A 266379-nucleotide genomic window follows, 5' to 3' on the forward strand; every position below is an offset into this window, starting at 1 on the left:
AGAGTCCTGGGCATCACTGCTCTATGTTCCCTGCTCTATGTACAGAGCAGGGCAGGATCTGAACCTATGCACTGTAGCTGTTTTCTGTCCCTGGGTTTCATGTGTATGGTGCTTGCCAGCATTCCCCTTGTGCTGACAATTCCATGGTGACTTACAGGCAGGATTCCAGCGGTGCCAGGCTTTTCCCCATGGGGCTCTTTTGGTTGCCAGGGCCAAATCTTGGCAGGCAGCAATAGATGGTGGAAGGGAACAGCCTCGGGTAGCCCACGGCACTGCTGGCCATGGAAGAGGAGTCCATTGCTCCCTGCTGATACAGGGGCATGAAGGGTGTGAATGAAGAGGTGGGAGCAGATGCCAGGGTCTGCCATGGATTCCTTCCCGAGGCCTGGCCCTGCAGGGAGTTCTGTGGATTCAGGAGCTGGAGTCCCTGTCCTTGAGCTGCTTGTGGAGCTGCTGCACAGAGCAGAGCCGCTGGCAGGGACCGTCCTTGCTGGGCCGTGTTCTTTGCCCTGCCACAGTGAATCCTTATCCTTACCCCCTTTAAGGATGGGGAGGGATTTGCTGCTTTCCCTTGGAAGTGATGGAGCCCAGGATGCTGTTCTTGAGCATCCTCCCCCTTTCACAGCCAAGTTACCTTCTTCTGGTCATTCCTTCGCTTTTCTCCCTTTCTCTTGTTCGGAGCTTGCTTAATCCCAGCACACTAAATCCCGACGGACTGTGCTGTGCTCAGTGCAATTTGGAGCCGGAATTCCCTTCCCCAGCTCTTGACCCCTGCATGCAAAAACTGCGCTTGCAGAGGCCCTGCTGTTTGCAGGGGGACTCTTGCCATCTAGTGGGAGGGGATGGTAAGCCTCCAGGCCCTCTGCTATCCCTTAGGATAAGACAAAACGCGGCTCTCCCTGCACATGTGGGATGAGCACTCGCTGCTTTCCCAATTGGAGAAGCTGCATTTCTCAAACGCTTTTCCTTGCTGGAATTCTCCCTTTTTTAACACTTTTTAGGGGCAAAAGTTTCCTCGTGCCCTTTTATGCTCGCCTCCTGGATGGCTGAATGGGAACGTGTCGGGGACCGGGATGCATGGGAAGGATGCTGGTGAGCGCTGCTCAGGCACTGCTGCCTGCATTGTGTCAGGGCATTGCTGGGGGGAAGCTGCCTTTCAACAGCTGGCTCCTTGAATCAGTGCTTGGATCCCAGTCACTGCCCTTACGGAGAGGGAATGACAAGCGCTTGCAAAGGGCCCTGTGCTCGGGTGTTCCTTGGCCCAGGAAAACCGGAAACTCGCATTCCAGTTGGGAAATCTCAGTGCAAACTGGCCTCTCCTCGCCCCTTTTGTGAAAGGTTAAAGAGAGAAGCCCAAGGAAGATGAATGTGCTGTCCTTGGGAATGCGCTGCTCCGTGTCCAGGCTGCCGGGGCTGAGCAGGGGCAGCTGCTCTCATGGACAAGGAGACGTCATCCCATAGACACGGATCTGCTGCGGGCGTTTCTCAGGGCTCCAGGTTTGCACCCATTGTGCTGCAGGAGCCTTCCACTCGCTCAGAGGCTGCTGTAGTCAATGGGCGGTGAGGATGCGCTGCATCAAACTGAGCCGGGCCTATCCCAGATCTCCCATGGGGCTGATGCGTTTGGATGGGCTCCAGCAGAGAGCTTGGGATGCTTTCGTAGAGCTGTGCCTTGGTGGGCTCATTATGGGGGCTGCAGAGCATGGAGAATGAAGCTGCTGATGGGAAGTGAGCACGAGGTGGTCGTTGTGTGCATTGCATTGACCCTTGGGATGGAACACATGGAGAGGAGGGGAGAGCTCAAAGGACTGGGGTTATTTCCCATACAAAATGCACCTCCTCATTCCACCTTTCCTGGCTGCACAAGAGCTGCGTTGTGCACGGGGCCCTCCCTCAATAGAACCCACACCGCTTCACAGTCCTTTTAACAGCAACTTGTAGCTACCAAACAGCAGGGGCTGGGCACTTCCGTCACTTCCAAACTCCTGACCGTAGAAATTCCAGTCGGATTAAACCTATCAGTTGGTTTCATGCCCTTGAGGGAAGCATGGCCCTGCTCCAGAGCTGCTGGTGGGAGCTCGGAGCAGGGCTCCGGCTCTTCCCTTCCCCGTTGGTGTGAGAGCAGCCACGTGTCAGTAACACCCCGCAGGTCCTTCAGGTCTTTGTTATCACCGAGCCCATCTCGGCACGGAGCTGCGAGGCCGCGTTGCCCTGCGGCTCCAGAGAGTCTCGGGTGTGAACAGCCCCGTTTGGGGAGGCAATGAGCCTTCAAAGGAGCTGAGGACCGGAGAGCAGAGATTACAGCGCCTAATAGCGCGTGCCTAATCTTCGGGAGCACGGACCATGACTGCGACTCCTTGGGCCAAACCAGCCTTGACTTGTCCATGGGGCAAGGTGTGGCCTTCAGGCTGGTGCAGAGAGCATGCAGGCAAGGGAGGTGGGCCTGTACATCACTATCAGTTCAGTGTGGAATCACTGCATGCGGGGAATGGGAGCCCAAAGAGGGCACGGTTGAGCAGGTTGGGATGGGATGGGATGGTTGGTTGCCTGTTTGCATGATCAGATGATGCCCATCCGCTTGGAGCACTTTTTGCTGTAGATTCCATGGTGTTGAGAGGTTTTCCTGTTCTTTTTTTGCCGGATGCTTCTCTTCTGGTCTTACCCAGCTGCAGTATGAAGGGGGCAGCAAATTCCCTGGATTACCTTGGGAAGCTTTGCTGGATTCCTGCTGGATGTCGCACTTTATGCAACCTGCGAGCTCTTCCATCAGCTGGAAGCCCTCATGGCATTTGCTGCTGTATCCTTACCCGACCCGGGCACTCGCAGACATTCCTGGGGCAGGCTGTCATGTTCCTCCATGCCCTGCTCGGCAGACGCTCGCACATTCCTTCCTCTGGCCGAGCTGCTTCCAGCTTCCTGCCAGGCTCCAAGAGCTCTGCTCTGTGGAGCTGCTGCTGGGACACGTTTCATCCCTCATGCCCCCAGCACTGACCGGTCCAGCCAGGCTTGAGCATCCCCATAAGGCTCTGCTGGGAGCCATGGTGCCATTTGTGGTGTTTCACTGCTTTCTGGTGCTTTTCCTCTCCTTTAACAGGGCAGCCGATGCTGGGGATGCTCCGTGGGAGGCTTTGCCAGCACTGGGAATGTGATTGCCATCACTCGGCCCATCTTGTGAGCTGGTAAAGGCCAGTCTTAGTGGGTATCCTGGAAGCCTGCGATGTCAGTGAGTAATGAGGCTGCTCCTGTGCTGAGCCATCCCTTCTGGACCAGACCGCTTCATGTGGAGTCTGAAGCAGAGAGCAAGACACTTCGATGGGCCCCTTCCCTCCTGTGGTATCCCATCTCCTGTGGTATCCCATCTCCTGTGGTATCCCATCTCCTGTGGTATCCCATCTTCTCTGGTACCATTCAGCAGAGGGCTCTGACCTCAAGTTATCCCAAGCTGCGTTACCTCCAGCCTGGCTTCCCTTCTGTTTGCCTCTGGTTGCTGCTTCCTTTCCTGCTGATGCCCAGCTCCATTGCACACAATGTCCCTTTCCAGTAAGAGTGGGGAAGCTCCGCGCAGCAGTGCCAGGGCAGCTGGGAATGCTGCTTTTCCTGTGCCTGGGGTTGAGGAAATGGAGCCGTGCTCCGGGCAGGAAGCAGACATCACTTGTGGGGGGGGGAATAGTGCTTGGGAAGTGCTGAAAAGCCTGGGGAGAGCCGTGTCCGTGTCGGGTTTGCCATTGCATGGCTGGGAATGGATGCAGGGATGTGGGTTAAGCACCTGAGCCTTCCCAGGTTGTTAATAGAACTGGTTGGAGGCTCGATGTGGAATCTAAGGTCGTGCTAGGGAAGGGCTTGCTGGGAAGTCCTTCACAAGTACGCATATGCTGAAATTAATGGGTTATTCCCTTGGAAGCTGGCCTTTGGGAATCCCTTTGGGAATCCCTGCTGTGCTTCCCGTGCCTCTTGACTCTCTGCTGACTGAACATAGCTTTCGATACCCAAAGCCAGTGGGGAAATCCATTTCTAGTCTCTGGGACACGCTGATGCTCCAGCGCTGTCCAAAACCGGGCCGGAAAACCCAGTTCCAAGGTGATTCCTGTGTAACAGAGACCCGAAAGCCACTGTGCTCTTGTTATTTGCCTGGGTACAGAAGGGACAGCTGCTGTGGTACACTAAAACCCAATGAAGAGGCCGGTTTTCAACCAAAGGGGGGGTTTGTGCCTTTAGAAGGTTGCGGAAGTTGCCCCTGAATCGCATCCAATTGATGTAGCTGCTGCTTGTTGACAGCAGAACTGTTTGAACCAGCTCCGAGCGGTGTTTCTCGGTCCCTGCTCACATCACAGTCGCTCTGACAAAGCAGAGCTCAGGCTGTTCGAGCTGTTACATGAAGAGTAGCTTGCTCTACCTGCTTAGTCTTTGGGACATCAAAGAGCATGGAGTAACTTGCCGCAGGTCTACGTGGCTCGGTTTGAGCCTAAGGCTATTGCAGAGCTCTAAAAGCACTTTCTGGCTGCTGAAGGGTTAAGGTGGGCAATAGCCTCAATGGAGTATTGAAGAATTCGAGGTATTCAAGGGGAGATGGAAGCTGCAGGCTCTGAGCGCTGTGCGGAGGGGTGTGAGTGTGAGGATGCTCTGCCCTAGGACCCTGCGCTCCTCTGTTAGAGCGCTCTGGGAGGCTCGGACCTGCGCTCGCTGTGATTGAGCCCTGCATGGACGCAATTCCCGGGGTCTGTCCTGAGGAAGCATTCCCACCCCTGCCCCGGCTCCTTCCCTGCGCCCCTGCCCCGATCCCCCCCCATTTCTTCCCTGCCTGCAGCCCTTCTGCTCGGGTTACAAGGCGAGCCCATGATATCACCGCTCACTGAGGCTGGAGGGGCCGGCTCTTGGGAGGGGTTTGCTTCCCTGGCTCCAGTGAAATTGGCCAGGAAGCAGCCGCTTCCCGCACCACATCGCTCCGGCTGCGGGAGGCTCCCGGCGCCGCGGGGACCCCTCGGCTCAGCCCGGGAGGAAGAAGAGCTCCATGCGGCAGGACCGGGCATCGCTCACCCCCGGCGCAGCCCACCACTAACGCCAAGGTAAGGGCGAGCCGGAGCTGCGGCGCTGGAGGTGAAGGGGTTGATGAGTGCTTGGAGCGTTTCTAACCCTCTCTTGCTTCGGGGCTGGGAGTTGCAGTTCGCTTCTTCCCTTCTCTCTCGGAGCCGTTTTCCTTCCCTGCCATCGGTTGGCTCGGAAGTGGGATGTTTGGATGGGACAGGGCTGCTCCTTCTGATCCCGACCCCCAAGACTTGCTTTGGCAGAGGTGGGACAGCCCAGGTGCTCAGTGCTGGTTGCAAAGGTGTTGTGAGCGAGTTCAAGGTCTTCCCCCCTTGCTCTCAAGATGAAGTAAAAGACGTGCTGCAAACAAGCCCAGGCAATGCATGTGCTGGGATCCTGCTAGAATGGGCTCGATCCAGAGCAGAAAGCCGCAGCCCTGGGTGCGCTTCAGGAGCAGCTGAAGTTCTCCTCTCTGCAGAGCTGCTCTTTCAGGGGAAAGGCTTCAGAGCAGCAGATGTTTCCCATTGGCAAAGCAGTTTTGTCCCTGGGTAAGGGACTTCCCTGCTGTCATTGCTTGGGATTTGCAGCCCTCAGCCTGCCGGCACCGCTCCTGAGGCTGGGTCATCGCAGGGGTGCTCAGGATGACTCCAGGATACTCGGAACTGACCCTTCCCCAGGCTGCTTTTATTGCCTTTTATGAGCAATGAACGCGTCCAGGGGCTAAATCTGACAGCAAACGTGCATTGCTTCACTTGAAGAAATAGATCTGGGAAGAGGCCTGGATTTGGAAGCTGTAGGAAGCGTTCAGCTGAGCCCTTGCATGAAACGTGCTGGCCATGGACCAGGCTGCAGAAATCACTGCATCCTTTGGAGAGCAGCACACCGCTAAACGCGGACCTCATAGGTGTTATCAGTGGCGTAAAGGGCTTCGGGTGGGCAATTGCCACAAACACTGGTTCTTTGTTGTTAGACCTGTGTCTTTAAAACAGAAGCCAAGAGCCTTTTCCTTCCTGACCGATGTGTTTGTCCATCAGGGCTTCTCTAGGTTCAGCAGCAAGTGATGGCAAGCAGCATCCATCCCTCAGCTATAGGTGTGCGTTTGCTGCCTGTTCCAAGTGCTGTCTGTTGTAGCTCATCCTCATCACTTGGCAAACACTGCAGACTGTTTTCTCTTCCAGACAGCACATATTTCATTGAGTTTTGGGAGGAAATAAAAGGGCTGGGTGTCTGTGTAGGTACATTTGGGTGTGAAGCAGAGGCCAGAAAGTCCTTTGGTTGTTACCAAGTGATGTTTCTATCTCGAGTGAGACCTTGTGGCTGGTAAAGCCATGGCAGGGCTCTAACTTTGCCTCGTGTGAGCTTTCCTTCTGTGAGAAGGCCCAGTGGGACCTTGCTCTCTCTTTCTCTGCAGCATCCTAACAGAGCAGAAGCAGCAAATTGCATTTGGAAGCTCCCCTGATGCTTCCCAACAGTGGAATTCGGTACTGGTTGCCCTTGGCCGGCCTGCAGTGATGTGAAGTACCTGGTAATAAATAAAGGTAGCTCTCAGGTAGCAGGTTTTGGCTCCCGAGCAGTGGCAGCTCTCTAAAGTGACTGTGGGGCTTGGGCTTTGATGGGGCACATGGTCTTCTCCTGGGCTCCTTATCCACCGAGGTAAATCCTGTTCCTCTGCCTTATGGGTCTCTGCTGTAGATTTGGGGTTATTGCCGTTGCTTGGTGTATGGGCCTGCCAGTGACACGTACGGCTTCGTGTTCTAAGAGGGAGGATGTGAACAAGAGGGCTCTTACGCAGGGGTTGTCATCAGTGGGGATTTAACCTGCGACAGCATCACCTCCAGTGCCTGTGCAGGGGAGCCGAGCCTCTTGGAGCAGTGGGGAATGTACCCAAGCGAGTGGTAGCATCCCTGTTCACTGCAATAGCTCTGGAGAGGGGCCATGTGGATTGCCATTGGTTTGCCTGGAGAACTGCTCCTACAGCAGCGGGAATCCTGCCCCCGTCCCACGGCTGTGCCCGAGGAATGCTCTTCGGGCAGTGGGGCTTGGAGCTGGGAATGCAGCGGGAGGATTCCTGCTTGGTGCTCCCGGCTGAGAGGCGGGCGTGCAGCATGGTCCGAGTGCCACCTGCCTCTTCCTCCCAAGGGGTGCCAAGCCACACGGAGCCTTGCTGGCTCTCCAGGCACAAAGGACTCAAATCAACCCCTCCAGGCTTCCCTTGGTTGTCTGGATAAGGATGGAAGCAGGAAGCTGGTTCCTGGGTTGATCCGAGCTCATCTCTTGCTTGGATCATTTGGTGATGCTCAAAAAGGAATTCCCATTGGCAGGAGCAGGTTTGGCTTTGGGGAGATCAGAATCCCATTGGCTGCACCAGTGCAGCCTCGGAAGAAGATCAATATCACCTTGCAACGAAACTGTTGTTTCCTTATAAGCCTGTGTCTGTTCCCTTCCAGACTGAGCCTGAAAAGGGCTGAGTCAGCAGCCAGCAGGAGCATGCCTTAAAGCCTTCAATTACACAGTAATGCAGTGATGGAGAATCATCCTATGGCCTCAAGCAGAGGATGGGGAGCCAGGAGACCTGGAGCATTTTCCTGGCTTTTCCACTGACTTTATTCAATGGGATTTTTCATGTTCTCTCTTGGAGGCTTTTGAATGGGGAGACCAAAATATCTACTTTTAGGATGACATCACTGTTAAATCTGGAGGCCATTAAGGAAAGGGAGTGAGGGGAGGAATGAGCCCTGCAATAAAGGGAATAGTCAGCGCAAACCCAACGTCCTGCACTGCTTTATCAACCCTCTAGACCAGCTCTTGTGCGTTGGATGCGGGTTTAATGGGTCCCAAGAGGCAGAGGTGGAAGAAGCTGTTTCATAGCCCATACATCTCATCCCAGGGACTAGTGGGGGAATTCGTTCTGTTGAGGCTTCCCAGTGTTTTCCCTGTTGTTCTTTGGGGCTTGTTGTTCTGACATGATTCTGCTGCTGTTTGGCTTGCCTCCAGCGGGAAGTGGCCTGGATGGGTGGATGGATGGATTGGATGGATGGATGGACAGATGGGCAGAGGGATGGATGGATTTATGGATGGATGGATAGGATGGATGGATGGATGGATGGAAGGATGGAAGGAAGAATGGATGGATGGAAGGATGGATGGATGGACAGAGGGATGGATTTATGGATGGATGGATTTATGGATGGATGGATTTATGGATGGATGGATTTATGGATGGATGGATGCTGCTGCCTCTCCAGTGTCGCATCTCCCTGGTCCCTCCTGACCAGCCTTGAACGGAGGCAGAAAGCCAAGAGCCCTTCTCAGTACCATGGTGTTAGGTGGCTCCTCTGCTCGCGCTGGGCTCCTGAAGCTTCCCCGCTACACCTGGGCTGCTGTTTCTTGTGCCAATAATATCCCCGTGCTCTTATTCCACTGGATTCTGCTTTTCCTGACCTCACGACTGAGTCTGAGCAGTTTCCCTTGAACACCTCAAGAAACGAGGCCTCTGGGTACGGGGGGTTCTGTTTCGGGGGCGATGCGAGCACTGGGGAAGCTTTGTCTCCTGCTGTGTGAATGCGTGGCTGTTTGAAGCGGATGGAGACAGGGCCTGGAGGAGAGGTGGGCTCTGCTTGCCGGTGCTCACTGCGCTGCTGTCTCCTGGAGCACTGCTCAGGCCCTGCAGAGAATTCCTTTAGGATTCGCTTCCACAGCTGGAATAGGACTGGAAGGGAGATTCCGGAATGCTTTTCCAGTCCCTTCCCCTGACAAAGACGAGCTACGATGCTCTATGACCTGAGCACACAATGTGCATCCAAGTCGTTTCCCTCGGGAAAGGTTTGGGATTGTGCTCGTGCAGGCTCGTTCAAATCCCTTTTTGCTGGTCCTGGACAGGGGGCTCGGGGGCAACCTTATCCTCGGGGCCAGGTTTTCTGCTCTAAGCTTTTGGGGAACAGGAGCAAATGTGGGGCAGTTTGGGGGGTGTTCGACCCTGTTGGCTTTGCCAAGAGTGACGACGACACCTCCTGTATTGCCCAGAATCCCAATGAGCATCTCCGAGGCTGAGCTCGGTATCAGGTGAAATGACCTGGAAGGCTGTTGCGTGTTTTAGGGATAGCAGAGAGCAGGAACACGGGAGGGTTTCAGTTTCTGGGCATCCGGGTTTGGAGCCAAGTCTTTCCCCTTCTCCCTCCCCTCTGGTGGCTGCCAGGAAATAAGAGAGCTTTAAAGGGCTGGGAGCCGTTTCCCACCGCTCTCTGGCATTGCTTCACTTGGAAACTATGGAATCCTCACCCCCTGTGTGCTGCTTGTCCACTCCATGTGCTGAGAGAGGCTGGGGATGACGGGAGCAGGCAGACAGGGACCAGGATTCCATGGAATCCCTCAAATGGGTCAGTAAATTGCTGGCTCTTATCTCCAATGCCAAGCTTATGGGAGGATGGAGCACTTGTCTGACAAGTAAGGCCTTATCCAGACTTAGCAACCCAAACCTGGAGACCATTAGTCACTACCCCATTGACAGACAGGGTGAGCAAAGTGTGTACAGTAACGCGTCGATTCCCTATAGATGGAACCAGACGTGCAGCAAGAGGAATACATCCATCACTGGATTGGGGAAACAGACGTCAATAGGAATAGCAGATCGTAACACATCTCATTGCCTTCTGCGTTTCCACTGTTTAAGTGATGGGTTTGGCTTCTTTCTTGAAGGAGGGCTGGGAGAAAAGGGGTTCAGTTGTGTCCTGGTAGGATTTGACCTGAGGTTTGCTGGAGCCACTGAACTGCTGGGTCTGCAGAGAAATAGGAAAAATCCATTGCGCTTGCAACCTGTTTCTATAGGAAAAAAGGGTTTTCCAGCTGAAATGGTTTGGCCAGTTGCCTTAAGCTTAGATTGCTTTAATGGGAGGGGGTTTTCAGCTCCTCCACCCCACAAGAATCATAGAATAACCCTGTACTTGACTTTGGCCATCACAGGTACCATTGGACACGGCCTATTCCTCAGCTCTATTCCCTGCTGAAGCAAGAGCTGCAAAATCCATGTCATTACCGAGCCTTACCCAAGCTTTTGCTCCCTTCCAGGCCAGGCACGCAGCACCTCCCTGCACTGACCGGCAGAGGCTTTGGCTCTGAGCACTGAAGATGGGCAGATCCCCGGCTTTCATCCATAACCACTGTTTCATCGCGCTGCTCCTCACCTCCTTGAGCCCGCTGAGCCTTGCCCAGTACGAACACTGGCCCTACCTCCCCGGGTACCCTGAGCCCCCCCCCGAGGTGTACCAGCCCCCCCAGAGACCAGCCAACGTGCCCAAGATCCAGCTCCGGCTCGCGGGGCAGAAGAGGAAGCACAACGAGGGCAGGGTGGAGGTGTTCTACAGCGGCGAATGGGGCACCGTGTGCGACGATGACTTCTCCATCCACGCCGCGCACGTGGTCTGCAGGGAGCTGGGCTACGTGGAGGCGGTCTCTTGGCTACCCAGCTCCAAGTATGGGAAGGGAGAAGGTAAGGACATGCCAGGGAAGCAAAGACTGGGTGTCTGCAACTCCCAGGCATTCCGGAGCTCTCCGTCCGGTTTAAGATGCAGTGATGCTTCCTACAAGCATCCCCAAGGCAGCCCCGTCTGCCACGGAACCCTTCAGACAAGCAAAGCACTTGGTACCCCAAAACAGGGGAATTGCTTGTTGGCTTTTGCACCCTGCAATGTAGGGGGCAAAGACCCAGGGGAGCACCATGTGCCCAGCACGTTTCCATAGGGAAAATGAGCCCTTTGAGAAGGGGAATCTCAGAGGTGCCGCTGAGGCTTTTGCTCCTACGTTTTGGAGGTGGCACCTATTGATCTTTGTCTGTTTAACTTGGAAGGGAGTTCTGAGGGACCTGAGTAAAGAATATCCAATGCATGGTATGTTATTTGCATGTACGTGTGCGTGCCTGTGTGCGCACACGCTTTTGGCTGGAGGAAAAATGGCCATTGCGGTCTGGAAGCTGGACCTGGCCCTTTGCTTTCAAAGAGCACCCAAACCCCAGGAGGTTCCAGTCCATGGGGCTGTGTTAAAGCTTAGGCAAGGACCTGCTTGTGGGAAGCCGGGGTGTTCAAGCAAAGCTTGGGCTTTTCCTCCAAGAGCTGTGATGGGGATTGGAAACATGATGGAAAGAGAAGGCTGATGTGGTGTGACCAGAGGGGTAACCGAGCCAAGCCAAGGGCACTGGTGATGCTGTGTGCTCCGAAGGGGCTCTTTTCAGAGGAGGTCAGCACTGACTGCATCAAGGATCTGCTTCATTCTGAGCCTACTGCTCATTACCATGCAGATAAGGGGAAGCTGTGGGGCAGAGCTGGTTCCAGTTCGGAAGCATCTAAAGTGACTCACTGATGTTCCTTAGCTGGTTTGTTCAAGCTCGCTTTAGCAGCGCTCTCTTCCCCTGCCACAGAGCGCAGCGCCTTGCTTGCTTTCAGTGCAGCCCAGAGGTACCCCTTCCATGAGGCTCAGTTCTGTTTTCTTTCGCCTGCAGGGAAGATTTGGATGGACAACGTCCACTGTAACGGGAAGGAGCCCACCCTGGCTGCGTGCACTTCGAACGGCTGGGGAGTGACTGACTGCAAACACACCGAGGACGTGGGAGTGGTCTGCAGCGAAAAGAGGATCCCCGGCTTCAAGTTCGACAGCTCCTTGCTTAACCAAATAGAGGTAAAGGTGCTTACGGCTGCACGCTGCTGCTCCAGGGACATCCCTGCCTGCTGCTGGACATCGCGGGTTACCCCAGCTGCGCGCTATGGTTATAAAGCAAACTCAACGGTGCTCCTAGACGCTGGCTGAAGATGCAGTTTTCAGCTGGTCAGACCCCTGTGTGTATGATGAGAATTTGGAAGCGGGGTTTGGGGGTTGGTTTTAATAGCACAAGGAATGAGAAAGGAGGTTGCTCCTGTGCTGCCGTCACTGTTCAGTTGCAAACTGATTTATTGCGTTTCTAAGAACGGATTGAGAGAGACACGATGGGTGCTGTGCTCACAGACCTTCCGTCCGGGTGACTTGGCTGGTTCATAGGATTAAACAATGAGTTTGCTTCCTGTCTTTACCTCCCTTTTGGTACTGGGAACAGCTGGGAGGTCTCTGGCATAACCAGGGGTGAGCAGGTAGGGTCGGGTTTGGAGGTGAATAGGGCTCAGAGCCATGGCGTGGAAGGGGCGGATTTAGGAGAGAGATAAAGCTATTTTTGCACAGTTTGGTTAAGCAGAGCTGACGTAACCGTGATAACTGGATGGAAATGTTTGTGGGAATGGGGGATTAGTGTGCAGGAAGCGCTGAAAGGGATTGAAGAGGGGAAAACGTGGGCCTGGTCACTGGGGAAAGGCTCTGGATTGCGACTGGGTTAGGCTGAGACTAAGTGCTTGAATCACCATCCAGGATCCGTTGTATTCCTGCAGAATAAGGAGCTGGGAAGAACCTGGGGAAGAAAGTGGTGTTTTCCCTTGGGCTTTTGAGGTTGGAAAGTGTTTGTGGTGACTCCGCTACCGGCTCCCTTGTTTCAGGTGCTCTGCTGTGTCAGTGTGGTCAGCGGCTGCTCTTGGTCAAAAGAGCCCATCCAGTAACTACAGCCGAATCCTTTCAAGCAGGCAGGGAATCCAGGATGTATCCCATCACAGCGAGGTTTCCATGGCTGAACCTTGGCTTTGCTCATGGTCCGAAACAATGGGTACAGCTGCCTTCATCACTTTAACCCCAACTCACCCTGGCAGTTACAGCACAGCCACTGGCTCCCAGCATTTCCTTCGCCTTTAGGAAGAGCGCTGCACGGGTGAGCAGGCACTGTTCACCACTGCCATGGAAAGCTCCTGTGCGAGGGGGCAGATGTGGGGTGTGAGAGCCAGAATGCCCTTCCTTGCCTTGCCCTTGCTTCGCTTGGCTCAGGAGGGAAAGGCGGCTTTCCAGAGGGATCCCAAGCTGCCTCTGTCAATGGCCCCGTTGTTGCTCAGGGAATGAGGCGAGCTCATGGAACATCGGTGATGGCTTTGGCAGACGTGCGCTGCCTCAAAGCCACAGGGAAGCCTCACAACAGAGGCCTGGAAGAAAAGATGCTTTCGTCTAGACGGAGGTCACTTCTCTCTTGTATTAATCATAAAGGCTTTAGAGGGTCTGCTTTTCCATTAGCTCAGCCCCGGGGTTTGACTAATGAGTTGAGCACATCGGGTAACGCAGGGCCAGCTGGTGCTGGTGCTGTGTGGGTGCTTGAGCTTCACGTATGAGAAGTAAAATGAATCAGAAGGTTGAAGCAGTTCACGGAGCAGAAGCCTGGGTCATCAATAGGAGAAATAGATGGAAGAGAAGTCATATTCCCCATGTCCTGATAGTGCTTGGGAGCTGTGGGTGGATGAAGGCATCCACTGATGTGATCAGTAACAGTATTCACAGGGGGAGGAAACTTGTTGCTTCTGCTTTACAGAACCCAACTGACTTTACTTGGATCCCTACAGGATCATTGGCAGCTGCAGGGTTCTTTTCCTGCTGGTTGCCTTGCGGCAGGACCAAGGCTGAAGGTGATGTGCTGTGCGCATCTTTAGGATGCCATCACGGATGCGCTCTTCAATCGCAGCTCCCTGCCAAATGGCTGAACTCCTTCCCCCTTTCTCAGCCTTCCACCTCTCAATCTTTGCTTTCTCTCATTAGCAGCTGCAGTGCCACAGTCTGAGCCAAAGCTGATGAGCGGGGTTGCTCACAGGGTCGCAAACTCCAAACCAGGGAGGTCAAAAGGCTTGTGTGAACGTACGCTGGCCGCCTGGGAATCCTGCATATCGTACCTCCCATTCACCAGAGGAAACGGCGCTGGTTTGTACGCTGCTGGCCCTTTAGGCTGCGGCCCAAAGCTTGCCCAAGTGATGTTTTCTCTTTGGAATGAGCCCGGGGGTTGAGGGGCTTGGAATTCTCTGCTGAGCAGCGGTGCTGTGGTCAGGTCTCTCCACCAGCCCCATTGGCTTCAGTTATTGCGTTGACAGAGCTAAACCCGCCCAATCCCACTGAGATTTCCAATGGAAACATTTCAGATTGCCCTTAAGCTGCTTTTTAAACCAGGCTTGACTCGAAACAGGCCTGGTTTAAGGTGATGCTCAGAGCTTGCGTATTCAGTTGTACCTCCCTTTGCTTCTGACAGGCAGAGTTCGCTCTTGTGAAAGCAGCACGATCGCCCTCGAGCCGCTTGTTTGGCCTGGGCAATGCACATCTCTCCATCTCCCAGTCTAGAAATGCAGCAGATAAGTGGTACAGGATGATTTTTTCCATCCCTGTAAACCACTTGGCTTACACACATCTATGCTCGGATCTTTTCCCATCACAGCTCATACTTTGAGGGTTAAGTCACTTCTCTTCCTGCCCCTGAGCCTTCCCATTCCCTGCCTGTTGGGAAGGGGCAGTGCCTCACCCTGCTCCTTACAAGTTGCTTGTCACAGCCCGAAGTGGAAGCTTTCAGTCGAGGGAGAGTGAAGGAAGGTGGGGATAAGGAGATGGGAGACGGGCAGGGAGAGGTTAATCCTTTAACAGGACGGAGGCTGGGGCAGGTCTGAAATGCATCGGTCTCTTGTAAAGGGCAGCGAAGCTCCATCGCTTTTGCTTGCTGTTTGCTGCAGCTTTTAGCTTTGGGACTTGTTCAAAGGGCTCTGTCCGGGAGCGTGATGGATGGGCAGAGCAGAGCAGCCCTTTCATGGGCTGCTGCCAGCTCGGAATTAGCCCGGTCCCCTTTTAGCTCAGGGGCTGCGCAAACACCGGAGCTCGCCCACCTTTGCGGAGCAGGGGAGCGGTGTTTGCTCAGCACCGAGGGGTGATGGCATCAAGCGCGTTTCTCAGAGGGGCTTTTCCCCCTCCTCTTCAAAGCATCTGGGCTGCACAGGCAGCTCCTCACGGGCGGACAGAGCAGGGCTTGGGGTCTGACTTTGTTAGTGCCTCTCTGCCTCTCCCCATCAGGAGGGGGAAAGCGGGTACGTATCCTGCTGGAATCGCATCCTCCCCTTCCTCCGGACCCGGTGTGCTCCGATTCACACCAGTGGCTTGATGCGCAGCTCGGGTTCTTGCCTTGCAGGTCACAAGCGTCTGAAAGCGGCCGAGTGGGCAGCGTGGTCCTGCCTCAAGCTCCCTCATAGAGCGCCAGGGGCTGCAGCCTGAATGCGTGCACAGGCTCCAGTGTTTCCCCAGCTCTGTGCAGGATGCCAGAGGCTGAAATCAAAGTGATCCCATGGGCGCTCACAAACCCAGGGGCAGGGAACGCTCTCCCTGCTCTCCGAACAGGCCATGCAGCCACTTGGGGCTGTCCAGACACAGCACAGGCCCCTCTGCAAGTGCCTAAATGGGTTGAGCACCAGTCTGAAGACCACAGGAACCAACTCCTGCCCTTAATAGATTGCTTGTATAAACGCACCACAGCGAATTCATTTTAACCCAAAAACATCCCTAACAAAATATTTGTTGTCCACCCTCTTCCTCCGGGTGCACAGAGAGGCTGCAAATAGGACATACTCTAAATAGATCACATTCCTGAGCACATTACATGCTCACAAACAGGTCTGGTACCTGAGACCAGCCCCAGCTTTGGCCAGACGGTGGGCAGGCAAAGCCTAGCTAAACACAGCAGCTATTTCTGGCCTTCTCTTCCTTTCTTTGGGGGTCTGTGAAGCATAAAGGAACCTCACTTCCAAGCCCAGTGGCTCAAAGGCTCTGGTTATCCCATCTCCGGCTTCAGCTCTCTGTCTTGGCTGTGGAGTTCTCAGGACATTTGGCAATGAAAGGTTTCTTTGTCCCTGTTTGTTGTGACCACAGTGACTTAATTTCTGTCCCCTTGGTGTAAATGTTTGCTTCTCTCAACACATGCCCATGTGCAAGGTCGGTGCTGATGCTTTGTGAGCCTAGAAGGGGCCTTCAGCATCTCCTCTGCAGCAAACTCCAGCCGCTATTAATGAAGCTGCTTTGGGATAAATCACTGCTTTTCTTTAGTGCTGGAAGTCAAAGCGGGGGGGGGTGATAGTTGGGAGCTGCTTTCCTCAATGGGCTCTTTCTGATGGCTCGTGGCATGTTGGGGTTTGCTGGGCAGAGATCTGGTGCTTGTCCCCTCCCTGGAGGTGGAAGCCATGAGCTCCATAGGTAGGGCTGAGGAAGCACCAAGGCTGCGGTTCCTGCTTGTCCCCTTGCCCTGGCTGCATCCAGCCATCGCGCCGGATGCGGCCCCATCTGTCTACGACACAAGACAATGTCTGACTGAGCCTGGGAGCAGGGTGTGATCTCGTTGTGGTTTGCAGTGGGGAGGTCAGGTAATAAAGGAGGTTTCCGTGCAGCATCTGGTCCAGTTTGTCTGGATCAGGAGAAAGGAAACAGGGAAGGTGAAAGCTTTGCTCGGCCAGAAACCCTCTGACCATGATGTGCACAGGACAGAGCAGCATCCTGCCCGGAGCCGAGCCTCCCACAGCATCTCTAGGGCTCTGCTCCTGCCTTCTCTTGCTCCTGTCATCAGTTTCTTTGCTCTGGTGCTTTTCATTGTCCTGCTCTGCATTGGCAATGGCGAGGCTGCCGCTGCCGGAGCAGTTCACAGCTCAGCAAAGGCCTTGGCTTTTGTCAGTTCCAACCCTGGCCCCTAATCCGGGGTTGCTCTCTCAGCCCTTACCCTTTTGTACTGCACAAACCCAGAACAAAAAGTGCTTGCGCTCCAGTGCGGCATCGCGTTCCCAGGGGATCGCTGTCCCCGGCCTTGGTCTTGCAGCATCCATCTCCCTGTGTTTGTTCAACAGCTGGGACTTTGTCAGTGACTCAGAGGCAGGGCCCCAGATGGTTAAAGCAAAACAGATTCCACCCATTCCTCGGGATGTGAAGAGAGAGCTTTGTGAGAAGTCAGCTTCAGGGGACCAGAGCTGCGAGCTGGGACCTCAGTGGAAGCGAGCGCAGGGTTTGAACAGGGGAGAGGAGATGCCCCCGGGGGCTGAAGTCTGTGGGGGGAGTTTGGTTTGCGTTTTTAATATTGCAAAAGAAATGGTTTCTGGTCCACGCTGCAGCCTTAGAGCCCCCGCGTTTGGGAAGCCAAGAACTGGAGCTCCACTCTACAGGAGAAACGATGATCTGCATAGGTTTCTGCGTCTTAAAGCAGGAGGGCAACGAATATGGGTTAGGTGAGGACAGAGAGAGCACCTCCATCCCCTGCCCTGCGCTCCTCAGCATCACCACTGCGGATGGGCTCCATCCTGGTGCCCTTTCTGCCTGTTTGGGGCCGTTTCTCTCTCCTTGGCTGTTGAGACCCATCCCAGGCAGGTCTCTTGATGCTTTCTGCCCAGGACCGCTGTGTGTGGGGGGTGTTTCAAGTGAGTGTTAAGACCCTCTCGAGCTCGCTCCTCAACTGGGTCTCTTCTTGTGCTTTGTGGGTAGGAATCCCCCCCAGTGCTTTTCCCTTGTGCTGAGCTCTGGGTCTGGGCCTGGTTTTCTCCCTCTCTCCCTGCTTTGTGTCCCTCACACTGAGCAAAGCACATCCCATCAGCTCTGGGGCTTGAGTCCCTATTTCCATGCCTACAATGGGGGGTGCAACCAACCCGGTTGTGTTTCCTAGAGTACCATTGCTCTCTGAACGACCGCTTGGCTCCCGCAGTGTCGCTGAAGGCTTTGCTTTACGGCTGATACGTGGGGTGGGAGCTCACCAAGCGCCCATTCAGGTGCTGAGGCCGTTGCTTTGTGGTCCTTGAGAGGCTTTAACCGGTCTCCCTTCTAGCTGTAGTGCGTGGCTTCGGCGCGAGCAGAGGTAAAGCTTTCAGAGATGGGTTTTCCCCGGTGAAGGGGACGGCTCGTTGTGGGTTTGTCTCCACGTGTGCACAAAGCGTGGGGAGGGTGAGTTTGGTGTCTGTTGTAGCCATTAAGGATTGTTTGCTTCTGGGTTTTATGTGGAGCCTGGTTTCCCCATCAGGGGCTCTGCACGCTGCTGTTGGATATGCGATAGATGTGCCTCTATGTGCGTTATGGAGCGCCCTCGGTGTAACAGAACCTCTGCAGCGAAGCCATCCAAAGCTGCAGAATTAAAGGGGGAAAACTGGTTCCTGCTCCTTGGGAAACCTGCAGCCTCCTCAGCTTGAGCCTTTGGGCTGGAGCCTTCCCCTATAAAGCTGAGCTCTCCAACGCCCTGAATTCAGACTCTGGGCAAAGCCTTGGCTGCTCTATCAATAGTGCTCCGCTCTAACGCTCCCCTCTGGGAGTGGGAAGGGGAATGGATGGGGCTTGGGTTTGCTCTCAGCCACATCACGAAGACGTTGTTGCGTGCCGGTCTGCTGTAGCTATCTGAGGCCTGAAATGCTCTGCAGGGAGGGAAATGATGGCTCAATTCTTGCTGATTTGCTCACTTTGCTTTTTCATCCTTGGCAAATACAGGCAAAAAACCCCATGACAAAGGAGTTGGACTCACTGAGGAATCCCAGGGCAGAGCAGGGTTTGGGTTTGTGTCTATGTCAGCATCTCCGGGGGAAGAGAGATGCGTTGTGGGACCTTGCTTAGGAGAAACTCTCTGCATTGCAAATGGACTTCCCAGACTACACAGGATGCGAGTTTGCTCTGGCACCTTGAAGTGCCTCAGATCTGGCAACGTCAGGTGTTGCTGGGGTGATTCTAAGCACCTAGGCCCAAAGCATGAACCCGGTATGAGCTGCACTGTCCCAAGGGGTAAATCACAGCAGTTCATTTTCCAGGTTTTCCATGGATGCTGAGCTGCTGCAGCACTGGATTCCTGCAGCTGAAGGAAAGGAGGAATCAGTCGCGTGTTTTGCTGTAAAATAGGTGGAAAACAGAGATAATAAAGGGGAAATAAGGAAGACAAGCCCAAGTGGCTCCCTCCAGGTGGTGCGGGCAGAGCGGGAGCAGAGCTGAGGTTGAAGGGGAGATGCTCGCTTGGTCTCCACTTGGCTGCTGTCGGCTGCATCAGTGCTGGGGAAGTGGCTGGAGATGGATGTGCCACGTGTCACCTGCAGGACCCCGCACGTCCTGCTGCGATCTCCTGCCTTAGCCCCTCTGCCCGACCGGGAGCCTTGTGTCTCTTTAAAGCTCTGGGCATTCTTCTTTTCCAAGTCATTGGATGTGAGCAGAGGAGAGAATTCCTGAGCTCTGATGTAACCGTCAGCAGCACCACGTGGGTTATGCCGGTTTTGACAAGAAAAGGTCTCCTTGGAAGCAAGTTATAACGTTTTCAGTAGCTCTTTTGTACAGCAGTGATTTTCCAGCCCAACTTCGCTCCCGGGCTCGGGTCCCTGCAGCGCTGGTTTGTGCCGTGCCCTCACGTAGGCTCCGAATGTGAAATCCACTCAATCTCCGTGACTCATTTGCAGTCCCAAGGAATGCTGCGGCTGGAGGAGGACCCTGGCTTGGGGCAGCAGCGAAGTGCTGGTGTCAGCACAGCAGGAGTCCAGCTTTTCCAATGCCTGCCCAGGCCAGGAAGGGGAGGGATTCCTATGGGCTTGATGGGACCCCCAACATGAGCCTGCCGCTTCCCCGCATCTCGCCAGCGTGAAGGTGGCCCTAGCAAAGCTGAGCTGGGTTCACTTCCATAATAGCTGAGACCAACCTAATGCCCCTGTGCTTCTGAAACAAGCCCTTCAGTGAATTTAAGTAGCAAGGGAGATTTCTTACGCAGCCATTTGTGAAATCATGGGGTTTCCTCTCTAAATGAGGACCAGCATCCTCTCACACGGGCTGGAGGATGGATTTGCCCAGGGTGGAAAGGTTGCGTCGCTCCCCTGTGTCTTCTCCTACTGCACCTCTCTAAGCAGAGCTGGGTTTTGCTCCCACCTCGAAGCCGTTTCCTTGCAATCCAGCATCATCTCTGCTCCCTTTATGCTTTCAGAACATGAACATCCAGGTGGAGGACATCAGGATCCGTCCCATCCTCGCCACCTACCGCAAGCGGGTGCCCGTCACGGAGGGTTACGTGGAGGTGAAGGATGAGGGGGCCTGGAAGCAGATCTGTGACAGGCACTGGACCATGAAGAACTCCCGCGTCGTCTGTGGCATGTTTGGGTTCCCGAGCGAGAGGAAATACAACAGCAACGTCTACAAGTAAGAGCGGGGCTTGGGGCGAGGCACCAGTGGGTTCCTTTGCACGCTTGGGTTCAAGCTGCCAAGTGAGCCCATCCCTGCGCAGAAGCAGCTGCAGGATCAGGTCTGGAAGCTCCAACCGAGCCACCTTGCAATAAACCAGGTCTTTGTGCTTCATTGCCCAGGTTCCTCCTTCCCACCCCTGCAGTTCCTGGTCTCCCACCTCTCATGATGTCTTTACCCACATGGGAGCTGCTCTGGCTCTCACCGGCCCTGGTTTGTGGGGCTCCAGCTGCCACAAAGGGCATTTCCCAGTGTGTCTCCCGCTGTTGTTCAGCTCCTTTGGCTCCCATCCCTCCAGGTCCCAGGCTGGGATTGCTGCAGCCATTCCCAGCTGTGTGTGACTTGCTCTGCCCGTTCCAGCCTGCTCTGAACTGAGCACTAAGTTAGGAATATCGGTAGCACCTCCCTGCTCCTCCTCCAGCATCCTGCCTGCGCAGCCCGGATGGTGCTTGTAGAAAGATGCAGTTGTGATTTTAGTGCTGCTTTTTCTCCCTGTAGCTGGCTTTAAAATGAGGGAAGAAATCAGTGATCAGTAGGGAGAAGGTTGTTGCAAGCTGATGGCTTTAGGCCGTGTTTCCTGTTTCTGGAGAGCCAGGAGCTCTGGGCTCTTTTATCACCGCTTCAGTCTGCGTTTCATCACCAGCCTCCATCACAGACGTGGCTCTTCCCACACTTTTCCCTAGGAATAACAGCCTAAAGCAGATGCGAAACAGTTTAAGTGAAATCCTGCCCCATTCCTTCCCTCCGCTGTGACCTGGGGAGGGGGAAAGCGGCGATGCTGAGGGGCAGAGCTGAGCTCTCCGGCCAGGAATGTGGCTTTCCTGCCTGCCCCTTTTGGCCTGTGGAGTTGCTCTTTCTGAGCGCTCCCCCTGGAGCTGCCCGGCCACGTTTCATTGCCAGGTCACGATCAGCTGAGGAGGGCCTTGGGTTGGAGCAGTGCAAAGCCCCACGGCCCGGAGAGCATCGGGTAAATAACGCGGGTGGAATTCTGCTTTCAGGCTTCCCGGGGGCACGAGCAGTGGGTTCGGAATGGGTACCAGGCGGCCTCATGCCCTGGCCACCACTTTGCTTCCATCAGGGCAGCAAACTCCCCTCCGAGATTCCCATCCCCTGCGTCGGAGCAGGAAGGATGAACGAGCCCTGGTAGCACAGAGGAGATTTGTCCTGCTTCTTAGTTATGGTGTTTCCAAGAACAGCATTAACTGGAGCAGCTGGAGCCATCTGCCTTCAATAAGAGGGGGCTTGGTAATTGTCCCATCTCTTGCAAGAGGGATGGAAAAACTGAGGCACAGTTATCCAGCAAATCCCATTCATTGTGAGTGAAGCCTCAGAACCGTTCCTCTCATTTCCCGGGCTTTGCTCTCCCTCATTCGTAAATCCCATTCTCCAAGAGCGGATCCCTCCCCGCTCCTGCTCTGCACATGGGAGATGGGCTGGAATGGGCTTTCTGCTGGCTGGGGCTGAGTGCCCCATCCCGCATCCCTGCCAGCCCCGTTGCCCGCATGCTGAGCTTGCTGATCCCCTGCTTCTGCACAGTGGTGGGAGGTGAAATGATTTGCAGATGGATCTTGCCTGCAAGGAAACAGCTCACGGCTGTCCCGGTGCCAAGGGTTTATTCCTGAACGCAACCGAGACTCGGGAGCTGACAGCGCGATTTATGGTAGGAAACGGAACAAATCCCAGCGCTCTTTCCATGTTCTTGTTCATTCTTCAAAGCGATTTGCTGTGGGCACTGCTTGCGAGCTCCTCCTCCCAATCCCTGCTCTGCTCGAGGGAGCAGAGGAGGATCCAATGCATTTTGTTGATGGGGACAGGAGAAGGTTCTGGCTGGAGATGCCTCAAGCCGGGAGCTGGACCCGGCGCCTTCCTGAGGCCTTTCGCCTTCGTGATGTGTCACATAAATGCATGGAGGAGCTCAGCAGTTCCAGGATACTTGGTTCAACATCAGCCCAAGCAGCATCGCCCGGTTTCCCCAGTGTGCTCCGGCACTACAAAGCTGCTCAGTTAATCCCTGCCATGCTTGCATAGGAACCCCCATGGTTGGGGTTCTCTCTGGCAAAGCCAGGATCCCGAGGGCTTTGGCAGGAGGTGGCAAGTCTGCCTCCTCTTCTGCCTCCCTGAGGCTGAAGGCAGCAACAGTGAAGGCTTGGAGAGCACCTCAAGGGTAGACCTGACGCTCGCAGCCCTGCGGGGAGGGCCCCAGTTCACTGTGCTCGGGTGAGTTCCCCCAGCGCGAGCGTGGCAGTGATTGGTTTGGGGCTCCCACATCCCTCTCGGATGCCTTCTTTAGCCAAAGCTGCGGCCACTTGCCGCAGCCGTGGGGCTCAGCCTGTGGCTTTGATTAAAGCTCATGCGAGGAAGGTCCCTGCCTCCTCATCAGCAGGAATGATTTGGACCCCAGCTTGGCCGAACTCTCGCAGCGTGACGGCTCCCTCACACCTCCACTCTTGCACCAAGGCGGGGAGAGGGGGGGCTGCAGCCTTTCTGTGTTAAAAGGTGACGAACAAGGATGCCCTGGGTCTCTGTCCGCACAAATCAGCGCCGTTCCGCTCCCCATCCCGGGGAAATGAGGTGGGGCTTTCTCCGGCTCTTTCTCCCCAGCCTACCACGGGCTGTTAATACCAACCAGATGTTAAAGCCTCCTGAAGTTTCCAGGATGAGGTCACTGTTTGCTATTATAAGGCATCCCCACCATGAGGGCTCCAAGGCAGGCGCTGTTTGTCTGCTTTGGAGTTCTCCCCACGCGTCTGCAGAGGGGAATATTCCCTCAGGTTCCCACTTCCATACCGAGCACAGAGGGTGGCGGGGCAGAGCTGGCTTGTGCAGGAAGAGTAGGGAGTGATGGTGCTGGACCGGATGCTTCCTGGGATGCTCCCATGTCAAAAAGCCATGGAAGCCTCTGCCCTTGGGCTGCTGGAGCTCAGCACCAAGGTCCCACTTGAGCATCAACTGCTCTCCTCAATGGCAGAGCAAAGGGGCAGATTCGGGCACTGTTTGCCCACTGCCGTTGAATGAGCTGATTTCTGACCCGTACACGATGCAGGGATCTTCATTATGGGCCTGTCGTTGTTGCTCCAGCTTCCCTGTGGATTCATGCTCTGATCTTTAGCTGCAGGAGGTGACCTATTTACTCCCAAGGGACACTTTAACAGGGGGTCATTGTGGGTATAAACGGATGAGCCATCAAATCACGCTGCTCAGTCTGCCTCAATGCAGTTCCTACGGGCTCCTTTTCCCATCCATCCCTTGCAGGATGTTTGCCAGCCGGAGGAAGCAGCTTTACTGGGCGTACTCCATGGACTGCAGCGGGAACGAAGCTCACATCTCCAGCTGCAAACTGGGCAACCACCTCAATGTGGATGCGGAGAAGAACGCCACGTGTGACAACGGGATGCCCGCGGTAGTCAGCTGTGTCCCGGGCCGGGCCTTCGCCCCCAGCAGCCACAGTGGCTTCCGAAAAGCCTTCAGGCAGGAGGTGAGGAGATGCTCTGTTTTGCTCCTAGGCAGAAGGGTTGAATGAGCTCTGTGTGTTCAGTCCAGCAAGGAGAAGGGCTGAGCGTAGCATCAGAAGATGTGCAAAAGCCCCAGAAAATGACCCTGGCGTCAGTTTTCTCAGCGTGACTGCATAGGAAAGAGCCGTTTAACTGGCAGCAATGTTGTTTAGATTGATGCTAAGGGCAATATTGCAGTCGTAAGGGATGTGCCTTAGGATACAGGGGTGATCTCGAGGTCTGGAGGCTCCTAATGCTGGCTCAGGGGGTTATTTCCCAAGGCGTTGATTGCCCCAGGGTGCTGCCTGCATCACCCAGCCCTCAGTCCGTGACTTGAGAAGTGGGCTTCATCTTGACCCCACCTCAGGCCACTGCTGTGGTGCGAACAGCACCCTCCTGTCCCTGCTTTGCCAGCCCGGAGCCCTCAGGAGTACGCAGGCTCCAGGCCTCCGAGGTGAAAGGTCTTGTAAATAGAATCATAGAACCATAGAACCATAGAACAGTCAGGGTTGGAAAGGACCTCAAGATCATCCAGTTCCAACCCCCTGCCATGGGCAGGGACACCTCACACTAAACCATCCCACCCAAGGCTTCATCCAACCTGGCCTTGAACACCGCCAGGGATGGAGCACTCACAACCTCCCTGGGCAACCCATTCCAGTGCCTCACCACCCTGACAGGAAAGAATTTCCTCCTTAGATCCAATCTAAACTTCCCCTGTTTCAGTTTGAACCCGTTACCCCTTGTCCTGTCACTGCAGTCCCTGACGAAGAGTCCCTCCCCAGCATCCCTATAGGCCCCCTTCAGGTACTGGAAGCTGCTCTGAGGTCTCCACGCAGCTTCTCTTCTCCAGGCTGAGCAGCCCCAACTTCCTCAGCCTGGCTCCATACGGGAGCTGCTCCAGCCCCTGAGCATCCTCGTGGCCTCCTCTGGGCTTGTTCCAGCAGTTCCATGTCCTTTTTATGTTGAGGACACCAGAACTGCACACAATGCTCCAGGTGAGGTCTCACAAGAGCAGAGCAGAGGGGCAGGATCACCTCCTTCGCCCTGCTGGTCACGCTCCTTTGGATGCAGCCCAGGATGAGGTTGGTTTCTGGGCTGCGAGCGCACACTGCAGCCGGCTCATGTTCATTTTCCATCGACCAGCACCCCCGGTCCTTCTCCTTGGGCCGCTCTGAATCTCTTCTCTGCCCAACCTGTAGCTGTGCTGGGACTGCTCCACCCAGGTGTAGGACCCTGCACTTGTGGTTGAACTTCATCACTGCTCATCTCCCGAGCCGCGCACGCTGCCGAGTAATTCCTTAAGCCTTTGTGCAGGCTTTGGGTGTCCTTGGTGTGGCCCCAGCCTGGAGAGCTGCACGGGCTTCCAGCTGCATCTCTTGGATGGTCTCTGCTTGGTACCGGGCAGAGCTGTAAGTGATGTATGGTCGGTAATAGAAAGAGCAGGGATTGATGGAACCAGAGCTGGCCATCACTTATCCCACCGCCTGCACCTGCAGCAGACAGGTTCTATGCGCCTTGAGGTCCATGTTGGTCTTCCCAGGACCGCTGCCTGGAGATGGGTGCAGCAAACGAACCCATCCAGTGGCAGCACCACAGGCAGCAAGTGGGAAAAGCCTTGTGTGAATTGGCTCAGGGCAATTCCGAAGCCTCCTTGTTCCGAGGCTCCCGGGAGATGCTGTGAGATTGGGTTGTTCCATGGCCAACCACTGCGTTGTGGGGCTGCAAAACTGCTTGGGGGGAAAAGGCTCCTAAATCCAAGCACCCAAACTTCGGAGCAATAAAACATCCCTTTATTCTGGGCCCATGCAAGAAACGCATCTGCGCACACTGTGGTTTTCAACAGGTAAAAGGCTACTTTCACCCAGCACTTTCAGCCCTTTCCATCGTGTGCTGGTTGGTTTAAGGTGGGGTAACACTTGCTGGGCCACAACTTGCCTGCAGCCACGTGCCATAAGTAAGGGCTTTAGGAAAGGATGCTTTGGTCCCGGGCAGCGGGACCCCCTCCTCTCTCTGTGTCTTCCAGCAACCACTGGTGAGGCTGAAAGGAGGAGCCAACACTGGCGAGGGCCGGGTGGAAGTGCTGAAGAATGGGGAATGGGGAACAGTTTGTGACGACAACTGGAACCTGGTGTCAGCCAGCGTGGTGTGCCGGGAGCTGGGCTTCGGCAGCGCCAAGGAGGCCATAACAGGAGCCAGGCTCGGGCAAGGTAAGAGCAATGGGAGCTCAGGGACCGGTCGTGCCTTGTCCGGTTCCATCACCCAGGGCAGAGCCTGGTTTTAATGGGGTCTTTGTCGGGGGGAAGGACAGGGAGTTTGCTCTCTGCCCTTAAGTCTCTGGAGTCAGGAGCTTGGGGCTGCACTGGAATGTGTGACTTGGGAGCTGATCCTTGAAAGACGGCTCCTGGTGATGGCTTCCACCTTTCCCTGCAGCAGCTCCCCCAGTAATTGCCTCTTCGTTGTCACGTTGGCTGCTCTCAATGCTCTTTGGAAGCTCTCCAGATCCGCATTGTGGTGTAAGGCATCACTGGAGGCTCCTGGCAAAAATGGGTCCTGGATCCGGACCTCAACCACTCTCCACTTGACGTCCGGAACATGAATTTATCCCATTATAAATAGAAGGGCATCTGAGCAGTTCAGAGCCAGGTTTGGCTTTGGATTTGCTGTAGGTGGGAGCTGATTTAAATCCCAAGCTGTGGTAAAGGGTAACTCGGAGCCTAACAGCGCCTGCAAAGCGCAGCGGTGGTGGCCAGGAGCTGGGAAGCTTCAAAACGTGACGTGCCCCTTGGATCCGGCAGCGGGATGCAGGGAGCTGCTGCTGTGCTCAGCTGCATCCAGGAAACAGCAGGGGCATCACGGGGGGCAAGCAGCTGCCTCGGGAGGGAGCAGGACGTGCTCTTCCCTCTCCCAGAGCCTGGAATCTCAGCGGCGGCTGCTGATGCCCACTCCCTTTCCTTCCGTTTACCCTGGAGCACTGGGCATCAATCGCTGCACCCGCTCAGAGCTGGCCCTTGGGAGGATGCGCCCATAGGAACTCCCTTTAGCAGCCACATTGTGGTAGGAAAAGGAGCTCTTTTGGCCCCATCTCACCTCCGTGCCGCGGTGTCTGTGCGTGGGCTCACGCTGTGCCTTGGTACAGCTGCGTCTTGATGCATTTGTGTGGTCAAAGACTAACGGGAAGGATCAGGCTCATCGCTGCTGGGATGGAGAGCCAGTGTCACAGGGCTCCCTGTTCCATCAGTGTGCAGTGCCTGCGGGTCCCAGGTAACACAAAGAGACCTGCGGGAGGCGAGTGTTCAGGCAGCATCACACAAGATCCCTACAATGAAGGAGCAGACTCCAAGGCCGGGGCTGCCAGGGAATGTGGATCCGGCCGCTTTTTGCTTCTCCCTCATTAAACTCCTGTTTGTGGTCTGCATCTGGAAACGCTGACACTGACCCAGTCATTTTGCAGCCACCGAACAGTTGGAGTAGGAGGAATGCCTTGATGCTGACCGGAGTTGGAGGGTGATGCCCCAGGAATGCAGCACGGATCCAGCCTCACATTCCCCACTGAAATAGCCCAGCACAGTCATCCCAATGGAATGCCAAAGCAAGAGGGCAGGGCCATGGTGCTGAGCCACCAACCTGGGCTCATCTCTTTGGGGGAAGCTCTTTTAGGCCATGGGGGCAGGAAGTGCTGCTTGCGATCCAAGTTGTCTTCCCTCCCATGTCCTTCCCTTTAGCAGAGCAGGATCAGGAGCGGATTATGTGTATTCCAGGAAAGGCTCTGGTTGTTCTTTGTGATGAAGATCATCTGCTGGAGCCTCTGATTCATCCCCCAAGAACCCCTTTCTAACCAGCTTTGGAAACAGGACCCGAGGGCTTTGCAGGCAGGATTTGTCCCAGGTACTGGTTCTCTTTGGGAGAAGCAGCAGTTTTCTGCTGCCACTTGTCCAAAGAGGATCCAGGTTATCCCCTTTGGCTCCCAGCCCCTCGAGGCCGTTCTCTGCGGTACGAAACGATGCTCGCTCTTGTTTCCATCAGCGGTGCTGGAGCCGGTACCGCAAACCTGCCCCGAGCTGTTCCTCTGCCTCCCCACGCATCCCCGCGCCGTTACATTTTGTCGTCCCATCCAAATGCCAGGCCTTGGCTGGGAGCAAGATTCCCACTCAGGAACCCAGCCAGGAGGATTCCTGCAGCTGGGCTTTGTGAGCGCTGCAACAAGGGAACGGTTTGGCTTTTCCTGCAGCTTTCTGGTGCCCGAGCCCCAGGGCTGCTGGGGAGAATTCAATGGTAAAATGAGGACTTTTATCCTGCAGCTTTTTGCTGGCTTTTTACAAGAAATGCCTGGAATGTTTTCAGGATTACTGCGCTCTGATGCCTGCGCTGGGCTATCGACCGGTACTGGGTATTCCTTCACCATACAGCAGCGTGGGCCGAAGGTAAAACCTCTCTTTCCCTTTCCTCCCAAGGCATGGGTCCGATCCACCTAAACGAAATTGATTGCACCGGCTTCGAGAAGTCAGTCACAGATTGCAAGTTCAACATGGAGTCCCAGGGCTGTAACCATGAAGAAGATGCTGCCGTGAGATGCAACGTCCCAGCAATGGGCTTCCAGAATCAGGTGAGAAACCAAGCGGTCCACATGGGAGGGAGCATGGCGAGATGTGTTCAACCCGGAGCATCATCTGCGCTCCCTCGCTATGCAGGGGAGCTGTGCAGGAATCGTTTCCACCTAAGCTGTGATTTCAACATTGCGTTGTATTGGCCGGGGGGGGCGAATGAGGGTGATGCTCCCTTTTTGTGCTGAGCTTTGAGCTCCTCCAAGCTCGGCAGAGGTCGAGTGGGTGAAGCGCCGCTTTGGCTGCAACCAGTGCAAGCCGGTAACGCCGGCGCCCGTCCCCGCTGGGATGGGATCTGGCAGCGCGGTTCTGGGCTCTGTGGCCTCGAGAAGCCCCAACTGCGGCCTCTCGCCCTCGAGCTGCGCTGCCTCTCACGTGTGCTCCGTTGTGCCCTGCAGCTGCGGCTGAGCGGCGGCCGCAACCCCTACGAGGGCCGGGTGGAGGTGCTGGCCGAGCGCAACGGGACCCTGCGGTGGGGCACGGTGTGCAGCGAGAACTGGAGCACGGTGGAGGCCATGGTGGTGTGCAGGCAGCTGGGGCTGGGCTTTGCCAGCCATGCCTTCCAGGTGAGCCCCTGCCCTCGGGTGCTGGTGTCGGGGTGCTCGGCTGGGGATGCTGCAGGAGGAGGAATGAAGCAAAACCCAACAGATCATGGAACCATAGAACAGTCAGGGTGGGAAAGGACCTCAAGATCATCCAGTTCCAACCCCTGCCATGGGCAGGGACACCTCACACTAAACCATCCCACCCAAGGCTTCATCCAACCTGGCCTTGAACACCGCCAGGGATGGAGCACTCACAGCCTCCCTGGGCAACCCATTCCAGTGCCTCAGCACCCTCACAGGAAAGAATTTCCTCCTTAGATCCAATCTAAACTTCCCCTGTTTCAGTTTGAACCCGTTACCCCTTGTCCTGTCACTGCAGTCCCTGACAAAGAGTCCCTCCCCAGCATCCCTATAGGCCCCCTTCAGGTACTGGAAGGCTGCTTTGAGGTCTCCACGCAGCCTTCTCTTCTCCAGGCTGAACAGCCCCAACTTCCTCAGCCTGTCTTCATACGGGAGCTGCTCCAGTCCCTGCTCATCCTCGTGGCCTCCTCTGGACTTGTTCCAGCAGTTCCATGTCCTTTTTATGCTGAGGACACCAGAACTGCACACAATGCTCCAGGTGAGGTCTCACAAGAGCAGAGCAGAGGGGCAGGATCACCTCCTTCTCCCTGCTGGTCACGCTCCTTTGGATGCAGCCCAGGATGCGGTTGGTTTCTGGGCTGCGAGCGCACACTGCAGCCGGCTCATGTTCATTTTCTCATCGAGCAGCACCCCCAAGTCCTTCTCCTTGGGCCGCTCTGAATCTCTTCTCTGCCCAACCTGTAGCTGTGCCTGGGGTTGCTCCACCCCAGGTGTAGGACCAAATCACAGCCTTCCACTTCAGGGCATTACCTAGAGAGGTCCTGGAGGTCAAACCTTACCCACAGCAGCCCCTGGGGGGAATACGGAGCAGAAGCTGTTGCAAAGCTGCTGTTTTCCCAGCTCAGGTTTCCTGGGAAGCCTGGCTCCCTTATCCCTGGGTGCACTCTGGTTCCATGTGGATTCTCGGCCCTGCCTCAACCATCAGGGCGTTGAACTCCTGAGCCTGCCCTGACGCATGGGAGCGGAGTTTAACCTGGAGTCAGCCCACTTGAAACCAGTTTGCGCTTGCTCCTGTAAGCTGGGTCCAGGAGGACACACGGGGCTCAGGGGCAGGCGGATTCCACCTGGTTCAAGCGTTATCCATTGGCAGAGGGGATGCGCGGGTCCAGGGCTCGGGAGGCTGCAGCCGCCGTTGCAGCGCTCTCCATGCACGGCCCGGCTCCTCCAGCTGATCTCCTGTGCAGATGCCAAGCAGAGCACAAGGGCTGAGGAGAGCCACGTCCCTGCAGCACGGCCTTTCCAGCCGCCTGCCTCTATTGACACAGCCCCGAGAGGCCGGCGAGGAACAAGACATTTTTTCCTCTGGCTGAGGCTGCCGGTATTCAGGGCAGAAAGAGCCCTTCTGTGCAGCCCGGCTGCAGCGGCCCCGGGAGCATAAAGCCACCCTGTGTGGAACAGGGCAGCCCTGTGTGCGGGCGTGCAGAGGGCTGCTGCGACGGGAGCGGTCGTACGGAGGGGTTTTGTCTTCCTGGAAACGGGCTCTGACACCAGCAGGACCGAGGAATGTTTCCTTCTTTCCTCCCTCCCCTCGTGCCGAGCTTTGCGACTGCAGCTTCCCTGTTATTGCCATCCGTATGGAGAGCTGCGTGATGGAGATGAGGGTTTGAGCATCGCTGAATCCCCCCTTGAGACCAGGAGGTTTACGAGACCCTCTTAGTCCTGGTTACCCTCAAATGCCTTGTTTCCAGTGGCATTCCAGCACGGCTGTGGAGGCTGCCTCCTCTCCTGTGCAAGCGGGCACTGGCATTACTCGTGGCCCTCCCAAGTGCACAGATGTCACAAGGCAGATGTGCTTTGATTGCTGGGCATCTCTCCCAAAGCACGGCCGAAATGGCTTAGAACAGCCCAAGGATGAATGCATCAGGGTGGAAAAGCGAGCTTAGAGCTGGATTAAAACCAAGGAGAGACTTAAACCAGGTTGAAACAAGGAGAAAGATTTGCTAAACGGTGGTCAGGGGCAGGGCACAAGGGACTGGGATTAAACCCCAGTCTTCTGCTTAAACAGACCTGGGCTCATTCCCCAAGTCACTCTTCCCTGCCTCAGCATCCTTCGGCATCGTCTGTCTCCTTGTGTGCTCTTGCACCGCTCTTCCCCGGAGGGAGACTGCAAGGTAGAGGGGAAGGATCCAGCAGTCCCTTAACACCAAAGAGGGGGTGAAATTCCTTGTTCTCCCCAGGAAACCTGGTACTGGCACGGGGACGTCAGCGCCGACAGCGTCGTCATGAGCGGCGTCAAGTGCTCGGGCACGGAGATGTCCCTGGCCCACTGCCGGCACGACGGAGCCCACGTCTCCTGCCCCAGGGGAGGCGGCCGCTTCGGGGCTGGCGTCTCCTGCTCAGAGAGTGAGTAACGCGGCTTCGGGTTCCTTTTAGCATCAGCGAGCCCGGGGGGGTCCGTAAGCACCGGGTAACCCCAGCCCTCCCTTGCAGCCGCCCCTGACCTGGTGCTGAACGCGGAGCTGGTGGAGCAGACGGCGTACCTGGAGGACCGGCCCATGTTCATGCTGCAGTGTGCCCTGGAGGAGAGCTGCCTGGCCAGCTCGGCCGCCAACACCTCCATCACCTCGGGCTACCGCCGCCTCCTGCGCTTCTCCTCCCAGATCCACAACAACGGCCAGTCCGACTTCCGGCCCAAGAACGGCCGCCACGCCTGGGTCTGGCACGACTGCCACCGGTGGGTGCACGGGGAGCCCCCGGCCGAGCCCTAAGGGGGCTCTGCTGTGGGAGCAGGGGCTGCGGTGATGGGTGTTAGGGCAGATGTCACCCCCCCGCAGCCCCTTACAGTCGGAGTTATGGGTGCGAAGCGGTGAATGCTCATAGATCCCGGCCTGGGTTGGGATGAGGGGAGCTTAAAGCTCCTCCAGCTCCAGCCCCTGCCCCGGGCAGGGACCCCTTCCACTGGAGCAGCTTGCTCCAAGCCCCTGTGTCCAACCTGGCCTTGAGCACTGCCAGGGATGGGGCAGCCACAGCTTCTCTGGGCACCCTGTGCCAGCGCCTCAGCACCCTCACAGGGGAAGAGCTTCTGCCTTAGGTCCGATGTAAACGTCCCCTGTTTCAGTTTGAACCCGAAACGCGTGGGTTAAGATAAGATGGATGCGCAAGGGCAGTGCGTGTGCACACGCAGAGGGAGGGGGAAGATGCAGCTCAGCCTCACCTGGGAAAGGACTCGAGGACGCGCTCAAATCCTGCATCTTTTAAACAGGTCTCGACTGCACTTACACTGTGTGCAGCTGGGAGGCTGGCTGGGGCCTGTCTGTGACAAACAGGGAATTCACAGCCGTAAAAGCATCGGTTTTGAGGGAGAAACGGACAATTTGAGCCAAAGTAAAGCATGGGGAGGAAAGGGAGCTGGAACGCAGCCATCCAGATGCTTTGCTTCTGAACTGGTGGCTTCTTACAAGGTTGATTCTCTCTAGCGTGGGGTAAAAGGGAGCTGGGTAACTCCTGCCCCTGCTGTCAGGCTTGGGTGAAATCAGCCGCTGCTCGGGGCTCAGTTCTTTATGGCCCTGCGGAGAGGTGCAGGTACGGCTCCAGCAGCGCTGCTGCTTGGAGGCTGCTTCCCTGGCCCTGTTGGGATGGGCTGAGGGAACGCTTGGGTACCACAAGGCTTCACTGAGCACGTTGCAGGCTGGGCACGTGGAGCTCTTTGGGAGAGACCTGGATGAGGAAGAGGCCGGGAGCCATCTGCGTGCTTTAAACTGGATCCCGTTCGTACGGGGGAGGATGAACTCGGCTCCTCTTCAGCCTTTCCAGTCTGTAAACAGCAGCGTTGTAAACAGCCCTCTGAGTGATTCAGACATAGCTCAGCACTGAGTCAGCGCCTCGGAGAACCTCAGCCTCGGAGCGGAGGCAGCCGAGTGCGCGGCTCGGGCGCTGGGAGCTGCTGTGCGGTTGGGCTTAGAGGTGGAAGGAGAGCAGAGATGGGACAGGCCTGCAGCAGAGAGGGAACGGTGATGAGCTGCTGGCAGCGGCAGTTCCATACGTACATGGGTATAGACGTGGTTAGGGGAAAGGCAGGAGGAGGCGAGAAGAAACCCACTCCCTAGAGACGCTTCCTCCCTTTGCCTCCTCTCCTCCTTCCTCTGTAAATCTGCGCCGCTGCTGGGAGTTGGGGTGTTTAAGCCATGCTTATTTCTACAGCTGCACTTGGGTGTTTCTTATTTAAACTCCCGAGCGCCGGGTTTGACTCTGGTGTGTCCCAGCGCGATGTCCCATCGCTGGGAGAGCCATGCAGTGATTTAAGCACCCACACCCCTCTCAGCACCCCCGGCTGCTCCCCATAGGGTGCTCCTGCTGCAGGTTTGCTCCCAGTTCCAAGCCTGGGATCGAACGCAGCGTGTTCCATCAGCGTGCCCACGCTTGTGCGCCCAGCCCTGACCTTTGCGGCAGCAAAGCTCAATCTGCCCCCCTTCAGCATCACCCAAACGCCGCTGCGGTGCAGGTTTGACAGCGCAGGGGCCGCAGCACAGGCTGGGTGCTCTCTCCCACTCGCTGCGCCCAGCAGTGCTGCTGTTAGAGCCCAGCCCAGGCTGAGCTGCCACCAGCACTTCCCTGTTTGAAACGATGCCGCCCATCCTGTGCGAACCAGGCTGCTCAGCTCCCAGCGAAGTGAGTGCTCAGAGGAGCTGCTTCCATCCGCTGTGGGTTTCCTGCCAATAGATCCCCATTCTGCAGCCGAAACCCAGATCAATCCCTGTAGCCACGGTGCTGCTCTGGTGCCTCCAGCTCCCTTCGCAGTGCCGTACTCCTTGCTGGGGGCTGCTGGAAGTGATGCCCTGGCTGCTGATGCCTTGGATTCTGTGTTTTCGCCCTTCCTTGCCATTCCAGAGCACGGTGGCATCCTCCAAAGGCAAGGGGCAAGGCTCACCCTGGAGCAGCTCTAGCACTTGATGTGTAAATGGGTACCTGGGCTGGGAGGCAGCGTGCAGGCAGGATGGGCGATGGTGCCACAGGGAATAGCCGCTGGCTGTGGTTTCTCTCTACCTCCTGCAGCACCGCTTGGTCCATAGCTCCTCATGGTTGTTGTGTATTCAGCGGCACGGGAATGGGGCTGGGAGGTGGAATGCTGGGCCTGAGGGATGCAGGAGCACAAAGTCCAGGCTGCTCACATCCCAGTCCTCCTGCTGGAATCAGCTCTCGTGGGCCAGGCTGTGCTGCCCTGTAGAGCTGGGGATTACAGGGGTGCCTCTTTTCCCTAAGGATAACTCTCCCCGTCTGCACCTTGCAGGCATTACCACAGCATGGAGGTGTTCACGCACTATGACCTGCTGAACCTCAATGGAACCAAGGTGGCCGAAGGGCACAAAGCCAGCTTCTGTCTGGAGGACACCGAATGTGAAGCAGGTAAATGCCAGAGCCACTTGTGCTGGGAGTTTATGGCTGGCCCCATCCAGGTGAATGGCTTCAGAGATGCTCTCAGAGGCTCGGATGTGGCCTCACAGGAGCCAGAAACCAGTCCTGAGGTTATATAGGTGTGGAGTGGTCTCTACAGGTATAAGAATCCCTGAGGGCCCCATATGCTCCTTACATCCCTATTCTGAGCTGCTCTAAAGAGCCAAGGGTGATGTTCAGCTTCCAAAATGCTCCCCTGGGTGATGATGGGTGAAGGCAGCCGCTCCTCCCCTGCAGCTGAACGGTCCAGCTATGGCAGCACAAGACACCAGTGGCTCATCACCGATCGTGGAGCTGGAGAACAATGCATCTTCCTTGGCTGTGCCTGCGGGGGGGCAGGTTACCAGGCTGAGCTGCTGGGATGTGCCGTCGTGCCTCTAACCCTCTGCGCCTTTGACTCTGCCCCTTCAGATGTGCAGAAGCAGTATGAATGTGCCAACTTTGGGGAGCAAGGCATCACCGTGGGGTGCTGGGACGTGTATCGGCACGACATCGACTGCCAGTGGATCGACATTACCGACGTCCCACCAGGGGATTACCTCTTCCAGGTAGAAGGTGTTGCTTTTATCTCACCCATTAGAGAGGAACACAACTGATTTAATGGGGCTATAAACCTGCCCCATCCCTGGACACGCTGGACGGGGCTTGGAGCAAGCTACTCTAGTGGAAGGGGTCCCTGCCCGTGGCACAGGTTGGAACTGGATGAGCTTTAAGGTCTTTTCCAACCCAAACCATTCCATGATTCTATGAAACTTCTGATTACAAAGAGATGATGTTCCCATACCTAAAAGAGAAAGGATTACCCACCAGGACAACAGCGATCACACCCCCAAGTGAGAAATCACTTCTAACAACCACATTAAGACATCCGCATCCAGCTAATGCTTGATAGTCCTACCCAGTCCATGTGCAGCTACTGTTGTTAGCACACTGCGTTACATGTCACATTCTACACACCCACTGCAGGGATGCGCTAAGCTTTTGAGCTGTTTGTGAGCAAAGCTCACTTCATGTGGGGATTAAATGGTGCTGTCGTGGTGTTTGCAGGAGTCAGGGCTGTGCCTCCAGTCTGCTCCGTGCAAGAGGGGGGAATTCTATGGTGCTGAAAAGAGCCATTTGGGAAGAGGAGTTAGTTCTGTCTGCATCGCTCTGGTGTGAAATGAGGATGTATCTCGGTGCATGGTGGAAGGTGTGAGCTTGATCTGCCTTTAACCGAGTCGGTTGCGTCCCCTTGCAAAATGAGTTGGGGTTTTTCTGTTAACAAGTATTATGGTGTAATGGGAAGGGTCACCATGAGCCCATCTGCAAGAGCTTTGTATTCCTCCCCACCCCGCTCAGGTTGTCATCAACCCAAACTATGAGGTTGCCGAATCCGATTACTCGAACAACGTGATGAAATGCAGGAGCCGCTACGATGGGCAGCGCATCTGGATGTACAACTGCCACATAGGTGAGAGTCCTTGGGCAGGGAATGCAGGGATCCCACTGCAGCACTGGCTCCTCACCAGGAATTCTCTGTGCTTCCATTGCAAGGTGTTTATGTGCTCGTTTATCACTTTGTAGGTGCTTGGAAAGAGGAGATAGAGCCCAAGCAGAGGTGCTGGTTGCTGTCGGCTGTGCAAAGCAGACAGCACCGTGTCCCTGTTACAGGTTGCAAGGAGTAAGGTGGCAGGAGGGTTTGGTAGTGCTGCATTGGGCAGGTTACTGGAGCAGCAAGCACAGCACTGGTCAGGCTCTGAAAGAAAGGCCTCAGGCTTGGTAGAATGGGGAGAGCAGACGGTCCGGCTGTGTCCCTTCCATTGGGAAATGAGCGCTTTTCCCCCCAAGACCATCAGATGTAAGGAAAGCTCTTGTGCAATCACAGAGCTTGTGCCTCAGTAGGTCCAGGCAAACAGCTCCACCTTCTTCCCAGACCCAGGCTATTCTCAGCCTGGGACTCACCTCTTAGACCCCAAAGCTTCTCCTTTCTTGCAACGCGAACAAGAGCAGTGAAGAAGAGCTTCTGCTTGAGCCAGAAAATGCCCTCCCGGCCTTGGAATGGGAGAGGAAACTGTGGAAACATCAAAGCCAAACCAGTTGGAATCTGCACTAATGTCAAGGCCAGTCAAAAACGGAATGAAGTTAAGCTGGGGCTTTGCGACATAAACTGTTTTTAACACAGAGATTAACAGCAAGTGCCTGCCACCCTCCCAGCAAAGCCAGCTGGGAAGGCAAGCTCCAGAGCTGGCTCCAGTCCTGCAAGGAATGTTTTTCCTGACAAAATTCCATGTCACCACTGATTTTTCCTATTAATTTGCTGGGTTTTTTCACAAAAAGACTTCTCGTGTGTCGTGTTTCAGCTGTGACCTAGTTCTGCAAAGCCAAACCCACTTCACGTGGATGAACAGGCACTTCAGTGCTGGGTAGGCTCCAGCTCAGCTTGCAGGGATTTCTATTTACAAATCAATGGATGTTGCTAGTTGAGAGGCAATGGAAGCTAAAACTAAGGCATGGTCCTATGGGAGATGAGCCACCAGCACCCACTTACCATCAGCCTCAAGGAGACCATTCCCAGGTCCTGCTCAGCATCACCTAGTTCGTTTAAGCAAGAAAAGTCAGCAGTGATTTGAGGGTAGTTTATGGTCTTCCTATTACAATAAAAGCCAAGATCACAGACTCTTGGCTGGATTTAAATAGTAAATGGTAAAATTTAACTAATGCTTAAATTAATTAGCCCAGGAAAATCTTTGCTCTCCTAAGTCCTTCCTTTGAGCCCTTTGCTCTATGACGGTCGCAGCTTGCACTGAGCCCCTGTGTTCTCTGCTTTATGCTGCGAGCTGCTTCGCGTGCCTCCTGCTCATCCCTATCCCCTTTGTGTGCGTTCCCCAGGTGGCTCCTTCAGCGAGGAGACAGAGCAGAAGTTCGATCACTTCAGCGGACTCACAAACAACAGGGTGTCCACCCGATAGACGGGCAGCGCCTCCCACCCCACTATTTAAAGAAGCGAGGTTTCCCGAACCACTGCACACACACGAATCAAGCAAACAATCAAACTCTGCATTAGCCAGGTAAATTATTTCCTACAGATGCCTTCCTCCCCGGTTTAGGTGCTCTGACCACCGTGTGTCTCCTGTAACTACCCCAGGTAGTTAGGAGCAGGCTTTTAGACTCTACTCGGCTCCGTATCTTCACCATTCCGACCTTCGCCACAAAGACTTCTCCTCCCTCCACTTTGCAGCACCATCTTTATTCACAGACATAGGTCCAGGCTGCAGCAAGCACAAATTGTCTTTAGGTGCCAACAACCGAAATATGTCTTTACCATTCATTTTCCTCAAGGCATTAATCTTGGTATCTTTAAGCTCTTTGACTCAAGCTTGAACACACCGTTGGCGCAAAGGCCTCCACTGGTGACACTGCTTCTTGACCGCAGCTAATCCTCAGTGCTCCCATGGCAGGACTTCTTCATTTTAGCAAAGAAATACAGGCAAGGAAAGAAATGGAGCAGCTTTTCTGAGCAGAACAGTGTAAAGCATCATTTAATACTGCAGTGAAACTCTTGCATTCAACAATCGACTCCCAACACAAGTCTCGTAAGTGGAGCAGCTAATGCAGAACGGTCCTTCTGCAAGTGGATCAGGGCTCCATGAAGCTACACCTCCCTTGGAACAGCTCCAAGACTCTGCAGACCCAGCGATGAGTCCGCTGGACACAATTTCCATTACACAGTAAGCTTTTCACCCCATAGATTCTACATACATCTAAATATTACCTTCTAAGCTGGATATTCACTCTGTTCTTTAAAGGATGCATTTAGTTAAGGCATTGTATCATCACTGTACCTTACAGAGGTAACTTCATGGCTTTTCTCATCAGGGCTCTGGACCTGTGCTGTCACAGACCCACCTGTGTAAGTTGACTTTAAAGGATTTGAACACTTGGTAAATTCACAATGGTGCTAAGTGTGCTCCTCTGTTTGTTTGAGGCCACACGTTGCTACAGATCTGCAGACACAGCTACTTGAATAAAAGCCTTTTACCCAGAACACGTTTTACATGCCATTTGTCTATTTCTACTCCATGAAAATTTAGGGACTTGGTCACAATTACTGGTCCTGAAGTTTTTTCTCTTTATATACAAAAAACTTCTATAAGTAACTGAATACTTAAAGCTGCCCTTTTCAATCCACAGGGGAATTGAAACTGGCTGCATCCAACTTGGGCTCCCCAAAACCTACCTCACAGGGATGTTGTGAGGCTTAAAGAATGCAGAAGGACTTTTGCTAATGCCTGTCAAGAGTATTTCTGTCATTTATTTACCCAGTGGCCCAGATGGTGGCATCCAGCCTACTGTAAGTTGGAAAACTCCATTTTGTTCTCAAGGTGCTGGACTGTGTAGCAAAAGCAGAGCCTGAGCTGTGTTGGATGCCCTATTGCTGCTGCCACAAGGTGTCTCACAGCATCTCCTACCACCAGGCTCTGGGAACATCAAAACTGTCAAGTTCTGGTTTCCTAATCAGTGCACAACTTGCCTTGCTACCAGTGCAAGGTGCCAAGCACAGGCTCTTCAAACACCATGTAAATAAGGAAATCCCTGAACCTCACTTGCATTCAATGCTTGTCATTTTGATGGGATATTATTTTAACAATAACATTACAACAAACTGTAAACGTTAAACAGCTTTTTCTGACCCCTGCAGATGCTCTGCTCCTGCTTACAGCTCAGTTTTGGCCAACAAGATACAATTCCCTTCACCTAATGGCTGCTTTTTAAACATAGAGCAGGCTTTACTGTAAGCAGACTCCCTTTCTACAAGTGCCCCAGTGTTAACAGATCCTTTGAATCAGAGTCCAGCAGCATGCTCTCCATAACAAAGAGCTAACAGAACCCTCCCAGGGTTTGGCTTCAAGTGCAAGATCTCATTAATAGTAAACTTTTCCCCTTCCCAACTTCAGAAACGATGGTGCTAGTCCATAAGAGAACACCCCCATGGCAACTCACTGTTCTGCATGCAGTTTAATATCACAGCCATGCTCGTCTATATAGCTTTTCGTTTTAGGTGAGATGGTTTATTCCTCCTGGTCCAAGCTCTCTGGCAGGAGCACATCGGTGCCTGAGCCTTCCTGCTGCTTGTGCTTCAAGCCCAAGGCACGGGTCACCAGCCGCTTGGCCACCGCTGTGTCCGTCTGGGGTCTCTCTTTTGCCAAGTGAAGGAGCTCTAGGTACAAATGGGTGAGAAACCATCAAGTTAATGCTTGTTCAGGAACAGGCTGGTGGCTAACCCAGGGGCCGGGCAGACAGAAGGACTGATGTCCATTTCCTTTGTTCCATTACACATCTAGCCCAGGAGCACAAGCAATCATTCTATGCATAGCCAGTAAACTGCCTTTCCTTTTAGCAAACACCTCTCCTGCTTTATACTTAAAGTTTTTCCAATGGCAGTTCAAAAGCTGCTTGGCTCTAATTAAGCCCGAGCTCTTCTGCAGTGGTAAAGAGAATCATTCCCCATTAGCTTTCAGGAACAGCTTCCCGGCCACCTTCAGCATCTCTGCTAACAAAATGAAGCCACACAGTCCAACCAAAGAGAACCAAGTTTCTCCACGCTTGGGGATGTTTGAGCTCGATTTAGACCAAGCAAACCAGCAGGAAGCAGCAAGGGAAGAAAAACCTGCATTTCTTAAAGACTACTTGGCTACAGCAGATGCTTTAGGAAAGCCCTTTGGCCACTAACTTCTGGTAGAGGCCTGGCTTGCTCCAGTCTCACCTTACAAGAAAGGAATACACCAAACCTTTGCCAAGGGCACAGTGGGTTGGATTTGGTGGTTTCCTACTCATTTATCAGCAGCCGGGTGCAAATCTATTATCCAGTCAGTAATGAGGCTTGGCTTTCTCAGAGCTTTTCTTAATAAAAGCAAAAGGGGCAACTCAAAGCTTGGGAAATAAACCTGCCACTCTTTCTTGATAGGAACAAAGGAAAACACTAAAAGATAAGAGACACTGTCAGCTAAAGAGCCAAATCTGTGTTTGGAAAATAACTGCTATTGAAATTGAATACAAGAGTTTATAGATGATGCTCCCCAGAAGGAGTTTATAACCTGATTCAGAAGTGCTCCAACACCAAGAATCAGGAAGTGGGAGTGAAAAGAGATGCTGGGGAGTGTGTAAACCCAAATTGCATCCTTTGATGTGCCATTGAAATCTACCAGTCTTTAAAACTCAGGAATTTCCAACTGTGACAGTGTCCCTTGAACCCATTCATACAGAAACTTGTTTAACTGCAGTGTACTGGAGAAGTAACAGCATCATTGTACCTTCAGCAAAGTCTCTGCTGCTACCAGGTTCATGGCATTTCTTTACTGTGGCAAGTATAACTGATTACAGTATGATTTTAAAAGGCAATAAAAGATATAAACCAATGTTAATGGCTACGCTTAACAATTCTTCTACCTTCACCTGATACCGAATAAAATGACACCAACCACAAAAGGGCACTGTTACAGCTTCGGTCTTCCTGTGCTCACAGCTACAGCTCCACCTCCCTGCTGCACACAACCCTTCACTTCAAGCTTCCCATAAGAGAAGCAAATAACACAAGAAAGACTAAGCCTGAGTTCTAGCAGCCCACTTAGCTGAAGACAGAACAAAAAGCAACAGGATTTGGTGCATTTTGCTTCAGTCCTTGTGTAGCAGGAGAAGAAAAGGGACTGAAAACACACCCACAGGTAATAGCTGTAGTTCTGCTTCCTGTAAGCAGAATATAATGTCAGCTCACACTGCCAATTCATTCTTGTCATCACATCCACCCTTGCTGCTGCACATGGGCACAACCAGCATTGCTGAGGTAGGAAGTTTTACCAGGAATAGGATACAAGTTGGCTGCAAACACTGTTAGAAATATAAATTCATCTTCAGATGAAGATTCCACACAATAGCTCCATGTCCTGCAGTGCCAATAAGGCTCTAAAACACCAACTAACCCTAAGAAATACAGCTCCTTAATATGTATTTCCCCATGACCTGCTGGAAAGTAGTGAACAGGAAAGGGACCTGGGGGTCCTGGTGGATAGGAGGATGACCATGAGCCAGCAATGTGCTCTTGTGGCCAAGAAGGCAAATGGCATCTTAGGGTGCATTAGAAAGGGAGTGGTTAGTAGGTCAAGAGAGGTTCTCCTCCCCCTCTACTCAGCCTTGGTGAGGCCGCATCTGGAATATTGCGTCCAGTTCTGGGCCCCTCTGTTCAAGAAGGACAGGGAATTGCTTGAAGGAGTCCAGCGCAGAGCCACAAAGATGATTAAGGGAGTGGAACATCTCCCTTATGAGGAGAGGCTGAGGGAGCTGGGTCTCTTTAGCTTGGAGAAGAGGAGACTGAGGGGTGACCTCATCAATGTTTACAAATATGTAAAGGGTAGGTGTCAGGATGATGGAGCTAGGCTTTTTTCAGTGATATCCAGTGATAGGACAAGGGGCAATGGGTGTAAACTGGAGCATAGGAAGTTCCACGTTAACATCAGGAAGAACTTCTTTACTGTAAGAGTGACAGAGCACTGGAACAGGTTGCCCAGGGGGGTTGTGGAGTCTCCTACACTGGAGATATTCAAGGCCCGCCTGGACAAGTTCCTGTGTGATGTACTGTAGGTTACCCTGCTCTTGCAGGGGGGTTGGACTAGATGATCTTTTTAGGTCCCTTCCAACCCTTGGGATTCTGTGATTTAATATGTCATGGTGTTCACTCAGGGTGTAAAAGGCTGGTAAACCAAGAAATACTGCTACTAATAATTACAAGACTGACTTACTTGGTCGCTGAAGTGCCTTGATTTTGGACTGCTTCGTGGCATGGATCAATGGTCGGATCTTTAAAGCAGGATAACGTCGCCCCAGGGCTTGAGATGCTTCAAAGAACAAAGAGTGTTGAAATCAGCAGACTGAATATGGTAAAAATCAGTACGTGGTATTGTAACAGTGAATAATTTGAGCTCCAGCAGCTGCTGTGTTATCTCAAGCCTTGTGCTAAGAGCTAAGCTCATTCTGGTCACCTCAGGCTTACAGGAGCACAGGCAGAGTCCTATGAAAACATAGACATGTTTTAAAAGACAACTCTGACATTATTAGACTAAATAAGAAGGAAGTTACAAGGATGTTTTTCCCTGGATGAGCTTTAAGGTCACTGCCAACACAAGCCACTCTGCGATTCTAAATCCCAAGAAAAGAGCGTAAGCTTTGGCCCTGCTGGATGCAAACATCTCTTGGGATGGCTCAGATCTGAGCTTGGCTGTTTGCCCCCACAAGAAGGCAGGTTTGGCAGGAAGCCTGATGGCCTGCCCTGCGTGCCACCATGCTCAGGAGGTCCCCAGGAGGTCACTGTACCCCAGGCAGGACTTTCTGCCTAGTTAAAGGAGGAATAAACCTGCCGGAGCAATGCAGATTCGTTACTAGAAACACAGCACGAGTCACTCCCTGTGCAAGAGGTGCCCTGGTGCCCATCCAAACCAGTTACAAACCTGCTGCTCTGGCAGAGCAGCGTTTCCACACCCACCACAGAATTCCAGCTTCTCCAGCTGGAAAAGCCTTTCAAGTTGGAGGCGTGCGGGAAGAACAACGCGATGAACCACGACTGCCCCTGGCAACCCAAGCGCAGGACTCAACACAGGTCAGTGCAGGGGCACTGTTGCCAAAGCAGAGACCTCAGCAGCTCCACAGGGCCCTTGAACATGAACCAAGTCACTCTACCTGTGGAGAGGCTGGAGAAGATGCCCAGGGCATGTGTATCATCAACCCACTGGATTTTGAACCCGCTCTCGCTGAAATGAAGAGACAATGGAATGATATTGGTTAGTAAGAGAGAAAAACCACTCCCCACACTCTAAAACCCATCAACCACCTTGAGCTATCACAACGACTGAAGTGCTTTCACACAGGTACTTTTCAAAGCATTACATCTATTGGACACAAAGGGAAAGAGAAGAAAAGGAGCAGAACATCAGATGTGCCCCCTCCAAGGCCACAATGTGCAATTACCCCCTCAGCTGCCCCCAAGAGCTCTCCTTTTCCCTCAGCCAAAAGCAACCTCCACTGCAGGCATTGCTCCATCGCAGCAAATGGAAATAGCACATGAGGGGAAACACACAGAGGAGCTTATTTAAAACATAAATCATGGCTGTTAAGGGATCTGCAGAGGGAAGAGTTCCCATCTGATCCACCAGGGATAGCAAGAAAGGAGGAGGATGGCGGTGGGAGGAAGACAGCCTCCTGCAGACACCAACCCAGTTCAGAGCTGGACCTTTATCACTAACGAGGGCTGAACTTTGCTCTGCTCCTGATGCAGCGTCACTCCCTCAGGCACAAGGCTCTGCTCCCTGGATTAACATACTAAATCTGATCTCCAGCAGCAGAATCGAGCCCTTTTTCTTACATAAGTCTTTGCAAGCATCTAATTTCATTGTAATTTCATCCAGGCACCCAAGTGCAGGAACCAAGACGCTCCTAGAAGGCACCTGAAGCCTCACTAACGCCCGTAGGAGTAAGTGCGAATACGTCTGCACGTAGCTAACCATGAGAGCCCTGAAGAACCAGCTGTGGTTTAAATCAGGCACGAACTGCAGGAAATGTCCTTTAAGGCACAGAAAGGGCCCGACACAAGGGCACAAAGGTGAAACTAAGAATCCAGCTCCATCAGGCTGTCTCATGTCAGCGTGAAGGCTGCTCCCTCCATGCCCCTGCTGTGCTCAGAGATACTCACTGGAAGTCAGAGAACATTTCCACCAGGTCCTCTGTCTTCAGTGATGGGGAGAAGTCATAGATTTCAGTCACGTGGCCAAAATCCCCCTCGCTGACCTGGGCATCCCTGTAGCTGGAATAGTCTAAGCTGATCTTCTCGACGCTTATGCTCTTCACAGTTAAATAACCCACAATCTGAGGGGATTAAAGAAGAAAACCGTTAGAAAGATGAGGTTTCACCACAAAGAACAACCAACCCGTCAGGTTCCACCTCGGTCCCTGCAAAGCACTTCTGTGGCTCCTGCCACCAGGTTCAGCCACAGCACAGGGACGATTTCCATGCCCTGGGGCCCAGCCTCAGCCACATCCTTTCCCCACAGTCGCTCCCCAGGGGTTGCAGAACAATACCTCTGCCAAGAGCTCTGTGGTGCAGTCATCCTCGAGGCTGCTCCTCCTGCGCATGGCCACGTTCTCCTCTCTGTCACCTGCAGGCAAGTGCAGCTCATGCCACAGAGCATTGGCCAAGCACGAAGCCTCCTTGTCCTCCCCTTCCACCATGGACTCCTTCCCACTGTGGTTCTGCACTGGAGCATCCGTCCCACACTCGGTCTGGTCCTCAGGAGATGATGGCTCAGCACCACACATGGGCTCAGCTGCAGGGAGAGGCTCATCTGGGGCTTCTGTGGGGTTCTGGCACTGGGTCTGCTCCACCTGGGCAACGCTGGGGCACTCATCTTGGCTTTCCAGGTTGGAGGAACTCTTCCCTCCCTCCACAGTGCCGGCGTTCAAGTCCTTGCGCTGTTCTTCAGGCAGTGACACGATTCTGCTGCTCTCCAGGCCCTTGGCAGTGGTGTGGCTCTCATCCTGGCTTTCCAGCACCAGCGTCCCTGTACTTGACTCTGCTTCAGCTGGGTCTGCACCGCAGTTACTGGCTGTAAGGGAGGAGGTTTTGGCATGCTCCAATACACCGGCATTCCGGCTGCTTTGGTCTTCAGCTTGCACCTGGCATAGGATTTCGGTACCTTCTGGTGTAACAGTGTTGTCACAGCTCAAATCTTGCTCTTCTGCTTCAGCTGGGGGGTTACTGTGTACAGAAGAAAGGGAATCTGAATAGTCTTTATCCTGACCTTCCTGCCCAGAGAAATCCTTGTTGCTCTGTAACAATGGCACATCCCTATGACACGGGGGACACTCAGCACTATTATCTCCTGGAACGCACCCTTCACCTGGCTCCTCCTGCTCCCCAAAGGCCAAGGAGACATCACCTGAGCTTCCTTCAGACCTGCCCAGCTCCTCCTGGGCAGTCTCTTTGGGGCAGGTCTCTTCCTCCTGTGCCACATCCCCGCCAGCAGTCAACGGGTTCTCCTGCTCGCCCCATTCCTCCCTCTTACGCATCGCCTTGGGCACGTAGAGGGCTTTATCCGGCTTCTTCCTGGGCGGCCTCCTGATCCTGCCAGAGCCCACGGAGGCTCGAGGGTTGTCCCCATGCACGTCCCCGGCGTGCCGCAGCCGCCCCCCTCGGCTCCCCCGGCCCCACGGCTGCGGAGCCCGGGCTGGTCTCAGGGGGTTGGTGCTGGGTTTTTGGTCACTGGCTTCGGTGGGCAGCCTGGGAACAAGGGAACAGCAAGAGGTGAGCAGAGGAGCCCAAGTAACGCGGTGTGTGCAAAAGAGAGGAGGTAAAGCATCACGTCTGTGGCAAGTCAGCAGATAGGGAAAAACAATCATGGAATCAGCTGGGTTGGAAAAGACCTTCAAGATCGCCCAGTCCAGCACTTCCAAGGCCACCACTAACCCACAGCACTAAGATAGCTGTAGAAAGCAATAAGGTCTCTCCTGAGCCTTCTCCGGACTAAACCTGCCCAGGTCCCTCAGCCACTCCTTATCACACTTGTGCTATTCTTGTGCAGAAGAGCCTCTGCTTCCTCAATGACTGGAAGATGCCATCAGACCCCTCCTCTTTGAAGAGGGGCACCACACAGACACTTTGTGCTTGTCAGCTTAAACAAACCCCGTGCCCATGGAAAGAGAAGCACTGTTAGAGCTACTGCACCTTACAGCCGAGTGGCAGATCACGGTCCTCCTCCTCCAGCCTTCTCCCACTGAAAAGCTGCTCAACAGATCCATGCTGTCCACGGTCCGATGGATCAGGTACCTGAGGCGGCTGGACAGGGGAGGGAACAGGAGCACGCTGAAAGGAGAGAGGGGACCCAGGGCATCAGCAACTTGTAGGAAGGCAAAGGACAAGCAGACAGCAAGGATTTATCAACCCCTCTTCCCAGGTTATTCCCAGAGTAGGGCTTAAATCCAAGCCCAAAAGCCAAGTAGGACATTCTGATATAAAAGAGCCCAAACCCTCTGCTCATCCCAGATGTCTACATGAGCTTGGTTTGCATGCAGCAGTGGGAGCACCAGGCCTTTGCCTGGGGATCCCAGTGCTGCCTGTGTCTGTGCTGGCAATGGTGATAGATCACCAGCACAAACTCCTGGTCCCATTCCGCCCAGTCTGAGTGCACTCCAGAAACCATCAACTACAAACATGACTGGATGAATACAGACTCTGTTTGACTTCATTGCATTTAGTCATATTCTTACAACATCAGTTCTTTTCCTCAGCATTCCACAATGGTGCCCCATCCTTGGCAGTGTTCAAGGCCAGGCTGGACACAGGGGCTTGGAGCAAGCTGCTCTAGTGGAAGGGGTCCCTGCCCATGGCAGGGGGTTGACGCTTGAAGGTGTATAATGGTGTAAAATGTGCCCTTAATGGAGAAGGGCACAGGGAATAGCTCCCTGGTGATCCTTGGCCTGCAGGGATGCTCCGAGCCAGGCTGGACCCTGCAGCCGGGCTCCAAACCCCACAGGGAGAGAACCGGTGTAAAAGAGGAGACAAGAGCCCCCGCGTGCTGCTGTGTGTAAGGTGCCCTGCGTGCAATGCCTGTGTGCAGTGCCCTGTGTACAGTGTCCTGTGTACAGTGCCTGTGTGCAGTGCCCTGTGTGCTGTGCCTGTGTGCAGCGCCCTGTGTACAGCGCCTGTGTGCAGTGCCCTGCGTGCTGCGCCTGTGTGTAGTGCCCTGTGTGCAGTGCCTGTGTGCAGTGCCCTGCGTGCAGTGCCTGTGTGCAGTGCCCTGCGTGCAGTGCCCTGTGTACAGTGCCCTGTGTACAGTGCCTGTGTGCAGTGCCCTGCGTGCAGTGCCCTGCGTGCAATGCCTATGTGCTGTGCCCTGTGTGCAATGCCCTGCCTGCAGTGCCCTGCGTGCTGTGCCTGTGTGCAGTACCATGTGTGCAGTGCCCTGTGTGCAGTGCCCTGCATGCAGTACCATGAGTGCAGTACCATGTGTGCAGTGCCCTGTGCCACCACCCAGGCGTGCAGGTCACCCCTGCACCCCCGGCCCAGCACCCACCTGTGGAGCTGCCCCTGCAGCACAAAGCGCTCCAGCTCCTCCGTGATCCTGCCCACGAACTCATCCTCGTTGGGCGAGAGGAAAACCCCATCCATGCAGTGCAGCGCCAGCGTGGCAGCGGGTCTGGGGCGGGGGGGGACAGGGACGCATGAAGGCACCCACAGCAGCACCCAGGGGTGCCCCGCACCCTGAGGACCCCCCCTGCTGCTGCATGCATGGACCCTGGTGCAGCCCTGACCCGAAGCGAGGCACCCTGCACCCCCGGACACCCCTGTGCCCCCCTGAACACCGCTGGGCCCCCCCAGCACCCCGCTGGGCCCCTTCCCCGTGCACCCCAGCACGGAGCTGCTCTTTGCCCGTTACCCCTTTCCCTGCGCACTCCGCTCCGGCCCCCGGGCACCCCCAAGGCCCCGGGCACCCCCGGACTCCCCCTCAGCCGCTCGGTTCCCCGTTAACCCCCCCACCCCGCGCTGCTTTCCCCCGCACCCCCCCTCTTTCCTCACCCCCTCTCCCGCTCCGAGCCCCCCATTGCTCCCCCCCAACACCCCTTGGACCCCCATTTCCCGGCCCCCCTCTCCCCACCGCTCACCGCCAGGCCCGGTCCCAACCGCAGCTCCCGGCGCTGCGCATGCGCCAGGCCCGGCCCGGCCCGGCCCCGCCCCCCCGGCAGACCCCGCCCCTCCGCGGGGTGCGTGCGCGGAGGGGACCCGCAAACCGTGAGCGCCCCGAAACCCGAAAACACCAGAAAAATACCCAGAAACACCCCTAAAATACCCAGAAACACCCCTAAAATACCCAGAAACACCCCCAAACCACCCCAAACTGCCCCCCAATACCCAAACCACCCCAAACTGCCCCCAATACCCAAACCACCCCAAACTGCCCCCCAAAACCCAAACCACCCCAAACTGCCCCCCAAAACCCAAACCACCCCAAACTGCCCCCCAAAACCCAAACCACCCCAAACTGCCCCCCAATACCCAAACCACCCCAAACTGCCCCCCAAAACCCAAACCACCCCGAACTGCCCCCCAATACCCAAACCACCCCAAACTGCCCCCAATACCCAAACCACCCCGAACTGCCCCCCAAAACCCAAACCACCCCGAACTGCCCCCAATACCCAAACCACCCCAAACTGCCCCCCAAAACCCAAACCACCCCAAACTGCCCCCAATACCCAAACCACCCCGAACTGCCCCCAATACCCAAACCACCCCGAATTGCCCCCCAATACCCAAACCACCCCGAACTGCCCCCAATACCCAAACCACCCCAAGTCCCCACCTTCACCCCAAATCAAACCCCAACCTCCACCACTCGCCCCATCCCCTGCAGTGAGCCCACGGAGCAGCCGCAGCCAGGATGGATCCAGTGCTGGGGCAGCGCTGAGCTCCTCATGGTGCTTCACCTGTCACCCCAGGAGGAATCCCTGGATCAGCCAGGCTGGAAGAGACCCGGATCATCAGGTCCAGCCATGCCCCAGCACTAACCCACGGCACCCAGCACCACATCCACACAGCTCAGACACCTCCATGGGTGATGATTCCATCACTGGGCAGCCTGTTCCATGCGCACCCTTTGGGGCAGGAATTGTTCCTCAGCTCCATCTAAACCTGCCCTGGTGCAGCTTGAGGCCATTTCCCCTTGTCCCATCCTTTGGGAGCAGAGCCCAGCCCCTCCTGGCTCCATCCTCCTGTCAGGCACTTGTAGGGAGCCATCAGGTCCCCCCTGAGCCTTCTCTTCTCCATCTGAGCCCCCCAGGTCCCTCAGCCGTTCCCCATCAGTGCTGTGCTCCAGGCCCTGCTCCAGCTCCGTTCCCTTCTCTGGGCAATACTCACCTTTTCCCTCATCACAAAGGTTTTTCCAGCCAAAATTCCCAGTTTTGAGCCATTTCCTCTCCTTTCTTGGGCATACAGCAGCACAAAGCACTAAGTGAATGCAAATGATGCCAAGTGCTGGAGCTTTGGGGGGGATAAACAGCAATTTGGGCTTGTTTCAGGTGAAGCCAATGAGCCTCACAGGTGCTCAGCGTTTCACCTTAATGAGTCAATGCACAGGTCATAGCTGCTGGAAGAGGAAAGGTCTCCAGCAGCTCAACCCTGGCACAGAACAGAGACAAGGGCAGCATCACCTTGACTAACCGCATTCCCTGGGTGTCCTTGAGCACCCACAGCCTCCTCCTCAGCAGGGTTAATCCCTCCTGCCTCTTCCCCATCAGCAGGCTGATCGCTGGGAATTACCATATAGATTGGGAAAGGCAGGGCTGTGATTTTACAAGAGCTTCTGCCAGGCTCCTCCAGGCATGTGGAGACCCTCATCCAGGCTTGACCCCTGCGCCTGGAGCTCCTTCCTCCAAGGCCAGCCCTGGCCTCTGCCTGATGAGAAGAGCAGTTGATGATTCCAATCTGGAAGCAAAATGAGGCAAGGCAGCAGCCTGCAGCAGCCACCTCCCATTCCCCCCTCCCCATGCACACTAAACCCATTCCTCCCAAACCTGATGAATCACTACAAGGGCAACAGCCATCCCCTGCCCCACGCTGCCCACCAGGATACACTGGAGAGGGGCTTTGGACAAGGGCCCGTAGGGACAGGCCAAGGGGAATGGCTTTAACCTGCCAAAGGGGAGACTGAGATGAGCTCTTGGGCAGAAGCTCTTCCCTGTGAGGGTGCTGAGGCGCTGGCACAGGGAGCCCAGAGAAGCTGTGGCTGCCCCATCCCTGGCAGTGCTCAAGGCCAGGTTGGACACAGGGGCTTGGAGCAAGCTGCTCCAGTGGAAGGGGTCCCTGCCTGTGGCAGGGGTTGGAGCTGGAGGAGCTTTAAGGTCCCCTCCAGCCCAAACCAGGCTGGGATTCCATGGACTGCTCAGCACTGATGGCTCTGCTCATCCTGCCAAAAGCCACCCCTCTTCACACTCTGCCTGCTGGGTGCTGCCCTCCCTTCACCCATGACAAAACCAGAGCTCCAGAAAGGGAACGGCCTTACCTGGGCTTACAGGGCAGGAGCAGAGCTGCACCCACACGCACGGGTCGTGACTCATAGTCCTGGCTCCAGGAGCAGTCCCAGGTAGGAATTCATGTCACTCACCTCTGGAATACCAGCAGGGATGGAGCAATACTGCATGGCTTTAGGATGGGAGGAGGATGCTTCCTGGTGGAACTGCAGGGGAGGACAGTGCAGGAAACCCACAGCAAGAGCTAAAGAAATCCATTCTGAAGCCAGGTAAACAAGGGGTATTTTTGCCAAAGCAAGCCACAGTTACACCAGTTTGGAGCTGTTGTCCATTTCCCAGCCTGACCACAGGAATGTCTGTGCTGGGCAGAGACCTGGTCCATAAGCTGGAAGTTAATGAAGACAATAACTGGACAAAAAAGAAGGATCACATCACCCTCTCCTTTGCCTTTTGCAAGTTCAACCCTGCAACCCATCACAGATAACAGTGATACACCAAGCCCTACTCCAGTCCCTACAAACAGGCATGGATAAAGCTCCAGATCTTTGCCACAAGATGACTATCAGCAAACATCAAACCCAGGGCAACCAGGACACTGGGAGAAGCTGCATCTTCAGTCTGACCCCCTCTGTGCACCAAGCCGGGAGCCCTGAAGTAAAGCCCAACCATAGCACACGTACTACAACACCCTGCCTTTAGTGAGGGACACGGATGTATTGCAGGAATATACACCTGGAATTGCATTGGATCTCCCAGGACCATGCCAGATGATCGTCCCTTCCTCTGAACTCCTTGCCTGAGCTGGGATTTACCACACTCAAAGAGCTTGCCTTGGTTCTGACAGCCAGCCACCCCTGCTGCATGGGGAGATGGTTGTACATGGAGTTCAGTCATAGAATCATAGAATCATAGAATAGTTAGGGTTGGAAAGGACCTCAAGATCATCCAGTTTCAACCCCCCTGCCATGGGCAGGGACACCTCACACTAAACCATCCCACCCAAGGCTTCATCCAACCTGGCCTTGAGCACTGCCAGGGATGGAGCACTCACAACCTCCATAGGCAACCCATTCCAGTGCCTCAGCACCCTCACAGGAAAGAATTTCCTCCTTAGACCCAATCTAAACTTCCCCTGTTTGTTTTAACCCGTTACCCCTTGTCCTGTCACTACAGTCCCTGACGAAGAGTCCCTCCCCAGCATCCCTATAGGCCCCCTTCAGGTACTGGAAGGCTGCTATGAGGTCTCCACGCAGCCTTCTCTTCTCCAGGCTGAACAGCCCCAACTTCCTCAGCCTGTCTTCATACGGGAGGTGCTCCAGTCCCTGCTCATCCTCGTGGCCTCCTCTGGGCTTGTTCCAGCAGTTCCATGTCCTTTTTATGTAGAGGACACCAGAACTGCACACAATGCTCCAGGTGAGGTCTCACAAGAGCAGAGCAGAGGGGCAGGATCACCTCCTTCGCCCTGCTGGTCACGCTCCTTTGGATGCAGCCCAGGATACGGTTGGTTTCTGGGCTGCGAGCGCACACTGCAGCCGGCTCATGTCCTCCTGGTGCTTCCCTAGTGAGATCCAAGCATTGACCTTGGAGACACAGCGAGCTCTGCTCTGCTCCCACACTGATTGTGCTGTAACTTGACTATAACAGGGCTCCAGTTAATAATTACCCTCACTCTGTAATTACCCCTTGCTGATTTCTCTGTTAACGTTTGCAGGGAGGGGAAGAGGCCCTTCTGCTGTGCAGGGAGCTAAAGATGTCTCGGCTTCAAGACGACACAGACGTGCCACTCTGGTGCTGCGGTGTTTCACCAGGCATGGAGCAAAACCCCTCTCTCAAGGCAAGCAGCCTGCAGGGAGATGCTGGGGGCTGCTCACTTGCTGTTTCTGCCTCCAGCTAAGCAGACACAATCTCCCAACGTGCAAGAGAGGCTCCTTAAAGAGTACAGGTGAGCACAGAGTGCTGCTTAAGAAGCTATTCTTACTATTGAAATGGGCCAGCAAGGGAGGCAGTGGGGAAGGATCCATAATGAAATGGGGGAGGAAGGGAATTAGAGGGAGTACAAAGAGAAAAGGGGAAGAAACAGTCCAGGAAATGGAGGACCCGACTGATGAGGGCACAGAAACCAAACCAGCAATGTTCTTGCTTTAACGTCTCATTTTCTCCTCTACCCTCAGAGTCTGAAGGGCTCAGACACTCTCATCCCCAAAGCAAAAGGTCCAACATCCTGGGGCTAAACCCCAGTTTATGTTCATGCACCCCTCAGCTGTGCATGTCCCAGCTTAGAGAGGCTGGCTCCTGCTCCAGGGGCCAGTGTAGACCTTTACACACCCAGTCCTTCCCTGCAACATGTTCAGCTGCTACCAAGCACAGCCTCAGGGCTCCAGCAGAAGTGGCTGCATTCCTGTCCAGACCTGCAGGATGATTCATCTGAGCAAGAGACACGGTCAGAGGTGAGCCCAAGAGCGTTATCCCAGCAAAGCCATCACCTCCTTCCTGCAAAGCCCACCACAAACCTGGGTTTCCCTCACTAGAGGCTGCTTTGCAGCACTGTCCCCACAGTCATCACCATGTGAGCAGCTGCCTTTGGCCTGTGCCCATTGAGCAGCCAGGGCTCCTGCCCAGACAGTGCAATACCCACATTATCCACAAAGTCCTCAGAAAACAGGCGAGTGCAATAGCCCCCGATTCCATCGCTCCTCCAGACCATCCCACCACCCTTTTCCCAGCCCTGTCTCAATTGAAGACGTTGCTGCTGAAAGGGGTAATCTTCTCCAGCGAGACAGCCACTTCACACTCCACATGCATCACTGCAGGGCTGGTGGTGGGAGAAGGCTCAGAGGCCTGAGAAGCCCTGCCGAAGGCCATCTCGTTGTTCTCCACGTGCACAGCAACGTGGGGGAGAAGCTGGTGGTAGCTGAGTGTCACCGCTTCCTTCTGGTACGTGGTGTCGTGGTGGTAGGAGACCAGCTCATTGCTGAAGTTCACCGTCTCCACCGCATTGCTGGGGCAAAGGCAGCCACAGCCCAAGAGGGTTGCAAAAGCTCTCCTGAAGTCTGCGTTGAAGGCGTAGATGATGGGATTGAGGGAAGAGTTGGCCCACCCAAACCAGACAAAGATGTCGAAGACGGTCTCGCTGACACAAGGCAGCTCTCCGGGCTCATGCAGGTCAGGATCACAGAAGGGCACCATGCAGTTGAGCACGAAGAAGGGCAGCCAGCAGAAGACAAAGACACCCATGATGATGGAGAGGGTTTTGAGGACCTTGGTCTCCTTCTTGAAGGAGTTCTTCAGGGAAGCCTCGTGAGGGCAGTCGCTGCTCTGGCAGCTTTGGGCATGTTCCACCGCCCTCTCCAGAGAGGAGATGCTGCGGATCTGCCGCCGGGCGATGCGGAAGATGCGGGTGTACGTCACCAGCATGATGGCAACGGGGATGTAGAAGCTGATGAGAGAAGACGAGATGGCATAAGTCCTGTTGAGGCTGAAATCGCAGTTCTCCTCCTCCCCGGTGATGTTAAAACCTGGCTCCTGTTGGGTAAGGAGCTCCCGATCCTTGTGCCACTTCAGCTGCACGGGGATGAAAGAGATCAAGAGGGACAGCAGCCAAGTGAGCGCGATCGTGATGGAAGCCACGCGCTGCGTCATCCTCCTCTCATAGCGGAAGGGGTTGGAAATGGCCCAGTACCGGTCCACGCTGATGATGCACAAGTTGAGGATGGAGGCTGTGGAGCACATGATGTCAAAAGCCACCCAAACATCACAGAAAGCCCCAAAAGGCCAGAAGCCCACCACCTCGGTGGCAGCCTTCCAGGGCATCACCAGGACAGCTACAAAGAGGTCGGACACTGCCAAGGAGATGACAAAGAAATTGGTGACCTTAGAGCGCAAGTGTCTGAACTTCACCACGGCCACACACACCAGGGCATTGCCCAGGAGCGTGGAGAGGATGAGAAGGGAAAGCAAGGTGGCTGCCACCACACGGAAGGACAACTTGGAGCTGCTTTCCTCCACCCAGCTCTTCCTCCTGCCGGTGCCATTGATCACATCCTGCCCACCTTCTTCTGTGGAGGAGTAAAAACCATCCATGGGTTCCCCTTTGTTTCAAGTCCTTCGAGAGGTTCCACAGGAGTTCAAGTCCCCATCAGCACCCAAAACCCCTTTTCAATGCTCACAAGCAGCACCAGCAATCCTCCCAGCTCGCACAGCACCAGAAGTGCCTGCAGCTCTCACCGCTTTCCACGTCTGCTGCTGACAGTGATTGTCCCCTCTTTGCCACCCCATTTTGCTTTCCTCACAGCTCACAGAGGGCTGGCACTCACCTCCTGCATTGCATCAAGCCTTCATCCCTCTTCTCCCTCAGCAGCTCCTCATCCACTGCTGATGTGGTGCCTGCTATAGGATCCCAGTCAATCCCTTCCACGCTGGGACTTGCTGCCAGACGCAAGAGGGAATCAGAGCTCTCTCTGCTCTTGCAGACGGACCTTCTCTGCGCAGAGATCAGGCTGCTCTGCTCTCTGCTCATCCCGCTGTGCCTCTGGATTTCACACCAGGTCCATCCTCTGCGAGCCAAGACGATGGCAGTGGGAGGCTGCAGCTGACAAGGGGAAGTTGCTCGGGAATTAGGCGATAGGATTGAAGGGGTAAAATAACAAACATTCAAGTGGGATTTGAGGCTCTTCAAGGCAAATCAGCAGGAAATTCAGTGTGCTTGAGCTCTCAATAAGAGACACCTAAATTCACTGAGTCACAGCTCACATGTATGACCCTACATCAGTCGTTCCCCCTGTCCCAAGCTTCCTGGCTGCAAAGGGGCTCCTTTGACTGAGAAATGTCAGCAAACTCTTCCAGGAAACAAGTTTCCACCAGAGCTGGCTCTGCTCAATGGGGACCTGCCTTTGGGAATTGCCTGGCTGGAAAACTGGCCAAGATGGGAAAGAGCAGCAGCCGCTTTCCAAATCAAACTGAAGGCGCAAGCAGGCAGCAGAGCACGAGTTCACACCACGCTGGAGTGGATTGTGATGACCCCTGCCTGTCCCAACAGCACTTCTGAAGCAAGCAGCAGCCAAGCTGCACAGAGGCAGCTCAGCCGCACTGAGATTTAATCACCCTGACCTTGCACCCCAGGCTTTGCACAAGCCCACACTGAGCAGGGGCTGCCCAAGAGCAATTATTCCCTTGAAGACAAAGCACCAAGCAGCTTATCCCCAAAGCAAACAGCATGCTCGCTTTGTGGCAGGTTACAGGAGCTCGGTGCCAGCGTGTCACAGCAGTGACTTCGAAGGCTTTGTTTCATTAAGCCTCATTAGTTCCACCGTCTGCAGCCTTCTCCTGCCAAGTGCCTATGCCGGGAGGAGCAGCTAGATGGCACCAGCCACCAGCTCACGGCTCAGCACCTTCACTTGGGTCTTTGTGTCAGGCCAGCTCCCTCCCTTCTGTAATCCTTACCAGAGTTACATCAGAAGAGGGCTCTCATTGCTCAGAGCAGTGCACTGTCCTCTGCACCTCAAAGGGCATTTTTCCACATATTCCCTATATTAGGAACAAGGATTTTCCAGATCTAAGTTGCAGGACACAAAGAAGATGTCTTCATTGCTCAAGAGGGAACAGCAATGGCAGGTAATCTGTCCTATGGCATTGAGCCATGGCAGAGGCTTGGAGTGGGAGCTCATAGCACACTTGGGATGCACATGCTAAGCCAGGAGGTGTTCCAGGAAATCATTCCTGGAGATACAAGGAGCTTTCTTCCTCCGTGGGGGCTTAGAAACACCTCAGAGAGGCTCTCGCCCTCGCGCACAACTCACGCTGAAGCAGGCATCAGAAGCTGCGTTGGCAGGAGCAAGCAGATGGGAAGGGATCCAACCCGTTACCCAGTTTCTGGGCATCTCGGAACACACCTAATGAAGACAGGACCCATCAACTCTGCTGTAAGAGGCAGCCAAAACACAGCTCCTCAACCAGACCCCAGGCAGTTCCTGCCGTTCCCAGGTTAACTCCTCCCGCCGGCTGGCTGTGATCTCTACTGAGAGCACTGTTTGCTGCCTTCTATCACTAAACTGTTGCTCCGTTTCCTCACACAAGCAGCTGCTATTTTTGCTGAGACTCAAGTTAAATCCTATTTTAACCAGCACTCAAATAGGAGAAGATTCCAGTGTGGTGGCAATTCAGCTCTAGGTTTTCATATTTCATTTCCTCACCCAGCGAGAAGCTGCCCTTGATTTCCCTTCCCTGCTGGCGCACCAAAATATCCTTCCCATTCCCCATTCAGCCATCTTGATTACATTCCCCACTTTGCATCAAAGGGAGAAAATTGCCAGCCACTTCATCTAAAGCAGCAGCTGCTTGGGTTTAACTCTTCAAAGCCTCTTCCAGAAGGGCTGCCTCAGCCAGATGCAGCGCAGAATGACAGGAGAGCATTTGTTCCTATGGAAATCACTTGGAGCTTCCCTTCCAGGGAAGGTACAGGTGGTAGCAGGGGAGAAATGAGGAGCAGGCAGATCTGTGGCCTCCCTGCAGCTACGTGAGCCTTGAAGCTGCACCTTTGTTAGCTGCACAATGGTGGAACAAGATGAGCTGAAGCAAAGAAGAGGAAGTGAGCCTTTCCAAAATGATACTCAACATTAAGGCTGTACAACCCCAAACCCAGCACAGGCCACTTGTAAAAACAGACAACTTCTTCCACATAGGAACTGCTGGGCCTTTTTAAAGGCAAGGAAAAGACTGGAGGCAGTCAAAGTGCACTACAGCAGTTAGACAGCTCGGGTTGTGACAAAGCAGCCCAAGAACCTGCCTGTTTACTGTCAGCACACAAGTTTTAACGATGCGGCAGCACAGCTGGAACAGCACTTAACACGCAGTGACCTGTGGCACAGGGAAAGAAAAGGAGGCACCACAAGGGATTCCGTTTCCTCCCTTCCCTTTATTACACACAGGCAGAAAACACAGTGGTTTTTCTCCCATTTACTTACAAAGCTTCAAGTCATTTCACACAATTCCATGTGCAGCCCGGGTGAACTGCTCCAGCACACCTCCTGTGGCAGGAGTCCACTCTCCAACAAAGCAACAACGAAGGCAGAGAGAACACAGTACCATAGTGACACTTGGAATTGCTTCCCTTGCCCTCTGGGACTAAAGCTGGGTCACCAGTAATGCCCAGGGCACGGGAACTCCAGCCCTCCTTTATGTTCACCCAACCTGCCATCCACGTGGCTCAAGCAACAGAGCTTGGTGCAGGAAGCAGCAGAGAAATGGTGATGGGAAGATGGGAATACATTCCGAGTCAGGGAGAAGGGCAGGGAGGACTGGTTACACACCAACACGGAGCTGGTCCCTCCCCTGCCACACACAGGCTCTGTGAACAGAAAGCCCAGTTTCTAGCACGTTCCTCTCCTAAAAGAATTCACTTCTCCATGTTCAGGATCCGGCTTTCTGCTCGCCCCTGTGCATACATGTAATAAAAAAGTGACCTGCAAAAGATGAGGATTTCACTTCTGATGAGTAAAGAAAGCCTCTAAAAACATGTTCAGTTGCTGTGCTCAGGTGGGTTTGCATTAGAAACATTGCCAGAGTTTAGGTTTGGGGCTTTCTGGTCATCTATAATCTTGTGGAATTGCAACATCAAGACTGAAGGCAAAGACAAGGCTGTTGTAGGAAACTGGCCTCAGGGAAAGGGAAAATGATGCATCCCTTCTCCTCCCATCCCAACTCACTCAATATGAGAGCTCAAAGAAGATCACCCTGCAACTCCCAGCAAGTTTTGCAAGCAGGGAAGATACAAAAATAGCTCAGGTTTCAAGGAAGAGCGAGCAACAAGTTGTAGTGCAGTGCCCACGAGCCTGTGTCCCAGCCGGCAGCGTCAGGACCGCCTTCAGCTCAAGATCTTTTGCAGGTCTCCCTTTTAAGGCCTTAATGTCATTACAGAAAGAGGAATTCTTTTTGTCTTGTGCTTGCAATTGCTGCCCTCTAGAGCAGCAACAAAATCTCCTACAATTGAACACTTACAGTGTCTAGTTGCCCACGACCGTGCAAAATACAGACAGGGAGGGAAAGAACTACCAACGGGTGTGTAAGCTTGTTGCAGGTAACTTATGGCAAGGACAGTACTTAGGTGCCAAGTGTTTTAAACAACCACACTAACAGCCAAATGTTGAGCAACTGCAATACTGCTGCAACTCAGGTTCTCAACATCAGCCACAGCAAAGGGAAAATGAAAAACGAGCACTGTTATGGACATAGAAGAGTTTGTATCTTCGCTGGGCAGAATAGTGAAGGGCATTCCCAGAGGGAAGACTGGATGTTGCAGTGACTTGGGAACACAAGTCAAATTGAGACCAGCGCAGATGTTGGCACAGAGATGACAAACACCAGCTGGGGCCAGTTCCAGAGTGGATTGTCACGGCAGGAGATCCTGTTGCTGAGCAAAGTGATATCCATGAAGAACAGGGGAGTGTTACCCCTCTCCCCAGAAGTTCTAGTCATTAGTTAAGGAACCTTAAGACAACTTCTCACACTGCAGCAACAGGATGCTGTTGGGTCTTTAGAGATTCAGTCCCAGAGCTGTTTTGGGTTCAGAGGAAGCAGAGGGAGTCTTTTGTGCCAAATCTATAAAGACAATCACAACAGAAAGAGACCAGTTTTCATCAGTGAGATGAACTACATCAACCACCTCTACAACAAACAATCTCAGAGAGCCTCAGCGCTTCAGTATTCAATTACTGTTTTCTTGGAAACCCATGCTTTATGTTCGATATGGGATGCTGAGCATTCTTCTGCTCTGAAACTTGGGAATATCATGTGCCCAAATAGGAAGAAGGCTATACGGATAGTCCTGTGCAACTGTTCATTAACTGATTCCTGAAAGGAAAATTAAAACCTATTTACCCCTGTCCAACACAGGTCTATGGAAAACTTGTTGTGCAACCCTTAGGCTCTGGTCACTCATTGTTCCTAAATAAAGACTAGGTTAGTACTGGTTCTAGCAGACATCATACCTATAACATAGGACATAATAAGTACTGTGAGACAGAAAAGATGCTGTGTGCTTGGCCAGGCAGAACTCCTAGCAAAAGAGACCGAGTCTGGCAGTGAAAGTCATCACTGAGCAGGGATACATGAGAGCTTCCTTTCAACCCTGTAACTGCAAGTGGGAAGGATTCTAGCTCAGACTTCAGTTCTGGACCTCTTTGGTTTTGCAAGGCTGATAGCAGCTAGCTAACACAACTTGCTGACATCCATACCTCCATCAGACACAGATAGCTTCTCCAGTTCAGCTTCCAGCTCAGCATCAGAAATTGGTGGATTCAGCACCTTCTGGGGAACAGGAGGCAGATCCACAGGCTCCTTAGTTGAGTCCTGCAGGAGACTGTCCAGCTCCTTCTCAAGCTCCTCAGTGTCCATCTCTGCTGATTAAAGGAAACACTCAGTTCCAAGAAGAATTAAGCAGCATCTTCATAGCACAGCCTGTGTTTCAGCAGAGACAAGCTGCAGCAACACACAGGCCAGAGGAACAAGAGTCTCTCTTATAAAACAAAGCAGTGGCCACTCGAAAAACAGATCTAAATCAACATGACACAACTCTGAACTGAAAGCCACCAGCACGTAAGAGACTACAAGGATTTGGAGATGCACAAATACCCACTGTCAGAGGAGACAATTCACTGTCAGTTCTCATCCCCTCTCAAGGCACCAGTAGCAACAGCTTTGGTACTTCAGTAAGCAATTATCCTTCCAGGAAGGAAGACTGATATGTGGCAAGGGAGCAGGGAAAGGACGCAGCACAAAGGGCCGGCAGTGGCAAGAGAAGATGAGCAAAGGATAAAAAGCCCAGCACATACCTAGACCATTGATCCCCACTCCAGCCAGAGTCTGGGCTACTTCATCTTGAGTATCACAAAGCTGAGGAAAAACACAGTGTTTGATATTGAATAAAACCTCATCTTATGTCTTACTGCAGCCACTTGTGTCAAAAGTAGGTAACAAAACACAAACTAAAGTCCCAAAGTTGACTTAAAGGCAGAGTCACTCCAAGTACAAGGAGCTGAAGTTGCTCAAGAAGTAATCCTTTCCTGCTTTTTACACCAGCTTATGCAGACAGACTGCTCTCTTCATTTCAACTTGTAACAATTCCACCTCCTTTCCCATCCTGAACTGCAGAAGATTATGGATTAGGCAGTTTTAAGACCCTGTTTTCATGCACAGTTGCATTCCAGCTTGTGTTTCATTTTAATACATCCCTCCTGAACGTTTTCGAGGAAAACTGGGTGCTTGTGCAATCCTCTAACCAAAAGAACACATAAAATGCACACATTTCAGGGAAGCTGTGATTACTGGCTAGCAACAAATGCAAATATATAAAGCCAGTTATCTGAAGACCTCTGCTTGCTGATCTAAAAAGATCAGGAGTAAGTTTGCTCTGGTGACACGTGGGATAGAAACCCAACAGCCTCAGCATTAATGACTGGGCAAGCTTGCTGTGTACATCTACACACCACTTAATCTAGATAAGCTCTCATGTCAGTACCTCTTGTATCTGATCCACCAAGTTCTCTGCCTTCTCCACAGTAACATCCTTCATTGACAGTTTCAGAGCTCCCACACCAGCCTGATACGCATTAAATACCTTTAAAAATACATAAAAAAGGAGAAAGATGCACAATGCTAAGAACAAACACCATCTTCTCTCAAAACCTGGTATCCAAGCAGGACCCCTAGAGAAGCATTAGCATCCAAGCAGAAAATGAAGCCATTTAGAGCAATACCCCAACAGCAGATTTGCTTTTTCCTAGAGCAGAGAATCAAGTCCCACCAGCCAGCCTGAATCCACCCCTCAGACATGAGCTCTGACAAGCAGGTAAAGCAGCATACAATGGCAAGAGCAGGGCTAGAGTGAGAAGCACACAACAATATGAACACGCTACCATCTGGTCGGTCTGGGAGGCGTAAATCCTGTCCAAGATCCCCTGCACCGCATCCAGCTTGGAGTGAAGCTCTTCAATGCGCCGCTCTGTCCTTCGTTTGGACTTCAAACATCTCAGTGCCTGGGGACATGAGAGACACAGCCTGGGATCACCAACCAGGCAGCAGCCAAAGAAAGTGTGAAAGAATCAAAACCAGCAAGCCCTCTGCAGCAAGGCACACACACACACCAGCTGGTTTTAAGAGTTGGATGCTTCCATTGCGCTTCACCACCTCACTCTGGACAAATACATTCTTATCTTCACCTTAAGGAGACCTTTAGCCTCAGCAACCTCACTTCAACACATCTAAGATCAAGCACCCTGGCCATTATCTGCAGTTATGGACCAGCTCCAAGGCCCTTGTAGTTCCAACTAGAATGGGACTTACCAACTGTTTCTTCCCAGCTCTACAAGCACTCCGGGCATCCTCTTTACACCTGTACGGATGCACAAAGGAAAAGAAGCTCAGTTCTTTGCAAGCAGTAGTTATTTTACAAATCAGCAACCATCCTCACTGCTTTGCTCTAACCCAAAGATAACGGAGCAACAATGCATTTCAGACACAATCACCCTTAACCTATTGTTGCTCCTCAGTAGTTGTCCTTGAATTCATTCCAAACCTTTGCAAAAGCTTTAGGCATCCATTCACTGCACGTTGTTTTTATGGGGATAAGGAACAAAAACTGGAAAACCTGCCCATTCACATGACTGTGACTACTGTGTTTACAGAACAGGAAGAAGCCTGCACCTTCAGAAACAGCTTGGTTCTAACTAGGTCACCAGAATTCAAAGTTCCACATCACACAGAAGTTCTTCCCACCACCCTTCCCCAAATTACTTCTCTGCTTCCTGGGAAAGGGACTCCACCTTCTGTGACAGCAGCTGTTCACTCTGCATCAACTGATAAACTCCAATGTCCACATCATTCATCGGGGAGACTTTGGCATGAAGCCCTCGGGCAAACTTCACTATCTAAAGGGAGAAAACCACACACTCGAGTCACTTGTCTCCACAATATGTGCCTGCACTAGAAATACTCCAACTCTGATGAAAGAGAAGATGTTTTTACCCTCAGTTTAAGCTTTGTAATAGTGATGAAGACGTATCAGTCACCATATAATCAAATATTGAACTAGCCAGGATCAAGTAACATCAGTGTGAAAACAGAAAGCTTTACTGGAACACCCTAAAGCTGCCCTGGTGCACTGACCAGCGTATGGCAGTGTCACACTTCCAAGCACTTCAGTACTGAACTGCACAGTGCAGCACCACAGGGAAAAGTGTCATCTTAGAGACAAGACTGTACCTCTGCAGTTCCTGACAGACAGGAAACCCTTCTCACAGAAAGCAGAACAGTGATTCTAGTGGCGTGGAATGCTTGAATTTGGGTAGCTAGAGACAGTCAACCTGCAGGTAGACAACTACACTACCTGCCCATTTGCTAGCTAGTAACAGCATAAATGTTTAAGAACCTGTTGTGCAAGACTGAGGATTTAAGTCTCATCTATAACCAGGTTACAGTGTTGGAGCCCACAGAATTTACTTTCCCAAATGAAGAACACCCACATTGATCCAATAAGGTATTCTTTCCAGCCAGATGAAATGCAAGACAGGGATTATACCACCCAAAAGCAGTCACCTTTACCCTGTACCTTCTCTCCATTCTGTTCCAGGATCGTGACCCTCTTTTCCTTCTGCAGCTGGAGAAGCAGCAAGTAGAACGTCCTTTCATCCGGACAAACACTGGCACAGAGAGAACGCAGCTCCGAGAGGGCAACAACGGGGTGAGAAGAAAGTGCAGAGTTCTGATAGAGGCGATAAACTTCCTCTGCCTTCTCCTGGAAGGAAGCAGCAGAGCGGGCTGTGAGTGTACACAGCACTCTGCCTCCTCTCACAACAACTGCAAATCCACACCTGCTTCCTCCTACGCACTGAAGGTGAAAAGCCAGACACATTCTGAGCCAGACAAGACTCACAGGGCGGGCTGTACATCAACACTCAGAAGCAACTGCAATACTTTCAAATATCACCATTAATGGGATGAAAAAATAGCACGTTTGCACGAGAATCAGAACCACACCACTCACTTTCCCCAGGCAAATGCGACGGATGGAGTAACACAGGAACCACACAGGCAGTGCCCTGGCTTCCTCGGCACGTCTCAAAACCCCACCTCCCACCCCCTGTTTAAAACCAACAGAAGCTTTTCTTTAATCATGGAATCCTGGAATGGTTTGTGTTGAAGGGACCTTAAAGCTCATCCAGCTCCAACCCCTGCCCCGGGCAGGGACCCCTTCCACTGGAGCAGCTTGCTCCAAGCCCCTGTGTCCAACCTGGCCTTGAGCACTGCCAGGGATGGGGCAGCCACAGCTTCTCTGGGCACCCTGTGCCAGCGCCTCAGCACCCTCACAGGGAAGAGCTTCTGCCTAAGAGCTCACCTCCACCTCCCCTGTTTCAGCTTAAAGCCATTAATCCACACTAGAACTGAGCTCACCAAGTCATTTTGCATCACGTGTACATGAGCAGAGGAAAAAGTTTTCCCCATTTCAAGCAAGAGTTATGATCCACTCCAGACCACTGAAACAACTCCAGACTCCACATCAAGGCTTGTGGTTTCTAAAACGTTTTCCCTCCTCTCCCATGCACATCCCTTCTGAAAGGGCTGTGGAATACCCACTGCAGAGGGAAGGCACTGTCTGCTATCAGGGCAAGTACAAATAAAGGAACCCAGGCAAGGAGTTCTCACACTTCTGCTGGTCCCAATCATTTAAATGCCACTTGCATGCAACAGTGGCAAGTCTTGGGGCTAAGGCAGGGCAACACAAAGAAGGACTCACGCTCTGCCCAAGTCAGTCAATGAGTTACAGAACACACAGCTCTGTCACTACCAATGTGCCAAAGGAAAGGGGCTTTGACAGGATTCAAGGGCTGAAAGCTCAGAGGCAAAAGCAACCTTTAATAACCCTCATGCAAGCTGCACTCAGTGATACATGGCTGTGACAGCAACTGCTGCACCACCCGTGTGCCCCTGCAAGGGGTGGCACTCAACATGCAAGTTCCTCTTGTGTACCACACTCGCCCAGACTCAAACCTGAGCCTCACAGCACGCTCCTTGCTCCCCTCGACAAGCAAGCCTGCCCCTCTAGTTTCCTAGAAGCCAGTGAGCAGCCATTATGTTTCAAGGAACATCTGTAGATATGAACTACTTCTTCGCCCCGAGTTATCCCATCCACCTTTAGCCACCGAAGGAGCACAAAGGAAGATCTGTTCCATGCTGATCTTTCCTCCCCAGAGCACAAACCGAGTCACGATGTTTCTGGAGATGCGTGACCTCGAGCAGGCTCCCAACACCACTCACCTGAAGCAGCTCCACATAAATCAGAACTTCCTCTTCTTCAGGTATCTTACTGTCGCCCAGCACGCTGGAGAGAGTCCACTTGAGGGGCTTCAAAATGAAGACTCCCACACCCCAGGAGATCCAGCTGCTGTCTACACTGGCCATGAAGTCTGACTCCCTCTGCATCTTGCCACGTCTGGAGGAGAGACACGCACGCAGAACTGAATAGGGTCGCTCTGCACCCTTCCACCAGCACAGAGAAGCATGGCCTGAAACACTGCTCTGGGCTTTGTACATCCACAGGGCTGGTGGCATTTCCCAACACCAGGTTCTAGCTGAAGCGCGAGGAGTTACCAGTGGGTATGAAGGTGCGCAGAGGTCTCCCTGCCCCCCCGCTTCCTCTGGGCACAAGGGTCTTTCCTTTACCATTTCCCAGTTTCCCAAGTTTCTCCCAGGTTTCTGACTTGAAACTGATGAGGCGAAGAGGGAAACCAACGGGAGGCTCCGCTGGACACCTGGGGGTGTTTCAGTGGGGCATCAAACCGCACACATAGCTTGCCTCACACCCACAGAGCTGGGGTTTGTGTTACCGTCTCAGCTGCCTCCTGCTGCTCTTGAACCTTTCCAGGGTACCAGCCCCGGGCTCTCATTTCACACTACAGAGCCCTTGGTCGCAAACACCGTCACTCACCGCATCCCCACATGCAGCTGCGTGCATCGCATCAACCGCTTTGGGGAACGTAACCCAACTGAACACAAAGCTACCCCTGCACCTACACCGCGGTATCCCCTCGGGATGCCCTGCACCTCTGTGAACCCCAGGGTGAGCTCTGCCTCCCTGTCCATGCTTTGCCTTGCTCAGAGCTCCCAGATTCCCTACCGCACACACAATATAACCCCCTATTCCCCTGCAACTCCCTGCGCTCTCCCCCAAGAGCAGCACCAAGCTTTCCCCCCCCGGTTCACGCAGCACCCCCCACCGCTCTCCCCGCCGTGCACACAGCCGGCATCTTCCTTCTGGCACGACACGGAGCTCTCCTTGCCCGCATCCACGCCTCAAAGCTCCCTTACGCAACCACCCCCCTCACAGAGACCCCTCCGCGGCCTGCCCGCCGCCGGTACCTGAGGAGCTCCCGGAGGACGGTGCCGAGGCCGAGCGGGAGGCTGCCGCGCCGCTCGAAGCCGTGCTGCAGCTCCCGCAGGCAGGTCCGCACCGCTCCCCGGCGGCGGCCGCGGGCCAGCACCAGCCCGACCCAGAAAGCCATCTTACTGTCCCACTCGGTGCTGTTCACCTCGCGGCTCTGCTTAAAGGCCGAGAACAGGAAGGCCATACGCTCGTCGTCTGTCTCCCACTCGGGCGGCAGGTCCCCCGCCGGGGCCGGCCCAGGCGGCTCCCTCCCCGGGCTGCACATCTACGCGAGCCCCCGGCTCCGCCGCGGCCTAGCGCCCGGCCGGGACCCGCCTGGCTGCCGGGGAGCCGCGCACCGCGCAGGCGCACTGCTCCCCCCCCCACCGCCGCCTTTGTGTGGGTCGCCCCGCACCGCCTTCCCCCCCCCCCCCCCCCCCCCGCCCCGGCCTGCAGTGGTACGGGCCTGCGCCTGCGCACTGCGCGTCGCCTCGGGGCGGTGCGGGCATGGAGGCTTGGGGCCGGGAGCGGCGTGAGCGCGGCTGCGGGGAGGCTGCGAGCCCGCAGTGCGAGCGGGGGCACGGGCAGCGCCGGGCCGTGGCACCCAGCACCGCGAGCACCCCCGGCGGTGGTTCCACCACCGAGAGCCTGGTCAGTGCTTGACAACCCCCGCTGCGTGGAGACGATGTCGGAGTCGCCAACCGAGCCTCCCCTGGGGCAGCGTGAGGCCGGTTCCCCTCGTCCCATCCCTCGGGAGCAGAGCCCAGCCCCTCCTGGCTCCATCCTCCTGTCAGGCACTTGTAGGGAGCGATCAGGTCCCCCCTGAGCCTTCCCTTCTCCATCTGAACCCCCCAGGTCCCTCAGCCGTGCCCCATCACCGCTGTGCTCCAGGCCCTGCCCCAGCTCCATTCCCTTCTCTGGCCCCGCTCCAGCCCCTCAATGTCCCTCTTGTGAGGGGCCCAGAGCTGAGCACAGGGTTCGAGGAGCGGCCTCCCCAGTGCCCGGTGCAGGGGCACAATCCCTGCCCTGGCCCTGCTGCCGCCCTGGGGCTGACGCAGGCCGGGACGCTGGTGAATCCCCGGCTAGCAGGGCACACGCTGGCTCACGACAAGCACCATTGCTCAAGCAGAGCTGCCGCGTTCTGGGTATTGCTGTGTGTCTGTGTCCACCACACGTGACACTTCTTATCCCGGGCAGAACAGGGAGGCATCAAACTGTGTCTGGGACCTCGGCGCCGGAATGGGCTCACTTAAGGGACTTAAAATCATAGAATAGTCAGGGTTGGAAAGGACCTCAAGATCATCCAGTTCCACCCCTCCTGCCATGGGCAGGGACACCTCACACTAAACCATCCCACCCAAGGCTTCGTCCAACCTGGCCTTGAACACTGCCAGGGATGGAGCACTCAGAACCTCCCTGGGCAACCCATTCCAGTGCCTCACCACCCTCACAGGAAAGAATTTCCTCCTTAGATCCAATCTAAACTTCCCCTGTTTCAGTTTGAACCCGTTACCCCTTGTCCTGTCACTACAGTCCCTGACGAAGCGTCCCTCCCCAGCATCCCTATAGGCCCCCTTCAGGTACTGGAAGGCTGCTCTGAGGTCTCCACGCAGCCTTCTCTTCTCCAGGCTGAACAGCCCCAACTTCCTCAGCCTGTCTTCATACGGGAGCTGCTCCAGTCCCTGAGCATCCTCGTGGCCTCCTCTGGACTTGTTCCAACAGTTCCATGTCCTTTTTATGCTGAGGACACCAGAACTGCACACAATGCTCCAGGTGAGGTCTCACAAGAGCAGAGCAGAGGGGCAGGATCACCTCCTTCTCCCTGCTGGTCACGCTCCTTTGGATGGAGCCCAGGCTTTCTGGGCTGCTGTTGGCTTCCCAAGCTTCTCAGATGCATTTGGCTTCCTCCGGAGGGATGGCTTTCGGCAGCCTGCCTCCATCCTGGCAGGGCTCCCATGCTGGGCACTCATCGGCTGAACCCCGGAGCTGCTGCCAGAGCCGCCCTGTGCCTGCAGCTCTTTCCCAGCAGTTGGGAAGCAGCCAGTGCCCACAGGCACGGCTGCGGAGCTTGGGTCGCCCTGGTTCTGTTACCGCGAGGGGTTTCCAGTGCCGCTGCGGTGCACGTGTCGAGGGGGCTGCTCCCAGCCACCATGTGTGATGGGTTCCTTCGCCCATTCACAATCAGAAGCCTCAACGCAGCCCTGCTGATTCACAGAGCAAACGGCCTTGATACCGGTAAATCAGTGCCAGAGGAGGTCCATTTGGGGTGGGAGCCTTGGCTCCCTTCCCCTGGCCACACCGAAGTACTGCAGGGAAGGCAAAGAGCAGCCTTGAAACGCACCCTGCCCCATGTCTGAGCTGAGGCGATGACTCAGCAGAGCCAGAGTCTATTTTTACCCTCTTCAAGCGTTCTCTGTCGAGCTGGAATTTTACATTAATCCTTTCCAAAAGCGCCCAAACCACATCACCTTCTGATTGGAGTCAATCCTGCCCCAGGTCCTGCTCTTCCCTGCTAGGGAGGGCACAGTTTGGCTGCAGGCAGCAGAGCAAACGCTGCGTTCAGGAAGCCCAACGGTGGCATCGGAGCACGAGGTTTGTTCAAAGCAGCCGTGTTTATACACCTGGGAAATGGGCCTTGACCCTGCGGTGCTGGAGGCTGTTAGATGAGCATCACATGCTCGGTGATGGAAGAGCCAAGTGATGGGCTCATCCTGCTCCTGTTCCAGATGAGCAGCTCCCAGTCGTGGTTCAACCCCAGCCCCACACGTGGCTGGGGGACAGAAAAGGGTAAAAGTGAGAAAACTCATGGGTTGAGATGCAGTTTAATAGGTAAAGCAGAGCAAAACAAGGAATGCATTTGCCACTTCCCATAGCCAGGCAGGAGTCCAGCCATTCCCAAAGGAGCAGGGCTCTGTCACGAGGAACGGCGACTGGGGAGAACAAACACCATCGGTTCGAACGTCCTTTCCTTCCTCCTCAATTCTTCTCCTGGCTGTGTACACCAAACAGGATGTCATACGGTTGGGAATAGCCCTGGATCAGTTAGGGTCAGATATCCCTCCCAGCTCCTTCTGTGAGGAGCATAAAAGGCCTTAGCTCTGTTTTAAGTGCTGCTCAGTGGTGTCTGAAGCATCCCGGGGTCATCATCAGGGTTTCCAGCACAGAACCCAGGCACAGCCCCAGAGCAGCCACTACAAAGGAAGTTAACTGTACTCCAGGCACAGGCAGCACAGGAGGAGCTGTGATACGGGGTGGGATGTGACATCCAGAGCAGCCCTGAAAAGGACTTGGGGGTGCTGAGGAGAAGCTCCCCACAACCCAGAGTCAGTGTCCACATGAGCCCAGAACCCCCCCGTGTGTTGGACTGCACCCCCAGAGTGTGAGCAGCAGCTCAGGAAGGGGATCCTGCCCCTCGGCTCTCATGAGACCCCCCCCTGCAGCACTGGGGACAGTGCCGGGGTCCTCAACATGAGAAGGACATGGAGCTGTTGGGGCAAGTCCAGAGGAGGCCATGAGGATGCGCAGAGGCTGGAGCAGGTCCCGTACGGAGCCAGGCTGAGAACACTGGGGCTGTTCAGGCTGGAGAAGAGAAGCTGCGTGGAGACCTCAGAGCAGCTTCCAGTGTCTGAAGGGAGCCCATAAGGGTGCTGGAGAGGGGCTCTTCATCAGGGACTGTAGCGATAGGACAAGGGGTGATGGGTTCAAACTGAAACAGGGCAAGTTCAGGCTGGAGATAAGGCAGAAGCTCTTCCCTGTGAGGGTGCTGAGGCGCTGGCACAGGGTGCCCAGAGAAGCTGTGGCTGCCCCATCCCTGGCAGTGCTCAAGGCCAGGTTGGACACTGAGGCTTGGAGCAACCTGCTCCAGTGGAAGGGGTCCCTGTCGAGGGCAGGGGCTGGAGCTGGAGGAGCTTTAAGCTCCCCTCCAACCCAAACCAGCCTGGGATTCTGTCCCAGTTTCAAAGCCTGGCAGGTACCGTGGTTTGGATATGGAGCCTGGGCTGCGGCTCAGCCTCCGACACCCTCACCCCTCTCCTTCATCCCAGAGCTCCTTTTAAGTCCTGCTTCAAGGGGAGGAAAGGGAGGAGGGCAGGGAAGGGGGTAGATCACAGTTCTGACTCTATTTGCTGTTGAAAGCTTCCTCTTGCTTTCAGGAGCTGTCTGGCCTGGCAGGGGAAGGAGGGATTTAACACTTTCCCTTGCCAGCGGCTGCACGCTTGGAGGCAGGGAAGCTGCCTCAGGGAGAGTGAAGGGAGAAAGGATGAGGAAATCACCCACTTGGATTTCCTTATCCTTTCTCCCGAACCCCAGGGATAAGGCAGGGAAAGGGAATGAAGACAGAAGTCTGAGCACTCCTCTGCACTGTTTCAGAGGGGAAACTGAGGCATGGAGGGAGTGGGTGGCAGTGCTGTGCTGCAGGGACTAGAGCTCCCTGGAAGGTCACAGCACAAGGCTTTTCCCTCCCTCTTTTAAAGAGGAACCTTTAAAAAAGGCATTTCAAACCGCTGGCATTTATGAGACAAATCACTTGTTAACGTGGATGGGGCAAGGTCAAAGTTATCGGCTGGCTTCAGATCGCTCCCAGGCGTGAAAACAGCCGGGAGGGAACAAAGAGCTGAAGGTAAAACTGGATGCGGATGTTCGAAAATAACAGATACACGGGCACGTACCCCATCACCTCCCCGGCGTGTGCCGAGGGTCACAGTTCCAAGCAAGATGCTCTGCAAGGGGAGATTAGAGCCTCTTTCACCCCCTCAATCTCATTTCAAGGTGGAGCATGAGCAAGGAGACGTACAAGGACACAAGCATTCCACGGGGCTGAGCTGTGCAGCGCCGCAGGGCACCAGCTCACATGAAGTTAACCACTAACCCTGGCCGCTAAGAGCAGGCTTCCCCAGCCAGCTTCCCCACTGTCCCCTATGGGCAGCTTGGGCTCCCATCTCCCTTCTCCCCATTGCCACGGAGCGGGACACAAGCCCTGGTCCTGCTCAGACCCTGGTGCTCATTTTAATACCCACTTACAACAGAACTGAGGAAGAAGGGAAGGAATTCAGTGTCCTAACCCCCCTCTTCTTCTCAATGGGGTTAATTTACCCCCAGTGCTTCTGTTGTGCTGGCTCCTGGGGGGTCCTGGTTCAGGGGGGGCTTTAGGGATGAGCAGGCTGCCTGCAATACGGTCCGGGTGCCTGCAGGAAGGCCTGTCCCCGGGTGATAAATACCCACCCTTCTCTTGCCCAGAGCCTGCCCTGTAAATCAGCCTTAAATGGAAGCGGCGTGCAGCATGGCTGCAGTGGAAATTCCTGCTTGAATTGGTGGGGGAATGACGTATCTGCCGGCATGTCCCAGGGCCTGGAAGAGTGGGAGATGGCGAGCATCGCTGCGGAGCTTCAGCACCCTCGGCTCGACACAAAGCTGCCTTTGTCTGGAGCTCTGTGTCAATGTTATCTCTGTGGTTTGACAGCGCAGCCAGCTCCGACAGTCCCGTTTTATCCGTGGTTGAGACGCGTGGAGCAGGCACTGGGGCTTCGTAACAAGTGCTTGCCAGGAGGAGGATGCAGTCGCCAGGGGCTGGATGCTGACAATTGACCTCCCGCTGCTGGGATGTGCCTGAGTGCCCAGTATAAACCATGGGGCAAACTGGGAAACCTCCTCCCATCCTGAGTTTCTGCACAGCCATTCCCTAAAGAGCATTAGGGGGACTTTTCAGGGAGAGGATGGAGCAGGTCCTTCCCCATCCCACTGGACATGCACAGAGCAGTGCATTGGCACTGTGAGCTAACCGGATAATTCATTGCTCTCTAAGGAACCAAATGACTGCAGCTGAAGTCAGTGGTATCTAGAGCCCGGAACACATGGTTTTGCTTAAACAAAAGGCCCTGCATACTTTTGGGGCTTGTAATAGAAGTACCCACCCAGGAAACAAGCAGGAATTCTTCCCCTTCAAACCCCGGTTCAGCTTAACTCTTTTTGGCATAGACAGGCACAAACTGCTGCAAGGAGAAACCCAGGTTTCCATTGCCCACCATGGCTGGGATTGCAAGTGTTCATTCTGCCATGAGTGTGGTCACCAAAGAGAAGATGCTTCCCAAATATCCACATCTTGAATGGGTTAGAGAAGATGCTTCCCATATATCCACATCTTGAGTGGGTTAGAGAAGATGCTTCCCATACATCCACATCTTGAGTGGGTTAGAGAAGATGCTTCCCATACATCCACATCTTGAGTGGGTTAGAGAAGATGCTTCCCATACATCCACATCTTGAGTGGGTTAGAGAAGATGCTTCCCATACATCCATATCTTGAGTGGGTTAGAGAAGATGCTTCCCATATATCCACATCTTGAGTGGGTTAGAGAAGATGCTTCCCATACATCCATATCTTGAGTGGGTTAGAGAAGATGCTTCCCATATATCCGCATCTTGAGTGGGTTAGCTACAGCTCTGCTCATCTGGCTGGAGCCAAGGAGCCTCGCTGCCTTCCTCCAAGTCCCGGGGATGATGATGATGGCTGGGAGCTGCTCAGCAGCCCTGTTGGCACGAAGGTGTTCAATGCACTGAGCCCTTTCCCTGACGAGCAGCAGTTTTCCGGCTGAGCCGCTTTTTCCTTGCAGCACCATGGGAATGCCGCTCCCCGTTTTCAGACTGTCCCCTGCCTTCGCCTCTGCTTTGGGCTGCCATTAGAGACTCCAATTACTCACGGCACGGCCTCAGTGAGTCACCACGCTCCCGAGGGAGGGTCCACATCATCCGAGGGCAGACGTTGTGCAACGTCCAAAGTTTTACATTGTACAGGGTTTGCTCCCTTTCAACACAAGTTCCCCTGCACAAAACCACCCCAGAGCCAAACCCAAGGTGACTTTCCTCACTTCCCAGCTTGTTGGGAAGGGATGGCTGTTTTGCAAAGGGAGCGAGCGGTTCCTTGCCTTTGCGCCTCCCGGATTTATCACCCGGACGTGTTTGTATAAGCCCCTTTTCCCTGGAAAACCAAATCTTGCGACTTTCCTCGCTCAAGGTGGCTGCTGTGTGATGGGCACAAAGCGAGAACACCCCGCGGGAAGCATTCCTGGGGCCTCCCGGCTAAATGGGGAGCTCGGAAAAGGAGTCGGGGACGGGAAAAGGAATGAATGGGCAGGGAAATAAGGGGTGCGAAGAGGAAAGTTCGGCGAAAGCCGAGTCCGGCCCCTGCCGCTGCCACCAACCCCAGCGAAACCCCGCAGCGCTTCCGGGCAGGAGCAGGGGACTTGCAGGAGCCCTCCGCCAGCCTCCGCGGCACTCCCTGCCTCCTCCCCCTCCTCTCCGGGCCTTGATAAGTGCCCTCCCCGCGCAGCTCCGCGCACAGTCCCATTCACCGTGCCCGGCGCTGCGGAACCCGTCCAGACCATGCCATGCCCGGGGACCTTCACCGAGCCGTGCCCGGGGCCGCGCTCACCGCCGGGGCCGCCGCTCTCCGCTCCGCTCCGCGCCGTGTCGCGCAAGATGCGCTCGTTGCTGCGCTGCGCGCCCCGACGGCTCTGCCCGCTGCTGCTGGCGCTGCTGGTGCTGGGCACGGTACGTGGGGCCGGGGCCGGGCCGTGGGGGGCTGTGTGGGGCTGTGTGGAGGGGTCGGGGACCCCCGTTGGCGCTGCCCGGTGCTGTCGAGGCATGCCCGGGCTTGCCGCGCCATCGAGGGGCCGCGGCTGCCGCGCTAGGGAAGGGTCTTGAGAAGGGGCTGGGGGAAACACAATGAACGGGGGGGGGGAACAGGGGTGCCCTGGGATGGGGGTGCGGGTTCAGCCGGGGGGGGGGGGGAATGGGGGGTGCCGCAGGTGTAGGGGGAGCAGGGGTTAGGGCTTGCGTGGCGAGAGCAGGGGAGGGGGCAGCATCCCCTTAACTAGCGATATTGGGGGGGGGGGGGGGCGGGGTGTGGGGTTCATAGGGTCCCCCCCCCAAGTGGGGGGAAGCTGGAGCGATGGTGGGGTCACCTGCACCAGGGACCGTGGTGGGAGCGAGGTTATGGGGGTCCCACTTAGCCTGGGGGCTGTGGGAAGCGTGAGGGCTATAGGGGCTCGCCTGGTCCAGGGGACTGGGGGGGCTGAGGCTATAGGGTGTCCCCCATGGCACAGGGGCTATGGGGAGAGCTGAGGGTATAGCGGGGCTCAGCGGGCAGGTGGGGGTCAGGGGGTTCATCCGCCCTGATGGACGGATGGCAGCAGCGCTGGGGGGGGGGTTCAGCAGTGCGTGGAGGGGGGGGCTGTGGGGCACACTGGGAGCAGCAGCATGGAGGTGGAATGGGAACGGTGATCTCAGCTCCCCGGTGTGGGGCTGCGGGCGAGTGGCTGAGCGAGGGCCATGAGGCTCCATGTGGGGCTGGAGGCCTGTGCCGGGGGGGGGATTTCCAGTCCCTGCGCTTCCCGGCCTTGAGCGCCATTTCAGTGTTGGGATCTGTTGGCAATGCCGAGGCTGCGCGGGGTGTTTGAAGGCATTGGGGTCGGATGCAGGCAGGAACACTGCCTCTCCAACTCACCCAAATGATGCCCAAACCCTACGCGCCACTGCCTTTTAGGACAGAAAGTCCCACCTGTGTGGATCATGTTTGCCGGTGCATTGGGTGTTGGCGCAGAGCTCAGACATACCTAAAGCCTTGTCTCACCTCCAGGCAGCCGCATCCCACCCTGAGTTTTAGGCTCCTGCTGCCACGAGGGATCACAGCTGTGGAGCTGTGGCCCAAGGACATGTGGTTGCTTGCTCCACACTGGAATTCCTCACACTGAAATTGGCACTGCCGTAGCTGGCTGACTCACCTCCTCATCCAGTTCCTTCCATCTAGCAGAGTTCATTCACACGTGCCTGAGAAAGCCAGGCCTTTCCAAACCCGTCACCTAAGACCCCTTTCCTCTCTTTCTCCCATCTTCTGTTTAATGCAACCAAAGGGGAGGAGGGACCTGTTGGGACTGACGATGCCCACGTAATGACACACGATATCGTAGCTGCAGCTCTTGCCTGTTGCATCATGCCTGGACTTTGGCCACCCTAATGGGCTGCTGAGAAGGAATGCGGCTCGGATCCGTGCTTTTGTGGGAGCTCACATTCCATCTGCGGGAAGCCAGGAACGGGGGGAGCCCCCCTGTGTTGGTCACACCGTGCCCATGGAGGAGCAGCAGTCGGGTGTCTGCTGCCACCTCCTTTGTCCCTGGTCCTTCACGCGGTTGGCTCAGAGCCTCTCGCGACCGAGGGCTGTGGATGCTCAGGAGCTCAGGGAAGGCTCTGTCCTCTGCTGTAGGGGCCAGCTCCTTCCTTGGGATCCCTTCAGGACAAAACCACACTGGGGATGGAGGAAGGCAAAGTTCACCGCTTGGTGCTTCCCAGAGCTTTGCCTCCGGGCTTTGATCATCCCGAAGGAAGAGGCTTTTCCCTGCTGAGGGTACCCGGATCCCTCTGCCTGGAGGCAGCGCGGCTTTGGGATGTTTACTCTGGGTGAAAGCTACTCTTGGTTTCACCCGCAGCTCCCAGCCTGTGCTTTGGGGAACCGATAGCTTAGTCAGGGTTAGTCAGGGCTGCCGAGGGCTTTGTGCTGGGCTGATGTGCTTGAACTGCGCCCGCAGGTGCTGCGGGCCGATAGCCTTATCGTGCGCTTGGGCTTCATGAAAAGCTCCCCCCTGCTCGCAAGGGGCCTTTCAGAGAGCACATTGCTGTGTGTCTCTATTGTTTTAACCTTTAAAGCAGCTTCTGAGTCACGGGAGAAATATTTCCTTTAAGAAGCAGGTTTCATGCTCAGGGTGGGGGGGGAAGGAGGAAGTGCCTCGGCCAGGCTGTCACTGCAGCGTGGCCGGGCATTGCCCCCCTCTATCCCAGCATTACAGGGCAGAGGCAGGAGGTAGGAGCAGGTTTATCCCCCTGGAGCAGCGTGGGGACATTGGGGTGCCCCAAAGCCCCCCGGGCCCCGATGGGGTGAGCGGCTGTCCCTGGCGAGCGTTGTCCCCCCGTAGCTGGAGTGACCCAGTACAGGAAGAGCTGAGCCAGAGAAAGGTGCTCGGGAGCCAGTGGAAACGGGGCCCTTGTTTTCCTGATCCGCAGCAAGATAACACGGATAAGGCGGAAACTGGGAGCCTGGAGCAGCCCAGGGTGCTTCTGGTGGGCACAGGAGCCACATCCCGGCTGTGGGGCTGGTTTCCTCCCCACAAACACCCTCCCCATCCCTCTTCTACTTTCTTCGGTGCTGTGGGTTCAGGCGCTCGGCAATTGGGGAAGGAAAAGGGGCCTGATGTTATCCTGAGGAAGCGTTAGGGAGCCTTGGCCTTGCTGATAACCTGGCAGCAGGAATCCCTCTGCAAACCTTCTCCTTCTCCAAGGAAATAACCACCCCGGATGGGGAAAGTGCCCTTCATCTGCATGGAGGGGAGGATCGGTCCCTGGGTCCAGCAGCTCTGAGCCATCCCAGGCCTCCTCTCCCACTTGGCCTGAGCACAGTGGGCAGAGCCCTTGCCTGTCTCTTTCTCCCCTTGCCCCATGGATTTGGGTGGGTTTTAAAACAGGTTTTTTCTCGATTGTTTTAACAGGAAGTTTCTTTGGGAATGGCTGCATCAGCGCTGCATAGGAGGGACAAGTTGGATCTGACCGATGCAGGCAGGGGAGAGGAAGAGTTTTACCTCGTCCAGAGCAGCAATATCTACTGCAGGAAATGTGCTGCGGGTAAGGTGGTCTCCAGCATCCGTCACTGCCTGTGCAGCCTCACCGTGTCACCATGGTGTGTCCTTGCTGCTTGCGAGGAGGCAGCGGGAGCTCCAGCTCTCCCGTGCTCCACTCTCATAGAATCCTGGAATGCTCTGGGTTGGAAAGGACCTTAAAGCTCCTCCAGTTCCAGCCGCCTGGCAGGTTAAAGCCATTCCCCCTTGTCCTGTCCCTACAGGCCAGGATATGGTTGGCAGAATGGGTTTTGTCTCATTATGAGATCTAAGGACTCATTATGGGAATATTTTCCTCCCTGTCTGCAAAGACGTCTCCCTCCTGACCTGTATGTTCACACAAACCCTGTCTGTCTCCTGTCCTCCTTGCAGGCACCTATGTTGCAGAACACTGTAAAGAGCAAAACGGCTTCAGCAAGTGTTTGCCCTGTAAAGACAATGAATACATCGAGTACCCCAATGACCTCCCCGTCTGCTTTGACTGCCGGACGTGTCGGGAAGGTACAAAGTGGTGAACCCTCAGCACCCTCACAGGGAAGAGCTTCTGCCTGAGAGCTGCTCTCAGTCTCCCCTCGGGCAGGTTCAAGCCATTCCCCTTGGCCTGCCCCTATATCCCTTATGTCCCAAAGCCCCTCTCCAGGTTTCCTGCAGCCCCTTTAGGCACTGGAGCTGCTCTAAGGTCTCCCCTTCAGGAGCCTTCTCTTGTCCAGGCTGCCCCAGCCCAGCTCTCTCAGCCTGGCTCCAGAGCAGAGCTGCTCCAGCCCTCGCAGCAGCCCCATGGCCCTGCTCCTGCTCAATGAGCCCGAGTGACCGAGCGTGGGGTGCCCTGGGGACAGCGCTGTCTCCTCTCGCCCGCAGATGAGGTGGAGCTGAGTCCCTGCCGAGCCGTCCAGGACACACAATGCGCCTGCAGGAACGGCACCTTCTGCTCCCCGGAGCACCCCTGCGAGATGTGCCAGAAGTGCCGGCCCCGGTGAGCTGGGCGAGGCGCTGGGTGCCTTTGCGATGGGTGCTGGGACCCCCGGCGCTGAGCCTGCCCTGTGCTCCCCTCTGCAGGTGTCCCAAAGGCGAGGTGGAGCTGGCTCCCTGCACGTCGTCCAGCGACCGCCGCTGCGGGCCTCCCACCACCAGCATCCCCAGCCTCTCCAGTAGGTGTGGGGCTGCTGTTGGAGGGGAGATGGGCGAAGGGATGGGGCTGAGCTGCTGCTGAGACCCGGAGCATCTCCCCACATGCCCTGTGTTATCCCCTTCCAGCCAGCTCGATCGCGATCATCTCAGTGACGGTAATTGTGGTCCTCGTGGTGCTCCTCTGTCTCTGGAAGTACTGCTGCTGCCGTTCCACAGGTGAGCACGGCCTCATCCCGCCCTCACCACGGGCTCTGCATGGGTGGGAAGAGGGGCCTGCTCTGGAGGATGAGGGATCACAACACTGCTTTCACCTTCCAGGGGACAGGAGAGACCTGAGCAGCAAGCCCTGCAGCGTGATGGTGAGTCGCTGGGATGGTGTCTGGGACGAGGTCCCCCTTGTCTTCTGCTCCCCACGGTGCCCGCGGCTCCTGGGAAGGCTTGAAGGAGCAGGGGGATGAGTCCCATCCCTGCAGGGGTGTGTTAGAGCTGGGTTAAGCAGAGGAAAGTCAATGCTCCCTGTGGAGTGCTTGCAGCCGCCTTCCCAGTGCCTTTAAGCCTTCCCTGGCGGTGGTGTTGGCACATCCAGGGTCCCCGCTGGGGACCTCGGTTTGAAGGGAGGGCTCTGCTCTCCTGGGGTCCCTTCGAGCTCAAGATGAGCACACAAGCCATGCCCTCGGAACCGGGACAGGGCAGACCCTGGTGCCGCAGGTGGCATCTTTGAGGAGTCAGTGTGAGCCCTGCCCTCCCAGGACCACGCAGCTCAGCTGGTTTGTGCTTCTCTCCGGCCACAGGACTACCTGCTGCAGCGTCTGATAAGGGTCCGGAGCAGGAACCTGGGGACTCAGGACAACTGGCTCAACGAGCGCTTCTCCCAGGATCCGGTGCTCTCCAGGACCCCAGGAGCGGTGACTCCCAGTGCTCCGGGAGCAGAGGTACGTGAGCGTGCTCCTCCGCTCCATCCCGCTTGGCCAAGGGCTGATGCTTTCCTCTGCCTTCAGCAAGCTCATCAGCTTGGGGGCTTGCAGGGCTGGACCCTGGTTCCTGCATGGAGACAGTGAGGGGTTCCCTGTCCTTGCTCTGGGTTCAGGACTCTGAAGTGCGCTCCTTGCAGCCGGCTGCCACAGTCCTCTGCAGCTTTAACAGGGCTGCGGGGCAGAGAGCCAGGACCCACGGGGCCCCTCTCTCCTGCTCGTGGCCTGCTCTCCTCCCAAAGCCAGGAAGCGATGGGTGTCTTTGGGGTGTGTGGCCATGTCCTGCCCCAACAGCCCCAAGAGGCAGGGAGAAGGTCTCCAACCCCTCCATGAATGGGGCTTGGGGACAGCGTTTGTGCTGCGGCTTCGCGGGTGCTAGAGGACGTGGTCTTTCCAGGGGATGGTGTCGGGCACCTCGCAGCCCACTGGGAAACCCAGGAAGAAGCTGGTTCCGGTGGAAGGAGCGGAGCCTTATGCCCGTAAGTGTTGGGGCCCAAGGGGTGTGCTGGGGGCGAAGCAGCTCTCCAGGCTCTGCCCTGTCCTCTGAGCTTTCCCCTTTTCCCCCTTCCAGGTTTGCGAAGCAGCTTTTACACCTTTGCCCAAAAGGTGCCCCACGACCACTGGAAGAGGTTCGGCCGAGCCCTGAACCTGCTGGAGAACGACATTGCCCTGGCGGAGAAGGAGAGCGGGCTGGAGGTGTTGATCGAGATGCTCAAGAAGTGGCAGGAGAAAGGAACGATCGACACGTCCGTGAACACGCTGCTGGACACCCTGCACCAGATCAGCCTCGGAGGGGTTGCCGAGGACATCGCCTTCGAGCTGGTCAAGGAGGGATCTTTCCAGTATGAAGTGAGCTGAGGAGCAGGGCAAGCCCTGCATCTCCCTGCTTCAAGCTGAGGCCACAAATACCTCGAAGAACACTGGAGTTTTATCCTCTTATAGCTCTGCTGTGACTCTTCTGCGGTAGCCATCGCACAGCCGGAGCCCGGAGTTGATCCTCTCATGAAATGCAAACCTCGTGGTCCTCTCTGCTGAAGCTATGGGCTCCGTGTTGGTGCTTCCTTATGAAATCCAAGATGGTGCTTGGAATTCACTGGGTCAATGCAAAGAGCCCTGAACTACTGCAAGCTGCCTCTGGCATGGTCTCACTTGGGAGCTCTGGTACTATATGAGTGTCTTCAGGACCAGCGCAGAGAGGGCAGGATGCGGGCATCCCTGTGGCTTTTAACTGGATCGTCCTTTTGGAGGTTCCTGGCATCATGCAGAGGCTTCTGCTTGTAGGACTTTTCTAAGCTGGCCAGCAAGCTCAATACTGTATGTTCAGTGGGCAAGCATTAACTGGGTTCTGGGGTTACCTTCTCAAAGCTGTTGACTGAACGCATTGTAGGTGGTAGTGCTTCTGCTTGCTGCTAGGAATCAGCTTGAAACTGGACTTTGAGGGGAGAATGGGAATGGTTTACAATGGTGATCCCTGGAGTTGCAGGCTCTGCTGTCCCTGTCTCATCCAGCTTGGAAAGATGAATGCACTGAGGTCCGAGCATGAGAGTGGGTACCGGCCATCCGTCCTCCAGCTCGATGGGCTGCTCCTCACTGTGCCTCTTGCTCTGGCTCTTGCCCATCACTCAGGGACAACTTGGCTGGAAAACACAACTACTGCATTACTGGAGCTGGTGTGTGCTGCATCCCAGTACAACCCAGCCCATCAGAACCTGCCTTCCCCAGTGTGCTGGGAGAGCGGGAGGGGCATCACCAGCCCCTCTCTGGCATCCTTCCTGCTGCTGCCCATTCTCCCCAACACTTTAGAAGCCCCAAAGGATCAAGCACAAGCAGCAAGGTTGTATTTATGTATTTATTAAGTAATGTAAACCTGTACAGATCTTAACTTAAAAGCGAATATAAAAATAGTGTTGTTTCTTTATGCATGGGTGTGTTTTTATACAGAGCTCTGGCCCAGCCAGTTTCTTATGTCCAGTTTTTACATGTCTCTTTATCAAGGAAGAGTAAACATTTAAAAAAGCCTCCTGATTCCTCACCTGGGTTTCTTCCCCCCTCCCTTTGCTCTGCCATGGGCACCAAAGGAGCTGGACCAGATGCTCAGAACTGGGGATGCAGCCCATGGCATCATCACGCCAGCATCCCGCTAGGAACGCTCCCCCCAGCTACGCTGCCAAGGGAGAGCCCTCAGCAGCGACCTGGGTTGTGCCTTTACACCTACACCACCAGTCCTGTGCTCTTGAGGTGCCTGCAGGAGGCCGAGACCTCGGTCCCTCGGGTGCGCAGGGCTGGGACCCTGGGCCTGAGCGATGCTGTGAGCCCGTGCTGGGGCTGCTGCTTTGGGGGGGGGGGGGGTCCAGCAGCACCCCGCCAGGGCTCTGTCGCTGTAAAGCTGCGTCGCAATCCATGCAGTGCTCAGTGAGAGAAGGGCTCTGCCCGCCCCGAGTGCCCCTTTGAGCTTGCCCCCAGCCTTTGCACTGCGGTTTGATCCGTACCAGGGCTCGGAGGCGAGCGGTCAAAGCAGGAGCTCTCAGGGGCCTGCCAGGAGGCTTCGTGCCCAGGGTCCTGTCCTGGGCAGCCCCAGTGCGCCTCTGTGCATGCAAACCTGGGCAGGAGGCTCCTGCAGAGCCAGGCACATGCAGGGGGTAGTGCTGGGACACAGGCTCAGCTCCCAGCCCGGGGAAGGCAAACAGGAGTCGGAAGCAGCCCGGATTCAAAGGGAAAGAAACTTTCATCCTACCTGGAGCTGCAGCCTTGCTCCTGCAGCTGAGGATGAGCATGAGCATGCGGAACGGAGGACTCCAAGGTGCTCTACCGAGGCCGGGTGGGAGGAGGAGCAATGGAAAGCAGGAGGACACCACCCGGAGCATCCCTGCTGGGAGCATCCCTCCAGCAGCAGCTTCTCCCAGGGATGAGGCTTAAAGGAGCATCTCCAATCCCAGCCGAGGAAGGCGAGCGGAGGTCTGGGGCTCTCCTGCTCACCCCCCCTGCCTGTCAGTCCTGCAGAGCCCTGGGGCCACGCTGCCTCCTCCTGCTGCAGGTACCTGCTGCGCTGGTGCGCCTGCAAGGTGGGACATGCAAAGTCAGTCCGATGGAAAAGCCACCTCCTGTTGTACAAGGCATTGATGGCTGGATCCTGCAGAGCTTCCCTGTCCCTGTCCGTCCAGGAGCGCTGGTTGGGGGGGTGCCGGCGTCATCCCAAGCAGGGCACAAGGAAGCCCCGTGTCCAGCCGCTTCCTCCCAAACACACAGGGACCACGCTGGGCTTTGAAAACACCATTTATTACAATGGAGCCTTCCAGGCTAAAATCCCAAGCCAAGGGCCTGGGGTTGGTTTCTGCTGTGGCAGGTTGTGACGGGGCCGTGGGGCTGGGGCTGGGGCGTGGGTTTTGCTGTGGGTTTTCCTGGTGAACAAAACGGAGCTGGGAGGCAGGAACGAGGGAGCTCCTGCTCCCGAACCAGGACGGACCCCACTGGTGAGCAGAAGGGATGCTGCAGTGCCTGCAGGCAGCGGGGGACCAGGGTCCCCTGCACTGCGCCTGACCCTGCTGCAAGTCAAAGGGGGTGGCAGAGCCCCCCTGGGTGGCTCCGGCTGCCCGGGGTGGTGAGATGCCATCAAACCAACCACGTCCCACCGCTCCTGCTCACACATCAGTGGAAGCCAATGGGTTCTTCTTCTTCTTCTTCTTCCTCGCGCTGCTGATGTTCATCAGAAGAAACAAAACCACCCCCAAATTAACCCCCCGCCAGCCCTCGTGCTCCTGCAAACGGGAGTTTCTCCTGCTGCTCGGGCCCTGCAGCGTGCACAGGGAGAGCAGGGCTCCAGGAGCTGCTGCGCATCCACAGGGATGAGCCCCTGCTGCCATCGTCTCCTCCAGGGCTTCGGCTGGTGGCGTCCGCTCCACGCCTGGCGCTGGGGCAGGTCACCCCCGTTCCTCCTCCTCCTCCTCCTCCCCGGGATGCTGGAGCCAGGAGGGGCTCTCAAACCACAGCTGAGGAGGAGGAAGAGGAGGAGGAAGAGGAGGCTGTGGCTGCCGACGATGAAGGAGAGGAGGAAGGGGAGGAGGAGGCGTTCCAGAAGAGCCAGCGCCTCTTGGGCTGCCGTTTGAGGTGGAGGTAGTCTTCCTTCTCCCGCTCCTTCTTCGCCCGCTGGTAGTGATCCTCCTCCTTCAGGTACCACACCGGCGGCCAGCGGTGCTTCTCGAAGTACTCCTGGTTCTCTGCAGGGAGATGGGGCAAGGGGAGGGGGGTGAGGGCAGTGCTGGGACCCCCGGAACCCCCTTCTCCCCGCCCCGGCCCCCACTCACCTCCCGACATGGCCTTCATGTCCCGGGGGAACTTGCGGCAGACGTTGTTGTAGTTGGTGCAGATGTGATGCAGGCACCAGTCCGCGAGCTGGTAGGCGCAGTGGAACTGGGAGAGATGGAGCCCACGTCAGAGCCACCCTCGGGCAGGGTAAAGCCATTCCCCTTGGCCTGTCCCTATATCCCTTATATCCCAAAGCCCCTCGCCAGGTTCCCTGCAGCCCCTTTAGGCACTGGAGCTGCTCTAAGGTCTCCCCTTTAAGGAGCCTGCTCTTCTCCTTCCAGCCCTTTCTCCTACCTGAGCCAGCTCCAGGAACACGAGCACGTCCCCATCGATGTCCACCATCATCTGCGCCGCCTCCATCAGGCCGGTGACCGTGTACTGCTCTGTGAGGGACATGCGGGGTTAGAGGGGCTGGGACCGGCTGGCGCGGGAGCAGGGGGCCAGCACCGCGGTGCGGCCGGGGAGACTCACCGGTGAGAGCCACCAGATGCGGCAGGCAGAGGCGGTTGGCCAGGATGATGAGCTTCATGTCGTCGAGGTCGGGGCTGGAGCTGAACTGCCCGGTGTACAGGTACTCCAGCACCGCCCGCATGCAGCTCTTGCTGGTGTGAGGAAGTGCCACCTACGGGACGGCACCGTTGTCACCCTGTGACCATCCCTGCCTGTCCCCCCCTCCAGCTCCCTGCGGGCTCCAGCCTCACCTCGTTGGTGGAGCTCTCCACGAAGGGGCCGCCGAACATCGCGGCCATCCAGTCGCAGCTGGAGATGAGCAGGGGCTTGTGGGCACTGATAGCACCGTCATCCAGCACGAAGGTGACATCTGGGGACAAGCAGAGGGATGCTGCTGGCACCATCCCTGTCACCCGGGGCTCAGGCACCCCCTGGCTCACACCGGGGACCACAGAGGGAAGGGGACGGAGCCTGCTCCATCCTGGGTTTTCTCCCCTAAAGATCCCTATTTCATTTCCCGGCACGTGCTGATCGCTCAGGGAAGGGCCTTGCTTGCGCTCTGCCCCTTCCAAGCGGTTATCCCAAGGATCAAAAGTCTTGCCCAAGCTTGAACCTTGGGAAAGGGCTCGGAATCGCTGGGGGTTTCCCATACCCCGCTCCGCTCTCCACCCTGGACCACGGCTTCTCCCCAGGGCCAGCACATGTTCGTCCCCGACGGCGACAGCTCGGCCTCATCCAGCCCCAGCCCCACGCGGCCGGAGGGATGCGGGGATGCTGACACCCTCGGGACAGCCCCCGCGGCAGCACGGCGCACGCCGGGGGCACGCGGCGCTGGGGAAGGCCCATCAAGGGCACGTTGCTGCTCATGAATCAGTGACCCCATGAAATCTGGACCCGGGATGGGGGCAGGAAGCCGCCTTTGCTGCTCTCTGTGGACAAACAGAGCCCTGGGGCTGGGGAGCAGCAACCCCTGCGGAAGGAGCATCACTCGCAGCGTAAAACACAGCGCTACGGAGCTCCCGGGCACCCAGAGCGTGTCCCTGGGGAGCGGACGTCAGCTCCGAGCCCCCGGCCTTCCATTAGAGCCCCCCCACAAGGGAGATGTGGTCCTCCCCCTCGGCCCCGCAGTTGTACCCGAGAAAGTCCCCTTGGCCAGGCATTCCTTCACCCGGTTGGTCCTCCGGACGTGGAAGGCTTTGGTGATCTCCTGGTTCATGAACGCCTCGTTGTTGAGGATGTTGGCCACCATCATGCGGAGGTCGAACACCTCCAGCAGCTCAGCGATGTGAGCGATGTGCATGAGGTCCCGCTCGTTCTCATCCAGCTCCCCTGTGTACAGGTACTTGAGCACGGCCCGGAAAGGACCCGGCTGGATGGAAGCGTCCATCTTCACCACCACCATCAGCTTGGACTTGTAGGTCAAGGGGTCTTCTGCCATCTCCTCCTGGATGCTGGTGAAAGCGCGGCTCCAAGAGGACAGGTTCCGGCCCCGGCGCAGCCCGTGCTCCCCGTTCTCGTAGCGGTTGCCCCGCAGGATCCCGTCACTGGTGGAGGCTCTAAGGCACGGTTTCCTCTGGCCAGACCCGGCCTCCTCGGTGCTCTCGCAGATATCAAAGCTCGCGGCACGGAGGAGGAAATCCCGCCCGTGGTGCCTCTCCTCTTGGTGCAGCATCCTCTCGGCGGCCGCGGTGACGGCCACCCCGAAGCCGTGCCCCGCGGTGCTCTGCTGGTCCTCCTCGCTCAGGTCCATGAGGAACAGGTCGTAAAACTTGGAGGAGGAGGTGGAGAGGTAGATCTTGTGTGCGTAGATTTTGATCTTCTCTTGCAGCACCAGGATGACGTCCGCGCACAGGGGGTCCTCCAAGAGGTGGGCAGGACGCTCCTCGTTGTTGGAAGGGGGGTCCGGGACGATGATGATGGGCGGAGGGGGCTTGGGGGGCAGGAAGGGGGCTTGGAGAAGAGGCCGCTGCACGTTGCGGAGATGGGACTTCCAGAACTGCAGGTGACGGCGGGAGATGAGGGCGGCGCGGATGGCGTTGTCGAAGACGTCCTTGATGCCGAACTGGGCCACCACGCTCGTCTCGTAATAGGGGATCCCCAGCTCCTTGGCCACCTCCCTCCCCTTCTCCGGGGGAAGGATCTCATTGGGTTTGATCGGCCTAGAAAAGAGGGGGGACAATGGAGAGACGTGCGCTAAGGGGAGCGCGTTGGGCAGGCACAGACGTCCCCATGGCGCGAGTCCTACCTGGCCAAGGGTCGCCGTGCCCGATTGACGGCCTCCAGGTCGGCGTAGCGCAGGTCGAGCTGGCAGCCCACCAGGATGACGGGCGCCCGGGGACAGAAGTGCTTGATCTCGGGGTACCACATGGTCTTCACGTGGTGCAGGGAGTTGGGGTTGGCGATGGAGAAGCACAAAACCACAACGTCGGACCTGCGAGGAAGGGCAAGGTGCAGCTTGGGGATGGAGCTCTGCTCTGCCGCCATGCCCAGGGTAGCACAAGGCTCTGCCTCTCTCTTACCTGCCATAGGCAAAGCGCCTGTCTTTGTGGTGGTCACCAAAGGTGTCCCAGAGCCGCAGGGACACACTAACATCATCTACCACATCCCGGGAGCGCTCCAGCACCTGCAGGAACAGAAGCACCCTCCAGCTCCTCAGTCCTTGAGCCCTGCAAGAGCGGGGTTGTCCCCACCACATGCAAGATACGGAGGAGTCAGCCCCAATTCCCCCATGGGGAGGATGCAGCTCCCTCTCCTTGGGGCTCCCTTGGAGTATCCATGAGCTGAGCATCACCCTCACCTCCTGGCAGACACGGTACTGGTCGATGGCCCACACTGTGGGCACATGGGTGGCAAGGAGCTGGTACTGGGTCAAAGTGGCGTTGCAAGCGCGGGCGCAGATGAGTCGGGTCTTGCCCACCGCGTTGTCCCCGACCACGACGCACTTGATAGTTTCTACGTTTGGCCTCTCATAATCCATGTCAGAATCCATTAATTGGGACCTGGAAGGGAAAAGGGGGGAGCGGGTCGGAAACTGCTTGGGAGAAGCCAGGGTGGGCTGTCTCCAGATGGGATGCGATGGGATGCGATGGGTTGCCAAGGTGGGGGGGGGGGGGTGAAGCAACAATACGACGCCGGTACTCACACCCGGAGCCACCAGCCCCTGGCAGCACAGGGGAAGCGCTGCAGTGAGCGGCAGCGCCGGTGAAGGCAGGAATGCAGGCAGAGTGCAGGCAGAGGGCAGGCAGCTCCCCAAAGCTCCCCACCAGTCCCCTGTAACAGCGCAGGTGCCGGGGGCAGCGTGCGCCGCTGTGCCGCGCGTCAGACACATGCGTTTCATCCCCTCCTCCCTCCCCGCTCTGCCTCGCGCTTGTTCGTGTGAGAGGAGGCTTCTTCCTTCTCCCCCCCCCCTTCTTCCTTTCCCCTTTCTCCCTTCCCAGCCTTTGCAAGCGAAGCTTCCAGATCCAACCGACCGAGCGGTCTTTGGGGCTCCAGATCCGACCGAGCCTGGCTTCGGGGGGGGGTCTCGCCCTCGGCGCTGACCTCCCACCCCATCCCCACAGGGAATGGTTGCTCCCAGCTAAGAGCAGCAAAGGAGAAACTCATCCCGTCCCCAGGAGGATCAGGAGCCGTCGGGATTGGGAAGGCTCCCAGCATCTCCAACCTTCCCGGGTGCTCCCAAGAGAGAGGTTGGTGCTGTGGGTGCTGCGAAGCCGATGCAAAGCACCCGTATCCCATGAGGTGTAACACCCTTTGCCTGCTCAAAGCCCCCTAAACCAGCCAGAATGCACTCACCACAGCATTAAGACAGGGATTTATGTGGTTTCCAGGAGGAAAAGCAGGGAGGAGATTGAACCAAAGGGGGAAAAGGACACAAAAAAAACCACCTCACATCCCAATTGCTTTGAACTTCCCAAAGCCACAGATCTCTTCCCCCCTCATCACCCCCTCCTGGCCCCGGCCTAGCGCTGCTATAATAAACCACCAGCGCCAAGGCTCAGTGAGCTGAAGCACCCGGTAACGATGGCAACGGAGCGTGGGGACCACGGCCGCAGCGCCCCAAACCAGCCTGGCAAGGACTTCCCAATGTTAGCACCTCCCTCCCGCGCGCAGGCTCCCTGGGCACACCTGAGCTACACCAGGCAGCGGGGAGGGCACGTGAGAGGGCTCCGCACCGAGCAGCATCGAGCCCCAGGGCAAGCGTAGGCAGAGCAGGGTGGCACCGATCCAGGCCGCTTTAGGTGCCAGTGGTGATGCATCGGCTGGTGCCAAGGCAAAAGTTCGCCGAGTTGCCTCATCCCCTCCATCCTTTGGGATGCAGGGAATTCTATCTGCTGAGGGCACTGAAAACCGGGAATTGCCACCTCCTTGGGCTCTGCACAGTGCAAGGAGTCAGGGCAGGTTCTCTCCTTCCTGTTAACCCATGGAAATCTGTTTCCATCTCACGCATCCCCCTCCGCCACTGTCCCTGCTCTTCCCGGGATCGGCTTTGCCCCATGGGACCGGGAGATCTCTGGGGGGATCATCAGGGCCCATGGAGCTTCGCTGCAGTTATTTTTAGGACCAGCCGTGCTCCCAAGCGGGCCAAGCTCATTCAGATGGGGAGAAGGCACATGGAGATGACAACTGCGGGTGGCGGTTTGGATGCTCGTCCTGCGCCCAGCCGAGCACAGGGGAAAGTCTGGGGCTCCAAGGGAATTAAGGGCTAAATCCTAACGGGATCAGCGCCTGCATGAAGGGGAGGAAGAGGGGGACAGCAGCAAGCATGAAATAGGGGCTCGGAATAAAGCAGAAGCACACTGGGGAGCTCCCATCACCCCCGAAGGGGGCTGAGCCTCTTTGCAGGGACAATTCCAACAGCACCACGTAGCCACCTCCGCAGCCACCTTCCCCCATCTCTCCAAAACCCATCAGAGAACAAGAAACAACCCGAAATGCCAAAACATCGGAGATCCCCCCCCCCAGGAAAAGCCTTTCCCTGTGGAGCAGGGATGCTCCAGCCTGCAGCAGCCCCCGGCACTGCTCTCCCTGCCAACCGCAGCCCCCAACCCAAACCACGGGCACCCAAGTCACCCCAAGGGGACCCCCCAGAATCGCTCCTTCCAGGCTGCCCAGCCCGCGGTTGCCAAGGCAACTGCACCATCACCCCCGGACCGTCGCCTAGCAACTCCCAGGCTAAAAATCCTCCATCCCGCACCTCGCGAGCGGAGGAGAGGCCCCAAAGCGGGGGGAAACCGCCCCAAAACAGCAGCGATGCACAAAAATAACGCGCCCCCCCCCCGGGACCCACGGACCGGCAGCCGTGGGGTGCAGGGGAGCCGGGCCCTGAGGAAGGAGCCGGGGCTGTGCAGGCCGCGATGGGAGGGAGCGGGGCCCCGAGCAGGGCTGCGGCACGGCCGGGCCCGGCCGCGGCACACGGGACCTGGAGCACCGGGAGCGGGCATTGCGATGGGGCCGGGGATGCTCGGAAGACCCACATCGGGGATGTGGGGCATTGCGATGGGGCCGGGGATGCTCGGAGCACCCATATCGGGGGTGCAGAGCATTGCAAGGGGGCTGAGGAGCACCGGGATTGGGTGCGGGGCTGTACAGTGGGGATGGGAGTGCTCGGAGGTCCCACGCTGGGGGTGCAAAGCATTGCTATGGGGCCAGGAATGCTCGGAGAACCAAGATTGGGGCTTCAGGGCGTCGGGAGTAGGAGCAGGGCAGTGCAAAGGGGCCAGGGATGCTCGGAGGACCCGGATCGGGGTGCGGGATATTGCAAGGGGCCGGAGGTGCTCGGAGCACCCATATCGGGGGGGGGGGACATCTCAAGGAGGCTGGGTTAGACCCAGACAGGGGGTGGAGGGCACAGCAGTGGGGTCGGCGGTGCTCGGTACCCCCAGGCCGGGATGCGGGGCACTGCAAGGCTGCGGCGGCTGCAGCGGGACGGGGCCGGGTGCATGGAACGGGGGTCGGGAAGCGGGGGGGGGGGGGGGGGGCTCCCCGGTACTTACACCAACACAGACGAAGCGGCGGCTCCCAGGGGCCGGGGCCGGGCTCGCCCCTCCGGACATGGCCACGGCGCAGGTTGCGCGGCTCGGCTCGGCGGGGCTCGGCGCTGCGCTGCGCGGCTCAGGGCCTGGGGCGGGGGGGCCCATGCCGGCACCTCGGCCACCCCGCGCTCAGCATCCGCGGCCCGCTGCGCTGCGCGGAGCCTTGCGCGGACGAGCCCTGCGCGCTGCAGTCGCGCCCGCCCCGCCTTTCATTCACAAAAAACAACCGGCCCCACCGAGGCCCCGCCCCCGGCCCCCCGCCGCCGCCCATTGGCTGAGAGAGACCTGGGGGGGGTACCCCTGGGGGGGGGCTGCGGGACCCACCTCCTGCCCCCTGCGCTCCCTCGCAGGGGTCTTCATCCTGCTCCCCACCATCTGCACCGCGGGGGGACCCTTGTCCTGCCATCCCAGTCCTGCCCTTGGTAGGGACCCCCATCCTGTGCCCCCAATCCTGCCTTGCATGGGAGCCCCCATCTTGCCCCCCACTTTTGCCACGGATTGGTCTCCATCCTGCCCCTAACCCACACCTGGGTGGGACTCCAACCCTATACCCCCACCTCAGCCTCCATCATCTGCTGCATCCAGCGCTCATCCTCTCTCTGCATCCCCCCTCCATCCTCCCTCCTCTCCCTGCATTCCTGCCGCTGGGAAAGGGTTCACCCTCTGCTTGCCCCCTCCTTGGACCATCTTTCCCCCCCCAGCCCTTGTTGGACGGGGGCTACACGGGTTCTTCCAGCCCCTCAGCTCCCCGCCAGGCCATGTGTGCTGCTGCACGCCATCACTCCAGCTGAGGAAGGGGCTGCACCAGGGCAGACCCCTCATGCAGCTACTCCCAGACCCCCCCCACTCAGCACCCGGGGCTGTTGTTGTGTGTGGGGGGGGGGCAGATGTGACCCATCCATCCACACGCTGCAGTGCTGCCCTTCAACCCCAGCCCGTAACGCTCCTCACAGCCCCCTCCTCACCCCACAGCCCCCCCCCCCCCACCAGCGCTGCCCCAAACCCCCAGCTCAGGGCACATAAAACCCCAAAGTCATCCCCGCAGCGCGGCTGCCGGGAAGGCGCCCGGCCCCGCTGCCTTGACCCCGAACATCCGCATCATGTGATGCCTCGCCATCCTTCCCCAAGGCTTTCGGCCGCCTTTCCCCCCCTCCCCTTTTCCTGCCGCCGGGATAAGCTCGGCCTCCGGCTCCGCTGCCGCCCCCCCCAGCCCGTGGCACTGATGCAACACCGCGTCAGGCGGCGTCAGCCCCGGCGCTCACCTCGCAGCTCCAGCGGCCCCCGACCCCTGCTCCCCATCCCAGCCCCGCATCCCGCATCCCGCCCCCCGCCTCACCTAACTCGCAGGACCGGGATCTCTCTCTCCATAGCAGAAGGAGATGGAGTCGCTTATCGGGGAACGGGGCGGGGGGGGGGGGGGGGGGGGGCGGCTGAGCCGGGCATAGGCAGCTCCCGGTGCTGCCTCCGAGCCCACGCCGGCTCCGTGAGCCGGGGGAGAAGCTTTTGGCTTCCCGGGGAAGCTGTTCCGTGCCCTGCGACGGGAGCTGCGAGCAGCCGAGCCGCAGCTCCGAGCCTTCTCCTGCTTGGAGTGGGTCACGGGGAGGGAACACGTAAGGCTGGTTTGGAGCCGCATGATTTGGCTTATTTGCTCTCTTGTAGCAGGTGCTTAATTGTGGCATAAAGAGCTCCCGGCAGCTTTCTGGGCAGCCGAATCCCGCCTGCGCCCTCCCTGCCAGGCACAACAAAAGCACAATTGTCGCTCGCGGGGCTGCCGGGCCCTTTTCCCGGCAGGAGGAGTAGGGACACGGGGGTGGGAGGCACCAAGGAGGGCTCCGGGCATTGGGAATGGGCTCCGGAGCATCTCCAATGGGAGAAGAAACGCGTCTCGGCTGATGCGCTGCATCCCGCTGCTGCCCAGGGACGGCGAGGCCAGCGCCGCTGCCCTGTCAGGGCTATGGTTACAGACCCGTTCTCTCCCTGCTCCCATGGCTCTCTCTGATTTAAGCCTCTGGAACTTGTCCCAGCGGGCTCCCATCTGCCCAGCTCCATGATCACCCTCATTCCCCGGCACAGAGCTCCTGAGCCGATGCTGAGCGCTACGGGGTGGGGGGTCACACCAGGAAGCTCGCACTAAGCACTCCATAGCATCCTCCTACCTCCATCTCCCCTTCCCAGCAAGGAAAGAAGCTCTCCGGGTATCAGACACGAGCAGATATTGCTCCAGCCATTGGCAGTCATGGGGTAAAGGTTGGACTTGTTGATCTTAAAGGTGTTTTCCAACCTGATTGGTTCCATGATTCCATGCCCTCCCTGATTAAACTTTATGACTCTAATGCCGGAGCGTTCCCATCCCTTCCCAGGTGCTCCCAGAGTCCAGCCTCGCTGGGGGCTGGCTGACGGATGCAGGGATGCAAACCCATTTCCCTTTTGCTCATTGGAGCAGCTCTGCAACCTTGACAGGGCTGCCCCCAGTGCCCCCCACCCTGGTCCCTGTATAAGGCTGAGCTCAGTGGTATTCACCTTGCAGAGGGCAGCATCCCTTGCCAGCAGCACCCCTGGAACAGTGGATTTCAGGGGGGGGACACCCCGATACCCCCCTGCAGCCCCTGTTGCTGTGGACCTGCCTTTGTCTTGCTCTGCCCTAAGCCCTGCCGTGGGGTTTCTGCCTTATCCATGCGGGAATGAAGGCGCCGGGGGGTGGTGGTGGTGGAGGGGAGCAAAGAGCAAAGTCCCTTGGAGAAAGTGGCTGGAGGAAGAGCGCGTGAGGAGGAGCAGGGGGTACTCACAGGCTGTGGGCCATGGCTGTCATCTTCCCGGCGGGGCTGCCTTTCCCTTGCGTTTCCATCTCTTTCTCCTGGCAGATCCCGAAGGGGAAGGGCAGAAGGGCTCTGTGAAAACACCCCACACATGGAGTCACATCCCGCAGCCACCCCCTGCCCGCTTGCCCCGCTGCCCAGGGCACTGAAAGCCTGTTCCTAGGCGCGAGGTCTGCTCTCCCCATGCCACCGCCTTCACCACACAGAGCAGCCGATGGGGAGACCGCGGATACGTGCAACAGGCATGCACAGACCCATCCCTTCCACTGAAGCCCAGCCACAGCCTCCTCGCAGCCCCAGTTTTCAAGGGGGAGTCCCCATTCCCTGCTCCAAGCATCTTACCCTGGGAGTGGGAGCCTTCCCTGTGGGCGCATGGAGCCCAGGCAGTGCCTGGTGCCACCACCGAGCAGGTTTGCCTTGGCCAGGGCTCCGGAGCGAGGCAGGGCAGCGGGGCTGTCCCCTCCTTCCCCAGCTCTGCATCACCGGTGCCTGCACACGTCAGGCTGGAGCAGAGTCCAGCCCGGGCTTCGATCCCGGCAAAGCCTGGCTCCTGCTGGGAATGGGGTTCAGAGACCTTGCCGTGCTGCTGGGTCCTTCTCTGGACCCAGGCAGTGAGGGTCTCCCCTCCGGTGTGCTGCTCTGCTCTGCTGCAAGGGATCTGTAGCATCCCCCAGGCATCCATGCAGGCTCCATCAGCCTTCCCTCAGCATGGAGGGAGGTGGCAGCTCATGTAAGTGTTGTTTATGGGCTTAATATCCACGTGGACCCAGCAGGCAGGAGAAGGCTCCAACCAGCGCCCTGCCAAATGCTGCCAAACCCCAATCCCTATGGATGTGCCTCCGGGGGCTGGGAAGGAGAGGCCAGAAAACTGGAGGGGAAGGTCAAGAAGAGGCCAAAAGAGCATTCCTGCACCTTTCATCTCATGTCCTGCCACAGCAGCAGGGTCTGTATCTGAGGCAGGAGATGGGATGCTTTGGAAATTCACTGCACTTGCATCCTCTGACCCAGCTCCTGTCTGCCAGCCCTGAAACAAGGCACCTGATAGGCCACGGGTGATAGCTCATCCTGCCATCGACACCGCGCAGCATCCCAGGGATTCATCACTCCCTCCATCAATATTTAAACCCAGAAGGAGCCATTTTACTGCTGTTTAATGCCACGTGTCCTCCAAGCAAAGCATCCCCCTCTAGCAGAGCTAATGAACATCTGGGGCTCTAGGAATGGGGTCAAGGTCTCAGCCTGCGTGTGCTGGATTCCTGCACCCTTCAGCTGGGACGTGTGGGATTTACCCCACGGAGCGAGATGAAATCCCAGCTCCGGCTGCTCCTGCCGCTGCTCCCCATCCCCTCAGCCAGGTTTGGGGGTGCAGGGCCGGCCCCATGCTCACAGGAGGGCTGCAGCCGGGAGCGCTCGCAGGCTCAGGCTGCTCCATGCAGCATTCGCAGCATCAGGAGCTGCTGACGCCTCCTGAAAGCACTGCGAAAAGCTGCTATTTTGGGGAAAGTTCCTCTTGTAACGGTGCATCCGGTGGCTTCGCTGCTCCCCTTTGCTCCTGCTATGGGAAGGGCTGCAGGAACAGGCTGGTAACATCGCCAGCAAGCCCGGGCTTGTCAGCAGGGAGGGGAAATAACCCCCCCCCAAAGGAGTTCGCTCTCACGTGGTGCCCTGCTATGGGTGCAGGGGGGGCCCAGCCTGGCTTGCTGCAGCTTGGGGACCAATGCTCAGAGAGAAGGGGGATGTGGGACCTTCGTGGGTCTTGTCCCGTGGTGCAGGGCTTGGGGGGGTTGGGGGTGGAGGGGGGGGGGTGCTGTTATCTCCATCTTAAGAAAGGATAATTAAAAACTCAAAGAAGAAGGAGTCTGTTTCTAAGCAACTGTCTCCAGTGGGGATGGAGAGCAGAGAGAGAAGCAGTGATGGGGAGGGAGGAAACTTCTGGGGTCCCACAGCCCCCGGCAGGACCGAGGTGGGGTGAGGGCTGGAGCAGAAGAGCTGCTTGGGTCCATCTCATCCATGGTGGCTGCTTGAAAGGCAGGAAAAGAGGGGCCACGGGGGTGTGGGACCAGCAGCAGCGCTGGGGCAGGGCAGAGGGCGGTGGGTGGGAGCATCACCCCCTTTCCCCACCATAGCCCATGCGAGAGCATCTGCGCCTCGCGCCCTTGCTTTGGGAGCAGCACCCGAGCCCCACAACCACTTCCTGCCCCAAGGGCTGCCCCTGCCCGACCGCAGGCAGCAGGAGCCAGGCGGGCAGCGCTGGTGCTGCATGGACGCCCTTGACTCCCTGCCAGGAGACATCAGCACCCCTTACTGAGGCAGTGAGGAGCAGCCATGGGGAGGCTCTGGTGTGATCCGTTCCCATGGGACAGCATCGGCCCCATAGCACAAGTCCCTTTGGTGTCTCCTTGCACGTGGCTCTCTGCCCACAGTGCCAACTCCAGTTGCCACCAGTACAACCCACGGAGCCTCGCTGGGGTCCAGCAGCTCAAAGGGGAGCAAAGGGGCAATGAGGGGATGAGGAGCTGAGAGCATCACCCACTCCAGAGGGAAAGGAGATAGGGAAAACCCCCTCCGCTTCACCTTATCCCATTGCTGTGGCTGGGGCCAGCCCCTGCAGAGCCCTGCGGTGGGGGAAACAGAGCCGAAGGTGCCGGGTGCAGGCGCTGTGGTTACCTGTGAGCTCCGGCTTGGCTCCGTCCGCAGCGATCCCCTCTGGTCCCTTCGCTTCCCAAAGGTGCCAACTGGCCAGGGCAGGGAGGACCCGTTCTTATACGCTCGCCCATGTGATCCAAACAAATGCCCTAAGGATGAGTTTTTGCACTGACACAAATAAAGGGGCCGGGACTAAAACCTGTTGGACCACAATCCGAGCTCCACACACGGGAATTTTCCACTCTGGGTGCGCCGGGCGGCACGCGCCGGGGCCCGCTCCCCATCGTACCCGCTTCCCCGCGCTCCAGACTCATTCCCCTAAATGCTTCCAGCATCGCAGCTGGAGAAAACGGACCTGGATGGAGGGAGGGAGGGATGGGAAGGGGAAAGGAACGCGTTTAAGCCGTTGGTTCCATCTGAAGCCTGCAAATCTCTTGTTTCTCCAGTGGTCTGGGGAAGAAAACACAGCAGAAGATGCCAGCCAGGGTGAGAAATACGAGGGAATCCTTTGTCCAAGCCTCCCTGCAGCCTTGGGGCTTGGCAGGGGCACTTGGGCACGGGCTGGGAGGTGCTTGTTGGAGCCCTCACTGGGATGCTCCTGTGGGATGCTGCGGGCCTGGCGCTGGTGACACTGAAGGCAGGCCCCAGGGCAGGGTGAGTCAAAGCGAGCAGGATGGGAATGGAAAGGGGAGGGCGAGCTCTGGGTGAGTCAATGGGAACCAAGGGACCAGGGAAATGGCCACGGGCCATGGCAAGGTGTTTGCCAGGGGTGATTCAGTGGGGCCAGCTGTGAGTCAATGGGAAAGGAGGGAGCTGATGGGTGATGGGCTGCAGGTGCCCACCAGGCTTAAAAGGAGGCAGGAGGAACCCCTCCAGCCTTGCTTCCCTTGGAGGATGCCTTCTGCAGGTACAGATGCAGCTGATAACAGGTAGGAACGTGCTCGGCAGCACAGGCACCAGGGGTTTTGCTGGCCAGGTCTTGCCTCACCTTGTAATGGAGCTGCCGCTGCGCCCCAGGCACCTCTGGTGCTGCGTGTGGCTGGCACGCAGGGCTTGCTCACACCTCCAGTGAGCCCTTACCTTGCCCTGAGTGAAGCTGGAAGGGGGAGCGAGGGGCATTTTCATGCCCGACTTGGTGCAGGGTCTAAGGAGGCTCCTTTTTGCTGGGTCATGGAGCAAGGAAAACACTCCCAGCCTGGAGCAATGCCTGGTGTGGAGCATCCTGAGAGCAGCCTTGATCTCTGCAGGGCGCAGCGTTAGCCCGTGCCCTGGATATGGGGGTCACCATGGGGGGGGGGTGTCTCAGCCTTCCCTGCCCCATGCTCAGCCCTGAGCCAGCTCCAGCCTCAGCCCTGCCAAGGAGCTGCTGTGGGGCTGGGGCTGTGCCAGACCTGCCTGGGCACAGGCTCCCCTCTGCTGCTGCGCTGCTGGTGCAGGCCTGGGGGTACCGGTGGTAGGTGGCAAGGGGGGGGTGTTGTGCTGTGTTCTGGGGGTTCTTGGGCTGTTCCCCCTCTTGGCTTGCTGCTGGTTGGGTTGCTGGGGATGTGGGAGCCCTCTTAGTGTGGGGAGCTGCAAATGGGGGTCACCTTGGGGTCCCCTGCATAGCCGGGGGGCTGGGAGGGGATGTTTGGGGTGGGGGGAGCTGGAAAAGACTTTTGGAAGTGGGACCCTGAGCTCAGGAGTTCCCCCAATCCTAGGTACCGGTGGGGAGCACCCTCACCCCTTTCCAACCGCAAACAGGGGAGCAGGGCTCCCCCCTTTGCATGGGGCTGTGATGGGGGCTCATGGTGGGGCTCAGCTGAGCCCATTAAACCCGTACAACCCCTGTGGCAGAGCAGTTAACCCCATTTAAGGAAGGGTTAAGCCAGTTCAATGCGGTTTGGTGGTGTATTGGTGCAGAGGTTAATCTGGCGTAAGTCCACTGGGGATTTGGACTAATTGAACCCGTCTGTCTCCCTGCGTGTCTGTGATTTACCAGGGTCCATCCAGCCTGTGCTCCCCCCAGAGAGGGGGAAAACAGGCTGTGGTCTGAAGGGAAGAGCCACATGCAGGCTGAATCCACACGGTGCTATTTATAGACATCCCTGCTCAGCCAGCCCAGATTCCATGCGGATCCCTGGCTCCAGCTGGCATGGGGTGGGCAGCAGAGCCCTGTCAGCCCATTGGGAACTGCTGGTGCAACTGGTGGGGCCGGGTTTAGCCAAGCCTGAGTCAGAGCAGAGGATGCTGCTTCCTCATCCTCAGCTCCCCATTAACCCGCTGCCCCAGGGCTTTCCCAGGAGCAGCGCCCAGCCTGGCCCGTGCCACGGCAGGGATGGGGAATGGGTGCGTGTTTATTGCCGGCATCCCCAAAGCGCTGTAATCACAACTGGAGCATCCATGGGGCTGGGAGATGCCTTCTCACCAGGGTGCAATGGTGGGAGGAGGGTGGGAAGGGAGATGAAGATACCCAGGTGACCCCTTCATAACCTGGTCCCTGTGCCCATCAGCATCCCTGGGGGGCAGGCTGAGCAGAGGGCACACCTGAAGCTTTCTCAGCGCTATACAGACACCCATGGTGCTGTTGTGTGCCAGTGTCTGCAGCGATGCTCGGTGCCTTCTCCTGTCCCGGAGCAGGGATGGAGGGTCCTTAATGCTGGAGCTTGGGCCCAAGCGGTGCCTCTCAGCAAGGGTGTGAATACAAGGATGCTGATGGCATCAGGCAGGAGGCTGGTGAGCAGCGCAGCGCCGCTGGGAGCTGCTGGCTCTGAAGGCAGGAGGCTCTGCACAGCTCTGCCTTGTGACTGCTTAATATAGGCCAAGTGAAAACACTCGGCCCAAAATAGAAGCCCTTCTCCAGGAAGAGCTGCAGCTCCGGCAGGAGCAGTCACAAGGTGCTTGCTGGTGGCAGGGTGGGCTCTGCTATGGTTACTTGTGCAATGGGCTGGATGCCTGCACCAAAGTCGCCACCCAGTGACATCCCCCGAGCCCCCCACATGTGCCGTTTGCTGCTGGGGTTCATGGCGTGTGGATGGGATGCCGATGTGGCCACCCCATCCCTGCTCCATACGATGCTATGGGTGACGGTGCTGCTGTCTTGGGCTCAGGGTGCTGTTGGATGCTGCAGGGGCTGAGACAAGTTCCTGCTTGCAGTGCTGCTGGAGCTGAGGTTTGGGATGGAGCCGGGCCGGCAGGAGAAGGGGGGCTCCCTGTGTGCTGCTGCCAGGCTTGGGGGGCTGCTCCCAGCCATGTGCTTATCGCCTGGGAAACGGGGAATGTTCCTCCTCTCCTGGGTGCTCCGGTGATGCCCATGGGGGAGTGGGGCTGGTGCTTGGCTCTGGGGGCTCGCGGCAGCCCTGGCTCTGCTCTGATACTCTTCTGTTGGGATGCGAGCGCAGGAGCCTGCAGGCGCTGCAGCTTCAAAGGGCAAAAGCATCGTGCATCCCCTCCCTGATCCCATAGCGATTCCTGCCCGGAGGATGCTGCAGGTCTGAGCCTCCTGGTATGGCTCTGACCCTTCCCCTTTGATCACTCGGGACCTTTTCTAGCCCTCCCCTGAGCAGGTTTGGATTCAGTTTATTCTGGTTACAAGCTGCGAGCAGGTTGGTTTCTGCCCATGTCTTCGACTCCTGCTCCTTAGCGGCACTAAGACACATCCAGGGGGAAACCGGAGCCAATTCAAGCCAAAATAAAGCCGTCGCATTCCCTAAATCCACTCAACTCTTCCCAGAAGCGGCCCCGCACACCAATGGAGATGCAAATTGGGTGCTCTTAACTCACAAAGCCCTTGCCCTGGGGGCTGGCTGGGGCAAGGTGAGGATGACCTTGGGCACTCGCTGGGAGCTGGCAACGGGGCGGCTCGCAGTGCAGACGGCGAAGCGGGAGGACCGGCTCTGACGAGGGGGGAGCAGGGCTGGAGGTGCCGCCGGGTGTGAATGGGGAGAGCGGATGCGGTTTTGTTTCCTTTGCTGAGTGCCACGGGGAAAACCGGCTGGGAATGGGCTTCCTTCGGGAGAAAAGACGGAGGGAATTCCCCTGGCCAGGGCTCTGCCCAGTGCTTCGCTTGCTGGTGGGGATTCGTGTCAATGAACGCCTCTCGGCTGTCGTTAGGCTTTAGGAATTGGTTTCTATGGGGAAACTGAGGCAGGAGGAGCCCAAATCCCAGGAAATGCTGGACTCTGAAGGAAGAGCTGAGCTCTTTCTGCAGCAGCTGGGTTGGACTTGGGGGGGGGGGGGGGGGGATGAGGACAATGAGCACATTTAGTGCCCAGCAATGCCTTTGCTAATGCACAGCAACAATGAACAGCTTAAGGGGGGGCGCTGCAAGAAAACCTGGAGAGGGGCTTTGGACAAGGGCCTGTAGGGACAGGCCAAGGGGAATGGCTTGAACCTGCCCGAGGGGAGACTGAGATGAGCTCTTGGGCTTCTGCCTATCCTGTGTGCCCTTTGCTTTCGGGAGCATCAGAGCCCAGCCACGGCCCTGGCTCCATGTGAGAAGCTCCCAACAGGCTGGAGTGGTTTGCTGTGATTCACCCCAGGGCTGCAGCGTGGGACACACAGTTCCAGCCTGGAGAAACAGCCCAGGGCAAGGCTGCCCCGGAGGGAACCGGGGCCCAGCACCATCTCCTTGTTCCATCCCTGCACGCAGTTCATGGCTGGGGATTGCTGGGGTCACCCGATGGGATGGGATGAACTTGGATCGCACGGAATAAACCAGGTTTTTCTGGGGCAGGGCTGCGGTGCTGGGTGACGTTGGAAGCCCTGAAGTGGGTTGTAAATGGCACTGGTTAATCTTTAACAGCCACAGGAAGCCTGTGGCTTGGGTGGGAAATTCCAGAGCTCCAACAATGTGCTTTTTGGCTCGTGGTGGGATAAAAAGCTGCTGTCTCATGAGCGTTTATGGGGACTTGCTGACCTTGGAAACACTTGCTTTGGGTTAAATCCCGGCATTAAGTAAAAGCAGCAGAGCTGGGGGCTCTGCGTGTGTGAAAGCTTTGAGAGCCTGTCCCATTGAGCTGATGTTCCTTGAAATGCCTTGGTTTCTGGTTGAGCTGTGTCCTGATGCGCTCAGTCATCCCTGGATAAGGTTCCGGGACCTTGGCAGCGGCCTGTGAGGCTATGGAGGGCGCTGGGATGCAGGAGCGGGTTACAGCACTATTTCCAACAGCGGCTTTGCATGAAGCATCCGTGTAAGTGGAGGCAAGATCTCATTGAGTGCAGGGTGGAAGTCCTGGATGAGCACTGCTTCCCCCAGCACCGCGCCGGAGGCTTCCCAGCAGCTGGAAAGACGAGATTCCTGCGGTCCCGCACTGCTTAGTCAGGAGAGGTGCCAGGCAAACACACTGGGGTTGCTGGGGAGGAGGCTGGCTCGTGTTCTGCACCCGGCTTGACACCGCTCGCTGTGTGTTTTCCCATGGGAGCATCCCGCTCCGGACAGGAAGCGGCTCAATGTGGGCTCTCGGTGCACGGTTCATTGGCTCTCCCTGGCTCTGAGAGCTCTGGGCACAGGCAGGAGGATGGGCTGGGGGGAGCTGCCCATCTCCTGCATGGGTTTGTGAGGCTTGGAGCAGGGCTGCAGGCAGGGCTGTGTCTGCTACAGAGCCAGAGGGTCCTGAGTCACCTTCATCTGTGCCTGTGTCTGAATCAGTCTGGTGGCTTCATGCGCCTGGGGACCCATCTGACTCTGCAGGAGCTGTGCTCCGGGTGCATCACTTTGCCATGGATTTTATACCCTGGAGATGAAGTGCTCAAGGCCAGGTTGGACATGGGCTTGGGGCAAGCTGCTCCAGTGGAAGGGGTCCCTGCCCGGGGATTGGAACTGGATGAGCTTTAAGGTCCATTCTAGCCCAAACCATTCCATGCTGTGGGTTTGCTGCTGAGGCTTCCTGCTGCCTTTTCAACAGGCTCCTGAGCAGGAGAAATTAAATCTGTGTAACTGCTCTGCAAACAGTGCTTAGAGAAAGGCTGAGTTCATCTTAGCAAGGATGCTGTGAGCGATTGTTGCTCCCGTGGGTTTTCCTTCCAGAGCATCCCCTGGGGATCCTTCTGTGCCTTGTCTGTCAGCAAACCCTTTGTGCCGATCCCGTTTGGGGATCCTCTAGGGAGGTCTCCAGATTGGAATGGTTGATACTGTCTCTGTGAAGGGCTTCTCTCTGCTTTTGTGGGGGGTTCACCCCCTCTGTGGCTTTTGCTGCTGTTTGGGTGACCTCTATACAGTGGTCGCCCATGTTAACCACTGCAGTGATGCTGCTTGCCCAGAGAAGCCGTGGCTGCCCCATCCCTGACAGTGTTCAAGGCCAGGGTGGACACAGGGGCTTGGAATCCTGCTTTTCCCAAAGCCACCTACCCATGGCAGTAGCTCTCATCATTAACACTGGGTGTCCTTGCCTGTGCGGCTCCCCTGGGATATCACCCCCCTGGCCTGTGGCAGAGGATGTAAGCCCCGTTTTGACGATCCTGACTCACGCCAACCAGTGCTCCTGCCTCCAAAGGGAGCAGCGTTGCTCACGTGAGCCTGGCTGCATGCTCGGGGCCCTAATTATGGGCTTGGCCCATGTTGTAGCCTGGGAACCGGAGCCATTAGCCCCTAAACCCTCCGGATCATTCCCAATACATTAATGTTTCTAATTAGTGAAGCCTGGTGCCTTTTTCCTCTCTGTAATGACAGTGGTGCTGGCGCTTGCTCGTGCTCGCTCTGCGTGCTGGTACTTCATTATATAATGATACAGTAAGTGCTGTAATACCCATTCCCGACTGGCAGTGGGCTTTTCTGCCTATGCCTCACACAGGCACATGAGGCAATGGGGAAGACAGGCCAGTGCTACTAAATACTTGGGTAGCATCCTGTATAATGAGGTGGGAAGGTGCTGGTGCAGAGGGCGATACGGGCCAGGTGAGGACCTGAACGTGGTGGGTGGACTGGGGACCAATCCCTGTGGGATGAAAGTGCCGTCGCCTGTTTCCATGCTCCTTTAGGGACGAGCTGCCCCTTCCCCAGGCTGTGTTTGCATTTCCAGTCCATTCTTCCCCCTCCTTCCAGGGAAACCATCTCCACGGCAACCTCAGAACTCCAGGCTCTGCCTCAGAGCTGCTCTCCCATCCCCAGGACCTGGCTGGTAAGTGCCTGGGCAGGGCCTTGGCTGCTGCTCCGGGCTCCTGGGGCCCTCAGGATGCCGCAGGGGAGGCGAGGGCTGGCGCTGAGCTAGGCAGGGAGGGGGGTGTCTGCACCCCGTGCCCCAGCTCCCCTCATCCTCGAGGCTTGGTTTGTGCTTTGTCATCGTTGTCCTGGTGCAGGAGAGGCTGTGGCTGGGTTCTATTGAACCCTGGTGCTGTCCCCGTGCAGCTGGGGGTCAGGGATGCTGGTCGGTGCCTGGTTGTGCATCCATTGGGAATGGCCTTGGTTAGACCATGACCAACCCTGATACCAAGTTTTCATCTTTCCCCTCTCATCTGAGTCCTGGGATGAGCAGCAGGGAGCAGGGGCTCTGTTCCCTCTTGGTGTTGCTTGGGCTTGGAGTGCAGCATCGCAGTGATGGCTGTGGTGGCTGTAGCTGGTCTGCTGCTGTCCTGTGTGCGCATCCCTGGTGCCATCCTTGTAGGCAGGCAGAAATGGCTCTTCTGAGATGGGGGGGTCTTGCTGCAAACCTGCTGGTGGTCCCATGGAGCAGCAGCAGGGAGCATGGTTTATCTGTGACGTTATTGGGGTCAATGATGTGGAACTGGGATGGGATGGGAATGATGTGTAAGGATGGGTGTGCTCTGCCTGGAGCTGGCTTCTGATGGGGCCGAGCTGGATCATGGTGATGGGGATGCTGTGGCTGCTGGGGGGGAACACTAGGTCACTCGCTGTCTCATCGTCCCCACAGGGCAGGATGAGGCCGCTGGGTGCTCTGTTTCTGGCTGCTCTCCTGACTGGTGCCGCAGCCCCTTGGCCAGATGAACCTTCCAGGACCTGCTTCTTCCAGATGCTCAGCGGTGGGGACAGCTTGTTCTGCAGGTGAGGGGCTGCCATTGCCTCCAGCCATGCGCTGCCCCGTGTGTCCCGTCACCTCCTGGGACAGTTAATTCCCCCATCCCCTTTGCCAGGGCTATAAATATCCATTGCTTTCTTCCTTTGGTTTTCCACGGGGAGCTCCAGAGGGAGGAGGCTGCTCCTTGGGGAAGGGAAGTTCTGGAGCGGTTCATCCCGCAGACCTCAGGCTGTGCCATGGGGATGCTGATGTCGTGTTGGTGGCCTTGGGGCTCACTGCACTCACGCTGTGGTACCCAACAGCTTGTCCCGGTGGCCCCTTCCTCTGTTAGATGATGTGGAGGGGAAAGGGCTTCAGGTTGGAGCTGGAGACACCTCCCCTGCTGCTGCACTGTCAGTACCACAGCAGAGCAGGCTCATCCCCGCTCCCACATCACAAGGGGGCTCGGTTCAAGCTGCTTGTCTACAGCCAAGGGGGTGAGGGTGGCTTTGCTCTCCTCCTCCCCTTCTTCAAGCCTTAAATTCACCCCTATAGGCCATGATTCTTTGAGAGCCTATGGCGAACGTGGCCCATCTCAGGTGTGCACAGGAGGGTGCTTATCCTGGTGCACAAGGTGCCGCACTTGGTGGCAGCGAGCTGGATCCTGCATCTCCTGCCCAGCGTTGGAACCAGTGCTCAAACCTGGCTGGGAAGTGGCTCTAATTCCCATCCCCTGCGTGGTGTCACCTCCTCCATCCTGTGTCCTCTCCTCCTTTGTCTCTCCAGGGGGGATTTGGAAGTCATTTACCCGGAGCTGGGTGATGTGGGCTGCTCGTACATCCCCAAGTGCCACCAGTACTGGGAGCGGATCAGCAGGGAATGGGGCAGCCCCCGTGTCCGGTACCCACAGGCTGACAAGGTGAGTCCCGCACTGCTCCGAGCTTTGCTGTGTTAACTCAAGGTGTATCTGGATCACAGGGGAAAAATCCATTGGGAAAGCGTTGGTTACGCATGTGTGCGCTTGGACTTTGAGCCTGGGCAGGCAGGGAAGGTCAGTGCCTTTGCTTTGGGTGCTGGGGATGGCCTGGGAGGTGTTTGCGCAGTGCTGCGCGTTCCTTGGTAGCCTTGTCCCGTGGGCAAAGTGCCATCAGCTACAGGAGCTGGGTGTTGGGTGACTTTCTAAGCTGCTTTCCTGTGCTTCAGGGGTTTGGTTTGAGGTTGAGCTGTGGGTAAACTGAAACTCCACACACCCCTGCTGATAGGGGCCATGCAGCTTGAACCTGCCCGAGGGGAGACTGAGCTGAGCTCTTAGGCAGAAGCTCTTCCCTGTGAGGGTGCTGAGGCGCTGGCACAGGGTGCCCAGAGAAGCTGTGGCTGCCCCATCCCTGGCAGTGCTCAAGGCCAGGTTGGACACAGGGGCTTGGAGCAAGCTGCTCCAGTGGAAGGGGTCCCTGCCCGTGGCAGGGGTTGGACATGGAGAGGCTTTGAGGTCCCTTCCACCCCAAACCATTCCATGGGAACATTTTCGTCTCATTTGGTGCCGTTTCCGTCGCGTTTTAAACTTTTCCTGAACTTAAAGCAAACCCGAGCTTGATCCTGACCGCCCCCCCCCCATCAGGACCCCGAAGCTGCTGTTGCCACTCGCCGCCACCGGGTGGCAGCATTGAACTTCCCGAGCTCCAGCGCTGGGCGCCGCTGAGTCCCCTCCTGGGCGCTCCCGATGTGTCGGGGCTGTCCTGGGCAGGGGAGGAGGAGGAGGACAGATGCGGTGCCGAGCAGGTCTGTGCTAGGTGTTGGCATCACAGCATCCCGCTGAGCCCATCAGAGGATGTGGTGGCATCGGCCTTGCCCGCAGACCCTGCTGCGATCCTTGCCAGCAGCCCATTGCAGCTTCCCCATCACTGACCCCAACCGTGGTAAGGGGAAAACTCGGCTCTTGTGCATCTTGTTACCTTGAAGTGTTAAGAATCGGTTTTCCAGCTGCTTCGTTGCCATCTGGGAAGTCTCTTCCCCCTTTTGATCACATGGGTTGAAGTAAAACTCTTCCCTTAAAGATGCCCGATTCCTCCAAAGGAGATAATCCCCCCCCTCCAGCACTGGATGCTGCTCATGGACTCATCCCTCGCTCCTGCCTGGCCTTCCAGGAGTTGGAGGCTTCCTGGGGGTGCAGGCACTTGCTGCTTGTTGTTGTCCTGGAAAGCAGGGAGAAGGGCAGGGCCTGGGCTGTGGTGATGCTGATGGATGTTGCTCTGTCCAGCAAACGATGCTGTAGGGAGGATTTAGGGGCTAAGCAGGCCCAGACCCTGGGATGTGTTGAGGGGGGGGAATAAAGGCTTTGTATCTGTGAACCTGCAGGTGAGCTTTACCTTCAGAGCGGTGTGCACCATGCTTGGGATGGGATGGGGATGCGCACTGTGGCACTGGGGTGGGCAGGTCCTTGGGAGGACTCGATAGCCTTGAATTGGTTGCAGAAAACTGGCTCTGAATCCCTCAGGTTTTTCTCTATGGGAACGGATGGGTTTTCTCCTGAACCTGTCAGGATGCTTTGGGATTATCTTTTTCCCTGCTAAAAACCCCCCTGAAGTGAGTGGGAAGGAGAGTTGCCACATCCTGTGCCAGGGCCGAGGCGTGCACAGGCGATGGGGTTGCTTTTTCTGGTTTCTGATGGGATTTCTAAGGTCAGGAAACTGGATTTGTCTTCCCGTAATTCCCAAGTGAGAACGGGAAACCTGTGCTAAAGTTATCTCCATCCCGAAGTGATGCTTCCCGGCACAGTGGGGTGCTATCGCCCTGCCGAGGCTCCGGCGATCCCATGGATGGAGGGGTGAGAAATGGGCTGGGCAAAAGGCTGGCGGTGCTGCTTTTTTTTCCCCCTATCGGAATCGGTGGCAGAGGAGCCGGGGTTTGAGGATGAAAACTCGTGTGGGAAGTGTCTGCTTCCCGTGGAACACCGCGTCTCCTGCGGAAAAACAACCACCACAACCAGCCAAATGCGGAGTGTTTGTGTGTTAGCTCCGGAAATCCTCCTCCGAGCGGGGGGGGAATGGGACATTCCCCGTCCTCATTCCATGCTCCTGGGGGCCACGCTTCACCCTGCTCGTAGCCGAGGTCCCTGCTCGCAGCCTTGGTGAAGGCGATGTCAATGGGCTTGTGGGTGAAGGATGGCCAAGTGGGGAGGTAGCTTGTGAAGATGAGCTCTGAGAGGCACCTACTGCTGCTGGGGACACCAATGCCTCATCTTCTGTGTGTTCATAGGGGGTTTAATACGTTAATATTGAATATCTTGGTGTTTACCCGGTTCAGGCACTCTGCCATTGCAGCCAGCTTGATCAAACATCGCTTTGCCTTCCCAAAAGACCCCTTAACTTGGCGCGATGGAAGCTGCGGTTACACCCGGCTGCTGCCTCTGTGAGCAGCGTGCTCGGGAGGAGGGATAAAACGGTTCAGGTACCCTGGAAATCCTTTAGCTGCTGGGCACAGAGGCACAAACCTTCCCTGGGCGTGGGGAAGTGCCTTTGCCTCGGCCTTGAGCTGGAGCAGAGCGGCCGCTTGGTCCGTGCTGGTGTTGCAGAGCTGTGGGGATGCGAGATGCAGCTTTGAGATGCTGAGGATGCTCGGTCCTTGCTAAAGACCCATCTGAGCATCTGGTAGCACTGAGGGCAGCCTCTGGGCAGCACCGCAATGATGTGACATGGGGCAAGGTGCTGAACGCAGCCATTCAAGTATGTTGGCATCTTCCTGACCACCCCGACCGCTTTCCCAGGCCAAGGAGGAAGCAGGAACAGTGGCAAACATCAGTGGGGGAACCGCGTCCTCCCGGTCCTGCCTCAATATTGCTTTGCTCAACCGAAAATAAATTGGAAAAGAAAATTGGACATTGCATCAATTTGGGGCAAGTTTATAAATCCTGCAGCTAAGCAATCCCCATGGAAAATGATAGATCACGGCGCGCCCGCGGCCCCTGCCATGATGTATAGGCACATTACCCGGGACGGCGCGTTACATGATGCTGTTTTATTACCGCGGTTGGTGGCAGACAGCAAAACGGATTACACCGGGGCTCAAATCGATGGGAACTTTATTTACTGGCCCTTTAAAAACATATTTCTGCCCTTTATAGAAACATACGGGAGATGCGACCGAGAGGAGTTGTCTGCTTGTTAAAAAGCAATTTACCTGCCGCCACGCGCTCGGGCTGCCGTTTAGGGCACTACCTTTTACCTGCTCCTCCAGACCCGCTCCCATCACAGGGTTTGACATCTTCCTTAGGGGCTCCTTGGGGCTGTGAGGAAGGGACAGGGCTCGTTCTCTGCCCCGGGGGCCGTTGTCTTGGGAATCAAGTGCTTTGTGCAAGGGTACAGCCCCAAACTGAGCTTTCTGGAACTTAAACGGTATCTGAGACCCCTCTCCTGTGCAAACTAGGCTGAGATTGGAGCATCTTCTGCAGCTGTACAGATCATCTTGTCTGCTCTGTCAAGAGTTGTGCCTGGTTTCACAGTGTCTTAAACCATTCCCATAGCGGAATGAGCTGGAAAAGCCCCCCAGCCATGCGAACCATGGGATGATGCCCTCCTGGGTTGCATCAGGCTTAGTACAGCAGCAGCTCTATGTCCTCTTTGTGCTTAAACCTGTAGGCAGCACCCTGGGGGGCCATGGCAATGCCCTGCCTCTCCCAAGTGTCCACAGCAAATTGCGTGTGCTGGTTGTGCCCCAGCCTTTGCTCCTCTGTGAACGCTCGGTGGCTGGGTTGGGGACAGTCCTGATTTATAAGGGTTTGTGCTCTAGGATCTGGGGCCCATTATTCGGGAAGTGGCTTGGATGAGGGAGCCCATTAGCTTCACACAAAGGGAGGAGAAGGTCTGCTTCATCTCCTAATTGGGATGTGCTCTACTTGTGTCAGGCAGCGCTTTGCAGCTGGCTGCAAGAGGGGCTTTGGAGCAGCGCTCAGGTTAAAGTCGGGTCTCATTAGGGGTGGCTTCAAGCAGAAGATTCCTGACAGTTTGTGTATCCTCGCTGGCTCCTGGATCCCTCTGGGGCTGAGGAGCCACCAGCTTGTTTTTCCCCTCAGTCCTGTTTGGGCTACTTAGAAACAATGGTCCAGCATTCCTTCCCCATGCTGTCAGCCAGATATTATGGGGCTTAGCCCAAGCCCCTGGTGATGAACCCCTCCCTGTTGCCCTGCTGGAGCTGATGCTGGTTTGGGTTCTCATGACCCTGTGCCATAGCAGCATCCCGCACTTCAGCGGCTCCCTGGCGCCTGGGCTCAGCCTGGCCTTGAGCAGAGGGGTTGGTGTGAGGCCTCTGAGCTCCCAAAAATGCCTCTTTGAGGGCTTAAGCGTGTGGTGGTGAAGCAAAGCAATGTGTGTGCTGCAGGCTCGGCCCTGTCCTCTGCTGACCCACTGGCAGGATGCGAGTGCCTCTGCTTTAGTGAGGATCTGAGCTGGATTGGGATGGGGTCCCCCTTGCGCACCTCGGAGCGAAGCATTGCTTTACTTCCCGTGCCTTTTGGGATGCGGGAGAGCATCCTTGGGGATGGGCAGCACTGGAGGAGTGTGCGGTGTTATTCCAAGAGGGACCGATGGGACAGCTGGTGCCGCGCGCCATGAGAGCCCCTTTCCATGAGCAGCCCTGGCAGATCTGTCACTTCACATCTGCTTCATTACCTACGTGTTTGCTGGACGTTTAACCACCCTGGACAAACCATGCTCCCCTTCAGGCAGAAGGATGGGCTTGGGAGCTGGCACCGACCTCCAGGTCATCAAGCCTGCTCTCCTTATTGCTTATGTATCGGCATCCACCCGGGTGTGGGCCAGACACTTGTGCCTGCTTCAGCAGGAAGCTGTTTGAAGCAGCTGATGGTTTTACTTTGATCCCTGTACACACTATACAGTAATCAAAGTTTAAGCTGCTTTGGATGAAATAATTGCTTAACAATCATATAAGACAAAGTGATTCAACAAATGACAATTAGGACTTGTGATATACAGAACAGATGCATTCAGTGTACCATATTATAATGTGCTAATACAAGATTGACAGCACAATAATAGGAGAGAACAGCCACTCAGCCTATAATTCCAAACCAAATGTGAGGCTGTCCACAGAGCTCAAATCCTAACAGGCTGTAAAATTAGAGGTAAGAAGGCACAAGTTTCACAAAGGCTCATTAGCAGGTTGGCTGCGAATTTCCAAGGAGGGGGGCATATTTCCTGCTGGAGAATGACTTGTAGGCTGCGATGCGAGGAGGAGGTGGTGGGGGGGGGAAACTTCACTCTCCACATGTTGGGAAGTGAAGTAACCTGCATCTGCCAGGTCTCCAACGGGCTGTAGCTGGTGCTGTTCCCTGTTAGCAGCCGGGTTTTGGAGCAGAGAACGCTCGCAGAGCGCTGCGGCAGCATCCTGGGGTGCCAGGGGATGGGATGCATCAGATAGCGTTACTGTACAGCACGGATACATGAACCAGACAGTGGTGTTAAGGACCAAATGAAATTAAGACTGATATGAACACAGAGGTCTAACGGGCATTCCCTATGGGAATTGGGCACTTCCCAAGCCCTAAATGATACTGATAGGTGACAGGGCCACCCTTTAGCCCTGTCCGTGGCAATTAAGGCAGCTGGCTTGTGCTTGCTCTTCTCTTTGGGTAAATCAAGAGCCGGGGACGTGTGCAGGAGCGGAGGCTGTCAATCTGCTGCCCTGCGTGAGCGGGGAGCGCGCTGGCACGTGGAGCGGCAGGAGCATCCTGCCTGACCCCTGCCATGGGCCGGCCGCAGCAGGGGATGCACGGCTCGCTCCTTGCGGAGCCGCTTTGGAGCCAAAGCGGATCAAAGGCGCTGATGTTTTCAGCTTTGGTGGCAAACCCGGCTTCAGCTCGTCTCGTGCTTTACGCACACCGCGCGCCTTATCCCACTAACGTGTAATTTTATCATATTTTATTATTAAATAAACACGCCAGGAAAATATACTTCTTGTGCGTGGGGGAGGATGAAAAGGTTTGGTAATTAAAACTCCTATCCATCATCGTTGAACTCCACGGGATAATTGTGTTGCTGCTGCAGATGTAGACTTGGTATCGAATCACCCGCTTTCTGCGCTCGCATCGGAGCCGCCGCTCGTGGCTGTGTGGAGTTGGGATGTGCCATGGGATCTATGGGATTCCAGTGGGAATGGCCCGGGAGAGTGTGATTGTGCACTGGCCAAGAAGAGGAATTTGGCTTCTTGCGTTGGTGATGCTGGTTTATTGGATGAGCAAGTCCCTGCTGCCACAGGGCACCTTTAGAATCACTTTGGTTTGAGCCTGGTAATCAGTGGTAGCGATTCAGGTGGGTCTATCATGAAGAAATAGGGATTTTTAGGAATCCTTTTGATTGCAAAGCAAACTGCATTGTAGAAAGAGGAATCTATCGAGAAAGAGCCTAAATCTGGTTTTCCCCACCCTAATTTTGGGATGCTCCGTGTGCCAGTGTGGGTGTTGGGCACTTAAGAGCTTTAGCTGGGGTGACACTACAGAAAAAGCTCTAAAGCTCATCTCTTCCCTCATTTAGGCTCCCATTTCATTGTTAAGCAGACCCTTAGGAAGTGCTGCCCCCACAAACCCACATGCCAAAGCCCATCTGGGCTTTCAAAGTCAGGTTCCACACTGTGGTCGATGGCAGATCAATGAGCCCCGAGGGGAGGTGTCACACTTACTGCATCTCCTGCCATCCTCAGGACCTGCCTTGGCTCTTTCAAAAGGCATTAGCTATGGGTTGGGTGTGCAGGAGGGTTTATAGCAGGAGGCAGCTCCCCTGGGTGCTCCTGGCACTGGTGCATTGAAAATGGATCTGTGGGGTCTGAAAACAGGTTTGAATTTGGGGTGAGCTGGGCACAGCTTCCCCTGCATCCTCCCCGGCTTCTCTGTGGGCTTCTGGCGCTGGCTCCATAGTGGGTTGGTACCCAGAAGGGAAAGCATCCCTCTTGCCTCCCTGTTGTTGCTGCACTTTGTGAGCCCAGCTGGACCAGGACACTGCAATTCCATCATATTCCTGATCCACAGCTCCAGCCTCAGACCTTGTTGGGACTGGGGAAGGCTCCAGGCCAAGACCTGGCAGTAGGTTGGGTGCATTAGGGGGTCTCTGCTCCATCACCCTTTGCTCTCTGCAGAGGGGCCTGAGTGCAACCGGGCTCTTGTGGTCCTCACTAGGATGTGATGAGTTGCTCAGGACGTGGATTTAAGACCTGGGAACTGATGGGTGCTGCTGGCTTTGGTGTGGGAGGGCAAGGAGAGCCAGGAGGGAAGCGCTGTATGGGAATTTACCCATAAAGCACCCCCTGACCCTGCTGGAGCCCTCCCAGGGGAATATCCGAGTATCTCCTGTCCCTTCTCTAGGAGGGCTTGAGCCAGTTCTGAACCTCGGTTTTGGCAGCAGAGGTTATTGATGCCCTAGCTGGGTCCCTTTCCGGCAGGGAAAGCCGCTCTGTCCTGCTCTCCCACTCCGCCTGTGCTTCCCAAGCATCCCCTCTTGCTCAGGGCCGCATCCCAGGGCGCTCAGCGTCACCGCCGGGCTCAGAGCATCCATAGGAGTCATTCCCGGGAGCCTTCCCTCCCCTGCAGCATCTCCCCCGGTGCCTCCCCGCCAGCACAGGAGCCTTTTCCATGGATGAGTAATTCTTCCTAATTTGGGGGCTCCTTCCTGCGCGGTAACAACCCCGAGCTCTCCTGCCTCTTCCCAGCTGCCAATCTGCGGCAGAAATGTCCCCCCTTTTCCCGGCGGAGGGGAGGAGATGAGGAATCTCTGTTATACAAGCCGGGGCTGGGGCGACTATTTTGGATCCCTCCTTCCTGCCTCCGAATTGCAGCTTCGAATGTGACAAGTTACAAAACACTTGAGTCATTTCTCTCTTGCTGCCTTTTTCCTCATCACCCCCCCCCCCCCCCCCCCCATCACCACCACCACAAGGGTTTGGGTTGGTTTATAGGGAAAAAGGATAATCTCTCTGTTCCCCCCCTCCCCAAGCCCGGGTGGCTGCGTGCAGCCCACACGCAGGGTAACTCTGCTCGCTGTTTATGTAAGCTGCTCATGTTCTGCTGAGCTGCAGCGAGAGCTGTTGTCAATTCAGAGGAAAACCCACGTCTGCCCACGTAGGATCTCCCGAGCAGGGTTGTGTAACGGGGAATCAGGCAGCCCCTCGGTGCTTGGGGGGGGGGCTGGAAGAGCCTTTTTGGGGGATATCTTGGATATCCGGAGGTAAAAGAGTGGAAAAGTCGGTGGTGCTGGGAAAATCCATCTGCTGCGATGGGCTGCGGGGAGAGGAGGCGGCGCGGTGCGTGCCGCTGCCTCTCTGCAGGGGATGGGGATGCTCCGGAGGTCGGCACACGCACCCGAGCATCCACAGCGTGTTTTAAACTCGGCAGCAGGCAGCTTCCAGCATCTCCTTTCCGTGGGGTCTTGGGGGGGGAAAAAGGGACTTTGCTGGCTGATAAGACTCAGTGCTGGACTTGAGGAGGGGATGTGCAGTGCCTCCATCCTGCGTGGAGCGGGTGGCCTGACCCTGCAGCTCCGGGGGGTGACCAAAGCCCCTGTTTGCCACTGTCACCAGTGGGTTTGCATCATCAGCCTTAATATCTGAGGCAGGGGGTTACATCCGTCGCTCCAAAAAGGCTCCGCATCCCCCTGCATTATCATCTCAATGCTGCTTTCTATACATATGGAAGAAGAAGAATTAAAGCTGGTGCCTTGCGTTGCTCCCAGCCCCTGAGAACCGCTCTTTCCCTTATCAGATTGGCATCTTTACGTCCTTACCCATATTTATTCATGCAGAACAGAGTTGCCCTGCCACGGGGCTGCCGGGTGCAGTGCTATACATCAGAATGCACCTTCATTTCCATCCCCACTACTTCCCCACAATGGAACGAGTGGGTTATTTTTGTTCCTCCTGTATCTGTGTTTGATTCCAAGGTGGAGGAAGGAGAGGAGTTAAAAAACCACCCCCCTAAATTCACCTTTTCTACTCCTATCAAAATCCCCCCTCCTGAATCTTGCTAAGCCATAGAAACGAGGCACAGCATTGAGCTGCTCCGGAGGGGAGAGACGGGCCCGGGGATGAGGGGGAGGAATGTGTTTTGGGGCAAGGAGTAAGTTTATAACTATTTTTCTCTTAACCGGCGCACTTAGCTGTGCTGCGAGCCATTCATCTTCTGCTTTAATAACTCATTCGCCTCGCGCGGAGATGGGGTGTTATAGTCCTGGATATTGCTTTTCTTGGCATCGAGCATCAAAGCAGAATCCACGTTTTCTCATCAAAGACATTTTCATTGTAATTGAAATAATTTTCTGCTTTCTCCCTGTACGTGGGGTACCGGGGCTCTCCTTCCCCCCAGTCCCTCTTTCTGGCCTGACATGCGTTGATTTCTCATCCCAAGTTGATGGTTTCAGCGCTGGCAATCCCAGCTCCTTCCTTTTCCTCCTTTTCCATGTTGTGTGATGGTCGAAGCTCTGCTCTTTCCCTTGGGCTGCCTGTCATCAAATAATCGATCAGATATCCTATGCTATATAGGATTAGTTTGCATCCAGGGGAGCTCCCTTGCTGAGGGGACTGATGCATACTGGGGGTACCACAAGGTCCCAGCCAGCTCAAGGGCTCGGTTGGCACCGTGTGAGCAGCAGCTCATCCCCTGGGAGCAAACCCTTCCCTGTGCAGCAGCTTGTGCCCGAGGTCCCTTCTCCCCCTGGGGCTCGATGAGCTTGCAGGGAGGTCCAGGGCTGGCAGGTCCCAGTGCAAGGGATGCGCTTGTGGCCATGGAGGGATTCCTGGGAGCAGAGGGAGCTCTTGGCTCACGGCTCCGCTGCTTCCTGCGCTCCTCGCCGGGGTTAAGATCCTTACGCAGAACTTCTCCCTTTCGTGTTCCCCTGCCTGTCTCTTAAGCGATCATTTGATCTCAGCATCTCCACGAGGAGGTTCGGAGCCTGATCGGGCACTCATGGGAGGGGAGAAGTAAGCAGGGGATCAAAGCGGCTGCGTCGCGTGCTGCGGCTCGGGGCTCGAAGCAGGGGTGGCCGCGGGGGTGATGTGTACCGGGGTGGCATCAGGGGACACAGGGCACGCTCGGAGACAACCGCTCTCCATGCAGGAAAGGAGCACGCTTCCACCCTCATATCCTTGCAACGCTGCAAGCAGCCGTCACCCTTGCACCAGGCCTGGTGTGGGTGCACTGATGGGCTTGTAGCTGTCTCCGGAGGTTTTTCCACGTTTAAGGATGCTCAGGCTGCTTCCCGCACGGAGCCCATGTAGGTGTGACAGGAATTCCCTCATTAAACAAATATTGGGAGAGTGGGAGGCAGCAGCGATGCTGAGCCCCACTGCGATGCTGCAGCCCCCAAAATGCTGCCCCCCCCCCCAGCCCAAGCACACAGCAGCATGAATCAGGGGCTGGGGGTGCAGCATCGCACCCACCAGGTCTGCAAAAGCAGAGCTTGTCGGTACCAATCCTCTTGTCATTGCTGCCCCACGGCGTGGACCCAGCTGCTCTCTGGGGCTGATGAGGCAGGGTGGGAGCGGGGGGCACGCGCCATGGGTCTGGATTTGGTTGCTCCTTCGGGATTTGCAGCTCCGCAGCTGCTGGGTTTGATCCCATCCCTCCTGCAGCCGCCGCGGGTGCGCGCAGTCGATGGATTTGCCAGGTTACTTCCAGCTGGAGTGGAAAGCCTGGGAATTTGGGTGGGAATGCGGCCGCAAGGAGAAGCCGGGCTCTTGGCATCCGGGAAGCAGATTGGTTTGGCTGGGGTCACTGCCTGCTCCCGGCCACCTCTGGGCTTGCTGGAGTGATGCTGCAGCCTCCCCTGGACCATCCATGGGATGAGCCAGCCCGGACTCAGCTGCCAGCAGAGGGGAGACCAGGGCCCTGCCAACCTGGCACCTTTCCCCGTTGGAAAGGGAAGGGAGGCCTGGAAAACAGTGCTTTGGGAAGCTTCTCTTGCTGGAATGTCACTGCAGGTGCCACTTGCTGCCTGGGTGATGAGCCCAGGGAGATGCTCCTAGAGAGCATCATGTGCAAAGTCAGCCCATGCCCTCCAATGACCATGGCCTTCACACACTTGGTTTTCCCAGCAAAGAGCCTGTAACTGGGAGGGGAATACTTGAAGGTGGATAAGGGAGGGGGATTCCTATGGCACCCCTGCCCAAACCACGCAACCCTCCAATGGATGCTGTTATTCCAGGAAACATCTGTATCAAAGCTCAGCCTTGAGTCTTCTCATTATCTGGGTAATGTTCATTATCAGGGTATAAATTGCACAGGCATTTAAGGGCTGTTCTCAACAAAGGCCTGAGGCCACAAGGAAGGGCTTGTGGCCGAGGCGGTGGGCAAATGGCTTTTGCCTCCCTCATGCCCATCTCCTTTGCACACACACTGGTATGTAAAAGCGTGCAATTAAGATACCACCACAAACACACACACACACAAAAGCCCTGTGGCAGCCTCCAAACAGTGAATTAAATGAGGATGAAAGGCAAATGCTAGCTCTGGCAAAACCCTAGGAAAGGAGCCATCAGCTCTCCGCATCGTCCTGGGGTTTCAAACCACGCCAATGAAATTTGGCCGCTTCATTTCATTCCCTGTCAATCAGCGTCGCTGCTACTGATGCTTCCTCCTCTTTTTATATCCCCCATCTCTTTTGGCGATGCCCAGAGCTCAGTTGTATCCCAGCCAGGCAGCCCTCATCACCAAGCGATTAAATCATCGTACAGGGAAGGGAAAAAACCCAGGAGAGACGTCGCTTCTCAGACATAATAGTAAAAAGGGGGTGGCGGGGGGACGCCGGCTCCGGCTCTATTTCTGCTCTGATGTGTCCTGGCGCTGCCGGCACATTCCATGCTGCACGATGCCGAGCCGGCATTCACCCTCTGTGCAGGGCACAGGGATGTGCACAGGGGCTCCTGCGCTGTGCTGGGCTCCTGCAGCATCCCAAAGCTTCCAGCACCATGGACTGGTTCTGTTTTGGTGCTGGACCCTGCCCTGCTGCAGCTTTGCCAGGCTTCTGCGTGGAGCTATTGGGATTTGTGAATGTGGAACATTGTGTCTGGTACCTGAGCATCCCGGCCTCTGACCATCCTGGCTTCCAATCATCCTAACCTCTGAGCATCCTGGCTTCCAAGTATCCTAACCTCTGAGCATCCTCAGCATCTTGGCCTCTGAGCATCCTGGCCTCCAAGCATCCTAACCTCTGAGCATCCTGCCTTCCAATCATCCTAACCTCTGAGCATCCTGGCCTCCAAGCATCCCTGCTTCTGAGCATCCCTGCCTCCAGTCATCCCAGCCTCTGAGCATCCCTGCCCCGTGCCTTTCACGAGTGCAGCTCTCTAAAATCTAGTGCTTTAATAACAGAGCCCTCGGGCTGTAAAGGGACCATGGAAGGGGGGGGTGGAAATAATTGTGCCATTGAGGGTTATCGGTTCAGAGTGTTTCCTGCCCTGGATTTGGCCGTTCCCAGAAGGAAACTGAGCCATGAGGGTAGGGCTGTCTTAATGAAAATGTGCCTTACGGCCTGTGCCTGGGGACCACGCACCGGTGCCTGTCCCTGGACCCCCTTTTTCATACAGATGCTTGCAGCAACGTCATGGCCCCAGGTCTGGACCAAGCCTTAGCACTGGCCATGCTGCTGCACCAGTCCTGGGCTGCTGGAGGTCCCCAACAGGTTGCTTTTATTGGGTTTGCATCTTTATGCAGCGTTCCAGGAAATCCTGCCCTGCTCAGGACATCCCTGGGGCTGCTCCTGCTGCCTCCGGAGCAGCCCGGGTGGCAAAGCTGGGCTCGGATCCCAGCTTTTCCCACATGGAAAACCAAAACGCTCAGGGTATGAATGCAAACCCCTCCATCCCGGGGGCCTGTTCCCGAACGCATGCACAGCCGGGGTTAGGGGTGATGGGTTGGGGGGGGCTGTTTGCCTGGGAAGGAGCATTAAACCCCAGTTGTGTGGCTCTCGTGTGGCCGCCGAGCGGGGCAGCCAAGGGCTGGGCCAGCCACTTGCTTTTTCATTTCAGAAATGTCACTGAGTCACCAATGACTCATAATTATAATGGGAGACGTTTGCAACCCGGAGCATGACTCCGAGACGTCTTCCAGGGATATTAGAGCTGTTTGTAAAAGCCAGGCCTTGCCCCGGCGCTCTCCCCCACCTCATGGTTGTTTTGTGTCCCCCCCCTTCTCCTTGCCAAGGTGACAGCAGGGATGCGGCCGCCCCGCCGGGCTGAGGATGCTTGGATGCTCATCCGTGTCCAGGGGGAGCAGGGGGACGCATTAACGCTCCCCATCAGGCGGCAGGTGTCTATTAAAGTGACTCCCATCACCGCTGCGTCTGGCCTGCCCTTGACTCAGGGCTGTCCCAACAGACAGTTCTGTGTCCGTGCTGTAACCTCCGTGGCTCCAGGGGTATCAGCAGGCAGAGGGACCATGGTGCAGCACGGGGTGGGGGTTACTTCTGTGTCTGAGCATCATCTGCATTATCCCTCACTCTTCCACTGCTTCCTCCTCTTCCCAGCCAGGGAAATCGTGCTTCCCATTCCAGGTGTGATGGGATAGATCCGGTTGGGTCCCTGAGGCATCTTTGAGTGCCAGACGATGGGTGCTGCGGTGGGGTGATGCTCCCCATCAGAGCTGCTTTGGCGCTTGGCTCTTCCCACGGCTCACCTCAGCAGACAGCCCAGCGCTGTGCCTCCAGCCCCAATTCATTAAGCAGGATGGGTACGAATTCAATTAGGGAGGGGTTTGATCCAGTCGGACCAGTTCCGAGCTCCCAGGGTGACTGGTGTGGGTCGGTGCCAGCATCCTCCCCGGTGCGATGCAGGGAGCCGTGTGCTTCCCTCCTTGCTGGAAATACTTTCTCACCAAATAGCATTAAATATTCCTGAGCTGTGAACATCTTGGACTGATTTTATTTTCCATAAATAAACTTGTTGGGAGATATTTGGAGATGGGCCTAAGCTGCAGAGCTTGGACTGGCTCCCAAATCTTGCTGCTGTTTGGGCTCGAGGGGTTGGTTCAGGATTGTTTCGAGCTTTATTTCGGCTTTAAGGGTTTGGGATGAAATTGCTGCCCTCAAAGAAGGCTCTCTCAGTGCTTCCCAAAGCTCCTGGTCCCCCCAGACGCTACTGATGGGTGGAGAGGGGCTCCCAGGTACCCCCTCGCTGATGTTTCATACAGGCTATAGGGTTATATCTCTATGTGCTGCTATAGCGCTGGGGTTTCTGAAGCCAAGAGGCGCTTCAAGAGGTACCAAGACCCCGTTGCTCGGTATGGGACCCCCATGCTCGATGTTTTAGGCAGCTGCCTGCACCAGCAACGTGCATTTTCGGGGTGCAAACCCTTCCTTGCCCAACCACTCCTGGTTGGTGATGTCTCTGGTCCGTCTCCTGGCTGGAAGTGGGGTTATCTTCCAGCTTGGGCGAAGGAAAAGGGGTTAAAACCAGAAAAATCAATCCTATTTATGGCTTTTTCAATGGGGGAGGGAAGAGGAGAGCGGTGAGGATGTGTCTGCAAACCTGCTCCGTGCACAGCGCATCCCGGGAAGGCCAAATCCATGGGGCTTGGAAGTGCGGGGTGAATCCTCTTCCCTTCCTGGAGGGGCCGAGTGCTTTCCGCTTGCTCACACGTGCCTGATTCGAGATGACAAGGACAGGGCTGCTCTTTTGGTGCGCTCCTCGTGCTCCCTCAGCATTCCCTTCTCTTCCAGCTCCCCGGTCTGCACCGGGCACAAGAAGAGGAGTCAGATCTGACCCCAAACCCTGTCACATCCTCACTCCTTTGGCTTGGTTGCCTTGGGGAACCAGCCCATTTGTGAGAGGCTCCAAGGAAGCTGCCGCGGCCACAGCTTCATCCTGACGGCTCCCATGGGGAAGGTGCAGTGCCAGGGGCTGCCGGTGCTCCCGGTGCCATTCCCGGCTGTTCCCTGGGCAGGATTTGGCCTTTGCTGTGTCAGCTCCTACAGCTCCATGCAGGGCAATGGGTTTTCACCCGGGATGCAGGCTCCGGAATTTGCTGCTGGTTTGAAGGTGGGCACGGACAAGGAGTGAAGGGATGCTGCTGATCTTCCATTGATGCCGTGGGCTCAGCGACAGCATCCCCGTGAGGGCACATCCAAGGCCTTGGGATTGCTCTAGGATTTGGCACCATGGCTCAATTCTGGACAATTCTGCTTCTCCCCCCCCCCCCCAATTTAAACATTTTATAGTGAAATCCCATAGCAGAGTCCCCTTCCCAAGGAATATTCCTCCTGGGGGGATCAGAGGCCTCATCCACAAGCGGTTTTGTCTTCAGGGCAAGGTTCCATAGCTGTTTTGTGCAAGGGCAGTGGCTGATCCAGAGGGATCTTGCTCTATCCCGGGAGCTCTTCCAGCCTATTCTAATGCAAATGCGCATTAGCTGATAATCTGAATGTTGAGTGGATTATTTCACCCCCAGATGAGCTGCTGCAAAGCAATTTTTCTCTGCTTTTAATATATAGAACCGAAAAACCCCCTCTGCCACAAAGAAACCCACCTTGGAATTGCGTGTTATCGCCAGGAATCTGTGCAGGAAGCACAGCTCCTCATATACCCTCAAACGACTGAAGAAATACGACCCAGTGACATCCGCTAACAGCTTTATCACATATGCACCATAATTGCATCAGCAAACATTTGTATTGCAATTAAAGCACGGAGCCAATAAACCATGAGAAATCAATTAAAAGAGGATCCCGGCTGTGGGAGCAGCATCCCGTCCTCCTGCCTGTCCGGAGGTGCAACAGGACCCAAGCATCCTGCTTCATCCTACCCCCAGCCCAAAAGTCCACACCAAGGCTTGACCCCACCATGGTGGTGATGGGCAGGGTGTTGATTTTAACCTGTCCTTCCCAAATTCCTGAATGCTGGAACGTCGCTGCCCGGTGGCATCACATCGTCACTGCCCAGTGCTGCAGATAGTAGTTTTAGGGAGGGGAGGGTGCTCTGGGTGCTGGTGGGATGGGGAACAGAGGCAGCACCCTTGCACCCGCAGCATGGTGGGATTCAGGCTTGGTTTTGGACCAGCAGGGAATGGGTGGGATGCTTAAAGCTGCCGGGCTGCGCTCTTGCCATGCCACAAATGGGAATGTGCAGGAATTGCGCTTTATTTAAGGGAGGGTTCAGCCCTTGGGGCTGATCCTGCTGTGGGAATTCAGCCCCGGGAGCTGAGGCTTTGCTTAGTGCTGCTGCTGCGGGATCCTCCAGCAAGCATCTTCCCCAAGGGCCTCTTTCACCCCAGGACCAGTTATAACCCCACGTAACAGGGGTTTGGCTGCAAGATGCCAACCCCACCGAGCTCTGCTCCGTCCAGCGCGCAAAGGGCACTTTACCCACGGAGACGCTTTTCCCTCTATGTCCTATGTGCTTCGGAAAGGAGCGGATGAAGCCACCAAAACAAACCCTTCCCCGGCACGTGCGGCTGCTTCCCCCGGGAGAGACGGAAAGAGAGACTGAACCGCATGTGACAGATGTTAATCGCATCATTTAATGCACTCCTGGAAGGCACTTCGATACGGGAACCCGTACGGAGGAGAATAGACTATTGTCTCCCGGTGCCACCGGCGCCCGTGGAGGGATCGATAACCCCACGATACCAACTCACCTGGGGTTTTGTACAGAGGTGTAAATCACAGCTCTTAAGCTGGGGAGGTTTCTAAGAGATGCACAATGAATACGCCAATTTCAAGGCACACGAATTCAAAAGGAAGCAGTAAAAACCAGGTGTGCTTTGCCCACAAAGTGCTGTTTGCTCTGGGGAGGATACAGGAATGGGGAAAATAGGGATGGAGGGATCACGCCTGATTCACACCTGAGCATCCCTGCCCCAAACCCCTTCTGCACGGCCTGGGAAATAATGAAACCCCATCAATTGGTCGTTATAGGTTAGAGGAGGGCTGTTGGCAGCAGGGAATTGTGTTCCTGCAGCAGAAACAGCATCCCAAGGGCCAGCTCCCTGATTGAATTCCCCCTTGGTGACCCGGGGATGTAATTGCAGCGAAGGGGAGCAGGGGCAGATGGCACCTGCAGTGGAAATCAGCATCTCCATCCATCAGCCGACCTGGGAAGAAATTGAGGCAAGATGACTAAAGGTCCATAAAAGTAGCAAACTTATTGACTAATAGATTTCTTAGTCATGAAGTCCCCGTGCTCCGTATGTACCGAAATCAAAGCAATTACGGATTTAAATGAAGCTGGAATCTGTGGTGCAGAAAACGCTTGTTTTAGCGTAAGATTGGCCAGAGGTGAATGACCTGTAAAGCCCCTGGTAATGAAAGCTCTTCACAGCTTGCAGTGTTTCACTGGATGGTAATTGCTGCAGTCTGTGATACGGATCTGGCTGTGTTAATGATGCACTGTTCCTTTTCATAGGACTCATTTAAGCTTCCCATTTTCCCGGGATTTCAAAGCAACAAGGCAGCGTGGAAATTAACACATTAACGCGGACGTTCTCGCACTTGGGGTATTTAAAATGTTATTTAAAGCTTTGGACGGGTATGGATGAACAAAGCGATGGGGGCCTTGGGAGAGGGTGGCTGGTGTGTGCTGCGGAGAGGTGGAGTGCCACCCGGGTGCTCATCGCCCCTGGGTGGGCCGCGCCGGTGCGAGTTGTGTTGTATTTAACGTGACAAGATGGCTGGATTGGAACGCAAGATGCATTAGCCTTAAAAACAAGAGAGAAACTTTGGATGGGAATACAAATCCCATTGACTTCCAAGTGAAAACCACTTCCAAGGGAGACAGTTGGCTTCTCCTCTGAGTTTATTATTAAATATTTGACTCGGGAGGGAAGTTCTGAGCTGAGCATCTTTTCCCTCCTGTTCCTGGCAAGAGCGGTTTGCGGCACAGGCAGGGTTAGTGCTTGGTCGTTCTGCCAAAGCAGTTTCTGGGCGCAGATCAACAGGTGGTGATGGTGCATCAGGGCCGGGAAAGGAAAGGCCCTGGCTGCACTTTTGGATGCTTGGAACTCGGAAGGAAGCGAATTCAAGCTGCCGGGGGTGAATTGTGTAGATGGATGCGGTGGGTGTGCTGGCGAGGGGCAGAGCAGCTCCCGCCCCTCCTGAAACGCTTTGATTTCATCCTAAAGAGGGAGCAGAGCTCTCCATCCCTCCCCATCTCTGCGCTTGAGGCGCTGTCCCGCTTCCCAAGGGACTCCAGGATTAATTTCCTTTGGTGACCCTGGGGGCCGCTGCAGCCTGACCCTGCTGTCGGAGGGGAAGCGAGGTCGGAGCGAAGGAGCAGAGGGGACCAGCAGCAGATGATAAGGAGCTCGGGGCGCTGAAGAGTTTGGACAATGCGGAAATGGCATTTCCAGTGAACTCAATCACGGCGCCGGCTCCGGCTGGGTCCGAGCGCTGAGATTCAATTACCGTCCCCGCCGGCACGGTCCCCGGGGAGCAGCGCCTCACCGCCCCACGCTGCGGCCCCCTGCACCCCTGCGTGGCCCCGGGGGTGGCTGTGGGTCCCTGTGGCCGGGGCTGGCAGCGAGGAGGGGTGGAGGGGTTCAGGAATGAGACATGGGGATGCTGCGGAATTCGTAGGAATAGGCACTTTTCCTGCTGTTGCTCCTGGAGGGTGTCAAGCCAGGGATTTGCTGTTTCGAGTTAGGGAAACAGAGGTAGTGGTGCGATCTGGTGGCCATGGAGGGGTGCTGGGCCTGCTCAGCATCATCCTGTGTCTCCCTCGCTGCATAGGGATGAGCATCATTCCTAAGAGGAGCACAGAGCAGCGCTTGGGGCAGAGCCTGGCAGTTCCCCACATCAGCCGGGTCCATGTCTGGATCCTGGTGAAGGGAGAGATGGGAGGGGGGATGGCGAGGAGCTCAGGAGGCAGCACTCATCCCCAGTGAGCCCCATTTCATCCTTGCAAAGCCCATGGAAACATCTGCTGTGACAGTGGCCACATTGCTAAAGAGGGGAATTATCAGGTCCCTTGGCATTCCCACAGCCAGGGCCTGTCCTGGTCCTCAAAGCCTCCCACCTCCTCCCCCTTTCTCTGTGGCTGGTGTGGTGGTGGGATTTTGGAATCATCCTGAGTGGCAGGAAGGTGCGGTTGGAGCAGTGGGATAATCCACTTCTGCTGAAGCTGCCTATGGAACCCTTCTTTATTTTTATAGAGGAAAATCGAATCCAGAAAACAGGACAACTCATCAGTCCGTCTCCCAGGGTTTCAGTGTGCTCACAGGATTCTAATAGTATTAATTATTAGTTAATTTGTGCTTTGGCAATTCATTGGTGCTGAGCTCTGATTTAACACGGGGACAGCAGTGCTCAGTCTGCTCTTGCATTGCCATCCATCCTGCAGGCCTCTAGCCCTTCCTCTTGGGTACCCATCGATCTCCCCGTCCCATCTGCCCTTCCTCCCAGCTACCTATCCTGTCCCATCCAAAGCAGCCTGACATCTCCTTGTTGTCCTCCTCCTCCTCCTTTATTCTGTTTTCTCTTCAACCTCCGGCTACTAGACCCTAAAGCTCAATCTGTTGCATGTGTCTCTGGGTGCTATTTGTCTGTATGGGTGGGAACAGCTGAGTAAAGGGCTGCCAGGATCATCAGCTTGGACTTACAAAGCAGAGGAGCTGGTCCCTCCTGGGTGGCCCTGGATACAGGAGCATCCCTGCATCCCATCCCAGTGCAAGCATCTCTCCATCCCTGTGCGAGCATCCCTCCATCCCTGTGTGAGCATCCCTCCATCCCTGTATGAACATCCCTTCATCCCCATGCAAGCATCCCTCCATCCCTGTGCGAGCATACCTCTATCCCTATGCAAGCATTCCTCCACCCCTGTGCAAACATCCCTTCATCCCTGTGTGAGCATCCCTCCATCCCCATGCGAGCATCCCTCCATCTCTGTGCGAGCATACCTCTATCCCTGTGTGAGCATCCCTCCATCCCTTTGCTAACATCCCTCTATCCCTGTGCGAGCATCCCTCCATCCCTTTGCGAACATCCCTCTATCCCTGTGCGAGCATCCCTCCATCCCTGTGCGAGCATCCCTCCATCCCTGTGTGAGCATCCCTCCATCCCCCTCCATCCCTGCCAGCTGCAGCCCCACTTCCCCAGATAATGAGAGTGAGTTTAAAAAACTTAAAGCCTCTTCCTGCACGCTGGTGACTGACACAAATGGAGTTCATATTTAATCATCTGTTAACTCGTTGTCTATTATAGCTCTTTAATAGCACCATAGATATTCTTAATGAAGCATGATTTAAGGTATTTACAGCTCTAGGACCGACAGACATCACTCACAGTGTGCAGGTAATGAGGCGTAAAACAGCTCTGGAAGCCGTAAAAATGGGAGAGAGAGAGTGAGGAGGGAGCAGCAGCGAGGAGTTGGGAGCGGAATTGTGCCGGGTTTGTTTTAAAATGTTTAGGCATTTAAAGTCATTTCAGCTTTCCCGAGGTGTCTGGGAGCGCAGGGTTCAGCAATTCCCAGTGCTGGTAACCCCTGCTGTGCCGGGAATGGGCTCAGCCTTTGTCCCCCCAGGCCGGGACAGTGGCCGCGGCCACTCCTTCCCTTGCACGGATGGGAGGAAGTGGTGCAAACCCCTTTGAGGGTCCCCAAGGGCCGTGTGGGTGCATGAGCTCTTCCAGAAGTGATGCCCAAAGCCGAACCTGCCTGTTTTGGGGTGCATTTACCCTCGGTGGTGCTGGTTGCTTTGCCCGCTCAGTGGGGGGCTGATGACCCTTGTTTCCAAACACCACCCTGACCATCCTGTTGGGTGCTTACTTGGGAATTTTTCCCCCTTTTTCCCCCTCCCCCCTAAAAAATAATAAAATGGAAAAAATCCCACCCAAAGCCCCAGCCAAGATTTGAAAATAATTTGTGACGGAGGTGCCATCCTGCATCAAAATATTGTGTAGGAAATGTCAAATGTCACCAATCCATGTGTCCCCCCGTGTGACAGTAATTGCCTTGGAAGGCTGCGCTCTGCCACCGCGGCCGCTCGCCGCCGCCTCCTCCTCCTCACTTCCCTCGAGTCCATCCCTGTTCCCTGCCTGCGGAGCAGCGCTGCCGGCCCCGCATCCCCAGCCCAGGGACAAGCACTCATTAGCTTGTCCCCGAAACCGTGCGTCCAAATGGCAATAAATAGCTCCTGGGATGGAGGGGGGGGAGGAAGCAACAGCTTGGAAGGGATTTGGGGCATTAATTCCCTTTTTGCTGGTTTCTCTTCCGTTTTCTGAGTTTTTCTGGCTGGAAGATGGGCAGCGGTGGGGCTGGAATGTGCCACCCCATTTGCCTGATGTGTGGTGCTCAGTTTGCAGGTGATGATGATGATGGTGATGATGATGGTGATGATGAAATGGACCTCAGTTTTGGGAAACCCAGGGTGTGATCCGCAGTGGGGTCTCTGAGCAAGGAACCTGTTGCTCTTCTCCCTCCCCAAAGTGATGCAGAACCTCTTGCTTACAGAACCTCCGTTTTACAGCATCATGGACCCTGGGAAAGGTTTATCCCATTTTCCCCCTGGATTGCATGAAGTAACGCACCCGTTGCAGTTCTCTTGCGAGGAGCTGGTTTATTCTGCTACGGGAGAAAACAAACTCTTGTCCTTTCACAGCAAACAAACCATTCCAAGCCCTTCATCTGGGAGCAGCCCCTTAACGTGCTCGCTTTAACAACCCGGGATTAATCCGTTCTCATTAGAACATCAGCCCTCATAAATATTTGGCCGGCTTCGCTGCGGCGAGCCCCGGGGGAGAGCCAAGGGATGGGGAGAGCTGCAGAGTGCTGGAAAGTCAATGAAGTTCCCTTTGGCAGCACAGGGATGGGGATGGAGCTGGGTTGAGCCTTCGGGAAGTGCTGCTTGTCCCCTTGGGCAAGTCCTGCGGAGCAGGGTTGATAGTGCTGACCTGTTTGTTTGCGAGGGGAGAAGGAGTGGAAGCGGCGAGGCGCTGGTTTAAAATAGGCAGGTGAAACCCTGCCGTGCTCAGCAGCAGTCTCCCAACGGCGCAAGGACGGACTCGGCTGCAGACGGTTCCCTGCCTGCTGTTAGCCACCGAGGAAGGAGCTAGAAGCTCTCCTTGGCGAAGCGTCAGCAGCAGAATTGCTAACGATGCGCCCGTTATAGAAACTTTGGAGTACTGGGGACACGCCAAGAGAAGAGCCCAGATTGACTCTGAGCTCTCAGCTGGTGCTCGCAGCGCTTCCCCCTCGCAGGAGGAGCAGCGCTGCCTTGACTCTCGCAGCGGAGGGGTGCAGGCTGGACCCCCGAGCCGTCAGCCGGCAGAGCCGGGAGGTTGTTCCCCAGGATGCTGGGCCCGTCCAGGAGCCCCTGCCCCGCTCCAGCAGGTTGCTTTGAGCGTGTTTAGCTGCGTTGCCACATCCCATCTCTGCACCAAAGGGCCTGGCCAACCTTGGTTCGTATTGTCTCGTGCCATCAGTCACCCTCATTGCAGTGAGATGCTATGGCCCAGTGCAATGAAGAGCTTCGGGCCCAGGGCAGGCAGAGGGACTTCAGGCTCTGATACCATCTTGATCTGTCGATGCTGTGGTTTGCTTCTACAGCAGCTCCTACCTTATAGATTTATGGAATGGGTTGGGTTGGAAGGGAGCTTAAAGCTCATCCACTTCCAACCCCTGCCACGGGCAGGGACCCCTTCCACGGGCAGGGACCCCTTCCACTGGAGCAGCTTGCTCCAAGCCCCTGTGTCCAACCTGGCCTTGAGCACTGCCAGGGATGGGGCAGCCACAGCTTCTTCTCTTGGCACATTCCTCAGCACCTGTAAAGGATGTGGATGGCATTAGGTCAGCCGGAAACCTCACTTATTCCCTTGGTGAGGGGATGCTTTTGCTGTGAGCACTGTAACAGCGCTTGTTCCGGGCAGCAGAAACAAGGAGCAGTTAGAACAGGGATGGACCAGCTGGGGAGGATCCAGATGGACTTCCCAAAACCAACCAAACCCATTTCTATCCTGTGCTGGGAAGCCGGCGCCAGGCTGGGGCCTTGCTGGGGCTTTGCCAGTTTTCCTTAGTTTTGTGATTGAATCCCTAAGGCGAACGGGACCAGCAAAGCTGGGCACCATCCGGCTTCCCTTCAGCACCAGGAGAAAGTGCATTTCACACAGAGCAACTCCGTGCCCTGCAGCAGGCATGCCAACGGGATGGGGCTTTGCTCCGGCTCCATCCACAGCCAAGTGTGGGCATCCCTGGTAGGACACAGCCCCACGGCTGCCCCGGCGCTGCCGAAAACGCTGGGGCTCTGCATGTGTGCTGCTTCCATGTGTGCTGGTTTCCAAGGAAACCACTTGCTCTACATGTGTGTCGCTTAACACCCTATTTGCTTTCATTTGGATAAGTCTTTAATTCCTGTGCAGCCCCGGCTCGGCAGGATCTATGGAGCTGTGTGTGTATCCTCAGCGCACAAATCCCTCTCCTGCCTGCCTGCCTCCTGCAAAGTCCCTGCCTGCTCGGAGCTAGCTTCCTAAACCTGTGCCTAATTGGAATAGCTGCTTCTTCCTGCAGGAATAATGGGATCTATCGCGGCTGCTTCCCTCTAGAAACAATTAGCAGGGAAAACACGACGCGCTGTCATCTGCCACCGGCTCTGCCGCTTTGGCTCCGTTTCGGGTGTTGAAGCAGGGCAGGATGCCTGAGCCCAGCGATGTGGGGTGCAAAGCTGGGGGGGAAGCAATGGATCCAGCTGCAGCACTGACCCCTTGGGGAAGGCGGCAGCTCATGGGGATGGTTAAAGGTTGGTTGTGAAAGGCCTGGTGAGAGGAATGGCTGGGAGAGCAGGGAACGGGGACCCTTGGAAGGGGGGACCCATGGAAGAGTGATCCTTGGAAAGGTGACCTATGTGTGAGCCCAGTGGTGACCCTGTCAGTGTGACACTAGTGGGATGCACCGTGTGGAGAGGGTGATGAGTTGTTGGGGCTGCTTTGCTACCCCTAATTTTCAGCTGTCTAAACCCAAAATGGCTTTTTCTTCCCTCTCCCCCTGCAATGTGAGATGCTGCCCGTATTTTCGGCTCTAAACCCACTTTCCTCCTTCCCAAAGCTCCCCGGGGCTGCTTCATGCTTGTAAAGCTGAGCAGCTCCTGTGCCACTCCGGGCTGGCTCCTGTTGGAGCCCTGACAGCAGCTAATGCTGTTAGCCTGTGTCGAGGAGGGATTTCAGTATGAAAATACCCCCGGCACTCCGACTGCTCCATTGCTTGCAAGGCAAAACCAGCCCAAACCCACCCAACCTGCATCTGGGGATGTGGGTCTGAGAGTTTGCCTGGGTTTGGGGGTGATTTGGGGCTGATGGGGGGGATCGGTGCAGCTCGGCTGCTCGCATGGGATGCGCCAGCACCTAAGCACCGGGAGATTAACTCGGGTCGTGGAGGGCTTTGCTATCTTTAGGTGGAAGGGGAAGGATTGTGCCTCTTAGGGTGGCCTGCAGGTGATGAGAGAGGAAAATCCCTTGGTCCCAGCCCGGCGCGGGGCCACTGACCCCAGCTCCCATCCCTGTGGGGGTCTGGCCTCGCCAGCACCTTTCTAGGCCACAATCTGTCCCGCATTGGGAGCCTGCTGTTAACTCCCCTTGCTCTCTATTCTCGTGTTTGCTGTTATTTTTTAACACTTCTTTTTTCCCCCCTTTTTTTTTTCCTTTTTCCCCCCTTTTTCGTGCATGAAAGCACTACCCTCTCCCCAGAGCCTGCCTGGAGCGAAGGCATGGTCTGTACAACTGCAATTATTTCCAAGAACAGATGGAGTGAGGAGCAGAAAGTCTGTTAATAGTAATAGAAATGCTACATGTTAACCTGGACAGCACACGATGACAGTCCCATGACTACACGTTCTGTTCCCACCAGCTGGGCTCCCGAGCGGAGACGAGAGCTTCAGAAGCGCCGCGCTCGGCTCCGCACCCTCCCCAAAGTTAGAGCTCAAATTCCTTCACACTTCCAGAGCAGGGATTTGGGGTTGGTTTGGGCTGCTTCTCCCCCCTCCTCCTCCTTCCCATTAAGCGCCGGCAAGGAATAATGATGGGTTTGATCCGGGATGCTCGCAGGGATGCAGCTGGGAGGAGCGCGGGGAGGGAGGGGGCAGCTCTGCTCCGAGGTCCTCATGCAGTGGCATCATCACAACCCCTTTTCCATGAGCACATCTGTGCGCATCACCCCCCCCCCCCCCCCCCAAATGCAAATCATGGAATGGTTTGGGATGGAAGGGACCTTAAAGCTCCATCCCCTGCCACGGGCAGGGACACGTTCCACTAGAGCAGCTCGCTCCCAGCCCATCCAACCTGGCTTTGAGCGCTGCCAGGGCTGAAGCGCTGATCCAGGCAGGAATCGGTGCACCAGGGCAGCAGCTCCCTGCTGGCTGTGCTCCCAGGCAGGGCGCTTGGGTGAGGCTGGGATTCTCTCGGTGGCTGTTGCGAACCGTTTGCTAAATGGGTTGAAATCCCCGTTTTCTGGTTAAACCCGTGCGGGCTGCAGGAGGGGCTGTGCCATGCCCGGCACCGCTGGGCTGCAAAGGGAAGGGGCTACAGGGGGTATGGAGCTATGGAAGAACCCCAGTGCTCCATTGCCCCATTTGCTCAAGCAGGGCTTGGGAAACAAGGCAATGGGGTTGTCTCAGCCCCTTTCACCAGTCTCGCTGTGAAAATCCCTGCCTGGTGTCACAAGGGACGGGGCGGGTTAGGCACAGAGCCCTGGCTAATTTCAGTGGGAATTGCATGGCTAAATCCTCCAGCCCTTTATGAAACCTCAGCCTCGGGCCGGCTGGAGCAGTGCATGGCACCGCTGGCGAGCTGACAGATGCACCTGGAGGTTTTATTAGGATATAGAGCCCTTAATCTGGGTGCTTGCAGGATAAGCTGGTGCCTGGGGTCCTGCCAAATCCTTTGAGATCAGCAGGTTTTCTATCCACAGCCTCCAGAGGTCACTTCAAACCCAGCTCCATCCTCAAGGGACCGAAATATCCACCTTGTCTCATAGCACTGATGGCACCTTTGGGGGCTGGACACCCTCAGTGGGGACCTGGGGTGGGCTTTGGGGTCTTAACCAGCATCATCTGTGAGTCCTGCTCCCTTTGCCTGGTTGCCATCGCCCAGAGAGGTACCTGGCTGCATGGTGAGGCAGTGGCTTTGCCTTCTTGCAGCACTCCTGGAGCATCTTCTGGTTAGGTTGGGGTTTGTTAGGTAGAGCTTAACTCCTTGCAACCACCCCCATGGGGACTGGGGTGTCCAGGCTGTCCCCAGCCACCACCCCAGCGCTGGAGCTGCATTTGAATCCCAAAAATTCCCCATTCCCCTCTCCAGGGATCACAGCCCTTGGCAGAAGTCCCCTGTGCTGTGGCGCGTCACTGCCCTGCGCCTCCGTAGGATGCGGTTAGAGGATGGATGGCAGGGGATGAAGTCCTCTTTGGTGCCTTTTATCTGGAGGTAGCCAAAACCTGCCTTAGTCTTCCTCTGTTTGAAGAGATTTTGGTCATCTCGAGTGGGTTTGTGAGCCTTGTGTTCCCCTGGTGCACGTTCACCGCTCGCCTTCTGACCATAGGCTCACGGAGTGGTTTGTGTTGGAAGGGTGCATGCTCCCATGCTCACAGCTCTCTCCTCTCTTGCAGAGCAAGAAGTACGTGCTGATGCTGGTGGACCCCGACGTTCCCAGCAGAGCCAACCCCAGGAGCCGCTTCTGGAGGCACTGGTTGGTCACCGACATCCCTGTGAGTCCCCCCTGGACGGGTCCGTGTGTTGGGGTCCCAGCAGCTCGCGGCATTCCCAAGCTCTGGGGCGCGTTGTGTGCGGTTGGGTTCCTATGGGACGCGTGCTCTGTCGGTACGGCAGCGTCTTGGTGAGATCCCAAAGGATGCGAAATGTAAATGGTGCTCGGCGTGTAGGTAGGGGAGTGCTTCCTCAGGCTATATAGAGCAAAACTGGTCCAAAAATATTGCTGCTTGGGTTTGTTCCCTCCTTCTTCTTCTAAGGAAAGGCTGGAAAAACGCTGCTTTGAAAGCTCCCCACCACCGCTTTGCTCTGCAGGCACCGGCGTTTCAACCACCTCTTGCGCAGCTTTGGTTTTGGGGTGGAGAAAAGCAGTTTTGGTCAACGTGGTGCCAGATTTTCCCTTGGGGGTGAGAAACGCATTTCCGAGCTGGGGAAGCAAAGAGGGGGGAAACGGCTTTGGGCTGAATTCCTGCTGCATCCCGGTTCTGACATCCTGGTGTCCGCAGGCCAAACGGACCGGATCTCACTGCTCTGCTTCCAGAAAGCTTTTGGAAGCTCAGTTTGTTCCTTGGCTGCTTGCTTTTAGCATTGAAGAGATGAGGGGTTTGAGCCCTGTATCAATCTAGCGAATAATCTTAAGTACTAAAGTCTAATTAAGATATCAATTAATTTGCAGCGTGCATTTAACAAGAAATATCTCGTCATTCTCCTCTATTATTCTCCGAAATTACTGCTAAGGGCTTTTTGTACAGATACCTTCATTAGGCTTTGTATTGTTAATGGGAATATTAAGCAAATTAAAATTGGATATTAATACTTCCCATGCAGTTCATAATTGGCTGAAAACCATAAAGCATCGGGAAGAATTGCAGAGATTTGTGTACGGGGTTTGGGGGGGGGTTTATCCCTTAAATCCTTCACAGGAACCTTCGGCATTGCTAACAGCAGGGTCCTGAAAGTCTCTCATTAGTTCTAATATTTACTCGATGTAAAGAAGCCCAAGCTCTTGGTTTCCTTTCTGTACCCAGGTCCTTGCGAGGCAGTCGCTATGGCCATTTCTGTGGGTTTCCTTGCTTTTCAGCTGAGTATAGGATCATTGAAGAAGGGAAATGAGGGATTCAAACCAGTTCTCCGGTGCAAATGGAAGGCGCTTTTTCTCCCCCTCGCAACCGGGTGGTTGAGTTTGAAGTATAAAAGGTCGGAAAGCTCCTTGCTGGGTCATGCACGAGGGGGAAAAAGGGGGTTTTGGGGCAGGAGAAGGGCTTTCCCACCTCCAGTTGCCTTGGCTCTGGCAGGTCTGGGGCTGACCCCAACCCCAACTATTCCCTACCATTTCCTATCATGATATAGAGATACATATATATAAGCAGGGGGTTGGACTTGATGATCCTTATGGGTCCCTTCCAACTTGAGATATTCTATGCTTCTATCATATATTGTATATTAAATATAGAGATGATATATAAAAATATAGATAATGATATATATATCCCACATATATAGAGTGTGTATATATATCTCTCTCACGTACCCGCACACATATATGCATATAAATCTCCTTTGCACCCAATCCCAGCATCACCCTCACAGGGCACCAGGACAGAACCATCTTGCCCCAGCCCTGTGGTCGGTCCTCACTATCCGGGATGCAGAGAGGGGGGTCCCAGCATCCTCCCCCCGGATCATTCCCGAATCTCTTCCGCGATGCCGTCGGCTCCCTGGGCTCAGACACATGGTGTCTCGTTGAAATGCAGATCGTTGGGGGGTATATGGAAGTCTTGGCTCCGAGGAGCTTCAGCTGACAGGCTTATTTGCACACTGGCTCTAAAATAACCGTGTAGGCTTTACATGACACCTTCTGTTGCTTTGGTGCAGAGAGGGGCTTGCAAGTGCCTTTCTCCAGGAGGGACGGGGCAGCCGGCGCGATGGCTGGGGGCTGTGAAAGCATCCCATCACCCCAGCATCACCCAGGCTTTGGCATCCCCCAGGTTGGAGGGAAGCAGCCCTGGCAGCCCTAAACCCCATCCTAGGTGCTGCAGTACGTTGGCACGTCCCCAGGGTTACGTTTCGGCTTTCAATCTGCTTGCCCGGGTGGGTTTTTGGGGATGGAGCATCCCCATGCCAAGGGTGCCGCTCGCCGTTCCTTACCCGCCGCTGCTCCGGTTGTCAAACGCGAGAGATGCTTTCACTCCCATTCAAAATAATTTAAATAAAAATGTTGCTACAAAGTGGAATAATATCTTTTGATGAATGTTTTTAAAGCCCTTTAGGTTTTCATGGTAATTTGCAGTGTAAAATTATTTAGAGATAAGAGCCAAATTAGCTCTTATAGGCGGAGGTCGATATGTCCCGTTATCCATGCAAGCAGTGTTTAAATATAATCAGCCTTTACTCTAATGCAGCATAATTGTTCATTTGAAATAGCTTTTTTTTTTACTTCTCCTTTTTTTTTTTTTACTCCATTCAATGAGTCATTAAAATATTCAAAGGATAATGCAGTGAATTGGAAATGAATTTATCACATTATCCTGTATATACTGTAGAGCATCAGGTAACCAGGCAGAGTCGGAACCAGTTTACAGAGCAATCCAGTAAACAAGGCTTTTCATTTTGTATTCAGCGGGGGAAAGAGAAAAGAAGGGAGAAAATACTGCCCTTCAAATGGAAAGCTTTCCGTCTTTATTCCCCCTCCTCGGGGAGGAGGAAGGGGGAGGGCGAGCAGCGAATTTGTACTCCACTAAAGCCTCGCTGCTTTAACTTTATTTTTATCAAAATATGTTTGTAACAGAAAGTCGTTATGGAAACCAGTTCTGCCAGCCGGGAGGAACCCGGCGCCAGGCTGGAGCCGAGCGGGACCAGGCACCGCGGGATGGGGAGACTGGTGCTGGGTCAGCCTGGAGAAGAGAAGGCTCCTGAAGGGGAGACCTGAGAGCAGCTCCAGTGCCTAAAGGGGCTGCAGGAGAGGGGCTTGGGACAAGGGCCTGTAGGGACAGGCCAAGGGGAATGGCTTTAACCTGCCCGAGGGGAGACTGAGCTGAGCTCTTAGGCAGAAGCTCTTCCCTGGGAGGGTGCTGAGGCGCTGGCACAGGGTGCCCAGAGAAGCTGTGGCTGCCCCATCCCTGGCAGTGCTCAAGGCCAGGTTGGACACAGGGGTTGGAGCAAGCTGCTCCAGTGGAACGGGTCCCTGCCCGGGGCAGGGGTTGGAGCTGGATGAGCTTTAAGGTCCCTTCCAACCCAAGCCATTCCATGATTCCAAGTGTGTCGGATGTGGTTGCAGTAGAACTATTCCCACCCCATCACCATGGCATTGAATATCTCCCCCCGCAGTGCATGCACTGCGGTTGCTCCCATGGCTTTGCAGAGCAGGGTGGGATTCCCTTGGGTGCTGGACCTGTGCAGGTGGGTGCTGGGGGCCCAGAGCATCCCTGCTTGGTCCCAAAGGTCCCGGCACCACCAGCATCTTCGCCTGCTCCTGCGGTTGCATTTGTCAGCGCGTCTCTCCTCGCCGGCTGATAAACAGGCTCCGGGTTGCAAGTGTCACCATAGAAACAGGTGCTATCTTAAGCAAACAAGGGCTTTATTAACCTTAAAAGTTACAGGATTTTTGCACGATTAGAGCCTGGGGAGGGAGCTCCAGGGCCCGGCTGCTCGCCCAGGCACTTGGCCCTAGTGCACATCCCTGGCCCCATCCCAAAGGGACACCGGTGCTCCAGAGCTAACTTTCCCCCCCCCCTACCCCGTAGTGTGTTTATGCAGCGCATGGTTTGGGAGTCAAGTGTCTGCAATGTGCTTGGATTTAGTAAAAATAACAGAGAGCAGCTGATAATTGCTGGCTACCGTCATCCTGCTCCTACGGCTGAGCTGGGGGTGCTTTGGCGGAGCACTTGTGATCCAGGAGCATTCAGCATCCCCGCAGCACCAGCTCTGGCAGTGAGGAGAAAACTCTTGTGGGGCAAGAGATGCTTTTTAGGGGGTGAATTGATGCCAGTGGGGAAAAGTAAGAGCTTTTGGGTATCCTGCGGGCAGGAGGGATCCTCATCTGGGGAGATGCTGGAGCGCCAGGGCAGCATCCAGCATCCGCGGTCCCCATGTCCCTCGGTCACTGGCTGGCTTGTTGACACCACGGGATCAGCAATCCACTGGGATCTGCTGCCCTGCATCCAGGGCAGATGTGATAGTGCTGGGGTGTTGTTCCTCCACGCTGCTCTCTCAACTCTGCTGTTTGGTGATCGAACCGAGGGTTTGAAAGGGAAAGAACAGAGAGAAACGTTGGTTTAATTGATGGCTTGGATCCTTGGAGTAGTCTGTTCCCTGGTGAGAGTTTCTGTTGCTGCTGGTTAATGAAGCCTTTATCAAGGAGAAACCGAAGAAGCAGAAGAGGTTGCTGCTTGGGTGCAGTTTTCTTTGCTCTTCAAGCTGCTGTGGTCCTCCAGAGGCACACGGCAAGGTCGTGTCCCCCCAGAACACCTCACCCCGGCAGTGGTGGGCGCCTTGGCACTGCTGCCTTTGCCAGGCCCCGCTGCCAGCCCTTGGTGCCTGGGTGTCCCTGATGAGTTTTGTGTTGGACAGGTTTCCGGTGAGCAGGATCCCAAGTTGAGTGTCACCCGCTGTTATTCATGCTCGGCAAACAGATGGGGTTTAATTGCTGTTACTGTCAGGCTCTCAGCAAATATCACATGGAGAGGGCTCTTTGGCGAATTGTTTTAAGATAAGAGTTCACCAGCGATGTGCAGAAATCACAGATGCGCTTTAGAGAGCAAAGTGCTCGTATTGCCTTTAAACATGGCCTTCAGGCAGCAGCAGCAGGATCAGGGAGTGAGTGCATGCTGCAAAACCACCCCAGGGCCTGGGGAAGGGGAGAAGGGCGAGAGGCCAGGGCGAGCAGGAGGTGATGAAAGTCTCTTTGCACAAGTGCGTTGGTTGCACCAGCACATCTGCTTGCACAAGAATGTGGCTTTGCATAAGCACATCTGTTTGCACAAGGCTGGTGAGTTGGCTGCTGTGCTTCAGCCTCTTCACTGCACTGAAACCCCTTCCTTGTGTTTCCGTTTCCACTCTTGGAGCAATGGCACGACTCCTGGGGCCTGCCCCGCTGCCTGTCCTTGGTCCTTGTGCTTGCCTTTGCTGTTGGGGTCCATCAATCCCGGGACGGTGCATCCCTTCCTGTGCTCCTCCATGGGGGAAACTCACCCTGCAAACCCGCAGTGTGCAAGGGGGTTAATCCCAGCGCTGCATCCCTGCAAATCCCATCTTGCTCGCCCATGTGAGCTGCTCTGGGCTCTTGCAGAGCTGCTGCTCGCATTCGTGTTCGCCTGCCTTGTAATTAATGCTCCCAGGTAATTACACTCCCAAACCCCCTGAAAAGCTGCCACTAAGCAGCTCCCCCTGGGATGCTGCGAGCGCTGAAAGCACATGGGGGGATGTACAATGGCTCTGCTGTGTCTTGGGGAACGGCAGTGGGGATGGGGCTCCATTGCCGGGACTGAGCACACCTTTGCTTGCTGCAGCCTGTTTGGAAGGAGGAGGAAAGCCCCATCCATCCTGGCCTTGAACACGTCCAGGAGTAGAGAAGCTGTGGCTGCCCCATCCCTGGCAGTGCTCAAGGCCAGGTTGGACACAGGGGCTTGGAGCAAGCTGCTCCAGTGGAAGGGGTCCCTGCCCGGGGCAGAACGGGATGAGCTTTAAGGTCCTTTCCAACACAAACCATTCCAGGGTTCCATGATTCTATGGTTGGAATGCCTGCAAAAAGGTTCCTGTAAGCAGGGACTGCCTGCAGTGAGCTGCTCACGGCTTTTCCACCCAGCCCAGCCCCATCCCATGGATGCTTTTGGCTTTTTCCCCCTGCCATTGCATGCGGATGGATTCAGGGTGAAGCTGCAGTGCTGAAGCATTCAGCACTCAGAAACCCATTTGGTTTCGGGGTTATTTGGGATGTTGCACTCACTGGGAGCTGCCCCATGAATCGGTCCCTCTGCCTTCATCTCTGCAGCAAGTACCATCATCACGCAGATGGGAATGAAGGGTTTTCCCTTGATGCTTCTATTTCATTTAACATGCAAAGGCTAATAATTTGTCACAATTCAATAACGGGGAGGTTACAAACACGCTCGCTGCTGTTTAGTTAAACGATGGTTTGTTAATTAGCTGCTCTTAATGAGGAGAGAAGAAATCAGCTAAAACACACCCAAACCGGAAGGGGATATTTGGCAGATTAATTCTGTTTTCCAGCTGAGATGCTCCTGGCTCCATCCCAAGCCACGGAGCAGGTATCAGTGTGCAGAAGTGCATCATGGCACGGCTCAGCCCGGGCTGATGCTCTGCCTCATTGCCTCTCGCTCGTCACAGGTCCCCAGAACGACTTTTCTGGCTCTTTCCTGCTGCTCTGTCCCTCCAGCTCTGCAGCTCAGCTCCCTGCTTGTTAATCTAAGGTGGTTGAAGGGGGAAACAAGAATTAGTTCAAGAGTAAAGTTGTGCTGATGCAATGAGGAGTTTGGGGCAGTTTCACCCATCCCCATCAGCCAGAGCCGGGCTTTGATTTCACTGCTGACCCCAATGAGAACACTTTGCTCCCGTTGCTGCTGTATCCCTGCCGCCCCGGGGATATTTCATGTATGATCTATGGAACGAGCCCGGGGATGGGGTTTCTCTTGTCCGTATCCCCCGCGAGCATCCGGAGAACGGCCGGAGGAGAGCGTCGGCTCCGTGCGCTCGCCAGGTCTACCTTGCGGAAGAGACGCTCATCAGTGATTAATCGGGCATGTGTGGCTGTGTGGGAGCGAGTTGTGTTGGAGGAGGGAACTCCTACAGCACCCCGGTCATGAATCATTTGAAAGGCAAATTTGTGCAGTTACCAAGGGAACGGAAGAAAGGAAGGGACTTCCCTTGCCGAAATGACTCGCGCTCTGATGCGGCTGAGAAAATCGCTCCCAAAAAAAAAAAAAAAAGAAAAAGGATTTAAAAAAAAAAAAAAAGGAAAAAGAAAAAAAAAAAACCACACAAAAAACGCAGCCCCGGCTCGAAGCTGTGACTAAGCAGCACAAGTTATGTAAAGTGCTCGCTGGGAAGTGCAGGGGAGGGACAGCACATCCTGCCGCTGCCCACGGTGGTGGCGGGGGGCGGCTGCCGGCCCCCATCTCGCCTCCTTTGGGAGTGGGGGCGATGCCGCGGTGCTGGGCTGCTCCGTGCCGTGCTCACGCCGATGCTGAGCAAGGCTGGTCCCCGTCCTTGGTGCCCCTCTTGGGATGGGGCATCGTTACCAGGCTGGGAGCAGGCACCTGCATCCCCACATCTGCATCACCCTCGGCCCCCAAGGAGTTGGTGCCGCAGCCAGTGTTGCACCAGGAAAAATGTCCTTGTTCCAGTCAGTTTTGGGGTGCTCTTGGGGATGTGCGCCCCACATCACCATCAGCCGAATGGGAGTGTGGAGCTGGGCTGTCTCCATAGGGAACAGGAGGATGCAGGAAGTGATGCCGCAAACTTCACAGTAGGGCTCGTAGTGATGCTCTTGTCAGTAGGAGATTCAGCACATCCCTGCCAGGGCCAGGGCTGGGCTCGTGGCTGAGGGTGAGATCCTCTGCTCTGCTTCCCATGGGTGCTCAGGCAAGGGCCACATACTCCGTTTGGGGCTTGGCATCTAAATTTAATGCTGCTCATCCAAACTGAGGGATGCGCATCCAAACTGAGGGACGCGCATCCAAACTGAGGGATGCGCATCCAAACTGAGGGATGCTCATCCAAACTGAGGGATGCACATCCAAGGGGCATGTGCACACTGGAGGCACCAACTGCGCCTCTGTGGCAAGGGGATGCACAAGGGACCTTAAACCCTCAGAAATCAGCTTCCCTCTGAAAACGTGGCCCTGGGGCTGCGTGAGGAGAAGCAGCGAAGCCCTGCCGGGATCGGCAGCAGCGTCTCAGTGGAGCCCCAGCCACGCCGGGAAGATGCTTGGGAACTTTCCAGCTTCCGCTCGGGAGCCCCGGAGCCCGGCGGGGAGCTGCAATATCTCCCGAAAAGGGAATGCAGAGGCAGCTGCACGGTGAAGGAAAACCCTCTCCCTGCCCTCCCCTGGTGCCACAGACAAGCGGTGTCTGAGCGATTAGTCACCGCTCGCGCCGAGGCTTCCCTCCTCCACAGCAGAGCCTGTCCCCCCACACAGGCAAGCCAGCTGAATGCTGAAGTGGAGTTCCTCACACCTACCCGGGTGTAGCCTTAAACGAAGTGACAGTGCCATCAAAGCTCTCAAGTCAGGCCCCGGGAGCTGCGGGTTGCTATGGAGCCTCTGGCTTCTGAGTGGAAAAGAAAGGGGAAGCCAAAATACAGAGCGCTATAGGTTGTAATCCCAGTGCCAAACCTTGCGATGCTGCTGGTGGAGAGGGTGCAGGGGGTCTGCTCCTTGATGGAGCCCCAAAAACGCGGTTTCTGCCCCATAAAGGTGGCAACACAGGCAAAGATTTGGTAGTGGCTGAAAAACCCTGTGAGACTCCTGTATCCTGTGAATGGGGAGGGGGGAGAAAAGCACATCCCTGCATCCCATGTGTGGGGAGGGCATAACAAAACTCATCCCTGCGTCTACGTGGTGATGGGGTAGGAAAGCTCAGTGTGGCAGGAGCATCCCATAGGATCCACCCAAGGCTTTTTGCTCCCATGCTCCAAAAGATGCTTGAGCTCAACTTTCAGATGTCTTCAAATGCAGCGAGTGGGTACCAGGAGCTGAGTGCCCAAGACTGCCCATCGCTGGGGGGAGCCAGGAGGTTTGCCTTCCCTCGGGAGAGGGAAATTACGGCTTCATTCCCGTCAGGAAGAGCTTCTTTTCCCCAAAGGCGCCGTGCAGGAGGGAAGCAGGATATCATTTGTGGTTGCATGAAAAACTCGTCTTATTTTGTTTGCTTATTCTTGTCGCTTCGGGTTCTATTTAAAATTTGGGTGTTCTGAGATGGAAACTTGTTTCAAAAGGGCAAAAACGCGTCAAGTTCCAGAAAATGGTGAAATCAGCTCGATGGGGGCTGCTCGTTTCTATGCAGTTGGAAACAGTTGTCCCCCAAACCCCCCTGGATTGGTGCTGTGGACATTGCAGGATCCAGCCCATCCCACCCTCACTTGGCTGCTGCACAGAGGAGCATCCTTTGCACCAAAATGCCATTTTTTCTCCCCAGTCTCTCCACCAGGTGTGGCACGGGTGCATTCCCATGGGATTTGCAGCGATGCCGGGGCTCCTCGTCCCCGACCCCAAACGCATGTGTGGGCAGGGGCGATCGTTGGAGCCCCATCGATCCCGTCTGCCCCTAGCCCAGCAAAAGGGCCCTTTGTCGATTGAGCATCAGCTCTCCCAACAGGCTTAAAAAGATCATCTCCAAGCGAGGGCTTTTAGTTCCCAGTGATTAATTAGTGCATCGCAAATGACTCGGAAAGGAGGTGGCAGGTAAATGCGAGAGCAATTAAAGCTGCAGCGCCCGCACCCCTCCGACCCCTCTCCCGCTGCATCGACCGCGCTGCGCAGCCTCTGGGGAAGCGATGGGGGGAGCTGAGCTGGGATCGCATCCCATTGGCATTGGGAAAGAAAAGCTTTTCCCAGCTTGGGATGTGCTCCTGCCTCTCCGGCTGGGCACAGCCAACCGGCTCGCTTCTCCCCTGCAAAACGAGATGGGTTTGTTCCCTGCTGTTTGTGAACGAAGGCCGGAACAAGGTAGGAGAGTGAGGAAAACCCTCCGCTGGCTTCCCTTGATGAACTGAGCTAATTTCTCTCTTAATGGTTAGCTACTGAGCTGAATGTGAGGCTTTCCTCCTGCACAGCAAACCCTCTCCCACACACAGACAAATAGGCTGAATATTTAATTGGAATTCCTCACACCTACAGGGTAAAGCCTTGTCAGTAGAAATATAGCCCATCGCCAGCTGGCATCCCCGCACGCCACCCACCTGATCTCTTAAAAAGAAATCCCTCCCTGTCCTCCCCCCTTCTCAACACACCCACAGGCTCCCCCCATCCCCGACCGCAGGAGGATGTTCCCCTCTTGATGCTGCCCCCAACTTCCTGGGATGTCCTCTCAGGGATAGGGAGGCTGTGGGAGGGTGCCTGGGAAGCGCCTGTCCCAGTGATGCTCATTGAGGAGGCACAGCCCTCGCTGGACCAGCCCGGGTGTAGGTGCCAGGGTGATAGTGGGGACCCCGCCGTGGTCCCAGGCTGGTGGCAGGGGACCAGGAGCAGCAGAGGGCACTGCCGGTCTGTGTGCCTGCATCCTGCCGTGCCGGTACCCAAGTGATGAAAGGCTGGGTGCAGCATTGCCCAACGCTGCGGGAGGGCAGGCAGCGCACTGGGGGTGCCGGCTGAGAGTTGGGGGTGCCAGCCCTCCATTTGCAAGCCATGGAGCCATCCAGGTGGGAATGCCACCATGTCCTCTCCCAAAAATGCCTCTCCTTTCCTTCTCCATGCTGTCCTGACCAGTGTGAGGGTGTCACCAAACAGTGTTGAGTGCTGCTGGGGATGCAGGAGCTGAATCCCTGCCTGCAAGGTGTCCTCATCCCAGTGGGAAGCAGTTGGGTTGGGATGCTGGGCTTTCCCTTGTGGCTGTGGGTGCCGATAACTCATCCCAGAGGAATCTCCCAGTTCAGGTATTTTAGGGATGGCTGAAGCCGTCAACTCACACAGGCTCGCAGTCCCATTTTGGGATGTGCTTGCTTGACCATCCTGACTTTGGGATCACTGGGTTGGCACCAGGGATGTCAGCAGCTGTGGTTAATGGTCCTGCCTGCCCTTCCTCTTCTAGCTTCTTCCCAGGGATCTGCAAGAGCCCTTCCTTCATCCCAGGGTGTGCACCAGCTCCAGAGCATCCCTGGGAGATGGGGAGAGGGCAGCCAGGCTCGGCTCCCAGCAAAAGGCCTCATCCCAAGGGATGCAGAGCCTCCAGTGCCCACAGAGGAGGAGGAAGAAGAGGAGGAGAAGGGCAACAGCAGGTCCTGACCCCTTGTGAGCTGGAGTAATGCCTTTAGTGCTGCTGGGCTCTGCCAGCAAGGGCACCATTTGTATCCCCTCATCCCCCAGCACCTTCATTTGGGTTTGCACAGATCCCCTCTTTCCTCATCCCCCGTCTCTTCCATATTTGCTCTTTCTCCCTCCCTCCTCCCCGTACCTCTCTCATCCCAGGTTTCAAAGCCCCCCCCCCACCATCTCCTGCAGGGACCTGCCACCATCTGCGGATTTCTTTCCCTTTCCTGCCTTTTTTTCCTTCCTTTTTACGAAGTTTCCCCATGTCTTTGTCTTAAGGAGCCAGGTTAAATATTCCGTAATCAGTGTAATAATACACCTGGACCCGCTCGCGAGATATCTGCCTTTTGTACTGCGACAGGACATTAATAGTAATTATTCTGCTTTGTAATTGGAGCTTTAAATACTAATTCAAACAGCCAGAGGAAAACCAATTAGTGCTAATTTATCTCTATGTGTTTTGGAGAGCCTGTGTCTGTCATACTGTGAAGAAATAGGTTGGTAATTAGTACAGTTGGGTGGTAGATAGAAGTAATTATCAGATTCTTTCATGTTCTTTAAAGGAGGAAAAAAAGGCATCTAAAGGCTGCGTGCCTCTTCCTTCCCGAGGAAGCCTGCACCTCGAAGGAAGGCAGAGCATGGTCCCAGCCAGCTCCGGGCTCGGCTTGCACGAGGCTCCTGGCCAGACCTTGTGGGCACCATGTGCTATATGAAGTGATGACTGATGCTGGGAGCGGGATGCTTTGGGCACAGCCAGAGCATCCAAGGCCTCATGTGCTGGGTTGAGCTCGGGCAGGGCTGGTGCAGTGTCCTTGGAGGTGGCGAGTGGGGCTGGTGCTGCAGGGAATGGGATGGGAATGCCGGTGGCAAAGGGGTGACAGGCAGGAGGAGCTGTGTGGCCACAGGAACGCTCCCCGTGACACGCTGGGTATGGATTGCACTGTAACCGAGCCATGACAGTGTGCTTGAACCATACCCTCTTGTCTGAGCTGGACAGGTGTGCTTGAGCCAGACCCTATGCATCTGAGCCATACCATGTGTCTTGGAGCCATCATTTATGTCTTTGAGCCCTTTGATGTTTGAGTCTTTGAGCCATACCCTATGTATTTGAGCTGTACTCTATGCATCTGAGCCTACTCCATGCATCTGAGCCGTACCCTATGTGTATGAATCCTACCCTATGTGTTTGAGCCGTACCCTATGTGTATGAATCCTACCCTATGTATTTGAGCCATACCCTATGTGTCTGAGCCACAATTTATGTGTTTGAGCCATACCTTGTGCATTGGACCCAAACCTTATGCATTTGGGCCATATTCCATATTTCTGGATCCTACCCTATGCATCTGAGCCATACTTTGTGTGTTTGAGCCACAGCCTATACATTCGAGCCTTACCCTGTGCGCCCGAACCAAAACCTATGCATTCAAATCCTACCTCATGAAACTGAATACGAATCCTACGCTGTGCCTTTGAGCCATATCCCATGATTATGGAATCCATTCCGTGAATATGAGCCAGACCTTGTGCGTTTGAGCCGTACCCTATGCGTTTGGGGGGCCATTGGTCCCACTGTCCCTGTCCCCATCGTCTCCTCCCGGCGCTCTCACTTTGCTGCCCAGGAGGAAGCAGCAGGTTCCTCGAGGACACTGAGCTCTGCCACATGTTCCTTTTTGTTTCCCATCCCATTGGATAAGAGGATCTCGAGGTTTTCTGTGCAGGGAGGGTTTGGTTCGTGGCTACTTCGCTCTCTCTCCCTCCGTGTTGTGCTAGAAGAAATACATAATACATGGAGTGGTTGTTCACCCCATGAGGGTGTTGGGCCGAGCCAGCCCAGGAGTGCAGCAGGATCTGCAGGAATTCATTAATGGCCCATTCTGTGTTTCCTTTCCTCTTTAAAAAACCCAGTGGAGTTACCTTGGTAATAATAAAGTGCGCGGTTCCGGGAGGGAGGCAGCAGGTTCGGATTTGGATTACGCGGATTTCTCCCCCTCCCCTCCTTGCCCCTTTTATTCCTGCCAATTTATAATTTCTGTTTGGGGGTTGTGGGGGGAAGAAAGAAAATTATCAGCAAATGCTAATGATGGGGAAAAAAAAAAAAAAACCCACCTTTTTTTTTTTTTTTTTTCCAAGGGAGGGGAGAAAATGCCATTGGAAGTCTTGTATCCGAAGAGATGCCGGGGGGCACAATATATCAAAGAAAATATAATACACCCAGGTTAAAACTAATGATTGCCGTATAATTAGATGTGAACCATTGTGCTATAAATGTGTATTCTTCAGCGTGCTGTGATTTTACTGTAAAGGGGAGAGAGAGAGGGAGCGCGCGAGAGCGCACAAGAGAAAGAAAGACAGAAAAACACAGAACCCAGCAACATACTATAAAAAGCACTCTGTTGACTTTTCTGCTGTTTAGTATTCCTTGCCCGTACTCCCCCGGGAGTATGTAATTAGTGCTTTATGAAGAGTGCATTTAAAGCAGTTTAATATTCACCTCATTCAGTCTGAAACAATGTGATCACTGCTTAGACAAATCACTGCTCCTTACTGACATCCTCTGTCAGTACATTACCTCTGAAAAGACCTTTCAAGAGGCTTGGATGTTAATTAGTTGTCTATCATGTATAAACAGAGCAGTGAGCAGAAGGGCTGCACCAGGCCAAAGACACGCAGGGAAATACTGGGAATAGGGGGTTCTTTCTTTTTCCCTCCCCCTGCAAGGAAAATTCCCGGCTCTCTCAGCCGCCGCTCCCCCGGTTGCTGGCGCTTCGCAGAGCTCTGTGTGGCCTGGAGTGGAGCCTGGGTTTCCCTGCTGCTGGGCGCCCTCCAGGGAATGCTGACCCTGCGGCTCTGCAGGGAGCTGCTGCCGCAGCCCGGCTGCTCCATGGAGCAGCCGCTGCTCTGGATGGGCACCTGCGGAGCTGCCCTGCTGACCCCAGAGTGTGAGCATCCCAGCCCTGCATCCCAGCATACATCCCAGCCCTGCATCCCAGCCCTGCATCCCAACCTGCATCCCAGCATACATCCCAGCCCTGCATCCCAACCTGCATCCCAGCATACATCCCAGCCCTGCATCCCAGCCCTGCATCCCAACCTGCATCCCAGCATACATCCCAGCCCTGCATCCCAGCCCTGCATCCCAACCTGCATCCCAGCATACATCCCAGCCCTGCATCCCAGCCCTGCATCCCAACCTGCATCCCAGCATACATCCCAGCCCTGCATCCCAGCACACATACCAGCACACATCCCAGCCCGCATCCCAGCCCTGCATCCCAGCCCTGCATCCCAGCCCTGTATCCCAGCCCTGCATCCCAGCCCGCAGCCAAGCCCACATCCCAGCCCACATCCCAGCCCACATCCCAGCCCTGCATCCCAGCCCTTCATCCCAGCTCACAACCTAGCTCTGTACCCCAGCCCTGCACCCCAGCCCACATCCCAGCCCTGCATCCCAGTGTGCATCCCAGCCAACATCATAGCTCTGTACTCCAGCACTGCACCCCAGCCCATATCCCAGCCCTGCAACCCAGCCCTGCATCCCAGCCCTGCATCCCAGCACTACATCCCAGCCTACACTCCAACCCTGCACCTTGGCCTGCATCCCAGCCTTGTATCCTGGCCCTGCATCACAATCCCGCATCCCGGTGCTACATCCCAGCCCTGTATGCCATCCAACATCCCACAGGTGCCCTTCAAAGCAGACGGGGCCACACAGCTGAATTCCCCTTGGCTCTTAAATCCCACGTTGCCACTCCTTTTGGAAGCATTTGTTGATGCTGTGGTACTTTCTGGAGCATGGAAGCACCAGGTTCATGGCCAAGCTGCTCAGCTGGACAGAGTCGGGGTTCTCCAGCCTCCCACGGTTCAAGGTATTCCCATCAGGACATGGGCATGGCAATGCCGCAGGGCTGGGACCAGGCACCTGCCAGTGCAGGAAGGTGCTTCAATCCCGGCACTGACACCAGTTTAGTGACTGAACGCACTGAACGAGTGCTTCTGCACCTATAAAATGTGGCTCCTGACACCCACCCACTTCCCTAACATGCTTGGGAATGAATGGATGGGAAATACTATAGGAAAAGGAAGTATTGCTGTGTCAAATGGAGTTCTGCTTAGCACAGTGGCTTTACCCGTGCGAAGCCCCATCAGTGTGCTCGTGCTGTTGATGAACAGGGGAGATTTAGGTTGGATATAAGGCAGAAGTTCTCCCCTGCCAGTCCAGGTAAAGGGTCTGGCAGATGATGGCAGCCGCCTCACCCTGCCTGCCCCGGCTTTATCTCAGGTTGATCCAGCAGACTGGGGTCAGCACCGGCCCCGCTGTGCATCATCAATCCTCATCCAGCCTCATGCCTGCAGGATGCTCCCCCACCGCCTGTGGCCTTTCCCAGGGCAGCTTGTTCCCCATGAGCATCCCTGCATCCCTGTTGTGTCCCCCTGACCACCCTCACTGGATGCAGGGTGGGTACCCTGCACCAGGAGATGGTCCTGGCTCTGCTCATGATTCCTCAAACCCGGTCTCCATGGGAATGGAGGGCCAGGAGCCTTGGGAATCCGATTACCAGCCTCCATCTGGCAGCCCCCTTTGCTCACAAGCCAAATCCAGCAAATCCAACACTTCCTGTGGCCGGGGCAGCCGCTTGCTCCCCATGGAGGTGTTTAAGGAGCAGGCGAGGTCCAACGCTGTCCTTTCCCTTTGCCAAGCAGCAGACACGGACCATTGCTGCTGGGGGCAACAGCCAAGGCTTGAAACCATGGGGGCTGTGGTGAGAGTCTGCTGCACCCCATGAGCAGGGTCTCCACGGGGCTCGTGCCACGGTGGGATGCACCGAGCATCCCATAGGACACTTCCCAAGCCTCCCTGCCTTGCCTGGCCATGGAGCAGCAGCTCCACACCCTCCAGCTTGGGGTTTTTCCCCCTTTCTCTCCCTTTTGCACCAGTTTGTTTCCCCGGTTCTCTTAGTCACGAAGGTGAGGCCCTGACAGAGACACAGACATCAAAAACAAGAGGTGATGAAACGCGGGAATAATTAAGTTGCAGTAAATCACTGGGCCCCAGTGGCTCGGTGCCAGCGCGCTGGGGAAACTGGAGCACGAAGGAGCTGAGTTATTATTAATAATCACCAGTGCCCTCGTGAACAACAACCTATTTTGCACCTCTCTGTACCAAAGGAGTGGGAAGGGAGCAGCCGGTCATGGGGACCAGGGTGGGGATTGGACCATGAGCATGAGGGATGGAGCAGGGGATGGGATACCTCGGACTCCTCCGTGCTGGCTCTGCTGTGCTCAGCGCCACAAGTCCCAGTATCCATGTGCATTATCAGGGACCCAAGACAAGAGGGACATGGAGCTGCTGGAGCGAGTCCAGAGCTGGACGAGCTTTAAGCTCCCTTCCAACACAAACCAGTCCATGATTCCGTGACCGGATCCATCCCAGGTCCCTGGCTCTATCCAGGCCGTGCTGCAGGCAGCCCAGGGCCAGAGCAAGTCTGCTCCCGCCGCATCCTCCACGCAACCCCAAGCCTTGCGCAAGGGCAGCTTTATCCTCCTGCCATCAGGGCTCATCCTCGCACCGGGCTGCAAGCGAGAGCTCCCATTCCCAGTGTGTGGGTGAGCCGGGTAGCCCCGGGCTGGGCATTGCACAGCTCCTGCCCCTCTGCTTGCAGGCTGCTTGCACCACGCAGGCTGTGATTGCTGATGTGCAACACCTGATGGGCAGATGATAGCGGGGCAGCGCGCAGCCAGCTTAGCTCCAGCTCTGCAGGGCATTTGGGACACGTTCTTGCGTTGTGATAGACTTTCACCCTTTAAAGCTCTTGGGAAGGTGCTCTGGGTGTGCAGGACTTGCTGTCTTCGCTGCTCTGCAGCTCTCTGGGTCTCACCTCAGTTCTGTGCTTTAAGGACCAAGGGAAGCCCCCAAGCACCCATCGCTGGTGGAAGGGATGCTCCAGCTCCCACAAGCCTTCCTGGGTACCACTGTGCTTTGTGGAGACAGAAAAGACACCCTAATGCAAAGACTGCTGCAGTGAACACTAAGTCTATGGCTTCACCCTGCATGGCAGGGCAAGGCTCATGTTAGCGTTTGGTCGCACTTGGCTCCATCTCTGCGCAGGCTCTTTGCAGGGTTTGTGTTGATTTTGGCTGCTACGTGGCCATGGGCAAAGCCTGGGCACCAGCTTCCATCGCCGTTCCCACCGGCACGCGTTTCTTGTGGGAACCATCCCAACCTGGTCAAAATCCTCCCTGGCGGGGTAAACCCAGTGGTGTCGACACTGGGGAGAGCTGTAAATCTGATGTCTTTGTAAAACCTTTAAGCCTCCGTCTGCAACACACAGGTAAACCTTTAATTCCCTGACAATGCGGAGCTCACTCCCAGCTAAATCCCTAATTCCTGTGCTCCCGTGAATTCGGCTCTCTGCAGCCCAGGTAGTGAGCAGCATCGGCTGCAGCATCCGCGCTCTTTGGGTATGCTCCTAAACTAGCTGTATCCCAGGTTCTGGAGCTTTTATTTGCTTGATCAAAATCCTTGGAATGCCTTTTGCATCTCTTCAAAGTGGGAATGGCGGCTCCTGCATCCCTGAGGTGCCCTGAGGTTGCAGCGTGCAGGGGAGGCAGGGAAGGAGCCAGCCAAACACAGTGTCCCGGCTCCAGGCCAGCTCTCCCATCCTCTAAACTGGCTGAAATGTGACAGTTTGGGATGAGCCCATTCCCGGCTCCGGTGGGTGCTCGTGAGCCATCACCAGCATCCGATGAAGGACTTTCCCCCCGAGCCAGCCCGGTCCATGGGGAAAGGGAGAGACGCAGGCAGCACGGAGCAGGCAACAGGGACACCGAGTGAGCCTGACGGGTTTGGGAGCTCATCAACATGATGATGACAGCCCTGGAGATTGCTCCATGCGGGTCCCAGCCACTGGGAGAACATTTCCCAACCTGGAGAAACCTGTAGGAACGACCACCCTTTCTTAAGCAATTTTCCTGACTCAAGATCCCACCCCAAGTCAGGGGAGATGGATCTCTGGTGCCTGTTACAAAACATCTCCATCCAAACAGGTTTCCTCATGGATCCCTCTTCCAGAGGTGTTTTTTCCCCCTCTTTTTATAGGGTGACCGTGGGTGCTGTTGGCTCTTCAGGAGGGTATTTGGGGTTGGGTGCTGCATTGACATGGTTTGGCTTTCCTTGGCGAATGAGGCCACCCATGGCATCAAGCACAGGTTAGCCCAAATCCTGCCCTTTATAGGACTTTCCTAAGGAAAAGGGAATGCCTCCTCTGGGAACTGGGCAGATGCAGGAGAGGGACCATCCAGCAGTGCCAAGGGATGCTCAGCCCTTTTGTGTATCAGTGGCCTAAATATTGACCTGGAGCAAATCCAGGGGACAATTCCACATTCACCTCTTCTGGAATCACAGCAGATTCCTGCGGGGTCAATACTAGATTGTACATGAATACTGTAATTATTATAGATGGGTAAAAGATTGCTGGTGGTCCTGGTGGGCTCCAACCCCTCCATACCATACCCTGAATGGACCTGGAAACGTGTATCCTGAACGGAAACCTCCGCAGCGGCTCCCAGCCTGTGCAGGGCCCTGAGAGATCCATTGTGCTCCTTGGGGATGCCCCTATCGCCACCGTCGCAGCATCCCCAGCGCAGGGACTGGGGAGGGAAGGGTTACGCAGCCCCATCTGCTCCTCTCCCCATTACACAAGGGCGGGTTTGGAGTTTTACTACCAGTTTCAGACAATGAAGGTGTGTCTGCGCTCCGTGCCTGCTTTGCCCGCTGTGTAGGCGTCGGGTTCAGCACCGTCTTGTCAACACTTGAATATGTTGAGCATCACTCACGGGGCATTCTGTAAGAATCCTATTAAGTTAATTGCTGAGGCTGGCGTGTGTGTGTGTGAGAGCTTCTCCTCCGAAAACTTGGCTTTCTTCGTTGCAAGACACTGCTGATGCAAGCCCCGGCCTCTTGGGGTGATGACATCTTCTCTGCTGCTGTAAGTGGTCCAGGGCTCACTGTGCTGCCTGTTGGACCCGCACGATGGAGGGACAAGCTCCTGCTGGTGGCCCTGGGAATAGGCTGGGGAGGGGTCAGGATGTTGATCAGTCCTAAATGAGTGGGGTTTCAACCCAAACCAGGCTGTGCTGTGTGGGGACAACTCGAGCATCCCTGTAGGCAATCGCAGCTCTTGCAGGCAGCTTATATCATCCTTGCTGCTCAATGTGGGTACATGGGAACATGCAGGTTTGTGGAACCATAAACTCCTGGGATGGTTTGCGCTGGAAGGGAGCTTAAAGCTCCTCCAGCTCCAGCCCCGTGCCATGGGCAGGGACACCTTCCGCTGGAGCAGGGTGCTCCAAGACCCATCCAAACTTTGACCCCTTGGCTCGGGAAAAGGGCTGGGAAGGGACCTCTTGGTCTTTATATTTGCACTGCCACCCACAAGAGACCCAAAATAACCAGGGCTGGAGGTGGGGAGCTATTCCTGTTGGGGTGGGGGGGGCTGCCCTGGCCCTGGTGGCAGGAAAGCATGGTTCATGCAAGGAGATGGAGCAGGAACAGCCTCCAGCAGCACCTATGGGCATCCCTGGGGGGACACCCACTCTGCTTCTCCTCTTCCCTCTCTCCCCACGCCTTTGCATCCCCTGGATAAGGAGCTGTGGGCCTAAGCCCCATCCCAAACCAGAGCAGGGCTGTTTGGGGGATGATCCCCATGTCCTCACCCAGCCAGGCTGAAGCGGGGCCCCCACAGCCCTCAGCACCCCCGGAATACCTCAACCCATCAGTTTGCCCTCACCGGAGCCCAAGGCAGGGCACAGGGAGCAGGGCAGTGCTTGGGAGGCGCATGGGGCATTGCACAAACAGCCCCCGGCGCTTGCACGCGCCCCAGGTAGGGCAGCTCAGCCCCCTCCTTCCAGCGTCGGGAGCATCCCACGGGAGCCCGGATCCGGTGGACTTTTATGGAAGAAAGGGAAGTCCATGGCACAGCCGGAGCAGCTTTGGCAGCCGCAGCCGTGCAGCAGCGCTGCCGGGTTAACCCCTCATCCTCGGGATGGGTGATGCCAAACTGCTCCCTGCGTCATTCCAGCCCCCAAGGCAGCTGCTGGGGTGCAGGTTTGGGGGGGGGGGGGGTGTCATCAGCCCTGGTGTGGGTCTGCGTTGTGACAAGGGCGATGGGATGCTCAGCAGCCAAAAACGCCGGCGAGAAGGCGCATTTGGCTCTTTCCCATCATTTAAATCAATGCAAAGGACTCACGAGCATCCCAAAGCTCTCATCCTTCAAGAATCCCCCCCCTCTTCCCGAGAAAAAGAACAAGCGGGAGGGAAGCGGGGGGGGGGGGGGAAGAACTCTCGCTGCTCCAGCGAGGGATGTTTCCTGTTGGAGTTTCTCCCGTCCCAAGGGCTGCTCTGGACTCTCCCTCCGTGTGCTGCCAAGTCCCGCTGTCAGGAAGCAGCTTAAGAAGGGGGGGGAACGACAACAGCGAGGCCGAGCCCACTGCAGCCCGGATGCGCTGGCGGGGGCCAGGCAGCCCATTCCCCTCCCGGCAAATCCCGGATGGGGGCTGCTGTCATCAGATGCAAAAGGGAGGTTTTGGCCAACGGAAAGGGAGAGACCGAAGTTAAAGAAGGAATAAAACCAACCTTCCCCCCCCCCCCGCCAGCCCCACGCTCCTTCCCCAGCTCCCATCAGATTAGAGAAGCCGAAATAGCCAAATTGGCCCAGAGCGGGAGCAGGGCTGGCACGCGCGGGCTTTGATCCACCCCCGTGCCTGGGAAGGTGGCTGGGATGGGGATCAGACACCCCAGGGAGGAGGAATTTGCAGGGGAGGTTTGCGGCGTGTGCGCCCCGAGGTGCCCCCCCCACACCCCAAGGCCTGCGTGGCTGCCGGGGTGGGATGCAGCATCCCCGTTGCGCGCAGCATCCTTCCTTGTTGGTGCTCGCCATTGGGTACCACTCCCCGAAATCCAGGCTCAAGCCCCCCTTTCACACCCTGGGATTTCAATCCCAGCCGTTGCCGATGCTGTGGGGTGGACCCGGCTTTTGCGGCGTCACATCAGGGCTTGGAGCACCCTGCTCTAGGGGAAGGTGTCCCTACCTGTGGCAGGGGGCTGGAACTGGATGAGCCTTAAAAGTCCCTTCCAACCCAAACCATCCCATGATGCTTATGCTCGCCAGTGCAAAAACCTGCTCTGAAATGCAGGAGCACTCCGGAGATGCTGTTTTTGGGAAGGCTGGCTGGAAAACAGGAGGCTTTTGAGTGTTCCTTGCAGCACAATAGGAGGTGGCAGGGCTGGATTGTCTTCCTTAAGAGAAACCACTGCTTGTCCTGCGCACCGAGCATCACCCACCGTGCTCTGCCCTCCTCTCCATCCCTTCCCTTTGGATTAGATTGAAGCTCAGAGCACCTCTGCCAGCCCGGTTATGCCTCACAGAGGGATGTGCTGCTCACACAGGAGAGGTTGAGGCCCACGTGCCCCACGGACGCGTTTATTGCTGTTTACTACAGCTTGGACAGTCCTTGTTGGTGCTTTGCAACCACCAAAGCAAATCTATTCCCATCCCCAAAGGCGAAGCGGGCAGCAGAGCCTCCCCATGGGCACATCCTCGTGGCTGTCCCCAGGGCTCGGTTTCAGTGCAGGCTCCGCTCTCATCCTCACGGAATCGGGCTACGGGCCTTTAAATGACTGAATTAGGCAAAATTTGGTGTTTCTCCAAGAATCCTCCGGAAATCTGCTGCTGGAAAAGCAAGCTCATCTTAAAGCTACACGCACGCAAACAAGTTTTCCACTCTCCAGAACTGCAGAGACTTGGGATGGAAAAGACCTTTTCAGTCCTACCCAGCCCTTTTTCTGGCCAGTTCAAGCTTGTTCCCTGGGTTGGAATCTCAAGGCCTTTACTCATGGCTTTGAAACCTCTCGTGGTTCACCTTTCCCTGGAGGTTTTGTGGTGTTTTGGAGGTTCCCCATCAGAACTGGGGGTGCCCCAGGGAGTGCCGGGGGTATTGAGTGGCCTCCTGCATCCATGGGGTGGACACGGGGAGATCCTGCTGGATCTCCTGGAGAAGAGCCAAGCAAAGTGTGGAGCACACCGGGGTGCAGGGAGAATCGGTGTTGCCAGCGGCGTGTTTGAGCAGTGAGGTGCAAAACCTGCCCTTCCCCTTCATCCCCCCACACCGGAGCCATCCTCAGACCTTCCTCCTCCTCCGAACCCACGCCGGCATCCGCCGTTATCCCACCGGCACCGAGGAGGCAGGGGATGCTCATGGGAGGTCCTGGTAGGATCCTGTGTGGGATGAAGCCCACCACAGCCCTCCCCTCGGCGGGCAGCGGGGTCAGGTTGACTCATCTGGCAACCAGCTCCTCCATGAGCTCGCCTGCAGTTGCAACACCGCCGGGATATTAAACCCAGGCAGCCGCGGAGCCCGGCATCCACACAGCTCCCTAACACACCCCTGGGGTTGCTATCAACATCCCTGTTCCGAGCAGCCCCAGCCAGCCTTTATCATCCCGGTTGTACAACAGAGGCCCAGGGGCTGGGGTGCAGCCACGCCAGGATGCGATTGCAGCGCTCCCCAGAAGGGTCTTTCGGGGTGCCGCAGGTTGCAGCCACCCCACTTGCGTGCGCCTGGTGCTGCTCCAGCTTCCAGCCACTGCAAGCAGGAGCGAGGCAGAGCGGTGCCGACCGCAGTCAGAACTTGTGTGGCCCTCTCCATAAGCTGATTTAAATGAGCTTTTTTAGTCAAACAGGGCAATTTCCTCACTTAAGCAAACCCTGACGCTTCTCCACCAGGGATCCTGGAGGGAAGGGGGCAGCAGGAAAACTCCTTCACGCTGTTCCTTGGCAAAGCAACCACCCTCAGCTCCCAAATCCATCACTGCCGGTGTCCTGGCAAAGCCACGTCTCACAGCCCCCCTCCCACAGCAGCACATCTGGGGATGGAGCCCAGCATCCTGCATCCCGTTTCCCCCCTTCCCAACCTTCATAGCGCAGGTGCTTCAATAAAACACACAAAACCTCCTCCTTTCTCAACAGAAGGGTTTTGGCTGAGGTTTCCAAACCATCCGAGTGTCATCACAGCCTCCACCCCGCAGGCATGGACCCCTCACCTACATCCATAAGGAAAGGTGCAGGTAGGCACCGTGTGTGCCAGCAACGCCTAGGCCAGGCAGGAATCTGTCGCTCACTGGAAATCCACCCAGCAGAGCCTCCCTCTTTTGAAATGGGATATTCTGGCCCTGGAAGCACCATCCTTGGACTTCCAGGAGGGAGCAGGAGCCCGGGCTCTGCATCATGCAGCTCCTCAGTGCTTCAGGTTATTAAATGCGGCGTTTTGGCCCTGCTGCTTCCACGTTCCTAGATTAAAAAACCTCGCAAAGAGCCCAGCACTGAAGTGATTTAGGTTTATTTTGCTTACTTAATAACCCTGTAGCACGTCCTTCCCTGGGGCATTAGGGTGTATCAGACAAGTCATTGAAATTACAACCGTGCCTGATATTTATTCTTTAATATACTTTTATGGGAGCCTTCCCCATTTATAGCAATCCAGCAGAAAGCCAGACCACGCCAAGGAGCTGCAATCACTGCCTAATAATCCTCAGGGTGAATGGTTGGGATGCTGACCCCGGGAAGCCGGAGCAGAGGCTCTGCGGAGCAGTGCTGGAGTGGTCACATTCCAACCTGGCCACCGTGTCCTGCTCCAGCCTGATCACAGGGGACCCGAGGGTGGGAATGGGACCCCGTGAGCTGCTTCTGCTCCTCCGGAGCCCTCGGGCTCAATCGAGCCTCAGTTTGTGTTTGAGGATGAGGCTGCGTGGAGCATCAGTGTTGTATTTGTGCAGCAGCATCTGTCTGGTGGGGGCTGCCTGATGAGAAGGGGTGTCCTGGCAGGATGCTGGTGTTAAAAACACCCAATTCCAACGCTTGTAACCGTGTCGCTCCACAGAGAGGCAGATCCAGGAGCTGTGCAGTACCAACCCCCTGGGGTTCACCCACTGAGGCCCTGGATCTGCCCCAAAGAGAAGGTCTCAGCAGAGAGAAATGCACCTTTTCCACTCTTCCTGTGCCTGTGTGTAGCTCGGATGCAGCTTGTCCAACTTCCATGCACAGACTGACAGCGGACGAGCCAAATAGCACCAGGAATGGTGGAAATCCATGAGAGTTGAAGGAAATCAGAGTCCTGGGCTCGGGCTATGGGCAATTTGGGGTTTGCAGCTGGGCAATGGCACGTATCCGGCCCAGCAGGACACGGTGCTGGACCGCGCATCCTGGGAGCCTGATGAGAGGAGCGGGAGGCTCTGGAGCACTGGGTCAATCTCCTGCTATTAATCATTTGCATGCATGGAAAGCAAAGTGTCCGGGGCATTAGGAGCTGGGCTGGAAGCACAGGATATCCGTGTTCCGGTGGGATGCTGGGAGCATCCATGCCTCCAGTCCAGGGCTGCATCTCCAGCTGAGCCAGGGGAGTGAAACTGGCTCTGAGCAGGAGCTGAGAGCCCTGAGTCATCCCCAGGATCCAGGAACCGGGGCTATGGGGAAGCACCAGCAGGCTGAGGATAACATCTGGGATTGGGAAAGCTGGTCAGGCTCCAGTGGGAAGGGGCTTTTCTTCCATCCACCCCTTCCATGTCTTTCTCTGTCATTTTCTATTTCTACTAATTCCTTTCCGATGGAAAGAGCACAACCATTCAGTGGCAGCAGATTGGCATAACGGGATGTGACATTCATAGTAAAACCAGGATTTGCACGGAAGGGGCTGACAGTCTCCTTTGGGCTTGATGGTGATTGGAAAAGCAGGGGAGACCCTGGCAGGGAGAGGGTCGCAGCAGGATGGTTCGGGTCCATCCCGTGCCCCAGCGCAGGGATCAGCATGGAAGCGAGCTCACATGTGAAAGGCAGCTGGAAACCCTGGGAAACGCTGGAGTTTGGGAGTGCTGGGAGCCGGCCGGGCCCTACCCTGCTCTCTCCATACAGGAATAATTGGAGGGAGAGTTTCTCTTGGACCAGGTTTTCCCTCACATGCTTTCTGTCGGGAAGCAGGATGGGCCTGAATGTTCCGGGGAGCTGCGGTAGGAGCAGGGCTGGTTTGGGTGGAAAGGAGGCAAATGCAGAGTGTGCACATTCCCCTGCAAGGACACGAACAGATCCCTATCCAGCTGCGGTCCTTCGCTCCGCGTCCCAGGCTGTGTTCCGCTTGCGGGAGGCTGGATTGCCATCCCGGGATGCTCCTGAGAACCGATTCATAAACCCTGGCCTCATTAGAGAGATCACAGAGAGAGGGAAAAGCAAATGTGGGCTCCTGACTGTGCCGGCTTTGAAGCTGCCTTCCCCCCTGTCAAGCCTCCGCGCCGCAAGCGAGCAGCGCAGGAGGAGCCCTGCTTCTTTGGGGATTACCTTCCCCACTTGGCTAATTGCTGGTTAATCCCATCAGCACCTCTCTGCTCCCGGTGGGACGCAGCTCCCAGCGCCCCGATGCCTCCCATAGGGTCCACGGGTCCCGGCTGGGGCGTGCTTCCAGGCAGGCAGCAGCAGCCCAGCCCCGCTCTGCTGCTGGGTCCCATCCGTCATCTGTTTGTCCTGGTCCCTTGCCAGGGATTGTGCCGATTCCCACACCCACTTTCCATCACCCTCCGTCCTCGCCCGGGCGCATCGCTGGCGCTCTCGCCACCCAGCCCTTTCCCCTCCTCTCCGATGGGATCAGACACGTTCTGGAGAGGGGGAAGAAAGGAAAGGAGGGGAAAGGGGAAGAAAAAAAAGGAAGATCAAGAGGCGGACAGAATGTGACTCATTGCCTTCTTCATTTACTTTATTTATTCCCTCCCCTCTGCGCTGCGACGTGCTGGCCGCAGAGAGCTGCGGTGGCCAGCTTGGCAAAGAGGTGTTGGGAATGGGGTGGGAATGGTTTCCTTCACTCTTTTCGCCAGAGGGAAGAGCGCAGAGAGGAGCTCCTGGCACAGAAACCCTGTGGCACAGACTTTTAAGGTTGTCCAGGTCTCCGCGTGAGCATCCCGCCCGCATCCCGCGCCCCACCAGCACAGCATGGACCGGAGGGTGGAAATATCTAATTCCACCTCCTACACTGTGTCCTCGGCAGGGGAAAGAGAAAGAGAAGATAAAAGGCTGGGAAGCCCAAATGGTGTCATTAGGAACTATTAATGCTCTCATAAAAGGGCATTAATAAACACGGCAGCTCATCAGCGTCCATTAGCTCCGCTCCTGGCAGGGATCTTCGGGATGAGATGCTCCCCTCGCCCTCGCTGGCGTTTCAGCACAGGGGCAAGGGGCTGGAGCGGGGGGTTTATTCCTCCCTGCTGGCAGGAACCAGCTGCAGATCCCTCTCGTACCGGGGTGGGAACCCGAAGGAGCAAGCGGGGCTTCACGCCCGTCCTGCAGCCGGCAGCCGGTGCCCGCTGCGTGCAGTGCGCTCCTCCACCAGAGCTGTTTACCACTAAACAAAACGAGGCAGGGTTTAAAGTGCTCATCCCCGACTTTCTCCCTCCCGCCCTCTTCCTGTTCTCGTCTCTTTAAAGGAGCTTTATCCTTTGACTCTCCCATCCCCGCGGCAAGCCAGAGCCCACAGCATCTCGGGGCGAGCAGGCAGCCCACATCAGCAGGCAGGAGAACAGGGAGGAGGCCCGGCCTCTCCCGATGAGCCCATGGCAAAGCCAGGAATAGCAGCGAGGACCCCGCACGGGAGCAGCCCTACCAGGAACAGGGAAAAGCCTCAGTCCCTGCCTTTGAAGAGCAGGGGGCTGGCAGCCGGCCCGGCCGCACGGAGAGCTCGGGACGTGCTGCAGGCTTCCCCTGGCAGGCCGGAGCAGCACAGCTGGGTAGAGCAGATGTGCACATCTGGATGGAGGAGGGATGCACAGCGGCTGGGCAGAGCGGGCTGGCACGGGTGGATGGGCTGGTGAATGCGTCTGGATGGAGCGGGCACGCACATCTGGGCAGGTTGCGCTCGCACATCTGGGCAGACTAAGCAGGGAGAGAGCAGCCCCATGGCCTCACGTCCCCCGGCACACCCCGGGGTGCTTCTCCTTTGGCTTTTCCTCCTCCCGTGAACCAAAACACCCGAACCTGCCAAGTCACTGCCCAAACTCTTAGTCACTGTCTCCCTCCCCTCGGGATATTCTTGGCTCTGGCTGCCAAGGTGGCAAACCAGCCGTGGGGAGCCGATATCCAAGGACCACGAGCGGGCACTTGGCTTTCCGCTGGCCTCAGGCCGCTCGCAGGAGGCTGTCACCACTGGCGACTCCGTGCAGGGCTTTGATCCCGAAGATCCCAAACCAAGTTCCCCGCGTGCCCTTTTGCTTCCAGTTATCTGCTGCATCTCCCTTTTCGTTTTCGGGGTAAGAAGTCCCAGGGCAGGTTGGGACGGAGGAGCCCCGGCAGCGTGTGTGTGGGCAGGACTGGAATAACGGGTGCTGTAGGAGAGGATTTAGGAGCACTGGGTGGGGGGCTGGCTGGGAATAGCACAGGGGGTCAGGGGTGAGGTGGCTTGTGCAGGGATGCGATGTGGGCAGAGGCCTTGCCGTTGCCTCCTTGCCATTAATCGCATTCCAGTGGGATGCTCGGTGGTCTCGGCAAAGCCACCCTCCTGCAGGGAAGCATCCCAGGGCAGGGATGGGGATCCATGCGTGCCGGGCAATGGGGCTCCAGGCAGGAGTTTTGGTTGAGAACAAAAGCACCGCGATGGAGCAAAGCTTTGCCATGGGGATGCTGGTGCAAATCAGCACCACCCTCCGCTGCCAGCCCCTTCGCACCCGGCATCATTCACCCTCCCCAACACCAGGGTGAGCCATGCCAGGACACCGTGCAGGGAGCCTCTACATCCCGAACGGCCACAGAGAGCCCCCCGTGTGCTCCTTCCCAGGAGAGGATCGGTCCCCAATGACCCCTGCAAGGAAAACAGCCAAGATGTTGGAAGCCAAATCCCTAGGGAGCAGCCGGGGGGGGTCCTTCCCTCCGTGTCCTTCTCCTGGGGGCCCTGTAGCATCTCCCCCCTTTCTCCTTGTCCTTTCAGGGTGCGAATCTGAGGACTGGGGACGTCAAAGGGCACGTGCTGACGGGTGAGTGCAGACCCCAGCTGGGGATGGGGTCTGCTGCTGGGAGCTGGGGTGAGGCAGTGGCAGAGCTGGCCGGGACAGGACATGAGAGGGGACAGGAGGGGCTCCCATGGGGCGCAGCTGGGCACTGTCTGAAATAGGAGCTGCTTTTTCTCGTCTCTTTCTCAAGGCAGAAGTGGTTTAGGAGCTCCCCGGTGCTTGGAAGGGCTCCAAAGCAGTGCAGAGAGCGGGGGGATACCATCAAAAAGAGAAACACGAGATAAAAGCGGGTGAATCCCAGCAACTTCTGTGATGTTGCACGAACAAAGACTTTGAGTTCAAAACACGGCAGACACGGCCCATGGAGTTCACATCCCGAGGGAATGAGGCTGGGGGTGACCGATGCTGGAGGGGCTTCAGCTGCTTGCCCCTTGGCATCGGGTCCTCCCATCCTCAATGCAGGCCAAGGGGCTGCATCGGGGGGGTCTGTTAATAGGAGATCTCTCAAAGTCAAACCCCATCCCTGGCAGTGCTCAAGGCTGGGTTGGACACAGGGGCTTGGAGCAAGCTGCTCCAGTGGAAGGGGTCCCTGCCCGTGGCAGGGGCTGGAGCTGGAGGAGCTTTAAGCTCCCTTCCAACCCAAGCCAGGCTGGGATTCCATGAGCTGGGAGCTGGGGACGTGCCCACCCGCACGCGAGGTCTGCAGCCAGGGGAGGCATCAACCCCAAACTGCCAGCACCTGAGAACCGCTGCTCCCACCGCAGGAGCATCAAGGGAGGACTTCAAACACCGGCAGCTGGAGCTCGGCCAGGCCCCCAGCTCCAGTGGGGCAGCAGCAGGGTGAGGGGTGCTGGCCACGCTCTTGCAGGGTGCTGGGGGTCTCAAGCTTGTCCCCCCAGCAGATCCCTGCAATCCAGGGGAGGATGCACCCAGCACGGCGAGGATGAGGAGAGGGGTATGGCAGGGATGGGAAGGGTGATGGAGGAGAGGTCAAGGTGCTCAGCGCAGAGGTAAGGAGCACCCTGGGGCTCTGAGCTTGAAAGAGGAGGAGAGGCGGTGGCTGGCACTGTGGGAGGTTGGAGGTGGGTTAGTTCGGGAAAGGAAAACAGGAGCTGGCCCCGGGCAGAGGGGGGATCTGGGCAGTGATAAGGGAAGGGGGTTTCGGGCTGCTCTTGCCCATCAAACGCCCAAGCTGCCCATTGTTTTCTCCCTCCTGGTGCTGGGTGGGAGAACTGGTCCCAGCCCGCAGGGCCGGGGTGCACACGCGGTTGCGGTGTGGAGAGGGATGCTCAGCCGTTATCTTTTGCACCCCCAGATTACGTCCGTCCCACGCCGCCTCCCCGCAGCGGGTACCACCGCTACCAGCTCCTCCTGCACGAGCAGCCCGCGCATGAGACCATCACCCTGAGCCCCGAGGAGCGCGTCTCACTGGGTAAGGAGCAGCCGTGCCCTCGCCCTGGTCCCGCACCATGTCCCAAAGGGGCTCTTCCAGGGGGAACGGGCAATGCCAAGTGTTAGAGCATTCCCAAAGTGCGATGCTGGGGATGCTCATTTGGTGCAAAGGGGTTTCAAATCCTTACACGGGACGTGGCTGGGGTGTTAAGTCCTTGGCGTAAAGGGCTGGTAACGGCCTGGCTAGCGGGATCGGGAGCAAGGAGAGATCTCGTGGGCTGTGAATTCCATCCAGTCCTCGCTGGAACCTCTTCCCCCCTGCGCCACGGGAGTTTCATCACCTCGGAGGGCGCAGATAAGGATCAGACGTGGAGATGGTTTAGCAAGGGATTGCTCAAACCCGGCTGACACAACGAGCACCAACTCCCAGCTCCCTCCACCCCGGCACAGGGCTGCTGCCTCCCTCAGTGTGCACGGCAAGGATGGAGGCAAGAAGCTGAGTCCACCCAGGACATGATGGGACCATCCCTGCTGCTCCATCCTGGCTGGTCGCACCCCGCAGGACCCTCGGCATGGGCAAGGCCCACGCAAAGCTGTATTCCTGGTGCAGCGGGAGCACAGGCACCGCCGCTCACGTGGCCTCGGCAAGGGAAATTTCCCAACTTTCCCATTGGGACCGCATGCGCACGGCTCGGCGGGCAGGGCAGGTCGGTGCATCCCGTCCGTGCCAGCCTGACTCACCCCTGCGTGCTGGTAACCAGCCCTGCACATCCCAAGGGACAACAGGCACCTCTGGAGAGCTCATCCCTGGACCCCCGTGCCAGGAACACCCCAGATCCCAGCCGGCACAGGGCTGCGATGCTCGTCCTGTGGCCAGGCCTGCTGCTGCGAGTCCCTCTGCGGGTTATCTCTGCTCTTCAGCTGCTTTCTGGCTCATTAGCTCTGCTTCTTAATGACATGCATGGAAGCCACCCCCCTGCCAGAGGAGCGGGGCATGTCCCTGTCCCCTTGTCCCTGGAGAGGTCAGAGGAGGGGGCTCCACGGCTGTCACCCAGGGCCATGCACCCGCATCCCCATCGCAGCATCCCAGGGCTGGGGATGGAGCGTGAGACGCCCACCATAAACCCTCGTGTTAACAGGATGCGCAGCTCCAGCTCCCCACATCTCATACCCAAAGGGGCTCAGCCACCAGATCCATGTGGAAGATCTTTGTCCCTGCTCTGTGCCCCGCGTTGTCTCCATCCTATCCTGAAGTTTCACAGCCCTTCCCAAGCTACCTGGGAAAGACCGGTTAGAACAGCAGCGGATGTTTTCTCCTGAGCAGCATCATTTCAGTGGAGGCTGTTATTTAAGTAGCTGGTTGAAGGTTCTTTTTAACCATTTCACTGCTCCCTCACAGGCTTGGCCTGTCCAGTTAATGTCCCCTTAAACTCCCAGGGCACGAGCCCTGAAAGCAGCCACAGGATGGGATTTTGGTGTCTCAAGGGTTTTAAATGAATCCATCCACAAGGACCACACTGGGACAAGCACCACTGAGCCAGTGGCGCATCCAGCCCCTGTGTAGCAAACGAGAAAGGAGGAAATGCCTTCGGTAGCACATGAAAACAAGGGGGATGCTGACTGTGACCCCAACAGACCACGGGTGAGGAGCTCATCCGGCTCCTCCACAGCTCTGCCCCGGTCCCGTCCCCCTGCGGTACAAGAGATGCATCCCGCATCCCTGTGCTGCGCATTGCCAGCTCCGTGCCATGCATCCATCCCTCCGGCTGCCTTCCCACTGCCTGAGGACACCACGGAGCTCCAGGAGCGTGCTTCTGCCCCTGCTCCGCTCACAGCGAAGCTCCCTCCCGGCGGCTCCAGGGTGAAGCAGGAATGGTGCTGGGCCGGAGCAGGGAGCGCGGAGCGTGCCAGGCGAGAGGGCAGGAGCTCAGCAGTGGAGCCAAGAGGCCGGAGCCTCCAGAAGAGGGCACTAAACCAGGACCTGCCCGTGCGAGCCCTCTCCTGCTCCTCGGGAAGGTCCCTGGGGATTAAGAGCCGAGGGGTGACGGCCGGCATGGAGATGAATCTGCTTCTGCTTCGCAGCGCCCGCAGCTCGCAAGGAGGGAGGATGGCTCCGTGCTGGCCCCGGTGCCCGCCCTGCCATGGGGATGGCACCATCGGGTGCTGCGCCCAAGGGTCACCCGCCAAGGGATGAAATGGGTGCTCGCAGCAGAGGTTTCTCCAGGGCGCCTCTTGAGCAAAGGGACTCGTTTCATCAGGAAGAACCCGAGCGCCTGCTCCTTCTCCTGATCAATCCCCGCACCTGCAGCCTCCCTCCCCGGGGCCGCAGGCAAAGAACCCTCTTGGAGCCTCGGTTTCTCCACCGCCGCCTGATTCACTCCATGCTCTGGCTGTGCCACTGAGCACCCGCCCCGTGCCCCCTTGGCACCCACAGCGAAGACCCCAGGGGTGCCCCGTGGCTGTGGGGCGCTGGTGGCGATGCAGAGCGAGGGTTGCCGGGGTGCAGGATGAGGGCTCGCGGTCTGCAGGATGTCAGAGGCACCGCGCATCCCCAGGCACCACGCAGGGAAACCCTGGCCATGGGGGTGTTGGACCCATGGGGGTGTTGGACCCATGGCAGGCTGCTCCTTGGCCACCTCCTGCCTTTCCCTTGTGGGAGCTGTAATTAGCACGAGCTCAGGAGGGTTAATTGCGTGCGATGAGCGGTTCCGCTCCTCCCTCCCTGCTGTGTCCCAGTGCTGGATGCCCACCAGCCCTGGGAACATGTGGAGATGCTCCCCAGCATCCCCAAACCTCCTCCTGCCCCGGAAAGGTGTTTTACAGCTGGGAATGGCCTTTTGCCACCCGGAGATGTTGGGAAGCAGAGAGTCCTTCGGGCACCAGGCGCTGGGGATGAGCCCGGCCCGCGGCCCTTCCCACGGCTCCATCCCTCTCCATCGCATCGGGGCCGCAGCATTGACTCATGAGCAGACCTTGTGCGCCTCCGATCCACCCAGCTGGAAAATCGGGTTGGACTGGGCCCCATGGGGAGGGAAAGGCTGCGGCTGGGATGGGAGGAAGCGAAGGGCTGCGGGGAGCACCCGCTCCCAGCCCCAGTCCCCGGGTGTCAGTTAATGGTGAGCAAGCAGCCGGTGGCCTCCCGCCTACCTCCGCTGGGACATCATTAATCTCTGCAGGAAAGCATCAGGGCTCCTCTCAGCCCCGCTGATGAGGCTGATAAATTACGGCTGGCAACGCTGTGGGTGCCTGAGGAGGGGGGGAGAGCTCGTTCTGGGGGGGTGAAACAGCCCCTTGCACCCATTGCCTGCGAGGCCAGAGGGTCCCTGAGCTCCCCAAGCCCTGCAGCAACCTCGTGCCTCAGTTTCCCCATGTGATGCTCAAGGATCAGGGTGTCAGTGGGTGCTCCTCTTCCTCTGGTGGGTGCTCACATAAGAGCCAAGCACGATGATAAAATCCACTGGGAAATGAGCTCGGAAACGGACCAAGCCATGGATGCAACGTCGTTTTGATGGGAATGGTGACACCGAGAGCTCCACGGTGCCGGTGACTCGGTCCCCAGTGCTGTGGATGGCTGGCAGAGGGGTGTCACCCTGTGCCAGGGATGCAGGATGCAGGCGGGATGGGACACCCTGGTTGAGGATGCCCCCAAGGCGTTGGATTTGGCTGGTACCCACGGGTGCATCACCCGGGGCTTCCCCTGGGGCCAGTCCCTGCACCCCCGGTGCGCTGGCAGGTAGCAAAGTAGGTCAGGAAAAACCCCGGCCCCGCACGCAGCCCTGCGAGCCGGGGCTGGTGCCTGCAGCCCTGCGGCAGCTCTGCCTCCCCCTTTCATCCACAGCCCCCCCCGAGGCCCCACCGACACCAGGGACAGCCCCGGGGAGCCGGAGGGAGCCGCGTCTCGCTCTCACCCCGCTCCCACCGGCACCGGCTGCTCCCGCTGCGGCTTTCCCAGTGCTTTGAAACCCAGTGGATGAAAGGCTGGGGGTGCAGTGGGAGCATCCCCCCCCCCCCCGGGACCCCTTCCCCTGGTGCTGCGCTCATCAGCATCCCCCGAGATGGAGGGGATGGGGATGGATGGAGACCCTGAAGCAAGCGCTTCCTCCTTGCCGGGGCTGTTGTGGTGGGAGGGATGTGTTTGCGGCACACACTGGGACGCGGTGGCCATCACCGTGTCCGTGGCCTGGCTTGGCAGTGGTGCTGCAAACCCAAAGCCCCCTCGGGGTCCTGTGGGGGGGCATCTCCCCCACCTTGGGATGCAGCAATGAGCCCCAGCTGATGGAAACGCGGCTCCATGCCCCAGCTGGTGACCCCAGTGTGGCACATGGGGACTGCCCTTGCCCTCAGCTTGGTTTGGGTCCTCAATGGGTGTCAGCGATGATGTGGGGACATCCAGAACCCCCCCAGCCACACACAACTGATGCGCCTCAACATCTCCTTCCAGCGGGATGCAGGGTCCAGGCTGAGCATCCTGGGATCAGCTTCCCAAGCACTGGAGCATCTCCTGGGCCACATCCTCTTCCAGCTGAGGAGGTTGCACAGCGCAGTGCCAGCACCAGGGGCATTTACAGAGCCCATCAGGGGCTTTTTGGCTGTGAAGAGCCCCAGTGCTGGAGGCAGGGGGGAACACGGGGGGAGCTGGGTTCTGCTGGCACCCAAACCCCCATCGCCCCGTGCGGGTGAGGCAGCAGCTCAGGTTTTGCTCAGCACTTTGCAAGAGCAAAGGGGATGCTTTGCTCCGGCTGGGGCCGAGGTGTGGGCGCAGATAAGGGCTGCCAGTCTGCAGCGTGACATTAAAGAGGTGCCAGGAAGAGGAGAGGAGGGAGGAGGGTTTCACACAAACACCGGGCCCCTTGCCCCTGCCCTGCGCCACCGCGGCGGCTCCCATCCAGGCTCCCGGCACCACGAGGGGCAGCGTGAGCTGCTTGGGTCCCCGGGGAAAGCCCCTCTGGCCCGGGAGGAGGCTGCTGCATCGGCCGCAGCCCAGACCCACGCTCGCTCTGAGCCCTGGCAGGGCGCAGGGGGATTGCACAAGGGAATCCCTCCTGCCCACAGCCCCAGAGAGGGATCCCTGCCTCCAGCCAGGAGTGTCCCCGGGGCCTGCAGCATCCTCGGGTCAGGGCAGGCAGCAGAGGAAGGGGGTCAGGAATTGCTGGGCCTCTTGGCTCAGTGCATGCGAGTGAAGGGGCTGGGGAGCTCCTGTGTCTCCCCCATGTATTTCCAAGCATCCCATTCATGGGAAGCCATGGGAAGGTCTGCTCCAAAGCGGGGACACAGGACGAGCCAACACCATTTACCCCTAGGGATGCCCATGGCTCTTGCCCTCCTTCCCGTCTCGCCCCTGCATGCATCCAGCCCCCCAGCATCCCTGCTCTGGCCGCCTCCATCCCTGCTCACTCCTGCCCCTCTCTCCTCAGGTTCCTGGGCGATGGAGAGCTTCGTGAAGCAGTTCGGGCTGGGCTCACCGGTGGCCTCCACACAGTTCCTCACCAAACACCACCAGGATTAGCTCTGCCCATTGTGCCCTTCCCTGTGCAGCTGCATCCCCTTCCCTGCATCCCAGAGCCACACCTGGGACCCACCGAGGATGCGCCCACCCTTCTCCCAGCCCAGACTGGGAGCACAAACCCAGCCCCTTTGCTTCCCAAACCCGGGACAGCCCCCTCATCCGCTCCAAAGGTAACATCCCATCGGTGCCCTGGCTCCCTGGGTGTCCCGGGAAGGCTGCATCCTCTTCTCCTCCCTCGCCCCATTTCTGGCTTGACCCCCAGCATGTCCCTCCTGCACCTTGGGGGTCTTGCACCTTAATGCCTGCAGCTTCCAGAATAAACCATGAGTGGATGGAGTGCACGGGGCTGTGTGGGGACCCTTGTGGGCAGTGAGCATGGGGTGACGCTGGGCCAGCACTGGGCCAGGCTGGGAGAGCTGAGCTGGGGCAGCTGGAGAAGAGAAGGCTCCTCAAGGGGAGGCCTTAGAGCAGCTCCAGCGCCTGAAGGGGCTGCAGGGAACCCGGCGAGGGGCTCAGGACAAGGGGTGCAGGGGCAGGACAAGGGCAATGGCTTCACCCTGCAGACCCCGTGCAGACGATGCGGGGCAGGGCCCGGTGTCCCCGGGGCTGTGGCACTGGAGCGCGGTGGTCACGCAGGGCGGCCGCGTGGGAAGCGGGGCTGGCTCCAGCCCTGCCCTGCCCGTGCCCTCTCTCGCTGCCCGAACCCGCTCCTCTTGGAAAGCAGAACCGGAACTGAAGGCATAAAGGAGAAGGGCTCTGCCCAGTGGCCACTTGGCTGGGCCTCCCCTTTAATTACCTCCTTAATGAGGCTTTCATCTAGCGCTGGGGTTTCTCCGGGGCTCGGGTTCACCTGCCTGCGGAGCCTCCTCGCAGGAGCGGAGCTCCTTCGCCAGGAGCACTGGGAACAAACCCCAGGGAGCAAGATCCGGGATGGGGGTTACTGGGCAGGCAGGGGAAACTGAGGCACGAGGGGATGACGTGCTCATGGCCGTGCAGCATCGATAGAGGGGACGGCGATGCTCCTGCCGCTGCATTGGTCCATGGGTCCATCCCAGTGCAAGAGAGAAGGCAGGTTTGTGCTGTCCCCTTCTTGCTCCCTCTCTGGTTCCTGGGCAGTGAGAGTGGCTTCACCTCCTTGCTGGAGGCGGGGGGGGGAGGTTAAGCGTGTCCGGGACTTTCCCTGCAGCAGGAAACGGCTGTTTACTGAATCACGCACATCAGCGGCTCCTGCAGAGCTCCATCGGCCTCAGAGGGGAAGGCTCAGGGCGATGGGGATGGGCTGCAAGGTGTGAAGGAGGATGCAGGAGCCGGGTCCAGGGCGCTGCGGGAGCCCAGCAGAAAAAGGAAGCTGGTGACATCCCACAGCCCAGGGAAACAACACAGCCCCGGCTTGCCATGGCGCTAAGATTAGCAGCAGAGGAAATGACACCCAGAGATGTCATGGAAGATGCTAAAGCTGGATTGCTCCTTCTCCTTTGCTATACTTAACCCTCCATTGAGGGTGTAATTGGGCCGTTAGGGTAATGCGAGGGACCGGTGCAAATGAGAGGTCAGGCTTTGTTGACATCCTGCAGCCCAACTATAGTCATCCTTCCCTCCCGGCCCTCAGCCCTGCGGCTGCTCCGTTTATTTTTGGTGGAAGGGGAGAGAACAGGCAATCGGATGTTTATCCTTCTAGGAAATCAGCACCACCAGCCCCGGGCTGCATTTGAGCTGCAGGGCAGAGAGGCTGGGCGCTCACCGTGAGCCCAAAGGGAGCCTCTTCCCTGCGCGGCGCTGATGGGAATGGGGATGGAGACAGGACTGGGCATGGGCATGGAGAATAGGGATTGGAATGGAGAAGGAGATGAGGATGGGAATGGGGATGGAGATGGAGATGAGGATGAGGATGAGGATGGAGATGAGGATGAGGATGGAGATGGAGATGAAGATGAGGATGGAGATGGAGATGAGGATGAGGATGGAGATGGAGATGAGGATGAGGATGGAGATGGGGATGGAGATGAGGATGGAGATGGAGATGGAGATGAGGATGGAGATGGAGATGAGGATGGGGATGGAGATGGAGATGGAGATGAAGATGGAGATGAGGATGGAGATGGAGATGAGGATGAGGATGGAGATGGAGATGGAGATGAGGATGAGGATGAGGATGGGGATGAAGATGAGGATGGGGAGAAGGATGGGGATGGAAGTGGGAAACAAGGGTGGGGATGAGGTTGAAGATGAGGATTGGGATGAGTGATAGGAAAGGGGATGAGGATGGGGCTAGGGATGAGATGGGGATGGAGCTGGAGATGGGGACAGGACTGAAGATGGAGCTGGGGACAGGGATGGGGATGGTCCAAGCAGGAATCTGCCCAGTGCTTGCAGCAGATGCTGTGTTGGGACAACCCCAGTGATCCCCTGCCGGGATGCAGGACGAGGCACAAGGCCCAGGCACACTCAGGGCTGCAACCACACAGCGTGGCAGCAGCAGCAGCCAGCCCGGAGCTCCGCACTCCCACTTGGACGCGTGCAAGGCTTCCACAGCATGGAAAATATTAATTGTGGGGTTTTAGTTCACTTTTTGCTAATTTAGAAAGACCGAAGAAAGCAAAAGCGGGAGGAAGCCACGTACGCTTTGTGCCGGTCCCACCCCCTTTATCTCTCCTTCCATTCGCTCACCATCGCTGCGAGAGAGAAAAGAGAAGCTGAGTCTCTCGCTGCCTAAATGTAGAAAGTTTTGCTTCTAAATCAGTTTGTGATGGAAAGGAAACACGTCACGTCCCTGGGGAAGTGGCTGGTTTGCAGCAGCCACAAGCCCAGCGCCGAGTGCTGCAATGGAACAGCCAGCACTGAAATAGCTCCACGCTCTGTTATTGTCACCCAGAGGAGGTTTTTGCTCTGTCTCCGGGTGTCATTTTTAGCAGCCAGAGGAAGTTTTAGTTGTATTTGTTAGCTCCAATTTCCACTGGCGTGGCTGGGTCACCTTTTCATCCAAAGGTCCAGGAAGGGGCAAGGGGAAAACAGAGCGGGGTGAGCTCAGGTGTGATGGGCGCAACGTGGTACCCACAGCACCACCGGTACCCACAGCACCACCGGTACCCACAGCATCGCTGCCACGCACAAACCAGCCTTGTGGATCCTGGGGGAATTGAGATGCCACAGGCCCAGGATGGGGTTCGGATGCTTCCAGCCCATTCCCAGAGCAAAGCCACCCACTGGATGGGATGGCTGAGGAGGAGGAGGAGGGCTTGGGGTTTAGAATGCTAACAGTGAGAATCCGATGTTCCTGGTGAGCAGCGGCAGCTCCCAGCAGCGCATGGGGGGTGTTTCTTTCCCAAACTGGGCTGGAGGCCAAGAGAAGCCTGCACTAAACACGATCACTGAATAAAAAGGGTAATAATTATCTATTTTTAATAATTATTGCAGTAATTACTCCAATGAGATTAAGCCTCAGCCCCTGGCTCAAGGAGAGGCAGCACCAGATCCTATCCCTTGATGGAGAGCAGGAGTTGTCTCCCCTCCAGTGGGACCACCACGGGCGAACACAGAGTTAGGAGCAGGGGACATGAAGGAACAGGGTCTGGGGGCCACCGCTTGCACATCCCCGGCCATGGTGGCATGTGGGGACGATGTGGGGACAACCCAGCTCCCCAGGAACTAAGTGATGCCAAGCAGCAGCTCCCCCTCGCCCAGGGACTTGCACAAGAAGGGATTAGCAGGATCAGCTGATGATGATCTAAGCGCATAACTATATCAACCTGTGCATTAATTAATGATATCTCACACTCCATAATGGCTCTATCTGCAGATCTATGTGCTCCTCAAGCAGGCACTGAATTAAGCCTTGCTGCACCCCCCGGGAAATAGGTCAAGACTGTTAATCCCCATGTGCCGGTGGGGACGCGGCGGCTCTGGGCTGGGATAAACAACGCTGCCCATTTTGGGTGCCAACGAAGGAGGTTTTCCAGGTGAGCTGAGGAGCATCCGCATCCCCACAGCACGGGGACGGGCCCAGGCTCTCGGCATCGGGCACGATCCAGGTGATGGACACCCCTGGTGGGATGCTCCAACGCTCCCAGCCCTCTACCTTGTGCTATGGGCACACGAAGCCTCCAGCCCAGGAGTCCCCCATGTGCCATGGTTGGTGGTGGGGGGCCATGGGTGCTGGTGCAGTGCCCCAGCAGCCAGGCGGGCCCTGGGAGAGGCAGCCAGGGCTGTGGCAGGAATTTAGGGCTCCTGAAGTAATAGGGAGGGCGGGCGAGGCGAGGACAGGGCCTTGTCCCCACCTCTGAGCGTTGTGCCAGCACCCAAGGGGCCCGGCGAGCAGCAAGGGGCAGGTTGGGCTCAGCAGGAGGGCTTCATTAAGTAGCAATGGTAATTCATTCTTATGGGGCCTCCGAAGTGCTGCACAACCCAGAGGAGCTCTGCGGGGCTGTCTGAGGAGCCCAGCCCCACTCCCTGCCCCATCAGAGTGTGCTGGTTCGGGGGTCCCGGTCCCTCATCCTGCTCCTGGGACCGGCTCTTCTCGCAGCACCCGGGATGCAAATCCCAGCTGCCGGATCCTGGGACACGGCGCTCAAGGGATGCTCCACGGGGAGAAACTGCTGGGGTTTGGTTTCCTCTCTCAGGCTCGGTTTGGGCTGGGTTTGTCCCGGCCTCGCCCGCTCTGCCGGGAGCAGGAGCACGCTCAGATGTGGTTTGCCTGTAGAACACAAAGGAGGTTTTGGCGCTGCGGTCCTGAGCCACCGGCTTTGCTCCTGCCCAGCACCAGCCGCCGGCCCCGGTCCGTGCCGCGGTGCCCGGTTTATCCCGGTTTATCCCCATCTATCCCGGTGGGAGGCGGATGCCGCTTGGGGTTTGCATCCAGAGGAGTGGTGGAAGGGGCTGGGTGGCTCCTCCAGCCTCCCCTGCCTGCACCACGGGCTGAGGACGGCCTCAGCCACAGCCCCCAGCTTGTCCTCACTTGTCAGCGCTTCCCATCCCCTCCCCGCATCCCCGCAGGTCCTGGGCTAACCTCCCATTTCCTCATTGCAAGGAAATGGCTAATTCCCCCCGGGCTGGTTTCAATGGCTCTGCAGAGCCTTCTCCCTTGGCCTCTCACCAGTTTCTCCTTCGGTGGTTACAGCGAAGCCCTGCAGCCCTCGGGAGCAGCGCTTTCCCAGGCTGCGCAGCCGTCGGGAACACATCCATCCCCCCACGGATGCCCCTTCTCCAGCACCACCATTGGACGCAATGGGTTTGGTTGTGCCATGGGGCAGCCGCTCACGTCGCCGGTGGTGTCATGGCACAGTTCTCAGCATCCATTTCCTCTTCTGCTTCTTGGTTTCAGGTTAAAAAAAGCCTTCGTGGTATCTCCCTGCAATCCCCTCGCTGGGGTCACAGCGATGCCCAGTCGCTGCAGGCTGACACAGGGACACAGCACTGAGGTTTGTGCTTGTCCCGTAGCATGAGCTCCGTGCCTGGTCTCTGCTACTGGGTACCCCATCATTCCCAGTGGTGCTGCTCCCTGGGGATCACTTTTAGCTCTGGATCTACTCCTTGGTTTTCCTGCTAATCACACTGTCTCCTTATCTCCGGGTCACACTGCACCCGCCGCCACCGCTATTGTTCCCCTCCTGCAGGCTGCATAATAACAGGAAAGACCTTTGGGTTTGCAGACCAAGACCCATCTCGGTCTCTGATGACCCAGAGGTTCCCCGGTGCACGCAGCATCGTGCCCCTCGCTGGAGTCACCCATGGAGCCCAGGCCTCGGAGCACTGGAAAACCGTGGGATGCTCTTTGGGATGGCTGAGCGCAGCCAGCGCATCCTCACTGCAGCAGCACGGGGGTGATGCAGGGAAGGTGATGGCAGCAGAAGGTGATGCAGGGAATGGGGTGCAGGCAGAGCCCCTGCACAGGACCCTGTGCACCCAGTGCTGCCATGGGTGCTTCCCATCTCTCATCTCTCTCATGCCACAGGGGAAACTGAGGCAGAAAAGGGCTTCCCACAACCACCTATGGCTCCTGAAGCACCCCCTGCCAGCTCCCCCCTTCCAGCCACCGCAGGGCACGGTTTATGGGCATCTACCCTTTGAGACTGACCCAGCAAAACCAACAGCGACCACCAAGTTCAGCCCCCCATTGGAGGGAGGAGGGATGCATCCATCTCCTTCTCCATGCATGTTTCAGTGAGGGTGTAGTTTTCACAGGGAAACCAGGAAAACCAGGAAGGCCGCAGAGCCGGGCGGCGCTGGGCCGGGATCAGGAAGGCTGCGCAGCAGTTTCTCCTTGGCTGGAGCTCTCCCAGCCAAAGAGTGGCCTGAAATGAGGAATTTCCACTCCCAACAGCACTGGAGAAAGTCTCTCCTCCTCCTCCTCCTCCAGGAATTGCCCTGAATCCCATCCCTGCGGTGCTGAGCATCTCCCACATCCACGGGATGCTCAGGGGATGAATCGCTGCTGATGCAGCACCGGCCACATCTGGGCAGCCGCTGTTTGCCACCACGAACATCTGCATCCCGCCCGTGCAGCCTCGCCACCTGCAAACACAACACTGAGGGACGCCGGTGGCTCCATCGGGTACCACGGAGGCACCCACCTCGTGCTCTGGGTGGCTGCGGGACGCCGGGTTTATTCGCTCCCCTGCCCCAGGCTGCTCCAGAGGCGGTTGTTGTCGACCATCCAAGCAGCCACCTACGAGCGCAGGCCGGGTACAGTCATGCCTGGGGTAGGAGGTGGGTGACCTTTCAGGTCCCCGCAGCCACGCTCTGTTTACAGCTCTGTGACCTTCCCAGCCCCAGATCTACATCTAAAGCACATCCAAGGTGGGGGGGGAACCTCCGTGTTCTGGTAGCGCAAAGAAGCGCCTCAAGCTTTGTATCTGAGCATCCTTTGGAATCCGGGACCAGAGGCACCACCACGGAGGGTTCCAAACGCCTGAAACCCACAGCCACGCACAGTGCAGAGCCTCCCGGAGCTCCTGAAACGTGGAATCACATGGCAGGATGGGGATGCCGTCCCGTTTGCCTCACCACGAGGCACCAGGGCCCAGCTCACGTTCTCCTCCCCACACGTGCATTTCTGCTGCCAATAATCAGGTCCAATCCTGAACCGTTCCCCTTCTAAAAGCCCCGCTGGTCCCCGGAGAGCCCCGGTGCACCTGCGGTGCTCACAGCACGTGAATCACTCGGTGATGAGCTGCATGACCCAGTCACAAGGTGAGAGGAGCGAGGGGATGTCCCCCATCAGCTGACAGCACCCAGAGGGACACGCAGCACATGGGGATCAGGGGCAGTGGGAGCTGGGGGTGCTCAGGGCTTGTATGGGTGGTTGTGGGCGCTCCTGGATGAGGGGATGCTGCCAGCACTTTATCAGTGGGTATTATGGGGACTTGATCCAGCTGGGATACTATTAAATAACATAGAATCACATGGAATGGTTTGGGTTGGAGGGAGCTTAAAGCTCCTCCAGTTCCAATGGCAGGGACCCCATCCACCGGAGCAGGGTGCTCCAAGCCCCTGTGTCCAACCTGGCCTTGAGCACTGCCAGGGATGGGGCAGCCACAGCTTCTCTGGGCACCCTGTGCCAGCGCCTCAGCACCCTCCCAGGGAAGAGCTTCTGCCTAAGAGCTCAGCTCAGTCTCCCCTCAGGCAGTTTCAAGCCATTCCCCTTGGCCTGTCCCTACAGGCCCTTGTCCCAAGCCCCTCTCCAGGTTTCCTGCAGCCCCTTTAGGCACTGGAGCTGCTCTGAGGTCTCCCCATTATTCCTCCCATTATCCCTGGGGTGAAGGAGGCAGCTGACTCAGGGGCTGAGCTGGAGGCTGGGCCGGCTCTGCCTTATTAACACAATGAGGTTTTACATTGCAGGGGCAATGGGGGTTTGGGGAGGGGACCGCAGCATTCCCTGAATGAGGCTCCATGCTGTGAAATCACCGATGCCAGCAATGATCATTTACCTTCCTGAGCCCCGGTCAGGATGGGGTTTGAACGGCCTGAGACAAGCGTGTGGGAGGGTCAGCACAAGTGAAAGCTCTCAGCTGCAGACTCCATCCACACGGAGCTGTAATTCAAACCCATTCAGAGCATCCCAGGTGATGTTTTGGGGGTGGTGGTTTTTTTTTTTGCTCCCTTTGGGTAAACTACTCTGCTCTCAACACTCCAGCCCATTAAGCTGAGCTGTAACTAAGCCAGTCCAACCCCCACGCGGCCGTTTTCATGCCAGTCTAAGGCTGCCTTCGGTTTATTTTGGCTTAAGGCCGTTCCCCATCAATTGGCATCAAACCACTGTTAGTAACTGAGACGGTGGCCGTGCAGGGTTGGGCTCTCACAGGCTGGGTTTAAGCTCCCTCCTAACCCAGCTCCTTGTGTAAAGCAGGTCCTTATGATTAAGGATCTTTGAACGAGGCCGGGGCTGGGGTGTTATCACTGCACCCACAGCCCGATTTGGCAGGGGGCGATGCCACGCGGGGATGGGGTAGGGGTTCCCCTCTGCCCATGGCACGGGGGGCAGGTACCCATCGCGGTGGGAATGAGCCGGACGTGGGGCTGGCACCCATGGGGGTGCTGGGGTGCCAGCAAGGCCAAGCAAACCCTCACCCCCCCCTCTCTAGCGACCGGAGGGACCGGTGGGGAGCCCCGCTGGTGATGCCGGACCCGGCCTGTGGGGTGGCTCGGGCTGGTTTGGGGCCGGGGGCGCTGCTCTGCTCTGCCGGGGGACCCGCAGCATCCCCAGCACCGGGGATGCGATCGCGCTCCGACCGTAGGAATGCGCTGACGGGGAAAGCGGCGGGGGACGGCGGAAGGGGGGGCTCAGAGGGGACCCCCCCCCTCCCAATCCCGGGGCGGTGCTGCCGGGGGGGGGGTGCGGGGGGCTGCGGGTCCCCCCGCTCCGCGCCCCGTTGCGCGCCCGCCCCGCGCCTCCCGAGCGCCGGGGGCGCCGGAACCGGCCGCCAAAGAAGGCAACGGGGGCGGGACCGGATCCGGGCCTTGTTTGGTGCTTCCCCTCGGCCGCCCGCCCGCCGCCGCCCCGCTTCCCCCCCCCCTCCTCGGTCCCCGCCACCGCCGCCGCCGTTGCGCTCCCCCCGGGCCGCGCCGGGGCACGGGCGGGGCGGGCGGGGGGTGTGGGCTGCGGTGGGGGGGCGGTAAATGCGCCCGGAGGGATGGAACGGGTGCGAATAGAGAGGGGGCAAAGGAGGGGGTGCCCTGCAGAGGATGGGGGTGACGAGGGCGCAAAGGATGGGGGGGGGGATGCAAGGGGTGGGGGGCTCTGAGAAGGATGGGGGGGGTTGTGAAAAATGGGGGTGCTCTGAGAAGGATGAGGGGGGTGCACAGGATGGGAGGGTCAACACACAATGGGGGTGCTTCTAATGAAAGCGGGGTCCTGCGATGGATGGGCACCTCTGCAGTGGATGGGGGGGCTGCGGTTGATGGGGCCTTTGAAGTGAATGGGGGAGGTGGAAGTAGACAGAGCACACGCACCCCCTCCCCATGCTCAAAACAGGCCACAATGGGAACTGCAGCCCCCCACTCTCCGTACACCCCCCCCCCCACACACCCCTCCGAGCCCCACATCACCCCACAACCACTCCCCAACCCCAAACCCGGAGGCTACTGGCACCGGTGGCCTCCTCCTCTCCGTGCTCCCCCCACACACACACACACCCCGCAGCCGGTGCCCGGTGCCTCCAGCCGCAGCTCTCCCGTAGCACGGATCCCGCTCCCATTGCAAAGCCGGCCCTGCAGGAATTGGGTAAGTGGAGCTATTGCAACACAGCATTTTTCCATACATTTGCTATATAACTCGGAGGGTTTTAAAGATAGCATCAGTTGGCACAGTTAGCACGAAACCACCTAATTACTGACGCCTTGGAAGTGCCAAACTTTTAAAGGGGGGAGGTGAGGTTAAAATCACAGGCGACCAACAAGTGTTACCTGTTCTAAACTATTCAAAGCACTGCTCCCCGCGGGACCCGGGGCACGGGGAGGGGGCAAAGCCACCTCCTCTGTCACCCAAAGCCACCTCCTCTGTCACCCAAAGCCACCTCCTCTGTCACCCAAAGCCACCTCCTCTGTCACCCAAAGCCATCTCCTCTGTCACCACTACCCGGTTTCAGGCTGCTGCGGCTCCGGCCCCGCCGCCCGCGGGGCTGCGGGACGGGGTTTGTGGCCGGTTCATCCCCTCGCTCCTGCTCCCCATGGGGCGGAGGAGGACGAGGGGGGGGATATGAAGCCTCGCCTTGAGCATCCCCGGGGCTCACCGCACCCCGCGCCCTCCCGGGGGGCGGCACCGCTCGCCCGGTCGGATGTGAGGGCGCAGGGGAAGACCCCCGCCCGGTGCTTGGCGACCTGTGCAGGTTGCCCGGTGCAGATTGCCCGGTACCCAGTGCAAGTTGCCCGTTGTCCGGTGCCCGGCGCCCGGTGCAGGTTGCCCGGTGCCCACTGCCCGGTACGAGCTGCCCGGTGCCCCGTGTGTCCGGTGCAGTTGCCCTGTGCGGCTTGCCCGGTGTGTCCGGTACCCGGTGCCCGGTGCAGGTTGCCCGGTGCCCGGTGTATCCGGTGCCCGGTGCCCGGTGCAGGTTGCCCGGTGCCCGGTGTATCCGGTGCCCGGTGCCCGGTGCAGGTTGCCCGGTGCCCGGTGTATCCGGTACCCGGTGCCCGGTGCAGGTTGCCCGGTGCCCGGTGTATCCGGTACCCGGTGCCCGGTGCAGGTTGCCCGGTGCCCGGTGTATCCGGTACCCGGTTCCCGGTGCAGGTTGCCCGGTGCCCGGTGTATCCGGTGCCCGATGCAGGTTGCCCGGTGCCCATTGCCCGGTACAAGCTGCCCGGTGTGTCCGGTACCCGGTGTGTCCGGTACCGCTCTCCCCGTTGCCCGTCCCCGCGCGCGCCGGCCCCGCTTCCTGCTTTCTAATGTTCCATTGTGCGGAGCTTCCATTGTGACGTCTCGGCCTCGGCTCGGCTTTGTCTGTCCATATATGGGCAGCTACGTCACGGAGCGCTCCCGCCGCCCGGATAAATGGGCTGCGGAGTCCCCGGCGGAGCATTCGGGCGGCAGCGGAGGGAACCTGCGAACGGAGCCGAGGGAGGGAGGGAGGGAGGGAACGGGGGGGGGAGAGGAGAGGAGAGGAGGGGTTAAATCCTCCCACCCGCTTCTACAACCAACATCTGCCAGCCAGACCCCCCCCGTCGAGGAAACACCACCAGGGACCCACGGAGCACCGCGCCCCCCCCCCCCCCGCACCCCCTCCTCCTCCGCCCCCCCCACCCCCTCCACTCCCCCCCCCCCCCCCCCCCCCAACTTTTTCTCTCGCATGATTCCCCTCGCACGGATTTGCCACTCGGATGTTGTTTCCTCGGGAGCTGAGCTCGGAGCCACGTTGATCCAGCCTTTTCCTCCAGTGCTATGACAGGCAAACTACTGGAGAAGCTGCCGGGGACCATGAACACTTTGATGAACCAATTGCCTGACAATCTGTACCCAGAGGAGATCCCCAACTCTTTGAATATCTTCTCCAGCAGCAGCGACTCGGTGGCTCACTACAACCAGATGGCTGCAGGTAAAGGAAAAAGGGGGGGGGGGGGGGGGGGGAAATGGGGAGAAGAAGAAGAAGAAGAAGGGGGGGGAGCGGTGGGGCGAGGAGGAGGACGCTATGGGAAGGGTGTCATGGAGCCTCGGAGGGAAGGGAAGAAGGGAAGCGCTGGGGCTGGGGAGCGTCCCCCCCCCCCGCACCCACCCACCCCTTTCCTCGCCGTGGCTCGGCGCGATCGCTGCAGGGCTCCGCCGAGCTGCTGCCGAGCCGCCGCCGCAGGTACGGGGCCGGGTTCCGTGGCGAGGAGGAGGACACGGGGAGCTGGGGGGGGGGGGTGGAAGGGGGAAAGCCGGAGCCCCGCAGCGCGGAGGGGCTCAGCCGCCCGCACCGGGATCCTCCGGGATGCGGAGGCACCGCGGACACGCGTGGCCGTGCCCGTTTCCCCCCCGATCCCGCAGCAGCGTGGGCTTCGCGGGACGCGGCATCGGCTTTCCCGGGGTGCGGGGCTGGGGCGGGGGGTCCCTGCTCCCACGCGGAGTCCCACGGGGCTAAACATCCCCCCCCCCAGCTCGTGTTTCTCCGGGGATGGGCACAGGGAAGGCTGCGAGTCGGTAACGGCGTCGGCGGCCGCAACCGGCTCCGCGGAGTGCCCAGCGCTGCCGGGGCTGGACGGGGAGGAAGCCTACCTGTAGCCGCAGGTACCTCCGTCCCCCTCCGGGTCCCACCGGTGGGGACCCCCCCCCCCCCGCTCCGTCGGCAGCCCGGCCCCGGCAGCCAGCGCCGGGGGATGCGGGGAGCGGCGAAGGGAAGGAAGGAGCGGGCCCGGTGCATCCCCGGTGCATCCCCCCGGGGCGTCTCGGCCCTCCCGGCTCACCCGGCCCCGTTTCTCTCGCACTTTGCAGATAATGTTATGGACATTGGTTTAGCGAACGAAAAAGCCGGCCAGGAATTGTCCTCTTATTCGGGCACTTTTCAACCGGCCCCGGGCAACAAGACTGTCACCTACCTGGGGAAATTCGCTTTCGACTCGCCCTCCAACTGGTGCCAGGACAACATCATCAGCCTGATGAGCGCCGGCATCCTGGGGGTGCCGCCGTCCTCGGGCGCGCTCACCAGCACGCAGAGCTCGGCGGGCAGCATGGGGCCTCCGCAGGGCGAGGTGGACCAGATGTACCCCGCGCTGCCGCCCTACTCCTCCTGCAGTGACCTCTACCCGGAGCCCGTCTCCTTCCACGACCCTCAAAGCAACCCCGGCCTCACCTACTCCCCCCAGGATTACCAGGCGGCCAAACCCGCCTTGGACAGCAACCTCTTCCCCATGATCCCAGACTATAACCTCTACCACCACCCCAACGACATGGGCACCATCACGGAGCACAAACCCTTCCAGAGCTTGGACCCCATCCGCGTCAACCCGCCCCCCATCACCCCGCTGGAGACCATCAAGGCCTTCAAGGACAAGCAGATCCACCCAGGTTTCGGGGGGCTACCGCAGCCACCCCTCACCCTCAAGCCCATCCGACCCCGCAAGTATCCCAACCGGCCCAGCAAGACGCCGCTCCACGAGCGGCCCCACGCCTGCCCCGCCGAGGGTTGCGACCGCCGCTTCTCCCGCTCCGACGAGCTCACCCGGCACCTCCGCATCCACACGGGCCACAAACCCTTCCAGTGCCGCATCTGCATGCGGAGCTTCAGCCGCAGCGACCACCTCACCACCCACATCCGCACCCACACCGGCGAGAAGCCCTTCGCCTGCGAGTTCTGCGGGCGCAAGTTCGCCCGCTCCGACGAGCGCAAGCGGCACGCCAAGATCCACCTCAAGCAGAAGGAGAAGAAGACCGACAAGGGCTCGGGTGGGCAGCCCCCCGCCGTGCCCCCCGCCACCGCTGCCGCCACCTCCTCGCCCCCCGTTGCCCTCGCTCCTGCTGTCACCACGTGCGCTTGAAGGGACCGTGGGGAGCAGTTCGGTGGCACCCCCTCTTCTCTCCGCAGCGGCCTCGTCGCCCAGGTTTAGGGTGCCGGGGGGTTGTGCTGTGCGGGTCCACGCCACCCGCACCCGGATTGACCGGGTCCAGGCTGCCCGCACCCGGATCCTGCCTGCACTTGGATCGACAGGACCCTGCACTGCCTAGATCCCGGATTGTCCGCACCCGGATCCCTGCTGCCCGCACCCCGGTGCTCAGATCCTGCACTGCCCGCACCCGGATTACCCACACCCGGATTGCCCAGACCCAGCTCTCCCAGATCCCGCATCTCCCGGGGCCAGTCCATCTGGATCCCGCACCTCCCGGATCCCGCATCTCCCGGGGCCAGTCCATCTGGATCCCGCACCTCCCGGATCCCACACCTCCCGGGTCCAGCCTGCCTGGATCCCGCACCTCCCGGATCCCACACCTCCCGGGTCCAGTCCGTCTGGATCCCGCACCTCCCGGATCCCGCATGTCCCGGGTCCAGCCCACCCACCCTTCACTCGGCCCTGATCCGGGCTGCCCGGCTTCCATATCCCGAGGGATCCCGGCTGACCTGGATCCCCGGTTGCCGCATCCCCGGGGCCGGGCTGGGCAGGATCGGGCCCTCCTTGGACCCGAGCCGCACCTCCCGCGGCCGGGCGGGGATGGATGGACGGAGCCCCCCCGGCTCCCCTCTGCCCCCCGGCCCTCTCCCCGGTCCCCCTCTCCCTGTTCCCAAGCACCGGCTCCCATCGGAGGTAAGCGGGGCTGGCGGGGCGGGGGGGGCTGCGGGTCCCCCGGCGGGGAGCAACGTCCCGGCAGCAGCTTTTGGGTTTGTTGGTTTATTATTTCCCCTCCCCCTTTTCATTTTGTATTATTATTATTATTGTTATTATTATTATTATTATTTCTTTTTCATCAGAAGGGAAATTCTGTCCAGAAACGCCTCAAAATAACCCCAAAACCCACCCCAGGATTTTACCGCCTACTTTTGATAATGTGAGCTCTGGAAACGTTGCTTTTATTTGGTCACTTTAAAGCCAACCGAGTCCGGAGGAGGCAAAATAATCAATTAGTCCTCTTATTTCCCATTTTTTCTTTTCCTTTCTCCTTCTGGTATGTGCATGTCATTGCATGACTGCTCTGATTTTTTTCTTCTTTTGTTTTAATCAATCTGTGCTCAGACATTTAAGCTAAAAGAAGCAAAAATAAGGATTCATTAAGAATTAAGAATAATGACTTTGAAAAAGCTATAAAAAATACTACTCTTTGTTGCCAAAAGGTCGTGCTATCCAGGTTTGATGTCTGCATGTGAAAAATAAACCACACACACACACACACACACACACACGCCACATTCGAGAGGTATAGGAAATAAAGCGAAGGGAGAGAACGCAGCCGTGAACGGAGAGGAACTACATTATAAAACCACACCGACCACAATCAGGTTTCGCCACACAAACCTAAAGGGAATGATATTTTTTGAGAGACTTTTGTATAAAGTTGAGTACTCAGAGAAAAAAACAAAAAAAAAATCACACAAAAAAACAAAAAAGGAGGAAAAAAAAAGGCAAAAAAAGAAAAAAAAATCACACCAGATGTAATATATTTTGTGGATGTTTTTATTTCTTGGATTTATAGTACCTTATACTAAGGTTCAAAGGCAAAAAAATGATGCTTGATATCGTGAAAAGGTGATAATTTTCACACACATTTCATTTGCTCCTTTGTCATGTCGTCACGCGAAGATGCTCGTCGATGCACACAGCGTTTTTAAGGGAAACAAAATCCGACTCCGACCCTGGAACTGATGTATTGTTGTACCATTTGCACTGTGAGCAAATGCTAATGCAGTAAATATATTGTGTTTGCTGACAATCAAAAGCCGGAGTCAAGATCTTTATTTTGCTTTGCTCAGAAAGGATCGAGATTGGTTTGGAAAGAGCAGGAAGAAGTTTCTCCTCTGGCAGGGGGGGTTTAAAGTGACTTGGGACGGGCAGACTGGGGCTGCTGTGCTGCTTTATGGGTGACTTTGGGGCCTGTTTGTCCTTCCCCCCCCCCCAGTGTTGTGTTGTCTGGGTTCTTTTTGATATGATTGATTTTGCACCAACCCAACCTTCTCTCAGCCCCCCCTTCTCCTTCAGTTCTATTCGCAGGACGCCGCCGTGACTCCGGCATTCCAGGACACTGGGTGACCCCGAAGGCGACCGGCTCCATCCTCACATCCCCCCCTTGTCCCACGGGACCCCCAAATCCTCCGTGTCCTTGAGTTGCCCTTGACCTTGCGTCTTAATCCTGCCCCTTGTCGCGCCGCCACTGCCGTCGCCGCCGCCGCCTTGATCCCGGCACCGGTTTGCCGGCGCGCAGCATCCGTCGGATAACGGTGGGCGAAAGAGGATCGCTCCCGGTACCGCCGCCCCAGCGCCCCGCTGCAGAGCCGCCACGGGAATGGGGCCGGGCCAGGCCACTCCGGTTATAAATAACCACCGGATCCAGCGCCAGCGCTTGTACGGGCACAAGGGACGGGTGGGAGAAGGAGCAAGGATGAGGCGATGGATATGTGGAGCGGGCGCATGGGTGGTTGAATCCTTCCCCAGGAAGCCCTGGTTCTCCTGGAGTTGGGAATGTGCTGGAGGATGCTGAGGGTCCTTCGGGCTGCACAGGCTCAGTTGTGTTGAAGCATCCCACAAGCATCCGCATTCCCTAGGGACTGCTGGCAGTGCTGGCATCCAGCATCGGCACCGCGGGCTTTCCCGGCATTCCCGGGCTGTGGAGGCACTGGCACCGCCGTCCAACTTCCTGCCTTTTGATTCGCACCCACAGCCAGGCCCCGGAGGAGCCGCTGCTCCCAGGGTTTGGAGAAGCTTTAATGTCATGGAGAACCTGGGAGCAGACGGTGCCCGGGGCCACTCGGAGCATGCCCGGGCTCATCCAGCAATGGCATCTTGTGGTGCTGGGGCTCGTGGGTGCTGCCTTGGGTGGGCTCCTGTGTCCCGGAGTGGATTCCTGGGTGGTTGAGCCTTTCGTTGACCATTGAGACGAGGCTGGATCAGCCCTTGGACCAGGCGCGGGCTCAGCGTGAGCCAGGGCTCCCTTCCATCGGTGCTCCGAGCATCCCCCAGCACCCAGGGGTTGTGTTGGTTTTGGAGCCACCAGTCCCTGCGCTGTCCCCTTGCATGGCTCGGACAAGCCAAGTGGATGTGTAGGAGCCGGAGCCACCACACATGCAGATGATGGTGTGGGGAGAGCCACCACGGCCTCCAGCATCACCCATGGGTGCTGCGGTGGTGGCGGTGGTTGTGCCCATCTCCACTGGTGCCTTGTGCTGGAAGTCAGTGGAGATGCTGCGCACGGGGCAGGCGGTGGCATGGCAAAGACCACATCACCCCCACCGCTGCGCCACGGCGATGCTTGCTCCAACACTTCGGGCTCCTTCACTGTGATAAGGAGCAGGGAAGGAGCCCACCGGGTGTGAACGGGGTGTCCCGGCCCCGGTGCCACACTGCGGACCCGCTCTGCCACTCGGGCGTCCCTTGCGCGGAGCAGGAAGGTGAGGAGCACCCTTGGGTGGCGAAACGCGCGGCGAGCGTGCGGCACCTCGCACGGAACCCGCTGGTTGCTACGGAAACACGGCACTTTGCATCCCGGCTGCGGGCTCCCTGCGCTCCGCGGAGGAGCGAAGGGGCTGCAGTCACACAGCTCCGGACCCCGCTGCCCCTGCCCCCGAGGAGGCCACCGGCGCCTCGCTCCTCCCCGCGGATGTGGACACCCAGGAGCGCTCCATGGGATGGGATCTGCTGCAAGGAGGAGCACCGAGAGCTGAGAGCCCGTCCGCAGCGCCGGGAGCAACGAGGACCCGAATCCAGGCGCTGCCGGGGCGCAGCTGGGAGCTGCTGGTGCCACAGATGTCGGTGGGATCTCTCCCTGATCTTCGGCTCAGCTCCTCCCTGGCAGGAGATGGCTTCTGCCGAAGGCCTGGATGGTTTCTGTGTTTCCTGCCCCGTGCCGCTGCCATACGGATCCGTCCCCACATTCCTGGCCAAGGCGGCAGCTCTGACCTCGGCTCGCGGCTGAGTTTTGGAGGAGAATCCCAGATGATCCCCCTGGCACGTGGTGACACATGGGGCAGAGCCTCCATGGAATGTGCTCCCTGAGCCCCAAAGCCATCGGGACACCCAGGACCCGCCTGTCCCAGCTCTTCCTCACTGCATCCCCTGCACCAACGTGGGCCATCGCGGTGGGGACGGCGGCCAGGACCAGCACCGTGTCCTACCAGCAAACCCACCCTGGCACCAGCCTCGCTCCATCCCTCCTCTTCCTCGCCACAGCTTGGCCGGGATGCGGTGGGGTCCTCCCGGCTGCCTCCCCTCGGGGTTTGCTCTGACCCCCATCCATCAGCACCCCCAAACTGATTCCTTTGTGCCACCTTCAACCTCCTCTCTCCACCGCCCCGGCTCCTTCTCCTGTGTGCTGGGGGGTCCATGGGCACCATCCCCTGGGTGCCCACCCCCCTCTCCTGCTCCTTTCCGGCTTATCCCTGTCCTCACCGGTGTCGGTGGCACCTTCCCAGTTTAGCATCATCCTCCCTGGCTGTAATCACTGCTGTTTACCTCCACCTGCTCATGGATAAACCACCCCTGGCACCCATCCCAGGCCTCCTCCCCGCGTCCCGTGCTGCGGCACGTGCTGGCACCACGCTGCGGGTGCCAACGGGGGCTCTGACGGCACCCAGAGCTCGGGGGGTGCTTTCCTTCACCCCAGGGTGGCGGCTGATGGGGCCAGTGCTGAGGACATGGGGTGGTTTGGTCACAGCCGCCCGGCCTCCCGGGGATGGGGATGGGGGGGGCTCTCCCCAAACCTGGACGCTGCTGCCCCTCTGAAAGCCCTGCACATCCCTGCTCCATTGCCTTGGGTCTGCCCAGCCGGGGCACCCCTGTCCCTCCCCGTCCCAAACCCACCTTGGGGTGCTCCTGAGCATGCCCCTGCCCATCGCAGGGTGCGCCGGGGCACCTCTTGCCCTTCGCCACCCCAGGGTGCTCCTGAGCATCCCCTTCCCATGCCCCTGCCTGCATTAGGATGCTCCTGCCCACCCCGCGCTCCAGCCCTTCCCCGCTCCAGTGCTTTGATGCCACCCCCGTTCGCAGGGGCTTTCCACCGTTTTCCACCGTTTTTCACCGTTTTCCACCGTTTTCACCCATTTTCTCCCCGTTGCCCCGCTCCCCTCTGCCCCGTGACGTCACGCCCCGTCCCGACATCACCTTCCCCTGTTCCTCCCGCCCAGTGGCGGCGCTGCCGGAAGGGGCGGAGCGGCGGCTGAGCGGCACTTCCGGTACGAGCGGCGAGGGGAGCCATGAGCTGGTGAGTGCGGGCCCCTCGGCCCGGCCCGGCCGCGCCGTGCCCCGGGTCTCCCGCTCCGGACCGGGCCCGCCCGGCTCCCGGCCCCGGCCCTCGCCGCTGCGGTGCTGGGCCGCCAGGCCCGGCGGTAGCGCGGCCCGGGCCCGGTGCGTGCCCGCGGGTGCGGAGCCCCTCGCCGCTCCCCCCCCCCCCCCGGTGATGATGGGGGCCCGGCCCGCGGGGCTGCTCCGGGGCATCGCTGTGGGGGGAGAGCGGGGGCTGCGCCTGGGCCGGGGGGACGGGGCGGGCTCCCCCCATGGTGCCGTAAACTGGGGCAGAGCGAGTGTCCCCTGGCGTGGGGGTGCAGAGCCCTGGCACGGGGGGGGGGGGGTAAGGGGGTTCCCCCCCCGGAGCCGACCCAGACCCCCCCCGGCCGCGTTGCTGTGGGCCCTGCCCTGGCAGGGCCTGCGCTGGGAGCTCCCCAGAGGGCCCCGTGGCTCTGGAACGATGTAAAACCCGCCCGGGTGCATGGAAGTAAAGCTTGGTTGTTGTCAATGCCATGGGTCCTGCGTGTGTTTGAAGCAGGCTCGGGGCTCTGGCGGCTGCTGTTGGGCCCCTTCCCCGCTGTCTGCTTAAATGAGTGTTAGAAATGGATCCCAAGGGCCTGATTCCTCATCCCTGGAGAGCCCCACAGAGCCAGCGCCGGGAGGGATGCGGTGGGGTAAGGGGAAACGGGGCTCCTGCCTCCCTGAAGGGCTCCGGTTGAGTCCACCAGGGTGGGAGTTAAAGGTGGTTTGAGGGTTGGGAGAGGAACCGGCCTCAAGCTGCACCAGGGTAGGTTCAGATGGAGCTGAGGAACAATTCCTGCCCCAGAGGGTCCTCATGGAACAGGCTGCCCAGGGCAGGGCTGCAGGCACCGGCCCTGCAAGCGTTCACACCCCATGGAGCCGAGGCCTCAGTGCCATGGGGCATGGGGTGGCCGTGGCAGTGCTGGGAATGGTTGGACTGGATGAGCTCAAAGCTCTGTTCCAGCCCGGTTGGTTCTGTGTTTCTGTGACCCGCACACAGGGACTGATCAAACAGGACCTTTTGGTTAAAAAGCCACCGTTCTGCACCGGGTTCCTGTGGTTCTGCTTTACCCACCCCGGAGCAGCCGTGGCTGGAGGCAGCGTTGGTCAATGGGGGGCTTGGAGCTGCCTTTTGCCCTGGCTCCCCGCTGAGCTCCGGGGTGGATGAGTCCGGCTCTGCTCTCCTGGCCCGGGAGCAGCCGCAGGGCCCATACGTGAGAGGGGAGCATTCCCTTCACCGGAGGGATGGGGGATAACTCGGGTGAGAATCATTCCATTCCTCAGGTGTTACCCAGAGCATCAGCACGTCCCGGTGTCCCTCGGCCACACCAGGCCTGGGCACCCTTGCCTGTGGCTTTTGCTGAGCGATTGAGTGGCTCTGCCCGCAGCTGCTGGGGAGGAAGGAAAGGTCAGTGCCGGAGGAGGGGAATTCCACTGGGATCTGAGTCCCTTTCTTCTCCGGCAGCGTCAGTCCCTGGCCGTGCCGTGGCTGCGCTGACGCGGGGCTGGGACCCCGCAGCGTGGCACGGACGCAATCCCCCTCCCAGCAGCGCTCTTGGCTGCAGCTCCTGCCCTGGATCAATGGCCCCATTCACCGGGAGAAGCCGGAGTTCAGCGGGAGCAGGCCCGGCGTGACGTGCGCCGGGAGCCTGCACCCATTGTGCCAGGGCGCGAAGGTCAGAGCAGGACGTGGCCATCGCCGCTGCCCCTGCGGAAGGAGCCAGCCTTGCGCCAGCTTTGTGCCGCACAACGGCAGCGTTCAGGGCACGCGCCTGTGCCTCCTGCGTCCCTCTGCGCCCACGGGCACCGTCGGACCCGGCTCAGCACCCACTGAACCCCCTTCAGGCTCCTGCAGCCCATTAAGAGGCCGGAGGTTCCTCCTCAGCCCTGGCCTGCGGCTCCTGCGGTCACTGCCTCCGGTTTGGCCTCTGGAGTGCTCATGACCTGAGTGGTTTGCAAAGGCTGGCGTGAGGGGTCCCCAAAGGGCAAAGAGGCTGGTTTGTGTTCGGGATGGCGGGTGCCTTGTGGAATTGTGCATGGATAATCCTTTGCTTTCCCTTGCCCCTGGTGAGTTGGGGCTCTCTGCGTCAGGACACAGCAACACCCCTTGTACCAACCCAGGAAAGCTTTGCTCCAGAGAGGAAAGCTGGTGACAGAGACTGGATTAAACCCCCAAATTCCCAACTCCCGCACCTAGGCAACTAGGCAGTGCAGTCTTTCTAGGCTAAGCTTTATTTAGAGCAGGAGGAGGCTTGTTTTGGAAACAGCCTCGCATGGACAGATGAGATGTTTTCTGCATCTCAGCAGAGCTTGGTGCCTTCCCTTCGGCTTCTGCACTGTGAAGTGGGATCTCTTGAACACAGCCTCATCCCCCTTGCCCTCCCCACTCCCCTGTGGCCTTGTGTTTTGGAGGAGAGAGGAAAATATTCCAGTGATTACCTTGGCCATCACTCCCTTTTAAACAACAAAGAGAAATGAAGTGATGGCTCTGCTGGATCCACACCCTCTGTTGCCACAAGTGTCTCATTTGTGACCACCAAAGGGTATTTTAAGCCTCATGGAACCACATAAACCCAAGTGTTGCAGCAGCTCATCCCCAGCCTCCCAAAGAGCTCCTGTTCTCCCTTCCCCAGCTCCCCGCAGGTGATTTCACAAGCGGGAAGGGGTTTTCCTGCCTTGGCCTCCCAGCACCGCTGCAGCAGCTGCTGTTTGCTGCAGGACGAAGGATGTCAGGCAAATGTTGATGGTGAGGCAGCGGGAAGCACGGGGGGTTTGTTGCACCGCAGCATCCTTGCTCTGCATGGGCGTTGCTGTCGCTGACCTGCTAAACCATATGCCTCTTGGCAGGATGCTCTTGCTGAGTGGCCTGAGGAGCTGGCAAGGGTTTAAAGTCAGGGTCTGAACTGGTTGTGCGCTGTTTAACTCCCCAGGTCGGTACCAGACACAGCGCAGAGTCAATGGGAACGTGTTTGCTTGAGAGGTTTGGGGGTGGAGGTGAAGAAGAGGAGCTGCCCCTCTCAGGAAGGATGGATTTACACCTTCCCTAGCAAGGGAAGAGTGTGGGGAGGAGCAGGCATAGCTGCCTGGCAGCGGGAGAGTGGGGTTGTTGCTTATTCATGGTGGTTTCCGTGTTTTGGAGCTGTGCTGTGACCACATTGGGCAGGTGGGATGCAAAACACAGCCCAAGGCACTGTTTTCTTTCCAGTGAATCAATATTGCTGGGGTTTTTCTTATGGAGCCCAAATCCCGACGTGGTCAATGGCAGCGTCCCCAGTTCCTCCAAGTATCAACGATACCGGGAGCTGGAGATGAGCACGGGATAAAATGAGGTTGGATGAAGCAAGTGGATACCAGGGCAGTGAGCAAGGTGCACGCTGCTCCCAAACACCTCCCTGCACGCTGCGGCCACGTGCAACACCCATGCGACGTGGTTGCACATCCCAGGATGAAAGCAAAGGGACGGGAGCTGGGTCCTGGGGCTGCGATCAGCATGTTAGCTTAGTTCTCCTGATCCGTTTCCCACCTTCTTTGCCCGAGCAGCTAAACCCCGGCGTTCTGCTTGAGCCCCAACCGTGTTTCACAACCAGGCTTCACTTAAAATGGGTATTTTTGTAGCAGAGTCAGGGCCTAAAACAGCCCTGCAGAATTGTGCTCGCCTACGCGCCTGGCGTGAGTAATTTTCTTTTGATGGGTGAGTAAAATATCATTATATTTTTTTTCTCGTGCTCATCTTGGAATGGGTGGGAGAGTGGATTCTGACTTGATTCCTGGAGCCGCTTGAACACTGACACCACGCTCGGCTCCCTGCAAGGTGCAAGGAGACCGGCGGCCCCTGCGCCCAAGAGCCGGGTGCCCCTGCGCTGCCGGCGGCGAGGAGGGTGCCTCCCGACCCTGCGCTCACCCGGAGCAGCACGACGTGGCTGTTTCCATCCCTCTGCTCCTTCTGCCCCGCTGCAGGGGCTCACCCTGACATCCCCGCGTGGCCTCACGCCTGAAGTCACAGGGATGGGGTTGAAATGCAGGTGGGAGCGCACGCTGGGGTTGTTTCTGAGGGACTTCTTGCTCCTCTCAGCACCCTGTGACCTCCCCTCTCGCCTCCCCCAAGCACAGAACCCAAAGCAGGCTTTGGCACCGCGTCTCCCTCGACAGAAGCTGTTTGTGATCCGTTTGAATAATTTTTTCCCTTCTTTCCCCCCCCCCCCCCCCTTTGCCTTCGCACTGTTTGGAGCCGTTGCTATGAGGCAGGGTGGGGGGGACGGGGTGGGATGGTGCCTGCAGTTGCCATGGACACCGTGTAGTACAGGGAGGAATCCGGAGCGATGCTCGGGATGCACGGCTAACCCGGGGCTGCCTTCCTGCCTTCCTCACCTGGGTAGGGCTGGGATCCCGCTGCTCTGAGGCCTGGATCCAGGGCAGCCCTTGCGGCCATGGCTTTGCAGCTTTTGATGGCCTTTAAGACATTCGAAGTCATGAGACCCATGGTGCTGGTACCCAGGTTTGGGTTTTGTGGTGTGGATGTGCGTAGAATCATAGAATCTGGAATGGTCCGGGCTGGAAGGGATCTTAAAGCTCATCCAGCTCCAACCCCTGCCACAGGCAGGACCCCTTCCACTGGAGCAGGGTGCTCCAAGCCCCTGTGTCCAACTTGGCCTTGAGCACTGCCAGGGATGGGGCAGCCACAGCTGCACAAGGAATGATGGAGAGGAGATGCTCCAGCCATGGAGATGCTCACTCCCATTCACCTGCTAAGGGCAGTGAGAAAGGGAACATTGGGAGTTCAGGTGGCAATGCAGTGCGCAGAGCTCCGGTGGCTGCTCTGCCTGGGCTTGCTTAAAAAGAGCCCAAAACTTTCCATGGGAAGTGGGTGCTTCTGGCTAACCGTGGGTTGAGCTGCTGGTGTGACAGTGGTGGTACCGATGCCACCGGTTTGTACCACACTGGGACTTGTGGGTCCCTGTTTGTGGCGGATTCTGATGGTGTCTGGGCATTGTTTTTTCCTCTGTAACCAACCTCCAAACCACAGTGTGAGCGAGCACATTCAGTTCTGCCTTCCCCTTCCCTTGCATGCGCCTTGTCCAGCCTTCCTTCCCTCCCTCCCAAGCCCCTGGATCCGCAGCATCCCCAGGGAATGTGAGCGGTCTTCTGGGACTTGATTTGGGCTTGCAAGGTGGTGTTCAGATGGAAGGGCCTTCAGGGAAATGGGTGGCATCCACCAAGAGTTTACTTTACCCCCAGTGCATGTTCCGAGCGCTGTCTGGGGCTGATGCCAGGGTTTGATGTCCTGCATGGTCCAAAGGGACCATCACCTCCCTAAATTAGCAGTGATTTGGTCTGATTCACGCTGCCAATTCCTCTGTGCCTTCGTTTCAGGGGACTGGTGGAGAGTAGGAGTGGGAGCTCCACGTTTGAAACCTCAGCTCCCTGCGGACCTCATTGAGCTGTATTCCCTCCCCTGCCTTGCAACTCTCCTGTGCATCCAGAGGAGAATGAGCTGCTTTGGTGTGTGTGGCCCTGGGTTTGCACATGGAAAAGCCAAGTAAATATATGGCATTGCTGGGGAAACTTCAGAGAGAATTGGCCACAGCTTCTCCCACCTTCCCCTCCCTGGGGTTCCTGAGCATCCCTGAGTAGAAGCTTGCAGGATTCTCTCCACCCACACTTTTTTTCCCTACTTTAAGCTCTTCCCACCCCTTCCCTGCAGTGATTCCCCCACCTCCCTCCCAGCTGAACCCCACTCCCTTCCCAAACTCCCGGTGACCTCGCTGGGATGGGGCTTGGGGCCGGGATGCTCCCGCAGCCCTGCGGTGTGGTGGGGAGGACGGGGTGGGAAGGCTCCGGCTGTGACTCAGCGCGCGCTCTTCAGGAACAGGATTTCAAGGGATTTCACACCCCAAACACAGCCCCAGCTTTCTCGCGCTCAGCAGAAACGAGAGAGCAGGAAAGGAACGCACCAATTCTGGATCGCTTCGGTGCAGCAGGAGCGGGGGTAACCGGTAACCCGTGGCGGTGAAGGACACCGACCCGTCGCTCCCCAGCGTGTTTGCTTTATCCCCATCACTTCTCCTAAACAGAATAAACCCCCCCCCCCCAGCAGCTCTTAATGTTCAAAGCACGCAGTTGTTGCTGTGTCCCCCCTGTTTCGCAGGCTGGACCTCATGGGAGAGGCAAGAAGTCGTGGTGGCAACAGTTTGCTGTGGTGTTGTAATGCATGGGCTGCATCCATTTGTCTTAATAGCTCGGAGATGATCCGTACCTCTCATCTCTTGTTCCTGCTTATGCGTTTATTCCCCCCCAGCACCATATTAAAAGACAAAGATTCAGAAATGAGGAAAGATTATCTCAAATTGTGAACTAGAACAGCAAAATATATAATTGCTGAATAGACATCACTTGCACAGGGTTGTTTTGTAGAGGTTTTACCGAGACAGCCATAATTAGCCAACTGGCATCACGAAGCTAATAGAGATATTTACTGCTTCAGAGTGGAGTTGCAGCCTTGTGAAGCACTCCGGTGACTCTCTTTTGTTCTGGAAGATAGTAGCTGGGATTGGTTTGTTCCTTCACCTTGGTGGTGCAGTGGAGATTGGGGATGGGATGGGGTGGGATGGGATGTGCTCCCCACTGCCTGCCCATTAGCTGCTGCCTGCTCTGCCTATGCCAGTTCATGGCCCCTGGTTTAGTACTGGTATGGTCTTGATTTAACGCACCTAGCCAGTGGGTGCTGGCCACCCAAGGGCAAGGGGGAGGTTATGCACAGGCAATGCTTTAATCACCCTTTTAACTGTGCTTTCCCACTAGGAACCAGCCTAGATCCAACCTGGATCCTGTGCTTGCTGGAGATGCTCAGCAGCTGCTGTGGCTTCTCATAGAATCACGGAGTGGTTTGGGTTGGAAGGGACCTTAAAGCTCCTCCAGCTCCAATGGCAGGGACCCCTTCCACTGGAGCAGCTTGCTCCAAGCCCCTGTGTCCAACCTGGCCTTGAGCACTGCCAGGGATGGGGCAGCCACAGCTTCTCTGGGCACCCTGTGCCAGCGCCTCAGCACCCTTAACAGTGAACCCTGGGTCATTACTGCCTCGGGTGAAGACCACATCTTCTCATCCTGCCACCGAGACAGATCCATGCCATCACCTCCAAAACCGCGGCGTGCGCCGGGACGCGCTGTGCCGGAGCCAGGGAGGGAAGTGCCTCATTGGAGTTTATATTTGACCCGTGCAGGAAAACACAGCGAAAAAACCTGTGTGTTTTCACTTTCTTCCTGTAAGGCGCCGCACCCCCGGCTATTGACAGGGTAATTACACAGCAGCCAAGGCTTTGGCTAGGAGAGAGGTGTGATTCACGGAGCTGGAAGGGGTTAAACAGCCCCAAATTACATCGCTCCCACCGGAGCACCATAAACAGGAAGTTCTGCTGAAAAAAACCCTTGCATTTATTGCTGGTGACTCAGGTTGGTTCCTGCTCCCCCAGCTGCTCCCGAGCCCTGCACCGGGCACGGGCCCAGGGCATTACTGGTGCCTAATTACACCCCTGGTTTGGAAGCAGTGGCCAGGTCGGGTGATGTGGGGCTTGTTTTGTCCGTGGGGATGTTGTCTCGCTGCTCGCTTTCTCCCATAGAACCCCAGCCTGGTTGGGGTTGAAAGGGACCTTAAAGCTCCTCCAAGTCCAGCTCCTTCCACTGGAGCAGCTTGTTCCAAGCCCCTGTGTCCAGCCTGCCCTTGAACGTGGCTTTGGGTAGGAGTGTGAGAGTTCGGACTGCTCCAAGCAGGGGCTCGGAACCATCCCAAGAAGGGGCTGGTGTGGATATGGGATGCGATGCTGATGCCACGGAGCTATAGGCATGCTCTAGGTGAGGCATCTCTGGGAAAAGATGCTTGCACTTCACTGCAAGCCCCATGTTCTCTTTAGTTAAAGCACTGCGATGCAGAGACCATCAGGAGGCTTTGAGGAGATGCTTTCAGGGGGCAGCACCTCTTTAACTTAATTAAACACGTCGGAAGCAGCCGCTGAATTCCTGGATCTTGGTTATCCTGAGAGCTGACAGGGATGCAGTTCTTTTCCGGAGGGCAGCGTGGCCCCAGCCACCCCTGCGTGTGGAGGGGGTTTGTGCTGAGCACGCTTCACCTTGGAGCTCACTCACGTGGGGAAGCTCATTCAGGTAACCCAGATTTCCTGGGAACCATCCTGAAGGGTTTAAGAATGAAGGAGCTGTTGTGCTGCAGGTGAGCTGCTCCTCCAGCTGCTCCGGCGCGGCACAGGGATGCTTGGGAGCAGCTCCCTCAGCCCCAGGCACTTTATCTACTGTTGCTTTATTTAATATCCTCTTTCTAGATATTTACAGGGCTTATTTATTTAGTTATTTCCCTTTCGGGTTCGGTTTGAGACGTGTTCTTCAGTCGGAATGCTGGAGCATCCGTTGCATTCCCACCCGTTGCATTCCCACCCATTGCATTTCCATCCTTTCAAGGCCAGGTTGGACAGGGCTTGGAGCAGCCTAGTCCCTGCCTGTAGCAAGGGGCTGGAAGTGGATGAGCTTTAAGGTCCCTTCCTCCCAAGCTGGTCTGGGGTTCTGTCATTTATTTGCCTCATAGGTGGGGAAGGGGGTTTCGGGTGCAGGTGTCACCTTCGTGGGGACATCGGCTCTCGGGGCAGGAGCACACTGCGTGGAATGAGGTGTTGCTGCCCCAGGGCAAGCCCTGCTCACCCCAAACCCCACCCCTGAGGCTGAGACCCACAGGGCTGGGCTGTTTGCAACCAGCAGCACTTGCTTCATCCCTTCCCTCTCCTCTCTTTTCCAGGATACCATTCAAGATCGGGCAGCCCAAGAAACAGATTGTACCCAAGACAGTGAGTAAACCAGATCCCCCTTTTTAGCTCCAGCCTTTGATCATGTGGCTGATGAGTCAAGGCAGCACTTTGACTCGTCCCATTTCGCAGCGTGTCGTGGGAGGGAGCTGGGAGCAGCAGAACCTGTTGCTGCGTGTGACCAGCGCTCGGCTCCTCGTGCGGGGAGTGAGGGGGAGCCCGACCAGGGGCCAGCGTTTTCCTGGGGGAGCCGTGTCTTGCTGATGTCGTTATTGGGTTTTGGGGAGGGGGGGGATGAAGGGGAAGAGCTCCTCTGGTCTGGCACCGTTTTCCTTGGAGATGGCTGAACGGGCTCTTCCTTCCTTCCTTCCTTCTTGCAGCAATGGCTTGTTTGTTCATCCTTTCTGAGCAGATGGAGGAGGAGGAGTGGTTCAGATCGCTGAATATAACTGTTTCCAAAGAAAGGCTCATAAGCTGAGATGCTCAGTGCTCGGGCGTGAATTAATTTGTGCTGCACAGCATTTGCTTTAAAAGCGCCTGAAAACCGCATTTTGTGTTCTGGTGGGTTTGAGGCTCCCGGCCCAGCGCTGTTGCTCGCAGCTGGCTGGGGGTATTTTCCCTTCTGAAGCAGATTGCCTTTGCGTTTGTCCCGTGTGAAATAAAAGCTGTGGGACCTCATGGGAGCTCTCCCTGAAACCGAAGCTGCGTTCGTGCTCTGAAAGGAGCGCCCCGACAGGGAGCATCTTGTCTTCGTACCAGTGCTGGTGACCTAATCCCCCGAGCAGGCTGACATCCCTGATCCCTCCTCTGCAGGCCACTTGTCGCGGCTCATTCCCTGGGGGTGCGTGGGCACTCGTGTTTATGGGGCAGTTTCCCCTCAGGACGTGACATTTCCCCCTGGAGGCACGGGCCTCATCCTGCTCCTCCCTGGACACCTCACTTATCATGGTGCGTTTCATCGGATGCTGTAGAGCAGCGGCTCTGCAGCGGCTCCAGGCTGTCAGGGGAAGACCTGAGCCAGGCAGGCGATGGAGACAGGCACTGGTGCCATTCCTCAATGGCTTTTGCATCCCTTCAGCTGCCCTTTCCCCGGAGCTGCCGATGGTGCTGCTCTGCGCTGTCCCCTGGCCTCACACCCATTCCGGTTCCTCTCAGGATCCTCCTCAGTGCCTTCCCCTATGGGATTTTGCCTCTTGTCTTCATTCCAGCACCAGTGTCCTTCCAGGCTGGTGCAAGAACCAATGGCTCTGGGTGTCTTGGACGTCTCCATCCCACCCATTCTCGCATCCAGGGTGACTTTTTCTCTCCCTTGCCAGTGCCGATTTCCCTCTGCTCCTGCTGCATTTGCTGTTGCAAAAGGTTCGTGTGAGGGACTTGGTCTCCCCTGTGCTCTGCTGCTGCTGCAGTCAAGCGTCCCTGAGCTGCAGCAGAAGCTTGGGCTCTCTGCAGATGAATGGTGGCACCTTTGAGAGCTGCTGGGTTGTGCTGTTCTGAGGCTGTTGGCAGGCACTGCTTAAAGATATGGATACATGGGGTGGGGGGGGGGGTAAATAGAGCAGCTCGGAATATCCGGGAGGCAGAGGTTCATTCGGCAGCGCGAGTGCTTCCAGGCCTTTTCTCCTTCCTTCTTCCCTGCTTCCCTCCCTCCCTGCTTTCTTCCTTGCCTCTTCCCTTCCTTCCCCCTCTCCCTCCGCTCCCCAGGAGCAAGTGTTTCCCAGCGCCTCGGTAGCTCAGGGTTTGATGCTCACTTTCAAGGGGCCCCGCTTGCCGCGTGTGGATGCTCTCCAGGCAGCAGATAATGTGGAAAGCAGAAGGCAGGAAGCCCGGAGCTCGGCAGCCTCACAGCGAGCGTCAAGTGCAGCTCTTCAAAGAGCAAACATCAGGAAACCACCAATATCCCCTGGGAGCGAGGCTCTCGTGGGGTGGGAGCCGTGGTGGCTCCAGGCCCCCAGCTTTACCTCCCAGTTGCAGGCTGAGCCGCTCCATCTGTGCGGGCTTTAGGGAGCGGCGGCAGCAGCCAAGGCCTCTGATATTCCAGATGTTGGGCTCGGGAGCCTGCTGCAGGAAGTGGGAAGGTGCGGCATCTCCAGGGCTGCATCCCAAGCCCAGCCGAAGGGAAGTGGTTGCGGGCAGAGGATCTCCCACTCGCCGAGATTGGACCACAAAAGAGAAGGGAGAAGGGAAAGAAAAGAAGGCATTTGTTAGGATCGGGCTGATTTGGCTCTCCATGGGGCACGGAACTGGAGTGCAGGAGAGGGGCTGTGCTCACCAAGGAGCCTTTTGTGTCTTGTTGATGAAACGATGCTGGGGCTGGTGTCAGCTCCAGAGCAGCGCTGGTTCTGAGCAGCAATTTGCCTGGGCTGCAGAGGGGATTAGTCATGACTCCCTGTGCCCACTCGCTTCTGATCCTTTGGAGCAGGGCACGGTGTCAGCCGCCGTTCAGCTCTGCAGCCACAAGGAAACCCCCATAGGAAACAGTGGCTGATGAACTGAAGTGATCCCCTCCCCGCCCCAGCCGTGCCTCTGCTTTGTGTCCACCTTAACCTGGGCAAATCCAATTCCAGACAACATAATCTCCCCTCCTCAGCCCTGAAAAGAGCAGCTGTCACCGGGGCTTGCGGAGAGGCCGGGTGGGAGGATCCAGTGCTCAGCGAGGAGCTGCTGTCAGCACGGCCGCGGAGCGCCCAGCAGCGCAGCCCAATTAAACTAATGCCCGGTGATAGGAGTTAAACCTCCCCACACGATGCTTATTGCTCAGACCCGGCGCAGCGATGGAGCCTCTCACAGCAGAGATGTTCTTCCCCCCGGGATGAGTGCAGTCCGAGCACAGGTGACGTTGGAGCCGGAGCTGTGGTTGTCTTCCCTGTGCTCCCATAGCTCCGGCTCGCTGAAGTTCATCCGTGTCCCCCGAGGTTGTGCCCTGCTCCTCACCGGCGCTGGGGTTTATCCAAGCAGGCAGGGAGAGCAGCCCTGTATCCCTATGGGGCACGGAGCCGTGGTCGGGAGAGACAGCAGCTCCCGGGATGGGGCAGCCCCTTCCCATCACCCAGGTTCTGCTCCTTCCTCCCTGCCTCTGGCCCGGCTGACTCAGATGGCTCGCCCTCCTCCTCCTCGCTGCCTGACCTGGGCTGAGTCAGCTTGGCAGGGAGCAGGGACCTGAGCTGGGAGCCCGCGCGCCTGCCAAGCCTCCCTTCCTTGACTCATCCCAGCAGCTCTGCCTTCCCCAGGGATGTCGGAGCTCCGTGAGCGGGAGGATTCCGGCCGTCAGCGCCTTTCCATTGGGCTCCACCAGCGAGCTGGAAAGCTGGGAATAACAGAGGGAATGTGGCAGGAATGGTGGGGCGAGGCCGGTTAACAGCAAGGTCTGCCTGCTTCCACTCTCCCCTCCATCTTCACTGGGACATAGCCGGTCTCTGGGGTTCGGAGGCGCATCCTTCTTCCCTTTTATTGTGCCTTTCCTGCAGTCCTTGGTGAGGATTTGGATTGCTGGCTGGGCGCTGAAGCCTACGAAGTCCCAGCTTCACCCTCGCTTTGCAGCATTCCTTTGGCTCAGGTCGCTGCTGCTGGATGCAGAACAAATATTCCCCCACGTTACTGGCCTTCAGTCTCCTCTTGCTTGATGGGGTGGCAGAGGTCAGCAGGAGTTCCAGGTTAGAGCAGGATTTCTGGCCTCATTACATGGGTTTCTCTGTTTTGGAGAGGAGGGAGGAGGAATAATGTGCTTCCCTCTTCTTCCCAAGACCCACGAATAGGCTGGGGCCCTTGGAACATGCAGAACTCAGCTAGTTCTCCTCCTCCAGGAACAGAAACGAACCTCAGGGGAGTAAGAAGGTTCATCACAGTCCCTTATTTCCATCTCTTTGTAGTATTGGCTTCGGTCTCGCTTCGTTGCCTTGTAACCATGGTGTCGATTATGATATTGCCCTTAAAGCAGGAGGGATGCTACTGGAGGTGGAAGGCCCGGTGTTTGCAAACAGAAATAACTGGGTGAAAAGGAGGAACGTGGCTTGGTTTCAGTGCTTTAAGAGCTCCTCGTTCTTTATGTAGATGGAAATAGAAACCCGGGGAGCTCCTGCATCACCCAGCCCCGATGCCTCGGAGCAGAATCCTTCCACCCAGCACCACGGTTTGCTTTGGAGCTTTCAGAAGGAGGCTGCGGAAAGTGGGATTATTTTAATATTACGGAAGCTTCCCTCCAGGATATTGTAATTTTCGTGCCTGTACTTCTTGTTCTCGTTACTTTTAACGTGCTAATCTCCTCCATAGCCTTTCGCTGTCAGTGTCGGGGACGTGTGGCTATTGCTGATAGCTGCTGGGAGCGGAATTACTGTGTGCTCTGCAGAACGTACTTGTCTTGCTCTCAGCTTGTCCTCCTTGCACGCCTCGGATGCGCTGGGTGCAGCGTGGTGGGAGCACGGTTTGAGCTGCCTGGTGCACGGGGGCCCTGCTCCTCGCTGCCCGTGTGCTGCAGCCCTGGCGATGCAGACGGGAGCGGCGATGCCTGCCCCAGCCCGCAGGCTGCCGGGACTGGTAACCAGTTGCTGCTGTGGGCGTGAAAGAGGAGAGCAGTCCTGGGGCAGCTGTCTCTGCATTGATGGCACTGGAGACGGGAGGCAGGCCGGGCAGCTGAAGCCTCTTCACCTCCGTCGTATGCAGAACACATGTGGGCAAACGGGGTTGGGTGTTTTGGGGGATGCTTGGAATGGTTTGGGTTAAAGGGACCTCAGAGCTCATCCAGTTCCAACCCCTGCCATGAGCAGGGACCCCTTCCACTGGAGCAGCTTGCTCCAAGCCCCTGTGTCCAGCCTGACCTTGAGCACTGCCAGGGATGAGGCATCACCAGGGAGCGGAAGCTTTGCCTCCCTCCCATTGTGCAGCGATGCTTTTTGTTCAGCCCCACTCATTCCATAGCCATGGGGGAGTCTGCCAGCACAGAGGAAGGGGCAGAGGCTCTCAGCCTTCACGGGCAGTTTAATTTCATGGCCAAACCCTTCAGGTCTTGCAGGGCCGATGGCTGGGCCGGCACCAGGAGAGGGCTGGAGCTCTGCACCGCCAGGCTCCAAAGCACAGATCCTTGCTCTGCGGTTTGCAGCCAGAACAATTCACACCTCAGGCCTATGAATAGAGTGCAATAGCCCTGGGATGCTCGAGGAGCCGCAAAAGCCGTGGCCGTGCGGGTGGGTTTGCTCCGGGCTGGGTACCGGACCTCCAGGCACCAGCTGCTGCGGATGCTGCACTGGGCATGTGTTGTGCGCGGCCCCAATGCTGTGCGGGGCTGTGCTCCACCAGCACCATCTTTAGCAGCACGGCAGGGAGCTGAGCCCCATGGAGGCTCCGCAGCGCCAGGAAAGAGCCAGCGTGCGCCCCGCGGATGGTGGTGATGGGGAGAGCCGGGCTTAGGGATGCGGCTGGAGCACCGGCAGCTTCCCATCGCGCTGTCGTGGCTCAGGGGTACCGGAGAGCACAGCCCAAGGGGTGCTTAGAAAAGGAGGGTTTGAGGGACCTGGGGTTGCTGGGCTCCATCTTAAAGCACTGAGTCTTTTAATAGCAGTTGTGATTGAAAGCAAAGTCCCTTTGCGGCGCTCTGCTTTCACGTGGCTGGGTTTGAAATCCCGAGGACAGCCTGAAGCTCTGGAACAAACCTTTGGATCCTTCTCGTCCTGGCTGCTCGCAGCGCGTAGCGTTTCCTTAATAGCACGGGAGCTTGACAACACGAATGAACCCAGTTTTGATCCCATGACAACAAAAGCGCACGTATTTACTCTTGGCTGGTCAATTGAGATCCATTTGCTTATTTGGTTGACGAGGTGTGGAATGAACGTTCAAGCGTGTGTTAAAACAGGCAGCCTGGAAGGAAAGCTCCTTAAAATATCTTGTATCACTGGAGATGTGCTGCCAGATAGCAAGTAGGAGGAAGCAGTCATTGATGGAGCATCGGGAGGAGGCTGTTCTTTAGCTCTTTGCCAGCACAGGTTTCTCCTCCCTTTGCAAGGTGTTGCGGACGCTTGGGCTGCTCCACCTGAAGTGCTTCATCAGAGGGGGCAATTGCAGGAACGAGGAGCATGGGGAGAGGGCAAATAATGCAGAGACGGGAGGGTTCGGGGGTGGTTTGGGAGGGGAAAACCCATCCCAGTGAGGCTGGGGATGGAGGGAGAGGCCGGGTTGGGGTCCTTTGCCGTGTGCTGCTGCTGCAGTGGCTCTCACAGCATCGGGGCTGATGCGGAGGGGAAAGCGGGCTCATCCCCCGCCAGCGCTGAGCCGAGCTGTGGGCGCCGAGCTGCGATCTCTCCGCTTTTAAGGCATTCCCATTTACTGTCAGCCTCCAATTCATGTGCTGGAGCGCACCCTTGGAATGAGCTGGCGCAGTCCCTGGCAGCGTCTTGTGCTCCGAGGGAGTCTGGAGGGGAAAAAAAAGCCCAAGACTTCATTCCTGAAGCGTAATTCCCGTTTTTGCTGCGGCGTCCCGGGGTGCACAGGGGCATTTCCGCCGGCCGGGTTTCCTAGCACAGGTTGTTCCCGCTCCGGTGCGGCGTTTGAGCCCGTTTCTATCTCTTCTTTCCACAGGTGGAGAGAGACTTTGAAAGGGAATATGGCAAGCTCCAGCAGTGAGTATCAACCACAGTGGTAGAACAGGACCAGTCGCATACTTCCCTTGTGCCCTCTTACTGCATCTTCCCAGGGGATTTTGGCCTCTTACGCTCTTCCCGGCAAATCACTGCCTGTCATTTCGGAGGCTTCGGCGTTTCCCTGTGGCTCCTGTGTTCAAAGTGTCCTAAGAAGCACTTGCATTGGGTTGAGGTTTGCACGTTGTGGCACCTCTAAAGAGTTGCCAGAAAACTGGGGAGTCACCAAACAGCTCCGCACCCCCGAGGACCGGAACCGGTGTCCCCATCCTGGCTGTGTCCCATAAGCTCGCCCGTATCATCTGGAAGCATTTGGCTTCTCCATTTGTGGTAGGTGCGAGGGCTTCACAAAGCAGTGACTTTGGGTAAGAGATCCCCAACTTGGAAAGGTTGCGGAGCATCTGCAAACAAGCGGAAAAGGTTGAGCAGCACTGAATGCACAGAGCCTCGCCGGGGTATTTTTAACTCCCAACAGAAGCCAGCATATCCAACCCGTAAATGATTTGTTGCACGTATGATGCACTCGGGTTTCTTTCTTTCCAAGATTCACTTTGCCTTCTTCTCCCATCTTTCAGATTGGAAGATCAGACCAAAAAGCTTCAGAAGGATATGAAGAAAAGCACAGATGCAGACTTGGGTATGTGACTGTAGGATACATAGACTGTGAACTTGGCCACAAGGAGATGAAGTGACTTTCTCAAGATCACATGAGTAATCTGTGACAAGTCTGGAAAACAAATCTAGATCTCAGTCCCACTCAGTTTGCTTAGTTACAAGGCCATCTGCATGAGCAGCATCTCAACCAAGGGAACAGAGAGTCTGTTACGGGCTTGGTCCCTGTCTCCTGAGCTGCAGCTTGCTGGGTGGCCTTGGACCAGCCACTTTGCTTCTCTTTGCCTCGGTGTCTGCAGCTGCAGGACTCGGAGTTATTGTTCCAGTTCTCAGGTTAGCCCGGCAGGAGCAGCCTCCAGCTGAGCCCGTTGTGTCTGCGCATCACCTGCTTCACTGAGGGCATTCTCTGCTGTCTGAAGCCAAAGGTGGGATGAGGCGCTGGGGGCCTGCAGAGCATCCCATGGGCATCGCTGTGCGTGTTTCACCTGTGAGCTGCTGCCCCAGCCGCTCTCAGTCAGGACTCACCCTGCTCTCCCCTTGCTCCCTGCCTGCTCTGGCTTGACCTGGTGGCAGTGGGCGATGCAGGAAGCAATAAACAAGTGATCTGTGCAGGTACCACACCGCAGCAGCCTGCCTAGGAGAGTGGTGGTACCGCGCTGCGTGGCGCAGGCTCTAAGCGAAGGTGGCAGAGGAGCGATGTGGTGCAGGGAGCAGGGGATCTGCTGGGTGCTGGTTGTTGCACCAGGCAGGGCAGCGTGCAGAAACACGCAGCAAAGAGCTGCTTTAAACACAGATGGCTCTTCTCAGCGTGTGCTTTGGAGTAGTCCCTCCTTGCACCAAGCCCCCACAGCTCCAGAGCCAAGGCAGAATGCACCAGCGCAAGCAGGGCTGGGCAGCACTGGCCCGGCACTCATCCTGTGGGTTAACGTGGATGGCAGGAATGGGAAGGAGCCCCAGTCAGAGGGATGGCAAATGTGGGGCTTCCCATGAGCCAGGCTCTCACCTGTGTGTGTGTGCTCGGGTATCGCCAGACATCAGCACGGATCCAGGCTCTTGCCCACGCTCTTCCCCCATCCCAGCACAACGTCTGTGCTCCCATGGGGAGAGCAGTGGGAAAGGCACCAGGAACGGCGCTGCCAGGACTCTTTTCCAGGGTGAAAAGTGCCCTTTCTGGTCATTGTCAGGGCTCCGTGGTAAGTTTTTCCTTGTGCAGGATTCCCCTCCCCTCCCTTGCAGTGGGCGTTGTTTATATGGAGCATTTCAAGTCCCAGAGGAGCTGTGGGAGGACTTTCTTTTTCCGTTCTGCTCCATGGCAGAGTCACAAACTGAGCCGTGGCCAGATCCTGGGATCTGATTTCTCATTTAAAGGCATGGAATCGGGAGCATAAAGGCAGGATTTGGAACAGGGGCTGGGGAGGGCTGGGTGAAGGCAAAGGAAGCGGAGATCTGACGGAGCACTGAGGGCTGCTCTGCTCCCCTGGCAGTGCCCATTCCCAAGAGGAGATGGCTGTGACAGCCTGGGCAGCCCCCAGGTCCGACAAGGACAGCAGTGCATTAGTGTCACTGTGTCCTCAAGGACAGCACTGCATCAGTGTGGTTGTGTGCGTCAGTGTCATTGTGTCCTCAGGAGGGTCTCACTCCTTCCACTGCACCCCTGTGCCGAGGGGGGTGACTGGTCACTGCCTGCACCCCCTCCCTCGCCTTCCCACCCTCTTTCCAAGCAAAACGGGATCCTAAGGAGCAGGAGGATGTTCTGTACTTGGAGACAAATCTCTTCTCTTGGAATGAGAAGCAGGGAACCCTCCCGAGGGGCAGGCGATGCGATGCAACCCTCCCCTGTCTCCTCTGGTGGCTGAGGCACCGGTTGGGTTTGAAGAGGGGGTCACCTCTTTACGCTTCCAGTCCTCTCCTTGCAAAGGAAACTCATTTTCCTTGCAGCTGAAGCAGTTCTGCCGCTCTTAACCCCATCCCGTTTTGGCACAAATCCTTCCTCAGATGTGGTCACACATATGGATTATATCCCATCTGTTTAAGGGTTTAAATGCCTAAACCCTTCATGTTTGGATAATAGACGGATACGGTAGCTTTGTTATCCCATAGTTAGCATCTCGTTCTGCATTGAGTTTCCCAGCTCTTCAGCTTCTGCGCTCTCTGTATAATTGTGTGTAACCTTTCAGTCGGAATGTTTAACCCCTTGATTTATGATCTTAATCCCCATTATTGAGAGGACTTTAACTTCCAGTATCTGAGCGAGTGCAGCAGGAGCTTTCCAAAGCTCCTCTGTGGCACGGCTCAAGCGTCTGACTTCTGAGCTGAAGCTGGAATAACTTCCAGCAACGTGCTGGTGAAAAAGGTGGATTTTTAGGGCTCCTGGCTTTTTCTTCATTATTCCCATTTCCGTCAGTGCCTTTTGGTGAATCTTAGGTCTGTTTTCCATTCTGTACCTTCGCTGCTCTATTGCTCTTTTAGAGCGGTCCTGTCGGCAGGATTGAGTTTTCCCGTTGGAGTTGGGATAGGGAGAGATGTGTCTGATGGAAAACAAGCACAAGTGCTCGACAAGGCAGGAGCTGGGGCCTGGGAGAGTGTGACCGGGGGGGTTTGGGTTCCTTGGAGGCCACATCAGGCTCTGCAGAGACTTCACATTTCCCCTTGGTCCATGGGGTTGGTCTCAAGGGCACAAGATGCAGTTCAGTGATGGAAGGTGCTCAGGCAGCTGTGTCAATGCTGCTCGTGCCCAGGCTGGTTCAAGAGTAAAAAGAGAAACATTGTCTTCCAGTCCCGTCATTCTGGTCCTTTTCCAGCGCTAACTCCACTTTAAATACATGTATTTCTGTAAAGCCATTTGAAAGACTTAATGGACTGTGATTTTCCTCACTGCGGAAGAGCTGTAGTGAGCCTGGGAGTGACACTTAATAGTCTGTTGAGAAAAGATGTATTAAAAAAGCCATCTACATGTTGCTGAGAGGAGAGGGCTTTCAGAAGCCTGGTGTCATCTGGCACTGTCGCAAGCCGTAGCTCGGAGCGGTTCAGGCTTGGTTCTGTACAAGCAGCTCGGGGGGTTTAGGTGGGTGAATTGGTGGCTCTTCCTTTCTCTTCTCTCAACCAGCGGGGAAGTTGTGCTAAATCCCAGCTCGGTGGCTCAGGTCCCCGGTTTTGGTCACCCTTTGCAGGGGCAGCGCTGACACCCAGCATCCCAGGCGGGTTTGGGTTGGGAAGGACCTTAAAGCTCATCCGGTTCCACCCCCCACCTTACAAAGCAGTGACCCTCTCCTCTCTTCTTTGCCTCTGCTGTTGCCCGCAGCCATGTCCAAGTCAGCTGTGAAGATCTCCTCAGACCTCCTCTCCAACCCTCTGTGTGAGCAGGAGCCCAGCTTCCTGGAGATGGTCACTGCCTTCGACACAGCGATGAAGAGGATGGACTCCTTCAACCAGGAGAAGGTGAGTGTGGGTTTGGCTGCAGAAGGGGAGAGCAGGGGTGCTGCGGTGCTGTTGGTATCTCCCCCTTCCTCCCTCCTTTTTGTCATCGTCTCCGGGATGCTTCGCACGGGAGCTTCTCTTTAATCTTGCTCTCCTCCTGGCTCTTTTTGAACTGGGAATTTCGGCTCATCCCGAGCACATGGGAGAAGTTTTCTGGTGTTTGGTTAAAGGGCACTGCGGTTGCACTCAGAAGCCCACATCATCCTAGGGCAGGCACTGTGTGAACATGTACTGCTGTGCAGACAGGCTGCTTCAACAAGCCTGACATGTAATTTGCTTTCAACAGGTGAATCAGATCCAAAAGACAGTCATAGAGCCTTTGAAAAAGTAAGTACCAACGTTGTCCTATGAGCCACGTCGTGTGTTTGTCATCCCCATGTTCTGCAGGGATGTGATCATCGAAGGAGGTGTTGGCAGGTTAGAAATGAGCCCTTCCTAAAGATGGGGCAAAGCGGCATCTCCTTGTCTTGCAGCTGGGGCATGGAGGGCTGTGATGGGTCCATACTCCTGCTCTGTAGCAAGGGGGAAGACCTCTTGCATCTGAGCCTGCATCTGGACTTGACAGGACACCTGAACGGGTAATACTGAATGCATTCAAGCATTCAACATCTCTCCATTCCTGTGCTGGTTGCTACCAACACTGCTGCAGCTGAAGGAGAGCCATCAACTGCGGGGCTCCACTGGGGCCCGAAGCATCCTTCCTATGGAAGGTTCTTAACTAAAGAAGTAGAAGCTTGCTCTTGGTGAGAGCTCTTCCATGTCCATGAACAATATCTCCACGCAGGAGAGGGAGAGATACTAATGATGGTGCAGCTGGGCAGGAGAGGTCTGGAGGGGAGCCCCATGAGCTCGTCTCACCCATCACAGGAGTGTGCCAGAGCCAACCTGGCTCCAAGCTTGGCCATAAACCCCCCCAGGGAGCGGAGCTGGGGCGCTGGCAGCATTGCCCTGGTGGCAGGTTCCATCTGCCCCCGTTGTGGTGCTGGAGCAGCGCTCAGCACCGTGCTTTGCCCTGGTGCAATTCCCTTCTGCCTGCACCGTTGTTAGCAGCAATTCCCAGTGGCAGGGGCTGCGCCCTGAAGCAGTTAAAGAGCGCTGCAGTTGCGGTGCCGAACGTCTGCTGAAATCCTCAGATTTGCTGTTGTGGGACGAGAAGAGCGAGCGAAAATAAACTCAAATGACTTTAATATGACAGTAAGTGGTGCAAATTGCTGAGTACCAATTTGAGCTCGGCTTTGACACAGCCAGGGTGGCTGGGTTGCTTGTTTGCTTGTTGTTTCTGCCCAAACCTGGAAGGAAGAGCTCATGTAGCGCTCAGTGCAAGAGGTTACAGCGTGCTGCTAGCCGGGGGATGCTCGGGTGACTCAAGTCTTGCCTCGGTCGTCTCTCCACGACCAGAAATGCTTCATTTAGGGGAAAAACAGAAAGAAAGAAACTAAGACAAGAAAGAAAAGAAGAAAAAAGGCAGGCTTGTGCTGTGGAATTGTGTTGCTTATTATCGAGATTGTCCTCATGAAAGATACATTAACTGTTTCTTCCAGCATTCTGTTCAAATTGGAAGAAGGGCTTGTGTCTCTGAAATGTTCCTGTTGTTTTTTTCCTCCCCAACTTGTGTTAGTTGATGCAATGAAGGATAATACCTCTCCCTGCAAAGCCTGCCTTCTGCTTTAAACCCGGGGGCTCTTAATTCGAGGCAATAAAGCCATTTCTACGTTGCTGATGTCTTGCCCTGCCTTTGTGCAGCTTTTGGCTCGTGATGCTCTAGATGGAGATGGCGGAGAAGGGGTTTAAGGCAGCGATGTAAGATCGATCCCAGCCTGGTTTGGGTTGGAAGGGACCTTAAAGCTCATCCAGTTCCAACCCTTGCCACGGGCAGGGGCACGTCCCGCTAGAGCAGGACTGGGAGGTTTCACCTCACAAGGTGATGCTCATCTCCCCGCTGATGTGTTGGTGCTTGACGAAGCATCAGGATGTGCCCCGCAGCACCCGGACACCTCCCAGTGTCCGCAGTTCTCTCCAGCCTCCTAAACTGGGACTCACTCGTGGTCTTTTCTCCCTTCCTGCCCTTTGGCACCTGCAGGCGGTTGCTGCGTGCTCTTAAACAGCTTTGGTTTCATGCTCGGAGGGGCTGCATCTCCACACCGAGGAAAAACTCTCCCTTCCCTTCCCTCTTTCCGCCTCCTTTCGAGCGTGCATGGATGAGTTGTGGAGCCAGGAACATTGCGGAGGAGCCCAAGGGTCCGTTTTGAGGCTAATGAGATGCAGGAGAGAAGTGCAGAGCTTGCGCCTCCCCTGTCCTGCTGCAGATAAACCCCAGCAACGCTGCTGGGATGGAAGTTCCACATTAATGAAAGCTGCCTTGAGGAGCTGCTCTTATTCCCAGTGAGGTATCGCTTCCCCTCGCCTGCGCTGGCCTCTCCCAAACTGGCTTTGACCTAGAAAAGAGGCTTTTGCTCCAGCAGCTGCACTTTATTACATCTTCACTGGTGGTCTCTTGTAGTTGTATTAGTCAAAGAAACAGATAAGGTTAATGCAGGCAATTATCATCAGTGTAATCAGAGGCACATGTGCCTTCGGATCTCCATTCAGCTGTCCAGGGCTGGTAGGATGCAGACAAACCCGGGCTTGGTTGCTGGAGCGTGTAAAGGAAAGCAGCCGTGCAGGGTGGAGGCGCGCATTGTTCCAGTCCTTTTCCTTGTGGGCACCCCGGGTTCTTCAACTCCAAGCCTCAGGAAGCCTTTGTCTGGGAATCACTTGTGTAAGTGCAGGGCAGGAGCAGAGCCCGGGTGAGCCCTCGCCCATTGCAGGGTATGGTTGGGCAAGGAGCCGGGGGAGGCCAGGAGGAGTCGATGCTTGCTTGATGGGGAGATGCTTGCTTGAATTCACTCCAGATTGGGGCATCTGGGGCAAAGGAGGGAGGAAAGCAGCTGGGTTTTATGTGACTCTTCCCATCCTTTACTGGGCCTTGGGTGAGCAATGAGGGGTTTTGGATGGGTCAGGGACTAGGGGTAGGCTGCGTACTGTCATGGAATCATGGAATCATGGAACGGTGAAATGGTTTGGGTTGGAAGGGACCTTTAAGCTCATCCAGGTCCAACGCCGTGCATGGGCAGGGACCCCTTCCACTGGAGCAGGGTGCTCCAAGCCCTTGTGTCCAACCTGGCCTTGAACAGGTTCAAGCCATTCCCCTTGGCCTGTCCCTATATCCCTCATATCCCGAAGCCCCTCTCCAGGCTTCCTGCAGCCCCTTTAGGCACTGGAGCTGCTCTCAGGTCTCCCCTTCAGGAGCCTTCTCTTCTCGCAGCAGCTCCGTGGCCTCCTCTGGGCTCACTCCAGCAGCTCCAGGTCCCTCTGGTGCTGTTGCCGCAGAGCTGAAGGCAGGGCTCCAGCCCTAGTGCTACCCGCGGTGTGTCAGTGTTTAAGGAAGGAAGCAGCTTACATGAGCCGGGTGGTTTGGAGATTCCCAGGCTTTAACACCTGCAGGGTCTCAGTTTAACAAAGTGGAGCTGTCTGAACCTTCCTGAGCATCGGGATGTCATGGTCAGGATGCCGTCATCGGGATGCTGTCATGGGGATGTCATGGTCGGGATGCTGTGGTCAGGATGTCGTGGTCGGGATGTCATGGTCGGGATGTCGTGGTCGGGATGTCGTGACTGGGATGTTGTGGTTGGGATGTCGTGCTTGCCCATCCCCTTGGTCGTGGTTGCCCATCCCCTTGGCTCGGAGCATGGTGCTGCTCCTGCAGCTGAAGCTCCAGGGCTGCTGCAGGACAAGGAGAGGCTTTGGCTGGGGTGGCAATGGGTGCTGCCGCCTGGGTGCCATCCCTTGGGGCTGGTGTTAATCCCAGAGGTGCAGTCCCGGAGCTGCTCCCATAGACCAGTGTCTACATTCCACTGGAGCCGTGTGTCAGGGACAGCAGCCGGTGCTTGGCGTGGGGTGGATGCCTCTGTGGAAGGGGCAGGGATGCCTTCAGCCCGGAGCAGGGGCTGGCACTGGATGAGCTTCAAGGTCCTTCCCAACCCAGTCCATGATCCATGGAGCGGGAGGGGGTCAGCATCTTCCTGCCATACCCCTGCTGTTACCGTGCTCCCTCCCTGGCATCCCATTGCCGGCCTGGAGCAGCCGCAGGGGAGCCGGGGCCCGGAAGCAGGAAAAGCTGCTTTCATGTCCTTAACCAGCCCCTAATGAGGATTTGGTGCTCAAAGCTCCCCACATGGCCGCTGCCCCCTCCCCGCCACCGCCTAATCCCAGCTCGCTGCTGTGTCCCGGCCCCTTCGCTCCTGTTCCTCTCCTCCCCAGGAAGGGCTGGTTTCAATTTCCCCCTTCCTGGTGGGTGGACGGGCCCAGGACGGACGTGTGGGCACGGCTGAGGAATGGCAGGAATCCCCCAGCATAGCCCAGATGCTCCGGCCTCGGCCGAGCCGCCCTTGTGCCTCTCCAGGCTTCCTCCTCATCCCATTCGCCGTCGCTTTCTTTCGCACCTCATGCTCCCCAGCTCTGTTACTCCTTTTTATCCTTGTCCAACGCCAGCCGTAGATCCTGTCCGCTTCCTTTTGCTTTCGTTATCCGAGCCATTATCCGTAAGGAAGAGCGCACGCGTAGACCAGCTTATTGCAGCTCATGGGGCTGCCAATGGGAGTGCTTGTGAGAGTGGGAACGGGGAAATAAAGGGTTTACCCTCATTTTTAGGGCTGGAGCAGCTCTGCTCTGGGGCTGAGAGAGCCGGGCTGGTTCTGGTGCCCAGAGGAGCTGTGGCTGCCCCATCCCTGGCAGTGCTCAAGGCCAGGTTGGACACAGGGGGCTTGGAGCAAGCTGCTCCAGTGGAAGGGGTCCCTGCCCGTGGCTGAGCTGGGTGAGCTTTCAGGTCCCTTCCAACTCAACCCATCCCATGACTCCATGATCTTCCCTCGTGCCAAAGCCCTCGCAGCTCCCTTGCGTTGCCGACACCACAATGGGGAGCATCGGGGATGGAGAGGAGGCAGTGGCTGCTCGGAGCCGTTGCCATGGGCAGGGAGGTGACCGCATGACTCCGGGTGAGTTTTCCGTCATCCCGGGGAACGCACCGGGACATCCCCCGGCAGCAGGGGGGTTGTGCTCTGTGTTCTCCTTATCCCCACCTTCCTCCCCTCACCTGCTCCTCTTAAGCCGCCTGTGCTGTAATCCCCTTCCCTAAAAAGTGACAGGGAACGACGGCGGCTTATTGGGCAAGCTGCTTTCCGGGGGGGGCGGCTCTAATGCCCTGCGCTGCTGCCTTCCCTTCCCTCCTCTCTGCTCTCAGCCCTGAACCCACCACGGTGCCTTGAAGCCAGCTTCAGTTTGCTTTGCTTTGTAGTAACGAAGCCTGCAGGAACGGAGCGGGGATGCTGGGATTTTGGGTGGTTCCAGCCTCGCGTTCCCTATAAAAGCAGGGGCTGGGGGGAGCGTATGGAGGAGGATGGAGCTGGGGTCATCGCTGAATGCAGGGGGGTTCTTGGAGTGCTTTGCAACAGGAGGCGTTGTCCCTGCTCCATGTGCAGAGGGAATGGATGGGGTTTGCTCCTGAGGCTTCCCCTGCTCCTTCCCCAGTGCTGGAGCCTGGGTTTCGCTGCTCAGACCTCACTTCCAGAGGGGCCGATGCTGTCTGAGGGTTGCTCATGGCACACGGATGGGCCTTGTCCCTTCCCTGCTGGCACCAAGGCTTCCAGGAGGGTTTGCCACGCTCAGCCAAGGGCTCTGGAAAACCTTTGGGATCCTCACAAGCGGGGTTTGGAGGGCGAGGGATGTGTCCGTGGATGCAGCAGCTCCTGGAGGCTCTGTGGAGCCTTTGGGGCAGGCTTTGCACGAGGAGCATTCGTAAATAACATGCATGAGATGCTTGTGGAGACGCTGGGGCTGCCGCGTGAAGTGCAGCTCTTTATTAAGCCATCAGAATAGCTTGGCAGCGGCAGGAGCCAGGCGCTCGCTGTCGCTCTCCACGCGTGTTTGCCACCCCTGGCATTGCCTTGAGCTCCTATTTCTGGACACACAGGGCGAAAACCAAGGGCAGGATTCAGCAGGGGCCGGGAGCGCTTGTCCCTGGGCTCCAGGGCAGTTTCAGAGGTGCTGGGGGATTCACAGGGAGGGATTCCGGCCTCAATCCGGATCAGTGCAGGGAGGAGCATCCTTCCGGGCTGAGCTGAGCTCCCCAGGGGTGCACATCGAACCAGGGGGCTGGGGGGAGAGCATCGGTGGTGCTGAGGAGCTGGGCTGGTCCCGCTGCTGCTGCAGGACCAACACTGAGACACCCGCAGCTGCCGCGTGGGGTTGTAACAGAGGCATGAAATGGTTTGGGATGAAGGGAGCTCAAAGCTCACCCAGTTCCAATGGCAGGGACCCCTTCCACTGGAGCAGGGTGCTCCAAGCCCCTGTGTCCAACCTGGCCTTGAGCACTGCCAGGGATGGGTCAGCCACAGCTTCTCTGGGCACCAGCACCTCAGCACCTACAGAGGAGACCCCTTCCCGTCCCCACAGAGCCCTCGCTGCCCATCCCAGTGTCCCTAAGCCCTCTCCCGGCGTATTTTTGGCCCTTACATAGAGCGAGGAGGTATTTGACAGCAGCCCCAGGAGCCGGTGAGTCCATGGGAGCCCAGCGCAGCCCGGACGTGCATTGGGACATAATGGGAGCTGTGTGTGGATACCATAAAAAGCAATGTCAGGGCAGCAGCATCTGCTCGCGGGCAGCTGGGCGCGGGGTGACGCTGGGCCAGCACCCTGATGACTTTCCCAGGTTGCTCCTCATGCAACAGCCCCTTGTTGAGAGGGGGAATAGCATCCGGAGAGCTCTGCTTGCGTGCGCAGGGAGCAGCGCTGGGTGGCTTCGGGCAGCAGGGTTGCAGGGATGCGTCCCTGCGTCCCTCTCAGGGAAGGATGCTCGGATGCCACTGCTTGTGCTTGGGCACAAAGGCATGGACACAAATATCCCCCCTTCTCCTTCACTTCTCCCATTTGCCCTTTGCATTCCTCACAGCCAGTTCCTGGCCTTGACCCCCCCCGAATGACCCCATGATGAGCGGGGGTTAAATGAACGCATCCAGAGGTGGTGCGACCCGTTCCATCCGAACCCAGAGCCCAGCACCAGCGCCTTCCCTTCCACTGGAATCTCATTTACTGAGGTTTGGGAGTCAGGAACAGTGCTCCAGGTCGTGGCTTTCCCTCTTGTGCCACGTTCAGGAGCACCAGAATCATCCCCAAACCCAAGTTGCTCTTTGTTCTGTGCTTTGCATTGACTTCTGCAGTTTGGATTCAACTCCTCTGCCCCTTCCTTCCTTTTCTGGATATGGGATTGGGGGAATTCCTCATTGGCTCAGTCCCTATGGAGGAAAAGGGGTTTGCTTTCTCTCTGTGGAGCTAACTTGGTGCCCCCCTCCCAGCTAGGCCAGCTCCCCATGCTCTTCAATACAGGAGCTGCAGGAGACAGGGGGGGGGAAACTATGGAAAAGAAGGAATTGAGGGTAAAAGCATAAGGTAAAGGCACGAGGAGTCAGCTGCAGGTCGAGACCGTCAGAGTGCTTTTGTCAGGCTTTGCGCACTTGGCTTCATTGCTACGGCTGTTAATTTATTATTTAATATTAAAATGGTTAATAATTCTTAATGATATTAATTTACTATTAATGATATTCTTAAAGACAGCCTTTGCCAGGGATTGCCCTTTGGAAAAGCAATCCCAAGCTCCCCTCTCAACCCCTGTCCCCTGGCAAGGCTTCACAGCCGAGTTATCCTTTCTTCCAGCCTCTTGGAAGAGCGCAGGGAAAGCCTCAGTGCTTGGCACAGGCTTTGTTTAAACCTGTTGGTGTTTTCGGGCTGAATCCTGTGTTCTTTGGGGCTTTCCAGCTGGGATCTTGCTGCATCCAACCGGGATATCCCACCCCAGAGCCCTTCCCGTGCCTTTTCCAGGTTCAGCAGCGTGTTCCCCAGCCTGAACATGGCCGTGAAGCGCCGGGAGCAGACGCTGCAGGACTACAAGCGCCTCCAGTCCAAGGTGGAGAAGTACGAGGAGAAGGAGAGGACCGGCCCCGTCCTTGCCAAGCTGCACCAGGTACCGGGATGCTCCCGGAGCCGGAACACAGGCAGGGACACCGGGAAAACTCGGGAAGAGCTCTTGGTGCTTGGCATCCGTGCTATGCCCGCAGGAAGCAAAACGTTTTGGAAGGATGTCTTTTATTGGGGCAAAAATGCCCCTAATAGGGTGCTTGATAAGAGAAACGCGGATTCCAGCACTTCAGGAAGGGAAAAAGCCAGTTTTCCAAACTCAAATGGAATCACGGGAGATGGGATGCTTGAAGGAGGTCAGTGCATGGGGGGGGAGTGGTTTCCCCCTGACCTCCATGTCCGAGCGAGCAGCTGGGTGGGAAAAGGGGGAAGATCAGAGAGTTTCCAGCTTTCTGCTTGCCACCTGCTCCAGGGAATTCGCCTTGGAAAACCGCAGGGATTGGTTCCGGGAGGCTCGGCCACGTTCGTTTCTCTCCCAAATCCTGGTGAAATCCTGATTTATTTCTGCTCTCCGTTAAAGCTTCGCCCCGTTCAATCTTGCTCCCCAAATCCCTCGCTCCCGCAGGACGTTCCCTGACTCCTCGGCAGCAAAGAACGTGGCTTTTCTGATGGATTTCCCCACAGAAACGGAGTTTTGTGTTAAAGAATAGCCCGTAACAAAAGAAACCTCTGATTTAACAGTAAGCAGCTTACTCCCCTTCGCCCGGCTCGCTAAAGCTGGGGCTGGAAACTGGGGATGCTTTTGTCCTGCTGATGAAGCAGCTTTGGGTTATTTCCTTAACGAACTTCTGGGAGCTTTAATTCCACCCCCCCCCAAAACCAGATCTTGTCCAACCACTGCATGGGCCTCAACGCCTGCAGGAGCCTTAAGCAATCCTGCCCCTGGGGTGTCCGCGTGCTCCGGATTGGATGGGAAATGGGATCATTTTATCCAGGTATTCCTATTGCGCTGCAGACCTGCATCTTCCCCTTGCCACGAGTCTCCGCAGCCCAGCTGGGCCTCGCTTCGTGGCACGTGGCGCATTTCCCTCGCAGACCTGCTCACACCTGATGGGCTTGAAGGCTTTGCCAAGCCTGCAGCTCTGTCCCTGCCACCTCCCATTGGGCTGTCCCATGGAGCAGGCACGGCTCCATGGCTCTCCCGCATCCCCCTCCCGTTGGAATGGCACCGGGATTAAGTGGCAGGCTTGAAACCGCTCTGATATTTCACAGCCCACCCCCTCCTGCCCTTTTCCACACCAGCTCCCAGACATTTCCCTTTCTCCCCACGCTTCTGTTTAAAGAAGCCAGTGCTGAGCTGAAGGTCACGGGCAGGGAAAATGACAGAGGGGGCAGGATGCTCTGGTGATGCTCTTGGCAATGGCAGGGTGAGGGCACACGGACGCGGCTGGGGATGCTCTGCAGCCTGCTGGAGCTTGGGGCTGGGTTTTGTCCATGACCAGGCTGGCTCCCGATCCCTGCAGCAGCCTCTTTAGGTGTTCCCATTTTCCAGGGCTAGAGCTTGGTCCCACCAGGCTCCATAAGCTGGCCGTTTGGGTCCCATCGATCTCCGTTGCTGGTCATTTGGTCCCACCAAGGTGGTGGTTGCATGGATCCCACCAGTCTGTTGCTGGTCATGCGGTCCCACCAGGCTCCCCTGGCTGGCTGCTGGTTGTCCCTGGGTCAGAGCAGAGCGCTCTGCTAACGTGGGGTGGCCTCGCTGCAGGTGCCCCCAAAGGAAAGCCGCTTTCCCTGACTCCCCATCCCCTCTCCTTTGCAGGCCCGTGAGGAGCTGAGGCCGGTCAGGGAGGACTTTGAAGCCAAGAACAAGCAGCTCCTGGAGGAGATGCCCAAGTTCTACAGCAGCCGCATCGATTACTTCAAACCCAGCTTCGAGGCGCTGGTCCGGGCGCAGGTGAGACCCTGGCCCTGCCCTGGGTGGCCCTGGTGGCACCCGTCCTCCCTGTGGTACCCGCAGTGCCGGCTGCCATTGCAGCAGCTCGAGGGGAGTCTGGGCTGGTTTAGATGGACCTGCCTCTTACCAGGGACACGGCGTCCCTGTCCCATGGGATTGCCCTCGAGCCCTGCTCGCGCGTTGTCTTGTGGCATTTGATGGCTTTATTCAGCTGGGTTTGTCGTCTCGTTGAAATCCTGAGCTCAGGGTTGGAACTTGCTTGGGATGCTGGGGGCCCATCTTCACGGTCTCTTTTGTCCCTGCCCATGGGTTGGAACTGGAGGATCTTCAGGCCCTTTCCAACCTGACTGTTCTGATGCTGGGTGACCAGAACTGCTGTGTGCTGGCAAATGGAGGAGGCTGCTGTAAGCTCCGTGCCGTGGCTTTGCAGGAAGGGGTGGCCTAAATTAACCGCAGCTGGCTTCAATTTCCACCCTCCAGCTTTCTGCCCTGCCTTGTTGCTGCCCCTCCAACCTTCCTCCTCCTCTCACCCTTTTCCTTAGGCTGGAGAAGAGCATGGCTGGGGTTTAATCCCGCTGTGAAGGTCTGGCACGGTGCAATCAGGGTTATCACGGGATGGTTTGTGCTGGAAAGGGCCCGAAAGCTCCCCCAGCTCCAGCCCCGGGCAGGGGAACCTTCCACTGGAGCAGGTGCAGGGAGCACGAGTTCCACCTTAGCCCGCACTCGGGGCTCTCTGGGCCTGATTCACCTTCCAGATGGTGCTGGGGATGCTGCTCCTGCTGCCGCCGGCCCCTGCTCCAGCAGCCCAAGGAACCAGACTCCCTGGAGCCACCGCAAAGCCCCTCTGGCTCTTGCCGCCAGCCCTGCAAGCCCTCGCGGCCGCTTGCTGTGGGTGGCTTCTTTGGATGAGCCCTTGGATCCCGACTGCCGCCCGCCCCGTCCGGGTGCTGTGAGCCCCTGGCAGCTCCCTTTGCCCCTGTCCTTGGCCAGGACGTCCCCTGTGCTCTGCTTGTGCTGGCTCCTGCCTGGGGGGGGGCTCGGGGGAGCAGGGAGCTGTTTGAGAGGCTCCGTTTGTTTCCTCCTCCTGGGAATCCTCCGGTTTCGCTCTTCCTCAGGTGGGGGCTTTGGGCAGGAAATCCCGTTGTCAGCACCCGACAGGCAGCGCTGTGACAGGGCCCGTGCCTCTCCTGCGAGCCAGACTAACGCTGGTCCCAGACGGATGCTGCAGCATGGCGCATCCCGCCCTCCCCGCCACATCCCTCTTCCCCAGCACTGGCTGCACCCTTCCACCCCCGGGCAGGGATGCACCAGCACAACGGCATTCCCAGTGCTGGGAGGAGAGCTCAGCGCTTCCCTAAGGAGCTCTTTGTGCCTAGGCTGGGGTCTGGCCGTGTCCCGCTCCAGTTGAGGAGCCTGGGCACTGCACGGTGTTCCCTTATTGCGGGTGGCTGCAATAAACAGGAAAAGGGAAGTGACTTGCCCAGGGTACTGGGAATAGCACCGGGAGCATCCGCATCCCACCATCGCAGGGCTGAGGAGGTGATGGGAGGTGACTGGTCCAGCCCAAGGACACAGGGGCTTGGAGCACCCTGCTCCAGTGGAAGGTGCCCCTGCCCGTGCAGGGCTTGGGGCTGGAGGAGCTTTGAGCTCCCTTCATCCCAGCCCGTTCCACGGCTCCGTGCTCCGGAGCAGCACTTCGATGGCTGTGACCCAAGGAGCCCCCGGGCCCGGCGCCGCGGGCGGCCCGGCTCCCATGGCGCAGCGTGGCCGGTGCCGGCTGCCTCCGGGCTCGCAGGGGCTGTAGCATCCAACCCCGAATGCTTGTGTCCACCCACGGGCCCGGGCCGGCGGAGGCAAAGAATTCCCTGGCTGAGGGCTTTGAAGTGGCCACATAAAGATGAAAGGGGGAGATCTGGAGCCTGGTGTGAGCGCTGGAACGCTGCTTCCAGCTGGAAAACGATCCCCGCCTGGGTGCAATGGAATGGGGGCAGAAGCCGGGGTTTGGGGCAGGGCTGGGGTGAGCCTCAGCGGGTGCTGGCGGCAGCGCCGGGGTTTGTTTTGGGGAGGGCTGCTATAAACACGAGCGCTGCCCGGCTGCGGCGAGCGTGGTCCATAGAAAATCAGGAGAACACCGTGTCCTGCGGCGGGATTAGTTCAGGACAGGTGGATCGGGGCTGCTGGCTCCGTCTCAAAGGCGAGTTGGGAGATGGGATTTGATGGGATGGGGACGGAGCATGTGGTATCCATAGCTGGAAAAGTACTGAGCGGCAGGCAGCAGGACCCCGCTGCTGCGGCGCCAGTGCCCGTCAGTTCGGGGAGCATCCCCCCAGCCATGGAGGCAGTGATGGGAGAAAGCCCCAGGGGATCAATCCCTGTGGAATGTCGCTGGTAAAGCACAGGAGATGCAATGGCGATGCACCATGAGCACTGCTGTTAGGCACTGGGGTCTGCTGGGGGAGAAGAGCATCCCCAAGGAGCCTGCAGCAGCCTGGGGACCCTGTGTCTCCCACTGGCATGTGGATGGTGGGGAGGGCAGCACCCAAAATGTGTGCTCCACTTTGGATATGGAGCGGGCTCGGGGCCATTCCTTTGGGAAGGGGCTCCCGCTGCTGCCCCAGGAGCTTCATCTCAGTGCGCCTGGAATTCGGTGCTGGAATTGGCAGCGCCGTGTGGCCATATGTGACTGAAGGGAGCTCAGCCGACACCGGGATGGGGCTGAGGGACAGGAGGGCTGCTCCGGAGCTCCGGCACCCAGCTCTGCAGCCCTCCCACCGGGATCTGTGCCCCCCCCCATGGAGCTGGGAAGGGGTCATGGTGGTGATGGCAGTTACCAGCGCACTCAGCATCTCCTGCTCGCGTGGGGCTGAGGGTGCTTTGGGGTGACCCGGCTGCAGGGGGGCGGCTGCAGTGGGACGGGGGGGGGGCTCTTTCCTACGCCTGCCTGCTCGGGGCTCGTTAGTCACTGTGTAAATGAGCACTGAATCACCCAGCACCCACGGCGTGGGGCCCCGCAGCAGCCCCCGCTGCGCTCCGGTGCGGATGGACCCAGGGGAAAGGTGGGGAGGGGGGGGGGGATGCAGGAGCTTGTTGGTCCCCAGCATCGCCCCTCAGCCCTGCCCAAAATAAGCATCGTTTTGAGCGAGATGAGGGGAGCTGGTCTCCATGGAGACCGCGTCTCCAGACTGGGGATGCTGGGGCTGATCCTGGGTGCCCACCGAGCCTTGGTTGTGAGATGGGGGCCGCGCTGGCTCATGCTAGGAAGCACTTCCCCATCCCTCCCTGCCAGTGTTAGGCCAGGCCTCCCCAGCACCCTCCTCCTGTGGGGCACAGCACCAGGGCTCTGCATTGGCACCCGCCGGCAGCCCGGTGCCATCTGCCTGCGCTGACCCCCTGGCTCCCGCTCCAGCGCTAATTGGCGCTGTTAATTAGCACATGATTAAACCCCCTCCCCCTGCCGCGTGCAGGGGATGGCGCTGCCAGGCCTGATGCTCCCGGCGCCCCTGTGCCAGGAGCAGGGACCTGTTGCGGGGCTGCTCCCGTCCCGATGCGCCGGTGATGGGCGATGGGGACCCCGGCTTTGGCAGGGGCTGGGGGCAGCCCGGTGCACGCAGCTCCAGATGGGAGCGAGCAGGGAAGGGCAGCGCGTTCCTAAACCGCATCGAGCTGTGATAATGGGAGGGGGAGTTTCACACATGGGGGGGGGAAGCTATTTTAGCACCAGCAGCGCCCGAGCGAGGGGCTGGCTCTGTCCGCGCTGCACCCCTCGGAGGAGGAGCCCCCCTGCTCCCCCCCCACCACCACCTCTCCCCTTGCCCCCCCCCAGGTTGTCTATTACACCGAGATGCACAAGATCTTCGGGGAGCTGACGGCGCAGATCGACCAGCCCGGCCTCAGCGATGAGCAGCGCGAGCGCGACAACGATGCCAAGCTCAGCGAGCTCAGGGCTCTCTCCATCGTGGCTGACGACTGAGCCGGCGCTGGGGCCTCCCCCCTGCTCCCCACCAGGAATGGACGCGGGGTGGGGGGGGGTTAACCCCTTTGCCCCCCCCCATGGCGCTGTCAGGACCAGGTATTGCCTGGGGATGGGGCACAGTGGGGCTGCCCCTGCCCTCCCTTCCCCTCCGGTAGCATCCAACCGGTGGGGATTTGCCTCCTGTCGGGGCACAGAGGGGAGCTGGAAGCAGGGAGCAGGCTGGGGGCTGCCGGCCTTGCCCAGGCACCCGCTTGCTGCTGCCCCAGGAGCCGGCCCAGCCCCTTCGCGGTCAGGCAGGAGGATGGGGGCTCTCCTGCACCCTTCAATTTGTGCCTTAGGGGAGGGGAAAGCTTCTAAACCCCACGTTTGAGGCATGGGGAGGGGGTGACGAAAGCTCCGCACCTCCCCTGCCAAGCACCAAGTGATGCCGCACTCCGCAGGCCCTGGTTTAAGCGGCAATGGGGCAAAGTGCCCCTGCCCCATAGCCATGGGGTGCAGGGGGAGCCCGCTGAGGGGTACCCCAGGAACCAGGGGTGCAGAAGGGAAACGCAGCCGGGGCAAGCGCAGAGCCGGGGAGGGGCTGATGGGGGCCCGGAGCCGCCCCTCGTTGCCGGGGGGGGGGCACGGGGGGGGTCTCCAATAAAGGTCTTGGCAGCGCAGCGGAGCCTGGATGGGAGCCGGAGCCAGCGCCGCGCCGCTGCTGCCCTCTGCAGCCCCCCAACAGGCACTGCCGGGGGGGGCCCATGGGCTCCAGCGCTGGGGGTGAGGGGGGAGATGGGGAGGGAGGAGGGGGCGAGCAGCCCCTGGGGAGAGGCAGAAAGGGAAGAGGGAAGAACCCGAGCAGCAGAGATTTGCACCCAAATCCAGGGCGCTGGGGCCCCAGGCGCTGGGAGGCAGTGATGGAGGTGATGGTGCGCTGCGGGCACGGCCACATCCAGAGCCTCCCAGTGAGCACCTGCGTGTGTCCCGGCCAGGCTGTCCCCAAGTGGAGCATCCCACTGGGAGGAATGGGAGGCCCGTGCCCTGCCTCCAATACACACCAGATTCCCTGCTGCAGAGGTTTCTATTCAATGCAAACCAGTCAGAGCAAACCCTGCACATCCCTAGGGATGCCCGGGCCTGGGATCCCATCTCCCCAGGCAGGCTGGGACAAAACAGGCTTGTAGGGATCGTGCTGCCATCCACATCCCTGCTGTGCAACATCTGGTGGAGACCTGGTGGGTGCTGCTCCATTGGTCTAGAAGAGAGGAGGGGGGGTGATGGCAGCTCGTGGTACCCCACGCCCCAGCACATCTCATCCCGCCTTACCCCGTGCCTTTGGTCTCCGTGATGAGTTGGGTGCTCCTCAGCGTGTTGCCCAGGCTCAGCACCGCGGTGCTGCAGGAGATGTGGAGCAGGACAGGAGGCGGCAGCATCCCTGGAAGCAGAACTCCTCACCCGCTGCAGCATCTGACAGCGCCGGCTGCGCCGTGCCCGTCATCCCTGCACCTACCCGGGAGCTCCTCTTGCCTTCGGTCCCCATGGGCACAGGGCTCAGAGAGCAGCCAGAGCATCACCGAGCTCGGGCCCAGAGCCTGGGGCTGCTGCAACACAGACGTGGGTGAGAGATGGAGGAGGCCAAGTGCCCCAGAGCAGCAGCACCGAGTGCTCCCAGGACAAGTGTGATTGCACCAGGGACACCGGGCTCCCGCCTTGGCTCTGCCCATCACCACCACCAGTACCTGAGTTTGGCAAAGCAGGCCCTGTGGCATGGCAGGAACAGTGCTCAGGGTGCCCCAGGGATCCCAGCAGGAAGCAGGGAGCTGAACCCCCATGAAGCCTCCCTGCTGCCAGGATTGGATGGGGTGGGATCAGAGCCCTGACTGGGCATGGAAAGGCTGGTGAGTGTCCAGGCCGTTTGCAGGGGCACAGCAAGAGCATCCCGGGGCCGCATTCCGCATCCCATGCGGTCACTGCTGGGATGGAGCCAAGAGCTCCCTTCCCCTCGGCTGTTCCTTCCCAACCGCATCACATGCCGGGCCAGGTCTAAGCCAAATAAACCCGGTTGCCACGGTTACCCAGAGCAGGGATGCTTTATTTAACTGCCACGCAGGAGCAGAGCCCATGTGAGGACCACGCTGTGCCATGGGAGGGGGGGGGGTTGTGGGGGTCTGCAGACCCTGCACCAGCCCCTCAGCAGCAAAGGCCCATGGCAGGGGAGGTGGAGAGCATCTGCTGGGTTAAACCCATCTGAGCGCCCGGACAGCCACCCTGCATCCTCCCCAGCACCCTGCCTCCTGCATCGCCTGCAGCACCCATCTGTCCCCCTGCAGCCCCGGAGCTGCTCTCGGAGCCCCGCTCCGCTGTGCCATCAGCTCCTCCTGCTGTCCTTCCAGCTCCAGAGAGGGACTGCAGCGGTGGAAACTCAACCGCAGCGGTGGAAACTCAACCCCAGCGCTGCAAACTCTGCTCCCCTCTGGATACCATTGGAATGGCCACTACACCAGGACTGGGATGAGGCCATCCTATGATGGGGGTGGTACCGATGAGCACAGCATCCCCTTTCCTCCCCGGCAGGGACTGGGCAGACACAGGCAGTGAACTCAGTCACATTGCAGCATCCTGACCGTCCCCTTCCTTCCCAGAGCCCACATTCCCTTTGGGAACAAGGCCCCCGGCCAGGTTTTGCAGATGCCACCCCACAGCCAGTCCAGCGCTGAATACAACTGACAGCTTGCACCAAAACCTGCGCTCTTTCCCCCAAAACTGGGTGAAGGAACCCGTGCCAGGAGCAGCACACGCCTGGATCCACGCCTCAGTTGACTTTGTTGGGTGCTTGGGAGCCTTCCCCTGCTCCAGGTGATCCAGGGACAGTGGGGCCATCACAAGGGAATGGGGGCACAGGCCCCCATGCCAAGACCCCATCCTCCTCCTCACCTTGATCCCAAAAGCAGAATCGGCATCATCCAGACCATCCTCAGCATCCTCCTATGGGCTCAGGCATCCCGTGGGGCAGTCGGGTGCTGCTGGAGCATCTCCCTGGCATCGCAGAGGGGGCTGGAGGCAGAGAACAGCGCCGAGGGCATCTGAGCTTGTTCTGAGCTGCTCACCCCAAAGCGGCCCCCATGCCCGTGGTGCTGGGTCCTCCCTGACCTCAAATCACCCCCAGCAATCACTGCATGGCCAGAGCACCGCTAGGAAAGGGCCTCGTGTCCCGAGGCCTGGCCCAGGTAAGTTTCAGTGCTCCAGAAGCACAGGGGAGGGGGGACAGGGGCACCCATCCCTGTCCTTAGCATCTCCCTGAGTCCCTCCTGCCCTTTGCTCCTCACCCCAGGGGAGGATGAGGGAAGGGTCACAGAATCAACATGGAGCTTCTGCCCAAGATCCTGTCCCAGCCTCCCCTCCGGCAGGTTAAAAACGCACCCTCTTCACTGCTGGGGAGGGGGAAACAGGGATCCAGGAACCCAAACCCCTCCAGCACCCCCCCATCCCGCTCCCAGAGACCCCCGCCCCCCTGCAGTGCCGAGGGGGGATGAGCACTCACCATGCCCGGGAAGAGCGGTGGGATGCAGGATGCTCCGAGGATGCCCCGGAGCCTCGGCGGGGGCTCCGGGACGCGCTGCTGGGATGGGAGCTCACCGAGTCCCGGCAGGAGATCAGCGGGGACGGAGGGGATGGGGCGGGGGGTGCAGCTCAGAGCGCTCCCCGCAGGGGCTGCGCGCAGCTTCCAGCGGCATCTTGCGGTACCCGACCCGAGCGCACGAAGAGGGGCTCCATGGGCACCAAAGCTCAGCGGCGGAGCAGCCCCCCCCGCACCTCAGCTGCGAGAAACCCTCCTCGTGTGTGTCCCCCCCCCCAGGCCCGGAGCAGCCCCGCTCCGGTGCGGACCCCGCAGGACCCCGTTCTCCACCCTCCGGCGGCGCTCGGGGAGGAGCGGAGAGGGACAAGCTCCAGCCCCCCCCCTCCCAGGGCAGCGGAGCCCCCCCGGAGCCCGTCCTGCCCCATGGAGCGGGTCCGGAAGGGGAGGACGCGGGGGGGGGGGGGGGTTCGGTGCCGCTGGCCCCGGGTGAGGGGAGCGGGGCCGGGAGGACAAAAGGAGCGGAAAAAAGCAGTCGGAAATGATGCGGTGGTGACGCGTCCTGGAGTGACGTCACGCCGGCGTTGGGAGTGACGTCACCTCCCAACAGCTCATGACGTCACTCGGCCAAGAGCCTCCTCTTTAGCAGTGAAAAAGAGTTTTATTGGGGGTAAAAGTGAGGGGAGGGGGGCACCGGGCCGGGGGCCGGCCCCGGGCGGGTGTGACGTCATACGGCGGGGTGTGACGCGATGGGTGCAGCGCGGCTCCTCCATCCATTGGCAGCAGCAGGACCGGGACCCCCCCGGCCCTGGCCCTACCTGCAGCGGCCCCCCCGCAGCGAGCGCCGGGTGAGGCGGGTGAGCAGCGCCTTCACCCGGCCCCAGTGCGAGCGCCTGTCCTGCGGGAGGACACAGGGGTCAGCGGAGGGGGGCACCCATGGGACCCCCACCCCATCACCCCCCAGCCGTTACCTTGTCCGGTGCTGGAGCAGCGGCCGCGCTGTCGGTGGGGTCCAGCAGGCTGGGGGAGCTGGCCGAGTACCCCCATGTCCTGCGGCACGGGGCAGCGTCAGGGGCTGCAAGGGGATGGAGGGGATAAAGCTGGTTGGGGGGGGGTCCGACAGGGCATGAACCCTGCGCCCCCGTCCCCCACCCTGCTCACCTGCAGCCTGGCTGTCCGAGCAGGAGCGCGGCCGGAACCGCTCCCCCTTCCACACGGCTGCGTCCCGGCTGTGCTGTAGGTGAGGATCAGCATGGAAGTGAGCTGCGGTACCCCCCACACACACACACGCAGAGCATCACCCGGTCCCCTCGAACCCCGCCTGCTGCCGGCCCTCACCGTGGCGTCGGGGCGGGTGCTCCGGGTGCCCTCCGCCTGCTGCCGCAGGAGCCGGTTGTCCTGCTGCAGCTTGGCCAAGCGCTCCAGCATCTGGCAGACGTGCTCCAGGTACCGCAGCCCCTGTCCCGGCTCGGCCCCGCTGGGTGCAGCATCCCCGGGGCGCTCCGCTGCGGGCTCCGCCGGCTCCCGAGGGGGCTTCGCTGTCCCGCGGTGGCCTCGCCCCAGCACCCGCTGCCTCCGGCTGCGCTGCGCCGCCTGCGCCAGCTTCCTATGGGGCAGGCGGGGGGGCTCCGTGCCCGGCTCCTCCGCGGCCGGGGTCCGCTCCGGTGCGAGCCCATCGAGGGGGAAGCGGCTCTCGGAGCCCGCGGGGGGGGACGGCGAATGCTCGGTGCTGCCCATCTCCACCCCGGAGTCCTCCGACTCGCACTTGAGGAGCTGCCCCCGGGGCCGGGGAGGGCTCAGTGTCCCCCGCGGGCTCTCCTGCAGCCGCCGGTACACGCTGGCCGAGCTGTGAACCACGCAGCTCTCAGCCGCCTCCCAGGGACCATCTGCGGGGCGAAGGAACGCGCTGGGATCGGGGGGTCCCCGGGCACGGCCCCACCACCGCTCACAGCCCCACAGCGGCTCCAGCCGTGCCCCCCAAGCAAATCACCCGGGGGGGGGGGGGTCCCCACAGCCTCTCCCCACGGACAGGGATGCTCATGGGGGCAGCACGTTGCTGCTCCCCAAAACACGGCCCCGTGCCCGTCCTCTGCGCCTCGATCACCCAAACCCTGCTCGACCTCGGTGCCAGACACAGCAGGGCCACGGGCTCCGTCCTTCCCCCGCCCCGGGATGGCTCCAGGGACCACCTCGCACTCACCCCCACAACACGGGGGGCAGCACCGGGATGCGGCCCCCATCACATCAACAGGGACCGCGGCTCCAACCCGGCCCAACCACAGCAGAAAGGGGCTCATGGGGGTGGGCAGCGAAGCTTTGGCACCCCCGGGGCACCCAAACTGAGCTGCCCCCCTCCCGAGGCCCCCCCCCCGTGCACTCACAGCAGCTGAACCTCCTCTTCCAGACGGCGCCTGAGCCACCCCACATCCCGAGCCCCGGAGCCGAGTGCCGGGCGCGCTTCCCGGCGCTCCCTTTTATAACCACCCCAGCCGGAGACAGGCCCTGGGTCCAGAGGCGCCTCATTGCAGGACTGGTTCCCAACTGGTTCCTTGCAGGCTTTGGGATGGGTGATACTGGCTGAGCCGGTGGTTAAGGGCTCCCTTCCCACCCCGCTGGGTTGTCCGGGCACCAGTGCCGGCTGCATCGGGGAACCCCGCTCCGGGCTTGGGGTGGTTTCGCTCCCCAATTCCTACCAAACCGCTTGACCCAGGGGCTGGAGCCGCTCACATGGGGACGGACCCGGGATGCGGCGGAGGGACAATCCCGGCGTTGAGCAGCAGCGAATTCCAGCAATGCCGTGGGCCAGCGGCTCCCACACACCCAGCTCGCATGGGCTGTGCCGGGTGGCACCATGCGCTGTGGGGCTGCTCCCCACCCCATCGCCACCGGGATAGGGGGCACATAGGGTGGGAAGGGGGCACAGGGGGCTCCCATCACTGGCCTCAGACCCCCAGAGTTAGGTGCTGGGGGGGGGGGGGGTCCCAGCACAACGCAAGCTGAGGGCACAAAGCGCTGGGCCATGGGTTTGTGGGCACCCCGAAGGGACCCCAGTGCAGGCACAGACCCAGGAGCGCAGCAGTGGACGGCAAAACCCGGTTTGAATTCCCAGCACCCTGGGCCCTTCCCAGCAGGGGAACAGGAATCAGGGCCTAGAGACCCCTGAGGACCCCTTTCAGCACAAACACCACCAACCGGGGGCGCCGGGGGCACCCAGGTCCCCCTTGCAACACAGACACCCCGGAGCAGGGACCCCTGAGCATCCCTCCTGCACGAGCATCCCAGGTTGAGGCACCCCCCCCTAAGCTGCGTGGGGGTCCCCAATACCCGGGGGCCACCGACTCACCCCGGAGCGGCTCCACGCTGAAGGCTCCGCGGCGGCCGAGCATCCCGGGGCGGGGGGAGCCGGAACGGGGCAGGACGCACCGGGAGGACCGGGCAGGGCGGCCCCGCTGCTCCTGCGCCGTTTTATGGGGCAGGGCCCAGGGCGGGGCAGGGCGGGGGGGGGGGTCCGCCCCTTGCCCGAGCAGCCCCTTTGCCCCCGGCCCCATTCCATGGCTCTAAAAGCCACCGCATCCGGATAAGCGCTGAGCACCGCAGGGGCCTGCGAGGGGCTGGCAGGGGAGGGACCCCCGGGGTAGTGCAAGGGCAGCCCCCCCCCCCCCCGTATCTGCCAGCAAAGGGCTGCGGGCATCCCGTGTCTCAATGGTGCGAGCTGGGGGTGCACGGCGGCTGCAGCGCACCCCAGGCACAGGCCGGGCAGCGGGGCTGGGCTGTCCCCAGCGGGATGCGGATCATGGGATGCGGGATGTGGATCATGGGATGCGGGATGTGGACGTGGGAAGGGGTCGGTGCTCCCCTAATCTCGGCCGGGAGCTGCTGATAGCAGCAGAGCCCCCTCCCCGTGCAAACAGGCACGAAGGGCGGAGAGCAGCGATAAGAGCCCACCTGAGCCCTGCAGGACAAAGGGCCCCATCAATAGCCCACGATAAACCCCGACACCTCCCAGGGCCCCCCCAGCCCTGGGGCAGGGGGTTTGCATCAGCTCCCCACTGCTGCTACGGGTGCAGGCAGGAGGGGTTTGGGGTCCTTGCCTGCATCCCCCCCCCGCCCCTCCCAGCCCTGGGAGGGTGCAGGATGCTTCTGCCCCCCCCCTCACGCCTGCACAGACCAGACACGGGAGTGGAGCAAATATATATTATCTTTATATAGAGATCTGGTTTAATAGCTCGGAGCCCTTTGCAGTCCGTGCACAAAGCGGTGCCAGCCCCCTCTCCGGTACCTAAGTGCTCAAGCATCCCTGTGCCCCCCCGCCTTTATGTCCCTGCATCCCTGTGCCCCCCCCCCCTCTTTATGTCCCTGCTGTGCCCCTGGGCACATACGGCTGCTGCAACCCAGGCTGAGAACTAACCCAAGCTCATCACACACACACTGACACAGCGAGGGCGAAGGGGGCAGCTGCAGCTCACCCCCCCCCCCCCACCACCAACACCAGCCCCAACCCAACGCCCCCTCCGGACCCCAACCCTATCACAGCAACGGGGCTGTCGGGGTGCCCGAGGGGATGCAGCGGGGAGCTCCCGATCGCCCCGTGCGTGGGGCTCAGGAGTGGGGGGGCACCGCGGGGGCTCTGGTGCCGCCGGGGGGGCCCTGGTAGCGCAGCTTCGCGTGTTTCTCACAGTAGAGCTCGTCCCCGGCCCAGAAGTGCCCCCGCATCTTCAGGTTGAGGCCGCAGTCGGCGCAGGCGTAGCAGGACGGGTGCCGGTACCGCCCGTCCCGGATGCGCACCGCCTGCGTCCTGCGGGACACGGGGCCGTCAGCGCCAGCCCCGAGCCGGGCCCCCCCCCCCGTCCGCCCCCGGCCCCACTCACGCGATGCCGCTGCCGCACTTCTCACACGCGGGCAGCCTCGGGGGCCCGGGCCCGGGTTTGCGGGGCGAGAGGCGGCTGGGGACGGGCGCTGCGGGGACACGAGGCCGTCAGGGCCGGGCCGCTCCGCACCCGCACCCCGCAGGGCACCCCCGAGCCCCCCCTCCCTCACCTCCGGCCTCGTCCTCCAGCGCCTCCTGCAGCAGGCGGAAGGTGCTCGACTGCCGCGGGGCCGCCCGCAGCTCCCGGTTCTCCTGCAGCATCTTGAGCACCTCCGAGTCCTCCTCCAAGCGCCTCATGGCCGGCTCCGAGCCCGGGCTGCGGGAGCGGCACCCGGGGGGTGGCTCCCAGCACCCCAGCGCTTGGGTCCGTGGGGCTGCACCCGAACCTCCCTCTCCCGGCTCCTCCACCCTGGGGAGCTGCCCCAGCCTGCCCCGTCCCTCCCACAGCCCGACCTGCACCGCCGGTGCGTTAACTCTTTGCATGGGCGCCCCGCAGCACCCGTGGGTGCCGAGCCATCACGCTGTGGTGGGTGCGTGGGGCTGGGGGCTCTGCATGCCGAGCCCGCTCCGTACCTGCCGCAGGGCTTGGGAGAGGACGAAGAGCTGCGCCGCTCCCCGGGGGCCTCCCAGGGGTCGGGGGGGGCCCCGAGCCCCGGTGAGGGTGGGCGGGGGGGTGGAGGCAGCGCAGACCCCGGGGAGCTGTTGAGGCTTCCTGGCTCCTGGCAGGGGGTGAAGAGGAGCTGGGTGAGGCGCTGGGTGCTGGGGGGGGGGTGCAGGTGCTGCAGCAGCCCCCCCAGCATGGGGACACCCAGATGGGGCCCAAGGGCTTCTTCCAAGCCCTGGTCCCCAAAGGGAGGGGTGGTCCCCAGGAGGGATGCAGGGATGCTCCGTGGCTCGGCATGGGACAGGCCAAGCGGAATGGCTTGAACCTGCCCGAGGGGAGACTGGGATGAGCTCTTAGGCAGAAGCTCTTCCCTGTGAGGGTGCTGAGGCGCTGGCACAGGGTGCCCAGAGGAGCTGTGGCTGCCCCATCCCTGGCAGTGCTCAAGGCCAGGTTGGACACAGGGGCTTGGAGCAAGCTGCTCCAGTGGAAGGGGTCCCTGCCCGGGGCTGGGGCTGGAGGAGCTTTAAGCTCCCTTCGATCCAAACCAGGCTGTGACACAAAATCCCCCTGCTCCCACCCTGGTAACCCCGCGCCTGCGTCCGTCCCCTCCCTGCATCTGCTCCTGCTCAGGGCAGGAAAGGCGAATCCCGGGTAAGTGGAAGCCGATGCTCCCGGGAGCAGCCGCCATCAGATGCAAACCCGGGCTGGGGATGAGGAACCCTGTGCCCGGACCCTGCAGAGGCGGAGAGGGGCAGCCCCAGGGCTCTGTGGGCCGCAGGCAAGCGAAGGATGAGCTAAACTTAGGCACGGGTGGAGCTGGGCGCTTTGGCTTCATCCCCACCAGTCCCCGGCGCCAGCCCGCACTGGGATGTGGCACAAAGCATGGTCCAAGGGCAGCCCTTCCCCTCGCTGCCCCTTTGGGCAGGGGTCCGGGAACAGCCCCCCCCTCCCTCATCCCCATGGCTGGGGGCTCTGGGGCCGGCACCAAAGCAAACACGGACGTGGGGAGGAAGGAGGGAGCGTGCGCCCGGAGGAGCCAAGGGGCAGCAGGGCCATGGCCAAAGGCAGCCGGGATGGGCCGCGCTCGGGGCCACGGCGCTTCCCAATTTGGGCTTGGAAAACAAGGAAGGAGAAAGCGAGGAATGAGCGAGAGGAGGGGGAGGCCGAGCCCGGAGCCAGCGGCTGCCCCGAGGGGCACCGCAGCCGCCCGAAACCGCGGCGGGGACGGACGGGGCGGCCGCGGGCACCCCGGGACCGGTCCAGGCGGCGGGGGAAGCATCGCGGCCCCCGGGGCACCGCGGCCCTGCCCTGCCCTGCACCGCCCGGAGCCGGGGCTGCGGCACCGCGGCCGCGCCTCCCCGGACGGGTTCGGGCTCCCCAGGCCGGCGCCGCCGCCGGGAGCGGCCGGGGAGGAGCGCGGGGAGGGAGCCGGGGCCCTGGGGCGCTGCCAGCGCGGAGGGGAGGCACCGGCGGCCCCGCGGCACGACGCCGGCCCCGGGGCAGAGAGGGCGGGGAGGCGGCGCTGCGATGGGGATGAGCAGGGCTGCGACCAGCGGTGGTTTCGGGGTGCGAAGGGGGTGGGTTCGGGGTGCAAACAGAGGTGGTTTCGGGGTGCAAACAGCGGTGGTTTCGGGGTGCAAAGGGGGTGGGTTCGGGGTGCAAAGGGGGTGGGTTCGGGGTGCAAACAGCGGTGGTTTCGGGGTGCAAACAGCAGTGGTTTCGGGGTGCGAAGGGGGGGGTTCGGGGTGCAAAGGGGGTGGGTTTGGGGTGCAAACAGCGGTGGTTTCGGGGTGCAAAGGGGGTGGGTTCGGGGTGCAAACAGCGGTGAGTTCGGGGTGCAAAGGGGGTGGGTTTGGGATCACAAAGTTCACATAGCGCAGATGCTCCCCAGCAGCCCTGCCTGGCCCCACACAGCCCCCAGCTCCTGCTCACCTGGCAGAGGCCGGGACCGGTGATCTCCTTCATGAGCTGTGAGCTGCGGGGAGAGGATGGAGCCATCAGGAGATCCTTGTCCCTGCCCGGACCCTGCCCACCCCGTCCAGCCTTACCCTCCGCTGCCGGGCAGGGGGCTGCAGGACGCGGGGCTGGAGCCTCTCCGGGCGCCCCGGCTCTCTTCCTGCATCCACAGCGCATCCTGGGGACGGGAGGGAGATGCCAGCAGCTGAAACCGGCCCTGGAAGAGGGTCCAGGGCACGGGGGCTGCCCGGGGCTCACCTGGAAGCGGGTTGCCAGCCTCTCCGGTGAGCTGTCCCCATTGGTGTGGCTGGGAAGTGGCACCGGGGACCTGGGGACCAAGGGAGAGTGGTGGCTCCTGCATGCAGAGCTTGGCCGCTCTGTCCCTGCCCGTTGGCAGCGGTTGGATGAGCTTTAAGGTCTCCTCCAACACGAACCAGTCTGTGACTCCCCTGCAGCACCCCCAGGCCCCCAGCTGGGACCAGTTGGCCGGGTAACGGCTGCCAGCGCTGCCTGATCCTTAATGACAGACCCGGGACAGGCTCCTATGGGAATGGCGGAGCCCCAGGAGCTGCTGGAAGGGAAAACAACCGGCTCGGCCGCGGCTGGGTCCCCCCGCGCAGCACCCACCTCTCCACCTGCAGCCGGAGCTGCCCAGGGCTCTGCTTGATCTTATTCTGCGCCTCCACGTTGAGCATCTCCGCTGCGCTCTCCCCGTTGATGGTGACAATGATGTCCCCCGGGCGCAGGTCAGCCGTGGACGCCTTCCCGTGCTCCATCACCTCCATGGGACATGGGGATGGGCCCGGTGTTATCCTGGTGGTGCTGGGGGCAGCGAGCCCCCCCCCCCCCCCCTGCTGCCCCTTGGCCCCATACATGCATCCTGCAACCCTCGTGCATCCCCATGCCCAAGCACACGGATGGGCACAGCCAGCCCCCAGATCCAGGTGCTCCCACTGGGGTCCCCGATGGAAACATGGCACAGCCCTCCAAGCTCAATGAACCCATCCCCACGGAGCAGGATCCCTCAAGGACACTAAACAGGATCCGCTCCCGGAGCCCCCCCAGTACGGAGCCCACCCCTGCATCCCTCCCCAGGGCCCGTGGGGGGCTCCTACCTTGGAGACGGTGATGGGCTTCCCAAAATCTCTTCCCCCCGTGATGCGGAAGCCCCATGGGGCAGGACCGGGCAGGGTGACGCTCACGGGCATGGCAGCGGGTGGCTGCGCAGGGCGAGGACACCGCGGGTGTGAGGGGATGGGGCAGAGCAGGGACCCCTCGCCCTGCACGGGGATGATGGAGCCCAGCAGCGCCTTCCTTCCGGGGAGGGGACCCGCGCCCTCGCACAGTCACAGGGTGCCGGCAGCTTCCTCTTGCCGCCCCGCTGTCCCCAGCCAAGGCTCTTGGCGGCTTCCTCCCCTTCCAGCCCTCCCCCGGGACCGAGGGGTGCGAGGCTGCGGCTGCAGGGGATGGAGCAGCCGCGGGCACCGGGGCCTTGGGCAAGGCAGGAAACCGGTGCTGGGTTGGCCACGGAGAGGCCAAACCAGAGGGGTCTGAGGAGGGGGGGATGTGGCCGGCGAGGGGAGGATCCTGCTGCGCACCAGGGCTGCAAGAACCAACCCCCCAGCCCTTCGTCCTGCAGCAGACCCACACGGGTAAAGGATGCTGAGCATCCCCTGGGTCCGCAGCAGCCCTTTGCTTTGATGGGGTCGATGGGAATGGGCAGCAGCATCCACTGAATATCAGCTCCGGCATCCCTGGTCCCCTCAAAACCTATCCCATCCCAGCCCCACCAGTACAGCCCCAGGGTGGCAGCAGGAGTAGGGTACCCACCTGCATCCCAGCACCCCGTCCACATCCAGGCACCCCCTCCACATCCTAGCACCCCATCCTCATCCCAGCACCCCATCCACATCCGCAACCGCCGGGGAAGGCATTTTAAACATCCCAAGTGCACAAAGAGGGGTTTCAGAGGCTGCCACGAAGAATTTCCTGGGCTGGGCTTTGCAGCGCCGGGAGGAAACCCCAAACCCGCTCCCCGTGCCCAGCCCCGCTCAGCATCCCTGGTAACCGAGGTCTGGCACCCCGGGGACCCCAACACCCGGCTCAGCACCCCCGGTAGTGCTGCCCCCCTGCGCCTGCCCCCCTGCTCCTGCCCCCCTGCGCCTGCCCCCCCCATCCCCTGCCCCATCCATCTCCGCACCCCGGGCACGGCGATGCCTTTGTGGCGGCGGTGCCTGGCACGCTCCGGAGCTGGGGGGGCCGTGGGGACAGCGCCGCCCGCCCCTCCTTCCCCTGCCCGCCGGAGCAGCGCCCCCGAGCCCCGCAGCCCCGGCCCCCCCCAGCACTCACCGAGCCGGCGGCCCCGTGGGGCGGCGGAACCGAGCGCGGCCCCGCGGCAGCGGCGCCTCCCCCTCGGAAGGGGCCGGCGGAGCCCGACGGGGCCGGGCCGGGCCGCAGCTCGGCAGCGCCGTCTACGGGCCCGGCCGCCCCGACGGGGCGCACGGTGCGGAGCTCGGCTCGGCCCCGGGGTCCCACGAGTCCGGATGCAGCCCCATAGGCACCACCGCAGACCCCTGCATGCACCGCTGCAGCCCCACGCCTCACTGCGGCCCCACACTTGCAGCGCTGCAGCCCCACATAGGCCTGCCCACCCCTGTGCGCCCACAGCGTCACTTCCACGCAGCATCACAACCCCACGGGGGGACACCACACCCCCAACGGGCAGCCCCACTGCCCCATGCAGCGCCCTGGGGGCTCCTGCCCCACATGTCCCATGGGCGCTGCCCCATCCGGTCCCCACCAGGCTGAGCCTCGGGTTGAGCTGAGCTTTAATGATGGACAAGAAGCAACCGCGACTCCCGGGTGCACGGCACGGCCCTGGACCAACACCTCGGGTCAGAGCCGTCATGGTCAGGCCCCGGCACCGGCACTGCCCGGAGAGGAGCGGGAGGTGCGGTCACCGCCGGGATGCAGGGACACGAGGCACCGAGGAGGGGTCTGGTTAAGGCACTGGATCGCGGGGACCCCCCTGTGCGGGGATGGGTCCCTGTTAGAGCAGCCCCATAGGGGCAGGCGGGAGCTGGAGGCGCTTTGTCCCCCCGGGGGGACACGGAGGGGACGCGCAGGGAGCAGCGTGGCCGGAATCCTCCTGCCAGGGCCCGGATCACACCGGAGCCACGTAGTTCCCGGGAAAAGTGCCGAACTTCTGCGTCCTGCGGGACACGCCTGGGGGGGGCGGAGGCAAAGGGAGGGGGTGAGGGGGCAAAGCGTCCTCACCACGGGGGGGCAAAGCGTCCCCGTGCCCGTGGCGGTGCCACGCACCCACGAACCAGCCGTCGTCGCACTGCTGCATCACGTCCACGCGGTCCCCCTCCAGCAGCTCCAGCTCGTCCGCGTTCTGGGGCCGGTACTGGTAGAGCGCGCGGTACCTGGGACACAGAGCGAGGCCACCGAGTGCCACCCCCCCCCCTTCCCCACCCCGCGCCGGGGACGCGGTGCCCGCTCCCGGCCCCACTCACGGTGTCCATCGGATGTCGGAGCCGTTGTAGGACGGGGCGGGCTCGGGGCGGGCGCCGGGGGCTGCGCGCTGCAACGGGGATGGGATGGGTGCAGGTCACAGCGCGGCACCCGCAGCCCCACCGGTGCTGGGCGCGGGGCTGGGGCGTCACTCACCTGCTCGGGGGCACCGGCTGGGCGCCACGGCTGCTGGTGGGGGGCTGCGGGGTGCGGGGGGCTGCGGGGGGCCAGGGAGGGGTTTGGGGCGCTGCTATGGGGCAGTTTTGGGGAGGGGGGGAAGGCGGAGCCGAGGTGTCGGGGGGAGGACGATGGGGAGGATGCTCGTGGGGAGCCGGTGGGTATGGGGGGGCCGGGGGAGGCAGCGGGGGGCCGGGGGCTGGCGCCGGCACAGGGTGGGACATCCTCGGAGCTGGATTTGACCCGCGGCTCCTTCAGCACCTGCACGTAGGTGGCGGGGAAGATGCCCTGGCGGCTGGTGCCGGAGATGCGCCCCTCGTACCAGTTGTGGTCCACGCGCCGCGCCAGGCACACCCGCTCGCCCTGGCAACGGGACAGAGCCATGGGATGGGCTGGAAGGAGCTCACCCAGCTCCAAGCCCTGCCCCGGGCAGGGACCCCTTCCCCTGGAGCAGCTTGCTCCAAGCCCCTGTGTCCAACCTGGCCTTGAGCACTGCCAGGGATGGGGCAGCCACAGCTGCTCTGGGCACGGTGCGGAGGGGGCCGCCGATGCGGTGATGTTTTGGTACCTTGCGGAAGGAGAGCTCCACCGGCAGCTCCCCTCGGAAGTTGTAGAGCGCCAGGGCCTCGCCGTACTCCAGCACTTGGATGGTCGGCGCCTTGATGGGTTTGGGAACCTCCGTGGAGGGCAGGATCTGGGGGGAACGCGGGGGTGAGGGTCAGCGCTGGCTGCCCCAGCGCGGCTGCGCCCGGCTGCACCCTCATGGGCTCACCTCTACGTAGTTGGAGGGGAAGATGCCCACGCGGCCGTGGTGCTCGCCCTCCAGCCAGTTCCTGTCCACCTCCTTATGGATGTAGACGATGTCCCCCTTCTGCAGCGGCAGCTCCCTGCGAGCAGCAGCGCTCAGGGCCGCCCGCCCAGCCCCAGCATCCCGGGTGCCGTCCCCGGACCCCTCCGCCGGGCGCTGCGGCGGCGCCATCACTTACTTGGGCGACTCGGCTTGGAAGTCGAACTTGAGGCGAGCGGCTTTCATCTGGCGACGGAGCAGTGGGGTCAGAGGAGGGGCTCCCCCATCCCCACCATCGCCAGTCCCTTGTGCGACGGGACCATCCCGGCCTCACCTTCTTCTCCTCCCTCCTGACGGGCTCTGCGGGGTCCCCCACGTCGGGCAGGCTGGGGAGGGTCGCTGGCCGCAGGCTGCCTGCGAAGGGCCCGTGCTCAGCAGCCCGGTCCCTGGGGCGCCCCACGGCCCGGCTGGGGGTGGTGGTGGTGGTTGGGGGGGGGGGGGGGGGTTCACCTCTGCCGGGGGCCGCGCGGCTCCGGTCACTGCCCAGCCCCGGGATGCTCCGCTCCATGCCCGGGCTCCGCAGCCGGGCCCGCGGGGGCCTGCGGGGGCAGCGGCTCAAGGCCGGGGGCACCGGGGCCCGGAGCCCTGAGCCTCCGGCGGCGCCGGGCGATGGAAACGCGGCCCGGGCACCGCCCGCCGCCGGCGCCGCCGCAGGGAGCGGGGAGCCGAGGGCTGGGCCGGGCCCGGAGCCCCTCCCGCTGCCCCTTCCGCCTCCCGACCCCCCCCCCCCCCGCCCCGTCCCTCCCGGTGCAGCCGGGGCCGCCCCCCCCCCTCCCCGGTCCCGGGCGCACTCACGGCGGGGCCGCAGGGGCCGGAGCGGGGCCGCGGGCGGCGGGAGCCGGCGCTGGGCGCTGCGGGAGGGGCGGAGCGGGAACGGGCGCTGGAATCCGGCCCCGAGGAGGGACGGGAGGCGCCGGGGCAGGGTCCTAGCGCCCCGCGGCCACGGCGCGGCCGTGCGGGGCCGGCCGGAGGTGCCCCCGTCGGATGTGTCCGCACCCAGCCCTGCCCGCACCCAGCCCTGCCCGCACCTACCCCTGCCCGCACCCACCCCTGCCCGCACCCAGCCCTGCCCGCACCCACCCCTGCCCGCACCCAGCCCTGCCCGCGCCCACCCCTGCCCGCATCCACCCCTGCCCGCACCTACCCCTGCCCGCACCCACCCCTGCCCGCACCTACCCCTGCCCGCACCCACCCCTGCCCGCACCCACCCCTGCCCGCACCTACCCCTGCCCGCACCCAGCCCTGCCCGCACCCACCCCTGCCTGCATCCAGCTGTGCACAGATCCATCCCTGCCCACATCCACCCCTGCTCACATCCACCTCTGCCCGCAGCCAGCCCTGCCCGCAGCCAGCTGTGCACAGATCCAGCCCTGACCACATCCACCCCTGCCCACATCCACCCCTGCCCGCATCCACCCCTGCCTGCACCCAGCTGTGCGCAGATCCAGCCCTGCCCACATCCATCCCTGCCTGCGTCCCAGTGCAATGGCCGCAAGCACAGCCGGAAGGAGATCCCATCCCCATTCCACATCCCGTCAAGGCCATGGAGCGCAGGAGGGATGGAGCCGGGATACCTGACAGGGTTCCCATCGCGTCTCCATGGCCCTCATGTCCTTGTCCAGCTCCACGCTGAGCTGCTCCAGCTCCTGCTCCAGCTGCACCTAGGGCAAGATGGGGCTGCACCAAGCGAGGGTGACTCTGCCCGCACCCCGCATCCCATGGCACGGCCACCAGGACCCCGCTGCCAACCCCTTGCTCCCCAGCTTACCTCAATGGGACGAGCCCGCGCTGGCGGCACCGCTGCCGGGGGCTGGAAAGGGCCAGGGGCTGGTGAGGTTTGTGCACACCGAGGGTCCCAGCAGCCCCCCCCCGGGCAGGACGTCCCTACCTGCTCCGGCAGCGAGGGGCTCCCTGGTTCGTAGTCAAAGATGCTGCCGGGCTCCGCGGTGGCACCGGTGACAGCCCAGGGGGGCCTGTAGGAAGCAGGAGGGGCTCAGCCCCGGAGCCCTGCACCCATGGGCAGCACCGGGCGCCGCGCCGCACTCACCAGTCCCCGTTGGGCACGGCCGGCTTCATCCGGGGCACTGGGGGGGACGGAGGCAGCGAGGAGCTGAGCTCACCCGAGGGGCAGGGATGGGGGTCCCAGTCGGGCTCTGTGGGGATGGAGGAGGAGGTGAGCGCTGGCAGAGCCCAGAGGGGCTGTGGCTGCCCCATCCCTGGCAGTGCTCAAGGCCAGGTTGGACACAGGGGCTTGGAGCAAGCTGCTCCAGTGGAAGGGGTCCCTGCCATTGGAAGTGGGTGAGCTTTGAGCTCCCTTCATCCCAACCCCGTCCGTGGCTGCTCACCCGGCAGCCTGCGGTGCATCTGCCGGAACATGCTGCGGTACCAGTCCCGGGGCTGGTCCACGCTCTGTGGGGACACAGCAGGGGGTCAGGGGGTGCCGGGGTGGGGGGGACACACGACCCGCAGCGCTGTGCCCCCCGCTCACCGAGCGCGAGGCGATGGGCATCCCGGTCTCATCCACCGGCCCGATGCCGTCGTACTTGACCCAGCGCCGCTCCCGCCTCCTGCTGTCCTTGGTCCACGTTGCTGACCAGCCCGGGGGGGGCCGGGGGCCGGGGGGGGCAGCGCTGGGGCCGGCGGGTGCTGGGGGGCTGCGCGTCCTCCCCTCCTTGGCCGGCCAGGTCTGGTACCAGTCACTCACTGGGGGTGAGGGGGATGAGGGGGAGCCCTCGCCCTGCGCCGAGCATCGCTGCGGCGACGCGTGGGGATGCTCGCGGTGGTACCTGAGCTCCTGGGGGGGCCCCGGCCACGTTCAGCCGCACCGGGGGCCTCCGGGGCGTGGAAGTCGAAGCTCAGGGTGTTGGAGCCGTGGTGGTGGAGGACAGGAACCTGCAGCACAAGGAAGGGGCTGGCGCGGGGGGAAGGCGCCGGGGGCAAAGGGATGGGGAGCGAAGCAGGGCCCCACTCACCCGCTCCGCCGAGCGCTGCGGGGGCACGCACGGTGCCGGCTGCGAGCCGGGGGAGTCCTCAATGCCCGGATCCCGGCTGGCAGCGGGGGCCGGGAGCCGGCCCGCCATGGCCCGCGTCCTGTGGGGACGCGGCTGCGCTCACTGTGCGGCTCCCAGTGCCCATGGCCGCATCCGGAGCACCGGCCCCGCAGCAGCGACGGATCCAGCCCCCGGGGAGACGTCCCCTCGGTGCGGGACACGGCGGTGGGCACCCCCGCACCCCCTGCTCCCCGTCCCCCCCCGCACAGGCACGTGTCCCAGCGCCGGAGCCGGGCGCGCCGCCAGGGCCGAGGCCCACGAAACCGCGGCCATTTCCCCGCCCTGCAGCGCAAACAGGGAGCGGGGAGGGAATGCGATGGGAATGAGGGATGGGGGTGCGGGATGGGGGTGCGGGATGGGGATGCGGGATGGGGATGCGGGATGGGGATGAGGGATGGGGATGGGGGTGCGGGATGGGGATGCGGGATGGGGGATGGGGATGAGGGATGGGGATGAGGGATGGGGATGTGGGATGGGGATGGGGGTGCGGGATGGGAGTGCGGGATGGGGATGAGGGATGGGGATGTGGGATGGGCGTGCGGGATGGGGATGGGGATGCAGGATGGGGGATGGGGATGCGGGATGGGGATGAGGGATGGGGATGTGGGATGGGGATGCAGGATGAGGGATGGGGATGCGAGTGCGGGATGGGGATGAGGGATGGGGGTGTGGGATGGGGATGGGGATGCGGGATGGGGATGAGGGATGGGGGTGCGGGATGGGAACCGCGGCTCCGGGCTGCAGCGCGGGCGGGACAGGACCCCCGGGCACCGGCTCCCGGCACCGCTGTGGGGTGAGAGGCCCCCAGGGCCGGCCCGGGGCACCCCTGCCCCTGCTCTCCCCTCCATCCCCTCTCGCTGATGCTCTGGGGCCCCAGTGGGGCCCCCGCAGCTCCTGGCTCCGCTCTGCAGCCCCCCGGGGCTGTAATTAGCGGTCATCAGCACACAATTAACAGCAAGGAGCACCCGGGGCGCAGGCTCCAACACCCCCCCCCCCCCCCCCCCCCCCTCCACCGGGCACCGCAGGCTCTGCCGCCCCATCCCCTGTGCCCCCCTGCAGCCCCCAGAGCCTGGTCCATGGGGGCCGCGTCGGTCCCTGCGCCAGCGCTTACCTGCCGGGGGGGCAGCGCCGGCTCGGGGGGGAGCGGGACGGAGCCGAGGGCGCTGCGGAGCGAAACGCAGGGAGCGAAGCGGGGCGAAAGGAGAAGGGGAAGGGGAAGGGGAAGGGGGGGGCTCTCAGCGCACCACGGCCGCGGCCCCCGCGGGGTCCCGGCCGCGGCGCTCCCCGCTCCGGAGCGGCCCGGGCCCGTTCAGAGTTTCCAGGGACATTTCCAGGGCCGGGATCCAGGGCGCGGGGCCAAGAGGCTGAACCCGTCCCACGCCCCGCGCGCGTTCCCGGCCGCGCTCACGGGGCTGGGGGGGACCCGGAGGCGGCCCCCCCCCCCCCCCACCATGGGCGCTCCGTCCCCTCGGATGCGGGCACCGGGACCCCCGTGGAGGGAGGTACACGGGGGCCGAGGGGCTGGGGGCGAAGCAGCAGGGGAAGGGCTCGACCCCGCGGCGCTGCCCCGAGGGGTGGCGGAGCCCCCAGGACCCCTCCGGGGGGTCCCCTCCGCCCCACAGCACCGGGGGCCCGGCCCAGCCTCACCTCGCCCCGTGGCTGCGGCTGCCTCCGCCCGCTCCCGGGTCAATGTTCAACGCCGGGGCCAACAAAGGGCGTTTGTGAGCGTTCGTGCTCGTGAGCGTTTGCGAGCGTTTCCTGCCGGCGGTGCCAGCGCGGAGCCGGGCCCGGCGGGACGGGGGCCGGTGGAGCCCCCGCGCTCGGGGGGAAGCCGCAGGGGAAGGGGGGGGGTCCGGAGCATCCCTGCCCCCGGCGCGCCCGGTGCCGCGATCGGGGACGCGCAGCGCGCACGGGAGCGCGCGGCGGGCACGGCGCCTGGGCAGGAGCCGGAGCCGGAGCCGGAGCCGGGGACAGGCCCCGGCCGGTGCGCAAAGCCCGGGCCAGGAGGGAGCCAGCGATGAAACCGGAGCTGGGCAGGGCTGGAGCGGCTCTGCCACGGAGCCAGGCCCAGGGGAACGGCCCGAACCTGCCCGAGGGGCGCCTGAGCCGAGCTCTGAGGCAGAAGCTGCTCCCTGTGAGGGTGCTGAGGCGCTGGCACAGGGTGCCCAGAGAAGCTGTGGCTGCCCCATCCCTGGCAGTGCTCAAGGCCGGGTTGGACACAGGGGCTTGGAGCCCCCTGCTCTATGGAAGGGGTCCCTGCCCTTGGAAGGGGTCGGCTTTGAGCTCCCTTCACCCCAGCGCAGCCCCGGGCTCCGCGCTCCCGGCCCGCAGGGGCACCGCGACCGGGGCCGCCCGCAGGCGCTCTCCGAGCGCAGCTCCGGGAGCGGCTCCACAAGCGCGGACACGCAGCGGGGCAGGAGCGGCCTCACCCCCCCCCCCCCCCATCCCATCCCATCCCATAATAACCACAGCGGAGCCGAGGCAAGGTTGAACTTTTTTTCTCCTTTTTCGCCCCGTTTTCCCCTCGGGGCCGCCGCGCCCGTCCCCCGCGGGCCCGGAGCAGGGATTGGGCTGAAACCGCGGCCCACGGGGACAATTCTGCTGCTGGGGTTTGGTTTTTTTTCCCCTCTTTTAAACAGAACTCAAAAAACCCCAAAATCGAAGGAATTTTATAAAACAACCGCAGGAAAAGGAGGCAGCGCCCGGCGCCGGGCCCCGACCCCAGCATCGCCATCGCCGTCCGACGGGGCTCCGGGCATCCCCGGCCCCCGAGGGGCTCCAAACCCACCCCAAAACAAGAGACCCCCCCCCGCCCCATCGCTGCCTCCCTCCTTTACATGCACCTCGCTAGAACATGCAAAAACAACGCCCAAAACCCAACCCAGGCTGCGGAGCCTGGGCCCTGCTGCCGAGCTCCGGGGAGGGATAAAGGGATGGGAGCTCCGAGGTGAGGGGTTGAGGGGTCACAGCCCCGAGGGCTGGCACTGGGGGGGGGAAGGAAGGGGGAAAAGGGGGTTTGGGGCATTTGGGGGGGTGCTGGGGGGGATGAGGGAGGCAGGGTCTCCATCACCTGAACCGGTGAGGAGGGGTTGGGGGTGCTCAGGTCCTGCTGCCAGCATGGGGAGGGTTAAAGGGATGCGTTAATCAATCCGGGGCGGGGGGGAATTAGTGCCCATGAGCCCCCACTGCCGCTCCTCACCCCCTCAGGAACTCCAAGCAGGCCAGGACTGGGAGCCTGTACGGCATCCATACATCCCGCCTGCTCCATGGCTCCCTTATCCAGCCGTAGCCGCCTGCCCTGACAGCACCTGGAATGGGCGAAGCCCCAGCCCCAGCTTCCCTTCTGGAAGGGGAAAGCGGAGGAGCAGGGGAGGCCTTGGGAGAGCCCAGTGCCTGCTCAGGCACGGCTCCCCCCCGCCTGGCACCAGAGCCCGGGGACCAGATCCAAGGGGTCTGAAAGCTTCCTGCGAAGCCGCTGCTCCCCAGGGCTGGAGCACAAAGGGAAGCAGCGAGGTCCAGGAAGGGGCTGGCAGGGATCCGGAGCCAGGGGCGAGCACAAGGGACAGGGGAGGCGGAGGAGAAGCGGGAGCTGGAAGGGGTTTGCTTCTGCAAGCGGCTGCCTGGGCCCTGGCACAGGATGAGGGACCTCCGGGAAGGGAAGCGACCGGACAGGAATCCACAGAACCCCTTTTGAACGCTCACCTCAGGTCAGTTTAATGTGAAAGAACGAGGCTTTGCTCAACAGATCCAAGCTTCAAACCCTGAACACTGCACAGAAACCTCCCTTCTCCTGCTCTGCACCAACGCCCTTCCGGAGCTGCTCCTCCTGGATCCAGATCCGCTCGGTTTCCTACCTGCCAGCCTGCCCTAACCCACCCTCCCTGCCCACAGCCAGGCAGGGCTGCGCTTCCAACCCCGGGGGCTCTGCGGCAAGGCCACATCCCTACCGGAACAGGCAGCACCATCACTCATCCTTCCCTCAAAGCTTCATCACAAGCTGGAACACCCCCTCCACGGCCAGGAAAAGCCCATGGGCCCGTGGCTCCTTTGGATCGCACACGGTAACCGGCAGCCGGAGAAGCCCAAGTTGCCAATGGGAGGTGAAAGACATCCCCAAAACGCATGGGGGATGCCAAGGGGGGGGGGATGCTGGCTTAGCCGAGACCACCCTGGACACCCAGCACTCAGCTCCTGAGCAACAAGGGCCGATTCCAGAGCTGGGCACAAGGGACCGTGCCACGGGCTCTGCAGGATGCGATGCTGGTACCAGGGGGGTCTTGCTACCCACAGGCTCTCAATCATCCCCTTTTCCTTGAGCACCCAGGCCCTGCAGATCCCCCAGGGATGGGAGGTAATTCCTGTGCTCTGAACCACAGCGATTCCCGAGGGATGCCCGCAGCCCCAGCTGATGGCTGCCTGCACCCAGCCTCAACCCGGGGAGAGGCTGCACCGAGGGGCAGCGCTTCTCCCACCTTACTCAGAGGTTACACATCCTGCTCGGGGCTGGGCCAGGCCAGGGCTGAAGGACTGAAGGAAAAGGGGCTGTGATTGGTGCAACCCCCGGAGTCCTCCGAGCTAATCCTGGATATCTGCATGTCACCTTGGGAGAGGGATGGATGCCAGCCAGCTGCGCCACGCCACGGGCCTGCCACCCGGGCGGTTGCTAAAGCAGCAGACGCAGGGAGGCGAAGGAGCTGCGGCAAACAACGGCAAACCGGGAAGAAAGAGCTGGGGAAGGAGAAGAACAACGAAACCAACCCTGTCCTCGAGGGAAGGACCAGGCTCCGACGGTACCCAGGCTGCCTGGGGCCGGGTCTTGTCTGAGCCCCCCTGCCTCCGGGGAGCTCAGCTGCACAGCACAAGGCTCCAGGTAGGCACCAGCAGCCGGCTCGGCTCCGGCCCTCCGCGGGAGATGGATTGGGTTTAGACACGGAACATAAATAAAAAAGAAAGGACTTACAAAATGGTCACCTTCTGACAGCACGGATGCGGCCGGGGCGGGGGCGAGCCCCGGTGAGCGCCTTCCTCCCCCCAATGACAATAAATAAATAGAATCCATGGGGGCCGGCCCGCGCCCGGCCCTCACTGCCCCTTCCTGCCCTTGTCGGCAGCGTTGGTGCAGGCGGCGGGGCCGTCGTGCTCGCGGCGCGGGGGCATGCGCTCGTTGATGCGGTCCAGCCCGCGCGCCTCCTCGAAGCTGCGGATCTTGTGCTGCGGCGAGAAGCCCCGGATGGCTGCGGGCAGAGGGAGAGCCGGCCTGAGCCCCGCGGAGCCCCGGCCGGCGCGGGCACACACGCACAGCACCGGTGGGACACGGAGCACGGGGCTGGGGCTGGGCACCGGCACCGGGGCTGCGACGCCCAGGATGCAGACCTCAGCAGGGCACACTCAAGGAATGGTTTTGGCCATGGGCACCAGCCCTGTCCCACCAGGCAGCTGCTGGGATAGAGCCCCAGCCTGGTTTGGGTTGGAAGGGAGCTTGAAGCTCCTCCAGCCCCAACCCCTGCCACGGGCAGGGACCCCTTCCACTGGAGCAAGCTTGCTCCAAGCCCCTGTGTCCAACCTGGCCTTGAGCACCGCCAGGGATGGGGCAGCCACAGCTTCTCTGGGCACCCTGCTCTGCTCTCTGATGGGTTAACGCAGCTCAGTAGGACCTGAGGACCAGACACGTGCTCCATGTCCCCAGACAGTGACACCTCAGGGAGCTTTCAAAGCTGAAAAACACAGCACTAGAAAGGCAAAACCAAACCAACACAAGAGAGACAGCACCACAAGGCTCCAACTCCAACACAGACCACACACTGCAACACCAGGAGAGGGGAACAGCTAGCCCTGGGGTCAAACACGCTTCTTGCATGACCAGGAGGCACACAGGCAGGCTCCCGATGGAGGGATGGAACCCAGCACGGGCAGGCAGGTCCCTGTTCATCACTGCACGGCTGAGGACATCACCCCTGCCGTGATGATATGGACCAAATGCTGACCCTCTTTGCATTACAGAAGGAAGGGCTTTGGGCCAAGTCCTTTTACAATGATTTGGCTGCTTTACAAACAAGCTTCCCCTGGTAATCAAAGCTCCCTACGCTGATGTACGGCCCCATTCATCAGTAGCTGAATGCAGGCATCAAGGAGAAAACCTCCCCAAACCTCATTTCTACATCAAGTACAGGGAGAAAACTGCTTCTCCACACCGGGACCACCTTGTCCCACCTGTGGCAAAGGCAAGGATCACAGCAGAGCCGTGCAATCCCCTGCTTCCCAGCTGATTTTGACCACCTCCAGTCGCCAGGGGATGAACTCAGCCATGAGGCACCTGGGACCAGATCTGCAGGAGCCCAGCTCCGAAGCTGAGACCTCAGAGCTCCAAGTGCTCTCCGATGCAGGGACTGCACCAAGCAACAACCTCAGGAAGGCTCAAACAGACTGGAACCAACCCAGGGTGATCTCTCTGCTGCCCAGCCGGGGCCCGTCCTCCCCCCCTTCTGGTGATGCAGGAGTGAAAAAGCTTCCCTGAGGCTGGGGAACCTCTTTCGGGTGAGCACAGGCACACACAGAGATGATCTGAGCCTCTCGGCGGGTTCTAGCCATACCTTCCCGTGCCTCTACCGCTTCTACTGTGGCTGCAAGACAGAAGAACAGTGGCATGCAAAAATGAAGACCGAACCCCCAGTGAGAGTGAGTGATCCCCATCGCCACGCAGAGCCCGCAGCCCCCCCAGCCCCGGGGGACGCGACCACGACCAAAACCAACCGGCAAGAGAGGGGGAAAGGGGACAGGAGCTGGAGAGGAAGGGGGCAAGGGGACTCCCTGGGGTGAGCAGTGGCACGGGGGAGTCTCCTTCCCTCGCTGCACTGGGCACACACAGAACTCCAATGGAGAGGAACAGAAGCAGCAGAGAGATGGATTGCGGCTGCATGCACCGGAGGGCTCGGGGGAGCAGGTATCCCATGGGAAGGACAGCGGGGCTCCATCTGCATTTACACATCTGCCACAGCTTCTCTGGGCACCCTGTGCCAGCGCCTCAGCACCCTCCCAGGGAAGAGCTTCTGCCTAAGAGCTCAGCTCAGTCTCCCTTTGAGCAGGTTAAAGCCATACCCCTTGGCCTGGCCCTACACCCCTTGTCCAAAGCCCTTCCTTTGGGCACTCTGAGGGATTCTCCCCTTTCATGTGGCAACCAGCCCAGAGCAAAGCCCCAGCCACCAGAGCCACCGAAGGGAAGTGACCCCGAGGGACACGGGGACATTTGGAGCAGTGGGGAAGAGCGGGCAGCCTGCTCTCTGCAGGGCAGGGAGCAGCACGGACTCTGCTCCCAGTGCCTGGGGTTAGAGCAGAGGAAGAGACGGGCTCCTGCTTCCAATCCAGGCTGGCTTCAGCTCCACCTCCCAAACGTGTTACCAAGCAACGAGGCACCTAAAGCTGAGCAGCATCGCCCTTCCTAAGCCTGCTGCAGCACTCGCCAAGCTCTGCTGGTCCCTGCCCCAGCATCTGGGAGGGGAGAGGCCCTTCCTGAGAGCAGATCCCCCACTTTCGGCCTCCAAACGCCACAGAGCTTGACTCTGGGCCCAGTACAAAGAGCACAGAGTCCTTGAGAGGCAGTGGAGGAAGAACGGGGCTGGGGCTGAACATCTGGGCTCTGCTCAGCCGCTTCTCATAGAACCATAGAATAGTCAGGGTTGGAAAGGACCTCAAGATCATCCAGTTCCAACCCCCCTGCCATGGGCAGGGACACCTCACACTAAACCATCCCACCCAAGGCTTCATCCAACCTGGCCTTGAACACTGCCAGGGATGGAGCACTCACAACCTCCCTGGGCAACCCATTCCAGTGCCTCAGCACCCTCACAGGAAAGAATTTCCTCCTTAGACCCAATCTAAACTTCCCCTGTTTCAGTTTGAACCCGTTACCCCTTGTCCTGTCACTGCAGTCCCTGATGAAGAGCTCTGCCGAGCTGTGCTGTGCAAGGCTGGCAGGAGGCTCAGGGAGGGAGGGCCCTGCCTCTGCTACCGGCAGCCCTGGCTCTCCCCTCGCAGGGTGCCCTAAGACGGGGCCGCCCCTTCCCCACGTTCCCAGCACAGGCGCTGCTGGAGCACCCATAGGGGTGCAGGGGCGCAGGAAGGAGCCACGACAGGGGCAGCAGCAGGAGGAGGGAGGGCAGGAGCAGCGCGGTGCTGCCGGGGGGAAGGCAGCAGCACAGCTCCAGCTCCTCTGTCCTGTCCTGGGACACGCATGGGGGGGATGCTTAAATCTGGTTCTTTGCTGCGGGGAGCCCCTGAGAGGAACCCCCCGGAGCGGGAAGGGGCAGGGGAGCATCACGGCAGGGCCTGCTCCAGGGGTGCCAGGGCAGGGCTGCAGCGGTCAGGCTGCTCCCATCCCTGCAGGGCTGTGACAAGGGAGGAACCTCGCCAGGACCGCGGGGGCTTGGGAGCGACGCAGCCGCTTGCCCGGGCCGGGAGCAGGCACCACCGGGGCCACTTCCTCACTTGGGAACTATTCACCCCAGGCAAAGGCAGCCCCGGAACAAGCCCTGTCCTGAGCCTGCAGGAACTCCCCGTGCTGACAGCGGGGAACAGGCTGGGTCGGAGCCAGCGCCCGAAGGCTGGCGGCAGGGAAGGATTCAAGCGCTCGGTTCCAGGATCCCCTCATTCCCTGACCAGCAGCCAACCTCCTGCCCTGGGAGCTTCAGGCACGCAGCTCAGTGCTGCTCTCAGCACCCCAACAGGACAGAGAAGTGGCTGCTGAGGGAAGGGAGCAAGGGTTTGCCAGCAAGCACAGAAAGGAAACCTCCAAACCCAGCGGGCTAAGAGACATCTGAGATATAAAGGCCTGAAGAACCTCCCTCCCTCCCTCCCTCCCTCCCTCCTTCCTTCCCTTCACGCAATCTAAGCTTCCCCATTCGTGGCTTCATAGGGTCAAAACCGGAGGGGTTTTGCTGGATGAAGAACAAGCAAGCAGGTGTGGTTACGACGGTGTTCGCAGGTGAGCCACCACACAGCAGCAGAGGGGTGAAGCAGGGGATGCTCACCATGCAGCACAGAAGGGAAATAAGGCAGAAAGCTTCTTGCAGAGGCATACGCCAAAGCAGTCCACATGCTTTAGGCAGGGTGCTGTTTGTTGTCTTTCCTTCCCTCGAGGGTATACGGGGACACCTTGGAAGGCTCTCACATCCCCACCTACATCCTGCTATTTCCTGCTTCTGAATCCTTCCTCCCGTGGGCCTGAACCAGCTCACTTGTCCCCGAAGGATGGCTGGGACCTGACTGAATGGTTCTGGGGGCAGCTGAGGGCCAGCACCGGAGCGCAGAGGGGAGGGGGGCTCATACTCACCGGTCTGTAGGGTCTGCCTGCCCCCCGAGAGCACCCCCAGGGGCAGTGTCCCTGTGGGAGTCAGGCCCTTGAGGGTCAGCACGCTCTCGCTCTCCTCTCTGCAAGGAAGAGGCAATACAACCAGTTAGAGAGGTTAACATAGGGCTCACCCGGGCCCAGGCAGGACTGCTGGTGCTGAGCAGCACGGAAAGTGGAGTCTGCCCTGTGCTGACCATGGGCAGCGTGCGTCTGATCCGCTGGGCATCAAGCACAACCCTGGCCTCATAAATATGGGGTCTCTGCTTACCCAGCTGTGAGGCATCGGAGCTACAGCACAGCAAATGCATCCTGAAGGGGTTAAATGCACCCAGTTATCATGGAATGGGTTGGGTTGGAAGGGACCTGAAAGCTCACCCAGTGCCAGCCCCGGCTTCTGAAGCAAAGGGCTCGTGAGGTTAGTCCCCAGCAGGACTCTGCCTGCCTGGTGCACCCGGACCAACAGCCCCTGTTACCCAGCGCCCAGCTGAACCTCAGAAGCTGGCTCCTTACCGAAGAACCGAGAAGACACGTGCCATCTTCCCGATGGCTCTGATCTTGTTCCTGATGATCTCTTTACGGACCGTTGTCCCACCTTAGGGAGAGAAGAGAAACAGACACCAGCACGTGTAAGGCTCTCCTGCTTTCCAGGCCCAGCTCACGTCACTATGAAGCACCTGCCTGCCTCCAGGGAAAGAACTCATGGGTTACAGATTCACAGCTGCACTCGGAAGAGTGCTGAGAGGATGGCGGTGAGGAGGGCAACACCAACGAGATGATGCACGGACCGAGAGGCCTTGAGAGAGAGTAGAACCAGCACAGGGAGCGCATCGGGGAGGCTGGCTCGAAGCTCCCCAGGCTGCTCACACTGCACAGGATGGAACACGAATGACTCAGGCACGCGGACACAGCTCTGCCAGGCAGCACACGGAGGAGTCTGGTTGCTGATGGGCACGGGGCTGTGCTCGCCGCGGGCAGCAGCGTCCCGCAAGCGTCAGCGCAGGCACCCGAGGCGCTCACACAGACACAGGGAGGGCTGCGAGCTCCCCTGCCCGCCCTTGCGCACCAGAGGGGAGAAGCAGCATGGAGGGGAGCTGAAAACACAGGAGTCTGAGTGAGAAAGGGGGAAACGGACACATCTCCTCTCAGCTGAGATCCCTCACACGGCCCGAGGACACAGGACAGGACAAGCCGCACTGGAGGCCTCACATGCACCGATGGCTCAGCCATGCACTAAGTGGCTGCATTCGGAAGTCAGGAAGAAACGTGAGCCCGTTTCTGGAGTTCCTGGAGGAACGCAGAAGGGTTAGAACCACGCGGCACTCATGTTAAAACTGAAAGGGATGAAGAGGCTGCCCAACTAGTCAGCTATTCCAATCCACTCCGAGGAATCTGGTGGCACAGGCAGTGAAAATTAAGCTGGTAGCAAATTCTAGCTGGGTACCTTTCTGATAGCTTGAAATGTAGTGATCTTCAGGGAGAGGAGACACCAAGAAACAAGGAGATGAAGACAGAGATAGAAGAAACAAATTTAATTTGCATGGGAGGGAGAAAGGAAACCAAAACCAAACCAAAACCAAACATGAAATGCGATGGGAGAAGCGGGTTAAAGGCTCGACGGCAGAGCGGGCGCATGCTCCCGGCCCCGCTCCTCGCTGCAGGCCCCACGTCTGTGCCGGAGCTGCCTCTAGGCCAGCACCTCCTCTCCTCGAGTCACCCCCCGACAGAGAAGCTTCTGCTCCACAACTGCTTTGTCCCTTTTCATGCAGAGCTCAAAACCAGGCCCCAAAACCACGTTCTGCTTTCTATAGGGGGTGACAGGAGAAGCCACTCTGCAGAGGAGCTCGCTGCAACAGAGGAGAGGATCGGGGAGATATTTTGGTGCAGAGAGTTTTGGTTTGGGAGGAAAAAGCAAGCACTTGGGAAGCAGGAAGCACTCTCAGAGGAGCTGCGAGAAGCGTCTGTCGCAGCGAATGTGATTTCATTTCTGGGACTGAACAGCAAAGGAGGGAAAAAATAGAAACGTTTCCTACCCAAAACCACACCAGGGCTGGCCAAGAAGGAACGGGAGAGCCTGGCTGGGCAGCCAGCTCTGAACCGAGTGAGCAGCATCACACACCTTCACCCCCAGCCCGCTACCAGCTCGGGTTAAGAGCGGTTTTTACCTTCCAACGTCTCATCACCATCAGAAATCAACTCGTCATCGGAGCAGATGTTGAGGATGTTAACCAGCATCTCCGTGACTGCAAGAACACACACAGGGGGGTTAGAGGGGCCCGGCGCACGCCTGGGCAGCAGAGGTGTTCTAGAGGATGCGCTGGACAGGAAACGGTTTCAAGGTCATTTACACCCCGTAAGTGGAAGCCCAAAGCCCCTTTTCGCTGCGCGCTGCTGGTACCCGCAGCAGCACCTGGAGCTGCCGACAACCGTCACACCTTGTGCCAAGGAGGGGGTGCAGCCCCAGCACAGCCCAGCTGGCACAGACGTGGCGAGGGAGCGGGGTGCCAAGTGCTGCAGAGCAGGCGGGGCTGGCGCAGGCTCCCACCTCCCCACCCGGACCCCACTGCGGGGCTCCGGACGTCAGCTCCGAGCAGGGGGATTCAACCTTTGGTTCCTTGGAGTCATCCCCCAAGCACACAGCAATGGGGTGGGACTGAAACCCCCTGCCCGAAGCTGAGGCAATGCCTTGGCCTGATTTGGAGCTGCCTCGCCTCCTTCAGGATGAACTAAGCCTTTAAACTGGATGAAGGCTTCCTTTTCGGTGGGCCCCCAGCCAACAGGAGATTTTCATTCCTCTGGTGCAAACCCAGAGCAAGAGAAGTGCCTTCAAATTCCGAGCTGGGGCCACGCCACCCCAGTGCAGCTCCATCAGCAGTGCGGAAACAGGCAAGAAATGGTCATTTTCCTGCCAAAACCTCCCTAAAACTGGTCTCAACAATGATTCTCACAAGGGCTTTACCCAGTAACGTGCAGATCTCCTTGAACCCAAAGTGCTTCCCAGTGCTATCTGGTAATGAAGGAGTTACAACACTCCCAGCACAGTTAACAGCCTGTGGGGCAGGTTTCTACTGCTGTGACCAGCCACTGGGAAATCCCAGTCTCTCTTACCCTTTTCCCCTACGAAAGGCAAAGACCATGTGAAGACATCCATGAAGTTTGGAAGCCAGTAGGGGTGAGGGGAGCAGTTGAACTGCCTGATGTTCATGACGTTGTTTTCATACTTCAGTACAGCAGCTAGGAGAGAGGAGAACAACAGCGTCTGTGGGCACCGCCAGCGCTAAGGAAACTCCATCAGCAGCAGGACCATGCAGAACCAAAGAGCTCTCCAGAATGAGAGGGTTTAAGTTCACCCATTCTGTTCTTCCACTGAAGCTTGTAATTACTGAAGGTCAAAATAACAAAGCTGTTAACGTGGGGGCAAGGCAGAAGCGATGAACACAAAGCCAAGATCCAAAGTGAGGGGTAAAAATACCCCCCAGTTGAGGAAAGGTCCCCATCACACTCGTATGGTTTGAAGGGCATGGTTACAAGTTAAAAGCTTGCCCATAGCAGCAGCTCCTTTTTTCTGGCAGCATCCATCAAGAGCACTCAGCTGGCACGGGCTGGGAATGGAAGCATTATTCCAGGCTTGGTAACTCCACAGCTAATTGCCACAGTAACACATTGAGCCTGGGAGCCGGAGCACCCGGCCACTTCCAGCTCCCCTGCTGCCATCAGGCGAGCACAGAAAGCTCCTTTCCATTTCATTTCATGCATAAGAACGCAGCCAGAGGAGAGAGCAGAGTGGGCAAGGGGAGGGAGCACTGAGAGGGATCTCTGAGCAGGTCAGGCCAGCCCCGGCAGCCTTACCCTTGTTGTTATAGACATCTAGGTAATTTGGTGCAGAGAAGATTGTGATTAACGACGGAAAGCCCGTTGTCTGGCTCTTCCTGTACATTCGGTACCTGGAAAACAGGTCAGCTGTTAAACACGCGGCTCGGGCTCCGTGTGCAGGCAGGGGCAGAGGGAGCAGGCTCAGCTCGCGGGCCGCAGCACTCACCCCGCATCCTGCGCCTCGTGAGCTCGGATAACGGATAACAAACTATTGTTCTGCAGGAACTCACAGACTGCAGGGTAACTGCAACACAGAAACCAGGCACACGTGAGCACAGAGCATGGCAATGAACACGCACAGAGCATGGCAATGAACACGCACAGAGCATGGCAATGAACACGCACAGAGCATGGCAATGAACACGCACAGTGCATGGCAATGAACACGCACAGAGCATGGCAATGAACACGCACAGTGCATGGCAATGAACGCGCACAGAGCATGGCAATGAACACGCACAGAGCATGGCAATGAACACGCACAGTGCATGGCAATGAACACGCACAGAGCATGGCAATGAACGCGCACAGAGCATGGCAATGAACGCGCACAGAGCATGGCAATGAACACGCACAGAGCATGGCAATGAACACGCACAGTGCATGGCAATGAACACGCACAGTGCATGGCAATGAACACGCACAGAGCATGGCAATGAACACGCACAGTGCATGGCAATGAACACGCACAGTGCATGGCAATGAACACGCACAGTGCATGGCCATGGCCCTGCTTTCACAGCATCCCCAGGCCGGGGCAGTGGGTATTACCTCACTGAAAACGGAATTGCAAAGCATTCTGTTAACCAGACCCCTGGTGCCAAATCCTCCCTTCTCAGCCAGGCTACAAGTGGTCTGTCAGCAGAAACGCTTCTCTTTTAGGCAGGAAAAGATTATTTCCTAGAGCTCCTGGTGCCATCCAATGCCTGAAAACCACTCCACAGGCTCCCCGCCAGCTCGAGCAGCGTCTCCGCTGTCCGACAGCACAATTTCATAAAGCAACATTGCCCAAAGAGCTCAATATTCCAGGAGGAGAACAAACAAACAGGATTCTGTGCATCAGAGCCAAGTGAAGGCTACGTCAGAGCCGGGCACGCTGCAGTGTGTTCTGAGTGGCAATTCATCCCCTCATACACCTCAGTGTAAGGGCAGAAGAAAAGCTCTAGTCCCTCAGAGCACCCTATAGAGCCCACGGCAGGGGAGTTAGAGCTAAATGACCTCTGAAGCCCCTTCCCACCCGGCACCCCCCGATGCTGTGATTCCAACCCAGCGCTCACCTGTAGAAATAGGAGCAGCCTCGAACAGTGTTGTGGGCAAAATGCTCCAGCGTCTTCTCGTTGCCGTAATCCTCGGATGGGTCGGACCAGAGCAGGTCGCACATGGGACCAAAGGCTGGAGGCTCCTTGAACCTGTCTAACTGGAGAACGCACACAGCATCAGGACAGCGCTGCCGGCAGCTGCAGCCCTGCACCCCGCTGCGGGCCCGGGGCTCTGGGCAGGCACCAAGGAAGCCGGTGTTCACCACGGGAAAGGCCCCCGGAGCTTACTTACTTTCCTAATGTCATCTAGACATGTGATTTCTGGAGACAGTCCTCCGTGGACACACAGAAATTGCTGGTTTAAGAGGGCAGCAAGAGGAAGACAGTCAAATGTATCCATACACGCATCATACACTCGCTCCGAGTACTTGATTCGACCTGGAAAGATGGGGAGCAGGGGGAGGAAAAGAGGGAAGAATTGAATCCGTTTGCTCATTTACACCTGCACTGGGGTTACCGTAAGAGGCTGGGCAGAGGGCTCATTCCCAGCCTGTCACCATCACTGCTTTCAAGAGCATGTAAATGCTGCAGGAAAGGATCCTTAACTCAACCAAAACCGTCCCCAAGGAAAGGACTCTCCCCCGTGCAGACACTGGGGAAGGAATCCTTTACTTGCTCCCAGCTGCAGTCACTGGTCCCAGCTGCACAAGCTGGAGCTGAAGTCACTTGGCAGTGACTGTATGCTGCTGGGGCTGGAAGTCAGGGAGGGGTGCAACCGCCTCAGCACGAGATGTGCTCGCACTTCCTCCGTCCACACTCGCTCTTGGTAACCAAAAGGCCACCTCAACACGTGTTTGTCCTTTACAGGACATGTACTGGGGGGGGGTTCTTTAGTGGAGGCTGAAACAGGCCTGTGTATGCAGGGGAAAAGGCACCACAGGTTTCTACAGCTCCAGAGCTCACCAACAGCACTCAGAGCAGGCACAAAAACTAAGCCACAGCACACTGAACACACTTCAGTCCTTCCTCCATTGCTCGATACTCACATTCCTGCTTAAAGGTGAAGTATTCTGTGAGGTGCCTGCACTCATGGTTCCCTCGGAGGAGGAACAACGTTTTGGGGTGGTTTATCTTTAAACTCCATAAATAGAGCACGCACTGCAAGGGAGACAAGAAGGAGATGGCATGTCACAGCCCCTTCCCAGGGCGCCGCAGCCTGCACTGAGTGGCTCTGGGAAGACACCCAACAAGCTGAATTCAGGGTAGAGCCCGGAGAGAAACCCAGCTCCATAATCGGCAGCAGATCCTCTCTTGGCCACCCTGGCGCTGGGGGAAAGCCACACCGAGCACTTCTCTATATTAGGCCTGGGCTGGAGAAGTGACAAATGAGATCGAGTTCAACCGAAACCGGCCCTGGGCTGGGGGGGGGGGGCGCAGCTTGTGCTCCCAGCAGAAAGCAAAGCAAAAAGCAGGCATGTGCAGAGCAGAGCCAGCTGTGCAGCGGGACCTGCGGTCCAGATGTTGCGCTGCAACGCAGGGCAGGGAAACAGCTCCTCAGTCTTCTCAGCAAGGGCGAGAAGCACCAGGAAAGCTGAACCTGATCCTCCCCGCCGGCCCCCCCCTCGTTTTAATGCTCACGCTGCAGTCATGTGAAGCTCAAGTGCAAAACAGGAAAAGCCCAGCCAAGAAACAAGCTCAGCGAAGCCTCGCAGAGGGTTCCCACATCCCCTGCGTGAGCAGGGCACCTGGAAGATCGGATCTGATGAGGCAGAGCCCAAAGTCAACCCGAAACACCCGCTTTTATCAGAGCCCCAGGAATACGCTGGGCCGGCTTCCCAGGATAGGAGGGAAGGGCTGGAAACGCGTGCGCTCCCCCCTCTGCGCTTAACTTTGTCAAGCTGACGGCTACATCAGCTGGTACCTAGCATCGGGAAACGTTATCCCACCTCCCGTGTTGATTGTGAGCGCTGGAAGGACAACCCATAATGCCAGCAAGCTCGAAGATCTGGATTAAAGTCTCTAAGAAGAGCTTACCCTGCAGGCTGACAGGCTACAGAAAGAGCACATTGCAGAACGGGAGCCATGAAGTCTGCCAACGGCCTCACCCTGCAACCATCGCTGCTGGGATGCACACCTCCGGAACCAGCTGCTGGGGCACGGAAACAGCCCCCATAACCAAAGCAAAGCACTTTCAAGGTACGTTTCTAGTACAGAGACCTTAAACGGGATGTTTAAGCACTGAACCTGCAAGGTAAGCTCTGCATGAGTCATTCCAGCTACGTGCAGGGATCCCTAAATCCCCAAGGAGCTGTAAAGCACCGGCCTGTGCCTAACTCAGAGCCCAGCCCTGCTGAGAAAGCCTTGACTGCAAACCCTGAATTCCAAAGCAGAGCAACCCAGGGCCGGGGCCAGGTAATTGAAGCTGTGGTTAAAGTCATGTTCTAGTGCATCTGCTCACAGGAGAAACGTTCCCAACACACCCATTTGTCATCAGTCTGTGATTTAAAAGCTTCAGGCTCCTGTTTGCCACCTGAAAGTCGTGTTTCTGGGCCGGCTGAGAACTGCAATGGGGAAGTCACTGGAAGTGAACCGAACGACTGGGTAAGGCCTGGAGGAAGCAGCCAGCCCCGGTTCAAAGCAAAGCAAGGACAGATGAGCACAGAGGAGGGTTTGGGATGTGCAGAGTCACAGAAGGGCAGCAGCTTCCAAAGAGAGATCCAAAACCACACTGCAAGCGTGTGAGAGTGAAATCACAGAACGGGCTGGAAGGGACCCTAGAGACCACCCACTTCCACCCTCCAAATGGGAGTGAACGGAGTCTGGGCTGCAACAAGAGACACGGTTTGCCTCAACACCTCCTTGGTCCCCAGTTCTGCATCTTGTTTCCTGATTGCCTGCATCAGGATGCAATTATACAATTACCTCCTATTTCATTTCGTTAAAAGGTCATGATTAGCAGCAGCGCTGGGCAGGCAGTCCCTCATACCCCCCAGCACACCAATGCACGAGTGCGTGCAGTGATTTAACCTGCCAGAGCACAGATGAGAGCTTAGGCAGAAGTTCTTCCCTGCGATGATCCATGAAGGCCTGACCATGCCGCTGCTCTTCACCTTCCCAGGGAAGCACAGGGAAACCTGGATGCCTTTCCATCAGCTGAGCCTCTGGGATGGAGCAGGCAAAACCCCAACCCCCAATATCCCATACGTGAGCCATCTCTGCAGCGCAGAGGCTGCTGCAGCTCCGCATTTTCCCCAAGCCTTGAAATACCTTCACATCTAAGCAAATTCACCCCTATCCACCATTAACTCCCTCCTCGCAGCGACCCAATGCCAGCAGCAAAGCTGTTGTCTCACTTCAGAAACCAGGTTCTGCACATGCAGGTGGGAATCGCGCCCAGCGCACGGCTGCACGCTGCAGTAGGTGGGAAGAGGCACACGTCAATAGAAGAGGAGAATCAAGCCTTGGAGGTTCTGCTTCACCAGTGACAGTCGGAGCAGCCCCCGCACACGACTCCTGAGGGATCAATGGCTCTTCCCTCCGCACGTGGATGGTTTATGAGGAAGAGAACAGAGAAATAGAGCCTTGGAAGGGTTTGGGTTGAAGGGAGCTTAAAGCTCCAACAGTTCCAACCCCTGCCACGGGCAGGGGCACCTTCCACTGGAGCAGCTTGCTCCAACGGCTCCATGTCCCTCTTGTGCTGCTGCCCCAGAGCTGGACGCAGCACTGACTGCAGGGTAAGGGCAGGGAGTGGGAGCAGCACTTCCGCACCCGCTGCAGGGGCCGGCAACTCCTGTTTGAAGGATTCTCTGTTAACACCAAAGCACATCAGAGCCGCTGCGCTCCGAGCTGATCTCTTTTCCAGGTCCGCACGCTTGAACTGCACAAGCAGCAGGCAGATGCCTGTTCCTCCCCTTCCTCCCCAGGGGCTGTCCAGAGGTCCCCAGGGCACAACCCCACCTCCCGCATCCGGCCCCGCTCCCGGCACTCCATGGCTCACCCTGGGTGTGCGGGAGCACAGGGCTGGGAGCGAGGCAGGAGGCTGCTACGGCACAAGCTGCCGGCAGCACCTTCCCCCGGAGCCCCTGCAGAGCCCTTCAGAGAAGCACTCTGAGACCCAACAGCTCGGCTACTCCTGCGCTGGAGCGTGCAGCCTCCCTCTTCCAAGAGCAAGCGCTTCCTCCGTTATCCCAGGCCACTCTTCCCACCTTAACGCGCCCGTGACGCCGACCCCACCGGGATCAGACCCCCTCTTGCACCAGGCTCTGGTGAAGCAGAGCCCTTGGGCTGTGCAGCAGCTGCTCGCCCACCCCCTGCTCCGTCCCTCACAGACCTCCAGAGGCAGCAGCAGCCGGGGGGGGGACCCAGCAACTCCTCTGCCCTTTGAGAGCACCACCTCCCTCCCAGTGCTTCCCGGGACCTGCCTGCTGCATCCCGCATTGCGGAGGCACCACCAGCTGCTGACAGTGCTCCTGGGGCACGGCGGGGCCAAATGCCTCAGCACCACACTGCGGGGTCCAACAGCCCAGGGCATCTCCTGCTCCGGACCCAGCCCTGGCTGCACGAGGCTGCTGCTCTCAGGGGTCAGGGGAGCAGCGACTCCGAGCTCTGGTGCTTTCTCCTCCCTGCCAAGCTGAATCCTGCAAGGTTTCAGCATTTGCTTCCCATTCCCAACCCCTCTGCCTCGCTCCCCTGACTGACAGCTACAAGGGATACTAAAACCCGAGTTCAGAAGGCAGAGTTTAGTCCTTGACCCCCCCACTGCTGTTTGTCACTGGCTGAGGATCCCATCTCAGCCATGAGAGAATCATGGAATGGGCTGGAAGGGACCTTGAAGCTCATCCAGTTCCCCCCTGCCCTTTAGCTTAGTGCGAGCACCCCCAGGCTCAGCTCTGTCACCTCTATACTGAAGTAGCCTCTGTCCACGTAGTCCCCCAGGAAGAGGTAGCGGGTGTTGTTGGGTGAGCCTCCAACTTCAAAGAGCTTCATCAGGTCAAAGAACTGCCCGTGGATGTCGCCGCACACTGGGGAGGAAGAACAGCACAGAAGGGCCACAATTACACACCAAGAGAAGCCAGGTCGTGAGAGCAGCAAGGAGCTGCGCCCTGCCCCAGGCCAGCCCAGCTCCTGCCCAGGCTCCGTCTACACCAGCGCAGCCCCCCCGGGAGCCCAGTTTCAAAGCCTTGCTGACGGAGGGAGCGGGGCAGAGAACCCGCCCCAGTGAGCAGCTCCTGACCTGTGATGGGAGCCTCCACCTCGATCATGGTCTTCTCGTGCCTGAGGATGGCGGCGCCGTCGTTGATGATCTTGAGCGCGGCGTCCTCCTCCAGGCGCCCTTCCTTCACCAGGTGGCTCCTGAGGACGTCGAGCCGGGGCTTCCCATCCTCAAACACCTCCTTGAGGGTGAGCCGCTGCGTGGGGGGGAACGGCACCGCTGCGGAGGGAAGGGCAGGCGTCAGCAGCACGGCCTCACCTCCTTGCACCGACCTCCCCGGTCTCTCCTCATCTCCTTGCACCAAACGCACTCGTCCCTCTCGAGCGAAGCACCCCATCCACGGCCGTCCCGATGGGCACTTCCATGCTAGGCAACGACAAGGATCCTGTGCTACCTGTGCCACGTGGGACCTCTGCAAGAGAGGAACACCTCAACCATAAACCAGGGGAGAACCACCCGGCTTCCTCCTCCGCCTTCTCCTGGCCTGCCTGATGCAAAGAAGAGAAAGGAGTCCCTTAAAGGAGAGGAGGTGGCAGGGGTGGAACTGGAGGAGCTCCAGGGCCGTCCCCATACAAACCAGGCTGGGATTCCGTGCCTGTGAAGCCTGCGGCAGGCCCAGCGCCCGCCGTGTGCTGGGCATCCCCAAGGTCCGATCCTTTCACAGGCCTTCAGTGCAGCGCCCGCCCGCTGCAGAGCGCGTGGAACCTCCGGCACACCCCACACTAACAGCCCCCCTCACTGGGTAAGGAGCCAGCTCTTCCCCATCTCCCGATGGGATCGTGTCATGCACTGAAGGGCAGCCTTGCACTTAGCTCTAATCCAGCTAGAGCAGGAAAATACGCGATGCAAATGAAGTCCGTGTCCTCCCCATCACCCGTGCGGCACCGCAGTGTGTTCAATGGAACAGGAGGCAGGGCTGGTCCAATAACTGTGACTAACAGCGATGCAGCTGATCTCTTTTACATGCAAATAGAGCAGCTCCTCAGCTGGGGAACCAGGGGCAGAGGCACAAAGCAGAGAGGCAGCAGGAGGCTGGGGCTGAGCAGTGACTGTCAATGCCCCAGGTGCACGGGAGGACGGAGGAGGACACGAGTGGCTGGGACGAGAGGGGAGCCGGGGCCTGCAGTAGGCAGCCTCTTCTCATCCGTCCCTTTGGAGCTCTGCTCCGCTGGCTGGGTGCTCACCAAGTGCCCTGCGTGCCTTGAACGGGCCAGAGCACGCGCGGCACCTTCCCCATGGAGCTGCCAACTCAAGAGGTTCCAGCAAGACCCTGCTGCCACCGGCACAGCAGCACTGCAGCAGCACAGGAGCACTGCAGCGCTGCTTCCATCAGCACTGCAGCAGCACAGGAGCACTGCAGCAACACAAGAGCACTGCAGCACTGCTTCCACTGGTGCAGAAGCACTGCAGCACTGCTTCCATTGGCAAAGGAGCACTGCAGCACTGCTTCCATTGGCACAGGAGCACTGCAGCACTGCTTCCACCAGTATAGAAGCACTGCAGCAGTGCTTCTATCAGCACAGGAGCACTGCAATACTGCTGCCATCGGCACAGGAGCACTGCAGCACTGCTTCCACTGGCACAGGAGCACTGCAGCGCTGCTTCACTGCATTTACAGCCCCTCTCCAGGTTTCCTGCAGCCCCTTTAGGCACTGGAAGCCTCTTACACAGTCTGTTACAGGACCCATTCAGCTCCATTCCAGGCCCTCAAACACAGCCCCTGGTGCTGGAGCCCCCCTGACAAGGCAAGGCCGCCGGAGCTGGGGCAGAGCAGCTCTGTGCCGCCCGTCACGGCGCAGAGCCCCCCGAGGAGGAGCTCCCGGCCGGGGCCGCCGGGGTTGCACGAGGTGAAGCAGGAGGCTGGGCCGTGAGCAGCCAAGAGCTTCCATGCAAGTTCCCTCCTTCCCTCCGCACGGCTCCATCCCAGCAGGATGAGGATCCAGCCCCAGAGACCCCGGCCCAGGGCTGCTCCCCACCGCCCGCTGCCTGCGAGCCCATCCCCAGCGCTCCGGCCTGCAGGGGCTCCAGGCTGGGTTGGACTCAACCTGCTCCAGCAGGAGCTGTCCCTGCCCGTGGCAGGGCCAGCACGAACCATTCCAGGACTGCACGGTCCCTGCCGGGCAGGCCGGGGCTCACCCCTTTCCGGGGAGCCCAAGGTTATTCCTGCCGCTCCCACCTAACCTACATTCCCCGCTCAGAGCCGAGCCGGGCGCAGGCAGAGCCAGCTCGCAGACAATGACCCGGAGCAGCCCAGCACGGATTGCAGCAGCAGCGATGCCCGTCTGTGCCTGCACAAAGCTGAAGGCTCAGGATGGTGCAGAGCTCTCACAGGCATTAAGAGGGAACAAAGCCCTTGAAGGCAAGTGATGGAAGCTGTTACCTACAGCAACAGCCAACCTGCTTCAGTGCCGCTCGGGCGGGGGGTCCACACACAAAGGCAAGGACAGGCTGAGCCTCAGCAGCAGAGTTAAGCTGTCAACGTCAAACTTGCTGTCAGACCTCGTATTCCTCAGCAACTGCCCATTTTCCACGGGATAATCTTTATTGTCTTGAAATCATGAACCACGCAAACACCTTTGTGCTTTAGGAAGCCCTGTGCTGGTTGGGGAAATTCTCTCTTCGCTGGGGAGGGCAAGTCCAGATCCAGGCCTGCGAACCCACACGGATGCTCAGCACCAACCCTGCAAAGCCTGGACCAGGTCACCTGGGTCGGTTCTCACTCTGAAGCGGTGCTGGGGCCCTGGTGCTGCTCTGGCAGAGGCCTCTGCCCTGCGGAACAAAGCCATCCCCAGGCGCAGCGGCACAGCCTGGGAGAGCAAGGAGCTTCCCCCCGCGCAGAAAGGCAGCGCTCAGGGAACTCACAGCGGCAGCACAGAGGGGTCACCAGGAAGCAAAGGGCCCCCTTGCAGAGATGCAAGAGCCACTGGGGCTGGAAGGGACCTTAAAGCCCCTCCAGTTCCACCTGGCAGCGGCAGGGATCCCTTCCACTGGAGCACCTTGCCCCGAGCCCCTGCGTCCAGCCTGGCCCTGGGCACGGAGGAGCATTAAATGCAGCTCAAAACACCCCCAGTTTCATCCGAATCCGGTCAGAGCCGCGCTGCTGGGGCTGAAGCCTCCCTCCCCGTGCGCAACTGGTTCCGAGAGCTCGCTCTGATCCTCACATTGAGCCACGTTCCCCTTTGAAGGACACCCAGAATATCTGCTCACAATAACCCTAAAAATATCCCCATTGTAGGTCCGTTCCACCAGCCTGAATGATGCCTTCGGAGGGGCAGAGGCACAGCCGTGGTGACAGGAGAGTGAAGGGAAACAAGGAACCAAGCGCCCCGGCCCCACCAGCCCCATCATCTGCCCTGGCCCTACCAACCAGCCCCATCACCTACCCTGGCCCTACCAACCAGCCCCATCATCTGCCCTGGCCCTGCCAACCAGCCCCATCATCTGCCCTGGCCCTGCCAACCAGCCCCATCACCTACCCTGGCCCTGCCAACCAGCCCCATCATCTGCCCTGGCCCTACCAACCAGCCCCATCATCTGCCCTGGCCCTGCCAACCAGCCCCATCATCTGCCCTGCCCCTGCCAACCAGCCCCATCATCTGCCCTGGCCCTGCCAACCAGCCCCATCATCTGCCCTGCCCCTGCCAACCAGCCCCATCATCTGCCCTGCCCCTGCCAACCAGCCCCATCATCTGCCCTGGCCCTGCCAACCAGCCCCATCATCTGCCCTGGCCCTGCCAACCAGCCCCATCATCTGCCCTGCCCCTGCCAACCAGCCCCACATCACCCAGGGAGTGACACCCGGGTGCTGAGGCCACTTTGAGCACCCGCAGCCCGGCAGGAGCAGGCACCGCGGTGCTCCCATGCCGGGCCCACCGGGCCCCCAGCACCGCGCCGCAGCGGGAGGCGGCCTGGGATTGCCACCGGGACAGCCTGCCCCGAGCCACGGGCTCTGCACCCCCGGTGCCAGCTCATCCGCACGGCCCAAACCCTCCCGGCAGCCTGGAAACACGCGATTCCCGAGGCGTTCCAGCTCCGTTACAGACCTGCCCTGGCAGGGGTCGAACCAGGCTGGCCCGGGCGTGGAGCAACCCGCTCCAGTGCAAGGTGTCCCTGCCTGGGGCTGGATGGGCCCTTCCGCCCAAACCATTCCATGGATAACCGCCCAGCTGCCCCCAGCCCCACGGCATTCCCGGTGCCTTCCTCTCACCAGGTCTCAGTGTGCCGGGCCCAGCCAGGCTGAGGGTCACTGAGCTCCAGTGGACAGAGGAGAAGGGCAGCGAGGGCAAGGAGCAGGGCGAGCTCCCAGCAGGCAGCTGCAGCTCCCATTGGGAGAACGGGATTCCTGGATGGCAGCAGCAGCTCCAAGGCTCAGGAGCTGCCAGCACGGCTGCTGCACCTCATGGACACGGAGCAGCGGGCTCTGTGTCCCGGGTAAATCCCATCGCTCCCTGGGCACTGCGCATCCTGCCCATGGCAGCAGAGCCGGTGCCTGCCTGCGACCTGCACGTGCGGATGCTCATGGCAGCAGAGCCGGGCTCAGCACCCACATCCACCTCTGCTCCCTGCGGAATGCTGCGAGACCACAGCAAGGATGGGAGCTGGAGATGCTGCACCTGCAGACAGCAGCCAGGCTCTGCCCCATGCACTGGAGGCTCTGCCCCACGGGCTGCAGCACCACCCTGCATCCCCCCTCACCTCCCTGCCCCTGCCCCAAGCCCTGCTGGGGTTTTCCCAGTGCACTTGACCCAGCTCCCGAGCGTCCCCGGCCTCTTTGGCACCGTGGGCCTGGCAGCCGGGCCTCCAGGAGCCGCTCAGAGCCAAGTCCTGCATTAGAGGATAATGCTGATGTCTTTACGTAGCCTGTTTCCTCGCTCCTGCTGCTTAATGCTGTCTAATTCCATTACCCTCGGAGCCGCTCACACACCCGCCATCCCCAAGCAAGCTGCAGAGGGAACACCTGGAAAAGCAGGGCAGGAAGGATCCTGGACAAATATAGGTCTCCAAGGAGTATCTTTAGCTTCACAGACGGCTCTGCCCCACTGAGACCCCAGGATTTACCTAAATAGCTGCCTCCATCACAAGCACTCGCTGCTATTTTAAGGCAGCAGCACCCTGCCCTACTTCCTAAGGAGCAGCCGCCTCCTGCCCAGGCAAGCACCCAGCACCCTGCAGGCAGCGACCCCTTCCCCTCAGCTCCTGGCATCAGATGGAGACCACTCTTTAGCACGGGACCTAATGGGGCTTTGTCCTCATTGCTACAGAACCCCCCCAGCAACAGGGGAATGGGGTTAACGTGTCCCAGGCAGCAAGGAAACAGAAACCTGCCATGGAACACAGGGGCTGTGACCTTCCTTGCTCATCACCCCCTCCAGCACCCATCCGGAGCAGCTGGTGTTAACCCTGGAGTAAAGGAGAAAGCCCAATCTGCTCCCCTGCGGGCCTGGTGCGGGCGCCTGAACAGGGATCAGCACCCAAGGTTCAGCACCCAAGGTCCACAGCGGGCACCAGAGCATCCCTGACAGAGGCTGTGGGCAGCTCCGCACAGAGCATCCAGCACCGGCTCCAACGGCCTGGCCCTGGAAGCCTGCGCTCGCCGCAGGGAAGGGGCTGGCCTGCAGGAACCCCCAGGCACCGGGGGGGCTCCTGCCCTGGGCTCCCGGTGCCCGCGGCCTCCTTGCGCCGGGGCCAGGCGAGCGGCTGCGCCATGACACAAGTTGCTTTTTAGAGGTGCCACCACCGCATCTTGACCCCGTTGGTATTCGCACCTCTCCGGCGCGCCCCGGGCCCCAGGCCGGGCACCTTGGCCTTTACCTCCATTTTTAGCTCTTCCCCTCCCCTCCCTGGGCTCCTTTTCAGCTGCAAACCAGCCCCAGTGAGCAAGAAAACCCAACAGAAGCCAGGCACAAAGCGAGCGGTGACGGTGCCACACGGTCCTGCTCAAGAACCCCAGCCTGGCCTGGGTTTGAAGGGACCTTAAAGCTCCTCCAGCTCCAATGGCAGGGACCCCTTCCATAGAGCAGGGTGCTCCAAGCCCCTCTGTCCAACCTGGCCTTGAGCACTGCCAGGGATGGGGCAGCCACAGCTCCCCTGGGCACCCTGTGCCAACGCCTCAGCACCCTCACAGGGAACAGCTTCTGCCTAAGAGCTCAGCTCAGTCCCCCCTCGGGCAGGTTCAAGCCATTCCCCTTGGCCTGTCCCTACAGGCCCTTGCCCAAAGCCCCTCTCCAGGTTTCCTGCAGCCCCTTCAGGCACCGGAGCTGCTCTGAGGTCTCCCTGGAGCCAGTACGGATACAAATACAACTTCTCCTGTATTTAAGACCTGCCTCAGCCCTCCCTCCCTTTGCAGCTATTACAAAGCCACTTTTCCACCAGTGCCTGCTCCATTATAAAGATCCTCTCCAGCTCCCAACGGGAGGAAGCCCAAGGCTCGAGCATCAGCTGCACTTCAGGAGCATTCCCACTGAAGCCAGGGCAGGGAGGAAGCTGGATGCGCCTTCCATAGCTGGAGGTGTCTGCAGCCAGCGATGACCCAGCACAGCCCTGACCCCATCCGCTTGGCAGCAGCAAGGGGCGAGCTCTCCAAGGCCTCTGAGGAGGCACCCACCGAGGTGAACCCGGGCTCTGGCTCCTCGGGGCTCCTGCTGGAGGCACTGGGAGCCTCGCGGAGCAAATCCCATGGGATTGGGCTCCGTGTCTGCAGCAGCACCTCCACAGAGGTTCTGTGCGGAGAGAAGGGGAGCAGCTCTGCTCGGGCACAGGGGGTGAGCTGTCACTGGGTGCTCAGCTGGCCCCGAGAGACCCGAGGTAGGTGTTGACGAGATGAGCTCAGCAGTAAGCAGATGATCTGCACCATCCCTCATGCTCCCAGCGCGGACCCAGCATCACACCGGGGTCACATCCACACACGCGCACTGAGCACCTGCCCCCAGGGAAAACCCAAAGGAGACGCGCAGGGACCCCCAGCTCTGCTCCCACCTTCACCCCCCCATCACAAGGCCTCAGTGTGGACCCCTGCGGGGCTCGGTGCGCCTGTGCCCAGCATCCCCTGGGATGGAGCAGGATCGCTTCCATCCCTGCGGCGCCAGGCAGCGAGGCCGAAGCTCTCGCTCCAATGGGCAGCCCAAGGCACTGCAGCCACCCGCCTGCGCGCTGAGCATTCCCCAGGTACGGATCCATCCCTTAACCCAAGCCTACCTTGGGGCTGACGCACGCACCCAGACCCAGCGGCCACTCCGCTCTCCAGCTCCCTGTGAGAGCACAGAGCTGGAGCACGCATCCTGGATCCCGGGTTGGGCTGGGAGGGACCATCCAGCTCCAAGCCCTGCCACAGGCAACAGCAGCCCCCAGCTACTGAAGACCAGCTCTGGATGCATCCCCAAAGGAGAGGTTTTCACAACGGATGTGGAGTCAGGTTTAAGCACAAACCCGAGGCCCGTGGAAGCACTGGGTTTCTCCTGACTAAACCTAATTACAGCGAACACCTCCCCAGGGCTGTAAATATATAGGTTAAACACGGTTAAGGCTCCACATCCTGCTGAACTGGGGGCATTTCCAACGGAGCAAACCCAGCTTTTATCCTCAGGCTGAACTCATTCATTACCACCAATGCCAGCACCTTCCACCGGCAACCACCGCCACGCTCCTGCCCCGCGCTGCCAGCGGCACCGGAATCCCCACCATACCCGGGGGAATCCAACGCTCTCCTTGCGCAGCTCCCAGGGGAGCACCAGTGCCTGGAGGGAGCTGCTGCAGCCAGCACCACCGGCGGCCTCGCAGCCCATGGCAGCGCCATTCCCGTCAGCAGGATTCCTTGCTGGGGGGGGGGTTCCGAGGCTCTGGAAGCGCGCGGGCCCCGAAGGGCTGCACTGCCCTTACCTGAGCAAGGCCAAGCCCAGGGCCGGCAGCGGGGATGAGCAGGGGCTGCAGGGCAGCACCAAGGCTGCCAGGCCACCTCCGCTCACTCTCCCTTCCTCGGAGGCCGCTGTCGCTAACACCTGAGCACACGACAGCCTAAAGCAAGCAGTGGGCCCCAGGCCCCGCAGCGCGCATCCCTGCCCCTCCTTCCAGCCCGCAGCAATCCCCTTTCGGGGGCAACGGCTTCAGCGAGGGGGCATTGTGTAACCCGGGGCCGCAGCCCCGCAGAGCCGGAGCGCTGGGGATGCTCCCCGGGCCGCGGGCACGGCACCGGCTCCATGAGGGCAGCAGAAGGGGCACGAGGAGCCCCCGGCTCCACCGCGGCTCCCTCCCGTTAACGCTCCGGTGCCTGCTGCTCCGTCCAAAATAGCCCCTGCTATAACGGGCGCTGCCGAGGGGCCAGCTGGCACCGGCCCCGGGCGGGCGGCACAGGCAGGGCTGCAGCAGCGGGCGCAGGGTGGGCTCCCCCCGGGGAGGGGCAGAGCCCCCCCCCCTTCCACCCAAAGCAGGGGCTCAGCCCCGCGGGCTGGCGGTGAGGACCCCCCGGGTGCTGGCACCGATCCTGCCCTCGCCTGCAGCGCGGAGCCCCCATCACCCCCCTGCTGCCGGGGAACGGCCTCCCCTGCGCCCGCAGCGCCGGGGGGTCCCACCGGGCACCGCTCCAATGGGGGGGGGCAGATCCCTCACATCGGGGCCCCCCAGGCCGGACCCCCCCCGGCTCCCGTAGAGCAGAGCTGCCCCCAATGCCAGAGCTGCCCCATGCCCAGAGCTGCCCCATGCCCAGAGCTGCCCCATACCCAGAGCTGCCCCCATACCCAGAGCTGCCCCCATACCCAGAGCTGCCCCATGCCCAGAGCTGCCCCCATGCCCAGAGCTGCCCCCATGCCCAGAGCTGCCCCCATGCTAGAGCTGCCCCATGCCAGAGCTGCCCCCCATACCCAGAGCTGCCCCCATGCCAGAGCTGCCCCATGCCCAGAGCTGCCCCATGCCCACAGCTGCCCCCATGCCCAGAGCTGCCCCCATACCCAGAGCTGCCCCCATGCCAGAGCTGCCCCCATGCCAGAGCTGCCCCCATGCCAGAGCTGCCCCATGCCAGAGCTGCCCCCATGCCAGAGCTGCCCCCATGCTAGAGCTGCCCCATGCCCAGAGCTGCCCCCCATGCCCAGAGCTGCCCCCATGCCCAGAGCTGCCCCATGCCAGAGCTGCCCCCATGCCCAGAGCTGCCCCCAATGTCGAGAGCTGCCCCCATGCCCCCTATGCCAGAGCTGCCCCAACGCCAGAGCTGCCCCATGCCCAGAGCTGCCCCATGCCCAGAGCTGCCCCCAATGCCAGAGCTGCCCCGGAGCGCCCACACAAGCGGTGCCCCCCCCGCTGTCCCTCAGCGGCAGAGCCGGGGGTGCCCCCCCCCAGCCGCCCCGCGCCGCAGGGGCCGCCCGGCGCTCACCCTTGACGATGCGCTCGGTGGTGGGCAGCCGGCCGTGGCCGTGGCCGTGGCCGTGGCTGTGGCCGCGCCCGGACATGGTGGTGGCGGTGCCGCGGGCCCCTCGCGGCTCCGCTCGGTGCGGCCCGGACGAGGCCCCGCGGGGCGCTGCGGCGGAGCGGGACGGGCCGGGACGGGCCGGGCCGGGCCGCGCTCCGAGCCTCCGCCCCCCGCCGCCGCCACCGCCCCGCCCGCCGCCGGCACTGCGCAGGCGCAGCCCCTCGCGGCCCCGCCCCCCGCGCGCTGCGCCTGCGCCACATGCCGCCGGGATGGGAGGGGGAACGGGGCGGCGCCGCGTCTGCGCCCAGCGTCACGTGGGCTACCCCGCGGCCGCTTCCTGCCGCCATCTTGGAGGGGAAGGGGGTGTTGCTAGGCGACGGGAGCGGCAACATGGCGGGAGGGCGGCTGAGGGCCGGCATGGCGGACCTGGGACACAGCCACACCATCACCATCACCATCACCATCATCACCATCATCATCACCACCATCACCATCACCACCATCACCATCCAGGGCCCTCACCGTCATCATCCAGAGCACCAAACCCCCCCGCGCTGAGCATCACCCCACGCGAGCCCCGCCTCGCCCCCGGCCGCAGCCTCCCGTGCTCCGCGGCTGCCGCAGGGGCAGTAACGATGCAGCCCCCCCCTCCCGTCCCGTGCAGGAGCCCCCGGAGCAGCGCCGGTGCCTGAAGGGGCTGCAGGGAACGTGGAGAGGGCCTGGGATATACGGGACATAGGGACAGGGCAGGGGGAATGGCTTGAACCTGCCCGAGGGGAGACTGAGCTGAGCTCTTAGGCAGAAGCTCTTCCCTGTGAGGGTGCTGAGGCGCTGGCACAGGGTGCCCAGAGAAGCTGTGGCTGCCCCATCCCTGGCAGTGCTCAAGGCCGGGTTGGGCACAGGGGCTCCGGGGTCCCGCAGTGCCGGGGGCTCAGAGCCGTGCCCCCCCCCATAGAACAGCCCCGCGATGCGCCCTGCGCAGCCTCCGTCCTCCCGGAGCCGTTTATTGCCGGGCTCGCACAAACGGGACCGGGGCCGCTTCCCCCCTCCCGCCCCCGGAGCTGCGCGTCTCGGCCTTGCGGAGCCCCCCAAGGGGACCCCGCTCCACGGAGATCCCGTCCCGTTCCCCCCCCTCGGGTCCAAGGCCCCAGGGCTGCCCCCCCCCAGCATCCCCCCGCCGTGGGGCTGCCCCCGGAACGCTGCTGCTTCCCAACGGGAGAGCCCGCTCTGCCCCCGGGGAGAGCTCCCTTTTGCCCCCCCCGGGGCTGCGG

The 266379-nt window shown here is 58.7% G+C and overlaps 14 protein-coding genes across 42 annotated transcripts; 5 read left to right on the plus strand and 9 right to left on the minus strand.

Moving 5' to 3' along the window:
• The first annotated feature begins 4886 nt into the window (after window positions 1-4886).
• On the plus strand, window positions 4887-40661 carry LOXL2 (lysyl oxidase like 2). The gene is made up of 14 exons (XM_065659332.1): window positions 4887-5063; window positions 10087-10507; window positions 11513-11688; window positions 19841-20052; window positions 23347-23569; window positions 25612-25795; window positions 28040-28191; window positions 28588-28755; window positions 31053-31218; window positions 31306-31549; window positions 34103-34218; window positions 34678-34814; window positions 35605-35716; window positions 37135-40661. Exons 2-14 carry the CDS (start codon window positions 10147-10149, stop codon window positions 37212-37214), a joined length of 2331 nt encoding a protein of 776 aa, XP_065515404.1. The 5' UTR covers window positions 4887-5063; window positions 10087-10146; the 3' UTR covers window positions 37215-40661.
• R3HCC1 (R3H domain and coiled-coil containing 1) lies at window positions 37755-48006 on the minus strand. 2 transcript variants are annotated; one of them, XM_065659334.1, is made up of 9 exons: window positions 47947-48006; window positions 47358-47480; window positions 46010-46147; window positions 45179-45565; window positions 44368-45043; window positions 43982-44154; window positions 42973-43043; window positions 42039-42134; window positions 37755-39463 (listed from the first exon to the last, which is right to left on the minus strand). In XM_065659334.1, exons 1-9 carry the CDS (start codon window positions 47985-47987, stop codon window positions 39315-39317), a joined length of 1854 nt encoding a protein of 617 aa, XP_065515406.1. In that variant the 5' UTR covers window positions 47988-48006; the 3' UTR covers window positions 37755-39314. The 2 variants fall into 2 exon arrangements, with proteins under 2 accessions (XP_065515406.1, XP_065515405.1); XM_065659333.1 differs by having other exon boundaries at window positions 44368-45565.
• A 4297-nt stretch (window positions 48007-52303) lies between these two features.
• LOC136003591 (D(1) dopamine receptor-like) lies at window positions 52304-54632 on the minus strand. Its single transcript, XM_065659335.1, has one exon. It carries the CDS (start codon window positions 54388-54390, stop codon window positions 53041-53043), a length of 1350 nt encoding a protein of 449 aa, XP_065515407.1. The 5' UTR covers window positions 54391-54632; the 3' UTR covers window positions 52304-53040.
• A 2568-nt stretch (window positions 54633-57200) lies between these two features.
• CHMP7 (charged multivesicular body protein 7) lies at window positions 57201-66102 on the minus strand. The gene is made up of 10 exons (XM_065659188.1): window positions 65716-66102; window positions 64615-64789; window positions 62909-63094; window positions 62095-62228; window positions 61645-61693; window positions 61218-61337; window positions 60821-60919; window positions 60135-60195; window positions 59538-59699; window positions 57201-58902 (listed from the first exon to the last, which is right to left on the minus strand). The coding sequence occupies exons 1-10, from the start codon at window positions 66003-66005 to the stop codon at window positions 58838-58840; spliced, it is 1341 nt and encodes a 446-aa protein (XP_065515260.1). The 5' UTR covers window positions 66006-66102; the 3' UTR covers window positions 57201-58837.
• Window positions 66103-72785: 6683 nt separating this feature from the next.
• Window positions 72786-80394, plus strand: LOC136003598 (tumor necrosis factor receptor superfamily member 10B-like). Of its 2 annotated transcripts, XM_065659360.1 has the most exons (10): window positions 72808-73264; window positions 76252-76384; window positions 76750-76878; window positions 77236-77350; window positions 77434-77525; window positions 77632-77721; window positions 77824-77864; window positions 78297-78437; window positions 78874-78955; window positions 79048-80394. In XM_065659360.1, the coding sequence occupies exons 1-10, from the start codon at window positions 73097-73099 to the stop codon at window positions 79332-79334; spliced, it is 1278 nt and encodes a 425-aa protein (XP_065515432.1). In that variant the 5' UTR covers window positions 72808-73096; the 3' UTR covers window positions 79335-80394. The 2 variants fall into 2 exon arrangements, with proteins under 2 accessions (XP_065515431.1, XP_065515432.1); XM_065659359.1 differs by having other exon boundaries at window positions 72786-73264; window positions 77632-77864.
• A 1339-nt stretch (window positions 80395-81733) lies between these two features.
• Window positions 81734-94821, minus strand: RHOBTB2 (Rho related BTB domain containing 2). Of its 4 annotated transcripts, XM_065659355.1 has the most exons (11): window positions 94744-94821; window positions 92047-92148; window positions 86026-86227; window positions 85748-85851; window positions 85474-85659; window positions 84363-85387; window positions 83480-83598; window positions 83250-83400; window positions 83073-83161; window positions 82778-82883; window positions 81734-82690 (listed from the first exon to the last, which is right to left on the minus strand). In XM_065659355.1, the coding sequence occupies exons 2-11, from the start codon at window positions 92103-92105 to the stop codon at window positions 82452-82454; spliced, it is 2280 nt and encodes a 759-aa protein (XP_065515427.1). In that variant the 5' UTR covers window positions 92106-92148; window positions 94744-94821; the 3' UTR covers window positions 81734-82451. The 4 variants fall into 4 exon arrangements, with proteins under 4 accessions (XP_065515427.1, XP_065515429.1, XP_065515428.1 ...); XM_065659357.1 differs by lacking the exons at window positions 92047-92148; window positions 94744-94821 and adding an exon at window positions 91417-91509; XM_065659356.1 differs by lacking the exons at window positions 92047-92148; window positions 94744-94821 and adding an exon at window positions 90597-90834.
• Window positions 94822-94966: 145 nt separating this feature from the next.
• On the plus strand, window positions 94967-165568 carry PEBP4 (phosphatidylethanolamine binding protein 4). Of its 11 annotated transcripts, none has more exons than XM_065659363.1 (8): window positions 95616-95651; window positions 101741-101816; window positions 102567-102697; window positions 103437-103569; window positions 130213-130311; window positions 158308-158353; window positions 159645-159761; window positions 165136-165568. In XM_065659363.1, exons 1-8 carry the CDS (start codon window positions 95617-95619, stop codon window positions 165225-165227), a joined length of 729 nt encoding a protein of 242 aa, XP_065515435.1. In that variant the 5' UTR covers window position 95616; the 3' UTR covers window positions 165228-165568. The 11 variants fall into 11 exon arrangements, with proteins under 11 accessions (XP_065515437.1, XP_065515441.1, XP_065515439.1 ...); XM_065659362.1 differs by lacking the exon at window positions 95616-95651 and adding an exon at window positions 99616-99890; XM_065659361.1 differs by lacking the exon at window positions 95616-95651 and adding an exon at window positions 101406-101428.
• A 10666-nt stretch (window positions 165569-176234) lies between these two features.
• Window positions 176235-183640, plus strand: EGR3 (early growth response 3). Of its 3 annotated transcripts, XR_010608137.1 has the most exons (3): window positions 176235-176746; window positions 177622-179667; window positions 180813-183640. XR_010608137.1 is itself a non-coding variant. In XM_065659288.1 (2 exons), the coding sequence occupies exons 1-2, from the start codon at window positions 176593-176595 to the stop codon at window positions 178662-178664; spliced, it is 1197 nt and encodes a 398-aa protein (XP_065515360.1). In that variant the 5' UTR covers window positions 176235-176592; the 3' UTR covers window positions 178665-180552. The 3 variants fall into 3 exon arrangements, 2 of the variants coding, with proteins under 2 accessions (XP_065515360.1, XP_065515361.1); XM_065659288.1 differs by lacking the exon at window positions 180813-183640 and having other exon boundaries at window positions 177622-180552; XM_065659289.1 differs by lacking the exons at window positions 176235-176746; window positions 180813-183640 and adding an exon at window positions 177341-177417 and having other exon boundaries at window positions 177622-180552.
• A 9-nt stretch (window positions 183641-183649) lies between these two features.
• Window positions 183650-217567, plus strand: BIN3 (bridging integrator 3). 5 transcript variants are annotated; one of them, XM_065659293.1, is made up of 10 exons: window positions 183951-184026; window positions 192865-192913; window positions 199436-199476; window positions 200070-200131; window positions 203408-203544; window positions 203870-203910; window positions 204057-204161; window positions 211495-211636; window positions 213350-213484; window positions 217308-217567. In XM_065659293.1, the coding sequence occupies exons 1-10, from the start codon at window positions 184019-184021 to the stop codon at window positions 217452-217454; spliced, it is 867 nt and encodes a 288-aa protein (XP_065515365.1). In that variant the 5' UTR covers window positions 183951-184018; the 3' UTR covers window positions 217455-217567. The 5 variants fall into 5 exon arrangements, with proteins under 5 accessions (XP_065515363.1, XP_065515362.1, XP_065515364.1 ...); XM_065659294.1 differs by lacking the exon at window positions 204057-204161; XM_065659290.1 differs by lacking the exons at window positions 199436-199476; window positions 200070-200131 and having other exon boundaries at window positions 183669-184026.
• Window positions 217514-221576, minus strand: LOC136003641 (basic proline-rich protein-like). Its single transcript, XM_065659449.1, has 5 exons — window positions 220981-221576; window positions 220374-220493; window positions 218766-219040; window positions 217561-218694; window positions 217514-217520 (listed from the first exon to the last, which is right to left on the minus strand). The coding sequence occupies exons 3-5, from the start codon at window positions 218870-218872 to the stop codon at window positions 217514-217516; spliced, it is 1248 nt and encodes a 415-aa protein (XP_065515521.1). The 5' UTR covers window positions 218873-219040; window positions 220374-220493; window positions 220981-221576.
• Window positions 221577-221654: 78 nt separating this feature from the next.
• Window positions 221655-224439, minus strand: C22H8orf58 (chromosome 22 C8orf58 homolog). Its single transcript, XM_065659295.1, has 5 exons — window positions 224357-224439; window positions 222352-222899; window positions 222175-222247; window positions 221985-222088; window positions 221655-221911 (listed from the first exon to the last, which is right to left on the minus strand). The coding sequence occupies exons 1-5, from the start codon at window positions 224397-224399 to the stop codon at window positions 221828-221830; spliced, it is 852 nt and encodes a 283-aa protein (XP_065515367.1). The 5' UTR covers window positions 224400-224439; the 3' UTR covers window positions 221655-221827.
• Window positions 224440-225193: 754 nt separating this feature from the next.
• Window positions 225194-230885, minus strand: PDLIM2 (PDZ and LIM domain 2). Of its 2 annotated transcripts, XM_065659253.1 has the most exons (10): window positions 230790-230885; window positions 229556-229660; window positions 229068-229219; window positions 228699-228768; window positions 228533-228618; window positions 228417-228459; window positions 226454-226599; window positions 226051-226196; window positions 225882-225969; window positions 225194-225808 (listed from the first exon to the last, which is right to left on the minus strand). In XM_065659253.1, exons 2-10 carry the CDS (start codon window positions 229646-229648, stop codon window positions 225613-225615), a joined length of 1020 nt encoding a protein of 339 aa, XP_065515325.1. In that variant the 5' UTR covers window positions 229649-229660; window positions 230790-230885; the 3' UTR covers window positions 225194-225612. The 2 variants fall into 2 exon arrangements, with proteins under 2 accessions (XP_065515325.1, XP_065515324.1); XM_065659252.1 differs by lacking the exon at window positions 229556-229660 and having other exon boundaries at window positions 230790-230865.
• Window positions 230886-231251: 366 nt separating this feature from the next.
• On the minus strand, window positions 231252-237974 carry SORBS3 (sorbin and SH3 domain containing 3). Of its 5 annotated transcripts, none has more exons than XM_065659389.1 (19): window positions 237678-237974; window positions 237142-237193; window positions 235953-236070; window positions 235767-235872; window positions 235469-235683; window positions 235326-235389; window positions 235028-235133; window positions 234749-234953; window positions 234555-234641; window positions 233776-233831; window positions 233431-233519; window positions 233255-233334; window positions 233120-233166; window positions 232906-233020; window positions 232702-232827; window positions 232113-232496; window positions 231959-232026; window positions 231770-231868; window positions 231252-231665 (listed from the first exon to the last, which is right to left on the minus strand). In XM_065659389.1, the coding sequence occupies exons 3-19, from the start codon at window positions 236058-236060 to the stop codon at window positions 231269-231271; spliced, it is 2352 nt and encodes a 783-aa protein (XP_065515461.1). In that variant the 5' UTR covers window positions 236061-236070; window positions 237142-237193; window positions 237678-237974; the 3' UTR covers window positions 231252-231268. The 5 variants fall into 5 exon arrangements, with proteins under 5 accessions (XP_065515461.1, XP_065515462.1, XP_065515460.1 ...); XM_065659390.1 differs by lacking the exon at window positions 237678-237974 and having other exon boundaries at window positions 234749-234790; window positions 234869-234953; window positions 237142-237671; XM_065659388.1 differs by lacking the exon at window positions 237678-237974 and having other exon boundaries at window positions 237142-237671.
• A 1744-nt stretch (window positions 237975-239718) lies between these two features.
• On the minus strand, window positions 239719-265246 carry PPP3CC (protein phosphatase 3 catalytic subunit gamma). 3 transcript variants are annotated; one of them, XM_065659393.1, is made up of 14 exons: window positions 265073-265246; window positions 255736-255933; window positions 255399-255523; window positions 251549-251660; window positions 250795-250940; window positions 250521-250660; window positions 249410-249487; window positions 249220-249314; window positions 248479-248604; window positions 247536-247613; window positions 245884-245965; window positions 245356-245453; window positions 242621-242650; window positions 239719-241264 (listed from the first exon to the last, which is right to left on the minus strand). In XM_065659393.1, exons 1-14 carry the CDS (start codon window positions 265146-265148, stop codon window positions 241113-241115), a joined length of 1536 nt encoding a protein of 511 aa, XP_065515465.1. In that variant the 5' UTR covers window positions 265149-265246; the 3' UTR covers window positions 239719-241112. The 3 variants fall into 3 exon arrangements, with proteins under 3 accessions (XP_065515465.1, XP_065515466.1, XP_065515467.1); XM_065659394.1 differs by lacking the exon at window positions 242621-242650; XM_065659395.1 differs by lacking the exons at window positions 239719-241264; window positions 242621-242650; window positions 245356-245453; window positions 245884-245965 and adding an exon at window positions 246460-246841.
• Window positions 265247-266379: the final 1133 nt, after the last annotated feature.

The sequence above is a fragment of the Lathamus discolor genome, chromosome 22 (assembly GCF_037157495.1).
Source record: "Lathamus discolor isolate bLatDis1 chromosome 22, bLatDis1.hap1, whole genome shotgun sequence".
Lineage (NCBI taxonomy): Eukaryota > Metazoa > Chordata > Aves > Psittaciformes > Psittacidae > Lathamus > Lathamus discolor.

Coding starts and splice junctions, on each gene's coding strand:
- LOXL2 (XM_065659332.1), top strand. CDS start 10,147: ATGGGCAGATCCCCGGCTTTCATCCATAACCACTGTTTCATCGCGCTG. Junction 11,689..19,840: donor CCTTGCTTAACCAAATAGAG/GTAAAGGTGCTT, acceptor TTATGCTTTCAG/AACATGAACATCCAGGTGGA. Junction 35,717..37,134: donor GATGTACAACTGCCACATAG/GTGAGAGTCCTT, acceptor TGCGTTCCCCAG/GTGGCTCCTTCAGCGAGGAG.
- R3HCC1 (XM_065659333.1), bottom strand. CDS start 47,987: ATGCGCAGCGCCGGGAGCTGCGGTTGGGACCGGGCCTGGCG. Junction 47,481..47,946: donor GGTTGGGACCGGGCCTGGCG/GTGAGCGGTGGG, acceptor CCCCCGCCCCAG/ACCCGCTGCCACGCTGGCGC. Junction 45,566..46,009: donor ATCTGCCACTCGGCTGTAAG/GTGCAGTAGCTC, acceptor CCTTGTTCCCAG/GCTGCCCACCGAAGCCAGTG.
- LOC136003591 (XM_065659335.1), bottom strand. CDS start 54,390: ATGGATGGTTTTTACTCCTCCACAGAAGAAGGTGGGCAGGATGTGATC.
- CHMP7 (XM_065659188.1), bottom strand. CDS start 66,005: ATGTGCAGCCCGGGGAGGGAGCCGCCTGGGCCGGCCCCGGCGGGGGAC. Junction 64,790..65,715: donor GTCCTCCGGGAGCTCCTCAG/GTACCGGCGGCG, acceptor TCTCTCCTCCAG/ACGTGGCAAGATGCAGAGGG. Junction 63,095..64,614: donor TTTATGTGGAGCTGCTTCAG/GTGAGTGGTGTT, acceptor GCTTCCTTCCAG/GAGAAGGCAGAGGAAGTTTA.
- LOC136003598 (XM_065659359.1), top strand. CDS start 73,097: ATGCCATGCCCGGGGACCTTCACCGAGCCGTGCCCGGGGCCGCGCTCA. Junction 76,385..76,749: donor CTGCAGGAAATGTGCTGCGG/GTAAGGTGGTCT, acceptor TCCTCCTTGCAG/GCACCTATGTTGCAGAACAC. Junction 77,865..78,296: donor GCAAGCCCTGCAGCGTGATG/GTGAGTCGCTGG, acceptor CTCCGGCCACAG/GACTACCTGCTGCAGCGTCT.
- RHOBTB2 (XM_065659355.1), bottom strand. CDS start 92,105: ATGGAAACGCAAGGGAAAGGCAGCCCCGCCGGGAAGATGACAGCCATG. Junction 82,884..83,072: donor TGTTCCTGGAGCTGGCTCAG/GTAGGAGAAAGG, acceptor CATCTCTCCCAG/TTCCACTGCGCCTACCAGCT. Junction 82,691..82,777: donor CATGAAGGCCATGTCGGGAG/GTGAGTGGGGGC, acceptor ATCTCCCTGCAG/AGAACCAGGAGTACTTCGAG.
- PEBP4 (XM_065659362.1), top strand. CDS start 99,820: ATGGAGGGCGCTGGGATGCAGGAGCGGGTTACAGCACTATTTCCAACA. Junction 130,312..158,307: donor GGTTGGTCACCGACATCCCT/GTGAGTCCCCCC, acceptor TTGTCCTTTCAG/GGTGCGAATCTGAGGACTGG. Junction 158,354..159,644: donor CAAAGGGCACGTGCTGACGG/GTGAGTGCAGAC, acceptor TTGCACCCCCAG/ATTACGTCCGTCCCACGCCG.
- EGR3 (XM_065659288.1), top strand. CDS start 176,593: ATGACAGGCAAACTACTGGAGAAGCTGCCGGGGACCATGAACACTTTG. Junction 176,747..177,621: donor CTACAACCAGATGGCTGCAG/GTAAAGGAAAAA, acceptor CGCACTTTGCAG/ATAATGTTATGGACATTGGT.
- BIN3 (XM_065659290.1), top strand. CDS start 183,745: ATGCTCCTGCCCACCCCGCGCTCCAGCCCTTCCCCGCTCCAGTGCTTT. Junction 184,027..192,864: donor GCGAGGGGAGCCATGAGCTG/GTGAGTGCGGGC, acceptor TCTCTTTTCCAG/GATACCATTCAAGATCGGGC. Junction 203,911..204,056: donor GTCATAGAGCCTTTGAAAAA/GTAAGTACCAAC, acceptor CTTGTCTTGCAG/CTGGGGCATGGAGGGCTGTG.
- LOC136003641 (XM_065659449.1), bottom strand. CDS start 218,872: ATGCTGCCGCCTCCTGTCCTGCTCCACATCTCCTGCAGCACCGCGGTG. Junction 218,695..218,765: donor ACGGAGACCAAAGGCACGGG/GTAAGGCGGGAT, acceptor CCTCTCTTCTAG/ACCAATGGAGCAGCACCCAC.
- C22H8orf58 (XM_065659295.1), bottom strand. CDS start 224,399: ATGCTCGGCCGCCGCGGAGCCTTCAGCGTGGAGCCGCTCCGGG. Junction 222,248..222,351: donor GCACCCGCCCCGACGCCACG/GTGAGGGCCGGC, acceptor CCTCACCTACAG/CACAGCCGGGACGCAGCCGT. Junction 222,089..222,174: donor CTCGGACAGCCAGGCTGCAG/GTGAGCAGGGTG, acceptor ATCCCCTTGCAG/CCCCTGACGCTGCCCCGTGC.
- PDLIM2 (XM_065659253.1), bottom strand. CDS start 229,648: ATGCCCGTGAGCGTCACCCTGCCCGGTCCTGCCCCATGGGGCTTCCGC. Junction 228,619..228,698: donor GGCTGGCAACCCGCTTCCAG/GTGAGCCCCGGG, acceptor TCCCGTCCCCAG/GATGCGCTGTGGATGCAGGA. Junction 226,600..228,416: donor CCGGTCCCGGCCTCTGCCAG/GTGAGCAGGAGC, acceptor ACCCCCTGCCAG/GAGCCAGGAAGCCTCAACAG.
- SORBS3 (XM_065659389.1), bottom strand. CDS start 236,060: ATGGCGGGCCGGCTCCCGGCCCCCGCTGCCAGCCGGGATCCGGGCATT. Junction 234,954..235,027: donor GCCGTGCCCAACGGGGACTG/GTGAGTGCGGCG, acceptor TGCTTCCTACAG/GCCCCCCTGGGCTGTCACCG. Junction 231,666..231,769: donor CAGCAGTGCGACGACGGCTG/GTTCGTGGGTGC, acceptor CGCCCCCCCCAG/GCGTGTCCCGCAGGACGCAG.
- PPP3CC (XM_065659393.1), bottom strand. CDS start 265,148: ATGTCCGGGCGCGGCCACAGCCACGGCCACGGCCACGGCCACGGCCGG. Junction 247,614..248,478: donor GCCTTTCGTAGGGGAAAAGG/GTAAGAGAGACT, acceptor GTGTTCTTGCAG/TCACGGAGATGCTGGTTAAC. Junction 241,265..242,620: donor AGCGGTAGAGGCACGGGAAG/GTATGGCTAGAA, acceptor CTCTGCCCGCAG/CCATCCGGGGCTTCTCGCCG.